The sequence below is a fragment of the Rhyacophila brunnea genome, unplaced genomic scaffold (assembly GCF_057557595.1).
Source record: "Rhyacophila brunnea isolate RB1 unplaced genomic scaffold, BYU_Rbru_1.0 scaffold_15, whole genome shotgun sequence".
Taxonomy (NCBI): Eukaryota; Metazoa; Arthropoda; class Insecta; order Trichoptera; family Rhyacophilidae; genus Rhyacophila; species Rhyacophila brunnea.
This window is the reverse complement of record NW_028232806.1, coordinates 39,037,927-39,281,719: the sequence shown is the minus strand read 5'-3', so window position 1 is coordinate 39,281,719 and position 243,793 is coordinate 39,037,927. Positions and strand designations below refer to the sequence as shown.

Here is a 243,793-nt window from a genome sequence, read left to right as displayed (position 1 = left end):
TAAATGAGTACAAGTGATATAGGTGCCTGTAAAAAATGAATTAAGAAAAGTCTTCACAACATCACATATCTAAGTATGTGTGAAATGGGATTTAAATATTATTTCACTGCTTTGAAAAGAAATAAGCATTTTACATCCCTCATTGGAGCGTCTGGTGGACATGTGTATGAAACGTGGTTATTATTTTCATAGAACTGTATCAAATTTAAATGTTTCGGTTTGACATGTCTTCCAAACGCTAAAAAAATTAATAAACATAAATATTTTTCGTGGAATATTAATATAAGATCATTTTGACAAGAGCTCATTTACAGAATGTTGAAAACGGTGAATTTACAATCACCTTTGAAGTCGATTTCCTCAATTCGGTCACCGGTGTACTTGCATTTATTCAATCCTCGGCACTTCAATTATAATATATCATTCCTACGAAAATAAATAAACATTTGAAATTCATTATATAAATTTTAAATATAAGTATTTAGTTTACCTTTCGATGATAAAAAAATATTTCCAAAACAAATAATTACAGTAATATTATTAAGGATTGAATTTTGTAATAAATTACTTATATATATATTATCATAAGTTGTGAATAAAATACACAGATGTCATTTGTCATTACAGGAGTATTATTAAATTAATTTGATGTTGTATTGAAACAAAAATAACAATAAAGATAATGCCATTTACAAGAATTAATTTTTAAATAAATAAAAAATAAAATCCACTATATTTTTCACTGTAACAATGAAAGATATAAATCGTCTTTTAAATTAAAAACATTAATATACAAAACAATATCACGGGACATAAAAAACAGAGTTCTTAAAAAGTTTAAATGATTTTAATCAGAATCTAAATATTGTTAAGAATGAACGAGTAAATGACGAATGAAAAGACAAGATACAAAACAATGGATAGAACGGTATTACAGATTTGTTCGGTAGAAAAAATACTCTTAAGCGTTTAATCGCAATAAATACTAACTTATACCTAATAGTGAAAATAGTTTGATTATGTTACACAAAAAATTTAGGCAAATATAATTAATTATATATCCATAATAGTAGTAGTTAATGTCTTTTATGAGTAGAATGTGATTTAATTGTTCAGATTTGTGTCATTATTTAAAATTTATACAAAATACACATTCGGATTACAAATTTTGCAAAAAAAAATCATGAAAATATATTAATTTTAAAAGCACCGCCATCTATTTTCGTGACTAAAAACTGTGGGCGTTAATCAGTGAGGTCGAGTGTTTCCCGCTCAGTACGCGTTGTCCGCTTAAAGAAATAGAATTGAGATTATTCATGTCAAGTAATAAAACATCACCGTACAACTGAATACTTTCTTTTATACAATATAATTGTATAGACCGAAAGAAATAATAGGTATACTTAATCCATTAATAAGGAGTGTGTAGTACTACTAGGGGCACCTAGCATCATTATACGAAAGATGCAATTTTATACAATTTACTGATAATATTTTTAATTGTAAATTATATCAAATTCGGTCGCTAGATGCCTATAGTAAATCTACACTCACACTGCAGTTCATCTTAAGCCAATTATGATATAATATTGATAGTACCGAAGAAGTAAATTGTCATATAAAATCACAACCGTAATAACATAGGTATTTTATGAATTCCCAAAATTCTTCCGCCCCAGGCGATCTTACAGATAGGCCAACCTTTTATTATTATAATAATATGATACAAAATTAGCGTTTGGCAATCAAATATTTTCATATAATTATTATTTAATAGAGATACGACTTAAAGAAAAATAATGATTCAAATATCACATCGATTAAGTGAATATTATAAAATATTTCCAAAAAAAATAGACGCCATTTGATCCTTAAGACCGCAGACAATAAATTACTCACTCAATTGTAAAGATAGCATTAACTTGATACCAAATTAACAACTGAGTTTTATATTTTTTTTAAACATTAAAACGGGCCACAAACCCACAATTGCAGTAGTAAATCACATTACAAAAATACACGGGCTTGAAAAAATCATACTTAAATGTATTGTAATTTCACCGGGAACCAAACCCAGAGTCACTGGGTATGTGGGGCCTGTGCTTTCGGTATTAACTACAAGAGCTGAAGATATTAGGTCGGTAAGATATTAGTTGTATTTCTTGAATTACACTCAAAGGTTTTGTCAAGGATATTTTTGAAAAGTTTAATTCTAAAGCTTTTCAAAATTGTATATTTTCAATTAGCATACCGACATATTATGTTAATTGTAAGGTGATAAATTTCAAACAGTACGCACAATTGTTAGAAAAGGGCTACATGGCCACAATACCAAATTACTAAATATGTCTCGGTTAAAACCAAAATTCATCCGTAGTTTACATGTTCCGACCGGTATGTATTTTAAACTATTTTAACAAATTTTTGGATCTGAGCTTGCGCACAAAAAACTACAAAACTTACTAAAAACAGTTTGTAATTTAGCCCCAAATGCATAGTAATACTTATGTGTTATGCATTACTTAGTACAGGAATGTGTTTGAGACAATCTCAGATGCGTTCCCATTCCATGCGCTTAACGCATAATCCCACTTATTTGCAGAAATACGACTATGCATCGGGCCCTAAGAACCCCATTATGGACCTGCAATCGCAACAAACTGTCGTATAATGTGTAACATCATAATATGTATCAGTATTCACACCACTCTTTACAATTGGGATAATACAGCTCGCGTCGTAATAAGAAAATCTCCACATTGATTTTGCCACACTTCATGTAAATTGTAGAACAAAATTGATATACTTAACATTACGCAAGTTACTCCATATATAAACTTGAACACGTGTCAAAATAGAAACACATCCGCAAAGTTCAATACTTTTTTAACCTAAAATAAATTCGCACACCGTCCGGCCATGTTAGAAGATCTCCCTGTCAATTTTTTAAAAATGTCCATTAAAAAAACCTACTTATCGATAAATTATTTATTATAAATAATTAGCAAAACCCACACTACTGCTGACTCACACCACTCCTCTCCCCTCCCAACCCCTCCTAATTTGCTATAACCATATCGACATTGATAATATTAATTAAAATAGTTCAGAATTATCTGGTGAGTATTTTTCAATATTGAAAACATTATGGTACCTATCACGAAATCGTATCGTTACTTTCAAAATGATTAACTTCAAAAATTCAACAAATTGATAAAAAATTTATATTTACAAAGACAAAATTCAATAGAAAAATGATTGTTTGTTACCGAATAACAAACAGTAAATGTCTATATTTTTTTATTATAATATTGCTACATTATAATATTTTATCTCCGAGATTATCTATAGATACCATCAAACTAAAAGTCAGGGATTGTATTTTCAAGGTTATTATCGTTTTGACTACAAATTATTTTACAAGGAATAGTTGTGTCCTTTGCTCTGGCTCCGAATCAAACACATTCAATGAATGAAAAAGGTGAATATGTAATTATCTTTTGTAATCATTATTGATCGATAGCTCAGAGAATAAAAGCACCACATGGACAGTGAAGGGGTTCGAATCCCTCGGTTCATCCTGTTTTATAGGTTTTCTAATAAAGATGTTTCTGGGGTTTTTCAAAATTATGCATTTTGAAAATAAGAATGCTACATAAAGTAAATAGTAAATATTGATTATTTTTTCTTGATTTCCAAAGATTGCAAGTCCGATATGATGCTTTGTGACTTGGCTATAGATAATAAATTATGGATATAAATGATAGATTTTCCAATTGTCTAATCCTTCCTAATCTATTGATTAAGCTCACTTTTAGTTTGAGGTAACTGTATATATTTTTTCAAGATATAAAATCCTTCTTAAGAGATTTCTCGCGTCTTTAAACTTGTACATTTTTTTTTTTAATTTGAAGAAAGCATTGACAATTCTCAGTATGATATAATTTCCTCGAAGGAATCTCCACCGAAATGTAAAAGTTAAACTAGAAAAATGTTTCTGAGCCTTTCCGCCGCAGGTCGAACGGATCATTTGCACTTGGCCTTGCCGTCCAACAGTTTTTTCCAGAGGTCGAACTGTTCACTGAACTTCACCATGTGGATACTGATGGCCCGCTGCACGGTGCACGCGTTCATGGGCACCCTCTTGTTCAGGAACTCTCCAGCGTGCGCCCTCTTCAGCCGCAGCTTCTGCGCGACCACCCCCGTCGTGAAGACGTCTTCCAGCTTCAGATAGGTCATGTCCAGCGAGGTCCGGTAGAGATCCGCCGCCAGCGAAGCCGACAGCATGTATGCGGGACCCGTGGTGAAGTCTGGAAACACGGGCGGCCGGTATTGTTTCGTGGAGACGTAATATTTCGATTTGGGGTTGCGTATCGGCTTCCATCTCTTCGCCAGTCTTCCGAATATCACCTTCTTCTCGTTGGCGTGTTTATCACCGAAAGTCAACAGCTTGGGGACGTTAATAAACATGTCATCGTCAGTTTTGAGGACAAACCTCGCCGACGGACAGTAGTCAGAGACCCACTCCATCATGGAAACCGTCTTGAGGGTCAGATTGTCGTAGCTGTCGTAAAACCGCCCTCTGATGATGTCCGAATACAGTGTTCCCTCGCTCTGTAGGGTGTTCTCTAGTTTTTGATCTTCGGTTGACCCCAGCAGGAACGCCAGAGATATATCTTTCCTGGACGCGTAGTGTCCCCACGTTTGTCTGATCGCCATTCTGGCGTCCAAATGCGCCGGAGCCGACATGATCACGATCAGCAACTTCAGAGCCGATCCTAAAGAGGGACATATCTCCGGTAACGGAGTCGTGTGACCGGCGGCGTATAAACTTCTGGTTTTGATGCCCTGGGTGAGGTCTCGGCCGATTTTGACGGCGGTGACGTTCGCGGCGATCGGAGCCGCCGTGGGGGCGGCCTGCGAGGTCTGCGATACCGGCGGAGCGCTGCTGGAGTTGGCCAGCGGGGTCTGGTGGCTGCTGGACCACACCTCCGACGTCTGCAGGGTGGTGTTGGCGAAGGAAGGCGTCCTGAGACTGGCGGCGGCGTGCGGCGCGGGGGAAGGAGACGTGGCGTAGTAGGAGGCGTAGGCGTAGACGGTGAGGCTGAAGGCGCCCACGGCCAGCAAGTGGATCATCCTCAGCGCCATGGCGGACGCTGGAGGACTGTCACGGCATCCTGCGACGCCACGAAAAGGAGACCACTAGCTGGCACCGGCCGAACCTGGAAAAACAAGACAGAACAATTATTATACATGAATATAAAAAATATCGAAGAAAAACGTTCTCCTGTTATAGAGATGGGGAGTCTTTCAAAGTTGAAAATGAAACTGATAAGATGGTTACCGTCCAACGATTAAGGCTATACTTCAGTTGAGGCATGATCTAAAAAGATCGTGACTAGGCGATGCGCGGATTGTGCAAATGCCGCGAGCCGAACGAAATATAATTTGTCATAAAAATTCAACATGCGTCCATTTAATGTTATGTTTATTGTTATATTAGTAATAATAATAGTATATTCATTAACATTTTTTCTTTTTCAAGTACATGTGTAACGTTTTTTAGTCATCTTCACACGATTTAAGAATGTATTCCTCCGACGCCATCCCAAAACAAATTGACATGCTTACACGTCGACTTTCAGTCTTCGATCGGCGACGATTGAAAAATTTTGTCCCACCTACTGTAGACAATTATTTGCCGTTTCACTTATGTATGCTCTTAAATAAGTAACCGGGAAGTGGGTTCGCTAAATATGTATGTATAATGTAGTGTGGCACCCCCGTATGGACCCCATTTGGGGATGTCTCTGTGTATCTGGAGAGGCCCGAATCGGTATGTAACCCAACAAAAAGTAAAGCGCTGATTACGAAAATAAATAATAATACCAGAGCCGAGCCGGCAATGCCGTAGAGTAGATTATAACCGTTGAAGATTTGCAACGTCGCTTTTTTTCGACGACGGCTTTCGTTGGAAAAAAACACAAGATGGCGCGCGGAACGCTACAAACAGCTAAATCGCGAACACGCCAATTTCGTCCTCCGTAAAATTAAATTATTAAAAATGTAACTATTAGATATATAATATTAACGTAAACATACCTTGCCGTTTCCAAAACAATTCCGGTGTGTTATCTGTTCACCTCCACATCCCGAATCCAGACGAAAAACCAAACAACAAAATAAAAGTGACAGTTTGTTTTCACTTTCCAAAATGGAGGGAAATGATAGTAGGTACCTACTAATAATTACCTACATGTGAATATGTTTCAAAATTGTCAGTATTATGCCGGGTCCACACCGAAAACAAGTCGCGCGACAACTCGTTAAATTTTACGATAAGCATGATAATTATCGTAAAATTTCTTAAGCAATTATGATAATTATCGTAAAATTTAACGAGTTGTCGCGCGACTTGTTGCCGGTGTGGACCAGGCATTATGTTATAAAATAAAATAACACGAGGTCTATTAGTTTTAGTACCCTTAATAACAATAAACTTTATAGACAATATCGCGATAACTATTATAAAGGGATTCTAGCTACAGCCTTGCGTTTTAATTGTCCATCAACAAACAATGGAATAAATAATTGTACTAGGTACATATTCAAAGTATTATTACTTTATTAGTATTAAAGTTAAGTACATACATAAAATAATGTTAAAATCTATGCGTAGTAATTATTTATTTAAGGAAAAAAACATTTTGAAGAGTTTATAAAAATAATTACAAGATAAAAAGAACTTTTTATAGGTATACAACGTTTTTAAATTTTCTGTTGAATTATTATGCTCAATATGCTCAAACTTTTACTTGATATGAAGTAAATAAAAAACAAACAAATATAGAATACTGAAATGTCATTTTGACATTTCATTTTGATTTCCATAGTAAAGAAGGTATATATTAATAATTTAGTTGCTATAACTACCCCCTTAGCAACCAATAATAGTCTTTTACTTTTTACGGATTTTTCTAAAATAACTTTCCATACAAAACAGAAATAACTGAAAATGAATTCAATTCTGCTTAAAGTTGGCTAAAAGTATTAAAAGAATGCATTGGCATCGAGTTCTGATATATTCTAAAAGTTTCAAATGTCTAGCTAGTCGGGAAGTTAGTTAAAAATCGATTGCAAGATTTGTACTGGATAAACAACCACCGGACAAACAAGAATACGAGCTAATAAAAACGTTGTAATAAAATTATTCACATTCATATTTCGACGCAAAGAATGTAAGCCTAATCAATTCAGCGGGGGGATGTATGCCTAGTATTCATTATTGACGGAAAATTGACAGACGCGGTCAATTTGTCGTACGAAAAATTACAATATCACGTGAATGTAAATTGACCGTGAACCAGCGGTCGGAAACCGGCGGCCCAAACGTACAATTTTAGCGCGAGTAACTGCACCAACCATATTGAACAAGTATATTGAATTTTATTTCGTTAATAATTTTCCTCAAATTCTAATATAATCTGCAGTTGTCTGCCAAACAGAAAAAGACAAAGAGAGAATAATAATAAAAACAAATACGCATGACTGACAAAGTTTAATGTGCACTATTTATATCGGATATTAACAACCTACCTCCACCCTTCGCCACTGCCTGATACGAGTATTCCCACTACAGACATCGTCCTTTATAATAATTTAGAAAAAGAACAAGTTAGTTTCTTTCCATGGACCAGGGAATGAGATAAGAGATCAATCGTTGATAAGTATTTTATGTCAACAGTAGACATTAATATTAATGTTATTTTGGCAGTATCGAAGTAAGATTATAATAGGTAATATTAATAATGCACACGTAATAAAAGAAGACAATGAACTAATAGAAATAGATAATAGATTTGACCGATAAACCTGAACTGAAAAATGAACAATCGACATAAACTACTGCTTTTACCCATTGTTTAATGTTTAACGGCCCACGTGCTCGTCGTAGGTCAAAATTGACTTTTTATTGTATTTTCAAACCATGATCCTGGACACTCCTTAAACGCTGTAGATAATCTATTTATATAATTATGAAGCCTTATTATCCTTTATAGTTATTTTAAACATTTGATGACTGCATAAAGTATTTTTGTTACATAACATAGTATTCTTTTAAACCTCTCGCTCTAATGTTTTAGAATATAGTCATATTTCGGTACATAACTGTGCAGTGGTGTTAAGATTTTTTACATTCATTAATTTTTAAACGCATTTATAAAACCATTAGTATAATTTATTACGAGATAATTTTTGTAAAATATTCACGATAAAAAATTATATTGATAATCTCTGTGATCCCAAATTTTACAAGAATTAGGCATTTTATTATTCAAAAAATCGGAAAGATCAACACATTTGAAGATGATTCTAAAGATACTTATTATAAGCTATGTCTTTGACCATTCAAGTGTGATAAACATCTTATGAATAATGATTGCTTTATAATAATTATTGACCTAAGAATAAGGTAGTGTTTTTTTGAAATACGCCATTTCTTTTGTCATTCCCCAGTGGTTAACCTACAACATACGGCCGTAGCCATAAATTGACAAAGTATAATTGAAGTAGGGAGTAAAATGATATTGATGCGCGTGTTTGAACATGTACCGTTTAAAAAAAAATTAAAAAAAAATTCGGTTAGGTACATGTTCAAACACGCGCGTTAACATAATTTTACTCCATACTGTAATTATAGTTTGTCAATTTATGGCTACGGCCGTATGTTGTAGCTTCACTACAAGGGAATGACAAAAGAAATGGCGTATTTCAAAAAAACACTACCTTATTCTTAGGTAAATAATTATTATAAAGCAATCATTATTCATAAGATGTTTATCACACTTGAATGGTCAAAGACATAGCTTATAATAAATATCTTTAGAATCATCTTCAAATGTGTTAACCTTGCCGATTTTTTGAATAATAAAATGCCTAATTCTTGTCAAATTTGGGATCACAGAGATTATCAATATAATTTTTATCGTGAATATTTTACAAAAATTATCTCGCAATAAATTATACTAATGGTTTTATAAATGCGTTTAAAAATTAATAAATGTAAAAAATCTTAACACTACTGCACAGTTATGTACCGAAATATGACTATATTCTAAAACATTAGAGCGAGAGGTTTAAAGGAATACTATTTTATGTAACAAAAATACTTTATGCAGTCATCAAATGTTTAAAATAACTATAAAAGATAATAAGGCTTCAAAATTATATAAATAGATTATCTACAACGTTTAAGGAGTGTCCAGGATCATGGTTTGAAAATACAATAAAAACTCAATTTTGACCTTCGACGAGCATGTCCCCCCTTAATCAATAATAACCGATTATTGTCAATAAAAAAGCGACTCCGTGCAGCATGAAATTAATATGAGCCTGACATGACATGGCTTATTATAATAGGCACTTCAAATGATACAGAGGTACAAAAAAAACTATATATATATATGTATACGTACAAACCACTGCAGTATAACCCAGTTGTATTCAAAGTATACGCCGCGGCGCCCCGGGCCAGGGATGCCGCGAGCAAAACACAAGGGCGCCGTAGACTTTCCGAGAAAAAAATCAGGGGATTCTTAATGTCTTAAGTCAATGCAAACATTTGTATGGCTGTTTCGTCAGACGACAAGCAAAAGAAGGTCCTTTGGCGAAAAGAAACTCGTATCTAAGACCCATTTCACACGGAACACCTGTGTGGCGCCACCGGCTTAGCGACATTCCGCATTTACACATCTGAATGAGCGCGTTCAGACGGGGACACACGAGTGTCGCGTTCATTTATGAGTGGTTCACAAGCATAATGAACAAAGTCCATTCTGGTTATTTTTGAGTAAGCTAGGTTCAAACATAATATTTGAGTATTTCTTATTCTGTAAGGGTATGATTTCCTATAATAACTTAAATGTACTCAAAATAACACTTTAGAATTTCAATCATACCCTTGCATAATTACAAATACTCAAATATTATGTTTGAACCAGAGCGTTAGAGCGGAGCACGGAATACTGGAGCAATGGGATTTTAACCGGAGCAGGAGCGGAGCCGGAGCACCGAAAATTTGTAGTGCTCCACTGCTCCGAATGTTTTATGTTTTAATAAATTTTCGTCCGAAAATCCAATGAAAATAGTATATTTGACATTTTGCAACACTGGGATTATTTAAAATATGGCAACACTGTCGAGTGATAAATAACCTCACTTTTTTGACAGAAGAGACAAATAATGAGAGACAATTTGCTGTCGGAAAATTTGTTTAATAGAATCAATGATGAAAATAATCATTATTTTATATCTTATTTTTTTATTTTTTAACATTTGTATAAGTACATATAATACTTATTAAAACGTTTTACCCGGAGCGGAGGAGGCCCTGAAGCGGAGCCGGAGCAAATATTAAGTGCCGGAGCGGAACAACCCGAAAAAGGGTCCGCTCCAACGCTCTGGTTTGAACCTAGTTTACTCAAAAAATAACCAGAATAGACTTGGTTCACTGTGGTTGTGAAACACTCATATGTAAATGCGGAATCTAGCCACGCCGGTGGCGCCACACAGGTGTCCCATGTGAAACGGGTCTAATTCTAAAATGAAAAGGGCGCCTTGAAATAATCTTTGTACACTAACTACACGAAGGTCGGCATGAAACAAAAAAGTTTTAAAACTACTGATAATAATATTATACTACTATTACCTCAGACAAATAATTATTATTGGCATTGAGGTAACGAAGATACAACAATGCACTGTACGAATTTTTATTTTCAAATATTAAATCATTCCACTCCCGGGCAGCGCCGGGTGATACTGCTAGTACTATGTAATATGTAGGTACATATAGTTCTAAACTCCATAACAATTTCATAAACAGGCCATTCTTAATAATAGCCCACAACACTTAGGTATAGATAATTGAAATACCAGAATACATAATATTAATAACTTAAAAAAAACTCAATATTTAAGTGGTCACTTTTGCAAAATGTAACAAATAGGTACACCTGTGGGTCTATTCTATACTTATCGAACACTAAATTGACAAATAGTATCAAACTTAGGGTAGGTTTGTATCAAAATATTAGCACTTATTGTAACAATTACACGAAGCCGGTTTTTATTGTTGCAATAAGTGCGATATTTTAACAGAAGCAAGATAGGTGCTGTTAAAATATAGCACTTATTGCAACAATAAAAACCAACTTCGTGTAATTGTTACAATAAGTGCCGATATTTTGATACAAACCTACCCTAAGTTTGATAATATTTTTCACTTTATCACTTTAGCGGTCGATAAGCATAGAATAGACCCACTGATAAAAATCAGTAAGAACCCTAATACGAACCCTTATCACGTCATTATTTATGTAGAGTTTTTTTTAAACAACATCACATACATACATGCGATAATGTGAATTTTTGGAATAGCATGTAGCAAAACAGCTAAAATAATTACAAGATAAAAAGAACTTTTCATATACAACGTTTTTGAATTTTCTGTTGAATTATTATGCTCAAACTTGTACTTGATATGAAGTAAATAAAAAAACAAACAAACAAACAAATATAGAATACTGAAATGTCATTTTGACATTTCATTTTGATTTCCATAGTAACGCACGTATATATTAAGAATTTAGTTGCTAGGACCACCCCCTTAGCAACCGATAATAGTCCTACTGTTTACGGATTTTTCTGAAATAACTTTCCATACAAAACAGAATGAACTGAAAATGAATTCAATTCGGCTTAAAGATGGCTAAAAGTATTAAAAGAATGCATTGGCTTCGTGTTCCGATATATTCTAAAAGTTTCAAATGTCTAGCTAGTCCGGAAGTTAGTTAAAAATCGACTGCAAGATTTGCACTGGACAAACAACCACCGGAAAAAAAAGAATACGAGCTAATAAAAACGTTGTAATGATAAAATAGAACAATAATAATGGTTTTGAAACAAAGTTATTTTTGTTGATTCTAACATACCTAAATAATTTGAAAACATCGCATGCAACAAGAAAAAATCTTTTTTAAAAAATACACGACACCTGACGGGACTTGAACCTGAAACCGCTGAATTCGTGCCAGTGTGCTTTTCCGATTAAGCCACGGGCATCCTACTTAATTACGACGAATTTACTAGCAGTTCTTACATGAATTACTTATTAAATTGCGTTAATAACAAACCCATCTTCGGAACGGACGATTAGAATGGTTATAGTCGACCGTTTGGGTTTATAGCCCGAAACAGCTGTCAACGTAAATAAAAAATAACTTTAAGCATTATAATGGAGTTCTACCACGTCATATAATATATATTATTATATTAACTATGTTGTAAAGACGTGGATGAACGTTTTTTAACAATGACCTTAGAAAGGCTTTTGAAGTGAGTTTATAGGTGTATCCTCAAATTTCATTTAACTGACAGTGACAAATTTAATATTATAATACTAATCCTGATACGAATGGAAAACTACCAAGAAATTCTACGTAGCACTAAAACTAGATAACTGTCTACAGTATATCGGTCATACTACATGAAGACAGCATTCTCCAGCTCATCGTCCAGGAAGGACATTGCAGAAGACACTGTATTTCGTGGTGAAAGAATCTCCATAATTGGTAATGAAGGAAGGCCATTGCCCTTCCCGATGGTGGTCAACCTCCGATAGAAGATGGCACAAAGAAAATAATAGGCACATTGAATGCATATACGAAATTATAAATATAAAGAATTCATTCATACTTAAAAATACTTGCCAGTAATAGTAAAATTTCTCACCAAAGATCGCTCGAAATAATTCATTAGGTGTCCACAAATTAAATTAAGTAAATTAAAGTAAATTATATTGTACGACCATGCAGTAAAAAGCTTGCATTGATCAATGCGTGAGTATTAAATGCGAACATAACCCCAGGTTGCCAAGTGAATGCATTGTTAGCATGACAACTGCTTTTTGTTTAGAAGGGGTGATTTATTAAACATCAAGAAAATATATACAAGGAGCTTTATCGTAGCCGATTAGATAGCAACCCAGTTCCAAAAATCAAAAAAAAAAAACATAGACGATAATATGTGATAAAAATAATTGTATTTATTATACATACGCGTGTTTCCTGGAAGTGGACGTTACCTTTATTCGAGGAAAAGAAGCATATTATAATTAAATGAGTAATACTCGAATATAATATATATATTTATATATTTTTTTCAATATTGAATTTAAGAAGAAGCATTCTTCGTGTTTTTTGTCTCGAAACATCGAGAGCGTCGACAGCTTCAAATATCCGAGGATACACATAGAGTTCGGTATTTCCAGAGAAAATCTCAATCTCGAGATACGGGATTTCCCGAAATGATGAAATTTTGAATTCTCGAGATTCGGGATTTCCAGAAAAGAATTCTCGAGATATCGGGAAATTAAAAAAAAAACCTGTAAAAATCCTAAAATCAGTGTAAAAACAGTCAAATTCCAAAAAAATATGATTTTCTTTATTTACCTAAGACAAACAAAATACAAGTAGGAAAACAAAAATAATTCAAAACATTACTTATTAAAATGGAATATCAAATCACACAGACTGTCAATCGCTGCGTCTAACAATCACGTACGCTTTTGAGACACAAAATTCCCTGATGTTGCAAAAATTGCGCTCATTTTGAGTCGACGTTGGCTAAATTGTGTTAAATGCCCCGATCATTTTTTGAACGTTTTGTGTTTTCTGTTCACTTTTTTCATATAGAAAATCGTTTTTTCAATTAATATTTGATAATAAAGAAATCCCGAATCCCGAGAAAAGATTTTCGAGATACGGGAATTCCCTAAATGTTCAAAATTTCAATTCTCGAGATTCGGGATGGAAAATCTCGAAAATTTCTCGAGAATTCCCGAAACCCAACTCTAGATACACATCACTGGATATGGTATTTTGCAAAGAGAGCTGGCTATCCGAATGGGAATGGCTGGACCAACATTCAACTCGTGTCTGGGACAGTACTCGATCCAAACCAAATGCCGCCCACTCGACGCTTGCATTCTGACGCCTTATGGTAGCGAATCACTGCACCTTACGAAGGCTCAAAGTAACCGTATATATATACTTACCTAAATTATCGACTTACCAACTTTTGGCAGCAACACCTTAATAATACATTGTACTTAATGGATATATTTTTTTCGTTTAATTAACCATATATCGCATTTTTTTAAATTAACACCTAATGCTGTTGATTAACACGACTTCAAATATTTGTTGTTTCGATTAAAATATGACACATGATGTAGGTATACGTTCAATTCAGGAAGCAAAAACCAAATGAAAAAATCTCGCGCAAAGTAAGATCGTCTGTAGACGACCTTCGTAGTCCAATGCGTAAGGCACCGACTTCTCAAACCGGGCCGGGGTTTCAATTCTCGGTGAGGTCACAATTTACCCACATATTATGACGTATATACCGCGATATTTCTGTGATTGTTTCACTGCCAAAACACTATTGTAATCGGACTTCGTAGTCTGTTATATTGTTTAAAAAGGGAAAAAAGTGTCTGATTTAGTAGGGGTGATTATCGGACCGACCAAATCAGAGCGTATGTCGAGTCCCTTAACTGATCATTATTGTGATACCTGATGAATAACACAAAATATCCTTGGTTATACAAAACAAATTCGGCTAATGACATAGATAAATATTTTTATAAAATTAGTAATAATCATTTTTGTTATTGGAATTGTATAGGCAGCAGGCAGATAAATTCATTAGTCGGTTTACACGGGTCATGATCGCGAACTCAACAGCGTGGAACGACCATTCCAACACTCTTGTTACCTCTACTATAATATTAAAAATTGTATTACAAAATCACATCTAAAGCATAATTATCCAAAAAGTTCCAACATTAACTCATAGAAGTCTTACCTATGAGTTTTTTTAAAAGTTTTACATTAACTACTTGGAGCAGTGTTGCCAACTGTCAGTGACAAAAACATACCAGATGGGATACGAAAACAAGCTATTTGGCGTGAAAAAACGCTAGATTTTTAGGAAATAAAATTTCAATAAGTACCTATTTTGCTGATCGAATAAATGGGTATAAGTACGTGTAAAAATCACACCACATTTTCCTACAAACTCATTTCAAAATTGACAAAAAAAAATAATCCAACCACCTACGATAAGTAATTATTAGGTAATACAAAAGAGTGGTGTTCCCGATAATCATCAATCCGATGCCACAAATTATAATATGTACCTATATGATACCAATGTATCACTGTAATGCTAAGTTTGCTCCTATTTTTTCATTGTATTGTTTTGATTCTCAAGTACCGACCTACCTTCATTAAATATCTGAATAAATAAACGAAACATCTAGCTTATTTTCAGCACATTTAAAGCTGTTGAAGGCATTAAAAAATACCAATAAAAACGCCATAAGCTAGATGCAATTTTTTGATATAGATGTCTATTTAAGAAAAACGCTAAGTTGGCAACGCTTGGTGCATATTGACATGTGAACGGATATACAGAATTCCTGAGTGAGGGTGGGTTACGGAGCATTGGTGAATAGTGCTTGGTGAATAGAGATAGGTGATACGTACTAAGAATAAGAACTAAGACAGTCATACTAATTATGGGACTTGAAGTTGAATTTTGTTTTCTCTTCAGTATTTACTAACAAATATAACAATATTATATTACTTTATGCTAGTTTTAAATGGATATTTTACTAAAAAGACAAGGTGCACTTTTATTTGATAAGCCGCTGGGTTTCACCTGCGACCTACGGCTTGATAGACGACAGACCGACCAACTTCGTTAGGTTCGACTCATAAAAGCGCGTGAGATAAATAATCTATTCAAACCAGGCTAGACAAAAAGAACACTGTAGACAGACACACCAAACATCAGAAAATTAAGACTGCCGTCGGTGGATTGTTTTCATCAAAACATACATTTCTTGTATGGTTACACACATGTATGGTTTGATCCCACCCACGTTGGCCGCGCGGCTTAAGCGTCGTGGGTCACAGGTTCGAATCCTGGGTCTAACAAGTACACATAATGTTTTTCAATTTGTCTATGAGTCAGAGTATGGACCTAATGCCAAGTCCACACTGGCAACATGTGGCCGGCGACCTCGTTAAATTTTACGATAATTATCATACTTATCGTAAAAATTATATGTTGCCAGTGTGGACCCGGCATAATAGGTTGAGCAAGTGGCTGACATCCATTTCTCATAAAAACAAATACAAACCTCCATTCTGTGGAAGCCCATATGATCCTATTAGGATCGGACATGATCGGGGGAAAAATGGTTTGATTTTTATTGTATGCCGTAGGCTAGTCAAAAAATGCCTAGTTCACCCAAGAAAATTTAAATATTATTTGTGACGTCATCGGCGTGTTTGTTTTGATTTTGTATGCATGGAATAGGGTACGATTATTATGAGTGCGTAAGGCGCTGGTTTTTCATCCGGAGGTTCCGGGTTTGACCCGGTGAGATCACAATTTAATGTCTGGGGGTTTGTGATTGTTTCACATCTACTTCTAACTACACTACTGTCATTTGGCCCATAGTCTGTTGTAATGTTAAAAATAGGTATCTACATAATTTCCGTAGACGTAGCTTCTTAATTTAAATAAACACAAGTAGTTAAGTACTACCTAATTTTTTTTTCAACCACCAATTACATTTTACAACGTTTTTATTAGCTCGTATTCTCGTTTGTCCGGTGGTTGTTTGTCCAATACAAATCTTGCAATCTATTTTCAACTAACTTCCCGACTAGCCAGACATTTGAATCTTTTAGAATATATCAGAACACGATGCCAATGCATTATGTTAATACTTTTAGCCATATTTAAGTAGAATTGAATAATTCATTTTCAGTTAATTCTGTTTTGTATGAAAAGTTATTTCGGAAGAAATCCGTTATCCAATCCACTATTATTGGTTGCTAAGGGGGTGGTCCTAGCAACTAAATTATTAATATATACGTGCGTTACTATAGAAATCAAAATGAAATGTCAAAATGACATTTCAGTATTCTATATTTGTTTGTTAGTTTGTTTTTTATTTACTTCATATCAAGTACAAGTTTGAGCATATTGAGCATAATAATTCAACATAAAATATAAAAACGTTGTATATAAAAAGTTATTTTTATCTTGTAATTATTAGTGTTTAACATATTCTCGTCAATTAAATGCTAAATTCCAAATCAAGTCACGGTAAATATTAAATGTTATATAATTGTTTGCTTTGAGTCTTTGCCACTCGTGTAGACAATACCGTTTATTATTGAGCTGTTTGTTGTATATAGCAAGATTCGAAACCCACCACATTCATAAAACTTCTGAGGTTTACCTGGACACACCACGCCCAATGCATATAACCGTTGCTGGTACCAAAAACAGTCATGAGGTATCCAAGAGGAATAAGACCATTCGGGATACTAGCGATATTATCCTTAATTAATATCGAGTCAAGCAGTTAAAATTTTCAAAATGGAAAACAATATTTAATTATTATCAACCGTCAACGAGGGGTTAAAATGTGCTTCAAAAAAGATAATCACGATTTCATAATATTGCGGACAAAAATGAGTCACAGATACATTTTTTATTATTATTATCAAAATTCAATGACGGAAGAGATCATTTTTCTCTATTATTGGATAAATTTATAGACACTTTTGACAGGTAATATATTTTTTTCCACGATCTTATTAGCAAATCAAAAAAAAAATCTTTCCACTAGGTAATGAAGATTTTATATCGATAGATTTTCTAAAAAAATATTAAGCTGAAGAGCTAAATATTTTTTTTAATTTTTAACTTAACTCATTTATTTAAGAAAACAAAATATTGTGGACATAACAAATCTAAATTCACGACGTACACAACATGAGATTTACATTATAACAAATATTACCCTCACAAGAGAGAAGAAGAGAATGTAGATGATAATAATAATAATAACAAAAAAGTAAAATAAAATCAAAACTTAATACAGAAAAATAAAATTCTGAAAACAAAAAACATATCTACAGAAAAATAAAGTTTCAAAAACAAAATACAAAGTACATCATTGAAAATGTCTATATCTTTGGGGAGCGCATTCACTAATATGCACCACTCGTTAATGGTCCCTGATAGGCTTGACAGGACGAAACGGTTCCGATCCAGAATAAATAACAACAGGTGCATGTAAATTCAAATTCATCAGGACACCAGGATTGAAAACCATCCCTCGCGATAACAGGCAAAAGTGTTTCAAGAGCAGAAGAGATCGACGAGATTCAAGAGAGTGAAAAGTAAGCATAAGCACTCATAATGCAGGGAAAGGCAGACACTGACAGGGGCGTATGCACTTTACCGACGAGCCAATAAAGAAAGAGAACTTATAACTAGTGGCGAAATGACAACGGTTCGCAGTCAAAGTCTCAGTAAAATTATATTTGAGTATAAAAAAACTTAAAATCACCATTAAAGCCTTCATACTTCAGCCATTTTTTCTGCAATGAGAAGGATGATTTACTCTAACTCAGACATGTCCAACACGTCGATCGTGGCTGAATTTTGGATTGATCATCATAATATTAATCATCATGGGCCCCATAGGAATTGAGTCGCGTACATTCAGTTGTAATGCAATATGATTTGATTGACTTTCTAAGAGAATGCATTATCCATTCTTATTTTTTATTTCTTTAACCAGCATAGTTACATGAAAGTCGTCTTCACCAATTAACCATGAGGAAGCCCGCGTAGCCTCTTTATATCACTTGATTCATATCACTCGCGAACTGCCGCAGGAATGAGAGAACGAGAAGATTCGACTCCTACTACTTTAATCTGAGGCGTGGTTCCCCGTGCGTTCCGCCGTGCAACGCAGTAAGCTTTTTGCACAGTAGTTTTCTCAGTCGCTCAAAAAAAATAAGGCCATACTTTGTTCGATTTGTGACGTTCCATTTCCTATGAAACCCCCTAACACAGCCGTCACAAATCATCAAAAATTACAATAATATGTCAGACCCCCTTCCCCCCTTAGGGGGTGACATCATAATATGGTCGGCCCACAATGCATAATGTAATGGAGACTTTTCTGCAGAGTTTTAATGTCCTATTCAAAACTTTACAATATTCCAAGGAACAATATTTCTACGATGTTTTGTTCGAGAAACTAATTAATAAATTTTGAGTCATCTAAGAAATCGAGATAAATCGTGATAAGAAAATAAGATAATTAATGATATCTTTGAGAAAAACAAGTCTTCCTTTGCCGAGTTGAAGAGTGAATACGCCGCTTCGTGTTCAACACTCAGAGGTCAAACCACTCCGATCAGTTTTTAGACACAAATAACACCTTGAATCATCATTTATATAGAATTAATTAAAATAATATTAATTATATCGTACGGAAAGCTCAAATAGCATAGTGGCCAATTGAACATTATTCAAATAACATCATCAAACACAAGCAAGAAAGCGAAATGATCTGCTGAATGGATAGGAACAAGTATAGATAGGAGATAACGCCACACACGTTTGTGTAAACGTATGCCAATGCCAATGCGTTGTGAGTTTTTTGCACAGTGAGTCCGCATCAAAAATCTTGAATTGAAACTACTAATATACAGATGTGTAAAACTTCAGCGTTCTACTTTGTTTACGAAGTAAATTCCCTACCCTCCTTTACTGACCTACATGATAATTATCGCGTGCAAAATAATACTTCAGTCACATTACCCCTAATGACAGACATGATTTACTTCAATTTATAATGCAAGGAAGGGTTGATAATAGCAGAAACGTGGACAAAAATATATTTTATTAGCTTGCAACTTCAGTGTCCATGCCATTGATGATACGACAAGCTCAACATACGGATATGTACATCGATTTGGTAGTCAACCTTCGACGAAGGGTACGGCGAGAAGAAGACGAAGACGAAGAAGGTCATATCTTATTTAGATTACTATGTCATAGAGCGTTGGTATATCAAAGAATCCAAATCCATACTAAACACGGTGTTCGATCCCCAGTTCTCGTAATATAGCATGGAAACAGGAATATAATAAAAGGAATGTGCTGAGCAGTCAAGACTCAAGAGATATAATATATTTAGCAGTGGATTGATAGTGCACGCTGAAAATCATATTATCTTCTCTGTGTCAAATTCTACATTGTGCAATCTATCTAAAAGCTAAATAGCACATTTCCTAATTGTACAATATCATTATTTATTAGAAAGTTATCAGATATATTGTGAAGTGCAAAATCGGGGAGGATTGTTTATCATCAGTATGCAGTGATTGATATCATCTAACAATAGTTTGGTAATACAAACGTAGCATGACCCCGGTATTGTCGCAGGATAAAGGATTTTTGACTGAATCTGACTAAGTTTTTTCGGCTGATTACGAATATGACACTCTTGGGCAAACAACGCCATCTTGGAAAAATGGCCTCCAAATACGATTTTTATGTAATATTTCATTATACGTTATCCCTACAAAAATTTCGCGGAATTCTACCAAACCTTAGTACCAATGTCTCCAACTAGCGTACTTTGCGGTGGTCTTTTGATTACTTTATGCCCTCGGGTATCACGGGATCACGAATTCGTCCAGCGACTGCGCTGTCCAAGAGCTATACGTATTCTTCTTCGGCCATATCCGCCCCTTAGTTGGAGCATATGGACACCACGAGGCGCCCCCAAGAATCCTTGTCGGTCACCAGTCTTCTTGCATCGTTTCGTGCCAAACCAACAGCTCCACCGTATACACTCTATAGATAGTATTTAGCGACCTTCCAGCGGCACGTAGCCGAGCCAGGTCCAACGTCGCCTATTCACTCTCAGCGTGATGAGAGGCTGCTTGGTGCGTTATCTTATCTCCTCGTTACCCCTAAAGTCATACCAACGCACACCCAGTATCCGACGCGAACATCTGTTTTCGAAGCTCAGTATACGGTTGCTTTTTCCTGTGAGCCTTCGTGAGGTGCCATGATTCGCTATGTATTCGGTGCATATTTAAGGGTTTTGGCATACTTAATTAGGTGTGTTGTATTTATATTATATGTATAACCTCAAAAACTTGACCAAATAACAATCTTAACTTCGTCATTTAACACTTGTCGTACCTAACACTTACACAGACGTCAAAGACTTCAAACCACACGGTGGAAGAGCAAAGTTTCTCTAACCTATACCCGTTGCAGCTGATAATACTCAGGACGGCTGTTGGACCGACATCAAGGTCTTTAATCAATGTAATATACTTCAGGCTCTTCATTGCGTCGTCACTTCCCTAACCAACTTTTATAAGATTGATATATTCGATATCAAGAGGATTTGGATATCCAGGCGAATATCAATACATGACGACTTAGAGATGTGCAATTCTCATAAATGCAACAAGGCATCACTATCACGCAATCACATTTTGTGTGATATTATTTACAAATATTGAACACAGCACGGGTTTATAATGGATTAGATCAGAGTTATTGACATAATCTGACATTAAAAAATCTTTTAATTCGTATCGAATGTTCTATATTGAAAGCATAGACTAATATACTATATACTAATTGAAAGCCTGTGTTTACCATAAACGAAAAACCGAAAGAAACATTGATTTCAATTGTTTTGAATAATATTCTATATTTAAAATTTGTTTTTATTTCTTCAGGTCTATTGAATTCTAATCGAATCGAACACCTCCTCACTTATCATGCCGCTCCGATAATTATTGATGACATTTCGTGACGAATTTAAGTCTTTATTTTCTGTCCCAATGACGAATTTACGTTAGTATTATTTCAATGAGTTCATATTTGACACCTTCGTGTGTTGTCTTCAATAGGTTAAGTTCAGTCGTGATTCATGAATTTATTCTGGCCAATGCTAATAAAACATCTCCTACCTACGCCAATCGTTTCTTTTATTGAAAACACAGCACTCGCGCTACAAATCATCGTTTTTCGTAGGTTAAAAACAGCAATAACTATCTATTAAAGTAATCGCTGGTAACAATATTATATTAGCTGTTTTATTACATAGGTATGAAGCTGTAATACATCAGTAGGCGCAAAGTATAGCTAAAACAGCGACACTTCTCAGTTATCGATGACAACGACCCCCTTCACCTCAGACGACAATTTAAGTGCATAGTTCAATGGTCTAATTGTCATTTACAAGGTGGCAAAATCAGTTCTATACTAATAAATAAAATTGAAGTATCTGCCTGGTCGTTTCACTTTAAACAATAACTACTGGACCAATTAATAGTGATAACTAGGCTTAGGATACTTAGGTATTTAAATTTTTTTTTTTGAGCGGCCCCACAACAAAATATCAAAAATATCTATCCGTTTCAGACAATTTTGAAACATTTAAGTCCTATTTGTTAACACCTATTTTTACATATTCTAGGTTTAAACACATATTTTCACATAAACAAAATTTTCAATGTTCCTGGACCAATTGGAATAAAAATAAATACAAAATTGAATATGTAGTGTTTTAAATAAAAATACCGGACTTCAAACGCTGCAGAATATTGAAACTGTTTTGGTAAATTCATCAGATGTCTCAGATGTTTCAATTTTTTCTACTTCAGAAATAGTTTCATTTACATACGCAATAATAACATCAGCTGTAGAAGTGGAAAGAAGTTTTTCCATGTATAAAAATTTTCAAAGATCAAATCGTCAAAGATTCACTTTCGAAAATTTGAAGAATAATTTTATTATTTATTCTAATAAAACGTTTTCTGTTTGAGAATAGATAATAAATTAAACTGTTGAAATATATTTATGATTTATTGTGATACGTACTTATTTAAATTTTTAGCACTTACCTAATTATGAAATTTTAATCACATATTTTCCAATTATATCTACATATTTTAGGTACCTATTATTCATTTTATAGCACCTAAAATCCTAAGCCTAGTGATAAAACTTCCTCCAATAAGTTCCAATTACGTTTTAGTAGTTATACTTAATAGTTTCATCTCAATATCTTAAAAGGTTCCGAACTTACAAGATAAAACCTTTGTAAAATAGCCCACTTGCAACAATAGTTTATCGTCAATCGTGATACATACAAAACGTGAGGTATGGAATGGGTAAGGGAGCATTCGCCCAGATCCAACCGTTGTAGATCGCGCGGACTTAGTCATGATACTGAAGTACGTGTATTAGGGCACTGACTACATAAAGGTGGTCTCGCCTAATTCCAACCGTTGTCTTATCTTATTGATTTCAAAAATAATACCTACTAGAACAGGTCTGGGCAAACTACGACCCGCGGGCCGCTATATATTTCTTGTGTGGCCCGCAAGACTGAATCGTATTTGACAGAAAAAATGACTGATTCATCTCTGGTTTTGTTCAAACTACGATAGCATTTTAAATTATCGATCTGCAGTGTGATACTGATTTAAGAGAATTGCACGGTCGAGAAGAAATCTGCAAATTTTACAACACTCGGACATAAAGATTATACCGAAAAATTGTTGGTTATTTTTTGATCAACCTACATAATGTTATGTGAACAAACATTTTCAGATATTAATATCAATAAAAACTCTACGATCAAGCATCACCGATGAACATTTACAAGCAGTTTTAAGAATCCCAACTACAAAATTAACACCTGAAATTAAAACAATATTGAAAAATGTAAAACAGTTTTATCCTTCTCATTAAATTGTTGACTATTAGAGAATCATTTATATGTTTTTTTTATGTTAAAATTCCTTTTTCTTGATAATAAATAATGTATGTCTAAAAATAGTATTTTACTTGCGGCCCGCCGTTCATTTTTTTTTCACGTTCGTTTTTAAAATTCTTTTTATTGTTAAATTTGTATTTTTATCGAATAATTGTTTTTTATTTTATTCTTTTTCTGCGTTATTATTGTTGGCTTATTTTTGTTCTCTGCTAACTTGAGTTACTAGTTCTTTTCATTCTAAATATCATGCTGTGAACGTCTTGAATTAATAATTTGTTACGTACTCAATATCTTTTTTTTAATCTATATTACAGACCGATAATTTCATAGAATTTCAACCCATGATACCTGATGGAATTTGGAATTAAAACACGAAACCCGGGATGCTAAGCAATAATTCATATGGAATATTGTCATTATAATAATATGGAACAGCCCTCGTAGTCGTAGTACAGTGTGTAAGGCACTGCCTTCTCATCCGGTGACTACGAGTTCCAGCCCGGTGAGGTCACAATAATAATTAATGTGATTTTCTCAAAGTTTTAGTGATGGTTACAATTTTACTACTACGCTATTGTCATTTGGCCTCATGGCATATTGCAGTGTTAAAAAAGAAGTACATATTTATAATAAACAAACTTTCATAAGATTTTTTGTCGCGTTTATTATTTTTTACAAGGTAAGGTGAAACGTGTAATAGCGTTGAGTCTTTACCATGACTGAAATATAAATAAAATTCCGACGAGTGATATTATAAGTGTCACTGGTTTAATTCTACAAAAGTAGAGACGTTATTGGTGCGCGTGGGCCATCGTGAAATCTGCAGACAAAGAACGGATGTTGCTCATAAAGTATAAACATAGCATAACCATCTCGACACTCCATCATCAGTCATCAGTCATCACATCACCATCAGTGACATCGCGGTAAATGTGGCACAACAATTCCGTTGCATGTGGGATTGAACTGCGCTTAACAATATAGGTACTTACTAGGGATTGCAATTCAGACAACTTTTAATTCTGCGATTTGGGAATTAGCAATTCAGAGAAATTTTACGTATAATTTTATATTTTCCAAAAAAATAAGCCTGTGATTCGCACAGGTATTCTGCACAGTTCCAATTAAATTAAAATATTATTTGAATTCGATGAAAGATTAACAAAATAAATGAAAGTAGCGTTGCTGTCATTCGCATTACGCACTGAAAAATATTAATATATATTAATATTTTGCAAAGCATGAAAATGATTTATTGGAAGGTTGTAGAATACAGCTAGAATTCCTTAAGACGGTACAGTGACGGTACAGTACCTATGTGCGACGAAATTTTGGACTCGCTGGCAATCGGAGAGCGAACGTCGAGCTGTCAACACGTCAATTTGTTTCGTTATGGCGACGGGGGTATTAATTCTTAAATCGAGTAAATATGGCTAAAAAACGTTACCCATTTACTTGAAAAAGAAAACATGTCAATGAATATATTATTATTGTTACTAATAGAACAATAAACAGAATATTAAATGGACGCATGTTGGATTTATATGACAAATTATATTTCGTTCGGCACGCGCCATTTGTACAATCCGCACATCGCCTAGCCACGATCTTTTTAGACCATGCCTCAACTGAGGTATAGCCTTAAGTATTAATTGTGTAAATAACACTTAAGCACGCAAGGCATTTTCCATGGCAGAAGTAAACAAATTATATTGGGATTAGATATATAGAACTTTATAGGGGAACTTCAGTCAATATTTTTCTTTTATTGTACACGAGGAATGTTCTTAAATTATTATAAGTACAAAGATGCCAGCATAACAAATTAACAAGAATTTAGATATTTAGTTCAATTTTTGCATCCATGTGTAATAAACTAGTATTATGTAAGTCTTATAAAACTACTCAATCTGTCGATTTTTCAAATAGTCGCAAGTAAAAGTTTTTCTCGTGGAATATTATTTAAAAAGCAAGGTATGGGCTATGGAGTATGCCAAAACTATAACACTAGTAGGTCCTACATGAAATGCGTATCAAATTGCGCTATTATTGACTATCGGTTTTTGTGTTTTAAATCAAGGAATATTAATTATTTTAATTACTAACCGACGTCCGGCTCTCGCCAAATATTTAGCTATAACGTCTAGGTCAAGTACCTAACCTAGCTAACTTTAACTTAAATCGTCGCAATTAGGTAGGAGGCTCGTAGTTTAACTGGATTAAAGCATATTGACGCGATACCAGGTTATACGGATATACAGGTTCAAATCCCGTCGAGCATTGTATTTTTTTCAAATGTGATTTTTCTAGTGTGTATATATCTGACGTGTTTTCATGTTATGTATGTTCAATATATGATACATTCTCAAATTTTATGAATTATTCGTTGAATAAAAGAAAATGGTGTATTACAAATATTATTGTACTTAATTAAAGTTTGCAGTATGTTTTTTTTAGCATACTATTGTTTATTTGTTTGTACATACATACAACATTGATAAGGTACTGCTCTATAAGACGTATTTCCATGCCTGGTTTTACCAAGTGCTAATGGGACTACAGCACTGGTACGTCAAAAGAGGTAGGGCCCGCAAGGTTTGAAAAACAAATTGATTGCCGAAGGGAAGTCTTTTTCCAAATTGCCACGAATTAAGAAGACCAGCACCAAAGAACATCCATAATGTTTACATAATATTCTAATGCAGGGATTTCCAAACTGTTCCATCCCTTGAACATCTAGGAAATGTTTGGATTGGATTAATGTTCTTCACATTAAAAAAATAATATCACGTTAGAAGGTCAATTATCCAGAGACTGCAGATAAATGAACGGCTCCCGACAATATGTCTGAGACTAATTCTGCAGTTTTTTGGTCATATTATCAGGCGCGGACCGGACAACCTGGAGAGACTGGTGGTTTTGTGTGGCCTCCAGGGAAGGCTTAGTAGAGGAAGAGCGTCTGCGCGCTGGAGCGACCAAGTAAAAGAGCTGACTGGGGGGCACCATCTATTCTGCCCTGAGAGAAGCGGAAGATCGAGAAGGATGGAAAGTCTTGGTCGCTCAAAGGATGACGAAATTCAAATGTGATCACGATCCTCAGCCATGAGTGTACGACCAAGAAGAAGAAGGTAAATAATCACTGATATAAACAAATTCGGTTAATTTGTAGGTTGAACAGATTAAAGTTAAAATACATAAAATGCAAATATAAATAATTAAAACAAAATATGTATGTTTGATAAATTAAATGTTTAAAACATATTGTAAACCATAAAAACACACTCAACTGTAAACATAAAATGTAATCATTTCGTTGCTCATTCATGAGTTTGGTCAAAACGTGGAACACTACAGATTGTAATCGACGGTCTGCCTGTTGATTCGCCAATTCGATAAATTTGTCCTTACTAACAAAGGAGAATCCGAACGAGTACCTAGGTATTTCATTGAAAATCGGATAACATGGAAGTCCTGCTAAGATATCGAGTACTGAACCCATTCAAAATCTTGTTGACAAATTACTTACATAATTACGTAATTTAACATAGGTACATTATTTTGAAAACCTCAGAAATATGCCTACACATGAGAATAAATCTTGAAAAACGTATGATGCCGCCGAATATTACCGAAAATTTGAAAAGCATTTCAGTTGCATGACTATTAATTAATTTCGTCGTAATTAGGTAGGATGCAAGCGGGGAAATAGGTAAAGCACATTGGCTGGAAACCGATAGATTCAAATTCAAATTTATTTAATTTTACATAAATACCGTGAACATTACAAATTATAAATTTAAAACGTTCACAGCATGACATTTAAAAACAGAGAAACAGTGTAAGAAGAAATAAATATATGCAGTATAACAAAAACGGTATGAAAGGTAAAGTAAAAGGCACAAAAATTATAAAAAATATAAATTATAAAGCATGGAAGCACACCGAATGTGCTAAGGGGGGACCCTATTTTAAGAATTTATAAAACAACGTCCACCTATAATATACTGATCATCACGTAAGTGGAATATATCGACATCCGAAGCGATTTGGTTGAACAGAGTTATTGCCCTCCCAATTGGCATCACGGTTATCAGGTTAGTTCTACTCATCGGGAGAACAGGTCACAGATGCAGGTCCGGCACCATTATATTATTCAAGTTTTTTTCTAATACGTATGTTACTGAGGTGTTTCCAAATTATAATGATGATATATAATGCGGCATTAGACAAAACTGTAGGTATCTTGTATTAAATAATTTCACTGAATCAATAAATAAAAGAGGGCCCCGCTTCAGACGAGCGTCAGAATGTATATTTTCAAAGACGTGGAGTACGGGTTCGATTCCCGCATCTGGCTAATTTGCATATTGTTATTTTTTAAATGTGTTTGGGTTCAGATCATGTACCTTGAGGGGCAATGGTGATATACCTTAATAAAAACAAATATACATCATCGTAGTACCTTGCAGAATATATAGTTTTTTAAATCGATAAATAATGTCACTGATAAGTGAATATTCTTACTTTATATCATTACGTAGGTATACGAAATAGTTCTCGAGTTATAGGTACGTAGCAAATCTCAAATGGAGATGGGCTGGATACACAGCTCGAAGAAGAGACAATCGTTGGACAAATTTAGTCATCCAGTGGTATCCTAGAGGTACAAAACGTCCGCAAGGTAGACCTAGAGGCCGCTGGATCGATGAAATGATAAATTTCTACGTGTCAACGCAACGCACAGAACCGAGAGAAGTGGAATCAGCTTGAAGAGGCCTTCATCCAGCAGTGGATAGATTCAGGCTGATGATGATGATACGAAATAGTACACATAATTATGTAATAAAATATTACTCACTGTCGTATTAAGAAAATATTCAGAGATTTAAAATTCACACACGGTTCCTATAATCACAATAAACACTTAACTGAAAATCCACACATTTTTCCCATACACTTGAAGTGCGTAACCATAATACAATCCAGAGTTGGTTTACTTCATTCACATGTAAAAAAATCAAATAATTAATATACCTACAAGATAATAATTTATTATCAGTGCAGCACAGAGGACAGACCGACCATGGCACACCTCTGTGCGGTAGGCCGAATAAAATTCGACTGAATATCTTTCCCATCGGCCAAACAATTGTATCATTAGCTGAACGTAACAACTAAATTGATATCCACAAATTATAACTATGTTTACTGTAAAACGATAATAGTGTTTCACTGGATACCGACGGCACGCGACTACAATGTAAATGGCATGAAGTTAAACCAGCATCAGAATGACACTATACAAAATTGAAGGTACCTATTATATCTACCAGTGGGTCTATTCTATGCTTATCGACCGCTAAAGTGATAAAGTGAAAAATATTATCAAACTTAGGGTAGGTTTGTATCAAAATATTAGCACTTATTGTAACAATTACACGAAGCCGGTTTTTATTGTTGCAATAAGTGCTATATTTTAACAGCACCTATCTTGCTGCTGTTAAAATATCGCACTTATTGCAACAATAAAAACCGGCTTCGTGTAATTGTTACAATAAGTGCTAATATTTTGATACAAACCTACCCTAAGTTTGATACTATTTATCAATTTAGTGTTCGATAAGTATAGAATAGACCCACAGGAGCGAAGGGTGGCGGTAGGCTGTTAAGATCCGCCGTAAATAGTGCACATTAAACTTTATTAGTCATGCGTTGTTTTTATTGAACTAAGACTACAATTTTATTTACAAATGGTATTGGTTAGTTTTTAAAACTCAATTAAGCCCTGTTTAAACTAAATCGTAATAGTTTTGGTATACTTTGGGTGATACGACAAAATAATTGTGCACACTTTTTCATTCATAATATGTATTTGCAATATTATTGATTCATTTTTTTAAATTCATAAAGCCCTGCCTAAACTAAACTATAACAGATAAAAAAATATTATTCTATCTATAAAACATATGTATGACTTAATTACTTACTTACATAATTTTAGACATAAGTACGAATATTTTTTGACTAGATATTATTTATTACGGCTTGGTTTCGCAGGGCTTAGTTGAATTTAAAAAACTAACTAACACCGTCTGTAAATTGTAGGCTTATTTCAATGAAAACAAAATACGTATGACTGATAAAGTTCAGTGTGCAATATTTATGGCATATTAACACCCTACCTCCACCCTTCGCCACTGATATCTAAAATGCAACTACTTTCTTAATCGACTCTACTTGCATCGCCACAAAAATGCACTTTTGATAGTACTTTTTTCCATAGATTTAATTTTTCGTGGAATTAAAAAAACTGACATCACTAAGTATTCACAAATTATTGATACACGGTACCACCCATAGATGTATTAAAAGGTACCACCCCATGTTCACAATAAAACCTCTCTTTCAAGGTTACTGTCGTAATTGAGAGTCAAGATTAGTATTGTCATTTTCATTCTACTACATAATACATAATTTTGTTTCCACGTAAAATCTAAAATGGTACGCCAAAAGTACCTACTTTATTTTTTGCGGATTCAATTTGAACTGTGCAATGTGTTTTTTTTTTCGTAAAATACGGTAAGTATAAACGTGTGAAAAAAGAAAGCATCACCGTCATATTATATGCTAGATCAGACATGGGAGTCAATATTGATTGAGTATCGTAATTCCGTGAGTAATGTACTAGCTTATCATATAATAGAGATCCGGGTTCGATTTCCGGTGAGGTTATTTACACATTAAAAAAAAATTGAAACCTATAGTATGTGTTTCTGTGATTGTTTCATTGCTACTGCTACAGCTTTGTCTGATCCTAAGAAATTTATATGGGAATCCACATAGTGGAGCGTGTATACAAATATTTTTACTTTCACGAGAAATGGATGTTTGCCATTTGCTCAGCCTACCAGGACTATAATTCAGGTACAAAAACACATTGAGAAACAACAACAATTAGCCAGACCCGAAATTCGAACCCGGGACCCACAACATTATAAGCCTGATGCGTAACCGCTACATGTGCGTTGCTACTGCTGCAGTGCTATTTTATTATGTAAAAATGACTACTAAGACGGGTCGCACATGTAAACTCATCTCGACTGCAATACGTCGAATATTTCGTTGTGGTTTTGTTAGTATTCACAAAACACATGTAATTTAATGTAAGTACCGTACACAGCTCGAACGCGATATTTTAAATTGGAAAAAAAAACAGCTGGTGTGACAAGCAATAGATTGCATGCGACATGGGCTCAGATGTACCTAATACCAAAATTTCACACGGGGACATATGCGGGAGCTGCTTTTTCATTACTTTCACCAAGTCGCATGACGTCATAGTCCCGACATGGCTTCGTCTATGCGCACGGAAGAAAGCTGCAACATTGCACCTAGTTTTGATATACATATTATATCAAAAATATATATAATATAGATTTACTGTATCCCAGTCGAGATGATTTTCAATATGCAACTGAGCTAACAGTTAACCACAACATTTTCATCCATTTATTGCGGCGTTCGTATTCATTTACCCAAATTCTATTTTGCCTCTAGTCCAGTGGTTCTCATGTGCGGCCACCAGCGCTTTACAACATAATATTTCAAAAACTTATTTATAAAATTATGAGTGTTGAATACACATACAAATTAAAAAACACAGTGAAAAATCTCGTGTCATAAGTTGAAAATGTCTAAATTTTTTATTTTATCTTCTTTCAGCGATTTCGTAGATAAAATTACGAACACAACTTCTAAATTTAAATTAAAGATTAAAATAATAGAGTGACTTCAATCTCTAAATCTGGAACTTGATAAAAGATTCAAAGAATTGATTTTTTTTAAATTTCTTTCGTAACTTCGCTTTATAAGATTGTGACAAATGAAAATTTCATATGACTACAAACGAGATTAACATTATTTTCAGTATTAAATTTAATTAACTGGTCTAACGTTAAATATGCGTTAATGGAAATGAGTCATGGCCAAGTACTTAAAACCCATTTTAATAATACCACAGTTGAAAAATTTAGTTATACGTTGACCAAGAATCAAGTCAATTCAAAGAATTGGCAACAATTGCTGTATTAATAGTCTCGATTATTCCTACTACTGTATACTGTGAAAGATCATTCAGTGTAATGCACTTCATAAAAAAACAAATAGCGAAGCCAGTTGACAGAATGATGTAAACTTAGAAGCAGCCATGCGGCTCGCATGGAAAAAAAGGAGTATTGAGGAATTTTCATTCGCATTATTTTTAAATAAATAGATATTGTACTAAAATGTTCAAATGTCTTTTATTAAATGGATTTGTCTATAAATAAATTGATTCATTTTTTGGTACTTAAATGAAATTTAACTTTCATTTTTTCAATCACAACAAAAGTGATATTTGGTGCGGCAACCAGACGTTTCCATAGAACTGTCAACGTCCTCTGCAACGAGCCGAAAACGTAGAACAAGACGAAAGAATTGACGGTGACAGCCCATAAACCAAATGCACCAAAAGTTTGCTTCATCCACCTAGTATTTTCGACCATATCACTCGCTTTCCTGTCATTAAGAATAATAAGAAAACTTGGCCAAATCTCTCATAATATTTATTTATTTATTTATTTTATTTTTAACATATTGTGGACATTACAAATTATAAGTTTAAGACGTTCACAACATGACATTTAGAAACAAACAAATATATTATATTAACAGGCATTATATATACTTGCATTTCTTTTGCAGTACGTATGTAGTTAATGAATCGAAATCGCAACCAGCATGCCTAGTAATAGGTGTCTAATATAATCAATAAAAAGTGCCTACATCGCATTGGACATGTAAATTTCGAATTCTCGGCGAAGTGTTGGTGGCGCATGTTTTCTCCAGCCAACGAGCCGTGAGGTTTGACGAGTAAGGAAAAGAAATTCATTTCCCTGATCAAATGCCCCACACGCGATCACAAAAATGCATATCGATACGATGGTAAAAGTGCATATCCGTAAATGGTAAACGTTAAAATTGTTAATGTTATATCATGTACCTACGGATGATCCACCGTTGTAAACGTTATTAGATATTACACGGTAATTTAAAAAACTGTTTTAAAAAGAGTGATTTTGACTGCCTGAATAATATCTTTAAAAGTGACCTACCACTGTGCCTAAAGCGCAGTGTTCAACCAGTGTGTGCTTCTCGTAATCACATATGCATGTGAAACATGGACCCTAAGTAAAGAGAGGTCCAGAAACTTAGAGTAGCACAACGTGGTATGGAGAGGTGCATGCTGGGCATAACGTGAAAGGATAAAAAGAGAAATAAGTGGATAAGGGTTTGCGACGTAATAGAGTAAACCTCAAATGGAAATGGCACATAGCTCGAAGAAGGGACAAATTTAGTCATCCGGTGGTACCGAAGAGGTACAAAACGTCCGCAAGGTAGGCCTAGAGGACGCTAGATCGATGGAATGATAAAGTTCTGCGGAAGTACGTGGCAACGCAACGCACAGAACCGAGATAAGTGGAATCAACTTGGAGAGACCTTCATACAGCAGTGGATAGATTCAGGCTGGTGATGGTGAAGATGATGATGATGATGAATTAAAAAACGCATTTGACACTACGCACATTAGAATAAGCTTTAGTTAATTTCCATTCATACCATTACGCGCTGCAACATACATTCTGGATTTGTATCAAAACCAACTACCTTGCACCACACGTCTGGGAATGTCTCAGGATCAGATAACCAAGACTGAGGTCTCCACCCACTTGAGTGTGCTTTGTCTGAATTTACAGTAACATAACATAGTATAGTATAGCATAGTATTTATAGTATAACATAGAAGTAGAGAGGAGCATAGAGAACTAATAAAAATAAATGAATGTAATTAATTAAATATATAATATTCAAAGCGAAGCTAAAAGAATACGGACTTGCAGGGAAGAAATTTTCACATCCGCAAAAAGACACCGCAAAATTCTTTATAGTCCGATGGATAAAACAACTGATTGGACACGTTGGATGGGTAACAGGTTCAAGCTCAAAGAGCTTTGTAGCTAATTCACCATGGCTAGTCAAAAATTGACTGGTGTAGTGGTCAGGAGTCATTTTGGTCATCTCCAATCGCCATTTGGCATTAGAAAAGAAAAATATGTGAGCAGGCACTTGGTGGAGGCACCCCACTTTCGCTGCCAGGTCTTCGCCGCATCCAGCGACATTTGACGAATTGTCCGAATCGTGAATGCACCGCGTACATGTATGTGCAGGTCAAGGGAGGACCCCGGCGAGGTAGGTTTCAGTTAATGACAACAGCGATTGCAGCAATTTCGTTCTGCAATAATCACACCCCCCTCCAACTTAATATCCCTATATCCAAACCGTCCCAGAAATATCCCGCTACTTCCTGCAATGTATTCTTGCGTCTAGCCGTCGTAATCGGCGTCAGCGTCAGGCCTTAGACTACATAGATAGAGCAATGATTCTAAACCAGAATTTCGCGAACAGTCACGTGATCCATTATTAAAATAATGAAGCATTTCAATCATTTAGTTTCATTTTTTAACCATGTTCGATCCCAAGAACATCATTATGGGCCTCCACAGGGCACAGAATGGGGGTTGTATTAAGGTGATGTCTCTAGGTAAAGTTGTTATCGAAAAATAGCTAGAAAAGTTTATTAATCGGTAGATATATATTCAAAAGTAATGAGAAAAATAAAATAAAAAATTAAGATGTATCGTGGAGTTCTATATACCAAAAATACGTGTCAAATTCGGTACATTTCTATCGGGTGGTAAGAATGAATGACATAAGATTTATTATCAAAATTACGATAAAAATATACCTAAATCTATTACCTAGCGAAACGCTAAACGTAAATTGGAATTTATTATATCCTTATATCTTTTTTTTCAAATTTAAAAAACATCGATTTAGAGGTTAGAAAGCACGCAATTAAAATCGAAATATCTCGGCTTACACGCAATTTATCGCGAATAACGCTTAGCGTTTCTATTAAAAATATTATTTATTAATTTTTACGGCAGTTATTTAAATTTAATCTTGTATTTTTGTATATTAACGAATCGATAGAAATCGAAACCATAATAATTGCTCGAATTGGCAACATGCTGACAACACTAAGCCGACGCTTGGCCGTATAGTGCTGCCGTCGTGGAATTATTTGGAAACAAAATTTCTTCATACAAAATACACACACAACCATAACATGACGTTGAAAATGAAACTCACACATAGACAAGACAAAATAACATTATTTTTCTCTGAATCTTGGCAAAAATCAGTTTGTGTTAAACTTCTATGCGAAATTGCCATATGAATAAAAATAACTTAACAAATTAAAATTACAATATTTACTTAATATACGTAGGAACCTGCCTATATTCAAAATTTGATACTGAAAATTATTTTCAATTAGTATTTGCTTAAATTACAACTGTTTTTTACCATTATTTATGATAAAAATAAACAAATCTCGCATTTTGACATATTATGGCAGCACCATCAATAATCACCGCGCGCTTAGGCAACCGCCAATCAATTTTATCTTTTTATTAATTAATTGTAATAATTATAATTAATTATAAATTAATTAACTAATCAGTAACATTTTCGTTACTAAGTAGGTCGTGTGATTATTGATTGATTTTTGGTGAAGAAATCACACATTGTATGATTTTCTGCAACCAAAATTATTTTATTAGGTTATGTTGTAGCTACTGACGTTTGGCGTGTTGTTATTCTTTATGTTTTATGCATTTTTATATAATTTATGTTACTCAGTGCAAATTACGTGATATTGTTGTGATAAATTATATTGTGAGTGTTTAAATTACATCACATATTCAGTGTAGTTTAATTAAATAGTGAATACCAGAGGTGTGTGATAAGTGAATATAAATCTTTGTTACATATTGATCTAGTACCTATATTTTATTAATAATTATGGATGTGCCATGTGTAAGTGTTAAAAAATATAAGTCCTACACTAGAAAAAATACAAAACTATCTTAAACTACCAAAATATTGATGGAAAGTCGTGATGAATACTTTAGGAAACGGAAGTTAGTATCATCCAACACAGCCGTTGCTTGTGAACCAATTCCGGTGATAAATAGTGATGTATCCATCTCGGATGACCCAGACAATCTTCGAGTATTGACAGATGAGCACAATTATTGTGTGAGACTTGATAGTTGTGAAGACATTCAGAGCTGTTGGCCGAAAAAATTGAAAACGTATTCGGTATACGGTATATCGTATACGGTATTAAGTCAACATTGCATTTTGAATGCAGGTGTTGTGAGAAAACAGCGTCAGTATTAACTGAACCCCAAACGTCTACGATTAATACATCATTTGTTTGGGGATCTTTAAATATCGGGATTGGTTACAGTCAGGCACAGGAATTATGCGGTATTGTGGGAATTCCATTCATGTCTTCGGGAACGTTCCAAAGGCATGAAAAAAAAGTTAGCCAGTCATGGAAAACTCATTTGTGTGATCAAATGTCGAAGGATATAGAGATCGAGAAACAGTTGGCTATAGAAAATAATGAAATTGATGAAAAACACCCCTATATAACGGTCATTGTTGACGGAGGTTGGTCAAGAAGGAGTTATGGCCATAGTTTTTCTGCCAAATCCGGAGTGGCATGCATCATCGGAAAACGAACAGGAAAACTTCTTTACCTAGGTGTTAAGAACAAATATTGCCACATTTGTACCATCGCAGCCAATGAAAAAAAACCAGCTAAGAAACATGAGTGTAATATATCTTTTTCTGGACCATCGACAGGCATGGAGCAAACCATTGTAGTTGAGGGACTAAATTATATTTTTGACAAACATCAAGTATGGGTAAAATTTTTAATAGGGGATGGTGATTCAAGTGTATTTGCTAGGGTGCGTGAGAGAGCACCGTTTGGGTATAAAATTAAAAAAATGGAATGCGCGAATCACATGGTCAAATGCTACACTAGCAAACTTTATACGATGGTTAATAACGTAAAATACGATACGAAAAGCCGAAGCTTATTGCGGAAGGAGATTAAACGTCTCAAAAGTGCTGCACGATACGCTATAAAACGATGCGAAGGCAATATCACTCAGTTAAAGTTGGATTTGAAAAATGGACCCAATCATGTATTTGGCGAACACTCTGAGTGCCGTGCAGATTACTTCAAATAATTAAAAGTGTTGTTATTAGTCGGCTAAATCGTCAAAATCGTCTTAAGGCGAGACGTTTAGATTTCACTTCCAGGTATAAAAAACCAACTGTCCCTGTAAGCAACCAAGCTGACTGTGAATATGGCCCGCATGCTGCCGATTCAGATATTCCACAGTTGGACTTACAGGAGAAAATGAAAGAAATTATGGAATCTTTACAGGCTGGGGTTTCTTGCGATACAGATTGTAAGCAATTGCAGTTGGCGACAGTAGGGCAAAGTGAAAATTATTTGTGGATTGATGCCAGGCATAAACGTTTGACAGCATCTAAGTTTGGGAATATTTTCAAAATGAGAAATACGACACCACGGCATAATACTGTTAAAAATATACTTTTCCCAAGTGATATTGTGACAAAGGATATAATGTATGGCAGGAAGAATGAACGCACTGCTATTGCCTTATATGAAGCAAAAAACAAAGTCACTGTTATGCCTTGTGGTCTTTTTGTAAGAACGGAATTCCCATTTTTAGGAGCAAGCCCCGACGGTTTAATTGGGGAAAATGGGTTGATAGAAGTTAAATGTCTTCCGTCCATCGGTTCCAAACCAATTTTAGAGGCAGCATTACAAAACAATATATTATGTTTAACTATTGTGAACTCCGTACTTCACTTAAAAGAATCACATAATTATTGGTTTCAAATACAGGGACAGTTGTACATTGCGAAGAAGGAATACTGTGATTTAATTGTATATGCCGACAGTGGAATCGAAATCATACGACTTTTGCCAGATCCACAGTTTGAGACACGTGTTCTACCGCGTTTGATAAGTTTTTATAATGATTGCCTTCTTCCAGAATTAGCTGATAGCCGTATCCAACGGGGTATGAGAATTCGCGAACCTGAGTTTATATTAAATAATTTGCAAACTAAAGCGAAGAAAATAAAAAAGTAATTTATGTTGACTTCTGATATAATTCTCGCAATAAATATGTCATAGTTTTCCTTGACATTTGGACATGGAATTTCGCGTATCCATAAAACTGATAGACTACGTAGTGCGCTCTTAGAAATCACAAAGGCCTACCGAGCAACTTCAACGGACGCGCTTCCGGTCCTGGCCGCATTCTTCCACTTGACCTGCACATACGAAGCTCCTCAAAGGTGAGGAGGCCGTTGTTGGTGACTTTCACCTTGCCCCGCCTCCTCGGCATGTTGCTGAAAAAGTAACCTGACTATACGTCTATTGACGCTTGACGCGGCATAGAAGACCTGGCAGCGACGGTGGAATGAATCAACCAAGGGCCGGCACACATTTTAATTTTTTCCAGACATTAAATGGCGATTGGAGATAACCAAATATCTGACTCCTGACCATCACACCGATCAATTTGTGATTGGACACGGTGGGTTAGCTGGCAAGCTCTTTGAGCTTGGACTTGTAAGCCGTCCGACATGTCCATGCGGAGGGGTAATTCAGGATGCCAACCACATCCTCTGGGAATGTCTTAGAATGTGCTCCCGAACGGGAGGAGATGCTCAGGTCGGTCCAACCAGCTGTTGGGCCCATCGGGCCGTCCGACTTGGTTGCTACTAAGGCCAATTATCCTGCATTTAAAAAATTTGCGGCGTCTTACTGCGGGCGTGAAGATCTCTACACGTAATTTTTGCTGTTCGTATGATTAGCTTCATTATTTTTTCATATATACAATAGAATTATTTTTATTTTAATAATTTCCTTGCGCTCTTCTCTCCCCGGAACTTTGCATTAGAAAGTAACTTCTTTAAACTCAGTCAGAGCTCACTTTGAGCGTAGCAACCTTAGTCCTGGGTATCTTTTCCTAGGGCATTCCCAGCCTAAAACTGAACTAGATGCTTCACATCAACCAATGTAGGGCCACGTGATGGCTCGTGGGTTAACTTCAATAATATTGCTTATTATATATACTTCATTAGAATAAACAACTTCTTTTGTAGCTGTTTATGCATGCCATGCTTGTTTCGTGGATTTTCACGATGGTTTTCAGATTTTTCGTGTTCTATGCTTATAACGATATCTCATAATTATTATTAATTTACAATGCTATACAATGTAACCAATGATTTATTATATTCTAAAATGTTTTAATGAAAATAACTAGTGGAACTTTTTTATATAATTATATACCATATATAGTTAGTTTATTTAGTGGTTATTTTGGTTTCTTTGGCAATTCTTCCAGAATATATTCCTAGAATTGTCGGACTTGAGCGATAATAAAACGCATTTCTAATCTACGCATGCGTTTTACTATTTATTATACATGTTTTCCTGATATCGTCGCCTTGGAAGTGAATAGAGCTTCACGGATGTCATTTGTGTATTAGATTGTTTAGCAAATTTGATGGAAATCATGTTCCTGTAAAAAGATCAGTTATTTTTCTTCACCATAATAATAATTATAACCAATAAGTATTTCAAAAATTGTTTGGTCAAATAAAAACGTTTTTGAATTTTGTGTGGATTACCTCTATTCACTTCCAAGGTGAAGATATTCACCAAGATTTATTTTCAACACGTCTAGTATTCTCAATACTTTCTATAACCTGATTCCTAAACCTAAACAATTTTTCACAAACATGTGTTTGGATCCAGCGTGTCTATTCCTTAGACTATGTACGCAAGACGCTTCCCGCTGCTATCTAAGGAAGGTTTGTATCCAATTGTTGTAATTGTTACAATAAGTGCTATGTTTTAACAGCACTTTTCTTGGCAAAGCTAAACTTTCGAGCGAGATGACTGTTTAGACCAAGGGTTCCCAACCTCGGAACGCGACGGGTTTTCTGTGGGGTCGCCAGCTTATAAAGCTAAAAAAAATTCACTATAATGCAATTTTTATTTTGGGCAGAGAGGTGGTGGCGTTCTCATTGCTGTACGCTCCGACCGACCAGACAGTATATCTGTTGTTGACTGTCACTTTGCTGCAGCTATTGACGTCGTTATTATTCGATTACGGTGTAATGGGTCATTTTTCACTGTTACGTGTATTTTCCACCGCGATCGTCTCGCGATGCATATAATTCGTTCTTTTCATACTTTGAAAACTTGCCAGTTGATAATTGTAAACCATCATTGGTGATTTCAATTTGTATTCATCTCATTTCTTATCCTGTATGAATCTCAAGCAGTTTTCAGAGATAAGAAATTGAGATACCCGGGTTTCCAGCGGCTAGCTCAGGTGTCCATCGAACCCCGGATTCACAAAAAAAAGATAAAAAAAGGATTTATATATGTTGGTAAAATTAAATAAAACACTAAGTCTTTCTCGTGCGGTCTTAGCGTTATATATTTTAATATTTGGTTGGACAACGTTACTTTATAGTCCATTACATATTTTGTTTTTACAATTAGTTACACAGGTCCGTACACGGTTTACAAAGGACGCTTACTAACTTTCTTTTTCAAATTCCCCGTACCCACGCCGTCCAGCAAAAAGGACTCTCGTGATTGGACATACGATTAAAGCACTTGCATCACAAAAAATGGAAGAAAGCGAAGTGTCTTAGCGATTTTATTTTCTTATATCATATCACGTGTATTATATCAAATCTTGTGACATTGTCAATGTTATCAATGGAATCCAGTTTTTACTCTTGGCAGACGATTTAAAATTATATGTGTCAATTCACAGTGAATTAGATTGTCACATATTACAAAATAACTAGTAGAACTTTTTTATATTATAATAAGTGAAGGTAATTCCATAAACAACGTTTTTTGTGTAATTGAATTTGATCAAATTATATACCTACAATATATTATAATATACTATCATAAAAATGTCAATACGATATAATAAAATATTGTACTTATTTAAAAAAATTAATAATTATTTGAATAAGTATATATATATAATAATATTATAGTAAGTAGAATATATTATATTCTTATAATATGTAAATGAATTTTTGTCTAGCGATTTTTTTCATCTGGCAATACTTGCAACTTATTATGGTAACTTACTGCCATCTGGTTGGAATCGACCAAAGTTTTTAGTAACAGATTTTTAGAAATTCATGGTAGATGCCTGTAAATATAAATAGATGGCGTGAAAGTCACATTATATGTGTAATTTAGGCCAAAGACATCGCCTTAACAGATTTTTGTATTTACGAGAAATATATGTTAGCCACTATTCTGGGCCCAAACTACATTGAAAATGAACATGTTAATTTTCCAGATCTGGGATTCGAGCCCAGGACCCATGTCATTATGAGCCTGACACGTAAACGCTCGGCCATCGTTGACTATTACTTAACCGCGGATTTTTTTAATAACTGCATTATTTGATGTGCTATTTCGATGTACGTCACGGTTTCTGATTAGATACTTACATATTATTCTTCACAAAAAATTCAGCGTTTATTTCAGTCTAATGTTTGTCGAGGCTTCACTCCTTGAATACATCCGTTTGGATCAACTCATCATCTGAAGGCACCTTTACATCGAAGGTTCTGACGAAGAGCCACACACATCATTATGCATTTGGCAACACGCAACGGTATGCGATAATTATCGTGGCATACATACTTCTTGTAATTATTCTGACTTACGACATGTTGGTGTAATGATTTTTTTCATCCCAAAAAAAAATGAGTGTCGCTGCCAACTTTTCACGGGTTCGTTAATAATATCACAATTGACCTTGCTGAATACACTATGTTGACTCAAAATAAACGAAAGAAAACGAAAAAACTTAAGTGACAGTAAAGAATGAAAAATTGCCAAGTAGGTTTTTTTTTTAAATATAAATAGTATGACTGCCTAATTCAAGAGAAGCGACTTTGTCAATAATTAGCGATATGCGACATGATGTTTAATGGGTACAACAAGAAAGTAATGCATTTGATGTTAATTAACATAGTCAACTGCATTGTCGATGAAATTTTGAGTTGATGGGAGTTCAATTAATACTATTGCGAGTGAATCGTTGTATTAAGCGACCTACGAGTATGTTTCGTCTTTCTGCATGGTTTACTTTAGGTAGGGTTTAATCGAATTTAAATAAACTAACCAACACCATCTGCAATTTGTATTCTTAGTTAAGACGATACATCAGTGAAACGGCAAATAATTTTCCACTATAGGCGAGACGAAATTTTGGACTCGCTGGAGTCGATGGCATTCGGAGAGCGAACGTCGAGGTGTCAATACGTCAATTTGTTTCGTGATGGCGACGGGTGTATTAATTCTTAAATCGTGTAAAGATGACTAAAAACGTTACCCATTTACTTGAAAAAGAAAACATGTCAATGAATATATTATTATTGTTACTAATAGAACATAGTTCCCACCACCACCTGTCATATATGCACAGCCGTGGATATGTATGGCCTCTTTTTATGACGCTTTAAACGCGTATGAAAGAAGTGATTTTAAGTGCTCATGCCGTCTTGAGACGGAGCCGCACTGGACTGATGCTGCAAACAGAACATTAAATGGACGCATGTTGGATTTATATGACAAATTATATTTCGTTCGGCATGCGTCATTTGCACCCGCGACCCGCAATCCGCGCAACGCCTAGCCACGATTTTTTTAGACCATGCCTCAACTGAGGTATAACCTTACATGAAAACAAATACGACGTATGGCTGACAAAGTTTAGTATGCACTATTTATGCAGGATCTCCACAGCCTACCTCCACTCTTCACAAACAATATTTGTTAACAGTTCCCATACAATTTATATTTGTTTACGGACAGGTGTATTTTGATGCGGCGTCTTATTGCGGGCGTGAAGATATTTTCACATAGTTTTGTTAGTTCATTATGCTCCTAGCTTTCATGGGCACATTTCTTCGAAAGTCTCTGTAAAGTCAGTGAAAGCACACTTAAATGCGTGGCGACCGTAGTCTTGCGTGCATGGTGAGACATTCCAGGGGGTAAAAAACTGCTGATGCTTCACAACAAACGTAGGGTCTCATCAGTGGCGCACCCAGGGGAGGGGTGGCAAGGGGCCTTGCCCCCCCCCCCCCAAAAATATTGAAATTGAAAGCCAATAGAGTAGACAAATAAAAACACGGCAAAAAAATGATTGGAAATTCTCCAGCACCCTCTTTAGAAAAATTTCTTAGATTTTAATTTCAAACACAATAATTTCGAAACACTAATGTCGGGTTTTTTTAGAAACTCAATCTCTAATGGAAATGTCAAAAAATTCTCGGTGTCCACCCAAATTCCGGGATGGTTTACACCAGTGGCACACATGAAAATTATCAGAATGATTTTAAACATTGACATCGAAAGCCAATAAAACACGGCAAAAAATGATTTGTAATAATTCTCCAGCACCCTTTTTAGAAAAAATTCTTAGATTTTAATTTCTAGCACAAAAATTCGAAACACTAATGTCATGTTTTTTTAGAAATTGTCAACAAATTCTCGGTGTCCACCCGAATTCCGAAGTGGTGTAGGTCATGGCTGGGGGGGGCCGGCGTGTCGGGTTGACCAGATAAGTGAGATAAACACACATCATAAATTAGCTTTAATAGTAAAAAAGTCGCTTGCGGCGCTATTACACTTCATGGCCATGAATAATTTCAATTACTTATATAATTGTGCAATATATTTTTTGATTATTGTGTGTCGATACTCGACATCTCCATTATTAAAGTAGCGGTAGGTAGGGGAGCCGCCAAATATCCTAGCCTGAGGGCCCGTTTCAGGATGTGGGGACCATGGTATAGGTACACCGGGTGCAATAGACAAAAGACCGATAAACGAGAAATTAAGCTGTGAAAAAGAAAAAGAGTCTATGGGACTAATTTACATTCTCCTCTTTGCCCCCCCCCCCCCCCCCAATATTAAATTCTGGGTGCGCCACTGGGCTCATGATACCCTCGAAGAGTTGATTTGTAGGCGTCTAAGTTTGTGTTGGTCTGAACTAGGCAGTACTCACATTTTGTGGATTAATACGAATTGTTTACAATCAATGTCATTATTTACAATGCACCGGGCTCATAATATATAAATGTGTATAATCAACAAAATATGTTTTTTTTTAATAAATGGAGTGTCAAAGGTTCGAGCGTGAAAAAGATAAACGGAAGCAAATATCTACCTCTTCAAAATATTTTCACGACACATTCGACCTTGCAGGATTAAAAAAATATTATATTAGCATCATAATGGGACATAGTAGGTACTTAGTTATGCATCCCGTTTTAATTCACTTATGAATTATCTCCTATATATTATTATCGTAAGAGATTTTGGAAAATACGTCAACTTTTTTTATTTAAATACCACTTTGTTGATTATTAAAGGAATTCACTTCAATTTTTGGAGTCCCGAATCTACTTCCATTTGAATCGGGCACAATCTAATAAAACTCGACACAATCACAAATAAAATCATTTTTAAATAGCGTTGTATATCCGTCACCATACATTTTCGCATCTTGCTGTCCGTGTACCGCAAATCGATTATAATGGCGCTTGATTCTTTCTATATAACCGAAATTTCACAAATCTAAATTAATATTCCACAAAATTATTCAAATCTGTAAGCAGCACATAGGCGTACTATTCCTTTTAACAAGAAAAAAAAGCATATTTCCTCACTAATTACTACTAAAATATAATCTAAAACCACTTCACTGCCACTTATCTGTCAAACTGAAATAATAGATGATTGATTTTCAATTGTTTTCTTTTGTGATATAAACAAGTTCATTTGACGTGTCAAAATTCAAATTTAGAATTTGCAGAAATAATCGAAAAAAATGTGACATTTCTATTAGCATATTAAATAATCAATTTCAATCAAGGCATTTATTGTAAGATGAACATAATTTTAATATTTCTATCAGTAAATTGAATAATTCCAGACTTAATAAATAAGAAACTACATTATATAGGTACATATTACGCTCTTCTCAATATTATAGTAAGTCGATGGTGATCTGACAATAGTATCTATCTGCAGTTTTGGCGAATTCTAGGTTATTGGCATATTTTGTACAAAATGGTGACAGATCGAATGGAAATATTATTGTTCTACGAAAAAAATGCTCAAATTTGACGTGGACAATGGTGTCTATCTGCATCGAAGTGTCTAGAAACTAAAAAGAAATATTATCTATCTGCTTGATTTATTTTATTATAACATTACAATTTCCATACATCTTTAAACGACTGTTTTAGTACTAATATTAAATCATTTCACTTGAAAAATAAAAATAACACTGATACCGACAAAAACCGTTTTTTGAACCCCCTAAAAAATCGGCTTTAAATGTCTGATAGATACTATTGTCAGATAAACGTCGAAGTATCACATACTTCCATATAATATAATAAATAGGTAGTTATCGTGATTCAGTAATAATTGTATTATTTTTACATTTAGGTAGGTAAATGAAATTGATATGACGTTTAATACAAGTAGGTAATTAAAAATTAATGAAGTTTATATATTTTATGATAATAATTGTTGTATATAAAATTACAGTAACCTTTCTTCTTCTTTTATATCATTAGTAACTATTAATACCTACTCAATAAAAATAAAATTCCAATAATGTTTCTTATTATGCATGTTCTTTGCTATTTTATCATTCATCACTTATAAGGGAAATATAATATACGTATAGTGAAATATAGTCAATTATGACATTTTTATTACACAATTAGGTACAATATGTAAGTAGATACCTGCTTCTTTTTCCACTTTTTTACATGATAAAAATAATACTTTTTTATTTACTCACCCAGATAATTTGTTAAATTTAAAAATAAATTTAGCATGTTGGAATTTATTCATTAGTATATTAAGTACTTTAAAGAATTTTAAAATAAAATACCATTTTTGTTCCGAAGCAAAGCATATGGACACACCGCTTCAGGGTGGTAATTACGAGTATCTTAAAAGACATTATGAGAAATGGTTTTTACATTTTTTAAATCTAATGGGATCTTCTCCCATTAAATAAATAAAACGTATTATAATGCAATAATCTAAATGTATGAAAAATTAGACTATCCTGCAGTGGCGATGGGTGGAGGTAGGGTGGATCCACCATAGATAGTACAGACTAAACTTTATCAGTTATATGTATTTGTTTACATTGAACTAAGACTACAATTTACAGATGGTGTTGGTTAGTTTTTAAAATTCAAATTAACCCTGGGAAAACCAAGCCATAATACGTATCTGTCCATAAAATATTTAAAATTATGCTATTAAATCATACATCATTTTGGATATTTAATAGATAGAATAATATTTTAACTACTATTGTTTGGTTTAGGCAGAGTTTAATGAATTATAAAAAACTAACCAACAACATGACATGTAATGTATGTTCTTAGTTCAACGAAAACAAATGAGAATGAATGAAAAAGTGCAATATATAAACATATTATATTCTATTAAAATGTCAGTGGTAGCAATCGGCAATTGTCAGCTGTTCTGCTAGGCCTATCAGTCTGAAGTGGTGTCAGACTCCAGACTCCAGAATAGACTACGCATATGACCCCAAATATATATTGGCAGTGACGACCTGCAAATCGGCGAAATGTCAAACTGTCTGAGGTGAATGAAAATCCATCCCGAAGGGAAAACTATGGCGCCGTCTATGCATACTTCACAATTATATTAATATCCAATACCTCCAAGCCGTCTGCAAGACCTAGCGAGACAGACTGGCGAGAGCCAGCTGGCTCAGCTAGTTATCATAAATTCGAAATCAACATTTACCTACCGGCCAAACATTGAATTCGACAATTTTATTATTATGTTTTCTGTAAACGTCTGATGACTAAATGCATTACCTATATTAATTTAAAATAAACACTATGTTTTACGACTTGATTGGCTTAACCCAAGGCCTGAACAAAAACGATGCATACGTGCGAGTGAGAAAGTATTCGGCACCCTTATAATCTCTGCGACACGCGCTAGAGTAAGATAAAAGGTTACAGATGTGTGGGATGATTTGCTGTGGTGTCGCCGCCAAATCTTAGTTTGTTGCATAGCTAAGCGTAGATGACCTGCGAGCGCGTGTCGCTAAAATTGATATTTTTTGTATTAAACATAAAGTCAGTGGTAAATATTTTTAGTTAATTAAGTAAAAAGGATGGTTCTGTGTGTTGCATTAATCCTTTCTATGCCGCAATTAGTTAATTGACAGTAATTAACATAAGAATTGGTGTAATTAGGGCGTCCAAAGACGCTTTGGGCACTTAACCGGTTAAAATGTGGTATCCGTACTGATAAGCAAGGAGATGGTATTACGTTTCCTAGGTAATTGATACATGTTCGTGATAATTTATTTGTATATTATTATATATTTTAATATCCGTAAATTAGTGTTTCTTTAAAAGAACTTAAATTATGGACACCTTTGCCTAATGGTTGCATTTTGACCGCTTAAAAATACTCTATGACATAAAAAAAAATAGAAAATTATATTTTAATTCTGAGCATCTAGTGCGAACACTTTGGGCGAACACTATCAAAATGGTATATGGTCTCAAACATTTGTGTACGAATGCGTTCGCTCGCCCACAAACCAAACGCACGGCACGCAGCTTCATTTAGCAATGCAATGGGTGGCGTCTAGATGTATCTATAGTCTAAGGCTTCACCACATAATTTAATAATGGTCAAACCCAAGATGTTGAAGAAATCGTCCTGTATAGAAATGGAGCCTAAACGGAATGCCAAAAATGACACACTGGGACTAGGGATTCCAATCCCGGGATCCCGAGCTATTTTCGATACCTATGAATCCCGGGATTGATAAACATAATCCCGGGATTTCGGGATTGATTTTTTTATCAATGTTTATGGAAAATAAAATAAAAGCGAAAATATAACAGAAAAAATACTTTTAATAAAAAATAACTACATTAGGAAATAAACTGAGTTTGAATGAAGTTTGATTTATACCCATGTGTAGGTTGCCGATTCATTTTATTTTTTCACATAAATTATTAAAAATGGAAAGATTGGAAAAAAACAATGCTTCGCACTTTTAACAAAGTAATTCTACCATGATATCATACGTTTTACGGCAGTTTCATATTTGTCTGACTAATTAGATGTATGAAGCGGAAAGGTCATAAGTAGGTACGCCATGATTATTTGCTTTACTATTTTAAATCTCGCTAATCCATTCATTAGGTCTTAATATCAGAAACAGCAATCTCCTATTAAATTGACATTATTATTTAAATTACAATATTATTTACTCCGTTAAACTTGTGTATTTCCAAGATTGATCGTATACAATATTAACAATAAATGTCTTAAATAGTATAAATTATACTAGATTTATTTTTGACCGATTTTATCAATGTTATTTGTAAATAGATATTTTTTTATATTAAAAATGGAAAAAATCCCAATCCCGGGATTGTCAAATTGTAATCCCGAAATCCCGGGATCAGAATTTTGGCTCGGGATTGGATTCCCTAACTGGGACCAAACATTCTCATACAAAATTTGAATTAGAAATGTGCATTCATTGTATACATACCTTCCCCACTATGGATAATAACCTGCAATTTTTGTTTTTATAATTATGAATCTTATATACTTAATGAAATAACATTATAATATAGGTACAGCTAAATAAGCGTTAATTGAAACATAGTTGCTTAATAATAAGAAAACGTAATGCCTATTTTTGAAATATCTCGATATATAAACGAAACAAGGATGACATGTCCTAATTTGGGATATCACATGGTAACCCTACGATCAAGCCACTAATTACCAGTGGCGAAGGGTACCTGTTGAAGATACGTACGCTGTGATAGATAACTGAAAAAAGTATTAGGACACCAATATATACAGTACCTACCTACCTACCTACGTGAATTTTGATTTTGTTCATCTTCATTATTTTACTGAAGAATAAAATTATTATGTTACATTTTTATAATAGATATTACACGATAAAAAAGACAAAGGGCTCTAAATAGATATTTAAAAAATATTCCCAACCCCGATTCGAACTCGACTAGACAATTGTCCATCACGAGAATCGGACGCTCAGACCACGAGACCTTAGGGCTAATCCAGCACGCTGAAAATATGACGTATACCTACATAAATTACGAAAGGGCCTGTTGTAAATTCGTGTGTAATTTTTTGTATGTATTGTATGCGTGAAATGTACCAAATTACTTGTAAGAAGGCTCGCACATCAGAAAGTTTTGATTTATGGCCGTCAGGCACACAAGGCGAGTTGTGATGTGTGAGCCGGCTAAGCCTTTGCATGATTGTGTCAGTTTCTGCTACTATGTCCATCTAGCCGGCAGGCAATTTTCAATACATTCTTACATACTATACGACAATAGTTATGTCGTCAAATTATATTGTTTTTGTGGAATATTAAATAATGAAGTTAATTATTTATATAAGTACGTTAATAAGAAATAAAAATAATTTTTCATAAGAAGGTAGGCTTTAAATAATCGCCTAGTGTAGTCTTCGCCGCTGCTAATTGCACGCTCTTCGCAAATATCATTTCAGTGTAATTCAGAGAATCGATACCTCACTTTAAGATAGCGGTCAGCAGATACCAACAATCATTTTGGGACTCGCGTGTCGACACTCGGTACTCACTCATCAAAGATAATAACTAAAAAAAAACATCGTGCAAAAGATTCAACCTTGTAAAGTTAATTTAATATTGTTAGTTGTTACACCTGACGATAGATGCTATTATTCGATGACGTGTACTGGTGCTAGTGCTCGTTGATAAGTAAGCTTCTCAAACGAATTTGGTCATTTACGCATCTAGTTTATTTGGATACCTACGCCAAAATATTGCAGAAAACCTTATTATATAGAGATGAACCCTAAAAGTAAAAAAGTTATCAAAACTAAATTTCATACACACTCTGAAACGATAAAGAGCTTTTACATTTTTTTGATTTGAAACCACAAAAGGTTCCACCTGGAAGAACATTTATTTACACCGATATTCAACGTCATCATCATCATCAGGGGCGCGACAACCCGGTGTGGGTCTTGGCCTCCTCCAACAGCTCCCTCCACCTGTCCCTATCCAGTGCGGCCGCTTTCCAATTCGGCAGTCAAAGTCACCGGCAGCTCCATCCAACCAGCGAATCTTTGGCCTGCCTCTTCTTCTATGCCCTATTGGATTGCTGGACATCACTGTCTTTGCCGTATCATTGTCATTCATACGGTGCACATGATCTAGTCATCGCAGTCTCCCAATCTTAATTGATTGAACTGCGCTGCAATCTTCGTACAGCCAGTAGAGCTCAGCATTATATCTTCTCCTCCAATTGGTACCGTACCTGATCGGTCCATATATACGATATATAAAAATCCTACACTGTTAACCTTTTCAATACCGACAAAAAATAAATAGAAAACCCTCCCACACCGGCATGATTTCAGAAAAATCTTTCATTACATAGTGTTGTACTAAAATGCTTACAAAAGATATATTTATGGAGACATTGGAATAAAACTCAGATTTTTTGACAATGCAATCAATATTTATTTATTGTGTGGTATTTTTGCCAGCATGATCCTTTGTGAAGAGGCACATTGCATTCTTGACAAAGGTATCTGGTCTCTCCTCGCCTCTTATGCGCAGCACATACTTGGCAGAATGGATACTGTTTTTTTGCAATCTGTGGAATGACCTTCAGAGTATGTCTGGACATTATTCCAGACAATCTATTATTGCCGGTGAATTCATTTAATTCGGGATTCGGAGTATCCGAACTGTCTCCAAGTGTCTCCAACTCTCGCCAACTGTCTCCAACTGTCTGCAACTATCTCCAACTGTCGCCAACTGTCTTCAACTCTCGCCAAATGTCTCCAACTGACTAAAACTGTCTTCAACTGTCTCCAACTCTCGTCAACTGTCTTCAACTCTCTCCAACTTTTGTCACCTGTCTCCAACTGTCCCCAACTCTCGCCAACTGTATCCAAATGTTTTCAACTGTCTTCAAATGTCTCCAACTGTCTAAAACTGTTTCCAACTATCTTCAACTGTCTCCAACTCTCGTCAACTGTCTCCAACTGTCCCCAACTCTCGCCAACTGTCTCCAAATGTTTCCAACTGTCTTCAACTGTGTCCAACTCTCGTCAACTGTCTTTAACTCTCGCCAACTGTCTACAACTATCTTCAACTGTCTGCAACTGTCTCCAACTCTCGCCAACTGTCTTCAACTGTCCCAACTCTCGCCAACTGTATCCAAATGATTCCAACTGTCTGCAATTGTCTAAAACTGTCTCCAACTGTCTTCAACTATCTTCAACTGTCTCCAACTCTCGTCAACTGTCTCCAACTGTCCCCAACTCTCGCCAACTGTCTCCAAATGTTTCCAACTGTCTTCAACTGTCTCCAATTGTCTAAAACTGTCTCCAACTCTCGTCAACTGTCTTTAACTCTCGCCAACTATCTCCAACTGTCTGCAACTCTCTCCAACTCTCGCCAACTGTCTCCAACTGTCCCCAACTCTAGCCAACTGTATCCAAATGTTTTCAACTGTCTTCAACTGTCTGCAATTGTCTAAAACTGTCTCCAACTGTCTTCGACTGTCTTCAACTCTCGTCAACTGTCTCCAACTCTTGCCAACTGTCTTCGACTGTCTTCGACTGTCCCCAACTCTCACCAACTGTCTCCAACTGTCTGCAACTGTCTCCAACTGTCTGCATCTGTCTTCAACTGTCTCCAACTGTCCCCAACTCTCGCCAACTATCTCCAAATGTTTCCAACTGTCTTCAACTGTCTCCAATTGTCTAAAATTGTCTCCAGCTGTCTTCAAGTCTCGTCAACTATGTCCAACTCTCGCCAACTGTCTCCAAATGTTTCCAACTGTCTTCAACTGTCTCCAATTGTCTAAAACTGTCTTCAACTGTCTCCAACTCACGTCAACTGTCTCCAACTCTTGCCAACTGTCTTCAACTGTCCCCAACTGTCGCCTGCTGTCTCCAACTTTCGCCAACTGTCTCCAATATCTCCGATTCGGAATTCTCATTCGGTTTTTTCAGAAAACAAAATTTTTCGAAAAATTCTATAGATAGCTGAAAATATTAAATTAATTACGGCCAGGAACAAAACCGGAAATTTCCGGGTCCGGTATTAAAAGGAATAAACATTAATCACGGAAATTTCCGGGTCCGGTATGATAAGGGTTAAGTGTAAATACAAATCCAACACACGTCAACGAGAATTTTTGACGTGATTCGAAATATCGCCACCGATTGGATACTGGTAAAATATCCAAGAGTACTGTTGAATTTTTACTTTTTGAGAAACACTTGTCTACGTGAGCATTGGGGCGCCTAATTGAACATCCAAACCGAATGTAGCTTTACGTTCATTTACAGTTATCGGGTACCTATACTGTATAAGTAACAAAAACCCACACACTCCCGATCGAGGTAACAACTACATAATATTGTACTTTATAAGGTCCAATAAAACACAGTATTTATCACCTGAAGGCGACATCGCAACATTTAGTTTCCATGCGGTTAATTAATCGTGATAATATAACGACAATAATAGGTATATAATCAGAAATTTTAATAAGAAAAGAAATTAATGACATCTGAGATTTATTTGGAATAAATTATTTGGCCGCATGTCAATTATTTATATCACTATGACGACGCATGTCACTATTTTTTTAATCGATATGACATTTCAAAATTCCATCTGAAAAACAGATTTTATCTTTCCGAAAACGATTTAGTACAAAATTTATAATTATCTAGGTATTAGTGATTTTACGAATATAATTCCAAGATATTGAAATATAATAATCACAATCAGTAATCACTGTAATCACTAATCAGTAATCAGTGAAATCACTAATCAGGTAAGCGAGACTCAATCACCGTTCAACCAATGTTAAGCAACTGATAAAGAGCATTAGGTAATGATATTAATTGATATATAATGGGAATTTAATAATTACATTAAACACCTAATTCAAAATAATTTAAAATAAGCCGAAACCAATGACTAATATAATTAGTCAGTGATTTAAATAATATGGTTAGTTGATTGGATCGATGTAGGGATTGCAATATCGGTATTTAAAAACCGGTATTCCAGTATTTATCAATATCTACCGAAATACCGGTTTTAAAAATCCAAAATACGGGATTTTTTTGTATTAATAAACCATACTCATTTACGTTTTTGAAAATGAATTATAAGTTATGTGCTGGTAAAATGCAAATATATTGAGTGAATCCAACAGAGGTGAAAAAATATTAAAACAATTTTCATCAAATATATGTAAGTATATAAGTAATTGTCGCGATGAATTATCATAATATTATTTCGAAATAGAAAACATCCGTGACAAAAATGTTCAATTATTCTATAACTATTATTGATGACTGAACAAGCGTTGAATTTAAAAAGCTTTTCCTACAGTCGGACTTATTTGCACTTAATGAACTTTTGAGGGCTTTTGTTAAAACTATCAATATATTCGAATTATTTGTAAATAATCACTAGTTCTACAATTATGATCAGTACATATTTTTAAATATCAACATAATAAATCTAAGGTAGGTCTATGTAGGTTTTTGCTATAAAATTATATTTTTAAAAGATTTAATATCTATATGTACTTATTTTTATTGATAAGCACCTATTTCTGTTTTTTTTAATGTTTAAGAAATACTGGTATTCAATAAGAAATACCGAAAAACCGGTATTGACATTTTCATACGGTATTGCAATCCCTAGATCGATGGGATAAGATTGTAAGTCTGTGTAGTCGTCGCCAAGTTACTGGATTCCAAAAAGGACTGGGCTCGGCGAGTGGCTAGATACCATCGTATAATATGTTGATCCCCGAGTAGCAATAAACGGTCGCGTTAAATCCGCTGGATTAAGGCCATACCTCAGTTGAGACATGGTCTAAAAAGATCGTCGCTAGGCGATGCGCGGATTGTGGGTCGCGGGTGCAAATGAGGCATGTCAAACCAAATATAATTTGTCTTATAAATCCAACATGTGTCCATTTAATGTTCTGTTTATTGTTTTATCAGTAACAATAATAATATATTCATTGACATGTTTTCTTTTTAAAGTAAATGGGTAACGTTTTAAGTCATCTTTACACGATTTAAGAATTATTACGGCCGTCGCCATCACGAAGCAAAATGACGTGCTTCCAACTCTATATTCTCTCTCCGAATGGGAGCGAGTGCAAAATTTCGTCGCGCCTATGGTTGAAAATTATTTGCCGTTTCACTGATGAGTCACCTTAACGAATTATTGATTCACTTATCTGTCTATGATCATTTGACTTAATTCTGACAAATTTCATTCTTCCGTAAATAGATAAATATATACCAAAGTATTATGGATATGGTTGAAAACTGCAACAATGTTGATTATATCAGCTGGTCATGACTTAACAGCAGTGTTGTCATATTCTGCCAACGCAGCTACAGGTACTCGCTGCGATATGGTTGATTTTTGTGTTGTGTTCATATCTTTAATCTATTACGCTATCGTTTCCACCTTAATATTGAAAATGTGTGTATAAAAGTATACCGTGGTGTAAGTCGATAAACTGTACACATAAAATTATCTTCTCGTCATCCCTTATCGGAAGTCGGCTAGAGGTCTAGATTGTCAAAACTGTCAATCTTGCTCTAAAAGTTAACACAGCCCTTTTTGACAGTTCAGACGGTTAACTTATTGTAACAATTAACCGCCTCAATATATAAATATGACTACCCTCGATAGCTACCTTGTATATAGAATAGATGCGCTGATATAGATAGAATCATCAGCTATTCAAAATTCGTGATATTGAAGTAGCAAAACATCAACATAAGACGGCCTTAGTAGTCCAATGCACAAGTCACCGGCTGATCATATCATGGATCCTCATTCATTTTCCGGTGAGGTTACAAAAAATAAAATATTATAAGTACGTACCTACAAACATATATGATTTCCTCAAGTCTGTGTGTTTCTGTGATGTGTTAGTAAAACATGTCGTGTTTGTGAAAACATTATGCGTGGAATACGAATAAGTAATTAGTACACATAATATTATTCCCTTAGCGTCCGGGCTAATATAAATATTTACTTTTCCTCGTGGAAAACCATCCGAACTCGACGCGGAAATAGTGCATGCTGTTAGCATGTTGTCGAAACCAGGCTAATGCTAAGGATCTATTTATTTCGTTTGTTTAGTTTAGATGTTAACAAAAAAACGTGACACCTTCGTGTGACACCGCAGCGTTACGATGACTGTCAATTATACGTTTAAATATATGAAAATGAGATCTCATTCGATGTTACCTATATCGTTATATTAAAACATTTAATATGACATCAGTATTCAACGAGTCAAACCACTTTAGCTCTTCAGTGTATAACTTGTAATGTGGATTATTGCGTAATGGTAATGCAAGCATTACTACTGCAAGTTCAAAATTAATGATAATGATATATTATAGACTAGACATACTTTAGTTAGATGGGCAGTCGGACAAATTGATTTTATTTCTTAATATGATAATTGATTCACCACCCAATTGGGTTCCAGAGTTTTTTTCTTTTTGTAATACAAATAACTAATAAATAACAAGTGTAATCACAATCACGATTATTTTTCGAAATTAATACTATCAATGATGCTTGATGGAATTTCAATTTTTAAATTTCTTAGAATTTCCTGATAAAACGATGATAGAATGATACGATCATTTTCATAAAAGAAAAAAAATTGATTATTTAAGCCAAGAAGAATGTGTATGGTGAATGTGCAGTGACCACAAGCTGCGTACTTCACATTCACCGCCCTTTGAAAGAATTAAATATTTTAATGGATTCCGTTTTAAGTACATATTGTAAGTTTTCGGCGCACTCAATCAAGGGTTCCATCCAGTTCCGGTTCAGTTGCGAAATAATTACGCACTCCCAATGTGAAGAGGTTTTTAATTTCTTAGGACTCTCGAAAAAGTCAAAAACAATCTTCAGAATTTTTAGCATTTCTGAGCAGCTCAGCTATCCATCAACACAAATTCATTTCAAATTCAGATATAGGGCCCTTTTTAAATATAAATTACAACATTATTTTCAACCAATCCATTCACTCGAATAACGTCAAGATGTAAACGACAACACAATATGAATATCAACAGAAACAAAAATCACGATCTCTAACATGAAATTGCATAGTGCTACTTGTCAACTGCTCGATGAACGCCTTCCCTAAGGCCCCTTTCAGACGGGACACCGGTGTCGCGCTCGATATGATATAGGAGGTCTTTGTATTCGAATAAACGGGCCTTTGTATTATATTTATGAACGCCCCAGAGCTAATGAGTCAACGCATAATTTCGCGTTATAAATTAGAACATAAAACTGGCTGCGGTAATAAAAACAAATGTATCGGCGACTTGAGAATGTAGCGGCCGACGGAAAAGAGTACCGGACACGCGTTGACTCATTAGCTCTGGGGCGTTAATAATCATAATACAAAGGCCTCTTTATTCGAATACAAAGGCCTCCTTATTACATACGAGCGCGACACCTAAGTGGCGAGATTCCGCATTTACGTACATAATATAACTGAATGGACGCATTCAGACGGGGACACACGAGTGTTACATTCATTTATACGTAAATGCGGAATCTCGCCACGTCGGTGGCGCCACGCAGATGTCCCGTGTGAAACGGGTCTAACTTGCCCCTAGTTCTCCGCTGCTACGTAAATCCGTACATCCACTGTACTTAATGACTTCGATTATCTAGCAGGTTTTAGGGTGTCCTTGTGGTCGTTTAGTGCCCCTTTGGCACCACTGACGACAGCTGTTGTCCAGCGACATGACTTCATAAATGTTTTAATTGACTACATCCGAAGTTGAATCGTCACCATGTCTTCCCATGAAGCATCGACATTGAAAAAACCAATGGGTAATATTATTTACTTTGATACCTTCACTAGAAAGGCACCGTTAGAGCATCAATCCATGTACAAACTATGCTCAATAACATTGGTAATAACCAACAGTCATTCCGAGAATCTCATTAATAATTTCTGGACAAACAAAAAAACAAGATTTCTGACAAATTTTCGAGAATTCTCGATCACAATCTCTATCTATGTGTGTGCTCTCGACTTCGCATGTATAAGGTAGATATTCTCCATTTACACGGTGTCGTCCACTTTTGGGATTTTTCTTAGGTGGTACATTTTCGATACTCTTTTGACCGTTGTGCGGCCGATTTCGCCATAGTTGAGTTGGCGAAATACAATAATCAACACAAAACATTATTCCGCATGGCGACGTGTAGTTTTTCTGTCGTACCATCAGGTCATGTATCTCGTCAAGGACTTTCCGTCGTTAGATTTTCAACAGAATTCACGCTAAACGGAGTAAAAAATAAACCTAAACAAAAGCCAAATGCAGTTTTCCATATAACATGCTAAAGATTATTTATAATAGCTACATAATAAATGAGCTATCAAAAATAGATTGGTAATAGACAAACAATCAGAGAAAATCAATATATTTGGTAATCAAATCTCGATAAAGATTTTTTTATCAACTACCATTTCATTACTATCACCAAATTATCTAAAATTACTTATTGAGTACCTGCCTGTACCTACCTATTATCAAACAGATAATTAATTAGTATTAAATACATAGGTAAGTAGGTATTGTTATCAAGTTCCTTATAAGTAGTAGATACTAAAATATTTTGGGCTATCAACATTTTAAATCACTGATAAGCGAGTATAAAGTTATACGCGATAACAATATATTTAGATTATTTATTATTATCTGTGTGATTTAATCAAAATAAAACGCAATATGTAGTACATACCTACCTATTCCACGTTGTTTAATACTAATCAGCACCGGTTTCGTTCGTTTCGTGTGATACACTTTTTAGTGTCACCACTCCGGCTCTATAAAAACTATATTTGTAGGATTCAACATCAATAATTCGACATTCACTCGTATGGCGACAGCATCGAGATATTCAAACAAACCACAGTCACACTTGCCCATAATTGCATTACCAATGCAACAGCACCACAATCCATGCTAGCGCGATTTCATCAGCTCGGTGGATGGCAGAGAATCCCCAAGAAAAAGCATACAGGGCGCAGATCTCAAAAACATGCTCAGCGGTTATGATTTTTAATATGAATTAGGTAGGTACATATTAATATGCATAGGTGTTTTATTAGTTAGGTTTATATTATTGAGTAGGTATTAAGCAAAAGGGCTTCTCTCCATTATTCATTCGCCACAAGGCGCATATTACGACTACCAGTCGGCACAACTTTTCGAAACGGCCGACGATGTGCTAACTACCAGACGTTTTCGATGCACATTGACAACCCTCCCCCATCCCCATCTTCCTTTCTAACGTGCGACCTCATCTCGCCTTATCACTTTTTCAGCCGTACTCCCACTTTACCCCACCTCCATAATCAGACAGTACACAATCTACACGGACTGCGTGTGGTTATGCTCGCCCACCGGCCGTTGCATCGAGTTGTAGAGTAGCCGTCACGTAACCTTGCCATTTTGAATAGATTTTTTTGAATTAAAACGTGATTAAACCAATCAAGTGCTTGGCTTTTACTAATACAATTATACGGTTGCGTATACACACAAATCCTTGTCACGGTGTACAATGGCAAGGTTACGTGGATGATACTCTACTGGCTGGTATAACAGCTAGTTACTAAGTATCGTGAAAAGCAGGGGTTCGAACCGAAACTGAACCGAAAACCGGAAAAACCGTCATTTTTGTCGGAACGAAAACAGGAACCGAACAGGGGGAAAGAAAATCGGTGTTTTCGGTTCGGTTTTCGGTACAATATGTTCAGTTGTCGTAGGCGCAACATGTCTTAAGTCTTGGATCTTGGACACATTTCAAAATTAATCACTCGGAGCCGAACCGAAAACCGGAAAAACCATTGTTTCTTTCGAAACTAAAATGAAAACCGAACCGATATATATTTTTTTCTGGAAACGGAACGAAAACCGAAACGAAAAAAAATATCGGTTCGAAGCCCTGGTGAAAAGTATGTAACGTAACTACGGTTGTGATTTAACAAGTAAGTAAAAAAACTCTCATCAAACGAATAGTCGGTTTAATGGGTCCCTCCGCATACCAGTGTACGGTGGCCAGCGGGAGATTTTGTTGGCAAATGACCTATACCTACGCAGGGAGTGCCCAAAGCATCGTTCCTAGCATCGTTGCGTGCGCTACGGTGTACACAATACACACGGCAAGCATTGTTTACAAACATTATTGTAATCAGTACATACTAATCGTAATCCTAATCAGTAATCACTAATCAGAGTAATCATTAATCAGTAATCACTAATCACTAATCAGTAATCAATCAGCGATCGCATACAATATAAAATATTATACGGGACAGGAAGTCTGCGACATTATGAGTCCTAATCACTAATAAGAACTGAAAACCTGGAGTCTCCTATTATTTTGAAACCGTAAATCCTTAATATACCTATTTGGATATCGTTCATTCATCCATATTGAAACCATGTATTCCAAAACATTAATTATCTATTTCTTTTATTCAACGAATAATTCACAAGATTTAAGAATGTACCATTCTAATTATTGAACATACATAATTTTGAAAATCACTTCTGAGAAAATACATTATAACTAATAGAAAAAAATCTTAAAATTAAAAGAAAAAAGTACGATACCCGGTAAGTGTTTTTCAAAATTATGTATGTTCATTAAAAGTCTTTCAGTGCTAAAGACGAGCTAGGAGCGTAACCATTAGTTGGACATTAGACATAATTAGCATGATGTAATTAATTAGTAATTATCTGGTCAGCTGTGAATGTGTTAATGTACTAGCTAGGCAGCTTAACGACGAATTTAAAGCAGATTTTTTCTACATACTAATTACTTAAAAGTACCTACCTATATCGTATTAATTCTTTTCCTTTTCTTTCGTTTCTTTTTAACACTATAACATGCCATGAGGCCAAATGACAGAAGTGTAGTGAAGTGAAACAATCACACACTTAAGTACACCGGGATCGAACGCGGAACCTCCCGAAAGGCCAGCGCCTTACGAGGGTCTTGTACATGAACTCACATCATGGCACCCCCGAAGGGGAGAGGCTGACAGGGCTCTAGCCTAGGGGCCCGGCCTAACGGGTGGACCAGCGGTGGAAATATAGATAGTTCTTAAAAGTACACAATAAATCTAGTCTAATCAGTTGGTACTTTATCTAAAAGCTATTCCTTATTTATATATTTAAAAGTGACCTTCCACTGTGCCTAAAGCGCAAAGTGTTCAACCAGTGTGTGATTGCCGTGACCATGTTTCACACGCATAATATGCGTGTGAAACATGGACCCTAAATAAAAGAGAGATTCAGAAACTTAAGAGTAGCACAACGTGGTATGGAGAGATGCATGCTGGGCATAACGCGAAAGGACAAAAAAGGAATGAGTGGATAAGGAAGCAGACAAGGGTTTTCGATGTAATAGAGTTTATTAAAAGCCTTAAATGGAGATGGGCTGGACACATAGCTCGAAGAAGAGACAATCGTTGGATTATTCTAGTCATCCAGTGGTATCCAAGAAGTACAAAACGTCCGCAAGGTAGACCTAGAGGCCGCTGGATCGATGAAATGATAACGTTCTGCGGAAGTACGTGGCAACGCAATGCACAGGACCGAGAGAAGTGGAAGCAGCTCGAAGAGGCCTTCATCCAGCAGTGGATAGATTCAGGCTGATGATGATGATATATTTAAAAATGTCCCTTGCTATAATATTTAACACTATAATCGTCACTGTTCTGGCAGAAGCCACTAATTCAAAAAATGACATATTGAGTTAGTTATACCAAAATGTTCCTTATTTCAAACTTTACCGTCTGGAAACCTTCTTAATAAATAAACAGTCTTTATTTTAAAGTCATCCTTCTAACGATTACTTAATAAACTCAAATGATAGACCATTTCAAACATTTTAACAACCTCAAAGTCAAATTACTCAAAACTAGTATTCTCCAGTTAGTGTGTTCTGCCAGAACAGAGACAAATATCACTGAGGGAATTCTGTCAGTCATAAATTATTTACTTATTGATTCGTGTCTTATATCTAATTATATTTTATAACGGTATACAATGCCTGTTTCAATACTAGCAAAAAATACCAATACGACTGCAAAAGTTTGCCGTACCCAAGCCGCCACTGTAGAATGATTTCAGTATGCAAGTAAGTTTTTTTTAAGAACCGCATCCGGGGTTCCGTTTATTAGGCCCGTTTCAGACGGGACACCGGTGTCGCGCTCGATATGATATAGGAGGCATTTGTATTCGAATAAAAGGACCTTTGTATTATGTTTATGAACGCCCCAGATCTAATGAGTCAACGCGTGTCCGGTACACTTTTCCGTCGGCCGCTACATTCTCAAGCCGCCGATACACTTGCTTTTATTACCGCAGCCAGTTTTATGTTCTTATTTATAACGCGAAATTATGCGTTGACTCATTAACTTCGAGCGTTCATAAACATAATACAAAGGCCCCTTTATTCGAATACAAAGGCCTCCTATATCCCGAAACGGGCCTTAATTTGATGGAGCCGAACCGTTAAAAATGCAAGTTCTAAAAGCACTGATCCTAATTAATTACCCTAGCGTACAACAGTGTAGATACAGATGACTTATGGCACTTATGCTATTTGTAATGGGTAAAGATTGAAATAAAAACTGCTATTATCTATACTTATGCACATATGATTCAGAATCTTGAACGGTGAAGGCATTAAAAATAGATACCGATGAAGCGAATGCTTAGAGTATTATGGATAGCCAAGAGCCTACAACCGCATCGCCCAAGTCGAGATCCTCAGTTTATGCATCACGACGAAGAAACAAAATGAAATATTAAATCTGGCAGTTAATTGTTAGCATAGCAGATACCTACTTGTTAATGTTTGTAATCCAGAAGGGATTGTTAAAAATGCTGCGATGGAAGAAGAGAAATTTAATATGTAGGTAGTTAGATATTTTAATGAAGGAGAAGTCACCCAGTAATCATCCATCGTTATGTTTTGACTTGCTTCCCCCGCGCCCTCAAACTTAATGACCTGATGATCGGTCAGTAAACTTGATTTCATCGTTAGATTAATACGGCAGCGATGCGGCAGTGGAAAGTGAAAGTCCATCTACGGAAATGCCGACTCTTCAATATAACTAAATATTACGTTACAATTCATTTACAAGTAGGTATATATGATTGCATTTATATAATAATTATACAATTATTCTTCTGATCTCCATTTTTTCCTTACTCATCATTGAGGGAGGTGAGGGAAATTCAAACGGTTCCTCATGTGTAGCACAACCTAATTGTTGGACTTAACTCACTAAACTAAGATGAATTCTGAAACGTTTAGACGCGACCTATCCAAAACCACAGTAACATTAATAGCCAATATCTTTGATAATCTATGGCAGGGTTTCCCAAACATTTTCTGCAATGGAACACTTTGCAAGCCCGGAAATTTTAACGGAACAATAAGCTTATTTTTTAGGTTGGGTAATTCTGTTATTAAAACACATTATTTATATAGTAATTATTTTTAAATATAAAACATGCGCACCGTGTGAGAAAAGATGGTCCTCCGCCTGTACCTAGATACTTGACGTCATAAACATCAGTGGAGATTGATTATCACACGCCTATCAATGTGAAGTAGATTCTTCACATATTTTATTTTTACTTATTTTACTTCTAGTTAGACGATCTTTAAATGTGTTGCAGTCAATGACATTATTAATGGACAACGCACAGTAGCTAGCAAGTAAATTCGCGCATAGCGACATTCGCACATGTATAGGTAGACGTCACGCAATTTCCATTATGCGATATCACGCATCGAGAATTTATAGCAATATGACCTTTATTGTAATGGCGTTAGAACAGTGTTTCTAGTGTCAATGTTCATTTGAGCGAACCCGTTCGAACCGAACCATTTGGCAGACCCGACAAAAGGATCGGGAATTTATAGCAATATCACCTTTATTGTAATGGCGTTAGAACAGATATGTCATTCGGCAGACCCGACAAAAAGGTGTCATTTTTTTCCAGATGCTTCGTCCATATTAATATCATTGGTTGCAGTGTATAAAACCTTTCCAAATTGTCCCGGAACACCTATTCAGGTTCGGCGGAACACTGGTGTTCCGCGGAACATAATTTGAGAAACCCTGATCTATGGAATTGACTTTTTGAATGAATCCAAAATTGTAACGCTGTGAATAGTATGGATTATTTGTATGGCGGCAGCGATTTTTTTTACTATATACAAACTTAAGCTTCCAACTATGTTGCATCAACGCTGTGAGCGGGACATTAAGTTATTTATGCTTTGTGCATCCCAACAAAGTCCAAGTGATGCAGTCGTTCCAAGCTTTGTATTTTTTCGTACTTACAGACCAGCGCATCTATTCTATACAGTATACACAAGACTGCTATTGGCTGCTATCGGCAGCTATCGAAGGTAGTTTTTCATTTGTTGAATCGTAGTATTAGCACTAATTGTAACAATTACAATAAGTTACCCAGCCGTCTCTAATCAGTAAAAACTGTCTATCTCGCTCTAAAATTTAACACAGCCAAGAGACGTGTTGTTAAAAATAATAATAATTACAACTACCTTATTGTAATTATTACGATAAGTGCTAATACTTCGATACAAAAATGAAAACTACCCTTGACGGCTGCCGATAGCGGCCTATAGCAGTCTTGTGTATAGAATAGATACGCTGGTCGTCAAAGATACCCATGTAATCATATTATCTCAAGTGCGCCCTGCTAAATAGTTCGCAGTCTCTTAAGGACTTTCCGTGTTCTGTATTCGAAACTGGCTCTTGGCGTGAGCGTGGTGGGACGCTCCGCTGACTTTACCCATTATTGGATACCTTCAAAGCAGTGTTGCCACCTTTTCAAAGTGGAATTATAGTACAGACTCCAAAATTATAGTATTTGGGAAAAAAATATAGTACGCGTTGTCATCTGTTGAAAATGTAAAAGTTTTTGTTTCTCAGAAAAAAAATAACGTAGAATTTGAGAAACTCCGAGACCCTTTTTTTACATAGGTACCTCTTCCGACCAAAAATGCTTACCGAAGAATTCAGGAAATTTCATTTTAAACCAAAGTCAAAAGGATTTTTTTACGTTCTTATGTCAAGTTCTCGAAATCTTTTTATATTGCGAAATTATAGTACTTTGCACCAATTTATCGAACGGAAATATCGAAATTTTAGTAATTTTTACATATTTTTCCGATATTCAAAATTATAGTATTTCGGGCGTACTATGCCTGTTTTATATCGTACATAGTACGCGGACCAAAATTATAGTACAAATACTATGACTATAGTACGGTTGGCAACACTGCTTCAAAGGCTAAATCGGCCAGTTCTCTTCGGGTGAGGCGCGACCGGGGGGGTTTGGTTGTTGGCATCAAGCATCTCCTGGATTGAAGCCTTGTTTTGCATATTCACAACGAGATTGAAAAAGACACAATGTTATGGTCCGTTAGTAACTAACAATACGTTTTCCTTTATACAAAGTATGGACAACAGGTTACCGGAGATAATCAAATATGGAATGCTTTTGTTTAACGACAATAAAAAGAATTTTGTTTCGGGCGCTCCTCCACCTGAGTCACGACAGTCGACCGTATAAATTTTATTGTTTTCCGAAATAATTGTTATTCAGTGGCTCGCTAAAATGTTTCCTTCGCACAGTGGCGTGCGGGGATTTCACAATGATACCTGATGATAGTCACGTCATGTAGCTAAAAGCTATTAATAGTTAAATGCAGATCGAGTCAGACATCAATCTTTACCGAAGGCATTATTCGAGACGATGCAGTGCAGTTCTGGAAAATATACCCACTGAACACACGGTAAGCAAATTGAATTTAGCTCGCAAGCAGAACATAATAATAACACAATGCTATAGGCCTCCACAGATTGTATGTTATAGAAACGGATTTTTATGAGAATAATAAAAGTAACGTTTAAAAAGTAAAGTAACTTTCCGTTTCAGAGCTCACAATCCCAATAATTATTAGGATAGGTGAGCCTGTTCCTAAACACACAGTTTTTCAAATCATGGAAATAAACTAGATACTGATATCCTCATTTCCTATTCCACAGTTTTGAGCGAATTCGATGTGTATTAAAACTACCGCTGAAAACCTAGATTAGATGAGGTTAATCAGTATTCACCAATGACATTATTAATGGACAACGCACTCAATACAGTAGCTAGCAAGTAAATTCGTGCATAAAGACATTCGCACATGTATAGGTTGACGTCACGCAATTTCCATTAAGCGATACCACTCATCGGGAATTTTTAGCAATATCACCTTTATTGTAATGGCGTTAGAACAGTGTTTCTAGTGTCAATGTTCATTTGAGCGAACCCGTTCGAACCGAACCGTTCGGCAGACCCGACAAAAACCATCGGGAATTTATAACAATATCACCTTTATTGTAATGGAGTTAGAACAGATTATGCCATTCGGCAGACCCGACAAAAAGTGAGTGTCATTTTGCTTTCCAGATGCTTCGTCCATATTATTTCATTGGTCTTCACACATAAATCCAAGACTTGAAAAGCTTGATCACCCCACATATCGACATTTTTTAACAACCTATCACAAGATAACTGAAGCAGACATTCTCACTCAGCTAACGTCAAGTTAGATTTAGGTGGGCCCCTGATTGGGACTAGAATCAATGTTAATTCAATTTGGTGAGATTAGCAGCAGGAGCCGGCCCCGGCGTGAGCCTTGGCGTTCTCCAACGACATTCTCCACATGGTCCGATCCGTAGTAGCTGCTCAACAGTTCGGTACGCCAAGTATACAGCAGTCATCGGTAGCTTCATATAACCAGCGACAGTTTTCTTTGTCGTTCATACGGTCATGAAATCTTAGTTTATTTAATTCCACTATAATACTCGTCCATATAGTAGACCTAAGAATTGTACCTATTCTTTCCGTCCAAAATTGGCCCACAAATAAAGCAAAAATTATTTCTTTAAAAAATTTCCAGGGCACGATCATTTAGTTCGAATCCAAAATTATTTATTTTAGATGTGGTGAACATGACAAATTACAAATTTAAGGCGTTCACAACATGACATATAAACAAAGAAAACAAGTATTAACAATATTTAAATAGAAGGCATGGTTTTAAGAATAGTAAAAAAGTACATATAAGTACACCGACTCAGCTAAGTAGGCCATATTTAAAAAAAAAAAATCGAAACAACGTCCTAAACTCATCCTCAGTAGGTGGAATATTTCAATATCCGAAGCGATTTGGTTGTACACAGTTATAGCTAACCCAATTGTCATTAACTCATTACCAATGGCAGGTCGGTTTTGCACCTTGGGAGAACAAACAACAATTTCTAACATACCTAGTTATTGAGATACCCAGTTCAATACCATCAAGAATGACCGAGTTCGCATATACTTCCTGTAGGTATAAGTCGGGAAAAGTACGCGAAGGTGGCAAAGAAATAGATATAATAATTAATAACAATGAGACATAACAATTTGTAATATTCACTATATGTAAAATAAATAAATTTGAACTCGAAATGTATAAAGAAGGCGAGGGAACCTCGCCCTATTCACATCTTTCAAATAAATGATGGATGAATTAAAAGGGCTATCGTGGTATCCAACATTGAAGAAGCGAAAAATACCATTATATTGATTTTATCTTGTCCGTGAAATTTAAATAATTATAATGTCAGAGGGGGCCACGTACCTGCTGATACTCATTTTAAGAAGCCACTGCGATCACTTGCGCATACGCGGTAAGATATATTGATTTTATCTTGTCCGTGAAAATTAAATAATTATAATGTCAGAGGGGGCCACGTACCTGCTGATACTCATTTTAAGAAGCCACTGCGATCACTTGCGCATACGCGGTAAGATAGTTAGCTTTGCATTTTCCACAAGGTCATCGGTGCGCATCGACCTTACAATGTTTTTTTTATATCACAATACAATATAATATGTGCACCGAACACTGTGGTCAAAAACCCACATTACCGATAAAATGTTTTTACTTGATGTGTAAATTCCAACACAATATTCTGTGCACACAATGAGAAGTTTAGTTTGCTAGGTGCTTACTGTTTTATCAATTTGGTCAAACCGTTGACTTAATCTCCTTGAAATCATTCATGTCCATGGTCTGTTTTGAAGTTTTCTATAAGACATTATCAAATATTCATTATTTCGATACACAGAGCAATTCCTGTTTCGATAGTTCGTCAATTGACATGTTCAATACCTCCTCTCAGGCACTCGATCATTGCTATACATGTTCATTTTAATTAATTTTTCATTCTTTTTTTTTCAAATAACTTGTTTTTTTTTTGTTAATTTTATCTATTTAATTTAATTGTATTTTTTATTATTATTACTTATATCATTCTCATGTGTATCTGAAACTAAATAAATTTACATTCTAGCGTCGCTTATAGGTAAATACATAAAAGTTATTTGCTACATTATTAACACGAGTGTCACAATACACAGACTCATACCCTGAAAACATATCTTGCCCATCTATTATATACACAAGACTGCTATCGGCAGCTATTGAGGGTAGTTTTGTATCGAAATATTATTACTTATTGTAACAATTACAATAAGTTAGCTATAATTGTTACAATAAGTGCAATGTTTTAACAGCACCTCTCTTGGGTGTGCTACATTTTAGAGCGAGATAAACAGTGTTGGCTGTTTGTTTAAACGGCTAACTTATTGAAACAATAATTATAATACTTCATACAAATATATGAAAAACTATCATCGATAGCTGCCGATAGCAGTCTTGTGTATAGAATAGATACGCTGCATTATTTAATTCATGTGGCATTTGAAGTCATTCCTCTTAACTCCGTGCGCCTACCATGGAGTAGAAGCTGGAATGTTCGCCTTTTTAACCAAATGTCATGGATTAACTGGGCCAAATTCACACGGTGTTTTTTTTTTAATCGACTAATGTTTGGATCCGGGGCTTGGGTGGAACAAACGGCTCAACAATCTTTAAATTAAAAACTATGTAAGATGTGCCAACCAGTGTTGCCAACAATTCCTACCGTACTATAATTAAAATGATGAGGATTTGAGAAGTACACACCTACTTGTTTATCTATGCTTGAAACAGGATTCAAATGTAAGTACAACTGCTTTGTATGAAAACTTATTACTCACTTATTAGTATTTTGTTCCTAACGATGGGTTGTTGTATTATTATCATGAACACGGTGTATAAAATATCGTTATTATTTTGACATAATATTCTTTTTCAAGCACTAAAAACAATAATAAATACAAATAAATTAAATTGAATAATGTATCAATTGAAAACTCACAGAATGTTAAAAACAGGTAAGTAGAATTTACTGACAATCGATTTATGCAACTTGGTTACCTACCGGTGTATCTATTTTACCATGTTTTTATTAACTCGTATTCTTGTTTGTCCCGTACAGATATTTTCTTGTTTGTCGAAGATTTTTAACTAGCTAGACATTTGAAACTTTTAGAATATATCAGAACACGACGGGAATGCATTCTTTTAATACTTTTGGCCATCTTTAAGCAGAATTGAATTAATTTTTTAATTAATTTTTCTTTTTAAAAATTAAATTCTGTTTTGTATGTTTCGGAAAAAAAATCGTTAAAAGTAATATTTACTACACTCTATCACTATTATTGGTTGCTAAGTGGGTCCTAGCAACTAAATTATTAAAATATACGTGCGTTACTATGGAAATCAATATGAAATGTCAAAATGACGTTTCAGTATTCTATATTTATTAATACATAGAATTGTCAAGTTTATATGATTCAACAGACAATTTAAAAACGTGGTATAAATATATAAAAAGTTCTTTTTATCTTGTAATTATTTGTATTTATGTAAGTACTGTAATATTGGTCAGTGCATATACCTACTGTTTAGCTACGATAGTTAATAATATGTATAGAACAAGGGGAGACAGAATTAATGGGAACTGAAATACCTAACGGATGTGGAGTAACAGGCAACCGATCTCGAGTGTGGAATAATATGGGATGAACAAACACCTGTCAATAATACGTAATTCTAAGGGTGTCCTTCGTTCTGATAACTTCCCTCAGTTGATGCACTGACGATCATTCAATATTGGTGTATTTGAAGGTTGCAACACACATTATTGTACGTATATGTGTATTTCATTTTCGTAGGACACTCACACATTCAACACCTTGCTTCAAGATGTAGTAGGTATATTGGGGTATAACCTATCTGAATTATATTTATTAATCTACTCTGAGTATAGAACCTACGCCTAAAATATTAATAATTTGCAATTTTGTCGGATATCGGAAAACCCACTCTTAACTTGTAACAATACTTTTTTTTATATATATAAATAAAATTCATTGTCAAATGACCCATTAAGGACCCACATGCGCCACGTAGGTCAAAATGGAGCTTTTATGATATTTTCAGAGCATACGCCTGGACATTCCTTAAACGTTGTAGATAATCTATTTGACACATCATATTTATACAATTTTGAAGCTTTATTATCGTTTATATTTATTTTGAACATTTGATGACTGTAATAAAGTATTTTTATTACATAAAATAGTATTCTTTCAAACCTCTCGATCTAATGTTTTAGAATATAGTCATATTTCAGTACATCCATGTGCAGTGGTGTTAAGATTTTTTAGATTTATTAATTTTTAAACGAATTTATAAAACCATTAGTAAAATTGTTGTTAACATTACATAGTGAAATATTTACGATAAAAAATTATATTTATAATCTCTGTGATCCCAAATTTGATAAGAATTAGGCATTTTATTATTCAAAAAATGGGCACGATTAATACATTTGAAGATAATTCTAAAGATACTGATTATAAGCTATGTCTATGACCATTCAAATTTGATAAGACATCCTACGAATAATGACTGTTTTATAATAATTATTGACCTAATAATAAGGTAGTATTTTTTTGAAATGCGCCATTTCTATTATTCCATGATAATAACACAATGATAAAGAATATAACATTATTTATTGAACACGTAAATTTAGAACAAACAGTATATATTATATTGAACCGAATGGGACTTAAACCCACAACCATCGCAATCCTGACGATTTGATTTGCAAATAGGCATGCAGAAGTTTAGCGTCAATGAACTATAACTAAACTTATAATGCCAAAGTGTGGGTAGGCTACAGCGGCCAGATAAATATCAAATCGGCGTCATATTAAAATATTATATAAGCGTTTGATTTTCGCCTGAGATGTCTGTTTTAAAAAACGGGTTACGAGTTTTTATGCGGTACCCCCGTCGCTAAAAACCTCGGAAAGCACTCGCTGCACTAAACTAACTCATCTTGTTAACATTTTTTTGAGTTCGTTGACTTGCAGCTCAATAATAAGGAGCGATTTCGTGTTTTCCCGCGGACCAAAATAATAATTTATCGCATGCATTCAAAGATACGCCATCTTAAGAATCAGAAATAAAAAAATAGTAGTTGACTTTTAACTCGCAAGGCTTCCATAGAATGGCCGTGTTGAACCTATTCATTTGACGCAGTTAGATTCGTCAATAAAGAAACAAGAAAATGACAAAAAACATGTTTATGTTTCTTGAATTAGGAGATAGTAATAAATTTTAAAGACACCTTGAAAACGACAGATAGAGGTAGATTGCGAAGCTCTTGCATTGTCTGTGTTCGGATGGCAGTATTGGTAAACGAATATACAGTTAAAAATGTCTAGTCACTAGTGGTAGCATGAATGATAAATTAAGAAAATGACAAAAACATGTCTAGTCTCTTGATGACACTAAATGTAGCGTACATATAAATTTACTCCATTGTCCGTGTACGCAAGGTTGTGTTGGAAAACCAACTGTTTCCTGGTTGATAGTCTTTCGTAGCAGGGTGAAATGATTAAATATTTAAAAATCCCCTGAAACATACCTAGTCATAGAAAACTTTCAGGGCGAGTAAAATTCACAAATAAACAAATAAATTTGATAAATATTTCTCAAGGGATGCATAGATAAAATGTTTAATTATATTTTACGGCTCATATAAACTATTTATAGTGCAATCAAAAGGGTATGCAGTTCAATCCAGTTTATGGTCTCATTATGTGTAGGTACGTAGGTAGTTGTACGCGAGAAACTAATTCATGATTTTATTAAAACAGGCTTGAGTGAGAGAAATAAAAATAAAAGCGGTTTCCAGTGGAATTATAATGGAATTCCACAAAGCCAGTATTACTCCTTATTGACTAGATATCGAATAGTTCCACATGAACTGTCAACTTATTCAGATATATTGTTTTAGGTTATATTAGATATAAAATAGGAATCCTACTAACTGGAAATAATTTTATTAAGTATGTACCTATATTAAAAACTATCCAAATTCTCACGGCCCCACGATAGCCTAGCGGCTAACGCGTCGGCTTATAATGCCAGGTTCGAATCCTGGGTCTGGCAAATACACAATATAATATTGTATTGTTTAATTTAATAAAACGCATTTATTTTTGTAGTAGGTACTTATTCAACTTTTAATCAATAAATTAGGACCGGTTTCGTCCGCCTCAGAGGGACATTTTCAACTTATTCATTCGAGTTTATATTCAAGTTGAAAATGTCCCTCTGAGGCGGACGAAACCGGTCCTAATTTATTGATTAAAAGTGGAATAAGTACTACAAAAAAATGCGTTTTATTAAATTAAACAACAATACAATGCAGTTCCAACATGAATTGACAGTTAACAAAATAAAAGAAATATAATATTGTTGCCTACATGATCGTCTTAGAGTCGAAGATTGTAGAAAAAAGTTCTCACAGTAAAATAGTATAGGTATATTGTTAAATATTATTTATAAGGAATGTTTTTAAATCAATAAATAAGAAATTCCTTTCTCAATTCCTAATTATATAAAATCTTTTAGCACTTCAACAGGCCATGAAGCCCAGTATCATCTGTCTTATTGCTAAATAATATTTCTTTATAATAATAATATTATTATATTGAGCAGGTAAGTACCTACTGACTGTATCGTTTACTTTTGTATCTGAATTCTACTACTACTTCACCATGTTCAATCGTTAGAGGATCAAATGGGCCTCCACAGACTGGAGGTTGTATTAACACATTTGTTTTTACGAGAAATGGATATTAGCCACTTGCTCAACTAATTAGGTCCATACTCTGACTCCAAACAGATTGAAAAACAATATTTGTATTTGCCAGACTATAGCATAGTGGTATATGTGAATGGGCGCGAAAACCGAGAGATGCAGGTTCGATCCTACTAGGTGTTTTACTTTTCAAAAAAAAAAAAATCTATTGGTTATACCTAATACATTTTCTCAAAAATATTTTTATTATTTTCGCTTGGGGGGGGGGGCTTTTCGCCTAGTGTAGAAATAAATAGTTGATTTTATTGTGACTTCGGCCGCCAAACTTCGATTATTATGGACTGCCAATCTAAATTCAATAAAACAAGAAATTCAAAGTTGTCTCACTAAAATGCAGTATAGATAATCATGCAAGATGCAAGTTTGGTAAGTTATCTCAGCGAGAGTCAAACTTAGAGCAAGAACTTACTTCGGAACTATCGTGGAATCAACAAGTTTTAACACTACCACATACAGGTAAGAATAGTGTAGAGAGCGAAAGTTGTGTCTTTTACCGACTTTATAATATTAACTTCACATCGGCTCTTACGGCAGTGGTTTCTTATTCTTCTCGTACGAGCGTATCGTTCGGCATATTTTTACCACGTTTAGCTCGTATTCTTGTTTGTCCGGTACAGATTTATACATTTGTACATTTTGTACAGGTCCAGACGCATGTTGGATTTTTATGACAAATTATATTTCGTTGCATCGCCTAGCCACGATCTTTTAGACCACGCCTCAACTGAAGTATAGCCTTAACAAAGATGCCTCTTAGCGTAGAATCTCATAACCAGGTAGGTAGGAATGTAATTGTTAGTCCCCAGATTAGATACCTATAGCATAGTGGTCAGTGCACGTTGGCGCGATTCTCGAGAGGCAGGTTCGAATTCTGCTGGGTGTTTCTTCCATCGGTTATATATTTCTCAGAAGTATTTTCAAATTATGTAATTCCAATAAAAGAATGTTACATTCTTAAATCTTGTGAATTATGCGTTGACTAAAAAAAAGGACCACCTCCTTAGCAACCAATAATAGTCGTTTACTTTTTACGGATTTTTCTGAAATAACTTTCCATACAAAACAGAATTAACTTAAAATAAATTCAATTCTGCTTAAAGATGGCTAAAAGTATTAAAAGAATGCATTGGCATCGTGTTCTGATATATTCTAAAAGTTTCAAATGTCTAGCTAGTCGGGAAGTTAGTTAAAAATCGATTGCAAGATTTGTACTGGACAAACAACCACCGGAAAAACAAGAATACGAGCTTAGAAAAACGTACGGTACTTGGTTCGCTCACATGGAATCTTTTTATATGTGGCGAATATACATGTTATAAATTATCATAAATTACCACAAAGTGGCCACACTAAAAATAAAAGAAACAAATTCTTTAGCTTAGACAAAAACACATCTGCACATTATGATAAATTTGTTACCTGCTTGTAAATTGTAGAGAAGTTATTTTTTCTAAGCATCTATAATAAAAAAAAAATCAATTACAACCAGATATGTACTTACGTTGTCATTGACATTAACAATAATGTGCAAATGACATTATTTAAAGTAGTGGTACTAAATCTTTTCAAGAATACTTTTTATTTTTTATAAGAAACATTTTGTGGAACACCAAAACCTTAGGAGTTGTAAAACTAAAATAAAACTAACAATAAAAATATGCATGATACGTAAACTTGTTGACTTGCAGATTTCGGCAATATCAGATCTAATATCTGTACCTCAGAGGCAGACGGATGCAAGTGCCAAATACCCAATTGTTCAGGAGAGCCAAAAAACAACTTTTATTTTCAACGAATACTCATAACTTCTAAGAAAATAAACATAGAATGATCATTATTTTTTTAATTCTAATTCAATTAAAGTACTTTTGGAATATGTAAGAGAGGAATAAATATAATACAATTTTATATCTAAAAAAAATAAAATAAAAAACCTAGTGTGGATTTGCATCCTTCTGCCTCTAAAGATATTTTGTTAATGTGGATTTGTATTTTTTTTAAATTTTATTATGTCATCATCATCATCACCAGCCTGAATCTATTCACTGCTGGATGAAGGCCTCGCTAATCTCTAAGCTGATTCCACTTCTCTCGTTTCTGTGAGTTGCGTTGCCAAGTTTTTCCGCAGAACTTTATCATTTCATCGATCCAGCGGCCTCTAGGTCTACCTTGCGGATGTTTTTTTACCTCTTGGATACCACTGGATGACTAAATTTGTCCAACGATTGTCATTTCTTTGAGCTATGTTCCAGCCCATTTCCATTTGAGGTTTTTAGCAAACTCTATCACATCATTAATCCTTGTCTGTTCCCTTATCCACTCATTCCTTTTTTTGTCCTTTTGCGATATGTCCAGCATGCACCTTTCTATACCACGTTGTGCTACTCTAAAAGTTTCTGGATCTCTCTTTTACTTAGGGTCAATGTTTCACACGCATGTGATTACGGGAATATTGAAGTTAAAGTCCCTCCACCAAACCCGCCCCGTACCACCCTCGGTCTTAATCGAGAGTATCACGGGACCCATCAATTGGTGATGTGAAGCATCTAAGAATTGGCCTGGGAGTGTCCTGGGAGAAGATGCCCAAGACTTAGATTGCTACGCTCAAAGTGAGCTGTGACTGAGTTTACTGAGTTTACTCTAATGCAAAGTGCCAGGGAGAGAAAAGCACATGGAAATTACTAAAAAGAAAATGAACCTACTTGTTTATTAAATTAAAGAACGAAGCTAATCATACAGGCAGCAAAATTTATGTGAAGAGATCTTCACGCCCGTAGTAAGACGCCGCAAATTTTTTGAAAGCAAGATAATTGGCCTTAGTAGCAACCAGGTCGGACGGGCCGATGGGTCCAACAGCTGGTTGGACCGACCTGAGCATTTCCTCCCGTTCGGAGCACATACTCAGACACTCCCATAGGATGTGGTTGGCATCCTGTATTTCCCCTCCGCATGGACATGTCGGACGGCTTACGAGTCCAAGCTCGAAGAGCTTGCCAGCGAAACCACCATGACCAGTCACAAATTGACTGGTGTAATGGTCTGGAGTCAGATATTTGGTTATCTCCATTCGCCACTGTATGTTTGGAAAAAACGTATATGTGTGCCGGCCCTTGGTCGATTCGTCCCACTTTCGCTGCCAGGTCTTAATGGCCGCGTTGAGCGACATGAGTCTAATTCTGCGCCTCAATAATGCTACTCCTTCGCCAGCTAGCCGAGGGGGGGGAACGAGGTGAAAATCACCAACGTCGGCCTCCTCGCCCTTGAGGAGCAATATTGAAGCGCCGCTGACCTGAATATGCAGGTCAAGTGGGAGAATGCCGGCCAGGACCGGGAGCGCGTCAGTTGAGGTAGTACGGTAGGCCTTGGTAATGGACAGAAGCGCGATGCGCTGTCCTCTTAAAAGAGAGATTCTAAGTTTGACACTTTTGGGAATGCGCGGGCACCAAGCACTGGCGGCATAAGCCGCGATTCCCATAAAAATGGCGCCGTAGGCGATCTTGAGCGCCCTTACTTTTAAGCCCCATCCTTCACCAGCCATGCGGCCGATCCTCTGGAAGGCCACCCCAGCCTTGTGGACTTGGGTTTCGGCATGGTGTAGGAAATTTAACATTGTGTCCATTTTGACGCCTAGATAGGTGACGATCTTCGACACTTTCACTCTCGTGTCACCGAATCGGACTGTGGGTAGTCTCGAACAGCTAAGTCGTCTCGGTCCTTTGAGGACAATGGCTTCTGTCTTGGAAAGTGCGAATGATAGTCTAGTTAATCTACCCCAAGCCTCAATTGATGCTAAAGCTTCACCAACGGTGCTCTCAATCTTCGCCCTGCTGTCGGCCTCGACCAGCAGCAGCGCATCGTCTGCGTAGGCAATGACAGTACAGTCGGTTGGAAGCGGAATTCTAAGGAGATCGTCGAAGAGTACGTTCCAGAGAAGGGGCCCGAGGACTGAGCCCTGGGGACATCCCATGCTGGTGTTCCTCTTTATTGTGGTTGAACCAACTCGAAACTCGATCGATCTATTGGTGAAATAACTTTGAATTGACGCGAACAAATTTCCTGGTAGTCTCTTCAGCCGGAGCTTTCGAAGTATAAGAGGCCAAGACGCACTATCAAACGCACCTGCAATGTCCAGGAAAACTCCTAGGACGTATTTACGGCGAGAATTTTCAGCAATGGCAATCACGTTCCTTATGGCGTCGACTGTTGATTTGCCTCTTCTGAATCCAAATTGCTTATCGGAAAGTGGCGAGTGTGTCTCCAGGTGGGCTTCAATCCTGTGGCACAGTAGCTTCTCCAGCACTTTGCCCAGAGCGGGCAGAAGTGTTAGAGGGCGGTAGGCTTTGGGGCTAGACGGTTCTCGGCTGCCAGTTTTGGGGATTACGGGAAGTACACACTGGTTGAACACTTTGCACTTTAGGCACAGTGGGAGGTCATTTTCGAAGAAATTATTCAGGCGGCCAAAAGCACTCCAGCCTAGCTTTACTCTGCGAACAATTTCATCAAATATACATCCATCTATAGACACGTATTGTGCCAGATAGGTGTAGTTTTTCACCTGTTCGAGCTGAATGCCATTGATGAGGATCTCTTTTTGGCCCGCAAAGCAGTTGAACATGACTTTCTTCTTTGATACATTTATTTTCAAGCCTACGTTGTTGCTTACTCCAGCGAGTTCCTGCATTCTGGTTTGGAGGTCTTCTGAGTCTTGCAAACTACTATTTATTATCATCGGCAAAGCGTAGATGACTCACGTATTCTCTATTTATGGGGACCCGTGTCATTCCAGTCAAGTTGTCTAAATAAGTCTTCAAGTGTAGCTGTAAATAGTTTAGGTGAGATTGTATCACCTTGTCGGACTCCTTTGCTGATAGGAAATGCGCGATGGTTTATGGATATGTTGTTGCGCTACTGTATATATTATTGAAAATATTTATATAGCGCCCGGGGATTCCTTGATTTCTGAATGCATCGAGTATTGACAATTTCTTTATGGAATCGAACGCTTTCTCATAGTCTATAAAACCCATGGATAGCGGCAGCTTGTATTCCTGTTACCGCTCTGATTTCTCTGATGACTTGGATATGGTCCATAGTGCTGTATCCTCCTCTAAAGCTCGTTCTCCTGGCTGGTTCTCGTCTAGTACATATTGCAGACGGTTTGAGAGAATTTTATCTTAGTGGATTATTGGATTTCATCCTTCTGCTTCTAAAGTATGTATGGCAATTCCATTTTTTTGCTATGCATATCTTGGAGTAGGACTAGGACGCTCTGCCTCTAATAGATAAAGCCTTTAGCATTACGATTCTTAAAAAAACTCATTTTCCCCAAAAATGGAGTTGCATCCGTCTGCCTCTCAGGTACAGATATATTATGGCATAGAAAATCCCCCCCCCCCGCATTCCTCACATAAATATATTGTAAAAATTTGATTTAGAATTGACGATTTACACCTCTTGAGTGTAGTATTTTTATTATTTATAAAGAATAATGACCTATTATTAGGTTTGACGATTTATTATAACAATATGCTATCCAGTGTATTGTTATTAATAAGATAGGGTTTTGAATAATTAGGTTTTTTACTGATACTTCGACTAGATAGGTAGGTAATGGAGTCTTTACCTACTTTATTGTATTGATTTACTATATAAGGTAGAGTTAAGAGTGTTCGTTGTCAGTGTGTGTTTGCCTTTGGTGAGTGTACACGACGCCTGAAGATGCCGAAAGGCGAAACCCGGGTCGCGAGAAACGACTTAAATGGAATAGTACAGAGCTTGAATCCATTAGAATAATGTAAAAAGCTGGAAAAAATGTTACTGGTGGATAAAGGCTGCGATCGAGTTCCCACGTCTCTAGAATTCTGAGAAATAATAAGAAAAGAAGATTCTCGATTCTCAAGAAATAAATTTTCAGAAATTTCGAGATTGCTCATTTCTCGAGAAATTAAATTGTTGGTAGGAAAAAATTTGGTCCAGAAAAAAAAACTATTTCTAAAACTAAAAAAGAGGGTCTCGAGTATTATTGGCCTGAACCTCTCGACATTGATCTCAAACATATTTAACGGCAAAACATGGAGTGGATATTGTGTGGATCTCGCGAGGCAATCAATAATCCAATATCTAATTCTCGAGAGAGAAAATATATACTTCCATTCGGGAATTCTCGAATATCAAGAAACGGAAATGGTAGAGAAATTAAAAGCTCTAGGTACTTTACAGAGAGGGCTGTGTATGCAGTTTGGACAAAAATTCAAAATTGCTCATGAGTTATTTCAATGAATTTAATTTTATAATCCGTTGACAAGACAACCAATATTTTTACCACGTTTTTCTTAGCTCGTAGTCATGTTTGTCCGGTGGTTGTTTGTCCAGTACAAATCTTGCAATAGATGTTTAAGTAACTTCCCGACTAGCTAGACATTTGAAACTTTTAGAATATATCAGAACATGATGCCAATGCATTATTTTAATACTTTTAGCCATCTTTAAGTAGAATTGAATTCATTTTCAGTTAATTCTGTTTTGTATGAAAAGTTATTTCGGAAGAAATCCATAATCCAATCCACTATTATTGGTTGCTAGGTGGTGGTCCTAGCAACTAAATTATTAATATATACGTGCGTTACTATGGAAATCAAAATGACATTTCAGTATTCTATATTTGTTTGTTTGTTGCAAAAAAAAAATATTTGTTGATAATTGCCTTATTTGTCCTAAATTATTAATACATAGAATTATCAAGTTTATATGATTCAACAGAAAATTTATAAACGTGGTAAGTATATAAAAAGTTCTTTTTATCTTGTAACCAAACTTGTGCGAAACGGATTTCATATCCAATTATGATTTCTTTATATTTAAGGGAGGAAAATAACTTTTTCTTGTTTTCCTAAAGTGTTCAAATTAATTAGTGCGGAAAAAAATCTTTCGATGCTTTCAATACACAACGAACGAAACATATCTATTGAGGAACAAAGGTTATGGACCACTGCTTCAGTATGTAAATAATATGTGAACTTCGATTTTATGAAAAATTTGTTAAACAAATCCACAAAATACATGTACGTAGCCAGGTAGGTAAGATATAATGATTAACTTTCGTCAAGTGCTGGTTACGATAAGCATGGGTACCTAGTATGGTAGATTAAATGAGTTATTATTCAAGACTCGTATACGTAATTAACGCAATCGAAAGTGAAAATCACCGATGAGCGATTGCGCACAATGATAAATTAAATCAAATCACCAAGTCAGCTCCGAATCACTTATTCACTAAGTTTTTTGAAATTTCCCACAGAATACTACCATTCAAGAATGCGGACATTCGACAATCCGTAGGTATTATTCAAATTTACGTTAATCTTTCATTTGATGAATTGTTTTTTAGCTACACCTACCTAACAATAATTTGATAAAAAAAATAATTACAAGATAAAAAGAACTTTTTATATACATTTTTAAATTTTCTGTTGAATTATTATGCTCAAACTTGTACTTGATACATGTATATCAAAAAGTAAGTAAAAGTTAATATTATAGAAAATAAATAGCTTAGTGCTTTTATTAATACGACCTCCGTAGCTATTATCGAAAAATTATGAGTGCAGATAGAAAAATACTATCGAAAATAATATCCACTTTGACTATAAAGCTTTGCGAAAATTACTTGAACACATAATAGACTGGAGAGCATATCCAATATTTGCACAATTTTTCGACCACTTACTTATTACTAATGGCGTACAAATAAAAAGAAAATTCAACGGAAAATAACCACGAACGTCGACGGAGCGGGCCTGACCTTTTGTTGATAACTACAATTGAAACGATTTTGTCGTAGTACATTTTTGGGTTTCCATCGTGTCCTTCCTTCTTTACTCGACGTTTCAGAGTCTAAATCTACTACGATAAAAAAACAACCGTGAAAGCCTCAAACATTATATTAAACGATGTTAGTTTATTAAAAATGAATTTATATTGGAGTAACATAAGTCGTCATAACATCTCATAACCATAAATATTAGAAAAATATTTATACCAATAATGGGACTGGCACACACTACCATCGCATTTTCAATATCACCAGGCAAGTGAACAATTTATTCATGGATAATTATGAATTGCACATTGAGACCAAAATGATTCAACGTCTCACTTCAATATGAACAGTAAAAACAAAACATTATTCGGTTGGTCGATGGTGTGCGTGCGGATGTCCGAGCCCTACTAATGGTACTAATTACCAGGCAGCCGATGTGCCCGTAGCGCTTACAACCGTGCACATATTCGTAGGGAATGGCCAACTGGACTCCAGACAATTGGACGCCGCAATGTCGTAGACACGTATACAGAACGTAGACGAGGTATTTTAATCAGTTTCTATCTACTACTTAGTAGTTTTAATTCATTTTACTCTTAACATAATGTATTCTTTATTGCGGATTGAGAATTACCATGCCTAAGGCTTTATATAAAATAAAAAACTCTTTTTTCGTTGGAAATTAAACATATTATGCACGATTAAATCATTATTTACGTCTGCATATTTACATTCTCACCAACTATTAAATCATAATATAATCATTTAAATATAAATAATAATATTAAATATTTTTTAAAGTACATATAAGTAAGTACCTAACGTCAATATATTTTCGAATTCCGTGGCGTCCAGTTATCCCGGTGGCAAAACGTCCTAGACCCTATTCGTACGCATACAATCCACGAACCGAATCATGTTTCATCAATCATTCATCAATCAATCAATCAATCAGTATTGTTTTTACTGTACATATTATATCAATTACTATTTCTGATAAAATCAGTAAAGAACAAAAGCACATAAAAGTAAATATATATTTGCACGGAACCCGATCACTGCGTTTACCGTTTAAATATATTCAATGGAGAATGTAACATTTTGTAAGTGTGTGTATTGTAGTAAAAAAATGGTTAAATTTAAAAAGCTTAGCATTTGCTGGGATGCCCCTAGTCAGCGCCATCTTTAGATTAATAAATCCTGAGCATATCTTTTTGCACAAGCAACGAGTGGTCCACTGTTCAGATCAAAATCAGATCCCAGATTGCTTGACACATTGATTCGCCTTTTCTTGTTTCAAATTGAATTATAAAAAATTCTCAAATCAAATAAATTATTAACTATGAGTGTTATTTATGGATAATATACATTCCTGTTATTCATCAGCTGTCAAAGTCAGACTAGTCCTTTACACAAAAACTGGTGGTAATATCGATTTCCAAAATATATGTAGCATTGATCTATGCATTACATTTGTAGATGTGTTAATGCTTAACATGTAACTCATCTATCCAAATCAAACCATTCACAGTGTGAACACGACAGACGCGTCAGTATGAGCACTCTATAGAACAATGACAGGTCATCCATAGACAACAACGGGAGAGGCGGAAAAGGTAGGACCAGTCGTTGTGAATGTATCGGCTTTCCCCATACCATTAGAACAATTTGAGAAGGCAAGAATCCCTTTTGTCAGAATGAAGCATCTCTTCTACATTCGATTCATGCGCCAAGGCACCCCCAACGGAGGGCGATCAGAAATTATATTATATCTGTATTGGTGTAAGAAGTCGAGACCTGGAACAGACCATTAGAAAACTGGGGGCCTTTAAGATATTATGGCTTTATCGTTCTTATCACGAGCATTAAATGAGCTGATCTGGTTAACGAGAAAGAGATTTTAAAATAAGCCAATAATGCGATATAGTTTAAGATTGATGTAGGTATCTAAAACGTTTAAAATATTTATATTTTCTGACATTTTCGCCCCTTTATAAGGCTGGTGTTTCGAATAATATCTATAATCGATAAAATTGTGCAAAGTATCGAATTATTATTATAACATTGTTGTCTCGTAAAAATGCAGTGGCGCCGCCAACTGCACAAAGCGATGTTACGCCACTGTCCGCTTGCGTGTGCACAAACTACACTGCATTTTATTTATATGTCGCAAGACGAATGCGTTTGGACACGCGTCAGGAAGTGGAACTCTACGCGTCCGTGTGCCCGTGTGTCCGAGCACGCCACTGGGCGAATTTTCTATTTTCATCTTTTGACGAACAACCACATATTATTAAGACAAAGTGCGTAATTTTATTATAAATAGTTTTGAAGTGATGCAGCTGCTGCAAGCTGCATTACACACTGGTAAACTTATTTTTCTTCTTACGAGACACTACATTACAATTCCAGCATATGCCTTTTGTAACAGTCATTGATAAGTATCGAGCAGAAGTCTGGCATGTATTTTGAGTGTACTCCCAGCAAATTCGTGACTTTTCAAACGATATCTTCCGCCTTAAAATAAATCCAATTCCAGATTCATTCAGTTACACATGGATTTGAAAAAAATCAATGTTTATTATCATATAATTATGTTATTTAAATAAATAAAAAAACGGTTTTACTTTCACATTATTATCTATATTACAATATTATTTACTGCATTAAACCCTAGGGGCGGCAGGTTATATGAAAGTATGGTGAAGCAGGCAAGTAAGGTGAGGCAGGCTGGTAATCAATTTACGGCAAAATTTCCACGTTAACATTATATTATATGGGTACGTTATAATGACCAAAGTAAATCCTCCGTGATGCCCTGAATTTTTTTTATCGCGTCGCTATTGTTGGCCTGCTTCATTCAGTTGTATGAGAAAGCCGTTTCCTTGCCCTTCTTTTTATTTAATACCTATATGATTAAACCCATGTATTTCTAAGATTGAACGTACACAATATCAATATTAAATGTGTTAAATAGGTAGGTAGTATAAATTATACTACACATTTTTGACCGATGTTATCAATGCTATTTGTATAAATAAAAAAAATATATTAAGAAACGAAAAAACGCCAATCCCGGTATTGTCAAATTGTAATCCCGAAATCCCGGGATCAACATTTTGGCTCGGGATTGGAGTCCCTACTCGGGATCGCACCCGCACCCGCAACTTCTCACGATGCATTACGAAACGACAGAATCGGAACGTAAGCAAATATACCTGATTTTTATATTTACCTATATCGTCGTTAATTTTCTACAAACACTTATCTCAATTTTTGTCAATTTTGAATTGTTTGATGTACTTAATGAATTCAGAATTTGAATACGCACATATTCCACTAACACGTATCTCAAAACATACTTTATACCATAATAAATTTAAGCAATTACGTACGTAATACGTGTTTACTGCAGCAATTTTCACAGTAAAATTGCTACGCATTCTCGTATCTTCGACAATATGACTGATCGGTCGAAAGTATAGTGCGATAAATTGAAGAAACATAACAATTGGACATAGTTATGCAGAAAGTAGCCAGTTCACAAAAAATAAAAAAAATGAGATATGATATAGAATAGATGCGAGAAGGTCTTCTCTGCGTTCTGCTGAAAATAGCCTAGCCGCAAAAAAAATATTCTTGAAATAAAATACTATTTATAATTTTACATACATTTTTAATATTTTGTTGTTGCTGAAGAGCCATTATCTCAGCTCGACATTATTGTGGACTGGGTACATTCTGCATAACTACGTTAAATTTTTTCTTTAAAATATGTGTAACTATACTAAATGGATATTTCATAGAAGAAAAATTAATTCTAAATTAAAAACTGAGAGAATAAAGTTGTTATTTGCCTCTACTGAAAAGTTGTGTTTTTTGAGATACGTGTTTGTAGAAAATTAACGACGATATACGGTAAATAAAAAAAACTGAAATGACAATTGATACGTTAATTATTGTTCGATGAGCAAATAATCGTCGGATATTGGATCATCCAATGGCAGTGGTAATAAGACTAACCCGTTAAACAGTGTCGATAGTGCGGAACGATAAAAAAAATACTATATAGACCTGGCGAGAAGCAGCTTTATTAAGGGCCTGCTGAAGAGCCCGCCGTTCAAATATAATTTAGTATAAAAAGGACCTCGGCGTCGTAACTACGTCAATTTAAATCGATCTTTTCGCAAAAATCACTAATCATCGGAGATTTTATTTCAAGAAATATTATTATTATTACTGATAATTTCTGCCGCGCGGAGAATTATTATTATTTTATGAACACCTGCGACATGAAGCCGATCAGAAAACAGGGCTGTCAAAATAATATTAAGCATTCATATTTTTTAAATGTTAATTTCATCATGGTTTTTAATCAAACCTGTGCAAGTACGTACTGATAACTTGGGTGGATTTTGTAGCAAACATACTATTGATATATATACGGGTATATTATTATTATAACCCAATTCAAATTGAACATAGGTTGATACTCAAATACTATTATAGTATGTTTATGATTTCGAGAAAATAATACGATGGTATAATTAATCCATATCAATTATTTGAAAACATTACATTCGCACTTTGCACAAAATTACAAACACATTCGAAGTTTGCCGCACACGTACAGACCACGTGATATTTGTTTACGCAAAACCGTCGCTTTTCAAAATGGCGAATTTGATTACCAGATTTTACTGCGATGAATCAGTACCTATGTTCCTTTTTGTCTTTTTTTATTCGTAGGTTTGTTTACTATGTACACCGAGAAATTTCCATTTATAAACTCGGAAACGATTTTTACAGAAGAGTTTTGGAATATAATGCAACCAAAACTGGAAAAAATTCTATCATGGGTGTTGACTTCCTGAATTAGCTAACCCCAGGTCCATGCCACTACGTGAACCACAGTGGATATTAAGCCATTTCCACACTGGCAACAAGTTGCTGGCAACCTCATTAAATTTTACGATACTTACCATAATTGCTTAAGAAATTTTACAATAATTATCGTAAAATCTAACGAGGTTGCCAGCAAATTAACTTGTTGCCAGTGTGGACCCGGCATTAGATGCACAAAACTTAAATAATATATATTATAAATAAAAATTTAAAATTATAAATATATATTATGATTTATGTCTTCGACAGCCCTGATGAAATAAATGTGAAATATGAGTCGGATCAGTCACAGAGCAAATTTATTAACACAAACAACTTTGACACGACCTTTTTATATTAACTAGTAGACCAGATATTATGGACCACATGTTAAAAAATCATATTTTCAATTCTCAAGGCCATTTCTGTAGAACGTCCTCAGGCGTGCATATCAGTCACCGCCCACCGACCACCGTATCGAAGAAAGATTTACCTACCCGCAAATTTATTGTTTTATTATACGCGCGGTGAAAGTAATATCGACTTATAATTTAAAATTAATCCAAAAATGGACTGATTAAAACCAAATTGCACCGGAAACTTTCCATCAGAGCTATTATTTTATTCATAGCTACTGTAACCCCCCTCCTCTCCGATTACGTTTCACAAATAAGGTAAGAGAACCCCTAGAATGTCAACTTTATTGATGAATTTATTGAAAATACTAACTTTTACATAGAAACTTTATTATGTTAAAAACCAAACAAACGTACAAGGCAGAAAAGACAATACCGTACCCCTAATAATTATAAGATCCAATCATAGCAGTGGCGAATGGTGACTTTTGGAAAGAGGTAGGCTGTGGAGATCTGATAAAACGATCACACTTGTCAGGTATACTTACGAGAATAGTACGATATTTACTACTAATGTAAAACACACTAATAAATGACAACGACACACTAATTCAATGAAACTTCAAAAACTCATTGACGACATAAAAATGGCCGATGTGTTTAAATAACGTATTTTTCAAAACATGTATACCCATCAAAAATCATTAGATAAAATTTATTTTTATTTTTAAAAGCAATCTATACTTATTTATTAATTTTCGATTAAACGCCGTTGAAATTATTTTTTTAATTATCTAATTATTAATGATTTTGGACAGAGTGCGCAGTCGTGACAACATTATTATGCGCGAATGTTTTAGGCTCTGCGATAGGAGCTTACCTTATTTCGTAAAAATCAGCAGACTTGCTGAGGTTACGAGACGTAAAGTCCATACGAAAAAAATTCAGAATTATTTCACACATAATCGGAAATTTATTTACGTCGAGACGTCGCGGCGTTTATTATTTATTTACGGCGCGCTGTGGTATACTTTTTAATACCTTCGCAGATTGTTTTGTAAACTGTGTAATACTGCAATACATTCCTACATATACGACATCTCTCGTTGGCAAAATAAATTATTTTTATAAATGAAGTGATTAAGTATATAAATATGTCAGTATGCAATTAAAAAATATTTTTCTTAAGAAGGTAGGCTTTAAATAATCGCCTAGTATGGAGTCTTCGCCACTGAATCATAGTGACAACATGGAGTGTATCAAAAACAAATAAGTATATAAATACTCACCTGCTGGCAAATAATAATGAGAGTCTATGTTTTACTGTCAGTCGTGAATAAAAAACTTAATTATGCACCACTTCGTACATAAAACCGGTTACTACCATTTTTATAACGGCCATTATTACAATCGACATTCAATAATGTTTTTTTATAATTTTAATTTCTTAGTAGGTCAGTGAGTTGATTTTAGCCGTGATTTTGAAACATTTAAATCAGCACGCTGTCAAGGTTACCGAGTATATGAGAGGAAATGACAGTGGACACTATTCGCAAAATTAATTAGTCACAGACTAAGTGTTGGAAAAACACTTATTCTATGAAGATCTTAAATATACGAAAGAGTTTGGGTCAATTAATGTTTTGTTCACCTTAGGCCAGTGTTTCTTAACCGGTGCACCGCGGAGCACTGGTGCACTGCTAACTTGTTGCAAGTGCACCGCGAACAAATGATAAAAACAGAAAAATCCGCGAAATAGTGAAAACCGAAAAAGTCCTTCGCGAAATTATGAAAATCGACGAAAGATCTAATGTAATTTCGATTTTGCCGAATCGGCTTTAACGAAAACATTGCCGAGGGAATTATTTCAGCTATAACAGAACATTTTATTGGAAGAAAATATTGCATATTACAACATATTATAGAAAATTATGACTACGAAATCCATTTGCTACGATTGATACATCGAGTTGTGAAATTTCGTACTAAGAAAAAGAAGAATTGGTCACATTGTCAACAGATTGTACTCAAAAATTAAATTTTCTGAAATAACTATGGAGGAATTTTGAATTTCTGTACAAGACGCTCTCTACATAAGGACACTGAAAATCTTGTTACAGTTTTCAACATTATATTTGTGTGAGCTCGGTTTCTCAACAATAACTAATATAAAAACTAAAGTATCCGGAAATTTGTACGTAAACAGTTCACCGCAGGACACTTATTCGTGCGCCGCAGTACGTGAAACATGAGTTCGTGTAACATTTAATCAAATGACGAGTTCTTCGTTGAACATTTCACCGTTAGGGTTAACCTAATTGGAACAGTACTATTTGCAAACTATCGCCGCATTTTGTGAGATACGTACAAATGTATTCCACGGTGAATTATTAACGTTCAACGAAGAATTCGTCATTTGATAAAATGTTATACGAACTCATGTTTCACGTACTGCGGCGCACGATTAAGTGTCCCACGATGAACTGCATACGTATAACTTACATGTAACCATAAAAGTTATGTCTGCATATTTTTCTTTGTTTTCTGACCGCATGATTTTGGTGCACTGCAATTTTTTCTTATAACGAAAAGTGCACCGTGACTTCGAAAAGGTTAAGAACACTGCCTTAGGCACACAGCAGGGGGTCATAGACACAGGTGGATCGGTATAAGAGAGATCGTTAACTAACCAATGAATATCTACTCAAATAAAATTCAGATGAGACACTATCTCTAATAAACGTGCAGTAAACACAAGTTCGCGTGCAAATAATGCTAGCCATACGAAAACAGCTTATCGACAAGGTCACTAACAGCTAACAGTCCATCATCTATCCCAGGGTTTCCCAACCTATTTTCCGCTGAACCTGAATAGGTGTTCCGCGACCGTTTGGAAAGGTTTTATACACTGCAACCAATGACATTAATATGGACGAAGCATCTGGAAAAAAATCAATAATCTGTTCTAACGCCATTACAATTAATGTGATATTGCTAAAAATTCCCGATGCGTGATATCACATAATAGAAATTGCGTGACGTCTACCTATACATGTGCGAATATCGCTATGCGCGAATTTACTTGCTAGCTACTGTATTGGGTGCGTTGTCCATTAATAATGTCATTGACTGCAACACATTTAAAGATCTTCTACTAAGTAGAAGTAAAATAAGTAAAGAATCTACTTCATATTGAAACGCGAGTGATGATCAATCTCCACTGATGTTTATGACGTCAAGTATCTAGATAGGTCATGACTCCCACAAGGGGGGGCTGACAGGCCTCTAGCCTGGGCTTACAGGGGGAGGGGCGGCGTGAGAAAACGACCAGCCAAGTGGGATAAACACACATCACAAACATGCACTAATAGTAAAGAAAATCGTAGTATATTCTTGGGTTTTCACCGTGTCTCCTTCTTCCTTCTTTACTCGACGTTTCGGGCTCGTTGCAGAGGCCATTATCAAGAGATATGTTTTATGATGAAATGTAGTGTAGGTATGTGAATGTAAACGTTGCTCTTAGAATGTCAAAAGGAATCCGATTATCTAAGAGCAAACGTTGCTCAGAGTAATCTGTCAATCATTACGACCGGGGATACCGGCTCGAATATTAGATTTTGCTGATAGTGCCGGAAGCCATGACGTTTTTAACCGTAATCCATCATCCCTATTAATATTATCAGGGTTTCTGTGGATTTCAATTTCCTGGGGGCCCGCTTCGGGATGTGGGGGTCATGATCTAGGTACAGACGGAGGACCATCTTTTCTTAATGGGGTAAGTATATTGTTTTTAGCTGACCGGCTGACAAGTCTTGTCAGTTGATGACAAGTGTTCCGTTAAAATTTCCAGGTTTGCGAAGTGTCCCATTGCAGATAAAGTTTGGGAAACTGACACGAACAAAAACGCCGACCTTCAGTTAGTGTTTATGGCAGAGTATGGTTTAACGACATAACTATACAAATCTAGCCTTGTAGTCAATTCTACTTCTCAATAGCCGTGCGACAACCTCACGACAAGGTACAAACAGAATATATAAGTCCCATGGTCCTAAACTATGGAAGAAGCAGAGAAGAAATGGTCGAAAAAGACCATGAACAGGTAACCAGTAGCGTAATCGTTTAGTATTATGAAGTAAAATGTATGTTGTTAACCTTTTCTTTGAAAATGTAATAAAATTTTACGTAAAAAATTTCGCCTCGGAGAATCGAGACTGTTCAAGTGTAATTGGAACGCTGTGACCGCAGACCTCGAAATGACACGCCATGAAATTTCAAATCGATCTATTTCGGAAATAATTTCCGGGAAATCTCCATTAAACTTAGAAAATAAGTTATGGGAGAGATTGTTTACGTAAAATTAAGCAAGTACATGCTTCAATAACTTTTATAGCTATAATGGAAGTGTATGAAAATTGGAAAAGAAAATTGAATATTTATAAATTTATATACTGTATAATTGTAAATAAAGAATTTTAATACTAATTTGATCAATACAAGATAGGAGTTAACTACCGTTATAAAAATATTGTAAACGCGTATCTATATCTATAGACGCGTAATTATAATTATAGATTTTGTTAATGCTATAACTTGCTGACTATAATGAATATTGTAAAAGTAACAATTGGAAAAACTTGAGATTCTGGTATAGATGGGTTTCTACCCATAAACAATAATAAATCTTAATTGCCTCCTAAGTAATAAAAGAATCAAATACTGCGACTAAAAACACAAGTTGGCGCGTGACCTTGAACCTTAACTGAATTCTGTTCGACTAGAATTTACGGCCCGGCTGTGTTGAGTTGCCGGATAAAAATAGATTCAAGGTTACGTTTAGATTACTATGGAAAAGCCACTATTAAGGACGAAATAAATTTGTAGTCGCTTGTAAATAACATCTTGTTAGGATTAAGCATTTATATATTTAAGTTGAAATGTTAAGTATAATATTATAGTATTTTCACGTAATAATGTTCGTCCGAAAGGTAAATATCGAATGAAACGTTTTCTGCGGCTCCAAATAGTTTTATTAAAACTTAGTAAAATTCTATTGGCCTAAAAAGGCCAAGAGTGGTGGAAAGGACTAGTACGTGGGTGTCAACCTTTCATTTTGACATTTTAAATTTAAAGACTGCCATTCCCTTATTTAGTACACGAGTACCTATTCTGATACCTCGTTGGAAAGCTAAAAACTTTCCCCTTCGTTTGAACACGAAAAATCATATAAAATCAACTATTTTGCTGACGTCACCGTAACTACGTATTTAAAGGACATGTTCTAGAGGGTGCTTAAAACACCCCTATTAAGTCTTAATTTTGCGGAAATAAAGTAGAGTAAATTTAACCCGATTTAATTAGAAGATATCTCTATTAGAAAGTTACCAGGAACGGGAGATATACGTAAATTTATCCCGTGAGAGAAAGATATACATCTGCTATCCCTTACGGACTGTTTCCTGTTAAACCTCCATCCCGAGGGTATAAAAGGTGACATCCTTTTTCCGTAAAATCATTAGTTTCTACACTTCTCACCGGCGATCTTCAGTAAGCAGCAGACCTCTCTGCGAGCTTGTGGGACACGGTTCTCAGTACATTCGCGATTCATACGTACCAGTAAGTCCCCTTCGACGGGCAAAACGTAGCGCGAATAACTCGTATCTGTCGGTAGTGACGTCGGCCGCCAAAACGTAGCACGAATACTACGTATCTGTCGATAGTGACGCGCCGCGGATTAATTTTATTTTTCATTACTCATCATACGAGGTGACGTAATCGAGATAAATTACGCGATCGAATTTGTTTTATAAAAACAAATTAATAAACTCAGTCTGTAATAATAAATTTTACAAATCTTTTCGGGATTATAAAATAAATTTTTGAAACTTTATTAAGTAAACATAATTATAAAATAAATTTTAGTAAACAAATTCATAAACCTAAAAACAAATTTTAGTAAATAAATTTGTAAACATTAAGCAAACCTTTTGTAAACAAGTCTGTAAACACAAATAAATATTTGTAAATACACTGTGAACATAAATAAACTTTATAAACAACAATAAAATAATTCTATTCTTTCATAAACCTAATACTGTGTGACCAAAGAATAATTTATATTTTCTTTCTTATGGGAAAATATTTCATGAATATCCAAAGAATATCTGCGTATACATTCTCTGAATTAGGTGTGACTTTTTCGGGAATTTGTGAAAGATTTCACAGAGATCCTATAGTGAACAAATAAATAGTTTGCTGATACTTTAATGAGATTTAATTACGGGAACAATGACAGTTAATCTTATTGTGTGACCGTGAACTCTAGTACCTGAATAAATTCGGCACCACACCAGCTGAGAGTTTTATTCGGGAATTCAAAAGTTGTGATACTACAAAGGAGATCCACCTCTCCTAATTCATCACTAGTCTCCTCAGTGACGGCCCGGTAGCATTATTGAGCTAGCCGTGAGCCGGGTCATGTCAAAACCCTGATCTATCCATTGCCCTCCTTGAAACAAGCAAGTATGAAAACGCCGAAATAAAATGTTAAAAAGTCGAAAAAGGCGTCAAACTAAAAATCCCATGACGATATTTAGTTATGTTCAGAAGAAGATATGATACAACGCCTGGGACCAAGAAGATTGCGCTTGCGTTAGTAAAGGGTTACAAAATATATTTGCCAAACATGCAAAACGTAAATACCTACTTATTAAAATAATTGATGATTCTATTACAATAATTATACTATACTATACAATTATTAAAATTTATGTTTTGTTTCTTTTTATAAAATGTTAGATATTATTATAAAGCACCTTGCTTGGACCACGTGTCCAATGATGGAAACCGAGTGGCAAGGAGCTGATGGTCCAAAGAAGGCAACAACCAAAATCTTTTGTTTTCCTGTTAAATCTCTAAAATGGTTTATTTTATAGTGTTGTTAGGGTTAAATATTACTGATACTAAAGTAAATAATACATAATATAAAATAACTATTTATTTTATTAATAATACTTGATGAGTCACACCATCACAAATTTATGTGGTCCAATCATGGCAACTTTGCCCTACACCCTATTTCATACAGTCCACTAGTTCGTTTAGAAATTACGACCAGACAGTTAAACTGAAAAGAAGATTAGATACATAATGTGATTTAAGTAGGTTACTGAAGAAGGCTATGTACTTACTTTGATTAAATTTATCTGCAAGTCATTTCGCATTGCAGATTCATTTGTAGAAAGGTTCACACTATTCCGCTCTGAGATTTATTTTCCAGAGCCTCACTGAAATATAAAAAAAAAATGAATTAGTGTTACAACACAATAAAATCAGTTAGTTATTATAATGAATAACCATTATTCAGATCTTCTTCGTCGTCTTGAGTATTCAATGGCTCAAGCCTGTTACAAAGTGTCACTAAATTAATTAGCAAATACAACAAACACTAAGTTTAGTATACTATTTAGTTTGTACGATCTCGTTAAAAATCATTTTAGCGTGCATGCCTAACATGAAAATAGATTAAAATTAACTATTTTTTTTATTCAATGAATAATTCATAAGATTTTAAGAATGTAGCATTCTAATTATTGAAAATACATAATTTTGAAAAACACTTTCTGAGAGAGTAGGGTAAGGGGATGTATTATCGTGATAGATTTTACAGAGTACTATATATAACTGTAAACTTGCATAATATTAAAAATGTGAAATATGTAATGTAAATGGCCATGCTTCACCTTAATGATGAACATTAAATGGACTTTATAAACATAATAACTATTTTTTTTTTTTACAATTTTATTTGAAACGAAAAAGTTTGGTAATATCGTGACAAGCACAGTTAATACCGTGATACTGGTAAGGTAATATCGTGACAACTAGAATAAAAAGGAAATCAGCGAAAATATTTATTTATAGATGAAAATGATACTGACATTGGTATTTTTATCTACAGATTGATTAATTAATTGAATGGTTAAATTAATAAATTATATTTGAACACTCGTCACACATGATGTAAAGTTCATCATCGTCTGGTGCAATGTTCAAGCAATCGTTATGATATGGACGAATGCAATAAGAACACTGTACCAATTTTTTCCCATTCTTTTCTTTTGCATCATGAGAATATGTTAATCCACATGCACCACAGATCCAATCTTCATCGGTATTTTTTAGTTTTCTGGCGTTTCTGTTTGATTTTTCTTTGTTTTGGCTGTTCTTTTCTGTTTTAATAGCCTCTGTTGAAGTAGATGCATGACTGATGATCTCTATATCATTCAAATATTTTGCTGACGAGTCGGACTTTCTTTTTGTTGTGGTTGTCGTTTTTTCAATAGGCTTCGGAATAGGCAACACATCTTCAATGTTTTGATCAGCCATTACATTTTCATCAGCACTTGTAATTTCGTTTCTGTTAAACGAGAAGGTGCCATAGCGTCTGGGTTTACAGCATCCTTACAAAAAGGGAAAATCCCACATTTTTTGAAAGCATTTTGTATATTACTGGATATGAATGATTTGAAATAAGCCGGATTTAACATGGAGTGAAAATTGGTTCTGTCTGGTTTTTCTATCGGATGATTTTTCATATGATCCTTCACGCTATCATTGCAATGGTGCTTAAGGGACTTATAGACACCAACGTCCAATGGCTGTAGGATGTGAGTGTTGTGTGCCGGAAAAGTGAACAAATAAACTGAATTATCCTTCGCCAGATTAATCACGTCTGGAGTTATGTGAGATAAGTGGGAATCAAGAAGCAGAACTACAGGACGGTTTCCTGGGATCGCGTGAATGATGATTTTGAAGCTGCATAAATTGTCATTCCACCTTCTTGCACTAATCGTAAAGCACGATCTATATCTGAAGATGCGTATTATCTCCTTTTTTGGATTCTTTCGCTGTTGCAGCCATATCTGAATCAAAGAAATTATACTAATATAGGCAATATCGTGATAAAAAAAATTAACGAAAACCGGATAAATAACTATCAAGTAATAATGCCGACCGTATAAGCTGTACGTACATATATTAATATAGCAGTAAAAATGTGTTAAAACATTAAAACAGTTCATTCAAAAATAGGTCGTCAAAATAACATGTAATTTTTTGAAAACAACCTAACAAATTAATTCATCGGCTAACTTAAGGAATTTTGTTCAATATTTTATTAAATTTTGAACAAATACCAACAAATATAGTAAGGTTGATCTATTAACTATCGATGTAGTGTAGAAAAAAAATAACTTACCGGTTTCCAGTTCGATAATTTTACGAAAAACTGAGCGTATATGTTGCAAAAATCAGTTGAACGCGTCTGAACAGGTTCGCGAATTAAAAGTTTTTGTACTCGCTCGACAGCGTCTTAGCGATCAATGTGAAAATACCATTGTCCTTTTCACTCCTTTGACTCATCGTATGCGTTGTTTCATATTCTTCACCAGGCTAGGTCATATCGTAATATCGAATTGAAAATGTATCACGATATTACCTATATCACGATAATACATCCCCTTACCCTATATTATAACCAATAGAAAAAATCTTTTTAGAAAAAAGTAAGCCTCCCCGACGGGGAATCGAACCCTGTATCTCCCGGGTTTACGCCCCATCCGTCGCATTTACCAATATGCTACGGAGTGACATACTAATTGCGACTATTGGTCAATTTTAATACCTACTCATCAGCGCTCTTCCAAATCAAGCTACTTTGGCAATCGATTTTTGTTTCTTAAATCAAAGTAGGTATCTATTACTTCGATTACTAACCGGCGTCGTGGATTTTTCCAATATTTTTTATGATGTACAACTTACTTGCTAATAATTTATAATTAACTATTTCTTTTATTCAACGAATAATTCACAAGATTTTAAGAATGTATCATTCTAATTATTGAAAATACATAATTTTGAAAAACACTTTCTGAGAGAGTATATTATCACCAATAGAAAAAATCTTTTTTGAAAAAAGTAAAGTAAAAAGTTCGATTCCCCGTCGGGGTGGCTTACTTTTTTCAAAAAAGATTTTCTCTATTGGTTATAAATATAATATACTCTCTGAGAAAGTGTTTTTCAAAATTATGTATTTTCAATGAAAATAGATGTGCCATGCTTTACATTTCATCACAATTGTAGACTTGGTCATCAAAGAACCCCGATTTTACTATACTCCTACTACGGTTCCTAGTCTATTGAGGGCTATCTATGTTCGGTACTCAAGAGTGGCTCCATAGAAGGGGTGAGACGCTTTACGTCCCGTTCGGAACCTTCACAGACTAAACTAAACTCATGCGGACAGTCGGTCTAGGTCCGGTGAGACGGTCAGATGGTCCATCAAGCTACTCCTGGATTTACAACTAGTTTGGTACACGTTAGTGGCGAAGAATGGACATAGGCTGTGGAAATCCGACATAAATAGTACACACCAAACTTTGTCAGTCATACTTATATGTTTTTATCGAACTTAGAATACAAATAACAAATGGGATTGGTTAGTTTTTAAAAATCTATTAAACCATGCCTAAAATAAACTATAATAGATATTAGGTAATACATATTTTATGGATGGGAAAATATTTTTTTTTATCTTTTATAGTTTGGTTTAGGCAGGGCCTAATCAAATTTCAAAAACCATCTGCTATTTGTATTTTTAGTTTAATGAAAGCATATAAGTATGACTGACAAAGTTTAGTATGCACTATTTATGTCAAATAACGACAGCCTACCTCCACCCTTCGTTACTGGTACCTACTATATATAAAGATAAATGAAGTAAGTAAGTAAACAAATCAAGACGTCAACAGTAGGCCAGTTTCTGAAGTGAACACTGTGCCACTACTCCACCACGTGTGTAGAACAGAGAATAACGAGAAGTATAATACTCCAGATTCTAGCGAAATCTAACCTAAGATATTAATACGTTCTTTCCTACATGACAGAACAATCGTGTAAGTCGGAATATCAATTTATTTCAGGACATGTGTGAAGAAATTCTGTTGGCCCTCTGCAACTGAAAACTCAAAAGATATATTTGGTTTTAAAACAACGAGAGATTGCAAAAGGGCCAGCATTTAAATATTTTATTTCGAAAGGATCAAAAGTAAGTTGGGTAGACCGCAAAACATCGTGGAAGTGGAATAAATGTTTTATAAAGTAAAGCAACGTTGACATACACGAGCCCACGATTGCTAAATTCGTAATGAAAGTAAAGGTAGGTATATCACTATTTCCACTAGACGACAGAGTATTACATATTATTATAGGTAGTGTGAATGTATGTCTTCCTAATGACCAAATACAATAATTTTATTATTGGTTGTCAGCCATTTGATCAAACCTTTTGAGTCCAATCCCTGAATAATACACACATTATTGAAAAAAAATCTGCTACACCCCCACACATGGCAGGAGTTACAATAATACAGGATGGAAAACGGTTTTAAATAATTTAGCCACCATAACACAACTAACATAAATATTCTCCTCCAATGTCCATTCCCGTAAGAGCGTAAACCATACAAAGTCTAAAAACGAAACAATTTATTTATAATTAAATTATTATACTATACTTAAAAATTCTTGAATGAAATTGATCCAAATATCTTGTAAATACTGCGTCCAATGGCCGTTACCGATTTATTGGTTAATTCTTCTGGAGCACCTAATAATTTTACATTTTGCAAATTTTTAAGCCTCAAATGCCCACGGGTCTTCGGCGCAGTTCTAATATTAATAAAATATTATTTTAAACTCGATAACAGACGAATAAAGCAAATGAAGATATCGTTGCTGTCATTCGTGTTACGCACTAAAAAACTAGTTATTAATGAAATTATGACCACGATGGCCGAGCACCACGGGTCTGGCAAATTAACATGCTATTTTTTCAATGTATGTTTGGAGTCTATCTGGTTGAGCAAGTGGTCAACATCCATGTCTCGTAAAAAAAAAAATCTGTTAATACAACATCCACCATGTGGAGGCCTATGCCCTATATGATCTTAGGATCGAACATGGTGATGTAAGACAACATGGAAAATGGTTGGTAAAAAAGTGAATATTATATTACGAGTACATTGATATGATTCTATAATAAAAGTGTAGAAGTAATACTTCTACATAAGAAATCCATTTTCTTTAGCAATGGTAACAAATATCATGGGATTAGGTTAGGTTAGGAGATCCAGGATGCTAGAAAGGTGCATGAAGACTGACAGTGACACTGAGTGAGTTTCTTGGAGAATCCGCATGGTGTAACCTAGATACATAAGTATTATGTTTTAGGACACAAGCATGGACACATCAAAGAGAATTTAGACACGGAAAGCGTGATTCAAAACCGCAGCACGCCAACATTCGCGCGATATTATTTATTTAATGAACGAAATGGTTTAAGTCCCAGGCGGTTGCAACTGTAATTTAGATGCAGGTGAGGTGTATTTGTGACATAGACCCATCAATTGATAAATAGTTAGTAAAATGATATGTTATAATAATAATGTTATTGTAGGAACCATGTAAATAATGTACCTACCTAAGATATGTTAGTATACGACTAACAAATTTAAATTTGTTATTGTTTACGCTAAATAATTTAATTAAACGATCGTAAAAAAATAGAGTAAAAAGGAATTTACCAGGTATCCACCAATACCCACAGGAATAATAATATTCAATGTAGGTACTTAGGAAACAATTATGCAAAAGCTATTAAATTACCCGGGTCGCTAAAACCGATCTCTATGGAATAAAATAAAACTCTTACCAATTTTATTATAATTCATAATATTATTCTGTAGTAGACTTTCGTAGTTTTTTTTCTACTCGGGAACATTCATCTATTAGTGCAGGGTCCCATAGACTTGTCGTATACATAATATGCGGAACGCATTCTGACAATTGGAATAGGTTCTAGGGGTCACCAAGATATATAATGTCGATGTTGCCAGGCGATATTAGTGGTCAATTTTTTTTTATTGAGGTTTTAATTTTTTTTCTTATAACCCACCAAAAATTGTTCTGAGTTCTTCAATAAAACCATGACCGAATCAGTAATTGATTGAAAATGCAATAATTGTACCATGCCATCGGCATGGTCGTAGAACGGTTCGTCCCATTTGAAAAAATAAAAATAGCGGGTACTGCAATGTGTTCAAAATTATCGATTCTTAGGATCCTCCTTGGCTTAAATTATTTTATTTAGTAGTATTTTTGTATAGAATCACCCATATTGCTTTTTTACCATATTATATGCATATGACATTAGTTTTAGTATTATGGTTAATACAGAAACTCTGTAGGTTGCACATATAGGTAGGTGAATAAATGAAATAACGATAACCACTTACCACACTACGTACACATTTATATAAGAAATCGGCTTTGACATGCATATCATTGTGCAAATGTGTAAGTAGTGTTGGAAAAACTGTGATCATGATACTTAAAGCAGTTTGAACACTTGACTTGTTTCTTTTTTTTATTAAGTGTCTACTTAGTGTGGTTAGTCGTTATCGTTATTTCATTTATTCACCAACCTATATGTGCAACCTACACTATTTCTGTATTAACCATAATACTAAAACAATGTCATATGCATATAACATGGTAAAGAAAGCAATCTGGGTGATTCTATACACAAATGCTACTAAAAAATATAATTTAAGCCAAGGAGGATCCTAAGAATCGATAATTTTGAACACATTGCAGTACCCGCTATTTTTATTTTTTCAAATGGGACGAACCGTTCTACGACCATGCCGATGGCATGGTACAATTATTGCATTTTCAATCAATTACTGATTCGGTCATGGTTTTATTGAAGAACTCAGAACAATTTTTGGTGGGTTATAAGAAAAAAAATTAAAACCTCAATAAAAAAAAATTGACCACTAATATCGCCTGGCAACATCGACATTATATATCTTGGTGACCCCTAGAACCTATTCCAATTGTCAGAATGCGTTCCGCATATTATGTATACGACAAGTCTATGGGATCCTGCACTATATTGAAAATTGCTTCTATCGCAAGACTAAAATGTCAAGAAAGGGGGGAAAGATAATATGCACTGTGATAATAATAACCTACATCAGGGGTGGTCAACCCTTTTATAACTACCGCCAACTTATGCATCTATGTCAGTAGTAAAATTTTCTAACCGCCCACCGGTTCCACAGTAATGGTGATTTATAAAGTAGAGAAGTAACTTTACTTTATAAAATTTATAAAGCAGAGATACAGCAAGTTAAAAAATATAATAATAATTACTTACCAAATACTGTATGTCAAACTTTCGCTAAGTTTGGCAGAATAAATCTTTATAAAACAACTTACTGTTGTTAAATCTATCTTTTTATTTATACTTTACGTACATAGAAGCACGAAGTCTGATGAAATTACATTTAATTGATTACACTATTAATGAGATTCCTGAGGCTGATGCTGCGAAACTAAATATTGGATATCTGGCTCAATTTTTGAGAGGAACAAACAAAGGTCTCCTCTTTCGAAAATATTCAAGCGGTTTCTTTCTTTGGACATAATATGATTAACAGCACTAAAGCCTGATTCCGCAAGATATGAGATAGGGAAAGAAATCAATAAACTGAATATAATTTTTCACATATTTGGATATAAGATAGGCATTTTTTTTTATTTTGCCATATGTTTTTATACGAGTATCTATCACTATCGAATCTATGTTTACTTTCTTCGTCATATCTAATTTCTAACCGTTCTTCTTGGCAAGTTGTATCAGCCTCTTAAACATTTGACTAAAGTACTAAACTTATGCGAGGGCGATGAGACGAACATAATGATTTTTTTTTTAAAACCCTACCGCCCGCCATGAAAGCTGGAACACCCACTAGTGGGCGGTAGGGACCAGGTTGACTACCCCTGACCTAGATTATTTAATATAAAAAATAAGTGTGAGAATCACAATGAATATAAAATCAAAATAGTATTTGACACGCAGTACATATTCGTTTAGGTTTAGTTTAAGTACTACCTACTGACAAATGACTCGGTAAACCAAATACGCCACGCGTAATGGGAATGTCCATCGATATCGATTCGCATTCGTCGGAATGATAAAATTCTTATTACAAGGAAAACTTTGTATATTTTACCTTTAATCTATGATTTTACCGCATCCGACAGTTTTAGCCATATGTACACACACGTGCGGAGATTTAAAAAGGTGAAGTACCTACTTGTCAATTATTACGGTGAAGTGGGGGAAAAGGCAGCCGGAAAAGCATCAGTCACGCGGGACCCGATCGAATTGAAAATTGGATACACGCGGAATTTACTATCCAATAGTCTTCCTCAATTAAGATTGCTATGACTTGACATTTAAAATTAAAACATGACGCTCGTTCGGTACCTACAATTGCAACGATTGGTAAGTCATTATGACAACTGCAGCAAGCGCACTCAGTCGATAATGTCAATAAATAACAGTGTCCCACTGAACAACCAAACCCAACCTTGCGTTCACCTGCTTGGCAAAACCTAGACTGAAAATAATATCTTTCGGTGAAGACAGAAGCGAATTAAGATAATATTGTTCACCTTACAGTGGCGAAGACTCCATACTAGGCGATTATTTGAAGCCTACCTTCTTAGAAAAATATTTTTTATTTTCATATTGACGTATTTATATAATCACAAATAATAATATGTTCTACATCTATCGTATAATTGTCATAATTTTACGATCTTTTCCCATATTTCAATAAGCACCATCTATGGCATCTCTCGAAAGTTTAAAAAAATAAAACACACCGCGTTTCGCTTCAAATATTGTATAGGATTATTTTGGCGTGAATCGTCGGGTTTTTAAATATGAAGTTTTTTTTCTCATAATTTCAAAGTGTCTGGCGTCCCACATACAAATCTACAAGTTGTTTCGTTAGCGCTTACATCGCTATAGCACATTCATTCAAAATAATTATTAAGAAGATAATGAGAATGATTTTTATTTATCTATTAGTTCACTCATTACACAATTTAGATATCTGGTATTGTACCTACCTAAGTCTGTGTTTTAAATATAGAAGTATTCTAAAATGTATGGGATAAACTAATTATAACAAACCAATTAAGCTTTTGAAATTTCTTCGTTTTAGCGTTCCTATTCATCAGTAGTAATATTGGGATATCTTCTTATTTCCCGTAAATATGTCTGACAAGCATGATTACTCCCACAGCCTACCTCTTTCAAAAAGTCACCCTTCGCCACTGATAGCCTACATAGATAACAAAAGATGTATTGGAATACTGAATACAATTGAAACTGAGTACACTGATTCCGGGTAGTATTCAGGGATGACTGAGAGCAACATTCACTCTGCACTGAAAGAAGTCGAGGACCGCGAGGGTTGGGTACTTATTATTAGTCGGGCAGAAGATGGCTTGAGGTGGTCACGATCCTAATAACCAGATTATTATCATACTATTATACATAGCTGTTATGATATTTATATGTTTTAAATCATCATCAAATGTAAATTTGTTGGATGATAAAAGACGGAATAATAATGGCACAGATTACTCGGGTTTAACTCGCAAAGATACGACAAATTGTTTATTTTCGACCTGCATCGGCACCCGGGCCATTGATAGGTTAGATAAAACCAAGTATAAAGAAAAACATCCCCGATCTCAAAAGTCACCGCATGCCGCTAGTAGGTATACTTACTGCAATTGATAATCTGAAGGAGGGTGGTAATTTTGATAGGGGGAGGGATTGCGTGGTATAGAGTGGAGTATTGGAATATTGAACATCTTCTGACATTACGTATACCCAATCCCATAGAATCATTAAGGCTATACTTCAGCTGGGGCACGGTCTAAAACGATCGTGACTGCGCGACGCGAAGATTGTGCAAACGATGCGTGCAGAACAAAACATAATTTGTCATAAAAATTCAACATGCGTCCATTTAGTGTTATGTTTATTGTTCTATTTGTAATAATAATAATATATTCATTGACATGTTTTCTTTTTCAATTAAATGGGTAACGTTTTTTAGTCATCTTTACATGATTTAAGAATTAATTCCCCCGACGCCATCACAAAACAAATTGACGAGTTCGACTTTCGCTCTCCGATTGGCAGCCAGTCCGAAATTTCGTCGCACCTATAGTTGAAAATTATTTGTTTCACTGAAGTAGGTATGCTCTTAACAACGTAAAATAATGACTGATTAAAGTTTTCCAGAGGATACTTTAATATCCCGTTGTATGTCCGAGGCCTTGAGGCCATGTATGCGATAATTCGGTACTGGACATTGCCAGTGGACAGCTTTAATCAATCACAATCTAAAGTATCTACGGTTGCACTCATTTGCGATTCTATTTGTGATAGCTTTTTTTATCCCGCTGGTGTCGGAGCAAAATGGGTTTTACAGAGTAGACATTACAATATTGAAATCGAGTGAATAACTTATACAGAGGTATGCAAATGCTGCGATTTCAAGAAACATGCTAATTTGCTATCTCGTTCAATCGATATGAATACCAAATATACCTATTTGCTTAAAAATGAACACAGTAAAATGTATTCACCGCTACTTCGACAAATACCCGCCCACTTTGAATCTAAGTGATAGAATGATAGACTACCAGGCACACAGATGCGCACTTTTAATGCAGTGGAAAATACTCAATACTAAACGATTATCTTGACTTTGTAACGTTTGTAAAGTTGTTACATTTAGAATAAAATTATATAGTGTCTGACAATACGCTTCACAAAATTTTCAAAATTCAGCATGCGTCCATTTAATGTTATGTTTATTGTTCTATTAATAATAATATATTCATTGTCATGTTTTCTTTTTCAAGTAAATAAGTAACGTTTTTTACTCATCTTTACACGATTTAAGAATTAAGAATTAATTCCCCCGACGCCATCACAAAACAAACTGATGTGTTCACAACTCGACTATCGCTCTCCGATTGGCAGCGAGTCCGAAATTTCGTCGCACCTATAGTTGAAAATTATTTGCCGTTTCACGGAAGTATGCTCTTAATGCAGTGGCAAATACTCAATACTAAACAATTATCTTGACTTCGTCACCTCCGAAAGGACGGTTGGGGGGGCGTCGATTGCACTGGTTCAGGCCTCATGGCATTGGATCCTCTGGGGATACAATGTGTTGGCCGTTAACAACTTAAAGAAATAATTCAATCTTGATCATTTACCACAAAAATATGCAATTACAATAATTGCACGCGAGGGTTTACAAACTAAATAAAAAATACTATTACCCACTCACACAATTAACAATCACAATTTGTTTTACACTACAAAACAATAATAACTGTGCATTTAAGACTTCGTTAGTTACTAAGATGTCGCCCGCGCACGCTTTTCACTCGAGAATTTTAACATGCATGCATCAAATGCACTTAGAAGTTAGAAACCGTCCAAGCCTAAACGTTTATATTGTCGTGGGAGTTCAATATACATATTATAATTGTTTTTGGTTAATATTGATGACAATAAATCCATGCATGTGCAAAGCCCTTATTACAGCGGTGGCGAACCTATGGCACGCAAGATGATTTTCCATGGCACGAAGAGAAAAAATATACGTATAAAGTAATAATAATAATAAATGACAAATCGCATTGTATAAAAATAGCAGGTAAATACTCTTCAAGAATAAGTATTACATTTCATGTAAATATATAATAATTGAATAGGTCGGTCCTTAGGCTGTGTAATATATAGTATTATCGCACAAACCTCATCAGGCGGCGGGAGAAACCGTGCCGCGAACCTCTGATTTTGATCGATTTACAATGCTTGTGACCACTCTAGCGAGAGAATGCCTCATCTGATCGGACCAATTATACTGTCAATATATGCGTAAAGAACCAAACTAAGTAATACGGTAACAAAAAGTTTCATTTCTACCCACAAAAATGGCTGTAGCGAATAAGAAACAAAAATTTTGTGGAGTTTGTGGACCGAAATATATGGCGTAATTGCTAAAGCTTGTATGTGTACAATATAGCAAGCTAAAATATCATAATTTTTAATGGGAATTCTTAAAAACTATTTTTTCTCTCTAAAAAACTGCTCGGCACGTCAGACAGTCTAAAAATTATATTTAGGAAATTTTGGCACGCGTACTAAAAGGGTTCGCCAACCCTGCCTTATTAGATTATAATATTATACTTTGATCGAGTGGTCTGTGAAATTGAAATGCCCACTTACATTCTGATTTTATTTCTGATCCATATCAGACAATTTCACGTGTAAACAGCGGATATCAGAATACCTAGGTTGTTAACTATGCATTAAGTAATGCATATATTTCATTCCAATGTTGCAATTCTTTTTCTATATACATTTACATATTGCTTAAAAGATTTTTTATCATTTGGACAACGCTTAAAAACAAAGCAAAAATGTATAGCTCGCATCACATCACGTAATAGCGAACGAAATTTAAATTCACATTTATGCGTTCGAAATTCAAATTTGCATTCGAAATTCAAACCGGCGCAAATCTCGCCTACCGAGTCTCCACATGCATTCATATTATTGTCATTGTCTGCGATTTTGACCAATAACGTGCTTGAGTATTCTTTTTTATAACCGTTTCGTCAAAATTTCAAGGCTGTGTTCCAAATTTGAAAAATAAACAAAATGGCATCACAAATAGAATAATATGACAAGATTTGGGTGCTATGCACATTCCTTCATTATACATGATCAGTGTCGCCAACTTGCAGACCCACGCCGATCGTCGTTTCTTTTAAACATCAATTAGATACCTACACACAACTTTACTATTATGTAGGTTAGCGATGGCTAACCTGTGGCACGCGCGAAAATTCTGCTGGAACGTGAAAGAATTATTATAGATTAAATCAATTTTAGAATATACTAGAACTAGTTGGACTTCGCTTCGCTTTCCCGAACGCCCATTGGGAAACTCCGTCTCTACCTACCCACCTATCGCTAAAGGTAAAGGCAGTGTGACGCGCTGCAATAGCGTTTTCCAAATGATGTACCGACAAGAAGATCTAGGCCATAACCGAAAGTCGCTGTAGTCGAATTGCGAATAACTAAATAGGAAGGGCTTGAAGTGCGACTAAAACAGGAGGGGCTTGTTAGTTCACAGTTTTAACACGTTGACAAGAAGTTCTTGTTCGACAATAGGTACGCGGTAAAATTAAGGTGTATTTTTAACGATTTTTTGTATTTTTAATATATACTTCCATTTCAATTATGAAGCTGTCGAGTATCAGCACATAGTTAAAAATTGCATCATACAACCAAATATTATTCATATTACCGAAGCAAAATAGCGCCGCAGGCGACTTTTTTTTACGATTAGAGCAAATTTGTTATCTGTGTTTATCTCACGTATCTGATCGACTCGACATGACGGGCCCTTCCCGAGCCCGGGCCCTCAGGCTAGATCCCTGTCAGCCCCGCCTTTGTGGGGGCCATGATCCTCACATTTGTGTAGTTTTTCGAGCATGTGTACGAAAGTAGTCAGATCTTCTGCTTGTAAATTAACATACATCGCATATCATACTGCCCCAATACTTTAGACATCTTGTGACTAATTTTGGTCTAACGTTCCTTTTTTTCCTTCGAGCGGCAGAATAAGTTTTACGTTAATAATAGAGACTCTATAAAACCGTAATCGTCTACGATTACGCACTTATTTGACGTTATTCCGTCACCTTAATTCATTTTCTGTCACCCTAATATTTTAGCGTGCCAGGTTGACATATCACGTTTTTCCCGCGCAACAAATGAACCGAGGAAGGCGAGCGACAAATAACGAAAGTTTAGTTACTTCACTGTCGCAACAATAATAAATTATTTCAAACAAAGCAATGTCGACAGGTTGCATAAAATCACGCGCTTTTGTCTGAGATGTTCGACATTTTTTGCCACCATCTTGTTTTCAATTTCATCGTACCGAATGGTAAGTGGCACACTGTGGCGTAACCACCAACAAATAAAAGATTCAGATAGATTTACTCGATGCACATAATTATTATTATTCTCAGACAGATCAATCAAACTGCTTGAATGAAACATTTGTAACATTTCAATATGTCTATAGATGTGTTGTATTATTTCTATATGTACCGATGTCCCAAACCAGAATTGAATATTAATGCCTCCAAAACAAAGGTTATGATAAACTGCTTTGTAAACAATAAATGTAACTCACCTCTAACGCGTGGAAAGTTACATCTGGACATTAACTCTGCCCTGAACATCTTTGAAAGAAAAATTCTCCGCCGTATATATGTACCGATCAAGGACGGCATCAATTGATGGAGAAGATATAAGCTGAGCTCTACGGGCTGTACGAAGATTGCAGCGCAGTTCAATCAATTAAGATTGGGATACTGCGATGGCTAGGTCATGTGCACCGTATGAATGATAATGAACCGCCAAAGACAGTGATGTCCAGCAATCCAATAGGGCGTAGAAGAGGCAGGCCAAAGATTCGCTGGTTGGATGGAGCTGCCAGTGACTAGAAGAAGAGAGTCGCAAATACGGCCTCCTTATTAATAGGAATAAGACCAAGTTAGTGGTTGTTGATCGGGCTAACCTTCTACCAACAGCAAGTACACTCCAAAACCTCGAAATAGTCAACGAGTTTGTATATCTGGGATCGACCATCAGTGGAAAGGGCGGATACGAAGCGCACACAGATTGCAAAAAATGCGATGACACGCCTTACCACTCACTATATGGAAGGATCGGGGAATTTCGATTGCCACAAAAATGATGCTTGTGCAAACATTAGTGTTTTCGATATGTCTATGCCTTTGAGATATGGTGTTGTCGACGAATGCTTCGTATTTCTTGGACGGAGCACAGGACGAACCAGTCAATCATCCAGAAACTTAAGATAAAGGAACGGCTCTCGACAATATGTCTGAGAAGAATTCTGCAGTTTGTTGGACATATTATCAGGCGCGAACCGGACAACCTGGAGAGACTGGTAGTTTTGGGTGGCCTCCAGGGAAGGCGAAGCAGAGGAAGAGCGTCTGCGCACTGGAGCGACCAAGTGAAAGAGCTGACTGGGGACACCATCCATTCTGCCCTGAGAGAAGCGGAAGATCGAGAAGGATGGAAAGTCTTGGTCGCTTAAAAAATTCAAATGTGGTCACGATCCTCAACCATGAGTGCACGACCGAGAAGAGATAAAAAAACGAAGTCTTTACCTGTATTAATAAAATATGAATTATAAACCACAGACAAGAGCTATGTAACCCACTCTTTTTTGCGTATGATAGCAGCACTACAAAAAAACGTAATGCGAAAGTTTTTACCGGTCACATAACGTTAAAAAATTATTACTGGCAAAAAAACGAGATGAATTTGACACAGTGGCATATTCAAAACTACCGGCCCCCGGACCGGAGCGCGGGGGATGCAGTGCGAATGAGACAAATCCTCATTAGCGCGCTGCTGTTAATTGACACTTTTGCAGAAATAGAGATTAAAAACTGACAGTCCGCATTTTTCTAACAATAAATAATTAAATACTAGCTCACTACATACACTTATAAATAGGTACATACCTATAATAAGTCTTAAAAATCATCTTAACTTATTTAATTCTTCGTCTTCTTCTTCTTCTTCTTCGATGGAGCTACAGATCAAGTCGAGCCCAGGCCATCTCCACCGCCGTCCTCCAGCCGGAACGGTCCTCCGCGCGTCTTTTCCAGTTCCTGATTATCAGCAGCTGGTTGGTATCTTTTGTAATGTTATCAGCCATCGTGTGCGTAGCTTTCCCACTGGCCTTTTCCCCCTGGGATCTTCTTCGGTATCAGTGACCAGTTTAGGCTCTAGAGTTTTATGAAGGTGGAAAGTATTGAATCTTGGTATAGCGGTATAGTTCCGTGTTGTACCTAATTCTCCACTCCCACCATCATTCATGGGTCCGTATATCCGCCTCAGGATCTGTCTCTCAAAGCAGTCCACCATTTCAGCTGCTTTCATATTTAGCGTCCATGACTCGCACCCGTTTGCAACGACTGTGCGTATGACGGTTTTATAGAGCCGGGTCTTAGTTTTTCTGTGGACATTTCTGGATTTGAATATGGGCAGCAATGAGAAGTACGATTTATTTGCAGCGGTTATTCGGGCTTTTATTTCTTCCAGTTCCTCGTTCTCTTTTGTAATATTGGAACCCAGGTATGTTAACCGGTTGACAACCTTATTTAATTAATTGGCGTTTTTTAATCAGAGCTTGGAACCGAACCAGGACCGAAACCAGTAAAACCTGGAACACGTCACGTGAACGGAACCTTTTAAAAATATATGAGTCCCACAGTTACGCTTTTTATATTCTTGCAATTTCACCTAATAGCCGGCGCATACCAGATATTAATTACAGGGAAAATTTGGACATAGTCTGTATTCTATAAACTGGCGTACACGTCACAAGGAAAGCACTGTGTCATAGCGTTCAACTGTTGCAAGTTTTCAATGTAAGGGAACGAGATGGATACTGAAGCAGGGGGGAAGCCGGCACGCCAGCTTATAAAAGACAGACTCGTGATATTACGCGGGGAGATGCGAAGTCTACGTCCCTAAAGCAATAGTGTCGACTGTCGCTGTCGCGGAACCCGGTTGCGTATGCCAAATCCTACTTATCACACAGCCAGACAGCGAAGTTGTCGCAGCACACATGATGTAGGTATTGGCGACCTCATTTCGACGCTGCCGTAAGGAGAACATTGCCGAACCCTACTTGTACCTACGCCATAAGTACCCGTACCTCGTCGCTGTAGGTTTTGTCAAGTATGTACATTTCCACGCCGTCTAAATAGAGCCAAATACTCTTATTCCAGACACATCGGAACAAAAGTAAATATGTAATGTGTCTATTGGTTTTCTTTATAAGTATACATACATTAATTTATTTGTACGGTGAATGATTTCGAAATAACTGTGTAAATGGGGAAGACTTCATTCTAAACGATTATTTAAAGCATACCTTCTTACGAAAGGATGGGATGGGGCAATTATATGATAGCGAATCCGGGCGTTTTATAGTATGTAGTTTATGTCACGTGACCTCAGCGTGTCTGTTCCAGTCCATACAATACGATAGGCTGCTAGAGCTACGTCTAGCACAGTTTTTCATAATATTATTATCTGTGACTTCGCGTTTGTTCAAAATAATTGATAAGACAATTTAAAAAAATATATTTATCTCGTGATTTTTATTTATCAGTTAGTTGAGTCATAGACTAACATAACTTATGCAGTCAGTTATGTCAGCTGAGATCTGATATTGTGCCTAGTTTGACGTGTGAAATTGTAAACTGATATGGATACACAACGGATGTTTTCAAAGATGACAATATATTTTGTTTATAAATGTTTAGGGAAATACATAATTCAAACTCATCGCTCAATTTTATATCGTCAGTGAGCTTTTGAAATTTCATCGATTTGGTGTGTCGTTTTCATTAGTGTGTACATACATATTCATCAAAAGGAAAATCGAATTGTCTTATTATTTCCTGTAAATATACCTGACAGGTGTGCATTCTCCACAGCCTCTACCTCTTTCCAAAAGTCATCCTTCGCGACTTGTGTATGATTTTCAATTACTACTTATGTATTTGGTTTGCAAATTCCGAAAAACTATTACCCTTTATACATATTATAAGCTCATTAATCCTAATATCTCTCTCATTGGGGTTTTCCGATGTAGACGCGACCATCACAGTCATTATATGCAAAATCAAAAATTCATTTTGTCTTTGCTAATTGAAATTGAATTGCTTACCGCTAAACACTGATTCTCTTAAAAATAACAAATTATATATACATTAAAATATAATTTAATAGGGACGTTGAATACTCCTGCAAAAAACTGTGTCATGTCATGTTGTAAGACGAGATGCCACTATAGAGTTTCATACAAACACTAAGTACTCTACAAAACGAAGGTCAACTTATCAACAATAACCAGGCAAAAAACTATCAAAAAGTATGCCTAAGCCACACAAAACCTGAGCGTATAAGTAAACAACGCGTTATTATAATATACCTGCATGTAACTATTAGGTATATTATGTTATGAGAATGGATACTATAAGATAAGAGTAATTGATTGATGGATAAATAATATTGCCAATGGTTACACCTGCGCCCAAGTACATAACTAATTGTAAAGGATATAGTATAGACTATAGAGCCCAGGGAACTCAAAAATAATGGGAACTGAAATACACAACGGGTAAGGCGATAGCAGATAACCGACTCGAGTAAGGAAGAACCCGGGTTAAACTTACACACGTGTTAAGAATACGTTTTACGTCGAATACTAAAAACTGCTCTCGGTTATTTAATGTTGGTGTATTACACACACTATTGCACGTGCATAATGCGTGTTTCATTTTCGTAGGACACGCACACATTCAAAACACTGCTTCACCATGCGGCGTATTGAATATTGCCTATCGGTATTCTATTTATTATCTGTTCTGTGATAGAGCCATTTTATTATAATCTCTTTCGAGTACCTATATTGACATTTATTATCCGTGATAACTGATAACTTTTGATAATACTTAGGCGCCACGCACATTGACATTTGGCTCGACACTAACATAATCCTCAAGTCAGATATGCCAACAAAGAATGGTGCATTCACTGCACGCACACAAACGCGACTACCATTGTCACTGTCAAATTATTCAAACCGGATAAAGAAATTACAGGAGTAGTGCCTGCAGTTATCAAATTTAAATACATATACCAACGCAGTGTTTCAATTGTGGGAAAGATATTGCTTAACCTGAAATGTCATTCATTACACTCTTTACATTATGGTTGTCATTTCGCGCTCTCTCTGCGAGATCTGACAGGCGGACACAGCCATCGCTTCAAATTGCTGGAAAAACAATGACATTAATATGGACAAAGCATCTGGAAAAAAAATGACACCCACTTTTTGTCGGGTCTGCCGAATAGCATAATTCATATTTTAATATCAATATCGCTCACTCAAATAAACATTGACACTAGAAACACTGTTCTAACGCCATTACAATAAAGGTGATATTACTATAAATTCCCAATGCGCGATATCGCATAATGGAAATTGCGAAATTTTGTCACGTGACGTCTACCTACACATATACGAATGTCGCTATGCGCGAATTTACTTACTAGTTACTGTACTGAGTGCGTTGTCCATTAATAATGTCATTGTTGAAAAACGACGAGCTATCAATAGTATGGATTCTGTGTGTTGTGACGGCGAATCTTTCAAACACACATATCAGCGATATTTATTTAAGAAAACAATACATTGTGGACATAACAAATCAAAATTCAAGACGTTCACAATATGAGATTTACATTATACCCAACTAATATTACTCACACAAGAGAGAAGAAGAATAAGATTAATAAAAACACAATTGTATACAACAGAATAAAGTTTCAAAAACAAAATGCAAAGTACATCATCGAAAATGTCTATGTCTTTAAGGAGCGCATTTACTAATCTTGCACCCCTCGCTAATGGTACCCGATAGGGTTGACTCGAGGAAACAGTTCTGACCCAGAATAGGTTATGGCTGCGACCACGTAGGTAATTGACAGGCGCATGTAAATTATTTTTTTAGGACGCCAGGATTAGAAACTATCCCTCGTGGTAGCAGGCAAAAATGTTTCAAGAGCAGAAGTGACCTAGGAGATTCAAGAGAGTGAAAAGTGAGCATGCCTTGTAGAAAGGCAATGATTTGTGTTTCCCCATCTCCACCCACGGTTTGTGCACGGCCGCCTTCCATGACGCTATAAACGTGTCGGAATGAAAAGATTTTAGTGCCACGCTTCCTTGTCCCGAAGCGATGCTGCACGGGACTGATGTATCAACCATGCACCTTAGTGCTTAAAGAAAGAGTGTCGGAAAGTAATCGTTTGACGAATTATTAAAAGGAAAGTAGCTAATGTCTTAAAATAAAGACATCGAAGAATTGGACGCGCTCTAAAATAAGCTTATAGGAAACTTCATACAGACTCCAGATAATAGAGCCATATTGATGCCATGATGCGCCAAGATGTTTTTTTTCTATCCAATAATGTCGCATCGACGCTGCTTATAACGGCAGGTTCATTAAAATACACGTGTTTTGAGAATGCCAACAAATCACAAGGGCATAATGAACGTGATGCAGCCGTACATATTATTTTTATGTGCGACACAAATTAAAGCGGATTATTGGAAATCAGAGCTAAACAACAGACCCGTGCGTGCGACAGATCTCGCAACTGTTTTTTGCGCGTACGGTCTGGACACGAGAATCCGATGCAGGGAACTGCACTCCGGAAGGAATGTTCAGGCGAATTGAGAATAAGCGGCGCTAATCAATGAGTGTGACACAAGTGTAATATCCCAATATAACAACCGTCCCTGAAATATTTAGCAAGACTGCTACATCCAGCAATTTGTTGTTGCGTCAAGTCGCTGTAATGATCGGCAGACCTTAAGTCGCATCAAGGAAAGGGATACGTTAAAGTGCCCACCGCTTATTATGACACTTTAAACGTGTCTAAAAGAAGTGATTTTAAGTGCTCATTCCGTCCCGAGACGGAGCCGCACGGGACTGATGCTGCAACCATGCACCGTAGTGCTTAAAGAAGATAGTTAAGAAAGAAAATTTTTGTTTTTTGGACTGGCTCTGCTGTCCGCTGACGTTAAGCGCTTAGTGTACCCGCATACTGAGTGTCACGAATTGAAATAAAAAAACACGAAATCTATTCAAATAACTACACATTATTCGGTGACAATACCTTATATCAGCGATTACGAACCTACGGCACGCGTCCCAATAGTGGCACGCAAGATGATTTATGTTGAAGACAAAAAATAAAGATATAATAATTTAAAAAATATTTTAAAAGTTTTACAAATAAATATATTAAGTAGGAATACAATATTAAAAAATAATGACAACATACGCATGTGTATTTTATTCGGTTTTTAATAATATTTTTACCAATAATGTTTACCAATCGATGCGCAAACGGAAACGACGAAATTCATGCATACATGACAGATAGCGTTGTATAAAAAATGGCAGGCAAATACTCCTCAAGAGTAAGCATTACGTTTGATTTAAATTGCATAGGTCGGTCCCTAGGTTTTATGGGTCACATAATATTATTGCACTGATCTCACCAGGCAGCGGGGGAAGCCGCGCCGCGAACCTCTGATTTTGATCGATTAACAATCATTTTACAATGTCTATACAGGTCTCAACCACTGTAGCTAGAGAATGCCCTATATTTAAAATTTATGTACCAAACTAAGTAGATAATACAGAAATACTCAAGAACTCAATTATATTTTTATAACTTTTTTTAATAGAATTACAGTCGAACTTGGTTATTACGAGGAAGATGGGAACGACTGAATTTGCACATTATAACCATTACTCGTTATATCGTTAGATAATATTTTTCGCGACACGTTCTATTTAAGCATAGAACATAAAAAAATCTGAAAACCATCGTAAAAATCCCCGAAACAAGCATGGCGTTCATAAACTACGAAAGAAGTTCTTTATTGTAATAAAGTGCTGAGCCGCCGGCGCTGGTAGGTACTTACTGACTTCACAAAGCTTGGATTTTTTACATTCAATTTCAACCATATGCGTGGATACTTTTTCAATGGTGTCGGCGAAAACACCAATTAGGTACTTAGACACTTAACTAGTGTCACAAACGTAATCCGATCCCGGCGGCATAGGTCTAGTTAACTGCCCGGTCGAATTTTATTGCTTAGGGTCGAAAATGTTGTTTTTAAACGATCGACACATTGACAGCTTTGCTCGGTATACCCGATAAGTAGATAGTTATAAAAATGAATAGATGTATGGAGAAAATCATAAACTAAAATGTCAAGGAATGTTTCCTCATTACATCCGAGATCTCGCTATTTCCGTGATCGTAATAACCAAGTTCGACTGTATTTAAACTATTTTTCTCTATGAAAAACTGCTCGGCACGTCAGACAGGCTAAAAATAATATTTGGAAATATTTGGCACGCGTACGTAAAAAGGTTCGCCAACCCTGACCTATATTATCGTCGATATTTGGAAAATGGTTCATCCTACTTTAATCGACGATCTCCTGCGTGCCGGATTGACTGTCTGTTCCAAGGGCGGCCAATTTAGAGCTACGCATGACATATTATGTTTATTGACAAACAAAAGCGCGTTGCCATGAACTTGAATGATGCTGTGTCTGCGATGAAAACAACACTACGATAAAACTCAAAGAAACGCATGTTTATCTTGATTTACTTTCATTCATGAAATTTCACTGTCACTCAAGTGCTAACGTAATCTGTAGGTACTCAATTGCGTCTAGTTTCAAAACGTAGACACGTAATGTTATTATCAGATTTGTTAAACACCGCTTGTCAAGTGAATCCTTCTGATCGGCCTATTATAATTATTATCTAGGTCTTTGACATAGGTAAACCAAGGACATGGCGCGAAGTATGGATGCTTGACGGACAAACGTCATACTTCGATATTAGTTCCTAGGAATTGCAATACCGAATGAAAATGTCAATACCGGTTTTTCGGTATTTCTTATTGAATACCGGTATTAAGAAAAACAGAAGTAGGTGCTTATCAATAAATATAGCTAGTACAATATTGTTTTATAGCAAAAACCTACATACTTACCTACATTTATTATGTTGACATTTAAAAATATGTATTCATCATAATTGTGCTAGTGATTTTTTACAAATAATTTGAATATATTGATAATTATAACTAGAGCCCTCAAAATTTCATCAAGTGCAAATAAGTCCGGCTGCAGGAAAAGCTTCTTAAATTCAACGCTTGTACAGTCATCAATAATTATAGAATAATTGAATTTTTGTCACGGATGTTTTTTATTTCGAAATAATATTATGATGATTCACCGCGACAATTACTTATACCTATACTTAAATATATTTGATGAAATTTGTTTTATTATTTTTTCACCTCTGTTGGATTCACTCACTATATTTGCATTTTAGCAGCACATAACTTATAATTCATTTTCAAAAACGTAAACGATTCTTAATACCGAAAATTCCGGTATTTCAGATTTTAAAAACCGGTATTTCGGTATTGATAAATACTGGAATACCGGTATTGCAATCCCTATTAGTTCCCTGGATATTACTCAGTAATTAAATACTACCCAACTAAATATTATACACTTATATACATAATTATCCAAGTTTACAGTTAATAATATATGTAGATAGGTATATCACTTACAGTATAAGAAGTGAGGTAAGTTATCAATGTTATCATTGTTATCAATGTTTGACTTCAGTGGGTAATTCCATTTTGTAATTAATTACTAATTAATTAATGTTATATTTTAAACACATGTGATAAACACATAAATATATGCTCATTTAGTGTTAATAACGTTTAAATTTGCTGACAAATATTATATTTATTTATAAGTCATAAACTTTAACGGTCCATATCGAAAAATAAACAAACTTGCTTTATGATTAATGATTATACATAGTTACATAGTGCGGCCTCGTTAATTAATTATTAAACATAACCCAATGTATGTACATCTAGGAAAACACAATATTATAATATTGTAAATCGATAGGTGGGGTACCAACGAAATATCCCAAATTCATAATAATCTAATTAAATAACTGTTAATACATTGGATCCGTATTGGTCAACCTACTGAATTGGAAACCTGAACGTTAACTGCTGAAGATTTCGAGATGTGGCCGTATGAGTGGTGTACCGACGACGAGGATTTTATTGTCAGATCACAATATTACCAATTACATAAGAGGTTTTAAGATGAATGACGTAATAAGCCAATGGGATATTACTCATACTATAAACTGCAGAAAACTTGCATACTTCAATATATGAAATATGCTTTACTATGAAAGGTTGAGGGTAACAGAAGCATGGGTAGAAAGATATCATCATGGCTACGCAACCTCTGTAAGGCGTTGTTTTATTTTTACATACGGAAAAATTGACAATCTAATAATATTCATTTCTTGTAAATTTATAGACGTAAAATTGTGAGAGATAAGATTGACGTATCCAATTCCTTGCTAAAAAAAATCAAGAGGCATATCAATCGTTGAAACGAATTTTTCGTAACCATAGATATTAGATTATTATAATTCGTAATCACCTCAGAAACGTATTTTTTAAAGATTTAAGGGTAAGTATTTCTGAGTTATGTAACCATAGAAGTTTTGGAAACCAAAAAAGTAAGGGAGAAATCAACGTTTCAGCATTGTGAGGTCCCGGAAGTTCACCAAAACAGTCCCTTTATTGTAATGATGATAGGCAGGGACTATTTTTATTAGCTCGTATTCTTGTTTGTCCGGTACAGATTTTTTCTTGTGCAGTACAATTTTTTTCTTGTTTGTCCAAGATTTTTAACTGGCTTCCCGAATAGCTAGACATTTGAAACTTTTAGAATATATCAGAACACGACGACAATGCATTCTTTTAATACTTTTAGCAATCTTTAAGCAGAACCGAATTCATTTTCATTTAATTCTGTTTTGTATGGAAAGTTATTTCGGAAAAAATTCGTAAAAGTAAAACACTATTATTGGTTGCTTAGGGAGTCCTAGCAACTAAATTATTAATATATACGTGCGTTACTATGGAAATCAATATGAAATGTCAAAATGACATTTCTGTATTCTATAATATTTATTCAGTATTTCTATCAAGTACAATAAAAAGGTTTTATTAATACATGGATATGTCAAGTTTATATGATTCAACAGAAAATTTAAAAACGTGGTATATAAAAAGTTATTTTTATCTTGAATTATTTAGTACTGAAGTACGTAAGTTCAGTTAAATTATTGATGCTCGGGTAATTATTAGTACCTACCCAGGTCCTAGATCAGCGATGGCGAACATTTGTATACGTACGTACCAAAATATTCGTAATAATGAGTGGCGTGTCAAAGACTAATATCGGGGGTAAATTATAAATTACATTATGTGCATATTAGTAATATTACTAAATTTACGGAAATGTTTATGTTTTTATTTTCGCCCTGCCTTCTCCATAAAGTGAGAAATATAAAATAAATTTAAACACTATATTTATTATTATGCAATAATAAGTATGACACATATTGGTGAAAACTAAATGCGATGTTTGTTTTCATACAAGCAGAAGATTTAACCAGTTTAACACACATAATCATTAAAAAAACCGAGGAAACCTCAACAAATACGATATTTCTGAATTTACAAGGAGGATGTATTGTTATGTGCCATTCAAATTTGTACCGTTAGTTTGTCAGCCTGTGGGTTCGACAGGCTGAAACATGTTGCATCTTGTCATTTCTTAAGTTTTTTGCATCATATTTATTGTTTCCTTCCTAGAAGTATTTCAGAATAACAAATTACTCTTCAGCTGGACGTCTCACAAGAAAGACGCATTGTGTACCTTGTAATATTCAACTTTGTATTAAAACTTCAGTAATAATAATTGTATGTGATTTTGTGTTATAAATCGGAATAAAAGAAAACGTTAAATATAATTAATAATATCTTTTAATAAAACCAACCCATAACATAAAATTGGTGTCAGGAAGTGTGGATAAAGCTAAATAACGTGAAATAAATTAACGGTGAATTCAAATTCTTTAAAAATAGCAAGAATCCTAAAAATAAAACACATAATAATATTACGTATAAACTAATTGTTTTTTAAAGTACATCGTTGTGAAAAACGAACGGAAATTAAAAATCTAATTAATAATATAAAGTTGTATATTCTCCTAAATCTTCAAAATCATTAAATCAAGAGTCTTCAAATATCTTCAAATTCCTAAATTCGACGAATAATCTCCAATTCTTCAAAATCAAAACTCGAATTCGTCGAACTCCAATCTCGAATTCTTCAAGCTCCAACTCCTTTTCTACAAGCTCCAACTCCAATTCTTCAAGCTCCAGCTTCAAATGCTTCAAGCTACAGCTTCATATTCTTCAAGCGTCCATCAGATCTTCAAGTCTCCAAGTTTTCAAATCTCCAATATCATCAAGACATAATCTCCGAGTGTCAAGTGCTTAGTGTATATAACAGTGACAGTGTAAAGTGTAGGTATTTATTCTCCACAACAGAACGGTAAATTAATTATTCATTCATTTATATGAAAATTATCAATAACTACAATAATACTATGTCGTCACTAAGCTTAGATACCCTGATGAAATTTATTTCAACCTTCGATGGAGAAAGGAAAAATCTATACCCATTTCTTAATGACTGTGATACGGCTTTTGAAATATGTCCGAATGAATTAAAACCCGTCCTGTTAAAATACATGATTCACTGCGTAGTAGGTAACGCCAAATATACAATTTCGAATTATAAATTTGAATCTTATGACAATTTCAAATCTTTTCTAAATACTACTCACGGTGAAAATAAGCATACATCACAATTAGAATTAGAACTCAGAAATTGCAAACAGGATTATAAAGAACCTATTATCAAATTTATTCAGCGTGTAGAGAATTGCAAAAATAACCTCATCAACGCAATTAGACTATTACATAAAGATGACGACGAGTTAAAAGGTCGCATTAAACAAATCGAGGATAGTGCTCTAAATACTTTCATGCTAGGAATCCATCCTCAAACGTCTATGGTAGTTCGATTGTCTAAACCAACAACATTAACAGAAGCAGCAAACGTGGCTATAGACGAGGATAAGATTTTAAATGATTTCAAAGGTATGCACATAAACTATAAAAATAATAATCATAATCAGTCACATCATTTCAATTACAATAATCAAAACATAAATCAGTTCAAAACTTCAGTAAATAAAGTGTGCAGATATTGCAAAAAATCAGGACACTTAATCGAAGATTGCAGAAAACGACAGTACAATAATCGTTTTAAAAATAATTCGAATCCTTCTCAGCTTCAAACTAATCAAACAAATCAAAATGTTTCTTTCCATCAATCTCCGCAAAATTCGCAATATTCACAAAATTCTCAAAATTATCAACTCCCAGCACTCCAGGAGACCTGCCTCCTCCCGGTACGTGCGAAGCATTCAGGCAGAATATTTTCATTAGAACCAAATACATCGTATGTTGAATTTCCATATACAGAAAAAAAAAATCTAAAATTATTTATTGATACTGGCGCCGACATCTCATTAGTAAAAATAAGTTCCCTAGATGGAAACGAACTTGTTAATGAAACTGAACTCGTCACGCTCAAAGGTATCGATAACTCTCCGAATCCAGTAAAAACTATCGGAACAGTTAATTTGACATTTCCTTTAAAATATAAGGAACTTCATCATACTATTCACGTCATTTCAAACCATGTCACTAATATTCCTTACGACGGATTACTAGGTCATGACTTTTTCGTCAATAATAATGCAAAGATTGACTACGAAACAAATACATTACATATTCACGATAAAATTATTCCTATATTCAATAAAATCAATCCTATTTATACTTTAAAGCCTAGATCCAAAACCCTTATAGAATTAGTTGTTCAAAATCCTGAAATTAACGAAGGTGTTATACCAAATATCCAAATACTTCCAGACGTATACTTATCACGTACTCTTGCAAAGGTACTTCCAGGAAATAAAGTATATGCCACAATCGTCAACAACAGTATTAAGTCAGTCAATATCTTATCAAATAAAATAACTCTCGAACCATTTAATAAACACGAAAGTTTCGTTGATTTTACAAACTCTAATACTAACGCTTTTTCTCAAATCGACAATCAAAGTACTGTTCTCATAAATAATTCTTCAGCGTGTAATCCTTCATATTCATACAATGACTTCATCGAGAAACAAAATGAAAATGTCAATGTCAACTTGAATGAAACCGATGAATCTCTTACAAATCAAAAACAATCGATTGCACACTGTATTTCGAATGATAAATCAATATCCAAAGAAATAGCTTCAGAAATAAGTACGATAATTAACCCTAATCACAATGAAATTCCACAAATACTTAAAGAATATCATTTGTCTCCCGTAAACGAACATTCCGGATATCACAGAACCTTAAATCGCGTACGTCTAAAATACAAATGGACGAATATGAAAAAAGACATCAAAGATTACATTAAACAATGTGAATCTTGTCAGAAAAATAAAATCTCTCGAAATAACCTTAAACAAACATTAAGAACATTTGAAATCGGTGATAAAATATACTTAACCAATAACGCCTCTAAAATAAATAAATCAAAAAAATTATCTCCTAATTTCCAAGGACCTTACGAAATTGTCAAGGTTAACAGTCCGTTAAATGTTACAATTAAGGTTCAGAATAAGTTAGTTAAGGTTCACACAAATAGAATTAAGCAAGCTAATTTAGATCCCTCACAATAAATAATCTCATTCAAAGGATTATGTTATTATTTACTTTATTATAATATGTACTAATATTAAGAATTTTATTGTTTTTCTAAATGTAAAAATATATATATATATATATATATATACCTGTATGTAATATGACTTCAATTGTTCTAAATCTATTTGTCACACATCACAATATATTGTTCACAACAAAATCTATTTTCGAAAACCAATGTATTAATATGATTATAATTTCTTTTAACCAAACTCATGGTAAAAATTGTATACCATAAGTTTATTCTTTTGAAGGGAGGTGTTATGTGCCATTCAAATTTGTACCGTTAGTTTGTCAGCCTGTGGGTTCGACAGGCTGAAACATGTTGCATCTTGTCATTTCTTAAGTTTTTTGCATCATATTTATTGTTTCCTTCCTAGAAGTATTTCAGAATAACAAATTACTCTTCAGCTGGACGTCTCACAAGAAAGACGCATTGTGTACCTTGTAATATTCAACTTTGTATTAAAACTTCAGTAATAATAATTGTATGTGATTTTGTGTTATAAATCGGAATAAAAGAAAACGTTAAATATAATTAATAATATCTTTTAATAAAACCAACCCATAACAGTATAACCAACCAAGATACCATGCTGGTGAGAAAACTGATGACAAGAGGTTTACGTCAGAAAACTTGTTTTATTAGACATGTAACATCTTTAATTGCGACTGTCATGAATTTACAATTAGAACCTTTGACCATCCAAAAACAATGTTGAGAATCCATTTAAACCAAATGTTTGTAATATTATTATAATGACTACCGTTCGGGCAATATTGCAAGTGTGATTAAGAATAGCCAATGTAAAAATGCAAAATTATTTTATAAAATTGATTTCATATAAGATTCTTTCAAGTGCCAGCGCGTGCCATAGGTACGCCACCACTGTCCTAGATAATCACCAGAGACTTGTAGACAGACAAGAACATCGTAAAAATGGTTACAAACAAACGATAACAGATAACCTTTCATTTTAACTGTATGAGCCTAGATAGTAGATATTAAGTTGATAAAAGGGTCTACAGAAGGGCAAGTATTTTGTCCACGTATCTATACAAGTACATACCTAATATTATGTAAGTACCTCCTACTTACTATAATGAGAAAAGTAGAGAAGTAAATACATATGACAAATTATTTAAATAGCTAATTAAGTTTGGTATTATTACAAAATTAGACACAAGTCAGTGGTGGCAAACGTATGACACGTGAGCCACACGCAAAAATTCTGCTAGCACGCGATATACGTTTGTATGTAAGTAGAAATCGAACCGGAAAACCAGTCCCTGTCCCGGATCTTGATTGAAGCATAACCGGGAAACAATATATTTCGGAATTTTAGAGGCTAGCAGCGACCCGATTTCGGAACGATACGTAGAGTCTGTCTTCTATAAGCTGGCGTGCGGTTTCCCCCTCCCCTTCAGCATTGCATTCCTCCTCAGTCCCCCCCATTGAAAACTTGCAACAGTCGAACGCGATGGCACAATGCTTTCCGTCTGCAAACGACGTGACGTGAACGCCAGCTTATAGAATACAGACTCTAGTTAAACGTCCAGGTAAAAGTGGGAAAGTTTTGATGGATAAGTATATACAAAATGAATTAGGAACCTGAAAAAAAATGTAGTGCAATAGAGTGCAATTCAATATGGCAAAAGGCCATCCGGATGAAAAATAAGATTTAATTTTTGTCAGGAAAAGCCGTTTGAAGTTTTTGTTTTTTGAGAGGAAAATCACTCGATGAACGGAAAAAAAATGAGAAGGAAAGCTAAATAATGGGCATTGGCATCATTAGGGACGCCGTTATTTACTAATATTTTTTTCCCAGTAAGTATTATTTATGATTTTATTATCTGGCAGTATTTTTTTTTAGTTTTTGCATAAAAAGGTTCACAGTCGCTGACCCAAGACAACGTAAGTAATTACATATTAAGGAAACGTTTTTAAACAATGGGGAAATGTACTGAAAAATGTAGGTACCTATAACAAATGCAAGAGATTGTGAAAACATCGTCTTGAACATGAAAACATATTAAACTTAAATACGATAATATCTGGTAGGCATGTAATAACATTTATATTGTTAAATTTATTATTTACCTTATTATAATATATTTGTCTTAAATTATTATCTATAGCGCACGAGAAACAACATATGAAACTGTGTAAGAAAAAGCGAGACAGATAAAACGTAATAAAAATACATATTGTATAAACGGAAACTTTAAATTTGAAAAATCGGAGGAATCATTTAATCAAGTCGTGAAGGAACACAAATGATACTCTCACAATAGTTTGGCATACTATGCTTGCAGTGCAGTAATACGAGTAGCATATCTAGGGATTTGAATCCGGGTTAATGCAAAGATTGGCGCGACACCAGTTTCGTATTTTTTTTCAAATACGATTTTTTCTAGTGGGTATAGGTGTTTTCAAGTTGTGTATGTTCAAAGATGTAACTGTATGAGAGAGAGGGAGACATGGAGAAGACGTATGAGAATGTTGACAGATGGTACTGCCACATGTTAATATTTAACTAGTATCTACTACAAGTACTACAAAAAAATTGCGTTTTATTAAATAAAAACAACAATACAATGCAGTTCCACCATGAATTGACAGTTAACAAAATAAAAGAAATTAGTATCTAATATTGTAACTGACATCTACGTGGTAGAACTCCATTATAATGGTTTTGAAATTATGTTGGGTTTTGTTAATTCTATTTTAGCTTAGTCATTCACGTTGACAGCTATTTCGGGCTATAAACCCATCTTCAGAACGGTCGACTATAACTGAACAAGCAGAATTAACATAATTAACTTTGTTTCAAAACCATTAAAATTATTATATTAGACACCGAGGCGTGAATATGTTGATAAATCTAAAAACATCAATAATTCTCGGGGCAGCTATTTGTGAAGTTGGTTTTCTATGGTAAATCAGCGCATCTATTCTATACACAAGACTGCTATCGGCAGCTATCAAGGGTAGTTTTTAACATTTTTGTATCTATTGTATATTATTGTATGTATAAGTATCATTTTTGTATATTATTGTACGTATAAGTATTAGTAATTGTTACAATAAGTGCTATGTTTTAACAGCACCTCTCTTGGCTGTGCTAAATTTTAGAGCGAGATAAGACAGTTTTGACTGTTTAGAGGGCTAACTTATTGTAACAATATTATAACACTTCGATACAAACATATGAAAAACTACCCTCGATAGCTGCAGATAGCAGTCTTGTGTATAGAATAGATGGGCAGGAATGTTTTTAAATTTTAGTTTGTTGAGAATTTACAAACATTTTACTAAAATCTAAAAACATAATATAATCTGATTTGTCACACAAAGCGAAACGTTCATAGCTACCCTGAGAATTAATGTTTTTAGACTTATCAACATATTCACGCCATACACGGAAATAGTCTATAACTATTTTTAAAAATCTGCCATCCTAAATTTTGATAACCACCAAGTATTTAAGCAAGTAGATACCTACAAACTTACGTTATTCGTATCGGTTAGTGATTAATGATTAGTGAATAGATAACATGAATAATATATCAGGCCAGAGCAAGACGTCCGTCGCGGTCCACATTAGACCGCCAAGAAATCTTTGGGTGACCGCATGAATTACGAGATAAGCTTGAACGGAAAAGATAATAAATACATTGCGTGGAGAGTGTTTTTTTTCAAAAAAAGGTTCCCCATCTCCTGACTTAACCCACACGTGTTGTGGTCTCGTTATTATACCAGAATATTAAATTATATAACTCTACGGTACCTTAGGTACATAAAATTGTTATTTCTTATTGATTTTTTTTAATCTGTAAATAATACAGGTGAAAAATCTCGACATATTGTTTGACTCAACTTATCTATTTACTGACACATCACTTCCACAGTTCTGCTTCTAGAATTTATCAAGAGATAAACTCTAGCCATTGAAGAATCCAAATGTATCACGTACATTCGTACATTTCGTTAGTGCGTAGCACCTTTTTAAATATGGGTTCATTATCATGAGTTCTTAAAAGACCTACAAGCTTGTTTTAGTAAGTTCATTCGACATCTTTATTTAACTATTTTCTTTTCGATAATTTCTCAAACGAGTATTGCTTCACAGTCTTTCTTCAAAGCATGCTCGCTTTTCAATCTCGTGCCATATTTGCCTCCTTTCACGAGGGATGGTTTCCAATCCTGACGTTCTGTAAATGTTGAATGTGTATGCAGAATGCACCCATCAATTACCTATGACCTGTGTGATCGCAACTCGCAACCAAGACCTCATCTGGATCAAAACTGTTGCCTAGTGTCAGGCTTCAGTCACCAATAGCGATGGTTGGCTAGTCAAGACGTCATTTTTAGCGATGCGTTGTGCATTATTTTTAAATTTTATTTTCTTCTACAAGATCTTTGCTTTGTATTTTTATTATACTTAACTTGATTTACCTGTTCTTTTTTAATCTAAATGTCATGTTGTGAATGTCTTAATTAGTGAATTAATAATTTGTTATGTACACGATGTTTATAGGTAGGTAGGTATATTAATTATTAATATACACATATACAATTATTAATATATATATTTTAAGGTCGTTATGTAGCTTTTATCATAGCCCCCACAGGCTGACAGAGCTCTAGCCTAGGGGGCCGGGCTCCGGGGGGGGGGCGGCATGGCGGGTCGACTAGATAAACACACATCTTAAATTTGTTCTAATTGTAAAAAAATAGTCGCCTGCGGCCCTACTTTACTTCGGGGTTATTACCTTTTTATTATTGTTATACGATCCAATTTTTGGTTGATGTGTAGATATTGATAGGTACTCGACAACTCCACAATTTTGTGGAAAACAATACCTACTGCAGGTAGAGTGTAGACTGTGTAGAGCGTAGACTGCCTTTAACCTTGGCGATAAATAAGGGGCCCGGCAAAGATATTGGCCTGAGGACCCGCTTCAGGATATGGGGGCCTTGCTTTTATTACGTCGTAATGAATATAATAGCGTTAAAACAAGTTTTTGGTCATCCTGGGGCTGATCTTTGTACGTAGGACCTACATATCTACAACATGTGAATACATAAAATTCATACACCGCGTAGGTATCTATCACATAAGTAGATGAACTAAGTATAGATTGTAGATAAGTACATAATTGGATTACTGAGATTCTCGACAAAAAAGTAAAAGTTTGTTTCAAACATTGATAGTGGACCTTTTGCTTTTCAATAATTAAAAAACATGCCTAACAAATCACGTTAAATTTGAAATGTTTAACTTGAAGTAAATGGTACCTATTCTTGGTGGAAAAAACATGCATTACCAACTTAATTAAAATAAAACAGAATATGTACATGGGTAATAACTACTTATTCTACTTAATTTAAAAACGGTCAGGAAAGGGCTACAAATATTATTGAAACAGTACGCGTATAAACCAATCATAGACATACATTTCAAGACAAGACAAAATGAATTATTAAATCGTGGTAAAAGTTGGGGAAGCCCCTAGAGATTCATTCGAAATAATGCAATCCTTTGCGCTGCAAATTACTTTTGATTTACAAAAAACGTAAGGACCTGTGAACATTATCAGTTCCTGGTGCCATAAGAACCAATGTTTTGATATAATAGGAATCTATCTAGGATAGGAACAGACAGGTAAGTTTTTAAACAGATGTGATTGCTTTTACATGCACTCGGAGTCGGACCTCTCTCGCGGAGCCACATGACAGTGACAGAATTTACTTTTTTGTTTGTTGTCACTATTTTGTTGGGAAAACACTGTACTAGTCTAGGTAGGTACTAGTGTAATAAAATAACAGCAGTGGTGTCCATTAAATTTGTCGTAAACTCAATCGAGAAAATGTTTGATTTACAGCGTGCTATTTATTTTCATACCCGCTGAAGCCGCGTGCGATGTATTAAATTAATAACTATTTAGATGAAAATTTCAAATTGAGCGTGGGAGAAGATCGCACCTAAGCAGAACATGGTGACCTTAACAAAAACGAAACTTCCAAATAGATAAAGCAACACAGGAAGTCGATCGAGTAAATGCTGGCCATTCACCCATTGTACATTCACCGCTCGTAGAGCCTGTTTTATTTTAATATCACTCTCAAAATATTATATTATGTTGAAAAGGTTGCAATAACCTGCTTTAACAGTTTACATAAGTTTTCAGATGACAGGATAAATACAACTGTCAAACACTAGGCACATATAAATAAATACGCACAGATTCCACCCTATCACAGTATATTTTTTACACCAAATTATAAATAATATCAAGCATCAAGACTTGCACTTGTTTTCAATAAGTGTGTTTTAAACATAGGTAGTAATCATATTATAGTAAAATATAACAATAATAAAATATTGCGTGTCAAGGGAATCGTTATACGATAGACAAAAAATTAACTCACCGATTGATCTGACAATATTAATTATGGAACCAGAACACATCTCCCGATGCGGGATTTATTTGTGAAACACTATACGAACACTCTCCGGTGATGCACTCTGTCATTTTCTATGTTTACAGTGTGAAATTCCCTGTCCCACTAAATGAAATTATTGCTAATATTTAGACCGTGAACCGCACGAGATTTCCTTCGAGCATGACCATAGCAGCGTGACGTCACTGGAAACTGACGTCTAATAACGTCGACCGCCTTCGACCAACGAGTATTGCCAACTGATAAAAACTAAAAAGAACAAGAATCAGTGCAGCCAGTTCAAACCTATTTTTTTTTATGGAGGGGGCAAAAACTTTGACTACTATTTTACAATAATAAGTCATTAAAATGTCTGACTGAGATAATTGCAAAGTTACTTTAAAGATTAAGTCACTGATTTCATTAACCAACAGTAAAAAACAGTTAGACAAGTATCCATTATCTATATTTTTTTCTTATTCTTATTCTATTCTGTATTCTATTCTTGCTGTTACATTATTTCAGTTTTTGATAATATTATTGGCTTTACGATATTTTCAATTACAATTTTTAATTAACAAGTAGTTTTTAAACGATTAAGATTAATATGAAAAATAAAACTTTTTATACGTTTACCACACCTGGTTTCTTATCAGTGTTGTTATTAGTCTCAATATTCTTGAGATTGCTGTCAAAGTCAAATCTCTCTTTGTAAATAAACAAACGAAATCAGACTATTGTCGAGTTTAGTGTAAAAATAGTAAACAGTGAATATAATACATGATATGATATTGGTTATACCGGTAAAATGTTTCCGATAACACACTTAAATCTTATTACTTACGGTGCCCGATACTTTATCTGATTAAAAATGGAGAAATACGTAATACAGTTCCTCGTTGACGCTTTGATGTCGTCCGAGACGCAGCTAAATGCCATCGACCGACAATTCAACCCACAATTTGGTGGACACATTGGCAAACAAGTGGCCACAACAGCTAGCCTTGTCAAAAGGTCTTTAGAAACTGGGGAAATCAGTTTGAATGCAAGTCATTATGAAATAATTCATCAAGTAGCGATGGTAAGTTACTTACTCGCCATACAGAATTAATTCTCATTTTTAAATGTGACTTATTAACTGCTTAATACATGTACATACAGGTGCATGGATTTATCGCTGCCATAACAAAAAAATGCATGAGTAAACACGTATTATCGTGCAAATTGCAAGATTGCATCCATGAATCAAAAAAGTTCAGAAGCTTCTGAAGACTCATTTTGAGGTTAACCAATTTTCACGACCTGTCAAATAGTACCATACAATGACAACACCACATCTCGCGTAAGCGTAAGAGTAATCGTGAAGAATGAGATTAGCGAGACACAGTCAGCAGTTTTACGTGCAAACAGTTATTGCGATAGTTTAAAATACAGACTACCGGTGCAAGTAAATTCATGCACATGTATAGGTGCTATTATACACTAACAGTGGAGTAGTGACAGTGTCTGCTTTTATAACCGTAGGCGTAGATCATAGGTTCAAATCTGGCAAAATTCACATATATTCTTTTTCAATCTGTATTTTGACCCAATAGATTGAGGAAGCGGCCAACATCAATAATTAGTCATAAAAAAATTGATTAGAAACTTCTTCGTGAGATGGCCAAGATTAGAAGAGCATGAGATCGAGAATTCTTATTTCGAGAAATAATGAAAAAACTAGATTTTTGTTAATCAGCGTGTTTTTTTTTAACAAGTTCAGATTCTAGAAAAAAATCATATCATTCAAATAATCAAATTTCCCTCAATTGAGATAAATAAAAAATTCTGCAGTATCTTGAGAAATCAATAATCTAATCACAAATTTAATTTAATTCTTGAATCTCGAAAATTGAAATGAAAATCGCCAATGAAAGAAAGTATTATACAAATAAATTATACGAAAATAAAACTTTCCTGTCATTTACAAGAGACGAAACCAATAGGTTTCCATGAACACTGTCTCTTCATTCCGGCATGATATTCAAACCAAGAATTCACTTTAGTTGTTGCATCATTTTGAGGATGTGTTTATATTCTGAAACCGCTGACAATATCAATACAGTACACTCTCAGTAATTCGCCGCTCGATTATCCGACAACTACTATAATCCGCCGTTATCTTAACTAGTTGAAAGCACAAAATCAAGCTCTATAATTCGCCGGTATTCGATTTTCAAATTCAGTAGTCCGCTGCATATAAGTATTATACAATGCAGATGAGACGGATTTATTTTGAAAACTTGTCCTTCGTAAAACGTACGTTTATTGCGAAGAAAGTAATGTATCAGGGAGGAAGGTGCTCAAGGACCGCATCACAATTATGCCATACTCCAATGCAACCGGGACACACAAACTGAAGCTTTTGGTCATAGGGAAAGCCAGAAATCCTAAGCCATTGAGAGCCATGAACAACCAGTTGTGTCAAGTGATTTACTGTTTAATATTTAGTTAATAAACTTAGTTTATAAATATGTATACTTAATTTAGTCAATACTTGATTTTGATTATAAATAAAACTAATTGGCTAGTACAACTTTCTCAAACAAAAAAAACTATTTTTACGAAATACCTGTTGTAATTTTTACCATATTTTGTATATTGTATGCACGATAATCCGCCGCTTTCACTAATTGGACACTTGTCTCGTTTTTGGGGTGGCGGATTACTGAGAGAGTACTGTAATTCAAAAATAATAGAATTGACCAAAACTTTATTTTAAATCCATAATGGAGTTCTACCATGTACATAAACATCAGTTTGATTAATGAATTTTATTTGTTACAGGTTATTTCGGAAAATACACAGTCGAGCATTGTCTTCGAATTGATTGCAAAATTCCTTGAAACGTTTTCTAAATGTTTGGAAACTAGCAAACAGTGTTCAGTCGAACAACAAGAATTTACAGAACATTTTTCGACCTGCACAGATAACCCTTATAGAAACAAAGATCACTTTTCTAATGCAATTGATATTGTGACATATTACGATGATAACTGTATAACAATAAGTGACAGTGATGAAGACAGCAATAATTTTGAGAAACTATTATCTCACGACAAACAGGGCACAGAAAACTTGAGATGGATGAGATGCTGGAAACAGTCACTTGATAAAACTTCAAAATACATACAGAATGATAACGTTTTTACGATAAAGGGAGATGAACAAAACACTGAAAAGAGTTATTGTGTAACGATTTGTGAAGGTTTTATTAAATCGATGGACATTGCAATACATTCTGTTGAAAAATTTACTTCTTCAAAAATGGATGACTGCCAGGTTTGGAATTTTTAATTTATAGTATGGTTTTTCCATCAATATTTCACAAAATATATGTATAATTAGTAATATAATAATTATGAATCTATCTATTATCCAAAACAATATATCGCTTAAATACATCATTATAGTCTTCCCAGTTTTAATGTACGACACGGTGGCGAAGAGTGCTTGTTAGAGGGAGGTAAGCGATAAACATGGCCCCCACATCTTGAAGCGGGCCCACAGGCCACGATATTTGGCATGCCCCCCAACCTATCGCTAAGGTTAAGGGCAGTGTAATGTTCTATAGTAGTGTTTCCCAAATGATATTCCAGGGTTCCGCATATAATAAAGGGTATTCCATGTTTTTTTTAGCGATTTTTCGTATTTTTAAATAAATCAGCTTAAATTGTCGGCACTCAGCATCATATTATGAAGCACTGAGCGCGACCCTCTTTTGTGATAGCCAAGTTACATCTGACCCTTCGCTATGTTGGATAAATAGTCATTTTCATTGGTCAGGAGACACTAAAAATAATTATAAAATAAAATTTTACTTGTCTTATAGCGCCGCAGGCGACTTTTTTACTATTAGAGCTTTTAAATTTACGGTGTGTTTATCTCATTTAACTAGTCTGCCACATCGAACTGATCTGCCACATCGGGCCCTTCCTGAGCTAGGCCCCCAGACTAGAGCCCTGTCAGCCCCCTCTTTGTGGGGGTCATGGCGATAGGTAACAGAAAAAAAGTGATAGAAATATCATAGTTATTAGACTTAAAGTTGAATTTTGTTTCTTCTTCACTATGTATTTAACTAATAAAGATATGCACTCTTATTTTATAAGCCGCAGAATCAATCCTGTTACCAACGGCATGGTCCCCACAAGGGTGGGGCTGACCACACAGATAGCACACAGACAAAATAATTAGAAAGATAAAACCGTTGTCGGTGAATAATTGTTATTTCCATTTTTTATTTAAAAAAGACAGTTTGCTCCTTACGGCCCTGCTGTGGGTGTGGGCTGCATGCAATCCGCTTATCTACCAGCATGACATCATTGCCCCCTTTTATGTATTCTTAACATTGCTGCAATAATTTATTGGTTCAGTGGAAATAGACAGATGTAGATGGATAGGACAATTACATTTTTTTTGTTACATTAGCATATCATATCAAGGTGAACATTGAATATTAAATAAATGTTTGCAATTAATTTTAATTAAATTTCAAGATAATCGCTAAATAATCGGCTAGTAAAAAGTCTACGCCGGTGGCGAAGGGTGAAAGTAGGCTGTGGAGATTCGACAAAGATATAGCATACTACACTTTGTCAGTCATTATCAGTTAGTCAGTCATTGAACTAAGAACACAATTTGCAGATATAATTGATTAAGTTTTAAAATTCAATTAAACCGTGCCTAAACGAAAAGTTCGATTAGGCTCAAATGAGGCTCCGTGAGGGTTATTTATTGATTTTTGTAAGGTATGATTTGAAAAAGAGTAGCTCAAAATAATTCTATACTACAGCCTGGTTCCAGGAGATATGATAAAAACTAGTGTTCTTTTGAACATCCCATGTTGTAATCTTTTTGCCATAAATAAAAAAAGCAGTAAATCAACACGGGTAAATAAACCAAAATAAAAACATTGCCAATGTAATTTATTCGTTCCGCATTATTAATAGTTTAATCACAAAATTAATGTAGTTATTATTTTCTTTCAGTTGATGACTTTTGCTGAGTTCACACATACCATTGAAAGTATTGCGAGCAAAAATTATTATCGTGGAGAAAAATTCGATGTGGTCGATAGCAATTTCAATAAACTATCGAACAATGGATTCATTAACCCCATTGTTCAGGTCTTGGCTACATCATTGCGGGCAATTCTAGAAGCTATCAAATTCTACAGTTGATCCATCGTAGGTAGGTATTATTTTATTGTCATATTTCTTGCAGCTCTCAACAAACATTTTAGATAAAAGCACCTTTAATATTGAATAGGTCTAAAAGCCTCCAAGAAAGGTGAAACAGAGGAAGAATGTCGACACGCTGGAGCAACCGAGTGACGGGGCTCATCGGGGGTAGCTTTCACTCCACCCTGAGAGAAGCAAAGGACTGTGCGAGAGTGGAGATACTTAGTCACTCAGAAGATGACTGTATTTCAAAGTGTTCAACGATCCTTAGTCAAGAGGGAAAAACCACGAATAAGATAGGATAGTCAGGCGCAAATAACACAAATGGACACTTCTAATAATTAAAACCGTTAGGTCACACGAACAACATAGTAACTTGTGTATGCGACAGGTCGCATCAACTCATAGATGAGCATCTTACCAGTGGTTATAGCAGCACGTCTAGTATGAACACTAGTATGTAAGTGTGTAGTATCTGGACATGGGGAATGTACCCAGGAGAATAGGGGGTCAGAGAAATCAGTAGCTCTAGTTAGTCAGTAGCGAGTCGCATCTAGCCGTTGCACGTTACACAGCGTTTGCCAACAATGACTTCACGTTTATCATGCACATGTAATCAAAATTAACATAATTCCCCTCCGTAAAAATATATTATTATGGACATATTTTCAGCAAGCATGAAACGAGCACGAGATTGAAAATTTCTGAAGTCGGTCCAAGTTTTGGACCTGTCTGTTGAATCGTCAGCCATTGCTACTTCGTTCCTGTTATGGACGGAGATCTCGAAAAAAATATCTATATAGCTTAAATATATGAATATGAAGTTGAAAATAGGCTACTGAAGCTAATGATTTAATCAGATGTAAGTCAACTTGCATTGCAGACTTTGCACTGTTATCTCGAAATTTATATTTAGACTACCACTGGTAATTCTTATTCTTCGCCGTAATGTTTTTCAATACATGTTATGTGAGTTTTACATCTGATTCTATTGTATGGTACCTAATATATTTATATTTCTATTAGACTGTTATAAATATTTGATGAATTGTTACACTTGCAAAAGTTTACCCATGCCTTAATTAGCTATATTAAAAATCATAAATCTCTTGTGAGTGGAAGATTTACATTGTCAAACAAATCCTACACCCGTTTCGGAGACACTTCAGATCAAGACTCCTCTCAAAAAATCTACAACAGAGCTCAACAAAACCCTCATCAAGCCCATACTAACCTATTGTTCGGATAGCTGGGTCTTATCAAATAAATATGGCTGAATGCTGGATATCATTAGAAGGAAAATATTATGTAGGGTATGCATGTGCAATGAACCACGAACTGTACACAATTTACAGCGATCCGCCGCCTTCTCACATGTGGGGTGACACCGCTGGGCAGGCCATATCTCAAGGAAAGAAGACACCCGAGATGCTCTTCTTCGATAGATTGAAAGAAAAAAGGAGAGTCGGGTGACCTTGACTGAGCCGTCCGGACGGTCTAAAAAGAAACACAGCAACCCTAAGGCCAAGGTGGTGGAGGACGCTTGCTGCAGATGGAGGTGGAACGGAAGTATAGTCTACAGAAATATATCAGATGAAGTAAGATAAGAAACTATTTGGCGAGAATTAATGCTAGATTTACTCGTTTGTCATCTGTGGAAAAAAACTCTACAAGCAAAATAATCATAGCTTCGACATAATACCTATAAGTTTTTTTTAAGCTCTGCCTGAGAAAAATTAACAGTGAATTATGTACATTTTTTTTTCTGTAGGTACCTAGGAGTTTCTTCAATGATTTGATAAACAATTTTTGAAATGAATAATTCACAAGAATTGAGAATTTAACATTCGAGACCCGTCCTTATTTCAAGATTTTTTTCTCTATCGTTATGTATGTCCTTCAATAGTTAGATACTGTTAAGTTCTGAGTTTCAGAACTTCTACAGAACATTGAAAAATTTACTCCTAATTCCCCAAATTAGCTATGAACTGATGACCTATAAAATTCATTTATCAAAAAAATAAATCTGTTTCAAACTTTAATGATGATGTAAAAAAAACACTAGATTTAACACCATACGTAAGATACAATGTTTGCAATATAAACGCAAAGGGCAAGATAAACGCTGCGTTGACAACACTGGTTATAGTGCTAACGGTGTTAATAAAATCGTTTTTGAACGTTTGTTAGATTGAGTAAATCATATAATAAGTAATCAATTAGTCACAATTAATGTGCGTCATCTAATTTGAATGTCTAAATCGTATGAAAATGCTCCATCAATCGTGACACTCTTAATAAAAGTTACCTTGTGTCGCATTAAATTATTCATAACTTGTGTATGAATATGTATATAGGTATTATATCGTTATCTCATCTGTGCGCAATTTGCTGCTATGTTACTACAGTGTGTTATTTTGTTCACAACTGCATTGTCCACAAAATGTAATGCAGAATGAAATGCATATTATGGTAATTGTATTTTATTTTGTTCCGGTGAGTGCATTCAAACTATAGTAAGAGTATAGTTGATCTGTTTAACATATTACTGTACATATTATGTTGGCTTGTATTATAAAAATACCAAACTTTTTGGTGGTAATAAAATAACATATTTCGGATACTACTATAGTATACTACAGCCCGTGTCATAGTGATGTATCAATTTTCTTTACATATTCAAGATTTAAGAATGCAACATTTTTTTCTTATTATAATATAATTTGAAAAAGCTTAAGATACCTACTTACCTATTAGAAAAATCATAGAAATCGTGGACCGGGTGGGATTCAAACTCACATCGTTCACTCATCAACATCAGCAATCTTGCAGATTAGTCCGATACGCAGTGATGTCCTGTGGGGGTAGGCAGATTGAGCGTCACTTGGGGGCGGCAGTTACTCGAAGGGCGGCAAATCGAGGAGAATCATATAGTATATAGAAAAAACTACCCAAACTTAGTAATAACGAAAATACCTTTCCATTAAAAAAATCAGCTCACTGGTTGGAAACAAAATGTGTTTATTGACATAAAAAGTTTGAGAGGCTTGTATTTTTTTGTTGGGTTCGCGAAGTCTAGTTTACTTCCATTACCATTTAACATCATTGGTGACCAGAAACGACACGTGTACATTTGCAATAGAAATGTGCTAAATTAATAGTAATTAACAGGTCCGCAGTGAATGAGTTAATTGTGACAAATTTTAACTATTGGCCTTAATAATACCTGCTCATAAGCGCTCTCCAAATTCAGTTACGGTAGGCAATCGGTTTTTGTATTCTAAATTAACATATTTATTACTTTAATTAGATACTAACCCACGTCACCGATCACTCCAATATTTTCTGTTGTAACTTACTTGAACTTGCTAATAATTTTAATTACCTATTTCTTTTATTCAACGTGTGTATGTGACATCGGTTAGTAATTATGGCAGTCGTAGCATAGTGGTAATGCACAGGGCGCAATACGCAAGAGATGCAGGTTCGATTCCTGCCGGGTGTCTTATTTTATTCTAAAATTGACTGTATTTTCTCATGAGTGTTTTCAGAATTATGCATGTTCAACAATTAGAATGGTACATTCTTAAAATCTTGTGAATTATTCGTTGAATAAAAGAAATAGTTAATTAAACATAGTTTATGCTTGTAACACTGATGTAAGGCGTCTTTGTCTCAGTACAGCTCTAACAAATAAATCAAAGAACACAATAGTGTGGTGTATGCTTCAAATGAATCTGCAATGCGAAATGACTTACAGCTAATTTAATGATAAGCACCAGTAACATTTTTCCAGTTACACTTCCATATGTTAAGACAGATCGTCGCTATAGGATTGGTTTGTCGAATGTCCGTTTTTGTCGAAATCGACCTTTTAATGCAGAATGTTTGTTTGTTTCTAAATGGACCAGAACCATCCTTTTCTTTAAATTACTTTGTAATGGCAATGAATACATCATTCATATGCTGTAAAAACAACAATTTAAATATCTCCATGTATTTAAATATATGATTATGAAATTGTTTTTTCGTCTCCTGAACATTTGGTCTATTCGACAAACCAATCCTCCAGCGACGAGATGTCTATAGATAATGATTTTTTTCAACGTATTTGACCCAAAATTGATCACGATGATGATGATGACTCGTTTCCATATTATTGAGAACACCCTGTATCTATTTATTCAACTGCAATGTACTGTAAATCTTTACATGTATTACCGTGCACATTATCAACAATTGTGAAACACCTATCTGGCGAATAAGAGTATATTCGTATAAAACTTACATTCAATCTTTAAATGTGATAAATCTGAAATATATATTTATTTAATACGAATATTATAACTTTTTATATCCTAATTAAATATATACATGCTGTTTTTGTGACTGTTTTATTCAGTATTCTTTTAAAAATACAGTTTTAAATTACCACTGTAACGCATGTTTGTCCGAGACTTACGAGCTATTTCACCGTCGGCAACAATCTATTTGTTATTTAAGCAGGTGGTATTGCATATAAATAATCAGTCAGCCAATCGTAAATGCTACAGCACGTGGCCTACTAAGCATCCTTGAATAAAAAGATTTAAGGTATTATATCATTTACATGTTGGATTATATCGAGTTTCAGTGAAACGTGAGCAAGTGTCATAAAGTGTTTAAAGCTACATATAAGAATTCAAGCCTATTCTCCATTAAACATGATATTATAATATCCACTTAATCCTTTTGAATTATTGAAACATTCTTATGAATGAGAGAAGGTTCTTCGATTTGTTTATCACATTAAGGTTTTTAAAAGGTACATAAAAAAAAATGTAGTTTTAGAATGTATTTTTTATAAATATCATTCTATTTCTACACTCCTTTGATAAACTTAATTTTCATCTTAATTGATATTATTATCATTGTAGGCCGTGTCATGAAGACATTAATTATAATTATTGTTATTAATATTGCTTTCCATCATCTCCTCTCCCATTGATTCACCAGTTGGACACACTGAGAGTCAAGAGGCCCCTTTCTATTCCATCCAGACGTCAAACTTGTAGCCTACCGGAACGACTTTGTCAACATTCAGCACTTTGATGTTCATCCTTTGTATGTGTCCCACCCAACATCCAACTTATCATGATGTATATGTGTAGTTAGTGATTAAACTGGCGCTACCATACTCAATTTTCAATTTTTGAAACACTCTATTTCTGAAAATCAGTCTAGGACAGGGTCCTTGTCTCAGCCCCATACAACATCGGGCCGATGTCATGGCCCCCACAAGGGTGGAGGTGACAGGACTCTAGCATGGGGGCCCGGCGTGGCGAGTCGACCAAATAAGTGAAATAAACACACATCATAATTTTGCTCTAATAGTAAAAAAAGTCGCTATTTTCTTTTAATAATGGTAATATTTTAAAATATATCGTTGTACCATGTAATTTTTAATTCATTACTTGATAACTCCATAATTCAAGTGGATGTAAGTATTAAACATACACTAAATACCCTTAATTTTACCGTGATTGCCATTTGGAAAACGCTACGGTAGAGCGTCACACTGCCTTTAACCTTGGCGATAGGTTGGGGGGCTGGACAACGATTCTAGCCTTGGGGCCCACTTCAGGATGTGGGGGCCATGGCCGATGTACACGAAGACAAACTAACAATCTACAGTAAATGTTAATTAGATATAGTGTCCAATATTTTTAAAACCTTTGCGCTTTGATTTTGTATGAATGTGCTCACACTTTCATTTTTCATTGCTCGACTCGCCAAGTCGGGCCCCCAGTCTAGAGACCTATCAGCCCCCCTCTTGTGGAGGCTATGCCTAAGGCACATTACATTTGGCAGATTATTAATTTTTTTAAATTTATATTTTACAGATGACTTTCCAGATATTAGTTTTAATATACATTAGTATTCAGTTAATGAATGGAGCCTTCTCCCAAGACTGCATTACTTATGGTCTACGGGTAAGCTCACATACTTTTCTATTCATCTCAGTTAATGATTGAATTTTTTATAATGTAATTTTTATGTTGGTTTTAGTGCGGAGATGACGGCCAGTGCTGTGGAGGTTGCTGCATTGCAGGAGTCTGTACAGATAGTAAGCCATTTTGAATTTTTACCGTATTAAATTTTCACTAAGCGACCAGTCGAAGAACCTGATTTTTTAGTCAGATATCTGCCACAAACGACTAAATACACAATACATACAACACATTCACACATAGTCTTTATTTCTAGCTTACAGATCGTGTCATGAGCTGACAAATCCGTGCCGAGAGAGATACTGCCCGCCCGGACTGGAGTGCACCGTCTTCGTTCCTCTCGATTGCCGCGGGTGTGACATCCAAGCCATATGCCAATGATTTGTGATCGTTATTGTTTTTAAGTTAGGTAATGTTCCAACCATATTAAAATTAGGTGTGGTAAATAGTCGACATTCTCATGAATTTTGTAAGAGAGCTCAGTGGAATAATATTAATTTATATAAAGTGTTACAGTGGCGAAGGATGGAGGTAGGCTGTTGAGATCTGATATAAATAGTGGACACTAAATTTTATCAGTCATACTTATTTGTTTTCTTTGAAATAAGAATAATCGCAGATGGAATTGGTTAGATTTTAAAATTCAATTAAACCCTGACCCAACCAAACCGTAGATAAAAAATAATCTGTAAGTTACCATTCTGTTTTCTTTTAAGCACACCAAACTCTCGCAGTGTAATCTCGCTTTGCGGGTCTGCCTGTCTAATGGAAGATAATCGGAAGTCGAAAGGTTTCAATATAATATTTCGCTAACCAGCTGAAAGGAAACCAAGTTAAGAGTGCAGTGTACACCTGATCCTCTTTTTGCACGGGAGATGGGGGATACCTTCCAAAGACTACAGTGCAAAACAAAATCGTGTAAAAAAAGATAAGGTGCCCATACAAAAATAGTAGATAGGTTGCATTACTTAAAATCAACTCAAAATACGAAATTCTTGAACTCAAAATAAATCGAACTTATTTATTATGTATATATACAATACATAGTTTTCGATTCAAATTAAATTTAGCAAAGAGAAATATATTCATTCAGTGTCGCTACTTGACAATAAACATACCCATTTACTGCTGTTTTTCGCTGGCGAAAAATCACTCTCATCGCTGGAAATATTTAATGACGCTGACGCCGAAGCACGCGGCTCGTCTCTCGTATCGAATCCGGTGTGACTGACTAGTGGCGCCATGTATGTACGTATGAATGTCTGGGCGGCATATAACATATGTATGCACTAGTGGCGTGCGGTCCATTGCAACTCAATTTAATGATAAATATGTGCATACATACATAGTTTTATTCTTTTTAGTTTTTTTAAACCATGTTAAAGCAAAAAGTAAATAAAAAATAATCGGTACTTTTTTTAAACCATGTTATTTCGAAACCGTGCAAAAAGAGGATCGGGTGTATATGTAATTAAAAAATATTAAAGTTTGACAGTATATTTCATTTATTATATTAACAATTATTATATAGTTAATTTCAGGAATAATTATTTTAGTTTACAACCTTTGGTGCTTTATTAAATATTAAACATTAAATACGTAGTTAAAGTATATTATTTAAAAACTTATACCTAAAATGTATATACCTATTTCTCAACAATAATGTTTATGTTTTATCATGCGTATAATAATAGTGGAAAATAACAAATCTCCCGTAAATACATCGTAAGTGTACCCAGCATACGCTGTGGACATACCTGAACATGCATAAGCAGGATTAAACTCGATTTCTCTCACCTTTATGTGAGTGCAGAGAAATCAAAATCGCTGAGCATGTCGATACCTGCATACTACCACCCACCGACTCGATGAAAAGGCGCTGGCGTGGATTGAGATTATCGATGCCAATCTGGTGCTGTTGTCTCGACAATATGCTTTTATAACTGTGACCATGATTCTGTTTTTATTTCATTATCTCTATTCTTTCACATTCAACTTGCCGCCATATGAATGAATGAAATTGAATTAAAGTTGTGATCAAATTGAGATGCATGTCATGTGACTGTCACGCTGTCACGGCTACAAATTTAGTCAATGGTTTCGTCATTTTGCAGAATATTTTGAACGATCACCACCTCTCTAAATTCAATTATAGAGAGTGCCAACTCCTATGTATTAGTATTTTTTTTTTCTTAAACCACAACATGTCGTGAAGCCCAATAATAGTGATAAAACTCCCAGGCTTGAGGAGTTTACATATTAGATTACGTAAATATATTTTGACCTCATTGGGAATCGAACCCAGAACTCCGTGATGGAAGGCCAGCGCCTTGCGCACTGCGCCACGAGTGTTAACTTTGTTTCAATAATTAATTTTAATACTTTCTACGTGTGCGTACGTTAAAATTACTTGCAATATTATATCCATAGATAATATTTTGAACAGAACCCAACCTCCAGACCATAGATAATAAACAATATTATTATAGAAAATACATAGTGCCAACCACTAAAAACAAAAAACGTGATTTAGACATGATTCGAAAAAGTGTAGACATCTAGAATATGATAAAAACGTTCAAAACGTAATGCAGGTGTCGATGTAGTACAGTTCAACGTGAGGTGACCTTATTGTTGTTTTGGTGATTTTGGCAGATTTTGCCAACTGACAATGTTCGTTTAAAGGTTCAAAATGTGCTACCGGATGGGAGCATCAGTCTGATAACATTTTAAACACCAAGAAAAATGACAATACACACTTTTACTGTGATTTCACGTGATAGTCAGCGACATGCACCATAATATATTTCACGCTTAATAGGTACTTAATAACCCAACGCAGTTGTGTCTTATTTCAATTAAAATATTTAGGTTTGTAATAATTTAATTATTAGGCTAGTACATGTATTATGGTAGTAAACGCAGACTGACTGACTAAAATAGTGAATACTTTTGCCAATAATTTACTGGTCATGTTGGTAGGTGGAACCGTAAGTGGCCATGCTTATCGCTTGGTTCAGGTTTTCGCAGTCGCTACTGTGGGAATCTAGTAACCTTGTGCTCTGAAAAATAATCAATTCATTAACATTACGGTTTGTTCAGACAAATGGTAGGTAATATGTATTATGAATCACAAAGTTTTAATCAGAAATGACATCTGTGATTTTATTTCAAAGCAGCCAGCTTTCAGTATTGAAACAAATCTGAATAAAATTCGCAGAGATAGAGCCTTATCATTTGAAAGTACTTAAAGCAAAAAAGTACCACTATAGACCGACAATTATAACTTGATGTGTGACGTCGGTGCTACTAACGCGATATGAGTATTGCAACCTATTACTTCTTCACACAGGCGCACTTCAAGTTATAGTTGTCAGTCACTAATCTATTGATCGTTATATAAGCTGAAGACATAAAAATGGCACTTATTACGAACTGGAACTTGCTTCAGCGATTTTGATTGGGAAACCACAGAAGGCTCCATCTAGCATCTAGTAATCTATACAAATATTCCTTAATTAAATCCCTGCATGAGAACAACGAATGCCGTCTCAGGGTTGATGATTTGTCACGAAATGGTTCAATGTATAAAAAACTTCATTTAAACTAGTAACCAAATTGCAAGGTATTTTAGCTTTAGTGTGGCCTTGGAAAAAAATCAGGACATGTGATGCTTGAAGAGTATATATTTGTTACCTGAATGGTAGATGTGAATTTCCAGGCGAGATAGGCGAGGATAGAACTGTAGAGGATATTGAGGAATCCTAACCCTCGCAGCGTCCAAGCAAAGCCGACACCTCGGGCCATAGCTCCGCCCACTAACGGAGCTGAAACAATATTATCATCACATTTTCATTGTTTAGTGAGCAGAGATTCAAGCATTCCTCATAAAAAAGTTTCTTTTACAATCATCACTTTTATAGAAAACTTAGTTAATGAAAGTATTATAAATTCTCTAATTACCAAGCGAGTAGGCCAGGCTGACAGCGGTCTGTTGCAGAGAAAAGACGGCGCCATAGCAAGTAGTGTGGCCGTGGCGAGTGTCTACCAGTGTGGCCAGAAGGGGTACCACCGCTGCGTCCAGAGCGCCAATCCCCAGCCCCAAACCAAAGTGCGGAAGAAGCAGCTCAGGGATCGATTCTGCACTCGGTATCTGTCAAAAAAGCCATGATGTCAATCGACTGAGGAGCTTTAGGGTTAAATCATCCAAATGCATAGGTAATAGTATTGAGTAAATCATCTTCAAAATTAAATCTGAAATTGTAAATCTCTACACCACTGTTCTCAAATCTTCTTCTCTTATGGCAGCTGAATGCAGTATACAACTCTGAATCAATACACACAGTGTCTCTAAATTTTGTTTTTTTTTTACAGTAGCATTGGTAATTTTATTTTTGTTTCTATTATAACGGTTTTTATTATTGGTATTACAAATATTTGAAATACGGCTTTGAGCTGTCCAAAAATTGATTTTACCGGGAGAAAATCCAGAAGAGAAACATGGAAAGCACCAGAATAGAAAATATCCGAAAAAACATGGGCATTGGTCAAAATTTCCAAAAATACAGGACCTCTATCTGCAAAGAGCTTAAATTTCAAAGTCTATCCATCTCCAAATGGTGCAGAACGGCTTAAAAATGTCATTAATTTTGATAGTAAACATGTTCATCATGATGACAAGACCAGTGAATGAGACGAAAACAAAGATAGAATTATTAGGTTTTATATTTTTTAAATTATTTCATTGCTTCAAATTTGTATCAATTTCCAATGAGGCCAATGACAGTAGTGTATTTCAGTGGCGAAGGGTGGAGGTAGGCTGTTATGATCCGCCATAAATAGTGCACATTAAACTTTGTTAATCATACGTACTTGTTTTTATTGAACTAAGACTACGATTTACATTAGAAACGATACTGATTAAATTTTAAAAATCAATTAAATCCTGCCTAAACCAAACCATAAAAGTTTTGGTATATTTTGAGCGATACGACAAAATTGTGTACACTTTTTCATTCATATTTATTAGTTTTCGTTGAATTAAGAATACATATTACACATATTGTCGGTTCATTATATATATCATATTACGAGGGTGGGTCAATAAGTCCTTAGAAAAGCCGACAGGTGGCGCGACTAGTACTGTAAGCGGTTTGTTTTCATGCAGCGGCACTACCGATTCAGTATGCTGCGAAGTTTCAATCAGATTGGTCGGGTTGTTGTGTGTTTCTCGTACATTTAAAAAAAAAATTTGCTTGTGGAAAATGGAAAAATGGAAAATGGAGAAAATTGAGTTTAGAGCTGTTATTAAACATTTTAATATAAAAGGGTTAACAGCAAAGGAAATAAAAAATGAGTTGGATTTAGTTCACGGCATATCTGCTCCTTCACTTGCAACTATTTATAACTGGTTAAATGAATTTAAACGTGGTCGTACATCAACAAAGGATGAACCACGCTCAGGACGTCCTGTAGAGGTGACTACACCAGAAATGATCAATAAAATCCACGATATGGTGTTAAGTGACCGAAGATTAAAGTTGAGTGAGATAATTGAGGTTACAGGGATCTCAAAAGGTAGCGTCATTTCTATTTTACATGACAAATTGGGCATGAAAAATATTTCTGCAAGATGGGTGCCGCGTTTGCTCACAGTCGACAATAAACGCAATAGGGTGGTGGCCTCTAAAGCCCTGTTGTCGCTCATGCAACGCAATCCGGATGAATTTTTTCGTCGCTTTGTGACTGTAGATGAAACATGGATACACCACTATACTCCCGAGACGAAAGAACAGTCAAAGCAGTGGATTGCGAAGACAAACCATGTCCAAAGAAGGCAAAAACCGTAAAATCAGCTGGTAAGGTTATGGCTACTGTATTTTGGGATGCACGTGAAATTATTTTCGTTGACTATTTGGAAAAAGGAAAAACAATAACAGGGGATTATTATGCATCTATATTGGACCAGCTAAAAAATGAAATTGAAGAAAAACGGCCTCATTTAAACAGGAAAAAAATCCTCTTTCATCAGGACAATGCCCGTGTTCACACATGTTTACGATCAATGGCTAAAATTGAAGAATTGAAGTTCGAATTGGTCGACCACCCACCGTATTCGCCAGATTTAGCCCCCAGTGACTTTTTCCTTTTCCCAAACTTAAAAAAATGGCTAAGTGGACAACGTTTTTTTTCAAATGAAGAAGTCATCGATCGGACAAATGCTTATTTTGAGGACCTTCCGAAAACTTATTTTTCTGACGGTTTAAAAAAAATTGAGAAACGTCTAACCAAGTGTATTGAGCTCCAAGGAGATTATGTTGAGAAATAAAAAAAAAATACAAAAATAAAAACTGTTTTAATGCTTTTTTCTAAGGAATTATTGACCCACCCTCGTATATTAAATTCATTAAGCCCTGTCTTAAATATTCTATCTATAAAATATCCAAAATCATGTATGGTTTAACGCCATAATTTTAAATATTTTATAGATAGATGGTTTTTTTTTACTATTATCTATTATGGCTTGGTTTCGCAGTGTTTACTTGAATTTTAAAAAACGAACTGACACCATCTGTAAATTGTAGACTTAGTTCAATGAAAACAAACATGTATGTTTATTGTGGTGTATTTATATTAGATCTTAACAGCCTACCTTTGCCACTGGTGTATTTAATAATGAATTAGGTTAAAAACAATTACAAACACCCAGGCTTTGAGAAAATCACATAGATTTACTATGACCTCACCGAGAATCGAACTCAGGGGTCCCCCAGATGAAAGGCCAGCACTTTATGCACTGAACTACGAGGACCTACACTGTGTAAAAATATAATCATGGCGATTATCTCAGAATCAACTATTTGCATGTACGTTGTTCTTGCACACATGTCTTTAATTTTAAAACGATGACGTTAACAATAATACTCTCCTATGGTATAAACTCTTAAGAAAGATGATAAAAGACCTCACCATGAAAGCTGTGACGCCTGTCAGCAGCAAAGCGATAACGGAGACCTTCCACTGTCCAACTTTGCAGGCAACAGCACCGAAGAGATTAGTTCCCAGTAGGTAACCTATACTGTCCGGTATGAACACGGTTCCCATTTGCCACTTCTATATGATAAATAAACAGATTTTATTTTATCTCAGCAATGTTTGTTTGTAAAAAGTGTTTATTGGCGATACATAATTTGAAACATGTAGGAATATTATTGTAGAATATAATTAAAAGGTATTAGAGACATGTGATAAATCTAAACGGATATAATATAATATATTGTTTTAGAAAGCAAACAATCTACTTTTCATCATAGTTGCACTAGCGCATGTATTCTATAGACAAGGTGGCTATCGAGGATGATTTATCATATTTATGTATTGAGGTAATTAATTGTTACAATAAGTTAACCGTCTGAACCGTCAAACGGCTATGTTTTAACAGCACCTCTCTTTTGGCTGTGTTCATTTTTAGAGCGAAAAAAACAGTTTAGACGGCTAACTTATTGTAACAATTATAATACCTCAATACATAAATATGATAAACTAGCCTCGATAGGTGCCGATAGCAGCCTTGTGTATAGAATAGATGCGCAGGTGGGTTTATCAATTCTGTGTGCGGAATTTAAATGTAGTGTAGTAAGTACAATACTTAATCATGTCGAAACAACTTTGCGTCGATAGTTTTATGTGAAATTTCAATAATATTGTTGAGCATCTTTTATAATTTTGAATTTAGGAATAATTCCTAAATGGCCTAGATCTCTACAAATTTTAATTCTAAGCTATTTACACTAGCTAGTAATTTTTAATCAAACTATTTTTACTGTTTCTGATGTGTTCCATATTCTAATATCTAACTTTGGTGCTCCTTCTCGTTGTGTGACATAGACAGGCATGTATTTAGTTTTTGCCTGGTTTATTTGTAAGCCCATTCTTTTGGCAGAGGCTTCTAGTGCTGTGAATGCCTTTTTTAGCGCCAATTCTGATATTACAATGATGTCGATATCATTGGCATACGCCAGCAGCTGCACAGGCTTAGTAAATATCATGCCGCTGCCACAGGCATCAATCTTTGCATCCCGTATCGCCTTTTCTAGCGCAATATTGAAAAGAAGGCATGCCAGAGCGTCACCTTGCCTGAGGCCATTCAGTGATATAAATGGCTCGGATATTTTCGCTTGAAACTTCACCCGGCATTGTACTGGTGTCATTGTCATCTTTACAAGTTAAATGGTTTTCGTCGGAATTTCAAATTCTCGTATAACCGGTTTCGATTAATGCTATCATAAGCTGCCTTAAAATCTATGAACAGGCGATACGTGTTAATATTGAATTCAGTGGTCTTTTCTGGAATCTGCCTTAGAGTGAATATTTGAGTAACACATGATCTCCCTCATCGAAAGCCTCCTTGGTAGTGCCCGAGTATTCCTTCTACAATGGGTTCCAGCCGCTGGAATATCAGAATGCTTCATTCTTCAATCTAGTTTTAAAAAGAAGTCCAAAGTCTCTAATGACAACTCATTACAGACAATAGGTACCCAAATTTATATATAGGGAATTCAAATTAATATTGAAATGTATTTGTTGTATAAAAGAAACAATACGCCACATACATGGCAGTAAATGTTATCTACGACTGAAGATGGGTACGCTTACCTCCGGCTTCAGATGCGTCATCAGCCATATTGGAAGGCAGGGTTCGAGTATGGCCATGGCGGAAGTAGAAATGAAGATGGCTCCCGTTGCCATGATGATTACGCTGTCCGTTACGAGAGGCCACCAAACTGTCGGTGCTTCACGCTCTACATTCTAATAAAAAAATCAAAATGTCACCTACTACTTATTATAAGTTAGTTATTATTATAATGTCTGTCAGTGACGAAGGGTGGATGTAGGCTGTGGAGGTCCTACATAATTAGTACACGCTAAACTTTGTCACTCATACTACTTATTTGTTTTCATTGAACTAAGAATAAAAATTGCAGATGGTGTTGGTTAGTGTTTAAAATTCAATAATTAAACCATACTAGATAAGAGATAGAGATAAATAATTTCAAGATAAAAAGAACTTTTTATATACAACGTTTTTCAATTTTCTGTTGAATTATTATGCTCAATATGCTCAAACTTGTACTTGATATGAAGTAAATAAAAAACAAACAAACAAACAAATATAGAATACTGAAATTTCATTTTGATTTCCGTAGTAACGCACGTATATATTAATAATTTAGTTGCTAGGACCACCCCCTTAGCAACCAATAATAGTGGATTGGATTACAGATTTCTTCCGAAATAACTTTTCATACAAAACAGAATTAAATGAAAATGAATTCAATTCTACTTACAGATGGCTAAAAGTATTAAAATAATGCATTGGCATCGTGTTCTGATATATTCTAAAAGTTTCAAATGTCTAGCTAGTCAGGAAGTTAGTTAAAAATCGAGTACTAGACAAACAACCACCGGACAAACAAGAATACGAGCTAAGAAAAACGTGGTAAAAATATTCTTTTATCTATCTAAAATTATACTATTAAATCATACTTAATTTTAGATGTTTTATAGATAGAAAAATATTTTTTTCAAAAACAAACAATAGTATGACTGACAAAATGTGCACTATTAAATATCGGATCTCCACAGCCTACGTGAACTGTTCGCCACTGATGTCTGTTGCACATACCTACTTTTGAATTGAAACTGTTTTATACAAAATTTACCGATTGAGTAAATACATTGATGCATGATGAAATGATTAACTTGAAAACTGAAAAATTAAGTATCGACAGCAATCGAGATGAAGCTGGACTGAGAACACTCGAATAGCAGACGTGCATGCTGGCAATTACGCTATTCCGGACATAGTGTTTTTTTTTTCATTTTTCTTCAGATACCATTTTCAAACTGGTAATAAAATAGCTAGGTACCTGTTTCATTTCGAATAAGAATACCTATTACATTGAAGCCCTGATAATAAAAAGTATTTAAAATTAAAAAATATTACATAAATAATAATATACTTTGGCCTCATCTGGTATTTGAACCTAGCTATTATTAATAATAGTTTAATATTACTGTTTACTAATTAATGATAATTAGCACAGATGGCGGTACGTATTACGTGTTATACTCTTAAGGCCGGTTCGGATTAGTCGAGTAATTTAGTAACTAAACATGTATGAACAGATAAATTTAGTCGAGTAATTTAGTAAAATCGTTTAGTGGAGTCAATCTGTTTTGTTCTAATTTTTCGGTTGAGTAGCACCACCATCACCTCACTAAATACCAAACAAGCCACGAGACAAGTCTGAACAGTGCTCTATTCATTTTGACACATCACTCACTAATGTACTGTGTTCGGACACGTCTTGTCTTTTTCAGTTACTAAATCATTTAGGGGTAACTCAATCATTCGCCACTCGACTAATCCGAACCAGCCTTTAGTTTCCGAGGTGACATAGAAAATATTGTGTTAATAAATTTAATCTCTATTGTTTTATCAAAATCTAGTTTATTCATACTTTCTCTTTATTCCTACTATTTGTCACCTAGTGAAAATGGCATAAAGGCAATTCGGTCATGGTTTATTATATTACTGTGAAAAAGTATGTAGATAAAATAGCTCTTATTAAAGAATACAAACATAGATATTATTAAAAAATATTATGTCCAAGATGTTGAAATAACAGCAAAGAATAAGAATAGTAGTTTTGTTACAATACATACATGTTTAGTATAATAATATATTTCAAAACGGGTCTCACCTCCATTGTTGGGTCGAAATCCAAAAATATTAGTTGCAAAACTAAAGAAAAAAGTATTATTTTTAATTTAATAATCATTTTATGCATTATAAATAAGGTTTGTAAAAATATATAATGCTGAATAATATATAATGAGTGTAGTGCAGCTGAGTCGGCGACCTGGCTTCCAGGACGGAATGTGCTCCAGCACTTTTTCCGTAGGCACCTAGTTCTCATAAATATTATGTTACTCACAATAATTCAGAATGCCTTGACTATAGAAAATTGTGTTGCTGTTATTTTTAACTTGGGAAAAAATCGGGTAAGCTGAAAAAACCTTGTATAGTTTGCAAAAAACTATAAGAAAATCGATTAATCAGTTCAATTCCGAAGTGTATATGAGAGGATCTATTGCTCTTTTCCTCAGCGTTGTCAATTTTGATTTTTTGCATCCCATTTCTTTTGTTTTTTTTATGATTGCTGTCATTCAAATTCAAATTTTATTTATTTTTACATACTATAGTGAACATTACAAATTCATAATTTAAGACGTTCACAACATCATATTTAGAAGCAAAGAAATATTATTAAAACAGTATTACATATATAAAAAAAGAAATAGATCTGTATTAAGTTATTAAACAGTAGAAAAGTGTAAACACAAAAAATTATAAATTAGATTCACCGAATGAGCTAAGCAGACCCTATTTTAAAAATTTATAAAACAATGCCCACCTATAATAATACTCATCCTCACGCAGGTGGAATATGTCAATGTGATTGCTATAGATAAGCAGGTACCTACCAATGAAATGATTAGGATTTAAAAGAAAAACAGCGACCCAGCCAAAGATATAGAAGAAAACCTTCTTGTATAGGTAAAGATAGAGCCTGAAGTGAGGCAAAAAAGGAGGACCTCACAACCTCTAATTTTCATACATATCATATTCTCAATATTACCGTATTTGCTATTTCTTTCTTCCATACAAAAATGACAATTACGTCGAACTGGAACTTGCTTTAGTGATTTTATAGGGAAACCACAGTAGGCTCCATCTGGAAGAAGATTCAACAACTTTGGACTGGCACTTTTTTATTTAGTACTACACCACTGATTATCTACCTACAATAAAATAGATAATGTGAAAAACTCCAGCTGGCACTTTGGAAATTAATCATTTTCTTGAATTACCTAATGACAATGACCAAATAATAACAGATTGTATGAGTGTGCTGCATTTCACAGAGATAAGACAATAGTTTCACTTGACTATAATACTTACCCAGTGCCATAGCTGCCATAACTGCGATAGCCAAGAAGGGCGCTTTCTTCCCTACGAATTCGTAGAGCAGCCCCCCGAGCGGGTACCCGGCCAGGACTCCGAGGGCGCCGCCTCCCAGCAGCGCTGCCATGGCGCGAGATCGCTCGCCTTCGTGCTGGCGGAAGGAGTCAGCCGCCAGACACATGCCTGACACGCAGACGCAGGAAGAGCACACCCCGTGCACTACGCGGGCGAATACCAGCGCGATGTACGACTCGCTGTATGCAAACACTGGACAAAACAATACAAATGAGGCTACTATTTCCAAACTCGGCTTATTCCCAAAAACATTTTGCGGAAAAATGCAATAAACTGTTATACAGACAAATATAAGATTAGGTTGTATGATTTTTTATTTAATTTGTAGTGTAGCATAATAGTTAACATATAAAACAAAGGGAAACCTATTCATTTCTATATTAATAAAGAATCTATTCATATATTATTTAATGTTTGGATCAAGCCAAGTTTGAAAGTGACAGTTGGAATGAGCTATTTTTGAAACTTAGCAATTTGAAAGTATGTAACCAAATGTCATATCACTAAAATGTTACAGACAATGTTTGGATAACAATTATGGCCAGTTTCAATTATTCAAAACTCTCGTCAATCATTAAATTAATAAAATAATAATTTTGATGACATTTACTGTGGGTAAACACCGAAGTTGTTTGGCTTCATTTATTTGCCATTTTTCTGGTTTCCTTTCCGTTAACAGATAAAACAATAACGTACATAAAAACATAAAAATAATTGCTTAAATTAATCAAAAAACACCTTTAAACTTGAATGATATGAGGAGCGGTCACAACACAATAATTGTCATGTAAATTGTACAGGACACTTTTAACAACATGACCCCAAAGCTAAGCCCCCCATTGGCTAACGTGAAACGATCCGTCTTTTGAAACTAAATAATTGTGGAATAAACCACGTTTGAAAGTTTCATTTTATTTTGGAATGATATTTTGTATGTAATGAAGCCAGGTTTCAGATTGCTACCTAAAAATTATTTTAAAATGTATTTTTTTTTACAAAAATTTTCTTTACAATTCATGGTTCATTTTTGGACAATATTGAAATGACCCGGATTTGGAAATAGTAACCTCAAATTGTTCAATACGCAAATAAACCCACGTTTCAGTAACCTAACCGACCTGGCTGCCTATTTTCAAGACAACAAATCCCATTCATTTTACCAGATATTATGAAAACATAAATAATATTAAACAATAAAATAAAATACCAAAGACAAAACACATAGCGCGGGGTAGGGCATTGATTAGTCTCGCACGCCTCACTAACGGTCCGTGATACAAGTGACAAGTGATAAGTATGACACAAGGAAACAGAAGATGTCATAGCTGCGACAACGTATGTAATTGAAATAGATAATATATAAATTCAACTAATTGTTTAAAAAGTCAGGAATGGATACCAACCCTTGTGAGAGCAGGCAAAGGTGTCCTAAAAGCAGACGTGACCTGCGAGCCTCAAGAGGGTGAAAATCGAGCATTTCTTTTGACGAATTATCTTATGTCAAAGAACTTGGTCGGATCATAGGTATCACAAAATGGCTCTGAACTTTAGAGAAATTCAGCAATTATGGGTGTTATTGTTATAAATTATTATCATAAATTACCTTATGGAGTATACACCCCGTTCACTCCAAAATGAAGCATATTATGCCTAGCCTCCACCGATTTGAGGTTGTCAAACTTTATGGTATTTAAGTACTAGAACTTTTACACGGAATGGTTGTTAACCGTTTGCTCAACCCTTTGCCTAGCATGCTTTCAGGGGAACGTAAGTGCATACTGAGCACGACGCGTAAAGATAAAAAACAGAATTATAATAACTGTATAATCTTGGCAGGTATCTATACAAAGTAAGTAATAGACTATAATGAACCTTGATGAAGAGACAATCGCTGGATGAGGACTGATGACTAGCTAGTACTTAATTCGCAATGCATTACACAGGACCAAGAGAAACTAAATCAACTCAAAAATGTCTTCATCCCACAGTGGATTGATCTAGAATTCTAGACTGATGATGTAGATACATATTGTGAATTGCAACCTGCTGCTGGATTCAAACCCACGACCCACTATTTTTTTCAAGTGGGCATTCTGTCAGTAGTCCACTGTGGACTCAACATATGGATATAGTAGTTAAAGTATATACTCACACAATGCAGCAATCAGTAGATTGGCACTGCCGAAGAATATTGGAACTTTGTACCCAACGCGTGAGGTCCACACTCCGACCAGCGGGTTCAGAACGAGTTGTATTAAAGCCTTTGAAGACAGGAGAACTCCTACCGGACCATTCTCTCTTTCAATTTCTTCAAAATCATCGTCATCATCTTCCAAAATTGTTTCCAAAGTAGACACGGCTCTTAAACTTCGAAACGCATCTCTTTTGTTGAGTTTGATAAATTGATCTTGAATTTTGACCAAATTTTCTGGCTTATAATTTTTGCCTTCTCTAAATATACTTTTGCTCAATTTTTCCTTGACTTCATTACTATTTTGGCTTATTCTAGCATTGTGTCCTTCATTGGGAAATATTTTTGGAATATAATTATCGTTATCAGTTTGGGTATTCATCGTCACAGATTGTTTTTTGGATTCATTGTCTCCTGTTTTCCTACTACCAGATTGAAGAAAGATTTTGGTTGTGGTTTTAGGTATCACTGTATCAATGCAACGCTGTGACATGTTATCTGGTTTTGAATTCTCGGTTGAGTCAACTGGACTGTTGACTGGACCAACAACTGTTGGTGTTTGAGTCCAGAGATTTTTAACGTTGTCATAGAAGGCAGATTTCGACAACGTTTTTAGAGATGTCGCATGCAAGTAATCCGGTATAATCGGAACTGAAATAAAAGAAAAAACATTTAAATTATAGTATACGATGGATTATGGGTGTTTACACTTGATTGTTATTCACCACATATACATAATATTATTTTTACGACAGGTGTTTCGCTCACATGGTAAACTTTTTCAAGTATGAGTAGGTACTCAGGTTTTGATAGGTTACCTACATTTACAATAAAGTTTAAATAGGGTTTTGGAGTAGGGCAATTGGAGGGAAATAGGGATAGATTATTTTTTCTCGGGCACATTTTTAACATCGTACCTATCCACTTCTTGTCGAGCATATGAACTTACTTATTATAAAATTGTTGTAGCGTGAGAGTTTGAATGAAGCCTTCTTTGATTTCCCTTTAATAATCAAAAATAAATTCCAGTTCATTTTGTGTATTAAGGTTGTGTCTCTAACATCTTTGGTTTCGACGGATTTTTATTAGAATCGCTTAATGCCATTCAAATGACAACTAATCAGAGATAACATATTCTCTAAGATTTAGAGAGTGTAAAGTAAAGAGAGATAGAATTCGTTGAAAGCCTCAAATGGAGATGGGCTGGACACATAGCTCGAAGAAAAGACAATCGTTGGACAAATTTAGTCGTCCAGTGGTATCCGAGAGGTACAAAACGTCCGCAAGGTAGAGGCCGCTGGATCGATGAAACGATAAAGTTCTGCGGAAGTACGTGGCAACGCAATGCACAGGACCGAGATAAGTGGAATCAGCTTGGAGAGGCCTTCATCCAGCAGTGGATAGATTCTGGCCGATGATGATGTTGAAAGGGAAGAGCTATACAAAAATGAAAGTGTTTCCATCTAGCATGTATTTGAACACAGGGTCTTCGACTTGCTAGGCCGCGAAATTAATTTTAATATAATTAGCTGTAGTGGTCAACAAAATAATCATCATCATTTGTATTACAACCACGGATGGATCACCACTCTTCTCTGTTTGACGCGGGTCTCTCTTTCTACATACTATTACCTTTTTCCTGGGTGAAGAATTGAAGTTGGGTAGTCGGGTGTCTTACATCATTGAGATGTGGCCTACCAGATAGAGTTGCCCCCCATGTTGAATTATTTTATTATGCTAATAATTTCAAACCATTTTTACTTTGGACGGAAAATAATATGAACTTTCTACAAGTTGCGAGATATCTTAACATTTTTCAGGAGTTGATTTTTAACGATTTAATTGGACAAGATAAAAAAAAATCTTCAAAATTATACAAAACCCCTACAGTAAAACATTATAAATACAATTATTTACTTAGTTTATTATAGATGGGTACTTACCCACCACTGTGAGCAACATGTTGTCTAGGAAAAAAGCCACATAGATGATGAAGACTACGGTGTATCTATTCCTCTTGAGGGTTCGGAACCTTTCGAAGAACCCTTGCAGGTTCATGGCTGCTTAGTATGATAGCGAACCACCTTGTCGAAACTTTGCACAATCTAACTTTTTAACTTTTTTTTATAAATATGCAGGAATACCAATAGTACCTACTTATGTATTATTTTTTGAGTCTTGGGTCACTTATTAATACCTATGTAAGTTTAAAATAATTTTATTTATAAAATGATACATTTTTGTACGCGGTTAAATGGGACTGGAAAGAGGCAGCACCTTCGCGCTAAGTAAACTTTTACCTAACCAGTCACTAGATAATAATATGATATTCCATATATCTTTGAAAGGATAATATTGGAAAAGGGTCCTCGAACATAAATTCTACGAAGTTGATACGTAGCAAGGATGATACAACCATGAACTGTATGTAGCAGTGGCGAAGGGTGGAGGTAGGCTGTTAAGATCCGCCATAAATAGTGCACACTAAACTTTATCAGTCATAGGTATTTGTTTTCATTGAAATAAGACTACAGTTTACAGATGGTATTGGTTAGTTTTTAAAATTCAATTAAACCCCGCGAAAATCAAGCCATAATAGATAATAGAAAAAAATACTCGTCTATCTATAAAATATCTAAAACTATGCAATTAAATCATACATTACTTTGGATATTTTATGGATAGAATAATATTTTATCTATTATAGTTTGATTTAATTATACATCAATATGTATAATAATATGTATTCTTAATCCAACAAAAACAAATAAGAATGAATGAAAAGGTTTGCACAATTAATTATTAAGCCTTGTTCACTTAGGCTAAGACAGGGTTTAATTGATTTTTAAAAAACTAACCAATATCATCTGTAAATTGTAGGGCTAGTTAAATAAAAACAAATACCTATGACTAACAAAGTTTAATATGCACTATTTATGGTGGATCTTCACAGCCTACCCCACCCTTCACTACTGGTACGCAGTGTACAATTACCTCTCTTGTTGTCTCACACGTGAAAGTGGGGTGACTCTATTAGGCGGGCCATGACGTCTCAATGATGTTAACAGTGACGTCCTGTGGGTGTATGCAGGCCATGCAGGCGTTGCTTAGAGGCGGCAGATAAATAAATGAATACGAGCATTACAACTTTTGAAAGCAGTGACTGTTTTCTATGAAGTAGACGATGCGGTCACTTCGTTAGAAAGTACCAATATCTTAGCTTTAAAAAATACAAAACCCAAGGGGGCATCCAAACTTGCCATCGCACCAGAACTCTACGTACCTAAAACCGCTGTTTGAGAGTAGGTTTCATAAAAATGCTCTGATCCTTATTAAATGGTGTGCATGTAAATTTTCAAGATTTTTGTTGCATTTGTCTTTTTAATAAAGCCAAAAATAAAGAGGTATATTAACATAAGTAAGACTGTAAATTTGCATATTATTTGATATAATACCTAGATGAAAGAAGACAGCATTCTAAATATGTCTAAAGGCGACAACCATGAAGGCTTCTTTTCAATAGACCGGAGAGGGAAATTGGGGTAGAAAAGCACTGAGAATCCCTGGGTCTAAACTAAACCAGCGAATGGAGCTTGTGGTGAACAGAGGGGAATGGAAACGGCCGATAAGTATATACCTACAATCTATATATAATATACATTGAGTTGTAGCACCGATGACGATGATAAAATTCCTGACCTCCGATAGATGATAACACAAGAAGAAGAGATTCACTTTTCGAAATTTAATATTAAAATTCATTCGATATGTGTGGCGAAATCGACATTACACGAATTTATTAACGTTGTTATTGGCATTTGATTTCTAGCGAGTAAAGCGCAACGCACATTGAGGTGCATGTCGCGGACTATCACATGAACTCACGGCGACAAAAAGGTCTATGGTTTCGTCATTTTGCAGAATATTTTGAACGTGCACTATCTCGTAAATTCGCTGAATAGTGACACTGATGAAGAGTGCCTACTATAATGTTTTAGTAATTTGAATTATTATTAATTATTCATGCTAATTTCAATTAATTTTAACAGTTTCTACGTATGAGTACGTTAAAATACATACGGCATGACATTCATAGATAATATAACATAACCTGCAGACCATAGATAATAGACAACATTCTCATAGAAAATACATAGTGCCAACTGCTAAAAACAAAAAAGAACGTCAGCTTGACAGTTTGACGTGATAGATGAAAAGTGTTGATGTGGCATGTGGAATATGATAAAAACATTCAATTGTCGTTCATTGAATCATGCAGGTGCCGATGCAGTGCAATTCAACGTGAAGTGCCCTCATTGTTGTTTTATTTGATTACGGCAGATTTCTCCAACTGACAATGTTCGTTTAAACAGTTTATAGATTCAAAATGTGCTACGGGATGGAAGCATCGGTCTGATAAGATTTTAAATACCAAGAACAACGACATCACACACTTTTTTTGCCGTAGCAGCAGCCCGTGACAGCAGGCGACAAGCACCGTGACATGCACCTCAATGTGGGTGGCCTTTTATTCTCTTCGGTTTTACTACGTCACACTCTTTTGTTTATAGCCATCCAGTTTCGAAAAGTCAATGTATTTAGTCAAAACAAAGGTCTGAGAAAGCAATAAAGAGCTACATTCAGATGAAAAGACCAAAATCAAGAATGCCATCAGTTTTACATTAGATGACACTGGTTCTGAGTATCGCTGAATGCCAAGATAGTTGGAGCCTAGTGGCAGACAAGCCTGAATCATCAGTCGATGCCCGGTGATCAATTTCGCTCTCATTCACGAGGTCTTGACGAAGAAGACAAATGACAACAATATGTTTTATAGAACATATGATAATATTTAATTTATATAATTTTTCTCACTGAACCATAAATTTAATATTTCCTTTGTCCTCAGGTAACAATTTAAAAATTAATATAAAGTGCATTACAAAGTACCTACGCATATAAAATGTAGGTACCTGCAAATATTCAATAGGTAACGCGATAGGTGTATGTTTTCAATTTGCAAAAAATATCAAAAATACTTAATGATTAGGACAACTTTAGCCACTATGTTCACAGCGTATTAATTATTGTAATAGATACGATTATTAATTGTTGTAGCAGGTGGTTCAAAGTTAACACAAAATTGTAATTGATTTTACCCAGACGCACTTAACATACGGATAAAAGTTTTAACAGTCCGATCACGAGGGTGGTTCGAAACAGAATCGACAGACAATAAAGTTTCAGAGGGCGGTCGGAAGAGAGTTTTACCAGTTTAAACCAACCATTTTATTTAGTAGACATTATATTTTTTAAATACAATAATAATATAATGAACATAACTTGAAAACACCTCAGGTACCTACCTATATACCCACTAGAAAAATCATATTTGAAAAAATACGAAACTCGACGGGATTTGAACCCGTATAACCATTGTTGTCGCGCCAATCTGTGCATTAACCAATTATGCTACGAGCCTCCTATCTAATTACGACAGTTTAAACTAGCGGGTCATACATGAAACGTTTATCAAATTGTGTTATTATTAACTATCGGTTTTTGTGGATTAAATCAAGGAATATTAATTATGTACCTTAATTTACTTTAATTTTTTTTTAGTAATAACGTCTACTTGTGCCGCATCGTCCGGTTAATGGAAAACTGCCACTGCTTTCAAAAGTTATAATGATAATATTCATTCCTTAATTTTCCGCCCCTAAGCAACGCATAGTTTGCCTGCCTGTAATTCCACCATGGTCTCATAATACGTTTTACGGCAGTTTCATATTTGGCTGACTAATTAGATTCATGAAGCGGAAAGGCCATAAGTACACCATGATTTGCTTTACTATAATAAATCTCGCTAACCCATTCATTAAGTGTTTACTATTAGAAACAGCAATATCATATTAAATTCACAATATTATTTATATTACAATATAATTTACTAAATTAAACTTATGTATTTCCAAGATTGAACGTATACAATATTAAAAATAAATGTCTTAAATAGTATAAATTAATAAGTATATTTATTTTTGACCGATTTATCAATGTTATTTGTAAATATAAAAAAAATATATTAACAATGGAAAAAATGCCAATCCCGGGATTGTCAAATTATAATCCCGAAATCCCGGGATCAGAATTTATTTTGGCTCGGGATTGGATTCCCTACTCGCGACCTATCTATATTATGTAAATCGCAGTCTCTGTGATCAGCTGGACAAAGGTATCAGCTATCATACTTTACAAAAAAATCGTTCTCCTACAGTCTCTGTAAAACAAAATCGAGTTCATTAATATCGAATTACCTGTTCTAAGAATTGATTATGTACCTACTTATTATCAGTTTATTATCTTAGAGCGATAGCGGGTAATACGTATTAAATTTGTTAAAATAAACGGGACTAATAATAATAACATGATAAAAATAACTTTTTATACACCACGTTTTTAAATTTTCTGTTGAATCATATAAACTTGACAATTCTATGTATTAATAAATACTTTTTTTTGTACCTGATAGAAATACTGAATAAATATAGAATATGAAATGTCATTTTGACATTTCATATTGATTTCCATAGTAACGCACGTATATATTAATAATGTAGTTGCTAGGACACCTTAGCAACCAATAATAGTGTTTTACTTTTTACGATTTTTTTCCGAAATAACTTTCCATACAAAACAGAATTAACTGAAAATGAATTCAATTCTACTTAAAGATGGCTAAAAGTATTAAAAGAATGCGTTGTCGTCGTGTTCTGATATATTCTAAAAGTTTCGTCGGGAAGTTAGTTAAAAATCGATTGCATGATTTGTATTGGACAAACAAGAAAAAAATGTACTGGACAAACAAGAATACGAGCTAATGAAAACGTGGGAAAAATAGATTACTGATCGATGAATATTTAAGTAATAACTACATTCGGATAAGTAATACTAAAATAATACGTGTAATAAATAAAAGACAGGCGCGCACACAGAAAATGGTTTGGCAGGTCCAATTAGAAAAAAAAATATCCATAATTTTACTTGGCAAAGCAAAGACCCCGTCCCTCCATTGTGTGCGCGCCTGAGTTGTAAATAATTCTCGTGTTGGGGTTTCTGACAAGTTGCACTTAAAATTCTAATCAACCACTTCCTGAAGTAGAGAGAGAAGAAGACAAGATTTACGGCACAACCAAAAAAATTACGTGAATTTTTCTTTCCACCAAATTAATTAAAACCGATCATTACAGCTTCGGGCGCCAAATATAGTTTGCCCAGGTCCCAAGAGTCACGGGCATGGCCCCACATGGGGGACTGACAAGCCTCTAGCCTGGGGGCCCGGCGTGACGGGTTGACCTCATATGTGAGATAAACATATATACACAAATTTGCTCTAATAGGAAAAAAGTCGCCTGCGGGGCGCTATTTTATTTGTAGAATCTTAACATTTTAAAATGTCTAGTTGTGTGATGCAATTTTTGATTAGGTACTGTGTGTCGATATTCGATAACTCCATAATTATTATTCAAGTAGATTTATAATTAACTATTTCTTTTATTCAACGAATAATTCACAAGATTTTAGAATGTACCAGTCTGATTATTGAACATACATAATTTTGAAAAACACTTTCTGAGAAAATATATTATAACCAATAGAAAAAATCTTTTTTGAAAAAAGTAAGCCACCCCGGCCGGTAATCGAACCCTGCATCTCCTGGGATTACGCCCCGTCCATCGCATTTACCTCTATGCTACAAGGTCACGTACTAATTGCGACAAATTTTAACTATTGGCCTTTTTTTTAATACCTACTCATCAGCGTTCTTCTAAATCAAGCTACTTTGGCAATCGGTTTTTGTTTTATTAAATCAAAGTAGATACCTATTACTTCAATTACTAACCGACGTTGTGGATTTCGCCAATATTTTTTATGATGTAACTTACTTGAACTTGCTAATAATTTATAATTAACTATTTCTTTTATTCAACAATTTGCCACTAAACTCAATTTCAACACTCAATTTGCAGCGTAAACAGTCGGTACAAGAATATGTTACAGTAGTTATGTTACAATGCTTATGATACTGTTCTGAGGTCCGAATCTCTGTAGGATGAGATGTTGTGCTGAGCGATATAGAGACTGAGATAGGTACTAACAGACCGGGAACTTATATTCGAGTGACATGTCCAATGAATTATGATCCGCTATTTATTGACGTACTCACAATCAAAATAATATCTTAATATAAATTAAGGATTAAATATTTAGGAAATAATTTTTATAATTGAGCCAGCTACTAGATATATGGAGTTTGCGTCATCGGATATACCTAGCTGACTGTGTGGAAAATGGATATCGCGGAAATAATAACTGCAGCAAGCTATTTACTGAGTTTGCCATAATTGGACACTACGGGAAATGGATGTTTAATATCGCCGATCAATATTCTGACACGGATTGAGTTGTTTATCCCCATATAAGTAAGTAGGTACATGTAGATAAATTATATATTTTTCAAAATCACATGAGAGTGTAATATTTTAGTTTATGTAAGTATCTATACCAAGGTACCCAAATGAAATTGATTTTGAGAGGGAAGGTTCCGCTCCACTGTTGGAGGCTGGCGGAGGTGGCATCTGTTGTCGCCTCGTACATTTATTATAGATTGATTGTCCGTTTAGTTGAAAAACGTTGTTGCCAGATTGTATATTGTATCAAACATTTTTATTTGTTATTTTCTTTTAACAATCTTTTAAATTTTATAGTACTAGTAACGTCTACTGAAACGTGTGCTACAAGCAGGGTCGTTTTAAGACATTCGTAGGCCCTAGTCACTTTTGTTTCTAAAACCCTTGATCTAAAATTTTTACTTTATTTTTTTACAAAGCAACATGAACGTTTAACTGGTCTACGGGGTGCATATTGCATTCATATGCAACAAATGATTGCAACTAATTTCCAAATGCTTCCCCGCTTAATTTGCGGGGGCGGGGGGAGAGCCAAAGCCGGATGTTTACAACGATTGTTAGCACAGTTAACACGTCTTACCTTAGAATCGCCAATTGAATAAAAAGTCCAATTGGAGAATCATACATTTGGAATCAAGTAAAACGTGTTAACTGTGTTACTAAACTAAATTTGGCACCACGTAGTTAACGCGGTCATGTGTAGCCGTGTTAAAAAATATCACGCCTGACTAGTTAACTGCCTGAATACGACATATGTATTTTTAAGACTCCTTTATTTGAGGTTATATGGATACTATCCGTGGCTTTATCCAACTGGCTTTCTCTTAGGTATGTATACATACTGTAGTTTAAATATAGAAGATATCAATATCTAGCCACGTATTTTTTTCGACTTATACGTGGTGTAAATGAAAACTCCCTCATTCTTAGTGGTATTGACTTGACGTGTCTCTCTATAACTATCCGATAACTCCGGATAACTATCTTAGAAATCGGGAGCATCAGTTCTCCCAATGTGCAGAACTAACCTGCCATTGGTGATGCCAATTGGGAGGGCAATAATCAAATCGCTTCGGATGTTGATATATTCCACCTACGCGAGGATGAGTATTATAGGTGAGCGTTGTTTATTAAATTCTTAAATTTAATTAATTTTAAATTTAGATTTAATTCTGTGTAAAACATTTTTATTAATTCTGGTACCTAAATATCAAGTGATAAACACATTTTATAGAGAAAATAATAAGTAGGTATATCTACACATTGGTACGTAGTCGTAAAAATTGAAATACGATGTGGCAACACCGAATCGAGCTGTTGTTCAGCGTTGCGGGAATTAGATAACCTAATTTGCCGTATCTATAGAAACAGCTTTTCCGCCATAATTGCAATACGTCGTTGTGTCACCAGGGCTCGGTTTGGCGATACAAGAAAATAACAGAAATACAGTGATTTTATTCTGACTGCACGGGGACTTCCCTTGTTTTCAAATGTGTTTTAATTTATACCTATATATTTTATCTCGAATTACGATAAAATGAATATCGATAAGAGAATATAAACAATGCACACCGTAATAAACTTAAGTATTGGAAGTAGAGATGGGATCAGCTGAAAAAAATGAGTGTGCGGCAAATACTTACCCGCGACAGAAGTGAAACATTTTGTTTTACTCTTCACCTTCACTCTCGAACACGTAGATTATTAGCTCCACCCCACAATCTATATTCCAGACATACCTACTAAATTTCATGTTTTATTCCAAATAAAGCAGATAATTATTTATAATGATATAAGTACACTTAGGTACTTACTACATATAACCAGAGCGTTGGAGCGGACCTCGGAGCAGGAGCACGGAGCAGTGGAGCAATGGGTTTTATCCAGAGCAGGAGCGGAGCCAGACCACCGAATGTAATCCGATAGTGACAAATAACCTCACTTTTTTGACAGAAGAGGCACATAATGAAAGACGATTTGCTGCCAGTAATTTTGTTTAATAGAATTAATAATGAAAAGTACGAATAATAAACCTTATTTCAAAACTACTTATTTTTTTTTAATTCTAGCATTTGTATACATATAACACCTATTAAAACTTATAACCGGGAGCGGAGCAGACCCTGGAGCGGAGCAACTCAAAAAGGGTCTTCTTCAACGTTCTGCCTATAACAGATAGATAATATAATAACATATCGCAACCTGTTAATAGGTATTAACACCCACAATGGCCGAGTGGCTTACGCGTCGGTTTATAATGTCGTTTTTCGAAACTCAATTTTAATAATAAACATGACCACAAAATAACATCTAATAATAAGATGAAATCCTTTTACGAATTCACATAAGGTTTTATTTTTAATTGTAAGTGTATCTTTGACTTTATACTTATATATTATTTATGCATAGGTAGGTACGTATTTATTAGTTTTTTTAACAGTAAATTGTCAAAAAATATCTCAAATTTTATTTTATCCGCTAGACGCGTCTCGTAGACGCAGTTCCTTAAGGGCCCACATGCACCACGTAGGTCAAAATGGAGGTTTTATGGTATTTTCAAAGCATAAGCCTGGACATTCCTTAAACGTTGTAAATAATCTATTTATATAATTTTTAAGCCTTATTATCCTTTTTATTTATTTTAAACATTTGATGACTGCATAAAGTATTTTTATTACATAAAATAGTATTCTTTTAAACTTCTCGATCTAATGTTCGAATATGGTCATATTTCAGTACATCCATGTGCAGTGGTGTTAAGATTTTTTAGATTTATTAATTTTTATACGCATTTATAAAACCATTAGTACAATTAATGTTAACATTATAGTGAAATATTTACGATAAAAAATTATATTTATAATCTCAGTGATCCCAAATTTGACAAAAATAGGCATTTTATTATTCAGAAAAATGGGCACGATTAACAAATTTGAAGATAATTCTGAAGATACTGATTATAAGCTATGTCTTTGACCATTCAAATATGATAAATCATCCTACTAATAGTGATTGTTTTATAATAATTTTTGACCTAAGAATAAGGTAGTATTTTTTTGAAATACGCCATTTCTATTGGCATTTCCCAGTGGTTAAGCTACAACATACGGCCAAATTGAGGAGGATCATTAGGTATATATAGAAATAGCTACGTAAACTTAGTAATAACAGAAATATCTTTAAATTAAAAAATCAACTCACTGGTTGGAAACAAAATGTATTAATTAACATCCTACAAAATTTAACAGGACTGTATTTTTTGTTGGGTTTGCGATGTCTAGTTTACTTCCGTTTTCCTTGTAGGTCATGTCCTTGATGACCAGCAATGACACGTGCAGATTTTTGAATTATAGGTAGGTACCTACATACTTGCCTAATTTAAAATATTATCCTATTATTTTTGCCAGTCACTCGCGAGTTTTGGAAGTTGCCAGGTGAATTTTTAAATGTATCTGAAACCGTGGATTCACAATAATGCTTTTGAATTCAATTAGATTTAGTAGTATATATTTTGTCGGTAATGTATCTATACAACACATTTCTTTTTTTAGACATGAAAGGATAATGAAAAATTGTATTAAAAAATGGGGCATTTTGTCCAGGGACGTCACTGACACCACTTTTATATTTTCATATTTAAAGGTTTGGCAATGTCACAATGCAGCTCCCATATGCATTGAATTTCACGTGAGTGTTACACATTTAATAATAATTACATCATGGCCCCCATAAGGGGGGGGCTGCTAGGGCTCTAGCCTGGGGGGCCGGTATCGCGGGTCGACCAGCCAAGTAAGATAAAAACACATCACAAAATAGTAAGTACAATTAGTAAAAAAATGTCACTTCAAGCATACTGACAATTAAAATTATGACGTGTTTGGGCGATGCAATTTTTGATTATTTTTTGTCGATATTGGACAACTCCATAATTTTAGTGAGTGTATTATACAATAATTATACAAAAACTCGCAAAAATACCTCTAATTTTATCTCAAACACCATTTGGAATACCCATCTATCGTCACACTGCTTTTAACATAAGCCAGTGGTCGGCAAACCGCGGCTCGCGAGCCACATGTGGCTCTTTGGCCCCTTGGGTGTGGCTCGGCCACAAATGACCACGTATGGGCTAAAACAGTGAAAGATAGAACAGTCAAAATATCTTCGAATTTATCCAACCAGCAAGTCGGAGATCTTATTGGTTTCAGCTTTATCAATAGCAGTTAACGAATCTTGTGACATAAATAATTCGCACAAGTTTCACGTTTTGTACGATTTATTTCATCTACCTACAGGTCCTAAAGAAGAACTTGTAGGATTATTGCCACTCAAATGTCAAGCACGTTGAGAGGATATTGCAAATGTTGTAATTGAGTGTATGGAAAAACATCATATTATTCTACTCGATAAAACTGTGTCAATTTCAACAGACGAGGCGGGCGTTAAGTATGACCGGCGTAAGAAAAGGGGTTGTTGCTGTTTTGAAAGAAAAAAATAATCACGAGATACTTGCTTACCATTGCATCATTCGTCAAGAAGAGATTTGTGCGCAGACATTTGCAAAGTTATGGAATTGGTGATTAAGATTATCAACTCTATTATAGATAAAGCTTATCGATAAAGAATTATGGAGTTGTAAATTTGAACATCTCTATGATTATATGGACATATTGGAGAAAAACAAGTGTGAACATGTTTCACAGCGCAAGTTTTGTAGTCTGCTTTGAAAGACCTGGAGAAGGGAGACATGATGATTTTTAATACCTGGAATAGTATTTCTGACTCATGTGATCAGTTGAAAAAACTAGCGTTTGCTCTTCTTTCCTTTCTGGATCTACATATTCATGCGAACAATCTTTTTCAAGCATAAACCTTATCAAGAGTAAATTGAGAAGTCGTCTTATTGACGAGAACCTGGAATCGTGCCTAAAATTAAAAACAACAGCATACAAACCTGACTTATCCAAACTTTTCAAGGAGATTCAAGGCCATTGTTCACAGTAAGTGTTTGTCAGTCATTGTCATGATTTAATTTTATGGATACCTTACTTACAATTTAATTTTTATCAATAAATTAGATCATTATTAAGAATGATATCACGTCAACAGTGTACCTACCTAGGTATATAGTAAGTTTAAAAAATTTGGCTCTCAAAAGAAATCTCAATCGTTGTTCTGTTGATATTTGACTCTTTTGACTAATGAGTTTGCCGACCACTGACATAAGCGATAAGTAGGGTAGCCCGCTAAAGATCCTAGCCTGCGGGCCCACTTCAGGATGTGGGGGCCATGAATTACGTCATTCAACGCTTAAGTAGAATAAATTATATCGCTTACGAAATGAACAAGAACGTAAAATATGCACAAACAAATCCGATACGGAGGTAGATATGGATACAAGTAGAAGTATCGGGTCTAGGACGATTTGGCGCCGGGAAAACTGGACGCCACGTAATTCGAAAATAAATAGACGTTAGGTACTTTTAAAAAAAATATTTAATATTATTATTTATATTTAAATTATTATATTATGATTTAATAGTTAGTGACAATTTAAATATGCACACGTAAATAATGATTTAATCGTGCATGTGTTTAAATTCTAACGAAAAGGGAGTTTTTTTTATTTTTTTATAAAACCTTAGGCATGGTAATTCTCAATCCGCAATAAAAAAACATTATGTTAAGAGTAAAGCGAATTAAAACTACTAATTATTAGATAGAAACTGATTAAAATTCCTCGTCTACGTTCTGTTTACGTGTCTACGACAGTGCGGCGTCCAATTGTCCTGGCGTCCAATTGTCCCATTCCCGTATCTAGTATCAAGTATTAAAGTATCTACTCAACGATACTTTCTCACCATCCCTAAATGTAAACAGCATATTTGAATAATTTTATCGTATTCTTATCTAGGTAATACATGTGTTATACATGTATACCTAGATACCACTCATACTATAATTATAGTACATATTATTATCTGTACTAATACTTTTGGTCTGCGTACTATGTAGATACGGCACGACAAAATAAAAAGGTACCTACGCCCAAAATAGGTAAGTACTATAATTTTTAATATCAGGAAAACACTATAAAATACTAAATACTTAAGACTAATAAATGTCAAATAATATATTATAATGACACCGAAGTGATGATGATAATATTATACTATTTAAAACATGATTCTTATTAATTATCAATATTATCATACACAAAATTTGCGTAGGTAAACCTACTACCCAGCTAGAAATTGCTCACATTCAAAGAGGTTTAAAATAATGTCACAATATTTTTTTAATTTACCTAAAAAATCACCTTCTACACTGTAGTGGTTTCCAAACTTTATGTTACTACGCCCCTTATTTAAAAAAAAATCTCGGTGCCCCCTCCCCTATTTAACACAAAAGAATAATAAAGGATTAGAGGTTTAAAATTTTGCGCCCCCTTTCAAGTAGTACACGCCAACGGGTAAAAACATCTGGAATATAATTTATTATGCATTTTGTTAATATAGTAGAAAAATTCACATTGTAACATAATATATAAGGCCCTGGCATTTCATCCGAGGTCCCCGAATTCGATCTTGGTGAGGTCACAATATACCTATTTAGTTATGTGATTTGTGATTGATAGGTATGTGAAGTGTTTGTGATTATTTCTCTTATATTACTTAATACATACACCACTGTTTTACTACACTGCCGTCATTATGCCTCATAGCCTGATGTATTGTTAAAAAAAAAAGATTTATAATAATATATTTAAATAAAATTTAAAACTTATAAAGCACTAATATATGAATTACATCCATACCTATTACATTTTCTATCCTCGGTTCCAAGGTTTGTCGAGTTGCCTCTGAGCAGAAATGGGCTAATACAGATATTGAGGCTAAAATCAGGGTACAGTGTACACAATATGTAATTAATGTAATGCGGATAAGGACATTGTACAAGTGACATGTTGGTACGCTACCCTGAATTTGAGTGACATAGAGTAGAGCTACGATGTTTGAGAACGCCGTGGAACTTGAATGCACCTTAGCATCAGTAAAGACGGAAAAGCCCGATAAAATAGACTTGGAGAGGGTTTGAGCAACAGTCCTCATTCAGCAGAGATGAGGTGATATAATAATGTGTCGCATTTAAAGCCTCGGTAAAATGATCTTAAAAATACGCTTCTAAAACATTTTCACATAATATACCTACCTACTACAAAAGGGAACAAATAGGTACCAATTGTGCAAAAATTCATCTGGCATGGATAAGAAAAGTTGTGCATAATATTATGTGTTTCGCAAAGGTGAATACCTACCGGAAACGAAGAAAGAAGTAGATATTTTATTGTTTTTTCTTGAAGAAAGCGATCACAGTCAGGTTTATATAAACTTTAAAATTAAATAGCTAACTTAAAACACGTGAAAAGACAAAAAAAAAAAATCATGCACTAACGTTCACTTCCGATGAAATGAATAATTCAATTGTAGTGTTTCAAGTATCCAGCATTTAGCTGGATCACCTAAATTGAAATTCGAATAACTCCCTTACTATGCGTGTGTTATGGGTTGGAATTATTAAAAGATATTATTATTGTATTTAATTGTTATCCTTTATTTCCGCTTAATAACACAAAATCACATAACATATTTTTACTGGTATACTAATATAAGGTTGAATATTACTAGGTACACAATGTGTGTTTCTTGTTATAAGTCCGGCTGAAGAGTGTTTTTTATACTGGAATACTACTAGAAAGGAACAATAAAGATGATGCAACAAACTTAAGAAATGAACAAGATTTAACATGTAAAAATAATAATGAACTCATTGTTTCAGCCAGTCGAATCCACTGGCTGACTCACTAACAGTTACAAATTTGAATGGCACATAACACGTGCACAAACTAAAAATGAGGTTGGGTGATCCAATGTTTAGCTAGATCACCCGATTTGAAATTGGATTTTTTCGGTTAATGTAAGTGCACAAACAAAAATAATTTGTACACAAACGAACGCACCCAGAAAAAGAATATTCAATTTGGGTGATCTAGCTAAATGAACATGTAAAAAAACCATTGACTTTGATGTAATATGGAATTTCGCCGGTGACAAAATATGAAAACGCGTAAGTACCTATAGTATGTACTACACGGTTTAAAAAAGTACCGGTTATTTTTTATTTACACTGATTTGTTTGCTTAAAACAGTTTAGAAAATCTAAAAAGAATAAAAATACGTATGTATGTACGTATTTATCAAAAAATTGCGTTGCAATGGACCACACGCCACTGGTGCATACACATGTTGTCACCGGATGCCACCCAGCATACATACGTACATACATGGCGCCACTAGTCAGTTACTTCGGGTTCGATACGAGAGACGCGGCGCGTGCTTCGGCGTCAGCGTCATTAAATATTTTTCAGCGATGAGAGTGATTTTTCGCCAGCGAAAAACAGCAGTAAACGGGCACGGTTATTGTCAAGTATCGACACTGAATGAATATATTATTTCTCTATGCTGCATTTAATTTAAATCGAAAACCATGTATTTTTATATGTAAATAATAAATAAATTCGATTTATTTTTAAGTTCAAGAATTTCGTATTTTGAGTTGATTTAATGGAACCTATCTACCATTTTTGTGTGGGCACCTTATCTTTTTTTACACTGTTTTGTTTTGCACAGTAGTCTTTGGAACTTATCCCCCGTGTAAAAAGAAGATCGGGTGTACTATAATTATTTGTTAGACCGCGTACTATAATTCGGTGACAAAAAGATGGTAACATTGCGGCCGGAAAGACCCTCGTTTCAAAACGCTATTATGGGATCAATAGTATTTCTGATTAATCTGATTTGAGATTTCAGACTTCAATATTTCTCATTTCACGACAGTGCAGTTGTGTGAATTGAGATAAACGGAGATCAACTTATCCGTAATAATACATATACTTAAAATAATAATTATTTTTTGTGATACCTACGTATTTTATTAAAGTGATTAATTTTATTATCGATAGGTATTCTAATACAATAATGTTATATTAGGTACCCAGCCACATTTGAACGAACGTAGATACAATTTCTGTACAAGTATCTATCTATTGAAGATCCTGAAATTTCCTGGTAAGTACCTACTTACCTATCTGATACCGTGCTAAAGATAAAGCGATAATGGCTAATCCAGACAAGGTGCTTTCAAACGTACTGTGGGTCTTTTCCATACACAAGGCAGCATGGCCCCCACATCCTGAAGCGTGCCCCCAGGCTAGGATGTTTGGCGGGCCCCCCTACCTATCGCTAAGGGTAAAGTCAGTCTGACGCGCTGCAGTAGCGTTATCCAAATGGTAAAATAATTTAATAAAAAAAATTTGGCGATTTTTTATATTTTTAATATGTACAAGTACATCCATTTGAATTATAGAGTTGTCGAGTATCGGCACACAGTAAAAAATTGCATCGTACAACCAAATAGTTTTAATTATTAATATTATCAAGTAAAATAGCGCCGCAGGCGACTTTTCTTGCTATTAGAACAAATGTGTGATGTGTTTATCTCACTTATCTGGTCGGCTCGCCACGCCGGGCCCTTCCTGAGCCCGGGCCCTCAGACTAGAGCCCTGTCAGCCCCCACCCTTGTGGGGTGCATGCAAGGCAGCTATCGGCCGCTATCGAGAGTAGTTTATCATATTTATATTATTGCAGTGTAAAGACTTGTTAAGAGGAAAATGTTATTGTAAAATAAACAATCTATTATTACAAGCGACCCCTCTTATTAAAACTCATCACATCAAAAAGTCATTACTTCTCATAGGGCAGAGTGGAAGCTGCCCCAGTAGACAAGGTTAATCGAAAGCCAATTTCCTGAGTGTCACGTAAATATTTTACTTATATATTTTTTCAGTGTATTATTAGACACTGGCAATATTCATTTTTTGATCCGAAATAAAAAGAATCGTGAACAAACCTATTCAGTACTTTTTGATGCGATATTTACAAGCATGGCCCTCATAAGCCTGGGGGCCCGGGCTTAAGGGGGGCCTGGCATGTTAACTTAAGTTAAGTGAGATAGTTACATGTCAATTGTACGTGAAACATTTCACCGTAGCACAGTTCGCCGAGAGGAAAGAGATGCACCGTATAGTATACCATCTCCAATTTTATTAGATTCAATATGAACATTAGGGGATACCGAGGTAGGTTGACACAACGACGATGTCTCGAAATATATAACTGGTAAGAATACACTGAACTCGAAATAACACGGTGCAAAGCCGTCAACTCTGAACACATGTTGGAGACCAATTTGGCCAGAATGTGTTAAACCAGTGATGTTATAAAACTAACTAATAATTATTTTTGTTACCTGTAGGATACTTTTTTTACACGTTTTTGTTAACACGGTATCGCGTGGAACGTATTTACCGTGTAAATAGGGAGTTCAGTGTAATTCATATTGCAGCTTGAACTCTTTTATCAAGTCCACTGACTTATTGGTACTCGTACATGCCGAGGCTGTGAGACGAGCGGTTGTAATGATATAATATCATATGTGCTGCAAAATTAATTAAAAGTAAATTTTTGGCCACTTTTTTGATGAACTTTATTTATTTTTCTGTAAAATATTTAGTAATATAAGTATTTTTTTAACATAATTATTTCAGTTTTATGAATGAACTTCATTTTGTCATAAATTACAATATTTTTAGGGTATAATTTGATTTGAAATTCAAAATTGTTATTTTTATAACCGAGGTGAGTTTTCAAAATTTTATTGTAAACCGACAAAAACCATGTTTTATTTATAATTTAGAATTTTATCACAGTACTATACGACCCAAAGAGGTTGGACGGTCTTTAATAATCGAGAATAATATATTCTGATACTTACAACACTTTACGGTAAAGTGTGATTCGGCAAATTGCATACCTACAAATTTCCAGACACGAAGTGAGATAAAAGTACACCACAAATTTTCTCTAATAGTAAAAAAAAATCGCCTGTGGAGCCATTTTACTTAAGGTACCTACCTACAAAAAGTGTTCATTTGGTATATATATTTAAATACCTACCTTAAAAAAGTGGCTTCGCGATACAATGTAATGTGATATGATGATTGATAATAATTAATAATTCACGTCTAGAATTTTATTTTATAATTATTTTTTGTGTTTCCTGATAAGTGACACCTACTTATTTATCCAGTATGACGAGGGACGAGGGTTGAATGTTACTTGGATACTACAAAAGAGGGTCACAATCAGTGCTTTATAATATGATGCCGAGTACCTACCGACAAATCATTAATTCAAGTGTATTTATTTAAAAATGCAATGAATCACTAAAAAATACCCTTAGTTTTACATCGCGGAACCCTGGAGTTCCACGGAATACCATTTGAGGAACACGACTACGAAATATTACACTGCCCTTAAGGTTAACCATAGCGATAGGTTGAGCGGCCTGTGGCTCATCGTGGCCCGGGAGCACGCTACAGGATGTAGAGGCCATGCATGGACACCATACAGAGCCTCGATGAATCCCTGACGCTTGCCAGTCTTCTCGCGTCTTTTTAGGTCATTCCAGCATCCCGGGCGCGCACACATGGGGGGTTTTCGGGTCTGGACCCGGAAACCAAAAAAAATATTATTTAGATAAATCGAATTATACTACAGATGATTTGGCTGTTTAACAGTCTATGGACGGGTTTGCCCCACTCCTCAGCATTTTACGTTCATTCGGCATTCGTGGCATTCATAAATAATTATTGATGATGCAACTATCCAATATTTGCTTTAATCTTCTTTAATACCTTGCAATAACTCATAGGTAAACAGTGATGTCCCGAGACAAAATGCCGCCTCTAGGCAGCGCCAAAATGCCGCCACATTTTTATGCAGTATTTTTTACCATCTTTTCATGACTCCAATATTTAAAAAAATTGTTGTATGGATACATAACTAACAAAATATATACCACTAAATCATAGAAAATTAAATTTATATATAAAAAGCTAATAAAATAATAATATAATATAAGTTAGACACTAACTCAAATCACCAGAGTCTGAGGTCCTATTTGGTTGATATTTCTGACACACTTGTTTTGTTTTTGTTTTTTGTTTTTTGTACCATTTAGCTGTTTGTACAGTTTGTGTCCAACCAGAGAGCTGATTCTTTTAATGGAAAAATATGATCGTTCTTACTAAATTCAGGTAGCTATTTAAATATATATACCAAATGATTCTCCTCGATTTGCCGCCTTTCGAGTAACTGCCGTCCCCAAGCGACGCTCAATCTGCCTACCCCCACAGGACGTCACTGTGGGTAAACACCCTTAGTTATACCTGCAGGTCAGGTGTTTATCGCTAGACTCAAATTGTGGAGTGCCTGGGTATGTAGAATGTATCTATATAAAACAGTGAAATATAATTTAGTAAATAGGCGGAATAAATGTGGAATTCGGTAACATCTGCTGAATTTTATTAATCCCGTCCCCTCCCGTCATTTCAAAAATAAAAATTATATATTATGGATATTTTTTCTTATTTAAAAAATATGGAAATATTATAAAATGGACCCCCCCCCAGACAATTTTCAAAACATCGTTTACGGGAATTATTTCCAAGTAAAACCCTAATATTCCGACCATGTCCGATCCTAATAGGATCATATGGGCCTCCACAGAGTGGAGGTTTGTATTAACAGATTTTGTTTTTTACGAGAAATGGATGTCAGCCACTTGCTCAACCTATTAGGTCCATACCCTGACTCACGCACAAATTGAAAAACAATATGTGTACTTGCCAGACCCAGGATTCGAACCTGGGACCCACTTCAGTGAAACGGAAATAGTTTTCAACAGTAGGTGCGCAGAAATTTCTCACACGTCGCCAATCGAAGACCGACAGTTGAGGTGTGCGCACGTCGATCTGTTTTGTCATGGCGTCGGATGATGATGACTAAAAACTTTACGTATGTACTTAAAAAAGAAAACATGTCAATGAATATACTATTATTATTATTAATATAACAATAAACATAACATTAAATGGACGCATGTTGGATTTTTATGAAAAAATATATTTCGTTCAGCACGCGTCAATTGCACAATCCGCGCATCGCTTAGCCATGATCTTTTTAGGTCATGCCTCAACTGAAGTATATCCTTAAGCCGCGCGGCCACCGTGGTCATAACCCTAATATAAACCCTAATATAACTGAATAATTAATTATTGATTGTAAATATCTGTCTGTTGTGTTTCAGGAAAGATGCCGATTTGGAGAGATGTAGTGCTGGCCAGTGATCACCCAGATTGGGCTGATGCTTCTGATCTTGTTGAAGTTTCGTCATATTCTTGCAAATATTCGTCTATTAAGTGCAAGATTCCATACCCAGTCTCAAAGATTTATGAAGTCCAAAATCCTAAACTATATGCTAAATTTTTACTGAAGAAAGCGCAGTATCATAATCCGGAGATTCGTGAACTCTTCCACGACACCGAGATTTCTAATATAGCCTCGATCATGAGTTCAAATCTGGATTATCGATGTGTTGTGCGAGCTATGTATGGCAATGGTAAACACTGATTATTATTATTAATGGTACCACAGTTTGATGCTTGATGGTGTGGCTAGGGACTTCAATACTTTGGCATCGATACTTTTTTCTTGATACGATATGGAAGAAAACTGGTGGATGACAGACCATGTGGTGTCCATATGCTCCAGCTAAGGAGTGTACTTACAGCGGGGACTTACGAGGGGACATGCTCAGCGTAGGTCAAAATGGAGCTTTAATTCTATTTTCAAAGCATGATCCTGGACATTCCTTAAACGTTTTAGATAATCTATTTACATAATTTTGAAGCCTTATTATCCTTTATATTTATTTTAAACATTTGATGACTGCATAAAGTATTTTTATGTCATAAAATGGTATTCTTTTAAACCTCTCGCTCTAATGTTTTAGAATATAGTCATATTTCAGTACATAAATGTGCAGTGGTGTTAAGATTTTTTACATTTATTAATTTTTAAACGCATTTATAAAACCATTAGTATAATTTATGTCGACATTATTATGGTGAAATATTTTCGATAAAAAATTATATTAATAATCTCTGTGATCCCAAATTTGACAAGAATTAGGCATTTTATTATTCAAAAAATGGGCAAGATTAACACATTTGAAGATAATTCTAAAGATACTGATTATAAGCTATGTCTTTGACCATTCAAATGTGATAAACATCCTACGAATAATGGTTGCTTTATAATAATTATTGACCTAAGAATAAGGTAGTGTTTTTTTGAAATACGCCATTTCTTTTGGCATTCCCCAGTGGTTAAGCTACAACATACGGCCGTAGCCATTAATTGACAAACTAAAACTGAAGTAGGAAGTGAGAACTTGTTAACGCGCGTGTTTGAACATGTACCTAACCCAAAAAAAAAAATTTTTTTTACATGGTACCTACATGTTCAAACACGCGCGTTATCATGATCTTACTCACTATAAAATAAATATAAAGAATAATAAGGCTTCAAAATTATATAAACAGATTATCTGCAACGTTTAAGGAATGTCCAGGATCATGCTTTCAAAAGAGAATAAAAGCTCCATTTTGACCCACGCTGAGCACGTCCGCCCTTAAGAAGAGAAAACGTAATCTATTGATCAAACCAGTATCAGCGCTGCTCTCAGATGAAACGTCATGCTTCATGTAACACGCACAACACAAATTTATTTTATGCAACCAATAAGTTCACATTAGGTATCCAATCCTGAGCCAAAATTTGGATCCCGGGATTTTCGGATTACAATTTGACGATCCCGGGATTGGCGTTTTTTTTCGAAAGTTAATATTTTTTATTTTTATTTATACCAAATAGCATTGATAAAATCGGTCAAAAATGTCTAGTATAATTTATACCTATCACACATTTTAGACATTTAATGTTAATATTGTGTAGGGTAACGAGTTGAGCATTTTTTTTACTTAATCTATCATACCAAACGTTGCGTGAGATTTACGTAATACTTACACTTATAGAATCGTAATTTATCCTGCAAAAAAGTCTCCAGAAAAATACACTATTTCAGATGTATCTAGTTTAGATGTTATTGTCAAAAATGCAAGAAAATTCGGAGTTGCTCAACTTACTTCATGGGTGAGGTAAGTTGAACAATGGAAGAAATTAGCTCAATAGTGTCGTCTCCGAAAGAGGCGGGAGGGGTCTGACGTAGGATATGGTACCCCTCCCGGACCTGTGATAGCGTGACAGATGAGGTAGGTATTCTCTTGCTTCTGCTTTCGGGGACATCCGTGTTGATTGACAACGCGGATTTGTGGCAAAACAGTGCGTTTTAGGCAATGACATTAATATGGACGAAGCATCTAGACAAAAAAATGACACTCACTTTTTTGTCGGTTCTGCCAAATGGCATAATCTGTTCTAACGCCATTACGATAAAGGTGATATTGCTATAAATTCCCGATGCTCTTTGTCGGGTCTGCCGAATGGTTCGGTTCGAACGGGTTCGCTCAAATGAGCATTGACACTAGAAATACGCCATTACAATAAAGGTGATATTGCTATCTGATATGCCTATATATATATATATCATGATATACCTATACATGTGCGAATGTCGCTACGCTGTATTTACTTGCTAGCTACTGTACTGAGTGCGTTGTCCATTAATAATGTCATTGGTTTTAGGTAAAAAGGTTTTTACCGTCTTTTATTGTATTAATTTATAATATAAGGAAGAATTAACTTGTATTCATTGGTGAGTGCGCATTAGAGATGGGAAAACTGGTCGATTTTGAAGACTAAGTATACTTACTACCAGTATAAAAAAATACTTCGTATAGAAACTTGTTCCAAAATGCTTACTAGTATTTGGAATACTATATAGAGCGTTTCGCGTGCGTATGCGACAAAAGTTTCATACTCAACTGAAACTAAAACCAACTCCATATTAGTATTTGAAATCATTATCGGCTCAGGGAACTCAGACTGTTTATCGGCTTCAATAGAATCGCTAAAAATACGCTAAGCTCCACTTCTCGAAAAGTCCCATTTATTATAAAACTTTAAACACATTTTAAATGAATGAGTTGTTTTTCTGTTAGGTTCCACAATATTCTTGTTAACAAAAATGAATAACAGTGATTTTTTTAAATTTTAAACATGGTTTGAGCGGTCATATAACAAGCCTAAACCTGTGCGTCATCTCACCACTGTGCTGCGACATACATTCGAACGCAATAGACTAATAAATTAAAATATACCTATATTCAAGTGAGCTCGTTCGCACGCTCGTTTAATGTCAATAGTGTTGAAAGTCTACCAACTGGCGAGTGCACAGAACAGCGATGATATCATCACAAGTTTTTTGGATTAAGTTTATTGGGCCACACATACTGAGTATGGGTAGTTTCGTCCGAAACTTGAGTACACAAACTGGTGACAGTATTTCTAACTCACCTCTAGTGCGCATCGTACCTGAAGAGGATACAAGACAAAACCCGGGTCGCAAAAATGACTCAAATGAAATGGTACAAAACTTAAATCCAGACATAAATCGATAACGGTATTTGAAAATAGACGCCTTATTGTATCCTATTTTCTTTTTGTTACAGGTGTAAGCTTCGCTACGACCCCCAAATACGCCAATGCGCACAGCAAAGGATATAGTTCGGAGAAAGCGATGATAATTGCTGACGTTCTCGTGGAGAATATCGAGACTTACTGCGACGAGTACCCTAGTGACTACAATGACACCACCGAAAGTTCCGATGAAAATGTCATCGTAAAATATTGTGATGATGAATTTTATCCCAAGTACGTCCTCCATTTCAAAGGACAGGAAAAAATAAGAAGAATGAGATGGTAGTTTAAATTCTTTTTTTTTTTTTAATACTTTACATAAATCTTATGGGTCTAGGACAAGGGTCGGCAAACTCTTGGACCAAAAGAGCCAAATATGAGTATCATAACGGTTAAAAAAAATTCGAGAGCCATACATATATTTTTATAAATATGACTTATTTCAGTGAATGTTATTGTTTATTTATCAAGTGAAGAAGATTTTGCGAGTAAAACTAACGCAAATATAAGTTGTTTTATTGTTGAAATTATAAATATATTTTTTACAGAAAATGAGTAACATACAATTTTCCCGCATTCCTTAAAACTAATGTGAACAATGACCTTCCTTGCATTTCTTTGGAGAGTGTCTGTATGTTTGCTATGTAATTTGTAGTTTTCAATTTTAGGTGTGACTCCAAATTCTCATCGGTTATTTGGCTACTCTAAATGCTATTTATATTGTTCATGTTTGAAAATGATTGTTCACATACATATTATTATTTAGACTCAAATATGAGTTCGGAAAGCTATACCATGTATTAAAAACCGTAGTATCTACCTTATTATGTAGATCGTTTAGAGCGCTCCGCTGTGTTGTGAAATTTAATTGCATTTTTCTCTCCCCAAATCCTCAATTTTGGTGGCAAGACCTACAAATTTGGAGCTACATAACTCTTTGCTTGTTAAATCCACCAAAAAAATCTATTTCAAAAGTGCTCGTGTCAATATGAAATGGAGAAAAATTTAATTTGTGGACTTTTGCAATGGGCGGATTTAAAACAACAATCATACCTTTTTGTAAAAAATCTCAATTGGGAATTTGGTAAAGAGCCGCAAGCCAATACCCAAAGAGCCGCATGTGGCTCGCGAGCCGCGGTTTGCCCCTGGTCTAGGATAAAATGACGAATACAGGTAGGACAACAATTTGTTGGTTGGCACAGAATACTACACAAGCTTTTAAAATATCAACTAAGCCGGCGGTTCTCCACCATATTTATTTAGTAGCACATCTGTATAAAATAATTGTACTTTAATATGTTTTTATTACAACGTTTTTATTAGCTCGTATTCTTGTTTGTCCGGTGGTTGTTTGTCCAGTACAAATCTTTCAATCGATGTTTAACTAACTTCCCGACTAGCTAGACATTTGAAATTTTTAGGATATATCAGAACACGATGCCAATGCATTCTTTTAATACTTTTAGCCATCTTTAAGCAGAATTGAATTCATTTTCAGTTAATTCTGTTTTGTATGGAAAATTATTTCAGAAAAATCCGTAAAAAGTTAAAAGACTATTATTGGTTGCTAAGGGGGTGGTCCTAGCAACTAAATTATTAATATATACGTGCGTTACTATGGAAATCAAAATGACATTTCAGTATTTTATATTTGTTTGCTTTTTAATTACTTCGTATCAAGTACAAGTTTGAGCATATTGAGCATAATAATTCAACAGAAAATTTAAAAACGTTGTAGGTATAGGTATAAAAAGTTCTTTTTATCTTGTAATTATTTTTATTTTTTATTATTACCTATTATTTTATAATATATTCTCTTCTTCTCTCGTGAGGGTGATACTTGTTATACCTAATGTAACTCTCATGGTGTGTACGTCTTGAATTTAGATTTGTTATGTCCACAATGTTTTGTTTTAATATTAATAATAATAATTTTAAATAAATAGCTAAAAATGGATGGCGGGCAATTTTATTTACCAAGATAAATCTTATATACTAACTTACCTTAGACAGAGAATAAACATTAGGTTACATAAATTTTACTTAGTGATAAATATTATCTTATTCATTTTTTTTTAATTCCTTTTCAATAACCCTATATTTGTGAAGTTTGAAATATTACCTATTTAAAATATAATTGAACAGATAATTAGAAATACCTATGTAATTAACTATGTTTTTATTATTAACAAAATATATCTCAATGTTGTATGCAAAAAATATAATATAAGAAAAAAGAATGAGAAGTTATTTAGTCCTAGTTCTTCGGCATTAAGCGCATACCTAGGTACTAACTAGAGATGGGAAAACTGGTCGATTTTGAAGACTAAGTATACTTACTACCAGTATAAAAAATTAATTAGTATATAAACTTGTTCCAAAATACTTACTAGTATTTGGAATAGATACTATATAGATCATGTGGCGTGCGTATGCAACAAACTTTCATACTCAACTGAAACTAAAACCAACTCCATATTATTACGAGTAGTATTTTTAAATACGTATCGGCTCAGGGAACTCAGACTGTGTATCGGCTTCAATATAATCGCTAAAAATACGCTGAGCTCCGCTTGTGGAAAAGTCCCATTTATTATAAAATTTTAAACACATTTTAAATTTATGAGTTGTTTTTCTGTTAGGTTACAATATTATTGTTAACAAAAATGTATAACAGTGATTTTTTTTAAATTGTAATAATTGTAATTATATAACAAGCCTAAGCCTGTGCGTCATCTCACCACTGTGCTGCGACACAAAATGTATGACCTATTATTATTCATACATTCGAACGCAATAGACTAATAAATTTAAATATACCTATATTCAAGTGCTATTTCGTTCGTGCGCATTTAATCTCAATAGTGTTGAAAGTCTACCAACTGGCGAGTGCATAGAACAGCGACTCGCGATGATATCATCACAAGTTTTTTGGAAAAAGTTTATTAGGCCACAAATACTTAGTACGGGTAGTTTCATCCGAAACTTGAGTACACAAACTGGTGACAGTATTTCAAACTCAACTCTAATACTGACTGAGCGAGCAGCCTCGGGCATTTGCTTCGCGAAGTAGGTCGCAGGCCAGCTCGCAACAAAATTAATGTCACGCGAGGCAGCCGCGTGCAGCATCTTTGAACAACGATAAACCGACAACGATTGGATCTGTTGTGGCAATGCTCGGGCGAGGCGGCACGTGCGTTTGCCTCGGGTGAGTCGCGTACTGGACGAGGCTTTTACGTATATTTTCTATGGCGAAGCTGCCTCGCGACCACGCGAGGCTGCTCGCTCAGTCAGTACGCACCAGTGACGTCCCTGGACAAAATGCCGCCCCTAGGCAGTGCCAAAATGCCGCCACATTTTTTTTATACAGTACTTTTTATCATCCTTTCATGACTCCAATATCTAAGAAATGTGTTGTATGGATACATTACTAACAAGATATTATAAATACCACTAAATCTAATTTAAATGCCATCTCTGGTTAAATAGACAATATTGCGAGGTAGGTACATTTAAAAATACACTTGACAACCTCCAAAACTCGTGAGTGACTGGAAAATATATTTGGATAAATTTTAAATTAGGTATGCACGTGTCACTGTTGTTCACCAAGAAGGTGACGTCTAAGGACAACGGAAGTAAACTAGACATCTCGAACCCGACAAAAAAAAACTTTTAAACTTTTATAGTAGGTACCTACCTAATTAATACATTTTGTTTCCAACAAGTGAGCTGAATTTTTTAATGGAAAGATATTTCCGTTATTACTACGTTTAGGTAGCTATTTTTATATAATACTCGTAGATACCTAATTTTTCTCCTAGATTTTCCGCCCTTTGGGTAACTGCCGCCCCCAAGCGACGCTCAATCTGCCTACCCCCACGGGACGTCACTGGTATGCACCTATTGGATTACATGTTGAATTATATTATAGGGTAGTTAATTTTTTTATTAGTTCATTGAAATTATTACACAAAAGTAGGTATGCTTGCAGCGCAAAATGGTCGAAAATATTGCGCAATATTTCATAAATAATAATATGTAGGATTGGTCAATAGCCAAATATATCAAACAATATTGATGATCGTTTTGTCGCTATATTGAAGTTTATGTAACATATTGCGCTGAAAAATAATTATCAAAGATAAATTAATTGTGTGATTTGTAGAATATTGATTCGTTCTTCCCTACTTTATACAACTCCATAATTCAGATGGATATATTAAAATATACAAAAAAAACACTAAATCAGGTAACACATTAATTTTACCGTGTACCCACACAATTTGGAAAACGCTACTGTAGAGCGTCACACTGCCTTTATCCATAGCGATTGGTCAGAGGGCCCGCCAAAGATCCTAGCCTGAGGGCCCGCTTCAGGATGTGGGGGCCATGATATTAGCATACATCGAATTTATTGTAGAAGCATTTTATTATTTTTTAAGAAGCCAAATATTTAACACAATTTTACATAATATGCTCCCCGATGATATTATAATAGCTATATTATAAACGGTTTACAATATTATATAGGTACCTACCTAAGAGCCTATACATTAATTAATAAAAATAAATTTCTTATACCTACTAATGATGTGAAAACCATTTGAAATGTTTTTAAAGATACCTACAGACAAACAACTTCAGAGTAGGTATTCATGTCTTACTATTTTTGCGACAGAAAACGAAAGTTTCGGTAATAATAATTATAGATCTACCATCATAAATTGGCATTTCAGCGAGGGCGCTAGTATGACATTGAATGTTGCCATAACTAACAAAAAAATGGTTATTTACAAATTTGATAAATCGGGAAGGGAGACACGAAAAGAGGAAGGATGGAAAAGAACTCTATCTACGTACCTACCCAGAATCTTAACAGGAATTTGAGAATAATTAAATTGAGATTCTACTAATCTTTTCCCATCGCACAGTAGATAGGTAGGTAGGTACCTATCATACATTTTTGCGAGGATTCCAAGATATTTTCTCAATATTTAACAAAACAAATGTGCACACAAGCAATACTCCGTTAACCATATACGACCTCGTACCTAACTCTATAACAATAGTCATATTTTAATAATAAATTCACTATGAAAAAGATATTATTATTGAGTAAGTCATCATCATCAGGGGCGCGATAACCCGGTGTGGGTCTTGGCCTCCTCTAACAGCTCCCTCCACCTGTCCCTATCCAGTGTGGCCGCTTTCCAATTTGGTACCCCTAGAACACGGCATCCAACCAGCGAATCTTTGGCCTGCCTCTTCTACGCCCGATTGGATTGCCGGACATCACTCTCTTTGCCGGTTCATTGTCATTCATAAGGTGCATATGACCTAGCCATCGCAGTCTTTCAATCTTAATTGATTGAACTGCGCTGCAATCTTCGTAGAGCTCAGCTATATATTCTCCTCCAATTGGTGCCGTCCCTGATCGGTCCATATATACGGCGGGGAATTTTTCTTTCAAAAATGTTCAGGGCTCGTTCATTTCGCAGAGTTAATGTCCAGGTTTCCGATTATTAAGGAAGTACTTACTCGATTTATTTTGATATTTTAATTATCAAGGTCATAAATACCTAGGTACACAAAAATAAATGTTATTGCGGATTGTCGAGAAACCATATTATGCAACGTGAGAATTTGAGAAAGAAACATAGGTACCTACGTACCTACCTCACAAGTTCTTTGTTTAGCTTGATATTCCGATCAAACAATAAATTATTCATGACAGTAATCGTCAGTAGACATCGCGCTATTATAAAAAGGGTCTAACAGACCTACAAACTTATCTGGAGAATGGCCAAAAATGGAACTACTATAGGACGACATATTGAAAAACGTCATTCAAATGTCGGATTTTGCCAGTTACGAGTCGTGATTGGGTAGTTTTCGACAGTGGCTCTCCCATCTCATTCTCCAGATAAGTTTGTAGGTCTGCAGCCCGATTTCGTAACTATCGACTCGTATGTGACATCATAGTTATTCGCTAAAGTGTTGAATATGTGACGTATTTGTCGAAATATGCAATGTGATAACTTTATCACTCTAGGTACCTGAATTAGTCATAATATGTGTCGACATTATTGCCCATACCAAGGGGTACTCTTGAACACCATTTGACATGGAAATCTGTGGGCATGCGCATTGATGCCTCGCGTCGATACGTACTACGTAGTTTAGTTTTGAGCTGTCAAAAGTGGAACACTAAGCTGCGAAAAAATACAATTTTATTATTGGACTCGCGAGTATAATTATTAACATATTATTATTTAACATTTCGCCAAAGCATTGGCAAGTAAGGTAAATGTACCAATTATCGGCACCAGTAGGAAAATGTGGTCATGGGGTTAAAATAATAGGCTCAGCTTAAATATATTTGTATATTTTTTTTTTGTATTTAAATTTACAAATATTTTTAACAATAAAAAAGTTCAATATCAACAATATTTTAAGTTTAATATTATTTTTTTTTATGTTTTAACAACATAAGGCCAATTGGTCCTATTATCGGCACCTGAATTAAATTTAGGTAAGTACTAATTTCCGGCAGTTTATGTTCGTATTATCGGCACAACTAAACTTATACAGGAAATTTCTATAAAGTTAAAAAAACTTAAGTTTAAAAAATATAGGTACAACAATTACTTTGTAAGTAACATTTATATTTTTCTTCATTCATACTTTGCTACAATATAATATATACTTAGTAGGGTATAGTCCTGTTTTAAATCCGTTTTTGATGGTTTCCTCCTTTGTTTGATCCCAACAAGTTTTGAGTAATGGAGCAAAATCTTCTCGCAGCAGTTTTGAATTGTTATTTTGTATTTTCCAATTGAAGATCGACGCTTTTAATGGGATGAAAAAATGTTGGGAGACCCTTGTTGAAGTGAAGTGAAGCTCTTTCAGTAATAAAGCTACACTCTTTATTAGTTGAGGCTATTTCATTACTGGAAAGCCAATTTTTCCCATATGGTGAATCCATTCAACAATCAGTTGCTGCTCTTTTGCGGTCAATATTGTTGGTTGTCCACTCTTTTTGTCCAATGATGATTTACCTAGAACCTTATCCTGGATTGTGGATCTGGGCACTCCGAATTTTTTGGTAGCTGCCATTGTAGCCATTCCTCCTTTAACAGCTTCAATAAATAAATAGCCGGCTGTATAATTTTCGCACCTTCTTCATCCTTAAAATAAAAATGTTTCAATTATCGGCACCCTTTGTGCTTATTATCGGCATACATTGTAATCGTATTTTATAAAGTAAACCATAATTTATATCTTATTTTAAAAAGTTTTAAATTAAGAAGGAACAGTATTTCTTCCTAAAATCTCTGCTACTTGTGTAATAAAAATAATTTAATAATAGTGTTTAATATTTTTGCATAATGATCGATATCTCTTATTACCGGCACATTATGTGCTAATTATCGGCACACCGAATTTTTTAAGTTATTATTCAATTTTAAAAGATTATTTCTGATTCTCCTGATATAAATTTGGTGTGTCGAAAATTAGCCAGGAGGTTAATTAATATTTAAATAATTTTAAAAGTTTTTAAAATATTAAATTATTTAATATCTATCCAACAATAACGCGCTTTTAAAAGTTTGTTTGCTTGTACCTATTATCGGCTTTTTGCCGATAATAAGAGCAAGTGCAAATCATATCGGCGCCAATTACCGGCAGCAAAATTTACTTGATTTTTAGATAAACTAACCAAAAAACACGCAAAATATTTTACACTTTAGGCAAAAAAACAAATTAAATATTAAAATATAACCTTACATCTAATACTTCAGTTTAAAAAACGTTTGAAAATGCTTAGCACTAGATATTCGAAATGTTTACTTACTTGTCAAGCTTTTGCTTCAAATATCCCAGTACATCTAAATCACTGGACGTGTGGCAGATGGCCGACAAACAATCCAATTTCAGAAAGTACTTATAAACATGAAGCAAAAACTTTATCTCTTTCTATCGCATAAGAAATGTGGATTTCGGATAACACATTCTTATAGAAGTCCTGCCATTCTTACTTTTTGGAATTTCTTCTAAAATTGCCGATAATTAGAGCAGTGACGGAAATTGGTACATTTCCTTATCGTTCACCCAATTATTGTAAAAGATATCAATCCCAGAAATAGTAACATTAGGACGTAAATTCATGGACCTATTTCCCGATTTACGTTAATTTTGATAATTCGATACAAGTCGGTTATGTGGAATACAGCGGCAAACACATTTTGAAAATACCCGATATACTGGATTATTTGTTAGTTTAGGTTAGGTTAGCTAACCTAACAAATAATCGAATATAATATCGGGTATTTTCAAAATGTGTTTGCCGCTGTATTCTACATAACCGACTTGTACTGATATTTCGTTTTGTATGTGACAGTGACATTAAAAGTCAAAATGAATGAGTATCGCTCACGAAAATTGCGAGATACCAATTTATAAACAATAAAGATGCCAAATTATATTATTCGCAATGTTACTTAATACTCTGTTATCTTGAGTTCAATTGTGTTAATGATTTAGAATGGTTTGTGACTAATGAATAAATACCTACATAAAAATATATGTTATTGAAGGCACTGTTTTTATTTTTTTAAGTCTTGTTTTACAGTGTAATAATATTATATGGTTTTGCATTTATGTGAGGTTATTTTCTACGTACATAACTATATCATATTATAATAAATCAATCGAATATTATAGGTATTATACACAAACATAACTAACAAAAATAATGATCATAGACAATAATATTATATAATGATTTCGTTTGACGTTTCATCTCGTACCATAGACATCGATTTTCTCGGTTTAGCGGTGTTGCCAGGTCACGAGTCCTAGCGAATGGCTACCAGAATAGACAATAAAATATACCTACGACATGAAACGGGCGATACTAAAGGTTCAAATAGACTATATGACGATCGGGCACATGTATGCTAAGAGCGTTTTAATGTCTATGATCAAACCTATGCCATTCGACATAATATTATACATACATATTGTATGGCAGCTATGAAATCCTATTTACACTGTGACACAGGACGCCAACATGAGAAACGGGTTTTTCGACATATATATGACCGATCGTCATAGAGTGTATTTGAAGCATAACTTAACATGTCGCACACACGAGTCGATAGTTAGGAAATCGCAGGAATATACATTTTCTACTAGGTACCTATCTATTCTGTAGTGAAAGATATGACTCATAATTTTTCAAATTCCCGTTCCTTTTTTGTGGTAGACAAAAAACCTCTAAATTTTCAACCGAAAATAGTGAAGTATAATTTTGAACAAGACACTAAATTTTTGGGAACGCTCATTTGATAACAAAAAGATGGCAGCACTGCGACTCAGTTGTGCTGTACTTATATTATCTATGGTTTGTTGTGCTGTCAAGTATATTAGTATTAGTCTATGGTGCTGTCAAAATATATGTAATAAATAAGGTTATCTTAGGTATATAGGTTACCTAGTATTTTTAATATCCAATCACATTTACCTATTCCCGTGTCAGACCTAGTCAAAAGTTTTTAAATTATGCTGATGGTCAAATTTTATTATTTTCAGGTTAAAATTCCGTAATAATCGATACGATAATAAGTATATTATTATGACAGATAACCTCAAAATGGATGATATTTTGTATAATATTGACAAACTATGTGATCATGTTATGAACTTTGTTTCTGAAAATGAAAATCCTTCAAAATTTTTCCGAAAACTCGTGAATCTCAATTCTGAAGCTCGGGAAGTTGAGATTGTCTATAAGTTGTTGAAAGATAATGACTTCTTTGCTAAAAACATAGAAGTCCATAAGTCTGCGGAAAAGTCAACTTCATTTCGAAATATTGGCAATGATTATTTCGGGAAAAGAAATAATAACGGTGCTCTAAAAAACTACAACCGAGCCATTTGCCATGCTCCAAATCAGTCTAGAGAACTATCGTTAGCGTTCGCTGATAGATCAGCTGTGAATTACGCATTTAAGGCTTATAAAGAATGCCTAAGTGATATATTAAACGCACTGACTGAGGACTATGATGAGAACTTAAAACCTGATCTTTTAACACGCAAAGCCATGTGTGAGGAGGCCATTGCAGTCCTGGATGAAACAGACGATATAGAACTGCAATGCAAACGGCAGTTCCGACTATCCAAAGAGCCGAATATTTCGATTCCTTGTGCGGCAAATAACATCGAGATAAGTTACAGTGAAAAAATGGGTCGAAGCATTATTGCTACGGAAGATATAAAAGCAGGACAAGTTGTAGTTACGGAACAGCCATACTGTAATGTTTTATTAGAGCCGTTTTATATGACAAACTGTTATGAATGTTTTAAAAAGAGTGACGCATTGCTTCCGTGCGAACATTGTTGTATAGTCATGTTCTGCAGCGATAGATGCCGGAAGATGTCTTGGGAAAGATTCCATAAAATCGAATGTCCTATAATGCCTCTCCTCGTGACCATGAAATTCACTGTTCCAGAATTGCTGGCTATTCGAACAGTGATACAGGCGAAATGCACTATGTCTTGGGATACATTAATTATGACTATTAACACGGCAGAATCGGAAAGTAATTCCGTTCATCGAGGATTTTCAAGGAATATCGATTCTGACGGAAATGAGACGCTGTTTTTTGATTCTTTAAGTTATACTCCAATCCATACTCTTGTCACAAATCTTGAAAAGCTACCAATGAGTGATTTCTTTCCGAGGAGTGTTATTGCCGCTGTGTTCTTACATTTTCTCATCGAATATACCGACTTCTTTTCTGATTGCGTTGACAATAGTCGTGATGATGTCATTAATGTTGTAGTCGATAGAAACAAATGTATCAAACTTATCGGGGGTCTTTTGTTACATCATAATAATACCAGTATTATAAATATGCACTTAATAAACCTTCTTATGGAAGACGCAGAGAACAAGTTTGGTAATGATGTAGTTTGGGGTGGAGGTGCGTATGCATTTTTAAGTCTCTTCAATCATTCGTGTGCTCCAAATGTTGCAAGATTTTGTAACGGTACAACTATATCACTTGTTACCCTGAGACTAATTAAAAAGGGAGAACAGCTATTTGATAATTACGGGTAAGTTGCAAAAAATCTATTTTAATACAGTCAAACTCAGTTATTACGATCACGGATATAGTGAGATCTCGGATGTAACGAGGAAACATTCGTTGACATTTTAGTTTATGATTTTGTCCATACATTTATTTACTTTTATAATGAGCTACTTATCGGTTATACCGAGCTAAAATATCATCAAAAATTTTCTTAAAACTGTTAATGTGTCGATCGTTTTCACCGACAATATTGAAAAAGTATCCACGCATATGGTTGAAATTGCATGTAAAAAATCCAAGGTTTGTGAAGTCAGTAAGTACCTACCAGCGTCCATTACAATAAACAACTTCTTTTGTAGTTTATGAATGCCATACTTGTTTCGGGGAAAAATTCTAATTGTGTATTTTTGTTTGAATTGCGACTTTTTGTGTTATGTGACCGCTCATTTAAAAAATACCTATTCTCTGATATAACGAGTCACGCTTATAAAGAACAAATTCAGTCGGTCCCATCTTCCTCATAATAACCAAGTTCGACTGTGTTATATTTTTATAAAAAAGAATGACTTTGAATATTATTATTTTTCGCTTATAAGCAGTAAGTAATTACTTTCAAAGTACACATATATTTATTTTCGACACTACAGCCCTCGGTGGGTCTATATTTTTCAAACCTTTCTCCATCTTGTACGATCGAGTACCTTCGCTTTCTAGTTGTTTTGGCTGGGCATCCGAGTTATGTAAATCCTCCCATGGCGCTGGCCATTTCAGTTTTGGTTGTCCACATCTTCTGTTTCTCTCAGGGGATGCGCATATAACCCGCATTGCTGGTAACTCTTGCTGGCATTATATGCATGAGGCCGATCCAGCGCAGTTAGCGTGTAATCTTTTCACCCCCATAAAGTGTCTACAACTCCTCATTGAAGCTCAACCTCCAAAAGCCGTTTTCTTTAATAGCCCCATATACATACATTATACCCGGTTTACACGTGCATGTATTTACTGCTGACAGTACTTATTATCGCGGCCATAACGAAAAAATGCACGTGTAAACACGTATTATTGTGCAAATTCCAAGATTTCATGCATGGATCAAAAAAGTTGAGAAGCTTCTGAATTTTCACTCGATAATTAGACTGTACTTACGATATCTGCAGCTACGCAATAGAACAATAGTGGCGAACCTGCCGGTAAAAAGTTCAACTATACCGCGCGGACTCATTTTGATGATACCAATCTTCACGACCTATCAAATAGTACCATACAATGACAACTTCGCATCTCGCTTACTCTTGAAGAATGAGATTGGCAAGGCAGTCGGCACTTTTACGTTGTAAACAGTTATTATCGCGACACTTTAAAATGCACACTATTGTTGCAAGTAAATCCATGCACGTGTACAGGCGCTATTACTAATTAATTTAAATAACATATTTAAAAAAATGTGTTCTTATCTATAAATTATTTTTATCGTGAGTCTACAGACCTCCATGTTTGTATTTTTTATTGCAAGGATAAATATATTTTTCAATGGCCATATAATTTGCCTACGCAGTATATATAATAATTTCATATTATACTTGAAATTATGGGAACACCATTCCTTGATGGCACCTAATTCAGTGTTTGATGCCTTGTCTAAAGATGGTGCATAAACAAAATGTATGATAAACAAACAGCGAAGTGAGCGAACAAGGCCAATATACCTTGCATACAGCTTAGGTATAGCATCTAGATTGCGGCTATCATCCCAACGAGCCACTGAGTAGTAGATGAAAATATAATTCCACTATTGTTTTACTTTGGATTGGTACAACATTGTAAAATTGATGCCCTTAACTCAAACAACCAAATATGTTACCTGAAAAGGGAACATGGAAATTTTTTCAACTGGTATTTGAATACAGGACTTTCATCATGCCATTTTGCTAACGCGAAATCTGATGGTGGGCATATATTATTGTCTAACAAAATGCCCACTAACCCTTCATCATAAAATCAAGATGACTTCCACCTTGTAGATACGTCAGTGGCGAAGGCTCCATACTAGACGATTATTTAAAGCCTACCTTCTAAGAAAAATAGACTGAAGTAAAAAAGTGCCTTCAAGCATTGAATTTCGAATTCGTATTAAAGGTAAAAAATATGCCAACGGAGCCACCTGTCTTCAATAATATATTTGTATTTATGATTCACATACACAAACGTCATACTGTATACGAATCGTACTGGAGACGTTGTACGGATTATCGTGTAGGAATCTAGATTTTTTTTGTATGAACTTTTATGCTTATTATGGGACGTGACCTCAATATATGCAACGCTATATGAAAGACAAAGCCTAAAACACTTTTCGTTTAATATTATTGTCTATGACTGCAGCTTTGTCCAAAATAACTAACAAGATAATTTTAAAAAAATATTTCTACGACATTCAATCATATTATAAATATTGGTACTTAAGTACTTAGATTGTTTTTAAAAATAAAAATAAATTTTAACTCATGATTTTTATTTCACAGCATTTAATTGATTAATCCAACACAATAAGTTCAGGAGTTCAGTCTTAGACTCATATTCTTTGTTCTTTGTTCAGTTATTTGTCATGTCGAGGTATTGATGAACGCTTTTTTAATTTGAAAGATTTGTGGTCTAAATTCAGCGTATTATTGTGTTTTCTGAATGTGGATAAATTATCTGATGTTGTAACCTAAGAGCGGAATGCAGAAACATTTGTCATAACTAAAATTTCCTTAGCAGAAAACACTATGCAGAAACACTGTCCTTAGTTAAGATCATTTTTATTGAAAATAATACCATATTTAAAAATTCTCGTTAGGTAAATTAGGTAAATTATTTTATAATTGTTAAACGATGACAAAAATATGACAACTGCATTTTATAAATGCAATAACTATAAATACATATTAATATTTAATTATAATACTCTTATGTTTCCGTTATAAGTCATTATACGTGATTCCACAGGCACCACAAGATTTTTTTTTAACATGGTAACACTAGCATCAAGTGTCATTCTTCATCTGGTATTTTGTATTTCTGCGGGCTGGCGTATAAAAATAAAATAATATTCTGCAAGTACATGCCAAACGAATTAACACTATCAATATCCATATTGAGATACATTGTTAAATGAATTTGAGTGTATGGACTGTGTTATAGACATGCGAATTTATTTTGACAGCAGCTGTCAGTGGTAAATGGTAATACAGAAGGGGGCGTGTTCATAACAATAGTAGTCTATGGTTAAGGATTCCTTAACTCTATACTCAGGATTGTCTATAGTTAAGTCATGCTTTTCGGCGACTTATCCTTAGGAACGAAATCTTAGATTGTGCATTCCGCTCTAAGTCATTTGTCAGTGTTTTAAATATAGAAGTATTTTAAAATTTCTAGGTTTACGAGTGACATTGTGACAACAATGGCTTTTTTTAAAGCCACCGATGACATATTTTTGGGCGTATGTTATGTGTATAAATGTTTAGGAAAATACACAATTTAAACTCATCGCTCAATTTTATATCGTCAGTGAGCTATTAAAATTTCATCGATTTAGTGTGTCGTCATTCAGTGTGTACCTATTACCCATCAGTAGTAATGTCGTATTATTTTATTTCCCGTAAGTATGACTGACAAGTGCGCTCTTTTTCTGAGATTTCCACAGCCTACCTCTTTCCAAAAGTCAGCCTTCACCGTTGATTTATTTTAATAAATGATTATTATTTTCAGATTTCTTCATATAATCCATTCACTCGAAGAGCGTCAGATGTCCTTACAATCTCAATACAAATTTAAATGCACATGTGAGGCTTGCGTCAACGACTGGCCCAAATATGATGATTTGCCCCGAGTTCACATCACTGACAAAGTAAAGGCGAGGTACATGGCTAACAATTTCTTGATGGATGATTTGCACGAAAGCCTGAAAATGGGAAACAGAAGTGTTGCTCTTTCTACAGTGAACCAAATATACCCACACGTTGCAATTCTTGAGGAATATGCTCCAAATATTGAATTGACGAATTATCAAGAAACTATTAAACAGTGCTGGTCACTTTTTGGTAAAATTATTAAATGAAAAAATAAACTTGAAATAACATTTTTTATTGTAGTTTGATTATATTTTTCTCAAATTTATTTACTTATGCCAAAACTGTTTTTATTAAAATATTTATAACAAGTGATCAAGTACTTTTTAAAATTCTCATTTAATTAATCTTCAAAATCTTTGTTTTAAAAGTAGCTAAGACATATCGATACTTATATCTTTCTATTTCATAAATTATTTTTGTAATAATCACAAAAAACAAAAACCTCCAGGCACTCACGCTGACTTAACACAGGCAGGGCAAATATTAATAGATCCTAAAAAAGTGCGAATAGCAACATAAAATTACTTAAAACAAATTGCATTTATTAGAAAACCATGTTTAAAGTTTGGAGGTTACTTACTTACATTACTGACTGAGCGCTTGATTCTCATTTTGATGTTCCGGTCAGAGCCATGTTCTTTATCTGACATCTCGCGAGGTTAATACTACAAGGTTCTAAGTGTTCATAGTTAACAAAACAAACCCAACAATGAAGTAGTATTCTAGGCTGCCTCATTATTACTTCCTTTTCGTCTAAAACAAACACTTAGTACCTTGTAGGTGTCCACTCGCGGCCTATTATGGATTAATTTATTGTCAAAATATAATAAAAATATATTGTAGAAACCAAAGAATTAAGTTTTTGTTAAGCCAAGAGAGAATGAGTAATAAAGATTTATGTTGAAATAGGTACATATTTAAAAAAAAAAAAAAAAAACAGTAAGCAGTTTAATAATAATAGTCAGCATTTAAATTTGATCAAATGAAGTTATGCCCGTTATTATTTTTAATATTTTTACAAAGTCCGACCCTAAGATCATAATAATATGGACCTCCACAGAGTGGAGGTTGTTATAATACCTAAATGCATATAACGTGAAAGTAAATGTGTACTGTACAAATATGGGAGGGAAGCAACGTTCCCTCTAATTTTTCTATTGTGTGTGCGGATCATCAACGCATCTGAGCAGTTTTACTCGCCACCCGGTGTGGTAAATTTACACCCCCCCCACCCACAAACACACACATACAATTTTCCATTAAAACTTATATTTTTAAGGTATTTATTAATTTCGTAATTAACGTACAAAATAAGCATTTTTGTACAGTTATATCAGTATCAATATTTTCATCAACAATTAATGTATGAAACCGAGACTTCTTTAATTCGTCAAATCGCCAGCTTTCGGGAATATCTGTGTTCGTTAACATGATTATGAATATCTTGTACATAAAGCATAGACGCATTTATTTTTATAACCAATACTACATTATCAATTAACACTTTGACTAGATCACAAATAGATTTTTTGCACTCAGCGATCTCAATCCTATTCTTTCGTTCTTCGGGTGGTTCCGTCATTATTTTCAAAAGTCCACCTCTTTTAAAAATTTTGAATTTCGTAACAGCATCCCGGTGTACTTTTTGACTTAAACGCCTTTTTTAAATAACCTCCATTCAATCCACTTCCTTCGAGACGTGAATTGTCCTTTGCATATTTGCTGCGGAGCATATGATGCATTGGACACAATCATCTGTTTCCGAATAAATAAATATATCACCAATTCTTACTTTTTGCGAATGCATTGTTTCGATGATTTCAGAGAGCCATTCTAATTTAAATTTATCGCAGGATTTCTTCTTATTGATCGCTTTTGAAATAAATCACATCCACTACTTTTTGACATTCTTAGGAGATAAGTTTTCTATAATTAATTAGTATAATAGTTGTACTATATAATATGTAACTCTGCAAGCAATCGTATTGTTCACTTGAATTGTTTGTTACGTACACTAAAATCTGGCAAAGGAAACTTTCTTTTACAATATTTTTGTATGCGGACACATTTTGGTAGATGTGCGCTTGCACACGCGCACACCTTAGAGGGAACATTGGAGGGAAGGTGTATATATTTGGGAGACAACATGTCATTGTCCTCCATTTATACCGTGTAGCCCGCAAGCAATTAGGAAATGGATAAATTGACTCCATTGCTAAAAGGGACCTGGGTGGGCAAATGGTATATGAGGTCACGAAGAAGTTGGTGCTATTTGACTGTATAAGTACTATGTTAATTAGATTATTGTGTAATTTTATTGAAGATGTCTTTGATCATATTATTAAAGATTTACTTGCCCCTTTTACTGTATTTTAAAGTTTATTTTTCTATTAATAATACTATGTAGATCTAAGCATTTGTATTATTTTCATACATTCATATATTATGTATAAGTACTTTATTTTATGAAATAAATTTTCTTTTTTCTACTTTTTGTGTTTCTTTGCCCACCAACAATAAGACAACGTTATGCATTTATAGATCAAGCAACAATTTTGATTATTTCAAAACTCAAATCAATAGGTATAAGTATCTTAATTGCCAACGTCAACATCAGGAATTTTCCAAAAAATATTAGTCTCAACCTTCTTGCACATTAATTTGATAAACTATTTTTTTATTCAACAATTCAATGAATCAAACCACAAAACCCAGTCGCCAATATTCAAAATAAGTAAAGTAAAGCGCTTCAGTTGCATGACGTAATAGGTAGGATGCAAGTGGCTAAATTGGAAATTACATTGGTCAGAATTCGATGGATACAGGCTCGAATCCTGTCCGACAACGTATCTTTTCTATGTGTGTTTATGCGCATCTATTCTATACACAAGACTGCTTTCGGCCGCTACGGCAGCTATCTAGGGTAGGTTTGTGTCGAAGTATTAACACTTATTGTTACAATTACAATAAGTTAGCCGTCTAAATAATCAAAACTGTCTATCTCGCTCTAAAATTTACCGCAGCCAAAAGAGGTGTGCTGTTAAAACATAGCACTTATTGTAATTATTACAATAAGTGTTCATACTTCAATACAAACCTACCCTAGATAGCGGCCGGAAGCTGTCTTGTGTATAGAATAGATGCGCTGAGGGGTATTTTGAAATTATGTAGGCATGCAGAATGGTAATAATTGTTTATATTTTTCATATAAATATTCTGTTCGTACTGTAATGTCATGTATATTATATTTTTGTAAGTATTTTTTTTATTGTAAAATCTAGTCGTGGCATAAGTTGTACCAAATGTCATGTATTTTTTTGTGTGCCTAAATAAATAAAGAATGAATCCACCATAGCACTGTCCAGCTGCCTGGTCGACCAGGTTGCAAGTTGAAGATAGTTGAGAAGTCTGTTCAAAGCGCATTTTGCACATATTGAGAGGAATGCCTCTCAATATACAATATACAATTGCCACAGTCTTCATTTTGACGTTGAATGGACTAACTTATTTTCTATCGTCCCTTCTGAAATCATAAAGAAGTGTATCACAATTTTACCTCCAGACGGTGCATGCCATTTACAATGTGGAAGTATTTGAAGTTATACTTCTTTAGGCGCGTTTGGAAAATCAGATCAGAGTGTATTTTTGGCGTGTGACATGTAACACATAATTTATTTTTTCACAAAAATAAACGCACTCGATTGGATTATTGCAATCGTGACGATTATACAGTATAATATTATAGTTAAGAATTGTTCCGTTGCCTAGGCAGCGAATTTATTATTGTCGGCCATATGCAATTCCTTACGTAAACAAACTGTTAAGCGCCATAGTGGCAGTTGTTACTTTAAAAATAAAAACAAAGATCAATAATTATATAATTTAGTAATATAAGTTAAAGTGTACAGAAATAAACCAACGGCGTTCCAATAAGGGGTCCTTTTTCTTGAGTGTGTAATTTAACAAGATAATTAAGAGCTAGTCGAAGAATCTAGGTTATCACAAGTTTTGTATTTGTTTTGTTACGCCAAAGAAGTATAACTTCTAACGCGCGTACATAAGTACACACACCGTTTTTTTTTTAAATTGTGTGCTACTGTTGTACTACTGGTGACATCTATTGACTAAACTTCAATTTTTGATTCTTCATTATCTTTTCACTCGCATATAACTTTTACAGCTCTACATGCGAGTAAGCTTTTAGGATTCATCATTTGACAAGCCAAACCATTCAAGAATCCAGATGTCATACGTAGGGAATCCAATCCCGAGCCAAAATTCTGATCCCGGGATTTCGGGATTACAATTTGACAATCCCGGGATTGGGATTTTTTTCCATTGTTGATTTAAAAAATTTATATTTACAAATAACATTGATAAAATCGGTCAAAATAAATCTAGTATAACTTATATCTTATACTATTTAAGACATTTATTGCGTTAATATTTTATATATTCAATCTTGGAAATACATAAGTTTAATGAAGTAAATAATATTGTAATATAAATAGTAATGTGAATTTAATATTAGATTTCTGTTTCTGATAGTAAAGACTTAATGGATGGGTTAGCGAGATTTAAAATAGTAAAGCAAATCATGGTGTACTTATGACCTTTCCGCTTCATAAATCTAATTAGTCAGCCAAAAATGAAACTGCCGTAAAACGTATGAGATCATGGTGGAATTACTTTGTTAATAGTGCTAAGCATTGTTTTTTCCAATCTTTCTCATTTTTATTAATTTATGTGAAAAAATAAAATGAATCGGCAACTTACACATGGGTATAAATCAAACTTCATTCAAACTCAGCGTATTTCTAAGGCAGTTATTTGTTATTAAAGGTATTTTTTCTGTTATATTTTCGTTTTTATTTTATTTTTCATAAAAATTGATAAAAAAATCAATCCTGAAAGATTCGGGATTATGTTTATCAATTCCGGGATTCATAGGTATCGAAAATAGCTCGGGATCCCGGGATTGGAATCCCTAGTCATACGTACACTCTTCGTCTCGTTAGTGCGTAGCATTCTTGAATATGGTTCTATTATCTGATGTTCTTATGAGGTTTCCTACGAGCTTAGTTCGATAAATATTGGTGCATTGTATAATATCGCAATATAAGAAGATTCGGACAACTTGGAAAAAAAATTGCTCGAAAAACGTAAAAAAATCCCTTGACTGGTTTAAAATGAAATTTCTTGAATTATTCTTCGGTAAGCATTTTTGGTCGGAAGAGGTAGGTACCATGCCTAAATAAAAAGAGGTCTCGGAGTTTCTCAAATTCTCCGTTATTTTTTTCTGAGAAACAAAAACCCTATACATTTTCAACAAAATTCGTTACCTTACTTTGAAAAGGTTCTAATTGCACTTGACCATGTTTTGAGCTATGAGCGTTTGAAATAGTCATATTTTGAATATAAAAAGACAGTAGGAATACTGCTAATTCCCATATTTGACAATAGATGACTGAAATGAACGTATATGATAGAATATGGCTAATGGAACCTTTTCACACCAAAAAGTCATTTTAGGCCAAAATGTCAGTTAGAACCTCTTCAAAGTAAGGAAACGAGATGACAACGCGTACTATATTTTTCCTCCAAATACTATAATTTTGTTGGCTCTGTACTTTCCACTTTGAAAAGATGGCAACACTGGTCAGTGTTGTCAACCGTGCTCTAATAATAATTATAGTATTTGTTCTATAATTTTGATCTGCGTACCTACTATGTATTAAAAAGAATACCGTCGGAGCAGTGGAATAATGAGGGTTTTCCTGGAGCAGGAGCGGATCCGGAGCACCTACAATTGTAGTGCTCCACTGCTCTGGATGTTTTTTTATTATAAAATTTTGTTCCTAAAATCCAATGAAAATACCTATTTGCAAATATAAATAACAACACTGAAATTTTTTGAAATACTCTTCTTCTTCGACCATGTCCGATCCTAATAGGATCATATGGGCCTCCACAGAGTAGAGGATTGTATTAACAGATTTTGTTTTTACGAGAAATGGATGTCAGCCACTTGCTCAACCTATTAGGTCCATACCCTGACTCACACACATATTGAAAAACAATATGTGTATTTGCCAGACCCAGGATTCGAACCTGGGACCCACGGCATGATAGTCCAACGCTTATGCCGCGCGGCCACCGTGAGCGTGGGTTTGAAATACGGCCGAGTGATAATACCTCACTTTTTTGACAGTAGAGGCAGATAATGAAAGATGATTTGCTCTCGGAAATTTTGTTTAATCGAATTAATAATGAAAAGGACGAATAGTTTACTTTATTTCAAAACTACTTAGATATTTTTTAACATTTGTATAAGTAGGTACCTACATAATAATATAATACCCATTAAACCTTTTTACCCGGAGTGGAGCAGACCCTGGAGCGGAGCTGGAGCAAGTATTAGGGCCCGGAGCGGAGCAACTCAAAAAGGGTCCGCTCCAACCCTGGTTCGAAAAAGGTATGGTACTACGCCCAAAATACTTATATAAAAATAGGTACCGTCAAATCCAACATTGCCCACTTTTTTAATGTAGGTACTCGTAGATTTTTACCAAAAAAAAATGATACGCTGGCGTTTTTATTTAAAAATGATCACTAATATCATTATACGTTTGAAAAACTGTTTAAAATACAAAACAAGCAATTACTTTAAGAAATATTTTTGAAGTGGGCAAAATTATCAGCCAACATTGCCCATTGATCTTGTACATTGAATAATAGTCATTACTGATAATAATATGAACTATTTTGTATAACTGGCTAAACTTACCGATCCCATAAAGTTTGAGGCATAATAAACAATACCTACTTTGTAGAATAAATCTTTGGGCAATGTTACCAATCCCTTTATGGATTATTTCATACAAATATTAGCATTAATCCAGGGTTATCACAGAACATCTAGGTAAGGAATAAAAATATATAGTTAGCAAGGTATGCTTAAAAAAATCGATTTTAGTGTTTTTTTTATTTATTAAGGTCAATCAATCAGAGTTAAGGTGAATATAAAATACATGAATAAGTGTTGGTCCCAAATCCCAACAATAAATGGACACATAAAACATTATTTAAACCAACCATTAATATGTACTGTTATTTAAAATCGCATAATTACAGTAGAGGGAGAAGTTAAAAATGAGACAAGAGAAAAAAACAGGTACCTATTATAAGAGAATGGAAAGAAAGTTTATAAAAAAGTACATGCATAATAAGTAATAACTTAAAAATAAATTGGGACGTCAGTATATATACTATCAGTAAGGTAATTAAGTATCTTAAAATTGATTTAGATAGAGAATTTGTCACTGTGTACAGTATTGATAAAAAAACACATTAATACAGAAATAAGAATTAAAACCTCTTTAAAAAATAGGCATTTATAAGGGAAAATGCTGCAACTTTCCCTACTCACAATTTTTGTTCAAATGTTGGTGTCGTTGGTTTCATTTGACATAACATACATATTGTGAGTGATTTTAATTTCATGTCATGAAAAATAGAGATATTTATTGCTTCCATACTTAAATTGAGAATAGGCGAAGGTGTGTAGCATTTCACTAAAATTTTCATAAATTCTCATATTTCAATGCAGTAGGTAAAATAGTATTTATAATGCTGCTTTTATAAAGTAACAAAATAACCATGAAAATAATGCTTCAGAATAAAAATTATATATTACAGGTAGGTACATACCCATAAAATGCAAATACAAATCTAATGAATTGAATAATTCATAACATTAAAGCCAAATTCCAGTACACCACGACGGTTAATTTTAGGCTGCGTCAATACTTTCTCTATGTCAGCGGAATAAATATTAGCCACATCATCCACTGCCGGCCAGTAAAAATGATCTTTTATTTTGTTTCTTTAAAATTTTCTTGCAAAACAGTTATTGTCATGTGCACGTAAAATTTTACCTACGTAATATCTTTTATTTTTATCAGTATTAAATTTTACTGAGACATATTTGCCAACTGCAGGTTCTTCAGACATGTCTAAGCAGGTAGTTTCTGCGGGTTTGTTTTCAAAAATATCCTCTAGATCATCATCTGAAGAAAATTGTAATTCACCATATTATATTAAGACGAATCCATTACAGAATAGTCACTTAAATTATCTAACGACTGCGTCAGGTGCGTGGAGTTCGGTGGCAGACATACGAATTTTATATTTTTTCTTTCACATATTTCTATCACATCGACATTCAGGTGGCTGGATAGATTGTCACAAATTACGACCTTCGCCCTGACAGATTTTCAGCCCAATTAAGTATAATTGTTTTGAAATACAAGTGAGTCAAACCACCCGGATTCAGTAGAATTATATCTGGCATCAGATGGGCCACCATTTAGCCATTCTGTGTACAAATTTTGAGCTTTGTACACAACATAAGTTGGCAAGCATGTACCATTAGCTGTAGCTGAGAACATTATGGATATGGAGCCTTTTGTTGATCCTTTCTAGGTATTTAACACCTCTTCGAAATATACATTTCGTTGCTCCTGGGTCGTCTGATAGGTTTGTTTCGTCGAAATTCATTATATTCATTGATGGTATGTTTTTTAAAACGTCCTTTAAATTATTAAAATACTCAAAGAATCATCTAATCCTTTTTCAGCCTGAACCTTTTTAATGTTCTGCGTAGATCTGACAGTTAGTTCTGCAGCATGTCTTGTCAAAAATTTGCAACCCAAGCTTTTCCGGGTGATTTCCCGTTAAAAATATCTTCACGTGAATTTTTATTTAAATAGTCAAAAACCAATAACCTAAGGTCCAGTTTTGTTAATGGACTTACGAAGTCTGCAACAGCTATGAGAACTTTAACAAGCTTTCGCTCCTCTTCTAATGAGAGTTTTTTCGGACATCCAACATCTTTTGCGTGGCACATGTTGACTCTGTTTAAAATTGTTCTTCTGGATATGCTGAACTGTTTTTCTGCATCTCTTGATGTAATCGTTTTCTTTCTAACCAGCTCAACTGCCATTTCCAATCTTTTGAATAATTTTTGTATATTCGGGCACCTATTTGGCGTCTGCTATTTCGTTTCTTAATACGAGGTTTGGCTCTTCCAGTATTGTTCATCCCAGTGGCGCACCCAGGATTTATTATTGGGGGGGGGCGAAGGAGGAGAATGGAAATTAGTCCCATAGGCTCCTTTTCTTCTTCATATAAATATTTTTACATAATTTCACAATACACGGCGATATATTTGTACAGTTTCTCCTAGTTTTTAATAAATTGGAGGCATAGTGGCGGTAACCGTTGAGCGTGTCATCAGCGACTGGCGGATTGGAAGTGAACAGCGACCATGCTGGACATGTGTACCTACTACCTAGTATGCTGAAACATTGCATAAATAATATCGGCTGTGCTACCCGCTTGGTCTAGAGCAGTGTTTCCCAAAGTGTGGTACGCATACCCCCTGGGGTACGGAAAGAGTTTGGTGGGGGTACGTGCTGCACCGGGTTATGGCTACGCCTGGTGCAACAAGCATTAATACAACATCCATGCTAGGTTTATCGCATGCGGAAGAAGAGCAATTGTTGGAATTACTAGCTTCAGACGGATTCTTGCTAAATAAATATAAGGAGTGTACTTAAACATCATTTAGGTTGCAAATGCAACATGTGTATCCAGTTTTAACAGAGAAATTCCTGAAACACATTGCCTTTTTCAACTTCATATCTATGTGAAGTTGCTTTTTCAGCATTTGTAGACATTAAGTCAAAAAAAGGAACAGCCTTTGGGTGTGGAACCGCATCTCAGATTAAAATTAATAACCAGGGAACCAAATTATGATGATCTGTCGTTTCAACATAAATAATTTCATCCTTCTCATGGTTTATAATGAATGTTATTTTTTTATAACATAACTTTGATTTATATTTTATTATGAATGAATTTTATTTTTCGTTTATTATTATTTTGTTTATGTACTACAAAAGGAATATATTTTGATTGTTATTAAAGTACTTATATGCATTTTTATTTGACGAGGAGTACTCAGTGTTACGAAAATTATAGAAGGGGTACACAGATGTCGAAAGTTTGGGGAACACTGGTCTAGAGAGCTACAATATTTATGCCGAATTCCACCGAAAAAAATGTTTTTTTGATTTACACCACCACCGTAGTGGGTGTAGTCGTTCTTTTCACCGAATGTTTATCGCAGATTTTTGGTTTTTTAATATTGAGGTTCAACATATTAATTGAAAATGGACAAAAAAGTATTATTGCTTTTAAATTATACACAACCTACTCAATACAACACAGCCTAATATCTCGTTTATCGGTTTTTTGTCTATTGCACTCGGTGTACCTACACCATGGCCCCCACATCCTGAAACGGGCCCTCAGGCTAGGGCAGTGGTCGGCAAACTGCGGCTCTTTGGCCCCTTGAGCGCGGCTCTGCCGCAGATGCTCTCTGCCATATTTGATATGGCTACAAAGAAGAAGCAAAGAAAAAAGGAAGAGGATAACCGTAAATGTAATGTTGAATAGACCGAGACTTCGCGTTTATTCAAAACTTAAATGGCTTACCGACCTTTATTTATGTGTCGGGAAAAATTAGCGCATTCAAATTTAGAGAGATACTACAACTAAAAACTCGTAATTTTGCGCTAAATATTCTGTCGATGATGCAAGGAAGAAAGCAGCTGAGGAGAAGAGTCAAGAAAAATAAAGTTCTGTATTTAATTAGGTACTGAATAAAATCTTTCAACAATGTTAATATTGCAAGTTTCGTGATTAGTAAAAAGATTTCCAAGAGAGGAAATCAAGAGTAAATTGAGAAATCGATTTATTGATGAGAACCTGGAATCGTGCTTAAAATTAAATCAACAACATACGAACCTGACTTACCCAAACTTTACAAGGAGATGCAAGGCCATTATTCACATTGAGTTTGTCAGTCATTGTCATGATTCAATTTTATGGATACCTGACTTAAAATTTAATTTTTATTAATAAATAAGATCATTATTACGTATGATATTCAGTTTTATTCAGTGTACCTACCTATAATTTAATTAGGACTTAAAACTTTAACTAAAGTTTATTTAGTAAATTAGCAGTGTACCTACTTACTACCTACGCATATAATTTCAGTTTAAGAAATTTGGCTCTCAAAAGAAATCTCAATCGTTGTACTGTTGATATTTGGCTCTATTGACTAATGAGTTTGCCGACCACTGGGCTAGGATATTTGACGGGCCCCCTATCCACCGCTTAGATTAAAGACAGTGTAAAACACTACATTAACGTTTTTTAAATTGTGTTTTACTTCAAATTGAGGGTACTTATACAGTGAACTATTGGCGATTTTCAATACATCTACTTTAATAATGGAGCTGTCGAGTATCGACACATAATAATCTGAAAATATATTGGAAAATTATATAATTTTAAATGTTGTGATGATGTGTGTTTATCTCACTTATCTGGTCAACCCGACACTCCGGCCCTCCACAGCCCGGGCCCCCAGGCTAGAGCCCTGTCAACCCTCCCCAGCCATCACCTATACCACAACAGAATTCGGGTGTACACCGAGAATTTCATTAGGGAACGGGTTTCTAAAAAAACCTGACATCAGTGTTTCGAAATTTTTGTGTTAGAAATTAAAATCTAAGAAATTTTACTAAAAAGGGTGCTGGAGAATTACAAATCATTTTTTGCCGTGTTGTTTGTCTAAGCCCAAGGTATAGTTTATTGGATTTCGATTTCAATGTGTAAAATCACTCTGATGATTTTCATATTTTGGGGGGGTCCAAGGTCCCCTGCCCCCCCCCCCCCTGGGTGCGCTACTGGTTCATCCTAGAAACAACAAAAATGTTAAAGCACGCAACAAAAAGTAACTAAAATAAATTACCTTATAAATATATATATATACTGCAAAAGTGATAACTCTAAAGGTGGGCAATGTTGACAGACGATACTCTGAGAATGTGTCGGTAACATTGCCCAGATGATTTGTTCGCATTTCTGGCGAGATAATTGAATAACACCCTAAGATAAATGTTTGTTAAATAGCAATCAATAATATGTAACAAGAATAACTTACGTGAATTATATGTAAACCCAGTAGCAACAATTTTGTGCCATTTGTTGTTTATAAGCGATTACAGCTAATTTTGTTCTTTGGGCAAAGTTATCGCCCATTGGCAATGTTGGAGGATTTGACGGTACCTACGTCAAGCTACTAAAATTTCTAAATCTCTGTAGGTACTATCTACTATAAATTGATAAGAATACGAAGTAGGTACGTACTATAATTTCTCAATAGAAAAAAAATTAGCGAGCCGAGAAAAAAAGTTGCTCGATAGAGGTAAAAAAAGCCACTAGCCAAGTCTACACTCGGGATTATTTCGTACGTCTCGCGAATTGAACACAGAGCATGCGTCGTCGGCCCTCAAATCGGTTTGAAAATGGCCGCCATTTTGTGATGAAAGTACTAGCGCGCTGCTATCCGACCGGCTTGGATTTCTGTTCAACACCCCAGCAGCTTTGTATTTTTTCGGCAAGATTCGGGTGGTTCGTGCAGTTGCTTGTCACTATATTTATTTGAGTGTATTATTGGTAGTCGATGTTAAGAATAGTTGATCATATTGCATGCATATTCTTCTTCTTTCGACCATGTCCGATCCTAATAGGATCATATGGGCCTCCACAGAGTAGGAGTAGAGGTTTGTATTAACAGATGTTTGTTTTTTAGGAGAAATGGATGTCAGCCACTTGCTCAACCTATCAGTTCCATACACAAGTACACAAATTGAAAAACAATAGGTATGTGTACATGCCAGCCCCAGGATTCGAACCTGGGACCCACGGCGTTATAGTCCAACGCTTAAGCCGCGCGGCCACCGTGGGTGTCGGATGCATAGGTAATTAGTATTGAAATATTACGATTTTTTTGCAAAATATCGACTGAAATGATGATAATGAATTTTATTGAGGAGTATAAGGCACATTGCGCATTATGGAATATAACCCATAAAGACTATACGAACAAACTGAAGCGCAGGTACCTATAGGTAATATTATCTATGACTTCACGAAGTAAAAGCTGTGATGAACGAATGTAGACAGTAAAACGGTTTCATCTCCTCTGCACATGCACAAAACTTCTCGGTGTAAAACCAGAATTTAAAAGTTGAAGAGCAAGTGGCTGATGAAGAGACTAAATGTGGACTTAACTATAGACTGATTTAAAATGCAATTTTTGAATTCACCGGTGACAGATGACAACGCGTACTATATTTTGAACGGTAATACTATAATTCGGTGATAAAAAGATGACAGCATTGCCTCCGGCCGCCGGGAACTCCCTCGTTTCAAACCTACCATTTCTGATTAATATAATTTGAGATTTTTCATTTCACGACAGTCATTCGGCAGTGCAGTTGTGTGAATTGAAATAAACGGAGGTCAACTTATCCGATACATATACCTAATAATAATTATCTTACGTGGTATTTTATTAGTGATAATTTTATTATCGATATGTAGATATTCTAATACAATAATTTTATATTAGTTATCCACCCATATTTGGACGAACGTACTACAATTTCCGTACAAAAAAATCGTGTATTAATTCCATTAGTAGGATCATATCTTCCTATTTAAGGATTCTGGTGAGTACCTATAACTTCTACCTACCTGATGCTGATTAGAGTGATAATGGCTAATCCATTCTAAGGTACAACAGTGAGTAAAAACGGTGAACAATCGGTGAGCATTGAATAAAATCAATTTACGATCATTAACTAAGGATCATTTAAAAATTGTTCAAATGCAAATGCGATTTTTATTTTCCATCGTGGAAAAAAACATTGTTCACGTACTTATAGATGTTATTGGTCTGGATTGGATTTAACAAGATCTAAGCTAAATTAAGGTGTTTAGTCCGGTAGATTCATGTAAATTGTAAAAAATAACTTAGAATTACTGGTAGGTACAAGTCGGTTTCCAGGAACCCAGGCGGGAACCACGCCTATTTTCATTGCCGTTCAAAATTCATGAATTCAAGAATGAAAATCTAATCCAACAAATATATTATATGTAAGTAATAACATTCAAATAATTACAAGATAAAAAGAACTTTTTATATACTTACAACGTTTTTAAATTTTCTGTTGAATCATATAACCTTGACTTGACTAGCATACACGATCAAAAAAATTGTATTTTATAAAAATAATACTGAAACGTTATTTTGACACTCATATTGATTTCCATAGTAACGCACGTATATATTAATAATTTAGTTGTTAGGACCCCAGACCCCTAACAACCAATAATAGTGGATTGGATTACGGATTTCTTCCGAAATAATTTTTCATACAAAACAGAATTAACTGAAAATGAAATCAATTCTACTTAAAGATGGCTAAAAGTATTAAAAAAATGCATTGGCATCGTGTTCTGATATATTCTAAAAGTTTCAAATGTCTAGCTAGTCGGGAAGTTAGTTAAAAATCGATTGCAAGATTTGTACCGGATAAACAACCACCGGACAAATAAGAATACGAGCTAAGAAAAACGTTGTAAAATGCGTATTTTCTTCGGTTTTTTATATTATTTTTACCAATCGATGCGCAAATGGAAACGACGAAATTCATGCATACCTAAATGACAGATCACACTGTATAAAAAATAACAAACAAAATACTCACTAAAATCAGAATAAGCATTACGTTTAATGTAAATATGTAATTGCATAGGTCTGTCTTTAGGCTTTTGGAATTTATTGATCGGACAATTAAAAATAAAAATATTCAATCAACAAACCTAATGAAATTTATCAGTCATTCGAATATAGGTATTAGGTAGCTGCCTGTTATTTTGCCTCAAACATAATTGCTAAACTAGAAAACAGTTCAGTGATGGAGAATATATTATTAAGGAAGCGTGATTAAAATACTCCCATGATCTCTTAGAAAACAAAGAGAAAAATTATTCGAAGAATAAAAGATTTGCCTTTTTTATTAAAACTACTTTTTCCGCATGAGAAACTGCTCGGCACATCAAACAGTTAAAAAATAATATTTGGGAAATTTTGGCACGCATACGTAAAAAGGTTTACCAACCCTGCTCTAAGGCCTCCTCTGGATTAGTCTCACTCCACATGTAACAATTTTGCCTATTAACAAACCCGTTAAGCCAAAAATGAGCCTCATCGCTGAACATAATTCTGCGATAAAGTCAGTTTCTAACTGCTCTAGAGCAGTGCTTTTCAAACATTTTCATACTTTTACATACATAATATGATAAACTACCCTTGATAGCCTCCGATAGCAGTTTTGTGTATAGAATAGATATGCTGAGGGTAATGTTTGCTTTGCATTTTTATTTAACTTATTTGATTTGAACTAGTTCTTTTTAAATGTCATCTTTTGAACGTCCTGAATTTTGATTTGTTATGTTATTACTTATTACACAATGCTTTGTTTTAAAATAAATAATTTAACATCAAACCTATTGCATTGCTTTCTCTCGTGATTATGTCTCGTTTTGAGCCAAAACTATCGAACCTCACTATGATGTGTTTTTGTTCCAGGAGGATGTCAATCTGGAGGGATGTATTGAAAGTGAGTGACCATCCGGAGTGGGTGGATGCCCATGATAATCTCGTGGAACTCTCAACACACTCTTCAAAAATTGTATTGCATTTTCCATACACTAAAACAAAAGTATTTGAAGTTCAAAATCCTAAATTATATGCCAAATTTCTACTGAAAAAAGAGCAGTATAAAAATGTCGAGATACGGCAAATGTTCCACAGTACTAGTCTTGGTAATATGAATTCTATAATGAAGACAAATTTGGACTGGCGACGAGTCGTGAGAGCTAAGTATGGCAACGGTAAGACAATTTATTAAGATGGATTGCATCCCAATAACCCTGTCCACATTTGGGATTTTTCTCATTCGCTAGATGAACGCATCGCAGTGCATGCGTAACCTGCGCATTGCCCGAATCAAACTGGCTTCAAAATGGCCTTAATCATGAGGAAAGTGCTAGCACACGTAGTTCCATCACCGATGGACTTCATTTCAACATCACATCAGTGTTGCCAACCGAATGATACCGCAAAAAATTTATAATAGTATATCATACTATAATTTTACACCAAATAAACCAAAAATACTATAATTTTGAAGGATTCTAAACAAGAAATGTTCTGTGTAGTTTTTTCAAAATACTATAACTTTTGCATTAAAATCAATATTATAATAATTACAAGATAAAAAGAACTTTTTATATACAACGTTTTTAAATTTTCTTTTGAATCATATAAACTTGACTTGACTAGCTTAAAAAACTATTTAATTTTGTACTTATTGTTATTCCATTTGGTCCAGGAACATTTCTTACTTTAGCAGCAGTATTGTTTAAAATATTAATTTTCTCCACTATTGACTTTGTAGATGATTCTAACTAACATTTCAATTGTGTTTACCAGATGACCATAATTTGAAGTGATGAATGCCAATTCATTTTTTATGGAACGGTTTCTCATTATTTCTTTTGCTATTGAACTTTTCATTTGTGTTTACTAGTGTTATTGTGTTAATTAATTTTGTGTCTATGTGAAAATATGTGCTTAAACCTAAAATATGTAAAAATATGTAATTATCCAAAAATATTTAAAAATAGGTGCTAACAAATAGGGCAAAATTGTCTGAAACAGATAGATATTTTTGAAATTTTGTTGTGGGGCCACTCAAATAAATATTTAAATACCTAAGAATCCTAAGCCTAATAGTTACTAATTTTGGATAAATATAAGTAGAAAAGTCAAACTCCTCTGACTAAAAAAAATGTTTGAAATATGACAAGTGGTCCAATCATTCTTTTATAAAAATAAGAAGGAACTTATCATGTTCGCTTCTAAGCAGTGCATATGGGCTTCCACAGAGAGGAGGGATTCTGGTTTTAACAGTGGGAAGTTTTGCGCATGCTTTCCATGGAAACCATGTTACGCACCACATTTATGTGAAATAGTTTACATATTTTTACAACATTTTTCTTAGGTCGTATTCTTATTTGTCCGGTGGTTCTTTGTCCGGTACAAATCTTGCAATCGATTTTTAACTAACTTCCCGACTAGCTAGACATTTGAAACTTTTAGAATATATCAGAACACGATGCCAATGCATTTTTTTAATACTTTTAGCTATCTTTAAGTAGAATTTAAGTTTATATGATCCAACAGAAAATTTTAAAACGTGTATAAAAAGTTCTTTTTATCTTGTAATTTATGTAATAAAAATACTTTCTGCGGTCATCAAATGTTTAATATAAATATAAAAATAATAAGGCTTCAAAATTATATAAATAGATTATCTACAACATTTAAGGAATGTCCAGGCTTATGCTCTAAAAATACCATAAAATCTCCATTTTGACCTACACACATGGGTCGTTAACCAACAAAATATATTTTATTATCTATGGATTCCTTTCACATATCTCACAACAGTGTATTAATCAACAAGACGGCCTCATGCGAAGATGGGTCTTCAAGCTAATATTTTATAAAATCTCATCGACCAACACATTATATTCAATGGGGAAAATTCTTTTTGTAACTAGTTTCCTGTTCTGAAAATCCTGTATTGATGTTATTTTACAGGAGTCAGCTTCGCGACAACCGCTAGCTACGCTTACAGATTCAGCAATCGGCATTGTGTAAACAGAGTGATGATTATCGCTGACGTCCTGGTGGGGAATTTGAACTTCCACAACGGACCATTTCCAAAAGGCTGCGTCGACACTACTAGAAGCTTCGATCAGAATGTCTACGTCAAGTATTGTGATGATGAATTTTATCCTAAATATGTGATTCATTACAACGCTTGATACCACCTGATGCTGACACTTATCCGAGGTACCGACATCAACCTGTTAGGTCGCATTTTATTTATTTTTAACACATCGTGAACAACAGTCATATTCATCATTTTGTAGAGATGGTCTATATTGGGAGAGTCCATGGTTACTAATGCATAGACGATGTCACAGACAATTATTGTGTTTTAAGAATTTACATGGCGTTTGAAGATCCATGGTGCATTGTGTGAATAGATATACTTAAGTTAATTTACTGAAAATATATTATAATATATACCTATAGATCTATACCTTTTGACTAAAAATAGTATAGCTAGTATGAACAAAAAGAATCACATTTTTTAAGTTTTCATATAAAATATGTCAGTATTTTTTGTATAATTATTTTACTTGTGATAATTAAGAAAAATTTCATTTAATGAAAAAATAGTGTGTAATCAAAGATATTGAAGAAACCCTTCTTCTGCTACATGCATCGAGCCTTCTGCAGTTCCCTGTTAAAATCGCTAAGACACGTTTGAGTTTGTCACATTGTGCCAATTCTTTACTTCTTCCTCTTCACAATTAATATCATTTTTTTTTATATTGATTTTGGGGTTACATGTAAATTGTATGTAAAACATTTCACCGTGGCAAAGTTCACCGTAAGCTTTCTACTAGAAAGAGATGACTGTATACTATACGGTCTCCAATTGTATTAGATTCATAAACATTAATTTAATTTTCATAGCTGATTTTGGCAAAATTCATGAATTATTCAAGAATGCAAACCTAACCTAACCTAAGAAATAATCCAATATAACATCGGCTATTTTCAAAATTTGCTTGCTGCTGGCTTCCTGTAAAATGTAAAACTTCAAGAAACGTGTTTTATTTAGACATGAATTTTATGTCAGTACTATACGACCCAAAAAGCTTGGACTGTCTTTAATATACGGCCATATATTTCCGATACAACATTTCACAGTATACGGCGAACTGCATACATTCAAGTTTCCGGACACGTGATTTTGGAGGTGTGTGATGTTATGTTGGAATAGCCTTGAGTCCTTTTATGTTTAATAATTTTTATAGATACCTATGTAAATATGTTTAGGCTCCACCTCTATAGAAGGTTTTCTTCAACATCTTTTTATATAGGTGCCTAATTTATAAATGTATGTAGGTAGGTACTGTGTAGGTACACCTTATTTGACAATCTATTAAAATGTATTATTTTTCAGACATAGTTTTATTTCATTTTTCATTTAGCTCTGTAATCCGGTTTAAATCTAGGCCACCTCACGAAGCTGTTTCGTAACGGATATTTTTAAATGAGAAATGGATGTTTACCACTCGATCGACCTATTAGAGCAATGCTCTGGGTCCAAACACACATTGCAAAACCACATGTGAATTTTTCCAGACCTTTAATTCGAATTTGTCAAAAGATTTTACCACTCGGCCATCAAACTAATTTGTTTTTAAATTCTAATGGATTTAAGTTTTGTACCATTCCATTTGAGTCGTTTTTTGCGACCCGGGTTTCACCTTTCGGCATCTTCAGGCGCTGTGTATACTCACCAAGTATACTTAAGTATACGTAATACTTAAGTTCATAGTCGGTTATTAATTTATTAAATTAGCACTTTATAGAATAGTACCTAATAAATAATAATATAAATGACGTTAAATCCTACTTATCGGTTTAATATTAGGACATATTATTATATGAAATGTTATTCTATAATATAAGTAGGCTTTGTTAACCTGGGATCTTGGTTGATTTCTTGGTATCAAAATTACAGATTACACGTGTGACGATACATCAGTGAAACGGCAAATAATTTTCAACTATAGGCGCGACAAAATTTTGGACTCGCTGGCATTCGGAGAGCGAACGTCTAGGTGTGAATACGTCAATTTGGTTCGTGATGGCGACGGGGGTATTAATTCTTAAATCGTGTAAAGATGACTAAAAACGTTTTTCGTTTTCGTTTACTTTAAAAAAAAAAACATGTCAATGAATATATTATTATTGTTACTAATAAAACATTAAATAGACGCATGTTGGATTTATATGACAAATTATATTTCGTTTGGCATGCGTCATTTTCACCCGCGACCCGCAATCCGCGCATCGCCTAGCCACGATCTTTTTAGACCATGCCTCAACGGAGGTATATACATTTCCCATAAAAAGGATGTTTATATCTACCTATAATTTCCACTCAATGGAGGTCCATTTTTTTCGCTTTGGAGCCAACACAATAATCTACTTTTTATATTTATGTATGTTTTGTCAAATTATAATAATTGGGCAACGATTAAAAGATATTATTGACAGGATTCAATATTATTTGTCATATTTTGTGAATTTGAACATAAATTGTCAGAAAGGTTGAATCAGGATTGAATCAAGAATACAAATTGCAGTTTGCGCTCGTTAGTTTTTAAAATTTAATTAAACAAAACCCTGCCTTACCAAACCATAAAAATATTCTTCGATTTATGAGATATCTAAAATTATGTATGATTTATAATTATGTAAGTTTGTTTAGTTGAATTTCAAATTCTGCAATGACTATGTCTGACAAAGTTTAGTGTGCACTATTTTATGATGGATCTTAACAGCCAACCTCCATCCTTTCGTCACCGCCACATTATATTATATTATTTATTGGCAAATAATCTACAAAGAATATTTAAAAAATTCTACTTCATAATATATCTATATTACATTATGCTAAATCTGAAACAAAATAATTTCAAGATAAAAAGAACTTTTTATATAAAACGTTTTTAAATTTTCTGTTGAATTATTATGCTCAAACTTGTACTTGATATGAAGTAAATAAAAAACAAACAAATATAGAATAATGAAATGTCATTTTGATTTCCATAGTAACGCACGTATATATTAATAATTTAGTTACTAGGACCAGTTTAGAAACTTAGCAAAACAATAATAGTGGATTGGATTACGGATTTCTTCCGAAATAACTTTTTATACAAAACAGAATTAACTGAAAATGAATTCAATTCTACTTAAAAATGGCTAAAAGTATTAAAAGAATGCATTAGCATCGTGTTCTGATATATTCTAAAAGTTTCAAATGTCTAACTAGTCAGGAAGTTAGTTAAAAATCGATTGCAACATTTGTACTGGATAAACAATCACGGGACAAATAAGAATACGAGCTAATTAAAATGTTGTAAAATGGTGAAGAAAAAAGCTGAAATAATGGCGAAAATATTACAAATATGCATGCATTAATTTTATTAATTAAATCAAAAATTCCAACAAGGAAAGAAAATATTCTATATAATCTGATATCGACAAAAAAATATTGTTAGTGGTTGATATAATTATTGGAAGAAAATTGTCAATACTTTTCTTCTAGAATCTAGATCAAACAATTTTCTTTGCTATTTATTGGGTTTAATTTGTATGATATACATAAAGGTCACGGAAACGTCTGAATCCAATTAAGTGGTTTCTTCAGGCAAAGAGCTAAGATTTTACTCTGGAGAAATTTGAACGTCCAGAAAGATATTATGAACCGGCAAAGAGAGTGATGTCCAGCAATCCAATAGGGCGTAGAAGAAGAGGCAGGCCAAAGATTCGCTGGTTGGATGGAGCTGCCAGTGACTGCTGTATTCTGGGGGTACCGAATTGGAAAGTGGCCACACTGGATTGGGACAGGTGGAGGGAGCTGTTGGAGTAGGCCAGGAGCCACACCGGGTTGTCGCGCCCCTGATGATGAGAAAGATATTATAGAAAGGTACATAATGCTGAAATTGTTTGCAACAAATAATGGCTTGTAAAACCTAGTGGATCTAAATATTATGAAAGATACATTGTTGAAAATTTGTGGCTGTCACTTCCATCTCGATCATAAAATACACCTCTAATCTTGGTAACACCCACGGTGGCCGCGCGGCTTAAGCGTAGGACTATCACGCCGTGGGTCCCAGGTTCGAATCCTGTGTCTGGCAAGTAGGTACACATATTGTTTTTCAATTTGTGTGTGAGTCAGGGTATGGACCTAATAGGTTGAGCAAGTGGCTGACATCCAAACCTCTACTCTGTGGAGGCCCATATGATCCTATTAGGATCGGACATGGTCGGGGAATCTTGGTAAAGTCATGGGAATAACAGATTACATCTATTTGTCATATTTGAGTAAACATCACGATGTAGAGATACTACAAGATCGATCTATGCCGAGTTCATCCAGAAAGAGGTAAGATAAAATAAACCAATATTATCAATGTTCTTTCCTAATCAGAGCATATGTGCCTCCATAAAGTGGAGGTTATAATATTAACAGACTTTTATGGGAAATAGTCGAGTTGTTAGCCGTTCTTGCCAATGCATTGGGGTATTACTCATTGTCATTACACTATCAAGTACCTACCTATTTTTTACCAGTTGTGGGTTTGAATTTATAATCCACACCTTTGAATTTACACAAATACGGCTGCTCTAATGACTACAGCCGACGTGGTTACCTTAGAGGTAGATGCTAATAATTTAACTCAACTACTTGTTGATTTTGTCTCAAAAGTTACTATGAAATTTGATAAAAAAAAAACTCTAGACACGGCAGAAAGCCGAGAACAAATTCACATTATACAATTATCATTTTATATAGGTATATAATATGTTACGGCGAAATTGACTATTACATGAAATGGGCAAAATTTTGGCTAATTCATGTAATAGTCAAGCCTGTTGCCTTATTCATGAATTAGGTAAATTTTCTGCTGAGTACATGAATTCGCCAGGGTATGGAATTCTTGAACTGTCAACATGACAGAAGAAAAAGTAAATTTAATACGGACGGTTTTATTAGTTATAATTGGACATAATATAATATTATTATTATTAGGTTTTGTAATTCTGAATTAAATTATTCAACTGAATGTCCATTTTGAGGTTAGCTAACAAGAAGTGTCCACAAACTATCACGAATATATAATCGACCATTGCACGATTGATACCCAAGCACGAATCAAATCGCGAAAATACCTTTCAATAAAATTCTTCCGTTATCATATTATAGTTCTAGATTTTTTTGCGCATAGTAAATGGATATGAACGTCATTGTAGTTATTGATTGGTATATTTTTATATTATAATCAATGACATTTGACACATTTGGTTAGTTTGATTAGTTGCAAAAAACACCACCGGAGCGCGATCATCTATTTTGACCATAGATAATGTATGTACATTTTGACCAATGCATGCGCATTTGACACATTTAGTTTAGTTGCAAAAAATACCACCGTAGCTCTACTATCTAATTTGTCCAATGCATGAACTAGGCAGAAAAATTACTGCCGAATTTACGCACTTGCCAGATATTTTGTCTCATTCATGAATAAGGCAACTGGCTTGCATTTTTCATTATTTAGGCAAAATTTTGCCCATTTCATGTAATACTCAATTTCGCACATTCGGCGTAACATATATACAACAAATATTAATGTCAATCGACAGTGGTATGTATGATGAGATTGCTCGCAGAGCCAAACAGGCATGTAGTGGATTTGAGCACCTGAATAGTAGATACCTATCTTCAAAAGTGACCTCCCATTGTAGCGTAGTGCAACATGACATGGAATGGCGTTTATAAGGCATAATGCGTAAAGATCACAAAACGAACCATTGGATAAGAAAGTTAGAAAGTCACTAAGCAAATGGACTGGGCATGTCTCTCGGTGAATGGACAACCAGTGGATAAATACTGTCGTTATTACAGTGGTACCCTAGGGGTACTAAACACCCACGGGACGCCCTAAAACCTGCTGGATAGACGATCTCATATACTTGGGTGGGTGTAGGTACAAATGGTAACAAAGCACTAGGGACTGAGAAGAGTGGAGGGAGCTAGGGGAGGCCTTTAACCGGCAGTGGATCGACCCCTGGCTGGTGATGATAATATATTATAATGATCATTTTGTCCATGGACATGTGTATCTTGGTCAGTGACATCCCTAGACAAAATTCCGTCCCTAGGCAGCGCCAAAATTCCGCCCCATTTTTTTTATATCTCCAGTATTTTTTATCATCCTTTCACGACTTAAATATCTGATAAATGTGTTGAATGGATACATTACTAACAAAATATATACCACTATATACTAATTTACAATATTGCGAGTCCACGGTTTTAGATACCTACATTTTAAAATGAGTAACTGGCAAAAATATTTGGATAAATTAATTAGGTAGCTAGGTACATACTTACATATAATTCAAATATAATTCGCAAATCTGCACGTGTCATTGCTAGTTATCAAGGACGTGACGTCCAAGGACAACGGAAGTAGATTAGACATCGCGAAACCGACATTAAAATTACAGCCTTGTTAAAGCTTTTATGAATTAATACATTCTGTTTCCAACCAATCAGCTGATTTTTTTAATGGAAAGATATTTCAGTTATCACTACGTTTAGGTACCTACCTATTTTTATATATACCTAATGATTCTCCACGATTAGCCGCCCTTCGTGTAACTGCCGCCCCCAACCCCCACGGGACATCACTGATCTTGGTCTGGAATAGACTGCTTCTGGTACATTTTATAAGAATCTGATTAGCTTACTAATCGTACCGGGTTCCCAACAATACTTAATGTTTTTATTATTGACCATTGTATACGCTAGTTAAATATTTTCCATCATTTTTTCTACATCTAATTCATTGGAAAAAATTACGACGTCCTGTATAATATGCGGATATTCTGAATACATAGCCGTGTAAAAATGTGGTAAAAATAATGACATATCTGTAATTTTGAGAATAATGGCAAGTTACGCTTTTGCGGAATACATACCTATATTGCAAACTGGCAGCACTGTTCAATGACCGGACGCGAAGAAGTAGTGATGGCAATGCATTGGAATTGTATTATTACTTTTAAAATTCAATATTATGAATGGAAAAATATTATGTACGAAGTTTTATGACCTGGTTAATTAAATTTTATAGATTCAACCAATCATGTTGACTATTAATATGCAATAATTTTTGACCACGTTAATATAAGTTAGTATTACATTATTTTTAATGCATCGCCGATTATTTTCGACGTCGTTTCCATGTTGGCTAATGGCGTAATCACAGTTACGATTGTCTCCCTCATTTCCTGCGCGGAAGGTCAGCGGTACACATCATGGCATCAATTCTGGGGGCCCAGTCTCATGGAGGGCCCGGCGTGGCGAGTCGACCAGATAAGTGAGATAAACACACATAGGAAATCGCTATAACAGTTAAAAAGTCGGTACTGTTCGGTTATACGGAATACAGCGGAAAACACATTTTGAAAATAGCCGATAAACTGGATTATTTGTTAGGTTAACCTAACCAAACCTAACCTAACCTAAACTAACCCAAACTAACAAATAATTGTATGTATGTAATAATTGTATTCCGTATAACCTAACAGTACCAAAAAGTCGCCTGCGGCGCCACTTTACTTAAATAATGTTAATATTTTAAACTATGTGTTGATACGATGCAGTTTTAAATTGTGTGTCGGTAATGGACAACTCCATAATTCAAGTGGATTTAAGTATTAAAATACACTAAATGGCCATAATTTTACAGTGAACACCATTTGGAAAGCGCTACTATAATAGGGTCATACTGCCTTTAACCTTAGTGATAGGTAGAGGGACCCGACAAAGATCCTAGCCTGGGAGGCGCTTCATTATGCGGGGGCCATGGAACACATAGAAAATAATACGTTAAGGCGGTACAATAGTACATCGGCCGCCGATACTGATTCATGATGATTTGGATTTATTCCCCCTAATAAAATTTACTTAGTTTCTAGACCTTGCAAACCCTGTTAATTTGGGGCCTCTGGGCAACAGCATAGCATGTCGATGAAACAAATGAACTCTAAAATTTATTGATTCTGAATTGTATATGTCCACACTACTATCACGATATATATGATAGGCACGGTAAAGTCATAAACGGAGTACGTGCGACGGCTACCTGATCATTGTAATCATTATTAACTCTGTAGCGTATGATGACATCCCATACAAACAGTATAAAAATGTGTTCCGCAAGGTGTGGTTGCTACTAAGCAAGATCTCCATTATAATGGTTTTGAAAGAAATTTATTTTTGTTAATTCTAGTTAGAGTTAAGAGTTTAGAGTTAAAGTAGATTTAACAAAAATAACATGGTTTCAAAAGCATGCCTAACATTATAATACGAGCTGGTACTACTTTTAATAATGATGCCATTCAAGTAAGTTCTCTTACGCACTGTCAACTGGTCTCCGGCAACCAAATAAACAGCAACCACGAGGTATAAGAAAGGAAATCAGCATTTACGCAAGCGGTTGCGGCGACCGGTCAAATTCAGTGACGTCCCGTGGGGGTAGGCAGATTGAACATCGCTTGAGGACGGCAGTTACTCGAAGGGCGGCAAATCGAGGAGAATCATTTGGTATATCGCTCATAAGAAAACAATAGGTACCTTGTGTGCCACATGACACTATTTGTACATGAACATTTATATAATCCCTATGATTCCATCAAATTTATCACATATTTTACATTTTCTACTATTAATTTTAATAGTGAAATACAAAAAATGAAGAATTTTTATGCATTAATAGTGACAATATAGAGTTTTCTTCATCTCGTGTTTTGTGGCATACGAGGTGTTGTTTTCTCATGAGCGATATACAGAAATAGCTACCTAAACTTAGTGATAACAAATATATCTTTCCATTAAAAAAATCAGCTCACTGGTTAGAAACAAAATGTATTAAATCAACTTAAAAGGTTTAACAGGACTGTATTTTTTTGTCGGCTTTGCGATGTCTAGTTTACTTCCGTTGCCCTTCGGTGACAAAGATGATAAAAAAATACTGTATAAAAAATGAAGCGATATTTTGGTGCTGTCCAGGGGCGGCGTTTTGTCTAGGGGCGTCACTTGTCATACTTACTGGCTGCTGACCCATGGTTGCCAGAGATCGGGTCGACAGTGCGTAAGGGACCTAAGAATAAATTGATGCTCAGCATCATAAACGTGATTACCTACTGATTAGGTACCCATTGGAATAAACTTTAAAGATTATCAAAAATAAATAAAACACTTTATAAGTATCGACATAGAAGAAAATGAAAACAAGTATAATGTCGAAAGACAAAGTATCGGTATCGTAATATGGGAAAAAAAGTATTTATATTGAAATCGTAATATACGTAAAATATTAATAGTCAATAGTGACATCCCTACGACTGCCGACTGTTGGCAGCAGTGTTGCCATATCTACTGAAATTTCAGTACATCTACTGATATTTTTGGCAATATACTGAATATTTTATGAAATTCGTCTATTCAATTCTAAACTATTCTAAACGCCAATTTTTCGAAATAGGTTTTTTGCATCAATCGATTCTCTATGAAATTTTTAACATTTTTGTATAAACCTAAATGCATAGGATTATATTGAATTTAAAAAACAATTATTTTCATGTCACTTCTTAAGTATCCTAAGTGACATTATTTGCCAATGTATTAAATTTTTCATAAATTTGAAATTGGAAAAAATTTCCCAAAATTTATTGTAATTTGTAACACAAAGAGTGATTTTTTTAATATTTCGATATTACAGAACTATATCGAATTAAGTATAGGTGCAAAATTTCTCTATTTCGCTTTCCTGAACATTTTATGATTTGGCGTTTAGGATAGTTTAGAATAAATTGAATAGACGAATATAATCTACTGATATTTCTTCGTTCCACAAAATTCGTACCATCCGGGAAAAAAACGAGCCGTCTTTGAAAAATTGGTAACTTATGGCCCGCGGAGAAATTTTTCTCCTAAAAAAAACGAGCCAACTACGAAAAATTGGTAACCTGCAGCCCACGGCGAAATTTTTCTCGTCTAAAATTGAGAAACAGAAAGCTACTGATTCTTTTCCCCACATTCTATTGAAATTTCAAATTTTGACTTGGCAACACTGGGTGGCATTGTAGTACCGGATGTTAACGAGTGAGTCACATGTGTGCATGTCATCGGAGATTTCATTAATTCTACGGATATTTATAATACCTACATTAAAACTACTACGGACGTGCTTCAAGATAACGGTACGTACATACCTACTAATATTTGTATGGTATTCAATCGCTTCTTTAAATTTTCGAAGTGACCGATGACTATAAAATTGCTGTAATGGCGCATCGTCAAATAAATGGAAGGGAATCCCCAGAAAACATACCCATCATTTTTGTATGAATCTGAAAAGTTGAATACATTTTCATGAAAATTAAATAGTAATGGCAAATAGTAGTGTTTAAAATGTAGTTTGGGTACTTACCTGTTATTATTATGTAAAAAATAAGTCATTTTCTGTTCTCGTGACGTCACAACAGTGCAGTGTTGCCATTTGCCATCTTTGTCACCTAACACGCGTTGTGTTGTCTGGTTGAAAATGTTTATAAAAAAATCATTGTTTACAAAATAAAAAATACTGAGGAATTTGGCCGCGGATTTAAGAAATTCCGCTTAAAAGATCATGAGCTTTTGTTATTTATTTACTTGTTATCTCTTTCAGTCTAAATTATTGGTGCCTTTTTGTGTCTTCCGAGATACCTATCTAAAATTTCCTTTCCAAAATCAGATGTCATACGTTATGGAATTTTAGTAGGTATATTATTATATTAAGAGTATACGTCAGTGAAACGGCAAATAATTTTCAACAATAGGTGGAACGAAATTTCGCACTCGTTGCCAATCGGAGAGTGATAGGGAGCTGTGAGCACGTCAATTTGTTCTTTGATGGCGTCGGAGGAATATATTCTTAAATCGTGTAAAGATGATAAAAACGTTACTCATTTAGGTAGTCGAAAAAGAAAACATGTCATTGAATATATTATTATTATTACTAATATAACAATAAACATAACATTAAATGGACGCATGTTGAATTTTTATGACAGATTATGTTTTGTTCCGCACGCGTCGTTTGCACAATCTGCGTGTCGCGTAGTCACGATCTTTTTAGACCATGCCTCAGCTGAAGTATAGCCTTAACAGCAGTTAAGAGAACATTGAGTGGGTGAGCTTGTAGCCGCAACAAAGCATTATTTTGTAAATTGGCGCATTGCAATATGGCGACATTGTTTATACCCGCTATCTTTATGTTTGTCCGTTGACGTTTAGCAATAACTCTGTTTATCTACAATAATTCAGTGATGCACAACCTATTTGAAAGAAGCGCCAATTTATCCATTTTCTCGTTTTTGCTAAAATGATGAAAAATAATGATATATTATACCTAACTAGACGAGACATGCATTTTATTTTGGGTAAAGCAATAGTACTCTATATCAGTTGTATAATGGAGGTCTTTTGAGACCAAAAACCCAAACCACAATCTCAACAACCTACTATAACTTAAAAATAAATGATGTCCCTAGTAGGTAATACTTATTCCATATAATTTAATTGTGACCCAAAATATATACAATCTTACTCTTATTTATACTAACAAAATTAAAGACATCATTATTATTTATTGAAGAAGTGAACAATAATTAAATACAGGTAACCCTCATTCATTGTGACTGACAAGGGTCGAATGTGAATTCATTATATCGCAATCTATTTTTAATAATATTTTTTTATTCCGCATTTTGACATGTGCCGTGACACGAGTCAGGAATCGTCATAATGAGGGGAATCATATATACCAGGGGTAGTCAACCTGGTCCCTACCACCCACTAGTGGGCGTTCCAGCTTTCATGGTGGGCGGTAGGGGTTTTAAAAATATTTTCATTATATTTTCTTATAATTCCCTATGACAATTAGATATACAGTATTTAGTTTCGCAGCATTAACCTCAGGGATCACATTAATAATTTAATTACCTAATTAAATCATCAGACTTCATGCTTCTATGTATGCAAAGTATAAATAAAAAGATAGATTTAACTACGGTAAGAGCCGAGCCACACCGGGCGACTCTGGTCTCGAGACCAGTCGCCGAGACCAGACCGATGCATGCAGTTATATGGACCATGCCACACCTGGTCGCCCAGTAGTCGCACAAGCAATAACGTCGCGCGATCAGTAAAATCTCGTTTGTGCGCTCGGTCTGGTCTCCCGGTCTCTCTGGTCGGGCGATCGGTAGCGATGTATGAAAACATATAGCTATGTATTGAGCGCTGCCACACTAGGAGACTAGTCGCCGGCAAGCACGCCACGGAGAGAACGTGTTTTTTGCATACTTGCGTGTATATTCATTACTATTATTGGCTGCCTCTCTGGTCGCCGGCAAGTCGCCCGAGTAAATCACACGAAGAGACCAGTCGCGCAACTGGTCTCTAGACCAGAGTCGCCCGGTGTGGCCTGGCTCTAAGTTGTTTTATAAAGATTTATTCTGCCAAACTTAGCGAAACTTTCTCCTTTATAAAACACCATTACTGTGGAACCGGTGGGCTGTTAAAAAATTTTACTACTAACAGAGATACAAAAGTGGGCGGTAGGTATAAAGAGGTTGAATACCCCTGATGTATACAATCAAATTATTTGACAGTTATCAACAAATTTTACACAAGTGCAAACAGGCCATGCGAAGTAAACGGGTGGCTCTCATGGTGCAGTGCGTAAGACGCTGGCCTTTCATTCGGGAGCTCTGGGTTTCTCCCGGTGAGGACACAATATATTTATGTGATTTTCTCAAAGCCTGGATGTTTGTGATTGTTTCACTTCTATTACTAAATACACTACTGTCATTGGGCCTCTAGGCCTGTTTTCGCTAGTCTTGTTTCTAGCTCTCTTCCAATATCCTCCCAAGCTTCTTAGCAGATAATAATAATTATGTTCATAATTAGGCGATCTATGATTGTACATTAATCTTGTTCTCTGACTTTTTAATTTAAATTTCATCTATAAACATAACAAATCCAATATAGACTAATAGCAAACCGCTAAAACAAAGGTACGTGAGTTTAAGTTGTATAAATTGACAGAAAATAAAAAAACATTCTATCAGGCATGAGGCTGGTTAGTGTGACATCATACACGTGAGGTGACTTCAGCACGGTTTTGATACATTCGAATACTCACCAAGCAAACCACACTACACCTTTTCCAACGATTTGAGTTTGTCACTCGCGTGACGTGATAGCAATCTATTTTTGGCTAAAATATATTACATTAAATAACGAATGTCAAATGAATGTCTTCATTACAAATTTAAAAAAATGATTTCATTAAACCTTTGCACATTTTTCAGTGAAGATGCCGATTTGGAAAGACGTAGTAAAAGCGAGCGGTCACTCGACATGGGTTAACGCCCCATCTGATCTTGTGGAACTCACCAAACATCATTCTGACTATGTCCATATCGACTCAAAGATACCGTATCCAGTTTCGAAGATATTTGAAGTTCAAAATGCTAAACTGTACGCTAAATTTCTGCTGAAGAAAGCCCAGTATCATAATCCGACGATCCTTGAACTGTTCCATGACACGGAGATCTCCAATATACCATCGATAATGAAGAACAATCTGGATTGGCGGCGGGTCGTGCGTGCTAAGTATGGCGTAGGTAAGTACGAAGTAGTTAAGAAGTAGATAGACCAAGAATCTAGAGTGATCTTATTGTTCACCTAATTTTGATGGTTTCTAAAAAAGATATGTTAGGTACCATTTTCGCTCCTAAGTGGTGTACAGAGGGGAGGTTACTTTAACGCTACCCCAACCTGGCATGATATTAGTAGTCGAATGTTACCAACCGCACTTATCACATTGGTGTCTTAAGATACATGTAAACCATACAATGTATATTTAACTGTATCCGGAAAATTGTACGTAAACAGTTCACCGCAGGACACTTATTCGTGCGCCGCAGTACGTGAAACATGAGTTCGTGTAACATTTAATCAAATGACGAGTTCTTCGTTGAATATTTCACCGTGGAATACATTTGTACATATGCTACAACATGTGGAGATGTCTTTACTAGGTTAGGTTAGGGTTAATCTAATTGGAACAGTACTATTTGCATTATGAACTCTATACCATTTCTATACCAGTTCCACTATGAACTGCATACGTACAACTTACATGTAACCAAATTTGACATGCAATTTTTGCTTAAAGATAATTTTATGCACACTCATAATAATAATATGAATTCACAGTAAAATAAATTTTTCTCATTATTTGGTATAATTTATTTGTCAAACTCCACGGTGTGTCAGTGCATTGTTTTTGTGTATCCATGATTTTCTTAGCACATCGTAAATTATAGTAATTACCGTTTTTGGTAGATTAGTGTCAATGATTGACAATTATCAAACATTGTCAGTATTTGGCGTACCTACTTTGTGTAATTTTTGCAGTAGAAGAAACGGTTGTTGGCCAGTATTCCCTGTCTATTGATTCAGATTTCCATGAATGATGTTTTTCTCATGTAGAAAGACTTGAGCGAAGTTAAAATGTGAGTAGTCAAACTAGGAATCCTGCACACTCCAGTCTTCGCCATCCACTACCAGGATTTTGGAAAATTAGTTCTGCAATGCTCCCACTGCAACCTTGAAAGGCGTGGCTAATTAATTATAACACGGTATATGCACAAAAGACTGCGGAGGGACTCCGGTATATTTCAAAATATTTTTACGGTTGGTCCGAGCCACCGTCAGAATGCAAATGTCGAATGTCAAATAAGCGTTATTAGCCAGGAGCCCACTTTTATGGCACTGGTCATTTGCCTATGCTGTCGGTTACAGCCGACACGAGGTCATTGTCCAGAGGTCGACACCGGAAGGCGCATATAGCAATTAACAGCGTTAATCGTTATTTCTCCTTAATACAACCGAGTTGTCGTTTGATCTGTTTTCAATATAGAAGCGTTTAAATGTTTCTATTATACCCGGATCCATCGATCGTATTACAGATATTTGGTGGAAGAAATTTTACCGTAAACATTTCATCAATCCGGGTTTAACATTCTTGTGATTCTTCGATTTACCTATTAGCAACGGTTGTAGTCTGTATTATTTCCCTGTTGAATTGGCACAAAACCAGTAAAGAATAGTCACACATTTTTGACTGATTTGATTTTGTACCCTGCTGTAGTATTTTAACATTGTGTCGTTAAAGATTTGCTGGGAATTAAACACATGGAACACTTTTTGACCTTTTCATTTTGTGACTTTTTTATAACTTTACTCTCTGAGCACGTTAGATGATTAGTAAACCGTATAATATTTTCACTACAAAATCAAGTAATGAGGTGCCAATATGACTTGTATGTTTTTAGAGCCATTCATCATATCCAACTTGTCTTTCAATGATAACACAACAGGATGTGTCATTTTCTTTGGTGTTACACAGGAAATTCACAAGACCGTTGAAATTATTTGGTTTATAGGTACAATCTGGATAATGGAGATCCGGATAATGGACGTTCTACTGTAAATTTTGTAAATTGAATCCAACTTTTTTTAAATTTGAATACTTTTCTTTGTTCATTAGACTTTAAAAGTATTTTGTAATTATTATTTTTAAGAAGAATTTCATTTTCCTCCATTGATAAAGTAAATGTATTATTTTATATGTGAAACATCTAGCGTAACGGGGTGCCGGTCATCATTATTTTCTCAACACTGAAATTGGTGTACTCAACAAAATTTCTTGGCGGTCCACCGCAGAACTTTGCCCGGAACCGATTTAGAGAATAACAAGCACCTTTTTTTTAACCAAAAGCAACGTTCGCTGGCAGCTAACCGTGACATCTGAAGTTTTATGTCACATCTGTTGGAGCAGCAAGCTTATAATATTGTGGGTCCCAGGTTCGAATCCTGGGTCTGGCAAATTCGCATGTTGTTCTTGAAAGAGGGCTGAAAAGTGAGTGTTGAAAAATAAGATTCCTTTAAAATAGAACTTTTCTATGTAAGGATGTGTAAGTCATTATCAATTGCATTTTAATGTCAATTTACTATTACCCCGTACATTATAATAAATAACTCTAAATGTAGGTATTCTCCTTGCAGGTGTGAGTTTCGCAACGACTGCTAAATATGCCAATAGGTACAGCAATGGATTCAACACAGAGAAGGCGATGATTATCGCCGACGTACTGGTGAAGAAGAAGACAGTATACTCGAGAGGCTTTCCGCCTTCCGACGTGGACACCACCATAAGCTTCGATAGCAACGTCGTCGTCAAATATAGCGATGATGAATTCTATCCCAAATATGTGGTCTACTATAAGGGACCGACTAAAACGTGTCGATTTGACAACAGTTATGATTATGACAGTCCTGATTCTGACAGTCCTGATTCTGACAGTTCAGATAATGATAACTATTATGACAATGATCACGATGGTTACGGTGATTTTCAAGAATATTAGTATTTTGCCATCGTCAAAAACCATAGTCCAAGTCGGGTCGATTGAGTATGGTGATGTGGTATGATCCGAATATGAATCCCAGGGTTAGTAAGCATAATCCCGAAACTTTCGGGATTGATATTTTTATCAATCATAATCAATTGACATGCGTACAAAATCAGTATGTTAGTAACGTGTATGTACCTGCACATGTCATAAATGTCACAGGAGGAATTGCCGGATGCTCACGGGTAACAAATAAGCATGTTTTGCTGCTATACGCAATCGTAACAATATCAGAAAATAATAATTCCGATTATTAAACCAGTTAAGACGCCACGTACGTGCAGGTACTGATACACCCCTGTTACAGGCGGGCTTCTCCCGGTGTAAAATAATCATTTAGTAGCTATCAAGTCGAAACGTAACCCTGACCTCTAGAAACGGCTTCGTAAAACATCTAATCTGTTTCCTTGCTCAACCACGTAAGTATTTTTTTATTCATAAGTAAAGGCCTTCGTCCGGTGTGTGAAAATCATATACTGGGCGGAGGTGTAATTAAGATAAATTTAATTTGATTTAAAAAGTATAAATGATGATGGATGAAAGAGATAATTTTAAGACTAAATATAAGTATTCAAATATAATAAATTTTGCCGCGCATTGTGCGTGAAATCCTCGCGCGCCGGCGCCAGGGTCAGGCTCGTGATTCGCCGAATCAAAGATCATGCGATCTGATTTGGCCAATCACTAGTACCTTTTACTAGTTGGCGTGGGTCTGAGGAATTTAAAAAGAGAAAAAAAAGTTAGTAAGCGTCCCTTTTCCAATAGGATAGGACCTGCGACTATAATCGTAAAAACCCAGATAAATTTGTGAAACTAAAAATCATAAGAAAATATAAGACCACGTCACGAACATGAAAGACCGAGTTTTATTTATACTCCAACCGTTATTTATCTTTTTTTTTTGTGAATCCGGGGTTCGATGGACACCTGAGCTAGCCGCTGGAACCCCGGGTATCTCAGTACCCACTTGTTTCTACGCCAAATTTTATGAATTTATAATTTTCTCATTGAATTTAATTATTACTTAATTAACACAATATGTATCTACTAATGGATAGCAATTATTGCTAGCATCACAGAATGTTTGTGAATTTTATTATGTTGAGATCCCCGGGGTTCCAGCGGCTAGCTCAGGTGTCCATCGAACCCCGGATTCACAAAAAAAAAGGACGATATATTTGAGGGTGGAATTAAATAAAACCACGTCTGTCTCGTGTAACTTGGTATTAGCTTATATTTTACACTTTCTTTACATGTTTAGGTTTTTACAATTAGTTACGCAGGTCCGTATATGTCGGAAAGGGGACGCTTACTCTCTTTTTTTCTTTTTAAAACTTCGCGTACCCACGCCATTCCACAAAAAAAGACTCTCGTGATTGGCCAAATTTTATCGCATGATTTTGGATTTGACGAATCACGAGGACCACCTCGGCGCAGGCGCGCAGATATTTCGACGTAGCCGGCAAGTGCGGCAAAATTTATTATTTGAATACTTATATTTAGTCTTAAAATTATCGCTTTCATCCATCATCATTTATACCTTTTAAATTAAATTAAATATATCTTAAATACACCTCCGCCCAATATGCGATTTTCACACACCGGACGAAGGCCTTTACTTATGATTAAAAAATACTTACATGGTTGAGCAAGGAATCAGATTAGATGTTTTATGAAGCCGTTTCTAGAGGTCAGGGTTACGTTTCGACTTATAGCTACTAAATGATTATTTTACACCGGGAGAAGCCCGACTGTAACAGGGGTGTATCAATTCGCCCTATCTGGATTAAAGTCGAAAGGTACGCCCTGATCTCATCGGCCACCCATCCAATTCCTTGTTCATCCGTTAAGTACATAGCATGATAACCGTTTATAAAAAAATTCAACTACAATCTAACTATTCTAACAAAAAAAAAAAAAAAACAACTAACTTTACGTATTGTTTCTATATTTATTTTAATTACTATTTTCCTGCTCAAAGCCATGCTCCTGAATAAGTCAGAGTTTGATTTATTTTCCTTTCTTATTATCATTTGTCATAATTTATTATTATTTTATTTTTCTCCTGTAATGTCGTGCGTTTATTTTGTTTTCGTAATGTTTTTGTTATTCTTCTCGTTCTTTTATACTAGTCAGTGGAGGGGTCGTGGAGCTATAGTCTTCGACTCTGTCCAGTTTTTTTGTATTCCGAGAGGCTACATTTGTAGACGTTTGGCCCTCGTTCGGAATTATTATTTCGTGTTATGTTTTTCTTCTTCTGGTGCAATAGGAGCGTACCTCGTTTGGCGTCGTCTGCCTTTGCAACCAGGGCGTGGTAGTGGCGTTACTATTGAGCCAGGCTCGTTCCGAGCAGCGGATATCTTTCTGTGGAAAGTTTTCCACTGATCTGCTGGTCTCTGGAGTATCACCTCATAGATGGACAGGTACTGTGTCTCCATCTGTTCCTATTACTGCGGGCAAGGCATCGTATAGCGGTACAACGGCCAGGCTCGTTGACGGCGGCACGGCTTTCTCACAGGTACTAGGATGGATTTTCACAATAAGTATCTTTTTCCCTTTCTTTTCTTTGTAGATGGTTACACTTCGGAAGTACCTCTTGTTGTTTCACGATATCTTTCAGGCGTCACGTCCCTAGTCTCTCCATGAACCTGCGCGAGAAAGGAGAGTGCGCACTCTCCACACCATCAAGCTTTGGTATCATGAATTTTCGGCTACGCTGCCTTTGGATGCGCTTACTTCGAGAGGTGGCTCCCTTTGTGCTTCCAAATTGTCTTCATCTGTATTTATTCTTTTTCTTTCTTTAGTAATTTATTCGTTCATTAGACTTCCTGTACTTTAAATTTATTCGAATTTACTTTATTAATTACTCCTACCCCATACATTAAATAGCTACTAATTTTATATAAAATCTTCCCATTGTACTTATGGTACTTACTATCACTTTTAATATTTTACCCTAATACCCATAATTATTTTGCAACATTGTATTGACTGTATAAATCACATTGATATTAAAAATTGAAATATTCCACCCTCTCATTATATTTATTTCTGAATCAGTACACTTAAAACTGTGTAATTAACTTTATTTTTAGTGAAACCCATTTTATTTAAAAAAAATTGTACGCGCCCGACATCCTATTCCAAAGGCGCGCCGCGCCGATTTGCGGTGCCTCTCACGTTTTATTATTATTATTTTTTTTTCATTATTGAAACCCCGTTGAGAAATTTACGGCTTATTGACTCATTTTTTTTTTTTTTTTTTTTATCACAAGCATACAATCTCTACTTTCATCCTCTTATACCTAATTTTAACGTATTATTAAAATTTCACTTATCAAGTATAATATACACTTCGTCGAGTGACGCCGTATTATTCCCGTTCCGTTTTCGCTGTGTTAAATTTACGATTGGTAATTTGTAAAGAAATAATAGTGACGGTCGTATACTATTTTCTTCGTTTCTCTTTGGATTCAAATTATTAACACGGCGTAACTTTGAAACAGGTTTCGCGCTACTGTAGAATATCCTCTTTCCCGTTTATAAAATTGTTTGCGATTTTCAATGTTAATGTTTTCGAATTCATTCATATTTACTTTATTTGAACGGAAAGAATTGGCGTCACTCTGCGAAGCGTTATTTTTAAAACTAGAATGTACATTTTTCTTACTAATGAACTTAAGTTTACAAGGCTCAGAAAGTGGGTCCTTAATTAACTTTGTATCCGTAATTAGAAGAATTTCCGGATGTTTTATTCGTATAATCTACACATTTCACTTCCAACAGGAACTCGGCGTTCACCCTTGACTCGAGGGTTGGCGACTGGTCCTGCTTCATCTCCTCGTGGTCGAGCCTGCGCCCGCACAGCTTCTTTGATTCCTCTCAGCTTGCACGCCTTCTCAGCCCTCTTTTGAGGCTCCCTGGCCTCCCGTTTCCTTTTTCTCTCCTCACCGAATATCCCGTGGTCGAATAGGGTACACAACATGTTAGTGATACCCTAGGAAAATCGGCATTTTGCTCGCCGTTTTTCGTCGCGAGTGGGCCGTGGCCTCTACGAGCCCTCCTCGCTGGATACCGTCGATGATGTGTCTGGTCTCCATAGGTGGGATTTGTGCAGCTATTCGTCGTATTGGAGACGCGCTGGTGCTACGGTCTCCAGCACGACGCTAGGCGCGGTCAGCTCCGTATGTGGACTGTCTTCGAACACCAGAGGGCTCTTCCGGTTTGATGTTGGAGACAGCACTTCTTCTTTGATAAGGGTCACGTCGGAGTCCACTTTTTAGTTAACCATTTCTTGGTTGTTCCGGCTCCTGGATCTCGTTAACATTTAATACACAGTATGTGATCTCAAACTTTTATTTAGCGTTCGCGGGTTCGGAAGAATTAATGCGATTCTTCACGCTTCACGTTGCCAAGGCGCCATTGAGATCCCCGGGGTTCCAGCGGCTAGCTCAGGTGTCCATCGAACCCCGGATTCACAAAAAAAAAGGACGATATATTTGAGGGTGGAATTAAATAAAACCACGTCTGTCTCGTGTAACTTGGTATTAGCTTATATTTTACACTTTCTTTACATGTTTAGGTTTTTACAATTAGTTACGCAGGTCTGTATATGTCGGAAAGGGGACGCTTACTCTCTTTTTTTCTTTTTAAAACTTCGCGTACCCACGCCATTCCACAAAAAAAGACTCTTGATTGGCCAAATTTTATCGCATGATTTTGACGAATCACGAGGACCACCTCGGCGCAGGCGCGCAGATATTTCGACGTAGCCGGCAAGTGCGGCAAAATTTATTATTTGAATATTTATATTTAGTCTTAAAATTATCGCTTTCATCCATCATCATTTATACCTTTTAAATTAAATGAAATATATCTTAATTACACCTCCGCCCAATATGCGATTTTCACACACCGGACGAAGGCCTTTACTTATGATTAAAAAATACTTACGTGGTTGAGCAAGGAATCAGATTAGATGTTTTATGAAGCCGTTTCTAGAGGTCAGGGTTATGTTTCGACTTATAGCTACTAAATGATTATTTTACACCGGGAGAAGCCCGACTGTAACAGGGGTGTATCAATGTATTATATTTATTGTGAACACAATATGTTATTTTTTATTTTCATTGAACTTCATTTTGTTATCTTTTCTGTAATAAATAAATAAAACTGATTTACTTTCACATTAATATTTCTTTTTTTTGACCATGTCGGATCCAAAGAAGATCATATGGGCCTCCACGGAGTGGAGGTTTGTATTAACAGATTTTGTTTTTAGGAGAAATGGATGTCAGCCACATGCTCAACCTATTAGGTCCATACTCTGACTCATACACAAATTGAAAAACGATAATATGACTTATGTACTATATGTACTTTGCCAGACCCAGGATTCGAACCTGGGACCCATGACGCTTAAGCCGCGCGGCCATCGTCATTTATATTACAATATTATTTACTCCATTAAGGGGGATGCTTATACTATCAGAGGCGAAAAGAGGCACCTAACGGAAACATACGAAGCTTGCAATTTGAGATTTTTTTTGATAATTTACAATTTCAACTGTAGTAATTAATAAATATGTATCTGAAAACACTAAAAAGATTTTTTATTTTTTTTAAACTTAAAGATAAACTGGCAATTGTAAAAAAATGTAATTAAATGTGAATTCGTTGCAGGGTCAAATCTTATTATTACATTATATTTTATGGCCATATTTATTGTTAAAATTTAGTTTATTAAGTTTTAGATTTTATGTGGTGTAGATTTTTGACCAATTCATCATTTTAATATTTTTTATAAATATTTTAAAAATCATCGATTTAAAAAAAAATATAAATGTATAATTTGAAATTCTTTTTATTTATATCAAATTTTATTTTAGGCATGGTCACAATATTGAAGCTCGAGTTGATATAAATAAAAAGGATTTCAAGTTATACACATTTATATTTTTATAAAAATCAATGTTTTTTAAAATATATATAAAAAATATTAAAACGATGAATTAGTCAAAAATCTACACCACATAAAATCTAAAACTTAATAAACTAAATTTTAATGATAATTATGGCCATAAAATATAATGCAATAATAAGATTTGACCTTGCAAAGAATTCACATTTTATTTACAATTGTAAGTTTATCTTTGTTTTAAAAAAAATAAAAAATCTTTTTAATGTTTTCGGATACATATTTATCAAATAATACAGTTGAAATTGTAAATTATCAAAAAAAATCTCAAATTGCAAGCTTCGTATATTTCCGCTAGGTTCTCTGCTGGCATGCGTCTCCCCCTTAAATCTATGTATTTACAAGACTGAACTGTACACAATATTAATAATTAATATTTTAAATAGTAGGTAGGTGTAAAATAAACTGGACATTTTTTACAAATTTTTATGCTATTTTAACACGTTTTTCTTAGCTCGTATTCTTCTTTGTCCAATGGTTGTTTATCCAGTACAAATCTTGCAATTGTTTTTTAACTAACTTCCTGACTAGCTAGATATTTGAAACTTTTAGAATATATTATCAGAACACGACGACGAACTAAATTATTAATATATACCTACGTGCGTTACTATGGAAATCAAAATGACATTTCAGTATTCTATATTTGTTTGTTGCAAAATAGCAAAAAAATGATTTGTTGACGTGGTATATAAAAAGTTCTTTTTATCTTGTAATTATCTATATATAAAATGTAGGTACATTAACTATCAAAAAAATGCCGATCCCAGGATCATCAAATTGTAATTCCGGGATCAAAAATTTGGCTCTGGATTGGATTCCCTAGGTATGAGTATGGAGTATGGCAAGATTTCCCAAACATTTTCTGCAATGGAACACTTCGCAAACCTGGAAATTTTAACGGAAGACTTATTTTGTAGGTTATTTATTAGCGCGGCTAACTGTTCTGCCAATTTTGGCAACTGTCGTTAAACTGACAAGACTTCTCAGCCGGTCAGTTAAAAACAATATACCGCATATTTTTCATGCGCACGGAGTGAGAAAAGATGGTCCTCCGCCTGAACCAAGATCATGGCCCCCAAATCCCGAAGCGGGCCCCCAGGCTAGGATGTTTGGCGGCTCCCTACTTATCGCTAAGGTTAAAGGCAATGTGACGATCTACAGTTGCATATTCCAATGGTGTTCGAGGTAAAATTAGAGGTATTTCTTGTATTTTTAATACACCCACTTTTATGTTGATATGCACAATTATGGACATGTCAAATATCGACAATAATCAAAGATTGTAAGTATGGCAAAACCACAAATTATTAAATGTTAGTATGCTTGAAGTGAAACAGCGCCTCAGGCGACATTTTTTTACTATTAGTGCATGTTTGTGATGTGTGTTTATCTCACCTGCTGGTTGATCTCTCACGCCCGGCCCCCCCGTAAGCCCAGGCCCCCAGGCTAGAGGCTTGTCAGCCCCCCCTTGTGGGAGCCATGACCTATCTAGATATTTGACGTCATAAACATCAGTGGAGATTGATCATCACTCACCTTTCAATATGAAGTAGATTCTTTAGTTATTTTATTTTTACTTATTTTACTTATACTTAGTAGAAGGTCACTAAATGTGTTGCAGTGTATATAACCTTTCCAAATGGTCGCGGAACATAGTTTGATTAATCCTGGAGTATGGTATACCAGTCAATTATTCAGATACAACATATAAAGGAACAGTTTTTGACAATAATTGTGTTTGAGATGCGTTCTGCAGTTTTTTGGACATATTGCAAGCAACGTTCCCTCTAATTTTTCTATTGTGTGTGCGGGTCGCCGTCACCCGGTGCGGTAAATTTACACCCCTCCACCTCATAAACACACACATACAATTTTTCATTCAATCCAATTATTTCCATACGTGAATTCTCTTTCCATATTTGCTGCGGATAAACAAAATATATCACCAACACATAGGTGGTCATTGATAAACACTGAAACACGTATCTTCTTTTCGTATGCTTTGGCACGCAGTAGAACGGGATGGATATAGTGATCCTGCTAGACGTAAAATTTCACTTGCGTGCTCGCGTTCGACTTCCGAGAAATGAGTCAAAGAATTGTGCATTCGAGAAAAACTAGAATCTGGCAAAGGAAACTTTCTTTTACAAATTTTTGTGTGAGGACTGTGCGGGGGATGAAAACATGTATGCGGACACATTCTGGTAGGGGTGCACGCGCACATGCGCACACCTTACAGCGAACATTCATTGCAAGGCACAGACCGGATAACCCGGAAAGACTGGTGGTTTCGAGAAGGCGAAGCAGAGGAAGAACGTCGACACGTAGGAGCAACCGAGTAAAAGAGCTTACTGGGGGCAGCTATAAGGAAACGACCAAAAAGAGTGATACCTACCTATTGTATATTGTGACTTATGTAGGCTGTATAATTCCTTTTTTTCATGTGATTAATTTTGTCTACCGAAAAACTGTATTTTATTTGGCGACCTGCTGTAATACTGAGATTCTTGATACCTAATATAATGTTATACAAGAATGTAAGCACATGCCAAATCTTGATTGACAACTTCTGTAGGCAGGGCATGTGCAGCCCATGGATAACCGCGAGCAGAGTGAGATCTTCCGAGGCTCCAATAGCTTAACGGCTCATGGCCCATGGGTATCCAGAATTGGCACTCAGCAGCAGAGGATTGTCTACCGTGGAATCTGCTACTTGAGACCGGGACCCGTGAAGTTAAAAATGATCTTGCCTAGATGAATCCACTGCTGGATAAAGGTTTCTCCAAGCCGATTCTGTTTCTCTTGGTCCTATGCGTAAGGAATAATACACACCTTTGTTGATTCACAGCCTGTAATTCTACCTTTTAGGTACACTGGATTACTAGATTTGTCCAACGATCATCTCTCTTTAAGATATATTATGTCCTGTTGTCCCATTTCCATTTTAGGTTTTTAGCAAACTATTACATGAATCACAAGACAGTGGGTAATGATGTTTTTTCAATATTTCTGCCATTAATACGCTGTTTACCTTATTTATCAAAATGATTCATAAATGATCAACTAGCCATTACATGAATAACAATTATCAATACCTAAATAAAGTATTGAAGTAATCACTATGATATGCTTCACGCGGTTGGGACATGCGGGGATGGAAAAACTACTTTTTCTGCTAAAATTATTTTATTTTTTCTTCAAATTATTTTTTTCTTATACAATTCCAGAACTGCTGAAAAGTAACTCGGGTCCCTTTCTCCTGTAAAATTTTGATGTTTGTATAATATAGACCCGTTTTTGAGGGATACTTTCAAATTACTTAAAATTTTTGACTAAAATTTACCTACTGAGATACCCGGGGTTCCTGCGGCTAGCTCAGGTGTCCATCGAACCCCGGATTCACAAAAAAAAGGAACGATATATTTATGTTTGTGGTTAAATAAAACACTAAAACTTTCTTGTGCGTAACTTGGTATTAGGTATATATTTTAATCTTGAGTTTGACAAGGTTATTTTGTAGTTTTTTACAGTTACAGTCGTCAGTCCGTATGGTTTGAAAACCGGACGCTCACTAACTTTTTTCTCTTTTTCAAATCTCGCGTACCCACGCCGTTCAGCAAAAAGGACTCTCGTGATTGGCCAAATTTTATCGCGTGATGTTTTTTCTTTGACGAATCACGAGGACCACCCCGGCGCAGGCGCGTGGAAATTTGAACGTTGCCGGCAAGCGCGGCAAAATTTATTATATGAATACTTATATTTAGTCTTAAAATTATCTCTTTCATCCATCATCATTTGTACTTTTTAAATTAAATTAAATGTATCTTAATTACACCTCCGCCCAATATGTGATTTTCACACACCGGACGAAGGTCTTTACTTATGAATAAAAAATACTTACGTGGTTGAGCAAGGAATCAGATTAGATGTTTTATGAAGCCGTTTCTAGAGGTCAGGGTTACGTTTCGACTTATAGATACTAAATGATTATTTTACACCGGGAGAAGCCCGCCTGTAACAGGGGTGTATCACTACTACACTTATTATTAGTAATTTACAATTCAATACTATTGTAAAAACATCATTGTAATATTTTGGCGACCTTTTTTATAGCCATGTGATCCGCGACCCCGATGCAATTAAAAAAGTTAATTAAAAAAAACAACGAAAATAGTTTTTTTAGTACTTATAATTTTATTTTAAATTATGTTTAATAATTAATTTAATGTGATGGCTGAAATTGCATGTTATTAACCAGCCTCAATATTCGCGGTTGAGTTTTTGTTAAGGCGATACTTCAGTGAAACGGCAAATAATTTTCAACTATAGACACGACGAAATTTTGGACTAGGTGGCAGTCGGAGAGCGAACGTCGAGGTATAAATACGTCAATTTGTTTCGTGATGGCGACGGGGGTATTAATTCTTAAATCGTGTAAAGATGACTAAAAACGTTACCCATTTACTTAAAAAAGAAAACATTTCAATGAATATATTATTATTGTTAGTAATAGAACAATAAACAGAACATTATTTCGGTCGGCGTGCGTCATTTGCACCCGCAATCCGCGCATCGCCTAGCCACGATCTTTTTAGACCATACCTCAACTGAGTTATAGCCTTAACGCCAACCTCATGAGATTCTCAACGTTTAATTTATTTCACCATTACTCCCAAACTCTCAACACATGTTTCAACCAACTGTGACAGAATAGCGTACCTAGATTACACTTGTATTAATTTAAAAAAAATATATGAAATTATTCAATCTTCAAGACACAATTAAAAATAAAAATTGTATTATAGTGAATATTTTTTTAGTTGACTATAAGTTGGCGACCCCCCTCGGGGTCGCGACCCATAGGTTTACGGTTAATTCTTTTTTGAACCACACTACACCCACCAAATCAATCAGCAATTAAATTTCAATAGTTTTAACTCATTTTCCTATGCGTAATGTGACCGACAGCATTAATTGTTTTGAACATCACTTCTAAACAATGAACAAATAGTAGAAAAATACTTAGTTACCTACCAATTGAATTTGACCGAACAAAAAAAATATTTTATTAATTATATAAACATCATCATCAGCCTGAATCTATCCACTGCTGGATGAAGGCCTCTTCAAGCTGCTTCCACTTCTCTCGGACCTGTACGTTGCGTTGCCACGTTCTTCCGCAGAACTTTATCGATCCAGCGGCCTCTAGATCTACCTTGCGGACATTTTGTACCTCTTGGATACCACTGGATGACAAAATTTCTCCAACGATTGTCTTTTCTTTGAGCTATGTGTCCAGCCCATCTATAAACATACTAGAGGTGAGTTGGAAATACTGTCACCAGTTTGTGTACTCAAGTCTCGGATGAAACTATCCATACTCGGTATGTGTGGCCCAATAAACTTGTGAGGATATCATCGTGAGTCGCTCTCCAGTTGGTTCAACACATCAAATGCGCGCGAGCTAGGTAGCACTTGAATACAAGTAGGTATATTTTAATTTATTAGTCTATGCATTCTAATGACATAATCGTATGTATGAACAATAGGTCATAAATTTTGTGTAGTAGCACATTTCCTCACGATTGAGGTAAGATGATATCACGCCCCTCCATTTTGATATGTGTGGATTTTTCTCAACTGTCACTTTTATTTTTAGTTTTCTTTTTTTATCGTCTGTATTTGGGATGAAGGTGGATAATTGACACACTGGAATGGTTTCGGAAACGACGAGGTTTATTTGGTGTTAATATATACTATATGGTTACATTTTTTATCATTTAATTCTACGGAGCGCAAAATGTACGCGTTCGCGATTTTACTGCTTGTCGCGATCTGAGCGCAAAAAAAAAAAACCGTTGGACTCGCGAGCTGTGCACAATGCGACGTTGCCATACGTGTTTTTTTTGGACAATGTTGCCGGTCAGATATTATTTATTAGTGGTATTATACATTATTTAATTATTTTCGCAATCAGCCGTTATTATTTGTTGGCTTTGATACCGATTCGGGCGTCTCCAGGTACACAAAGACACACCCAAATGGGGACCATACGGGGGCGTCACAAGCGCACCTCTCTGGAAAGGCCCGAATGGGGTCGGGCCAACTAAGGGCTGATTACGATAGCGTGTGTAACTGGACAGTGCGGTGGCTTGATAAGGGGTGGTTGCGTCTCTAGACGTTGAAGGATCGAAGCCCCACCGGTACGTCGGCGGCCGGAGAGACTCGGATGCAGCACTGTAGCATAGTGGTTCGCGGTTCCCGGGCCCACCGTAAAGCTGCTGAGAGAGGAGGGCGTCGCGCCCAGCCCTCTCAACACCCTCGGACCGTCGGCAAACGGAGAGTTTCGGATGCAGCACTACGCCGCTTTGTGGGCGTAGTGGTTCGCGGCTCCCAGGCCTACCGTACGGGCGGATGCTGAGAGAGGACGTCGCACCCAGCCTTCCCAACAGCGACCGTCCGAAAATCAGTCGATCCCTCACGAAAGTGCATACCGGCACATTACTCGACCCCCTTTTTTGCTCGCTTGCCCTGCCGCGGCTATCGAATTACACGCACTGCACTGATATTATACTAATATAATATGCGAAAACTTAATTTTATACTTAAAATGGCTTTAAAGTTTATAAAAATAATTTTAAAAATATATCAGGGCCCGAAATGGACCGGAATGCCATTCTGCCTCATACAACTGCTCCGGGTTGTAAAATTTTCCACTTCGAGCACTGAAATAACTTAATATACATCGCTTCCAAACACAAAACACTTAAAACTAACTAATCTATGATGCTAATGGCTGAGGATGCTGCTTGGCTGCTTTCCGCTGATGGAGGCTGCTTTGCTCAGCTGAAGAAGGCCGCTTTGTAGCTCTCTTCATCATGGTGCATCTGGGCCAGGGCTGATTGCAAGGCTCACGGACACGCTGCTGTTGACGAAGAGGGCTCAAGCGGCTGATGATGCAGGGCATTTGATGCCGTTTTCCCTCGTTGGAGCCAGGGTCTTGCCCGATACACTCGTCCGTGGGCCAAGTTCGCTGGCGGATGCAGTTGGTCGGGAGTACATCGGGAGCCATGACTTCGCAATCCGGGTGTTTCTGCTCTTTTCTTCACTGGCTTGGCTTTGGCAGCATCCTCTTTCTACTGCTTATTATTATACTTTTGTTGAGCGCCACCAGAGGCAAGCCTCTGGATGTTTCTTCCTCGCCGTTTCCTATTCCGGTGTTTGGATCTCAGGGTGTGTGTTCGGGTGAAAGAAATTCCACCTGCTTCTTGATTCCAGACGATCAAAATCAAGAAGCGTAGTCCCACGTTGACTGGGGCCACTTATCACTCCCCTCCATTTTGATATGTGTGGATTTTTCTCAACTGTCACTTTTATTTTTAGTTTTCTTTTTTTATCGTCTGTATTTGGGATGAAGGTGGATAATTGACACACTGGAATGGTTTCGGAAACGACGAGGTTTATTTGGTGTTAATATATACTATATGGTTACATTTTTTATCATTTAATTCTACGGAGCGCAAAATGTACGCGTTCGCGATTTTACTGCTTGTCGCGATCTGAGCGCCAAAAAAAAAAAACCGTTGGACTCGCGAGCTGTGCACAATGCGACGTTGCCATACGTGTTTTTTTTGGACAATGTTGCCGGTCAGATATTATTTATTAGTGGTATTATACATTATTTAATTATTTTCGCAATCAGCCGTTATTATTTGTTGGCTTTGATACCGATTCGGGCGTCTCCAGGTACACAAAGACACACCCAAATGGGGACCATACGGGGGCGTCACAATGACGTACAGGCTTTTAAAATTTTATAATAAATGAGACATTTCGAAAAGCCGAGCTCGGTGTATTTTTAGCGATTCTATTGAAGCTGATATTTCAAATACTAATATGGAGTTAGTTTTAGTTCCAGTTGAGTATGAGACTTACGTCGCATACGCACGTCAAACGCTCTATATAGTACCTATTCAAAATACTAGTAAGTATTTTGGAACAAGTTTCGATACTAAGTATTTTTTTAAACTGGTAGTAAGTATACTTAGTCTTCAGAATTGACCAGTTTTCCCACATCTGAAACATATACCTAAAAATACCTTACCTACTCATATTGTCTTAATATATTTTCAGAATATGTACTAAAAATTAAAAAAATATATAAAATGTTGCTTCAATAGTGTGGTGTGTGTATTTTATTGTAGATAATGTTAATTCACATTAAAAATTATGTCTTTATTTTTTAAATTAAAACAATCCGGAAAATCTGTTTGGGTAATGGGTATAGTATGATGATGGTGCGGGGCTGATGAAACTGTTGTAGGGGGTGGGGCAGAAATTGAAGTTCTCCTCACCTCTTAGATACACACATCTATAAATAAAATAACATTAATATGTACAGAAGACACCGATAGTTTAAATGAGAACTCTGCCATTCTTGGTAGTATTGACTTGTGAGTCCCTGATAACTATCTTAGAAATCGGGATTGTTTGTTTACCCGAGCAGCAGAACTAACCTGATATTGGTGATGCCAATTGGGAGGGCAATAACTCTGTTCAATCAAATCGCTTCGGGTGTTGATATATTCCATCTACGTGAGGGTGAGTATAGGTGGACGTTGTTAAAATAGGGTCCACTTAGCTCATTCGGTGTGTTTCCATGTTTTATAATTTATATTTCATTTTTTTTATAATTCTGTACCTTTTACTTTACTTTTCATACTGCTTTTGTGATACTGCATATATGTATTTCTTCTTTAACACTGTTTCTTTGTTTTTAAATGTCATGTTGTGAACGTCTTAAATTTGTAATGTTCACGGTATGTAAAAAATAAATACATTTTTGAATTTGAATTAAGTAGAAACGATATATACCCACCTTTCTGAATCTTGCCATAGATTCCTCCGTTAAGAATTGAGACGGTTCATCATTCCGGGATACAGACGCAGACGGTCCCATGTAAAGAATCACATACTTCGGATAGAATTCGTGGTCGCTGTATTTGACAAGTACATTAGCGTCAGAGCTAACAGTGGTGTCGTAATATCCTTTCGGGAAGTTTCCTGAGTGAGTGGACATATTACCCACCAGCACATCGGCCACAATCATCGCCTTACGCATGTTGCATCCATAGCTGTATTTATTAGCATACCTGGCGGTTGTCGCAAAGCTCACACATGTAAAGAGAACAGTATAAACTTAATAAGCCGCAAACCATCATATTATAGTCTTAGCATTAGTTCTATCAATTCAGTGACGTCCCTAGACAAAATGCCGCCACTAGGGAGCGCAATTTAGTAACCTATTTACTAAATATATTATATTCATTTTTAAATTAATTTGTTTTTTATGCGACGAATGTGCTTGTTTATTAGCACAATCAATTTTAATAGTTGCCAATCCAAATTCATCATCGTTCATTGACAAATGGATTCTATCATGGGCCCCACATCCTGAAGCGGGCCCCCAGACCAGGATCTTTCAACCACACATGTTATATGCCATTCAAATTTGTAACTGTTAGTGAGTCAGCCAGTGTATTCGACTGGCTCAAACAATGAGTTCATTATTATTTTTACATGTTAAATCTTGTTCATTTCTTAAGTTTGTTGCATTTATTGTTCCTTTTTAGTAATATTCCAGTATATAAAACACTCTTCAGCCGGACTTCTAATAAGAAACACATATTGTACCTAGTAATATTCAACCTTATATTAGTATACCAGTAATAATATGTCATGTGATTTTGTGTTATAACGTGGAAATAAAGGACAATATTAAATATAATTAATAATATCTTTTAATAATTCCAACCCATAACATAAAATTGGTGTCAGGAAGTGTGGATAAAGCTAAATAACGTGAAATAAATTAACGGTGAATTCAAATTCTTTAAAAATAGCAAGAATCCTAAAAATAAAACACATAATAATATTACGTATAAACTAATTGTTTTTTTTAAAGTACATCGTTGTGAAAAACGAACGGAAATTAAAAATCTAATTAATAATATAAAGTTGTATATTCTCCTAAATCTTCAAAATCATTAAATCAAGAATCTTCTATATCTTCAAATCTACAAGATAAGTCCAACAAACTCCTGTCTCCAAGAGTCTTCAAATATCTTCAAATTCCTCAATTCGACGAATAATCTCCAATTCTTCAAAATCAAAACTCGAATTCTTCAAGCTCCAACTCCAATTCTACAAACTCAAATCTTCAATTCTTCGAACTCCAATCTCGAATTCTTCAAGCTCCAACTCCAATTCTACAAGCTCCAACTCCAATTCTTCAAGCTCCAGCTTCATATTCTTCAAGCGTCCATCAGGTCTACAAGTCTCCAAGTCTTCAAATCTTCAATATCTTCAAAACATAATCTCCGAGTGTCAAGTGCTTAGTGTCTGTAACAGTGACAGTGTAAAGTGTAGGTATTTATTCTCCACAACAGAACGATAAATTAATTATTCATTCATTTATATGAAAATTATCAATCACTACAATAATACTATGTCGTCACTAAGTTTAGATACCCTGATGAAATTTATTTCAGCCTTCGATGGAGAAAAGAAAAATCTTTATCCATTTCTTAATGACTGTGATACGGCTTT

The 243,793-nt window shown here is 35.0% G+C and overlaps 4 protein-coding genes across 11 annotated transcripts; 2 read left to right on the top strand and 2 right to left on the bottom strand.

The window, feature by feature from the left end:
- Positions 1-924: 924 nt before the first annotated feature.
- Positions 925-127,544, bottom strand: LOC147075314 (beta-1,3-galactosyltransferase 5-like). The gene is made up of 3 exons (XM_085942757.1): positions 127,285-127,544; positions 92,548-92,643; positions 925-5,222 (listed from the first exon to the last, which is right to left on the bottom strand). The coding sequence occupies exon 3, from the start codon at positions 5,146-5,148 to the stop codon at positions 4,027-4,029; it is 1,122 nt and encodes a 373-aa protein (XP_085798883.1). The 5' UTR covers positions 5,149-5,222; positions 92,548-92,643; positions 127,285-127,544; the 3' UTR covers positions 925-4,026.
- A 391-nt stretch (positions 127,545-127,935) lies between these two features.
- LOC147075313 (uncharacterized) lies at positions 127,936-144,142 on the top strand. Of its 7 annotated transcripts, none has more exons than XM_085942759.1 (8): positions 127,957-128,377; positions 130,123-130,617; positions 132,324-132,525; positions 133,871-135,011; positions 138,398-138,487; positions 138,564-138,621; positions 138,762-138,914; positions 142,473-144,142. In XM_085942759.1, the coding sequence occupies exons 4-7, from the start codon at positions 134,964-134,966 to the stop codon at positions 138,884-138,886; spliced, it is 321 nt and encodes a 106-aa protein (XP_085798885.1). In that variant the 5' UTR covers positions 127,957-128,377; positions 130,123-130,617; positions 132,324-132,525; positions 133,871-134,963; the 3' UTR covers positions 138,887-138,914; positions 142,473-144,142. The 7 variants fall into 5 exon arrangements, 4 of the variants coding, with proteins under 4 accessions (XP_085798885.1, XP_085798884.1, XP_085798887.1 ...); XR_015070036.1 differs by lacking the exon at positions 142,473-144,142 and having other exon boundaries at positions 138,762-140,107; XR_015070035.1 differs by lacking the exons at positions 133,871-135,011; positions 142,473-144,142 and having other exon boundaries at positions 127,936-128,377; positions 138,762-140,107.
- LOC147075312 (synaptic vesicular amine transporter-like) lies at positions 140,225-154,860 on the bottom strand. Its single transcript, XM_085942917.1, has 9 exons — positions 154,746-154,860; positions 153,346-153,453; positions 152,764-153,018; positions 150,534-150,803; positions 147,161-147,306; positions 145,475-145,618; positions 142,469-142,658; positions 142,202-142,332; positions 140,225-141,567 (listed from the first exon to the last, which is right to left on the bottom strand). The coding sequence occupies exons 1-9, from the start codon at positions 154,858-154,860 to the stop codon at positions 141,469-141,471; spliced, it is 1,458 nt and encodes a 485-aa protein (XP_085799043.1). The 3' UTR covers positions 140,225-141,468.
- Positions 154,861-220,757: 65,897 nt separating this feature from the next.
- On the top strand, positions 220,758-230,303 carry LOC147075311 (zinc finger CCCH-type antiviral protein 1-like). Of its 2 annotated transcripts, XM_085942955.1 has the most exons (4): positions 220,758-220,881; positions 224,035-224,349; positions 226,799-227,555; positions 228,901-230,303. In XM_085942955.1, exons 2-3 carry the CDS (start codon positions 224,040-224,042, stop codon positions 227,158-227,160), a joined length of 672 nt encoding a protein of 223 aa, XP_085799081.1. In that variant the 5' UTR covers positions 220,758-220,881; positions 224,035-224,039; the 3' UTR covers positions 227,161-227,555; positions 228,901-230,303. The 2 variants fall into 2 exon arrangements, with proteins under 2 accessions (XP_085799081.1, XP_085799080.1); XM_085942954.1 differs by lacking the exon at positions 228,901-230,303 and having other exon boundaries at positions 220,777-220,881; positions 224,040-224,349; positions 226,799-227,518.
- Positions 230,304-243,793: the final 13,490 nt, after the last annotated feature.

Bases quoted from the DNA above. Each gene is read 5' to 3' on its own strand.
- LOC147075311 (XM_085942954.1), top strand. From the start codon at position 220,801: ATGTCATCGGAGATTTCATTAATTCTACGGATATTTATAATACCTACA. The intron at 220,882-224,039 runs GTACGTACATAC...TTTTCAGTGAAG, and splicing joins GGACGTGCTTCAAGATAACG to ATGCCGATTTGGAAAGACGT. The intron at 224,350-226,798 runs GTAAGTACGAAG...TTCTCCTTGCAG, and splicing joins GCGTGCTAAGTATGGCGTAG to GTGTGAGTTTCGCAACGACT.
- LOC147075313 (XM_085942759.1), top strand. From the start codon at position 134,964: ATGCAGAATGAAATGCATATTATGGTAATTGTATTTTATTTTGTTCCG. The intron at 138,488-138,563 runs GTAAGCTCACAT...TGTTGGTTTTAG, and splicing joins GCATTACTTATGGTCTACGG to TGCGGAGATGACGGCCAGTG. The intron at 138,622-138,761 runs GTAAGCCATTTT...CTTTATTTCTAG, and splicing joins TGCAGGAGTCTGTACAGATA to CTTACAGATCGTGTCATGAG.
- LOC147075312 (XM_085942917.1), bottom strand. From the start codon at position 154,860: ATGAACCTGCAAGGGTTCTTCGAAAGGTTCCGAACCCTCAAGAGGAAT. The intron at 150,804-152,763 runs GTGAGTATATAC...TGTTTTGTCCAG, and splicing joins TCTACTGATTGCTGCATTGT to TGTTTGCATACAGCGAGTCG. The intron at 147,307-150,533 runs GTAAGTATTATA...ATTAGAATGTAG, and splicing joins TATGGCAGCTATGGCACTGG to AGCGTGAAGCACCGACAGTT.
- LOC147075314 (XM_085942757.1), bottom strand. From the start codon at position 5,148: ATGGCGCTGAGGATGATCCACTTGCTGGCCGTGGGCGCCTTCAGCCTC.